This window comes from Mustela putorius, unplaced genomic scaffold (assembly GCF_011764305.1).
Source record: "Mustela putorius furo isolate JIRA1106 unplaced genomic scaffold, ASM1176430v1.1 tig00001114_pilon_pilon_pilon, whole genome shotgun sequence".
Lineage (NCBI taxonomy): Eukaryota > Metazoa > Chordata > Mammalia > Carnivora > Mustelidae > Mustela > Mustela putorius.
The window spans coordinates 860,559-1,148,916 of NW_025421575.1; the positions used below are offsets into that span (position 1 = coordinate 860,559).

The 288,358-nt window shown below is 39.3% G+C and overlaps 2 protein-coding genes and 1 pseudogene across 4 annotated transcripts; 2 read left to right on the top strand and 1 right to left on the bottom strand.

Moving 5' to 3' along the window:
* Positions 1-4,941: 4,941 nt before the first annotated feature.
* Positions 4,942-5,676, top strand: LOC101683174 (annotated as a pseudogene).
* A 72,026-nt stretch (positions 5,677-77,702) lies between these two features.
* Positions 77,703-218,866, top strand: SLC16A2 (solute carrier family 16 member 2). The gene is made up of 6 exons (XM_004780252.3): positions 77,703-78,922; positions 205,392-205,536; positions 209,113-209,563; positions 210,555-210,698; positions 214,403-214,631; positions 216,299-218,866. The coding sequence occupies exons 1-6, from the start codon at positions 78,232-78,234 to the stop codon at positions 216,517-216,519; spliced, it is 1,881 nt and encodes a 626-aa protein (XP_004780309.2). The 5' UTR covers positions 77,703-78,231; the 3' UTR covers positions 216,520-218,866.
* A 21,421-nt stretch (positions 218,867-240,287) lies between these two features.
* RLIM (ring finger protein, LIM domain interacting) lies at positions 240,288-266,164 on the bottom strand. 3 transcript variants are annotated; one of them, XM_004780251.3, is made up of 5 exons: positions 265,960-266,164; positions 264,090-264,153; positions 249,982-250,174; positions 248,991-249,074; positions 240,288-247,685 (listed from the first exon to the last, which is right to left on the bottom strand). In XM_004780251.3, exons 3-5 carry the CDS (start codon positions 250,148-250,150, stop codon positions 246,061-246,063), a joined length of 1,878 nt encoding a protein of 625 aa, XP_004780308.1. In that variant the 5' UTR covers positions 250,151-250,174; positions 264,090-264,153; positions 265,960-266,164; the 3' UTR covers positions 240,288-246,060. The 3 variants fall into 3 exon arrangements, with proteins under 3 accessions (XP_004780308.1, XP_004780307.1, XP_044943271.1); XM_004780250.3 differs by lacking the exon at positions 264,090-264,153; XM_045087336.1 differs by lacking the exons at positions 264,090-264,153; positions 265,960-266,164 and adding an exon at positions 259,291-259,312.
* Positions 266,165-288,358: the final 22,194 nt, after the last annotated feature.

The following is a 288,358-nucleotide window of genomic DNA, read 5'->3' on the forward strand; positions in this document are numbered from 1 at the left end:
CTGAAATTACGAGTCCTGCTCTTGAACAACTAAGCCACCCAGGTGTCCCTGAACCAATTCTTTAAAAATAAATTTCCCTCTCTCTTCACACACATACAGATACACATGCACACATGCACACATGCACACAGACACACAGACAATCACACACACCTTATAGGTTCTGTTTCTCTGTAGAACTCTGTTAAGCCCTCCCTGTCCCCACTAATCAATATATACAAGGAAGGTAATGCATACCACATATTTTTTGAGCCAAGATATGTCTAAAGATCAGAGAATATACCAGTTTGAAAATTATTCTCTAACCCAACCTCTTAAATGGCAAGTGCAGTTGTATATAATATTCAGTGGAAGTGGGTTTCTACCATTGCAATACTGGCTACTCATAGTAAACATCATAGCCATTGAATGTTAAATCAATTTTTATAAAAAAAAATTGTCCTCTCCAACTCCCAATGTCCTCTGTGTTATTCCTTATGCTCTACAAGTAAGTGAATTCGGGGAAATCCGAGGGGGAGATGAACCATGAGAGACTGTGGACTCTGAGAAACAAACTGAAGGTTTTAGAGGGGAGGAGGGTAGGGAGTTGGGTGAACCTGGTGGTTGGTATCAAGGAGGGCACTCATTGCATGGAGCAGTAGGTGTGGTGCATAAACCATGAATCTCGGAACACTGAAAAAATAAAATTAAATCTAAAAAATAAATAAATAAGATTTTCAATGAGCTAACATTTTAAAATATTTCATATTGCCAGTGTAGTATGAGAAAATGTCAGACATTATCATATTCTCCTCTGAGAACAAAATAGGGTAAAATATGTATTTTAAATACATGAGAGAGAATTTGTCTCCTTTCCAACCCCAAAAGTAGAATTCTAGTAAATTCTAACTTGGACATACTTCAAAAAATTTAAAAAATATATTTGATATCATAGAGAAGTCTAACCTCTCCTTGAATGTGAGTATTTTTTTACCCAAATTGATAACTACTTGTTTATAGCTGTTACAAAATTTTCCATACCCACCAAAACCATCATCAATAAAGACTTGGGAAATATTTGAGGAAAATTGCCACCCAATATTAATCCTTTGGAACCTCCTTTAAAAACATAAACACCTCCTCTTATAGCAGATAGAGATGATAATGAGAAGCCTAATAGTGAAACTAAACTGTAGGTTACCAAGGAAAAATGTTCATAAGAGCCATCTTGTTTCTGTAACTGGTTACATGGTTATAGCTGGTGTTTCTAAGCACCTTCTTCTATTACCCATTCCATATTCCCTTTTCCCTTTGTTGATCGTAATTCTTTGCCTGGTGAGGTGTCCCAAAGATTTATTCCTGAAGGGTCTGGGTCATTAGTAGTCCTGCCTGAATTGGGTTGTAGTTTTGCATTGACTTTAACCATAGGATATGGTTTTACTAAGAAGCTTTCTAAGGGATATCCATAAAAAGGGCCATTTTATCTATATGGTTATTAAATCTGCCTTGGCTGGGGTTACCTTTTGATGTGCATTACATGGGGCATAGTATCTTATATTCTTTGCCCATTCAGAGAGGTCTATCCACATAACAGTTCTCACTCCTTGTCACCAATTTTCCAATCATGTTTCTTCCAAGTCTTTGACTATGTGATTAAACCATTGACCATGTCCCATGAATATATGGATTTGTGGTATTTGAACTACATTCTCATGTAACTTACTTGTGTCTTCAGTGCATGGTTGATCCCAGTCTTGTATATACTGCTTCTTTTGATAATGTGATGCTGCTGAACATGGCCAAATTTATGGCTTGGTGGGGCAGTTAATAATGGGAAGCTTAGATTGCATGATTACTTGGTGGCCTGTGGTTAAGTATTCTATCTTTACTAAGGGCCAGTGGAAAGCCAAAATCTGTTTCTCAAAAGGAAAGTTTTCACAGAAAATGTTAGCGTATTCCTCTAAAATCCTAAGGTCCAACAATGCTGTTCAGCTCTAGGCACTTCCCAAAATCTCCAACCTGCCACTGACACTTCAAGCACCATCAGATTAATTGACTTATATGGCTCAAGTAACAAACAGCTTTCACAGCAGCCTGAATCTGTTGTAGAGCCTTCTCTTATTCTAGACCCACCCAAAGTTATCAGCTTTTCAGATTACTTAGTAAGTGGGTTAGAGTTGCTTTCAATTTCAATTCATGTTGCTTTCAATTCTAAAGTGGTCCATTAGGCATTGTTCCTCTTTTTTGGGCAGTAGGAGCCAGATACAATAACTTATGCTTTGCCTTAGAAATGGTATCTCAATATGTTCTGTATCACTAAATACCTAAAAATTTTACTGAGGTGTAAATCCCCTGAATTTTTGTCAGATTCATTTTTCACTCTCTGATGTGTCTTACCAATATGTCTAGAGTAGTTGCTACTTCTTGCTCACCAGATCCTATCAGCATAAGGTCATCAATGTAATGAACTAGTGTGATGTCTCGTGGAAGGGAAATGTGATCAAGTTCACTGTAGACTAAAATATAATATAGAGCTGGAGAATTAATATGCTCCTGACTTAAGACGGTGAAGATGTATTGTTTGCCTTGTCAGTGAAAAGCAAACTACTTCTGGTTGTATTCACTAACACCCATCAAGAAGAAAGCATTTGCTAGATCAATAGCTACATACCAGGTACCAGACAATGTGTTAATTGCCCAAGCAACAAAACCACATCTGGAATGGTAGGTGCAATTGGAATCATCATCTGGTTAACTTCACAATAATTCTCTGTCACTTTCTAAGTTCCATCTGTTTTCTGCACAAGCTAAATAAGTAAGGTGAATGAGGAAGTGGAAGTTATGGGAATCACCACCCCTGCATCTTTGAAGTCCTTGATGGTGCTACTAATTTTGCCATCTCTCCAGGAATGTGGCATTGTTGTTGGTTTACTATTTTCTTAGGTGGAGGTGTTTCTAGTAGCTTCTACTTGGCCTTTCCTTCTATAATAGCACTCAATCCACAACCAAGGAACCAATATGTGGATTCTTTTGGTCACTGAGTATTTTTATTCCAATTATACATTCTGAAATAGAGAAATAACCATAACATGGGTTTGAAAACCCACTGGACCCACTGTGAGATGAACCCAAGCTGAAAACTACATTGATTACCTGGTACCCATAAGCTCCTGCTCTGATTTGTGGGCCACAATGATGGTTCGGGTCTCCTTAAATTAGTACCAGTTCAGAGACACTGTCCAGTATTCCTCCAAATGTTTGATTATTTTTTCCCCAATTCATAATCACCTGGTCAGTGGCTATAGGTTCTTTTAAGGAAGGTTGGGAGAAAATTTAACAATAATTTTTTTTTTGCAGTATAGCAGGGTCCTTCCTTAAAATTATATGCCTCTCATCATTCAAAGGGTTCTGGGTCTGTCAATTGACTCAAGTCTGGGAATTGACTGAAAGACAATGAGTCTCCATTTTGGTGATTCAAGTTAGACATTGTTCACTCAAATTAGAACTCTCCTACATATACAGATCAAGCAAGAGTTTAGTAGATTTCTCATCTATTTCTTTTACAGGGATGTGGTAATCAACTAAAAAATGCCAAATGTCTCTACAAATTAGACTATTCTGATAAATGCTTCCATTCTACTCTCTATTACAGCAATCAAGCTCACCTTGTCTTTGGTAAGTAAGTCTCACTATTTGGCTCCTGCAACTCTGGGATCCAATTATCCTCATTGCATTTAAATATTCCAGTTTGTTTGCAGAAGTTCACATTATAACTTTTGAACTACAGGAGACTGACCACAGAGTTCTTCAAGGATGCTAGGATTACCCTTACAAATTTATTTCTCACAGTCATGGTGAAAAGTAGGTTCTCCAGGGTAGGTGAACAGATTTTAAATGATAAATTCACTCTAACATTCTAATCTTCCCAAGTCTTTGGATATATATCTTGATAGTATAACAGGGCCATTGGATATCCCTGGCTATCTATCTATCTATCTATCTATCTATCTATATTCCCCCACTCCTTATCCCATACATTTCTTACCCATACTTTTTTTCCTGGATTTTGATTTGAAAATATACTACCCCATTCATGATTTTCCCAGGCACTTTTTTTTCTACTAGCAGAAAAGAAATCTTGGGTTGTATGGTGGGATGTGAGGATGCAATATCCATCTCCAGTCTTTGTCTCCAAGCACCAACTGTGGAATTTCACTGGTCAAGTGCTCAGAGGATTGGTGTCTATGACCAAGCCTTTTCTTTTTCTATGATAAACTTCCTTTTAGTGGCTTGTCTGAAACACACACTTTGGTGGGGGGGGGGGAACAAAAGCCATTTTTCTCAACCAATAGACTATAGTTAGTACAGTGAAATTACAGTTTACACCGAGGTTTTAAATGGGTTTAAACATTTTAGGGAAAATTACATACATACGAAATGTTAGGTAAAATTACATACAGCCAAAATTATCCCTGAAAGTCATTTGTAAATGCTCCATGTGAAGGAACTACATAATGTCTATCAATAAGGCCAGCATTCGAACTGACCCCTATTTCTTCAATTGAGCACCAGATTAAGTAGCTGGCTTATGTTTAGGGTCCCCATTGAATGAAAAATACGTGTTTAAACACTAGAATACACTCTCACACTGTGAGAAGCACGCAGAAACTGAGATCACCTAAGTGAAGAGCAAATTCAAGTCTCTCAACTCTCATTCACTCAAAGACTTAGATTCACTGAGTGGAATAGTAGATGGATTCACCCCATTATTCATATTATTTCCTACATGTGTATATGATGTGACCCCCACAACCCAGAGGAGGTCACATGCCCCCAAATGGGAGTGTTTGGAGATAAAGTCAGAAAATGCCTCTCAAACTGAAATTATCAAGAATTAACAGAAGAGGGCCCAGCAGAGTGGAAGTCACTCTGTGAGGCAGTGGTGATGGCAGTGGTGAGAGGATGAACAACAAGTTCAGTGCACTGAAATATGATGACAGTGGGGACCATGATCTGAATGAAGTAAACAGCACAGAGAAGGAAAAAACATAAAGAGACAGGAGTCAGGGCACCAGTAAGACGAAGGCTGTTGCCCCTGGACCAGCAGAGCATCTCCTCCTGCAGTACAGCAATACTTTCTGATATGCCAGAAGAACCCAGGATGTCTCACCAGCTTACAGAGTTGTGAATAAAATATCAAACAGATTGGCACCCTTTGCCTTTGCAGAGCAGTTCTGGAGGTTTTACAGTCATATGGTAGGTCCTGGGGACCTGACAGGCCACAAGGACTTTCATTTCTTCAAAGAAGGAAATAAATCCATTTGGGAAGATGATGCAAAAAAAAAAAAAAATGGTGGCAAGTGGATTATTTGGTTCCAGAAAGGCTTGGCATCTCATTGCTGTAAGAATCTTATCCTGGACATGCTGGAGAACAGTTCGTGGCTGGGGAGGAGATCTGTGGGGCTGTGGTCTCTGTCCAGTTTCAGAAGGACATTATTTCAATATGGAGTAAGACTGCCAGTGACCAAGCAACCCACAGTCCAAATCCAGGAAATGATTTGGCGAGTGCTTAACCTACCTCTCAACACCATTATGGAGTACAAAACCCACACTGGCAGCATCGAAATGTCAGGCAGGCTGGGCCCCCAAAGGGTCCTTTTTCAAAACCTCTGTAAGCTACAGTTGAATGTGCCATGACCTTCTCCCCCTCTGGATGGCACCATCATTGAAGCTGGCAACATCAGAGTCTCTTGTTTTGTTGGTGTGCTGCCTGGAAGATTCCTCTGCCTGGTGTGCTGTCCTGGACAAGAGGAATTTTTCTTTAAAGATTTATTTATTTGCTTGAGAGAGAGAGAGAGAAAGAACATGCACAATCATGAGGGGCAGAAGGAGAAGGACAGAGAACTTTAAGCAGATTCAGTGCTGAGCATGGAGCTCAAGGCAGAGCTCGATCTCACGACCTTGATATCACAACCTGAGTGGAAACCAAGTGCTTAACCAACTGTACCACCCAGGTGCCCTGCATTTTATATTTTAAGAACAGGCTGACAAGAAGCAGCTACAACAGCTGAGATTACTTAATAAATGATGCTAACCTAGAAAAAAAATAACAAGAGAGGAAGATTGGCAAAAAGTAGAAAACCTGGAGAGTATGTGTGCTTATAATATTTGAGGGCTTCCCACATTTCCATAAAGTATACTACATATCTTCTAAACATAATCAAGGATACCAGGAGCCTTACAAGTTCAATTAGGCTTATTCTGAAGTAGAAATTACTTCAGAATGGGATTCATTGGGGGTGGAGTGGGATGTCTTGGATTCAACTGTAACAAGACTGAGGTAATTGTTGTGTTGTCATAACAAAAGGGAAGTTTACGTATTATCTTCAAAAAGTAGTAACCAAACCCAAGAATTTGTCAGTGTCGGTGTCAGTTATCTCTATATAGGGAGGAGAGTTCTGTACATGGCAGACCCAAATCTTGGTTCCTATTAAGACATATTCCACTATGGAGTGGCTCCCTTGTGGCTTTGAAGGAACTATCTGCAAAGATTAGTCTGTCTCTTTTGCTCAGAGTCCCATTGCATCCAGACTCTTCTGATTACAATAATAGCTAACATTTTAAAAATAATGATTTCTATGTGACAGGCCTAATCACATTTTTATTTGACTCAACACATTGAAGAGGCTTCTAGTCATTTTATTTCACTACTTGAATTTTCTCTTGTGTTTGGATCTGTCTTCTTCACTCTTAGGGGACTAAAAGCTGAGAGAAGTTTCCAAGGAAATAGAGCCTTTTATAGTTTGTTTCAGATGTATATTCTCTGGTTCTGTAATAAAACTGCTTCACCATACCTAGTAATAAATCTAACCAAAGAGGTGAAAGACCTGTACTCTGAAAACTATAAAACACTAATGAAGGAAATTGAAGATGACACAAAGAAGTGGAAACACATTCCATACTCATGGATTGAAAGAACAAATATTGTTAAAATGTCTATACTACCCAAAGCAATCTACACATTTAATGCAATCCTTATCAAAATACCAACAGCATTTTTCACAGAGTTAGAACAAACAAACCTAAAATTTGTGTGGAACCACAAAAGGCCCTGAATAGCCAAAGCAAACTTGATAAGAGAAAAACAAAGCTGGAGGCATCACCATTCTGGACTTCAAGCAATATTACAAAGCCATAGTGATCAAAACCAGTATAGTACTGACACAGAAATAGACACATAGATCAATGGAACAAAATAGAAAGCCCATAAATGAACCGACAACTATTTGGCCAATCAATCTTCAACAAAGCAGGAATGAATATCCAATGGGAAAAAGACAGTCTCATCAACAAATGGTGTTGCGAAAACTGGACAGCAACATGCAAAAGAATAAAACTGGGCCTCTTCATTATAACATAAACAAAAATAAATTCAAAATGGACTGAAGACCTAAATGTGAGACAGGAAACCATTAAACTCTTAAAGGAAAACACTGACAGTAACCTTTTTGACATCTGACATAGCAATGTTTTTCTAGATATGTCTCCTGAGTCAAGGAAAGGAAAGCTGAAATAAACTATTGGGACTATATCAATATAAAAATCTTCACAGCAGAGGAAATAATCCACAAAACAGACAACGTATGGAACGGGAGAAAAAATTTGCAAATGGCATATCTGATAAAGGGTTACTATCCAAAAATCTATAAAGAACTTATAAAAACTCAACACCCAGAAAACGAATAATATAATAACAAACAGGCAGAAATCAGAAATATACGTTTTTCCAAAGAAGACATACAGATGACTAACAGACATATGAAAAGATGCTCAATATCACTTACCATCAGGAAAATACTATTCAAAACTACAATGGGATATCACCTCATACCTGTGAGAATGGTTAAAATGAGTAACACAACGAACAGTAAGTGCTGGCAAGGATGTGGATAAAGTGGAACCCTCATTCACTGTTGGTGGGAATCCAAACTGGTGCAGCCACTCTGGAAGACAGTATGGAGGTTCCTCAAAATGTTAAAAGTAGAACTACTTTATGATCTAGCAACTGCAATACTAGGTATTTATCCAAAGAATACAGAAATACTAATTCAAAGTGAAACATGTACCCTGATGTTTATAGCAGCACTATCGACAATAACCAAATAATGGAAACAGTCCAAGTGTCCACTGACTGATTAATGGCTAAAGAAGATGTGGGGGACACACACACACACACACACACACACACACACACACAGAGGAATGTTATTGAGCCATAAAAAAGAATGAAATCTTGGCATTTGCAATGACATGGATGGACCTAGAAAGTATAATGCTAAGCAAAATAAGTCAGTCAGAGAAAGGAAAATATTATCTGATTTCACTCATATGTTGAATTTAAGAAAGAAACAAAACAAACTAGCAAAGTGGGGGAAAAAAGAGTGATTCAAACCAACAAACAGAGTTTTAGCTATAGGAAACTGTTTGTTACCAGAAGGAAGGCAGGTGGAGATGGGGGAGTGGATGATGGAGGTGATGGGGATTAAGGATTATATTTATTGTGATGAGCACCAGGTATTGTACAGAAGTGTCGAATCACTTTATTGTACACCTGAATAGAATAGTACACTGTGTATTAACTAACTGTAATTTTACTTTATTTTATTATTATTATTTTTTACTAACTAGAATTTTAATAAAAACCAAGAAAAACCTGCCTGGCCATTGTGGTGAATCCATTTTGATATCTCTGTGCAGTTCATATGACCCCTTAAATTGCGTCCCCACCCCCGCCATTTTCCAGTTTCTTTCTTATAATGGTGGGATCCTGGCAATGAATGTGATTTATAAATGTTGTTTCAGGGGCACCTGGGTGGCTCAGTGGGTTAAGCCTCTGCCTTCAGCTCAGATCATGAACTCAAGGTCCTTGGATGGAGCCCCGCATCGGGCTCTCTGCACATCAGGGAGCCTGCTTCCCTCTCTCTCTCTGCCTGACTCTCTGCCTACTTGTGATCTCTGTCTGTTGAATAAATAAAGAAAAATATTCTAAAAAATATTGTTCCAATCCTAGGCATAAGTTCCTTGGCCTAAGGATGAGAGCCTGACTAGAAGCTCTTACCAGAAATTTTAAATTGTGTGTGTGTGTGTGTGTGTGTGTGTGAGAGAGAGAGAGAGAGAGAGAGAAATGTAAATGGATTGTTTCCCCCCTGTGTTAAACCTTCAAAAGTAAACAGTAATGCCATGGCTCTGTGGGGAAGTTCTATTTCCTGTGCACTCTGTGGAACTGAGAAAGCTGCTCATCAGAGAGAGAAGCAAAAAGAAACATTATAAAGAGAAGGATAAATGATATTTTTTATTGTCTAAGTTTCTGAAGACTTTACAGTTGCCTTTTCTTTTCAGTTCCTGAAATCCAATAACATTCTTGACCTTGAGTTTTGTGACACACCCCTACCTCCTTCTTAGAAGTTTCCCTATTTTGATGGAAGTAGCTTACATTGGTTTCTATTACTTGTAACCAAAGAATCTTGGCAGAGAGACTTGAGTCAGGTTGATCATCATGCCTAAGTCTCCAAATCAATTTTATTTCATTTGTCTTTTAGCATTGTGTCTAGAAGAAAGTTTAAGAATACCCTCTATCCTCCATGCTTTAGTATATTCTCTAGGCCCTTTCTTTCCACTGGCTGACATGCTGAAGATAAACTAGTTACTCTTGCCAGTACCCAAGGGGTTGAGCCAGAGCCAGGTCACTAGTCAATGCCAGCAAAGTAGTTGCATGTATTTCCAGTAGATAATTTATATACATATTAAGAGTGGATTGGGAGGTTGTTGCAGGGAAAGTGGAAAGAAGGAGAATCTTGGAGTGAATATAGACACCAGATTAGTAGAGGAATGAAACACATTTACTGGACAATCTATAGGATCTCAGTCAGGGATCTCAGAAAGGAGAGAGCAGAGAACTCTGGGTCAATTCTCCCAAAGTTAAGTTGTTTTGTTAGGCAAACTGCTTTATGGGCCATAGGTTGCTTCTGAGGCAGTGAGGGTAGAAATGTACAAGAGCTGAAGAGTTCGCAACCAGAGAAGACAGGAAGTCCAAGTCAGGGAAATAGGAGAAAAGAAGGTGAAGGGGCAAAGTGACAGGATAGAAGAAAAATGAGGTAGAAAGCTCTAGAGACAAACTGGAGCATTCTAAACGCACTAAGTCAGGAACCAGTTGACTCATCTGGAGGTCAGCCAAACCAGACAGGTAGCCCCCTGTTGTGTTGCTATAACTAGCATAGCCAAGAGATTTCAAGGCAGTAATTTGGCTTTCCTGATTATTTTGGCAGACTACACTCCCACCACTATACTTATATCAACTTGATTTAGATGAGTGCCTTTGTAATTGCCACTATAGCCCTTCAACCTATATCAAATGATCCTGCATTCTATTGGAGGTCTCTATTTCTCCCCATCCCTGTTTACAGGCAGAATGTTTATAGAGACATTACAATTGTGCTTCTGACTAATGTCTATCATTATTTGGCACACATTTAAATGTAAATGAAATCCATTTTTATATTTGGTCATTTTATCCTAGGGCAAAATGTTCTATTATAATCCATGAGAAATTCAAGAAAGAACAGAGGGTCTACTCAGGCTCACTTGTTTGCAAGAAATCCCCTCGATCTAACTCAGATAAGGTGAAATTTATCCTAAAGCTGTGAGTAGAATAACAGGGTGGAAGGAGTAGTATATAAATCCAATAATAAACACTAACAGGAATGGAATTCATTAAGCTTAGAGTGGGGGATAGTTTTGGCTTTAAGTTAGTCCTTGAGAATTTCAGTAACATTTCATTAGTGACTAAGTGACTCTTCTTGACACCCCCCCACCACTTGATTACCTCTAATGAGTCATCATCACTCATAAATCTCCTTGTACATGGACTATCATGGCTTCTCCAGTCCCAACTATACCTCATGACCTTTTAGCTATAATAATTCACTGTTTTCTGTTACTGTAGTTTTGTTTTATATTTTAAATTTAAGAAATAAAGTATGTGATTAATCCAGATCATTCTTTTAAGGCAGCCTACACCAGCCAGTTTATACCCTCAGAAAGGTCTTGCTTTCTCCCCCACCACAAAAATTTAACTGGTGGGAGAGGGAAAACAAGTAGAGTAATGTAGTAGAAAATATGGCTACTTAGCTGTCACTAGGGATCTGGAAGAGCATAAAATAGTGGAATATGACATGAGGTAGAAGGAAAGAATACAGCTGAGGTACAGGTGCCTACGACAAAGAAAACTAACATAGGGAGTCAATCTAAGCCTGAGACAGGGTCTTAGACCCAAACAGTAGAAAGATTGTTATGGGGCTCCCTTACAGCAACATTTATGGCATGTCTACTTTGGACCACCCAATTTAAATTCATTGACTCATTTTTCTGGTCTCCTAATATCCCTGAGGAATAATTATTATTAATGCAATTATATAGATGGAGAAACTGAAGCCCTAAGAGTAATTAGCTAAACTTATGAGCAAATAACTGACACATAAAAGATATAAGCCTAGAGTGCCCAAGATCTATTCCACCTGTTCTTGTTAGCGAGCAGAAAGCCCCTATATGTGGGTGTGGGTAGTGGTCTTCTTTGCAGAGATAGGCCCCTAAATAGAAAGCCATGCAAATATCCTGGGAAGTTGGGTTAGCCTTTGGGGCCATCTGAGTTAGGATGGTCTCAATGTTGGGTAAGTGATGTTAGTCCTAACAATAAAACATGTGGAAGGCTGAGTTACTTGGGGAAGTACATGCTGCCAGGGAGAGGGTATGTGAAAACAGCTACTTTAAAATGAGTAAAGTGATTTTGACCCCCTCCAATAAGCAGCCCAGACAAAGAACCTTTGAGGTCCCCTGGACATCAAGCAAGGCCCTGGAAATTAGCCCTCAGTGGTGGTAATTCTACTGAATAATAAAAGGAACAAAGGAGTAAGGCATAGAAGAGTTCATTTTGGAGTTCTACCTCCATTTTGAGACACAGAGGAATGCAGAAGACAATGTTGTGTATTCCCAGGGAAATGCAAATTAGAGACTCCTAATAACTCTTCCATACTTCCCTCCTCATCCCTCTCCCTCCATAAGAGAGGCTGGTGTGGGTGGGTGGGGGCGTCCACAAGGACTCTGGTTCAGCTTCTGCAGCCTTCATGCCTCCATCTTGGGGCTATGGTGCCATTCACTGTCCAGAGTTTTCCTTGGGAGGAAGAGTGAGCCTGGGTGCAGCAGGTACTGTCTCCTGGAACAACAAGCAGACTTTCTGAGAATTCAGGGGAACAGAAGGATTCACTTACTTCCTTACTTTCTTTAAGTAAGGGTGGAGAGAGCCTTGGTGGAAAAGGGGTTTGAAAAATGGCATTTAGTTCCTCTCTGGGCCTCACTTTCCCCATCTGTAAAATAGGTATAAGAGCAGCTGCCTCTCAGGATTGGGGGTGGGGTAGTGTCGAGGGCGGATGCTCCAGGGGCCCGGAGATCCGTCAACCGCAGAGCTTTGCAAAATGGCACCTGGCGATTTGCCAGAAGGTGTGTCTAGAGTGACTGATCGTAAACAGGAAGTACTACCTATTGGCTGTTGAACTATTGCCATGCTGTGGGTACTTGGTAACAAGCTTAAGATTGGTGGATGCATATCGCTGTCTATGCTGATTGGCTTAGCTCCCCTATATAAGTGATGGCGATATGAAATAAAGAGGCCCCCTTTTTTGAAACCCAACCTGACAGAGGGTTGTTATTATCGCTGCTGGACAGCGATAGGGTAGGTCAGATGTGATGAGAAATATGGGAGCATCTGGGAACTATAGGTTGCCCACCCAAAGGTGAGGGCACCCTATTATTGTTGAAGGGAGCCTCTGTGTCCAGATATGCTGGGGGGGGGTGTAGACCCCTGTGTTCATGGAGCTAAAGGATGAAGGAGGTGTGTCAAGTGGAGGGGGCGGGGTGAATGAGGAGGCAAATAGCTGAAAGATTTCCCCGTGACAGGGGGGAACTCTGGCCCTTGCAAGGCTTTGAGGCAGATGGAACTGCAAGGCTCGATCTCCCAGAACATGCCACCCTAGAGGAGGATGAGGGTATGTGGGTGTGTGGGGGAGAGGAGTGGAAGTGGTTACCATGGCCCTCTCCTTCACTCTTACTTAGGCAAGTGGCTGAAGGAAGCAAATGGGTGGAGGAGTGTCATATGGGAAGCAAATCGAGAAGGGGGGGTCTTATTATTGGCCTGGTCCATTTCTGGGTCTCCCTTCAGGTTTTGGGGTAGGTTTCTCAAGCCTAGGAAATCCCACCAGCTAGTTCACCTGTGTGAACTTAGGGCAGCTATTGGGGGCTCACCTTCACCCTGAATGGTACCCAGGGACTGTGTGGTGAAGGAGCCTACCTGAGCTGGGAGCCCCCACTAGTGTAGCTGGCCATTCCTCCCCAGGAGTTCTGAGACAACTATTAGGGGGAACTGGTGGGATAGATTGGTGGGCCAGTTCTTTGGAAGAAGCAGCCCCAACAAATGTTGACTTGTGTAGAGAAGGTGTCCCTCCGGGCCCGGCCCAGGGTTGGAGGCAGGAGTGGAGGGCAGAGGAGAAGAGCCTCTTCCAACCAAGGGTTTCCTGGAGCTGACTCCCACCCCCAGTCCCCCGTCTTTGAGAGCCCCTTGCCTAGAATCTCTTAGATCCTTCTCCAGCTGCAGGCCGACTCGGTCCTTGGGGCCTTGGGGCCAGATCAGGTAGGGGAAAGAGGGAAGAGGGCCACCGGTAGGAAGGGGTTGTTGCTCCTCCAGCCTGGATCACCTCCAGGGCTCTGGATCAAGTGCTTGGTGGGGGCGGCAGGGGCAGGGCAGCGGGGGTGGGGATCAAGGAGGACCTGAGCCCAGGACACATGGCAGTCTATTCAACTTGCTTCCCGGACAGTTGGTAGAACCTGAGGTTAGGTTCTCCATCTTTCCTTCCCATCTCCTTCGCCTGGGCAGTCCCGATTCCCATCTGTGTAGCAAGGTCAGATATATCTCCGTGGTGCGTCTCCCAGATTCTAACCCATCCCAGATGCGGAAGTGGATGGAGGGCCACCAAGGGGCATGAGCCCTGCCCTTCCCCACCTAAGGATACAAGAGGGCAGTGGCAGAATGAAGAGATTGCTGCAGCTAGGGCTCCATGGACCCCAGCCCCATCTCCATCACCTGGCACTCCCCAAGTGAGAGTGTGGGGTGGGCTTGGAGACCTGGTGGGAAGTGGTACTAGTTAACACCCCCATCCTGGGATCCCAGGGCCCTGTCATTGCAAGGACAGTGTAGGGTGGGTGTGCAATGGAAAAAGGGTAATGGTTGCCTGTTTCTACCCTCTTATCCCTGGAGCATGTAGGCCCCAGGAGCAAGGAGGCTCTGGGCTGGGGTTGCTGAACAGGTGCTGTCAGTCCAGGCATCCTACTGACCAGACAAGAGTGTTGCTGGGCTCAGCTCTGGCACTTATTAGATGTGAAGAATGGCAATTTTTAAGAAGATTTTTTTTTATTTATTTCAGAGAGAGAGAGAGATAAAGCATGAATGGCAGGGGCAGGAGGAGAGAGGGAGTCTCGGGCAGACTCTCTGCTGAGAACAGAGCCCACTAAGGGCTCAGTCGCATGACCATGAGATCATGACCCGAGCTGAAGCCAAGAGTTGGAGGTGCTTCAATGACTGTGCCACCCAGGTGCCCCAGCAATGGGCTAATTTTATTCTACTGGGATCTGGCTCAGCAGGAAACCAAAGCTGAGGAGCTCATAGTTATTCTGGGTGGATCTGACTGGGTGGAAGCCAGTCACAGGGCAGCAGGGAAGGGAAAATGCTGTGATCTTCATCCCAGGGGTGTGGGGGGTGCATTCTCAGAGAGGACCAAATTTTAGTACCTAGGCATGTATGCTCCAGGTCACTGTGTTGGAATGGAATCCAGAGCCTGTCAATGAGTCCTGGAGGTTCACTCTTGGACACTTAGGAGGAAAGGTGTCAAGGGAAAGGTCTATTAGAGGGCCAAATATAAGAATACCCCTCTCTAAAGAGAAGGGACATTGCCACCGAATTTGTTAGGCACCTCTAGAGTTGGCAAATGTGCTATTTGAGAGTGTCAAAATCAGTAACCCAAATAGAGTCCTGACATATCACCTGTCCTGAGAAGATGGAAGCAGAGAACAGACACTCTAACATAAGACCAGGGAAATGATCCAGGAAAGTAAGAGGGAAGAGTCCCGAACAATTAAAAAAATGGGCATGATGTTTTGTTTGCATCGTTCCTTCAGGAGGGCTGGCTGTGGGAGGCCACAATAAGGCTTGAGACGAGGACCAAACCAGGCCCTGACTTGTGCCTGCTTTAAAGTCTGAATAACCTAACCAAAGGTTTAGGATGGGAAAAGTTGAGTAGCACTGAGAAAGGGCCTGTGCTATGTGTTGTGCGCTTGCCTACGTGACTTCCCACATGCTTGCTAAACAAATAATTCAGTTGGGGTCATAAGTTCATGGCTGGTCCTTGATGCCCTAGTACAGCCCATAAATTACTTTCAGATTTGCTGTATCAATACAGAACACCTGTACTGGCTTCAGCCATTTGGCGTCATGAGGGCTGCTTATAGTCAAATGTGAAACTTATTATGGGAACTCATGGTTGTTTAACTAGACACAGGTGTATTGCTTCTCATATGGTAATAACACTATATATATGGCCTTAATGCTTTGAATAAACTTAGCACTGTGGGACATCCTCCTCAGTGCTCCTCCTGCCCCCAACTCTTTGCTTCTCGAGTTCTTTTCTTCATCTTCTTACTCTCACGTTCCTGGTCGATTTGTCACACCGGCCACGACAACTGACTATTTTTAAAAGCTAGCACAGGTACTAGCATCACCTCTCTTTCTAGGCTTCCCTCATTCTGAGATAGACCAGAAATCCTTGTGTTTGACTGACAGAAGGCCAATATTCTTTCTGGGGGGATTTCTGGCTTGGAGGTGACAGTGTTGACAGTGTTTCAGGGTCTTCTAACACTTCTCAATAGACCAACCATAGAACTATCCAGGTTTCAGCTAATGGGAAAATTATTTCCTCTCCTAATAAAAACAGCTTAATTTTTTGATCATAAAAATGACATTTTTTATAAAGTATTGTTTAATAAAAATAGCAATCTGTGAAAAATGTTGATACTGTCTTCTCCCTTCTGCTTTTCTGTAAAATAATAAAACACACCCCCAAATATTTGTGTGTATATCTAGTAGGATTTTGGGAATATAGAGAAAAATGTAGAAAAGTATACAAATTTTTAATATAGGTTACCTATGGTAGGGTGGAGGTAATGTCATGGAAGGGAGGAAGATAGTAAAAAAAATGGTAAGGTAAAAAAGCCACATTAAAAAAGAAACATATGGAGGGAGGAGTCAAGATGGCGGAGAAGTAGCAGGCTGAGACTACTTCAGCTAGCAGGATATCCACTAGATAGCTTATCTAAAGATTGCAAACACCTGAAAATCCATCGGCAGATCGAAGAGAAGAAGAACAGAACAATTCTGGAAACAGAAAAACAACCACTTTCTGAAAGGTAGGACCGGCGGAGAAGTGAATCCGAAGCGACGGGAAGATAGACCCCGGGGGGAGGGGCCGGCTCCTGGCAAGCGACGGAGCAACAGCCCACAAAATCAGGACTTTTAAAAGTCTGTTCCGCTGAGGGACATTGCTCCAGAGGCTAAACCGGGGGGAAGCCCACACAGGGTCAGCATGGCCTCAGGTCCCGCAGGGTCACAGAAGGATTGGGGGTGCCTGAGTGTCGCAGAGCTTGCAGGTATTGGAACGGGAAAGCCGGCTACAGAGACAGAGCCGACAGTAAGCTCGCAGCTCGGTGTTACCTTGAATCGGTCGCAGGCTCAGTGAGCTTGGAGCGCGGCCTGAGTTCAGGCAGATGGGAGTAACTGGGCGCTGTTCTCTGAGGGCACACTGAGGAGTGGGGCCCTGGGCTCTCGGCTCCTCCGGCCGGAGACCAGGAGGCCGCCATTTGTATTCCCGTCATCCAGAACTCTACGGAAAGCGCTCAGGGAACAAAAGCTCCTGAAAGCAAACCCGAGCGGATTACTCACCCCGGCCCCTAATAAGGGCGGTGCAATTCCGCCTGGGGCAAAGACACTTGAGAATCACTACAACAGGCCCCTCCCCCAGAAGATCAACAAGAAATCCAGCCGAGACCAAATTCACCTACCAAGGAGTGTGGTTTCAATACCAAGGAGAGCAGCAGAATGCCAGAGGAGGAGAAAGCAAAGCACGGAACTCATGGCTTTTTCCCTGTGATTTTTTTTTTTTTTTTTTTTTTTGTCTTGCAGTTAATTTTTTTCTTTTTCATTTCTTGTTTTTTTTTCTCGCCTTCTGGTAAATTTTTTTTAACTTTTAGCTTTTTCTTTTTAACGTTTTTTAACTAGTTTATCCAATATATATATTTTTTCTTTTTTTCTTATTCGTTTTCTTTTTTAAATTATTTTCTTTTTTTTCCTTTTTGAACCTCTTTATCCCCTTTCTCCCCAGTCACGATTTGGGATCTCTTCTAATTTGGTTAAAGCATATTTTCCTGGGGTTGTTGCCACCCTTTTAGTATTTTACTTGCTCCTTCATATACTCTTATCTGGACAAAATGACAAGATGGAAAAATTCAACACAAAAAAAAGAACAAGAGGCAGTACCGAAGGCTAGGGACCTAATCAATACAGACATTGGTAATATGTCAGATCTAGAGTTCAGAATGACAATTCTCAAGGTTCTAGCCGGGCTCGAAAAAGGCATGGAAGATATTAGAGAAACCCTCACGGGAGATATAAAAGCCCTTTCTGGAGAAATAAAAGAACTAAAATCTAACCAAGTTGAAATAAAAAAAGCTACTAATGAGGTGCAATAAAAAATGGAGGCTCTCACTGCTAGGATAAATGAGGCAGAAGAAAGAATTAGAGATATAGAAGACCAAATGACAGAGAATAAAGAAGCTGAGCAAAAGAGGGACAAACAGCTACTGGACCACGAGGGGAGAATTTGAGAGATAAGTGACACCATAAGATGAAACAACATTCGAATAATTGGGATTCCAGAAGAAGAAGAAGGAGAGAGGGGAGCAGAAGGTATAGTGGAGAGAATTATTGGGGAGAATTTCCCCAATATGGCAAAGGGAACGAGCATCAAAATTCAGGAGGTTCTGAGAACGCCCCTCAAAATCAATAAGAATAGGCCCACACCCCATCACCTAATAGTAACATTTACAAGTCTCAGTGACAAAGAGAAAATGCTGAAAGCAGCCCGGGAAAAGAAGTCTGTAACATACAATGGTAAAAATATTAGATTGGCAGCTGACTTATCCACAGAGACCTGGCAGGCCAGAAAGAGCTGGCATGATATTTTCAGAGTACTAAATGAGAAAAACATGCAGCCAAGAATACTATATCCAGCTAGGCTATCATTGAAAATAGAAGGAGAGATTAAAAGCTTCCAGGACAAACAAAAACTGAAAGAATTTGCAAACACCAAATCAGCTCTACAGGAAAAATTGAAAGGGGTCCTCTAAGCAAAGAGAGAGCCTACAAGTGGTAGATCAGAAAGGAACAGAGACCATATACAGTAACAGTCACCTTACAGGCAATACAATGGCACTAAATTCACATCTCTCAATAGTTACTCTGAATGTTAATGGGCTAAATGCCCCTGTCAAAAGACACAGGGTATCAGAATGGATAAAAAAAAAAAACATCTCTATGTTGCCTCCAAGAAACTCATTTTAAGCCCGAAGACACCTCCAGATTTAAAGTGAGGGGGTGGAAAATAATTTACCATGCTAATGGACATCAGAAGAAAGCAGGAGTGGCAATCGTTATATCAGATCAATTAGATTTTAAGCCAAAGACTATAATAAGAGATGAGGAAGGACACTATATCATACTCAAAGGGTCTGTCCAACAAGAAGATTTAACAATTTTAAATATCTATGCCCCCAACGTGGGAGCAGCCAACTATATAAACCAATTAATAACAAAATCAAAGAAACACATCAACAATAATACAATAATAGTAGGGGACTTTAACACTCCCCTCACTGAAATGGACAGATCATCCAAGCAAAAGATCAGCAAGGAAATAAAGGCCTTAAACGACACACTGGACCAGATGGACATCACAGATATATTCAGAACATTTCATCCCAAAGCAACAGAATACACATTCTTCTCTAGTGCACATGGAACATTCTCCAGAATAGATCACATCCTCGGTCCTAAATCAGGACTCAACCGGTATCAAAAGATTGGGATCATTCCCTGCATATTTTCAGACCACAATGCTCTAAAGCTAGAACTCAACCACAAAAGGAAGTTTGGAAAGAACCCAAATACATGGAGACTAAACAGCATCCTTCTAAAGAATGAATGGGTCAACCGGGAAATTAAAGAAGAATTGAAAAAAATCATGGAAACAAATGATAATGAAAATACAACGGTTCAAAATCTGTGGGACACAGCAAAGGCAGTCCTGAGAGGAAAATATATAGCGGTACAAGCCTTTCTCAAGAAACAAGGAAAGTCTCAGGTACACAACCTAACCCTACACCTAAAGGAGCTGGAGAAAGAACAAGAAAGAAACCCTAAGCCCAGCAGGAGAAGAGAAATCATAAAGATCAGAGCAGAAATCAATGAAATAGAAACCAAAAAAACAATAGAACAAATCAATGAAACTAGGAGCTGGTTCTTTGAAAGAATTAATAAAATTGATAAACCCCTGGCCCGACTTATCAAAAAGAAAAGAGAAAGGACCCAAATAAATAAAATCATGAATGAAAGAGGAGAGATCACAACTAACACCAAAGAAATACAAACTATTAGAAGAACATACTATGAGCAACTCTACGCCAACAAATTTGACAATCTGAAAGAAATGGATGCATTCCTAGGAACATATAAACTACCACAACTGAACCAGGAAGAAATAGAAAGCCTGAACAACCAATAACCAGTAAGGAGATTGAAACAGTCATTAAAAATCTCCAAACAAACAAAAGCCCATGGCCAGACGGCTTCCCGGGGGAATTCTACCAAACATTTAAAGAAGAGCCAGTTCCTATTCTCCTGAAACTGTTCCAAAAAATAGAAATGGAAGGAAAACTTCCAAAGTCATTTTATGAGGCCAGCATCACCTTGATCCCCGAACCAGACAAGGATCCCATCAAAAAAGAGAGCTATAGACCAATATCCTTGATGAACACAGATGCGAAAATTCTCACCAAAATACTAGCCAACAGGATTCAACAGTACATTAAAAGGATTCTTCACCACGACCAAGTGGGATTTATTCCAGGGCTGCAAGGTTGGTTCAACATCTGCAATCAGTCAATGTGATACAACACATCAATAAAAGAAAGAACAGGATCCATATGATACTCTCAATAGATGCTGAAAAAGCATTTGACAAAGTACAGCATCCCTTCCTGATCAAAACTCTTCAAAGTGTAGGGATAGAGGGCACATACCTCAATATCATCAAAGCCATCTATGAAAAACCCACCACAAATATCATTCTCAATGGAGAAAAACTGAAAGCTTTTCCGCTAAGGTCAGGAACACGGCAGGGATGTCCATTATCACCACTGCTATTCAACATAGTACTAGAGGTCCTAGCCTCAGCAATCAGACAACAAAAGGAAATTAAAGGCATCCAAATCGGCAAAGAAGAAGTCAAATTATCACTCTTCGCAGATGATTTGATACTATATGTGGAAAACCCAAAAGACTCCACTCCAAAACTGCTAGAACTTGTACAGGAATTCCGTAAAGTGTCAGGATATAACATCAATGCACAGAAATCAGTTGCATTTCTCTACACCAACAACAAGACAGAAGAAAGAGAAATTAAGGAGTCAATCCCATTTACAATTGCACCCCAAACCATAAGATACCTAGGAATAAACCTAACCAAAGAGGCACAGAATCTATACTCAGAAAACTATAAAGTACTCATGAAAGAAATTGAGGAAGACACAAAGAAATGGAAAAATGTTCCATGCTCCTGGATTGGAAGAATAAATATTGTGAAAATGTCTATGCTACCTAAAGCAATCTACACATTTAATGCAATTCCTATCAAAGTACCATCCATCTTTTTCAAAGAAATGGAACAAATAATGCTAAAATTTATATGGAACCAGAAAAGACCTCGAATAGCCAAAGGGATATTGAAAAAGAAAGCCAACGTTGGTGGCATCACAATTCCGGACTTCAAGCTCTATTACAAAGCTGTCATCATCAAGACAGCATGGTACTGGCACAAAAACAGACACATAGATCAATGGAACAGAATAGAGAGCCCAGAAATAGACCCTCAACTCTACAGTCAACTAATCTTCGACAAAGCAGGAAAGAATATCCAAGGAAAAAAAGACAGCCTCTTCAATAAATGGTGCTGGGAAAATTGGACAGCCACATGCAGAAAAATGAAATTGGACCGTTTCCTTACACCACACACAAAAATAGACTCAAAATGGATGAAGGACCTCAATGTGAGAAAGGAATCCATCAAAATCCTTGAGGAGAATACAGGCAGCAACCTCTTCGACCTCAGCCGCAGCAACATCAACCTAGGAACATCGCCAAAGGCAAGGGAAGCAAGGGCAAAAATGAACTATTGGGATTTCATCAAGATCAAAAGCTTTTGCACAGCAAAGGAAACAGTGAACAAAATCAAAAGACAACTGACAGAATGGGAGAAGATATTTGCAAACGACATATCAGATAAAGGACTAGTGTCCAGAATCTATAAAGAACTTAGCAAACTCAACAACCAAAGAACAAATAATCCAATCAAGAAATGGGCAGAGGACATGAACAGACATTTCTGCAAAGAAGACATCCAGATGGCGAACAGACACATGAAAAAGTGCTCCATATCACTCGGCATCAGGGAAATACAAATCAAAACCACAATGAGATATCACCTCACACCAGTCAGAATGGCTAAAATCAACAAGTCAGGAAATGACAGATGCTGGCGAGGATGCGGAGAAAGGGGAACCCTCCTACACTGTTGGTGGGAATGCAAGCTGGTGTAGCCACTCTGGAAAACAGCATGGAGGTTCCTCAAAATGTTGAAAATAGAACTGCCCTATGACCCAGCAATTGCACTATTGGGTATTTACCCTAAAGATACAAATGTAGTGATCCAAAGGGGCACGTACACCCGAATGTTTATAGCAGCAATGTCCACAATAGCCAAACTATGGAAAGAACCTAGATGTCCATCAACAGATGAATGGATCAAGAAGAGGTGGTATATATACACAATGGAATACTATGCAGCCATCAAAAGAAATGAAATCTTGCCATTTGCGACAACATGGATGGAACTAGAGCGTATCATGCTTAGTGAAATAAGTCAAGCAGAGAAAGACAACTATCATATGATCTCCCTGATATGAGGAAGTGGTGATGCAACATGGGGGCTTATGTGGGTAGGAGAAGAATCAATGAAACAAGATGGGATTGGGAGGGAGATAAACCATAAGTGACTCTTAATCTCACAAAACAAACTGAGGGTTGCTGGGGGGAGGGGTTTGGGAGAAGGGCGTGGGATTATGGACATTGGGGAGGGTATGTGCTTTGGTGAGTGCTGTGAAGTGTGTAAACCTGGTGATTCACAGACCTGTACCCCTGGGGATAAAAATATATGTTTATAAAAAATAAAAAATTAAAAAAAAGAATAAAGTGGAAATCACGACTTGCTGAGATGAAGGAAAACAATTTGTCAATGAGAAATATACCCTGAAGAGTGTCTAAGGGAAATTCTGTATCCAGAATGGAAATAATGAGAAAACTTGGAGTATCAAGAAAGTAGAAAGAACAAGGTAAGCAAAAATGAGTAAATATAATACTTTTCTACTTCCCCTTGTGTTTTTAAAATTATGTTTGATTGTTGAAACAAAAAATATAATACTGCCTGATGTTACTCTAAATGTATATAGAAGATAAATTAAGATATATATAAAGGGCAATAGGATATTAAAGATGATTTCTATATTTCACTCACAATAGTTCACACACAAGTAGACTGTGATGAACTATTTATATATAATGTAATACCCAGACCAACCACAAACAAAACTATACAAATAAACAAACTTCTTAAAAGACTATAGATAAGGGGTTCCTGGGTGGCTTTGTTGGTTAAGCATTTGCCCATCCCTCAGGTCATGATCTGAGGGTCCTGGTATGGAGCCCAGCATCAGGCTCCTTGCTCAGCAGGAGAATCTGCTTCTCCTTTTCCTCTACCCCACTCCCTGCTTTTGTGCTCCTTCTCTCGCTCTCTCTCTCAAATAAACAAACAAAATCTTTTAAAAAATGAAACAGAAAACTATAGATAAATATAAATAGAATACTTTTTTCTTTTTTTAAAAAATATTATTTATTTATTCCAAAGAGAGAGTGAGAGAATATAAGCAGAGGGAACAGTAGAGGGACAGGGAGAAGCAGGCTCCCTACTGAGCAGGGAGCCCAACTTGGGGCTCGATCCCAGGATCCTGGGATCATGACCTGAACTGAAGGCAGATGCCTAAGCATCTGAGCCACCCAGGAGCCCCAAATTATTTTTTTAAAATATTTTATTCATTTATTTGTCATAGAGAGAGTACAAGAAGGGAGAGTGGCAGGCGGAGGGAGAAGCAGGCTCCTCACTGAGCAAGGAGCCTGAGGATGACTAGATTCCAGGATACTGGGATCATGACCTGAGCTAAAAGCAGCCACTCAAATGACTGAGCCACCCAGGCATCCATCTGAATAGAATTCTAAAAACTTTTCTAGATATTAACATAAAGGCAAGGAAAAGAAAAAAGAAAAAGAAAAATGAAAGAGACAAATATAAAACAAAAAATAAAATGGCACACTTATGTGCTAAACGAATAAATGCAGGAAATATAAATGGTCTAAATACACCAATTAAAAGACAGAGAATGGTAGAGTGGATTAAAAAACATTACCCAACTATATGCTATATGAAAGAAACTTACTTCAAATATAAACATATAGTCAGGTTGAAAGGAAAAGGATTGAAAAGATATGTGATGTAAACATTAACCAAGGGAAAGGAGGATACTTTACATTATCAGATAAAGTAGATTTCAGGACAAAAAACTTATCAGAGACAGAGACATTATATAATGATAAAAGTACCAATCCACCAAGAAGACATAGTAATCCTAAACATTATGCACCCCAAAATAGAGATGCCAAATATGTGGAGTGAAAACTGGAAAAACTGAAAGTAGAAATATAAAAATCCACAATTATGCATGGGGACTTCAAACCTCCTCTTTGAACAATTGATAAAATAACTAGACAGAAAATTGGTAAGAATATAGAGTAACTAAAAAATACTATCAACCAACACAATCTAATTGACACTTACAAGACAATATACTCAAAAGTAGCAAAACACACATTCTTTTCAAGCCTATGGAACATATATATACCAAGATAGGTCACATCTAGAGCCATAAGATAAGCCTCAACATATTTATAGAACTGAAATCATACAGATCATGTTTCACAGCACAATGAAATCAAACTAAAAATCATTAACAGAAAAGCAAGAGGAAAATCTCCAAATACTTGGAAAACTAAGTGACACAATTTTAAACAACCCATGGATCAAAGAGGAAGTCTCAAGGGAAATAAAAAACATAGCACTGAATGAAAATGAAAACACAACATATCGAAGTTTGTAGAATGAAGACAAAACAACGCTGAGTCAGAAATTTATAGCATGAAATGCGTACATTTATGAAGAGGAAAAGTCTTAAATCAGTAATCTATGCTTTCACGTCAAGAATCTGGGGAAAGAAGACTAAAATAAGTCCAAAGCAAACAAAAGAATGGAAATAAAGTACAGAAATCAATGAAACTAAAAATTAAAAAAAAACGATGGGAACTATAGGTAAATACAAATATAATTCTTTTTTAAAAGATTTTATTTATTTATTTGAGAGACAGAGTAAGAGTGAGTGTGAGTGGGGTGAGGGGCAGAAGGTGAGGGAGAGGGAGAGAATCTCAAGCAGACTCCACACTGAGTGCAGAGCAGACTCTAGGTTCGATCTCAGGACCCTGAGCCAAACTGAGAGTCTGACAACCAACTGATCCACCCAGGCACCCACAAATAGAAAACGTTTCAAGGTGAAACATTTCAAGGTGAAATGAAGAGTTGGTTCTTTGAAGAGTTTAAAAAATTAACAAACCTCTAAGATGGACTAACAAAGAAAAAAGAGATAAGACACAAAAAACCAATATCAGGAACAAATGGGATATCACTACATTTACTTCAGACATCAAGGGGATAATAAGAAATTGCCATGAATGACTCTATTTTTTAAGATTTTATTTATTTATTTAACAGAGGGAGCAGGGGGACAGGGGAGAAGGAGAAGCAGGCTCCCCACTGAGCAGGGAGTGGATGTGGGGCTCGATCCCAGGACCTTGGGATCAGGACCTGAGCCAAAGGTAGATGCTTAACCCACTGAGCCACCCATGTGCCCCACCATGAATAACTCTAAAAACATAACTGTGACAGTTTAGATAAAATAGATCAGTTTCTTGAACATCTCAAGCTATCACAACTCACACACAATGAAATAAATAATTTGAATAGCCATATACTTAATAAAGAAATTGAATTCACAATTTAAAAACCCTCATGCACTGTTGATGGGGGTGTAAATTGGTGCAACCACTGTGGAAAACAGTATGGAGTTTCCACAAAAAACCTAAAAATACAAATGTCATATTCCACTGTGGGTTATTTACCCAAATAAAACAAAACACTTATTTGAAAAGATATATGCACCCCTATGCTTATTGCAGCAGTAGTTACAAACTCTCCCTATTCCAGTCTAATTAGAAACAGGGCAGGAAACCTGCAGAGATATTTCATTGAAGAGGCTATACAGATGGCAAATAAGTACATGGAAATAATTTCAAAATCATTAGCCATCAGAGAAATGAATATTAAAACCATGATGAGATAGCACTATACACCAGAATGGATAAAATTTTCTAAAAAAATTGACAACATCAAATACCGGCAAAGATATAGAGAAGCAGGATTATTCATACATTGCTGGTGGGAATGAAAGATAAGGTGGAAAACTGTTCAGCAGTTAAAAAAACAAACAAAAAATAACTAAACATTCCATTACCATATGATTCAGCAAATGCTCTCCTGGGCATTTATCCCAGAAAAATGAAGACTTATGCTCACACACAAAAAAACTTATACATGAATGTTTATAGCAGTTCTGTAAGTTTTAACACATGCATAGCTTCCTGTGAAAATCACACCCCAAATCTCCCTCATGACTTTAGAGTCATACCCTACCTTCTATAATAATCCCCAGAAAGCAGTGATTGTTTTTTTTTAATCACTACTGTTTTTTTTTTCAAAAATGTATAAATGGAATAAAACAGTATATAACTATGAAGAGTGGAAAAATATAACATTTAACGAAGTGCAATTCATTAATTTGTTCTTTCATCGGTTGTACTTTTGGTGTGGTATAAGAAATCTTTGCCTAACACCAGGTCACACAGATTTCCCCTCTCCATTTTTTTCCTAGAAATTTCATAGGTTTAGATTTAACACTTAGGTATATGACCTATTTTGTGCTGATTTTTATATATGTGGTACATGCTATGAATTGAAATTTATTTTTTTGTATATGGGTATCCAATTGCTCCAGCACCATTTATTGAAAGTATTGTTTCTTCACTGAATTACTATTTAAGCCTTTTCATATGTTCCAACATGACAGTTGTCCATATATATGTGGATCTATTTTCTATTTTACAATCGATTATTGTATACTACAAGTTTGTTAAACTCATTTATTAATTCTAGTAGTTTTTTTGTAGATTTCATCAGATTTTCTACATAGATAATCATATAACATAAGAATAAATGAAATCTTATTTCTTTCCTTCCAATCTGGGAGTCTTTTTTCCTTTTCCTTGTCTAACTGCACTGGTTAGAATGCCCAGTATTGAATAGAATCAGTGAAACCAGACATTCTTGCTTTACTCCTGATATTAGGGGAAGCACATTCAGTCTTTCATTACTAAGTGGATGTTTACTGTAGATTTTTTGTAGATGCCTTTTATCATATTGAGGAAGTTCCCTTCAATTCTTACTTTGTTGAAACTTTTTATCTGAATGGATATTGGCTTTCTCAAATGATTTTTCTTGTCTATTGAATCGGCCATATGGTTTTTCATTTTCAGTTTGTAAATATGATGAATATCCTTAATTGATTTCCAAATGTTATACCAAACTTGCATTTCTGGGATATGCCCTACCTGGTTATACTATGTTATTCTTTTTATATATTGTTGGATTTGATTTGCTAAAATTATTTTTTTTTGATTTTTGATATCCAAATTCATGAGGGATATTGGTTTGCAGTTTGGTGTCTTTTTTTGGTTTTGGTGTCAATAAATCTACTGTCATAGAATGAATTGAGGAATATTCCCTAATTTTAGTATTTGTTTAACAATTTTAGTTTTCAGAGAACTTTCAAATTTATAGGAAAAAATTGAGCAGAAAGTACAGAGTTCCCATAATTACCCTCCGCCCCTCTCTTGCAGGTTCCCCTATTATCATCTTATATTAGTATAGTATGTTTATTATCATTCAATTATCCAATATTAATACATTACTATTTTTTTAATTTTTTATTTTTTATAAACATATATTTTTATCCCCAGGGGTACAGGTCTGTGAATCACCAGGTTTACACACTTCACAGCACTCACCAAAGCACATACCCTCCCCAATGTCCATAATCCCACCCCCTTCTCCCAAACCCCCTCCCCCCAGCAACCCTCAGTTTGTTTTGTGAGATTAAGAGTCACTTATGGTTTATCTCCCTCCCAATCCCATCTTGTTTCATTGATTCTTCTCCTACCCACTTAAGCCCCCATGTTGCATCACCACTTCCTCATATCAGGGAGATCATATGATAGTTGTCTTTCTCTGCTTGACTTATTTCACTAAGCATGATACGCTCTAGTTCCATCCATGTTGTCGCAAATGGCAAGATTTCATTTCTTTTGATGGCTGAATAGTATTCCATTGTGTATATATACCACCTCTTCTTGATCCATTCATCTGTTGATGGACATCTAGGTTCTTTCCATAGTTTGGCTATTGTGGACATTGCTGCTATAAACATTCGGGTGCACGTGCCCCTTTGGATCACTACGTTTGTATCTTTAGGGTAAATACCCAATAGTGCAATTTCTGGGTCATAGGGCAGTTCTATTTTCAACATTTTGAGGAACCTCCATGCTGTTTTCCAGAGTGGCTACACCAGCTTGCATTCCCACCAACAGTGTAGGAGGGTTCCCCTTTCTCTGCATCCTCGCCAGCATCTGTCATTTCCTGACTTGTTGATTTTAGCCATTCTGACTGGTGTGAGGTGATATCTCATTGTGGTTTTGATTTGTATTTCCCTGATGCCGAGTGATATGGAGCACTTTTTCATGTGTCTGTTGGCCATCTGGATGTCTTCTTTGCAAATGTCTGTTCATGTCCTCTGCCCATTTCTTGATTGGATTATTTGTTCTTTGGTTGTTGAGTTTGCTAAGTTCTTTATAGATTCTGGACACTAGTCCTTTATCTGATATGTCGTTTGCAAATATCTTCTCCCATTCTGTCAGTTGTCTTTTGATTTTGTTCACTGTTTCCTTTGCTGTGCAAAAGCTTTTGATCTTGATGAAATCCCAATAGTTCATTTTTGCCCTTGCTTCCCTTGCCTTTGGCGATGTTCCTAGGTTGATGTTGCTGCGGCTGAGGTCGAAGAGGTTGCTGCCTGTGTTCTCCTCAAGGATTTTGATGGATTCCTTTCTCACATTGAGGTCCTTCATCCATTTTGAGTCTATTTTTGTGTGTGGTGTAAGGAAACGGTCCAATTTCATTTTTCTGCATGTGGCTGTCCAATTTTCCCAGCACCATTTATTGAAGAGGCTGTCTTTTTTTCCTTGGACATTCTTTCCTGCTTTGTCGAAGATTAGTTGACTGTAGAGTTGAGGGTCTATTTCTGGGCTCTCTATTCTGTTCCATTGATCTATGTGTCTGTTTTTGTACCAGTACTATGCTGTCTTGATGATGACAGCTTTGTAATAGAGCTTGAAGTCCGGAATTGTGATGCCACCAACGTTGGCTTTCTTTTTCAATATCCCTTTGGCTATTCGAGGTCTTTTCTGGTTCCATATAAATTTTAGAATACATTACTATTTTTAAAGGTTTTATTTAAATTCCAGTTAGTTAACATACTGTGTAATATTAGTTTCAGGAGTACAATTGGTTGATTCATCATTTCCATACCACTCGTGATGTTCATCACTCTAAGTGCATTCTTTAATCCCATCACCTATTTAACCCAGCCCACACCCACCTCCCCTCTGATAACCATCAGTTTTTTTCCTCTATAGTTAAGAGTCTAAAAAAAAAAAGAGTCTATTTCTCGGTTTTCCTCCCTCTTTCTTTCTCTGTATCTTTGCTTTTCTTAAATTACACATGAGTGAAATCATATGTATTTGTCTTTGACTGACTTATTTCACTTTGCAGAGTATTCTCTAACTTCAAGGACATCATTACAAAAGGTAAGATTTCATTCTTCTTTATGACTGAGTAATATTCCACTGTATTTATATACACTGTATCTCTCTCTTTTTTAGATTAAACCGGTGGGTTTTCTTATAAAATGTAACAATTCTATGAAAACTCAGTAGTATTGTAGTAAGTATTATGTTCTATTAAAGTCTTTCAGAGCTTTGGGCAGACAGCATATTAAGGCATCAAATATAAACAAACTCTTTTTATGATCTAAACTGCCAGTTGTCACCAATTTTCACCCAAAATGGCTTTTTTTCCCCCCTACTGCAGTTAAAGAGCCATTGCTGGTCAGATGAAGAGGGAATGTTTGCTTCTCCATTGAAGGTGTTAATAAAAGTAAATATAAATGGCAGCCACATAAATCTGGATGACATTGCATCCAAGCCAAGGACAATAGGAGTAACTTAAAAACTCATGTGCAGGGCGCCTGGGTGGCTCAGTGGTTAAGCCGCTGCCTTCAGCTCAGGTCATGATCTCGGGGTCCTGGGATTGAGTCCCGCATCGGGCTCTCTGCTCAGCAGGGAGCCTGCTTCCTCCTCTCTATCTCTCTCTGCCTGCCTCTCTGCCTACTTGTGATTTCTCTCTGTCAAATAAATAAATAAAATCTTAAAAAAAAAACTCATGTGCATTTAGTTAAGCAAATCCTGTTTTGTTCTTTGGAGTTATGTGAGGCAGCAATACTAGCTAGCTAGTATCTAATAATGTACTTTTGTAGCATAAACACAGCTAAACGCATATGGTAAACACTGACAGCATCACTACCTGCTCTAACTTCTTCAGAGTTTACCTCTAAGTCTAGCATGCTGACTATAATCCTATACTTTTCAAAGTTTTAATTATTTGACAGTTAAAGCATTAGAAAGTTTTAAAGCTATATGTTTTTAAAAAGATTTTATTTATTTATTTATTTGACAGAGAGAGATCACAAGTAGGCAGAGAGGCAGGCGGGGGTGGTGTGGGAAGCAGGCTCCCTACTGAGCAGAGAGCCCAATGCAGGGCTTGATCCCAGGACCCTGAGGTCATGACCTGAGCCGGAGGCAGGTGAGCCACCCAGGTGCCCCTAAAGCTATATCTTAATATATAAAAGCATTCTCTTCAGTCAGTATACTGCTTTCTAGAATACATTGTGCAAATAATCTTATGTAGTGTTATTAAAAATTATGGAATTTCTCTTATTAAAGTCTAAATCATCAGTAATGGGGGAAGTACAGTATAAAATAGTACATATGAAGCCACAATGCTCAGTTATAGTTTAAACTAGAAATTACTAACTACACATAGCTGCTTCATTTTTGGTTTCACATTTTGGCGCTTAGTTCATTTTTATTTACAACTGGTACCTGCTGAGAGAAAAGAAGGATATTTTAAGCTATGTATATTTTGTGGTGGATGTGTAATGTCTTCTAATTTATCCCTAGTTGTTTTAAAAATAATTTTCATTGGTTTTCAACTATAAGTCAGCATGATGGCCAAGATAGTATATACCACATCTTCTTTATCTATCCATCAGTCAATGGGCATTTGGGCTGTTTCCATAATTTGGCTATTGCTGCTATAATTTGGATAATTTGGATAATGCTGCTATAAACATTTGGGATGTTTGTATCACTTTGAACTTATTACTATTTTTTTAAATAAAAGTAACCTCTACTCCTAACGTGGGGCTCAAACACAACCTTGAGATCAAGAGTTGCATGCTCTACCAACTGAGCCAGATGCCCCTTGATATATTACTCTTAATTAAACCCCCTAGTTTACATTAGGTTCAATATTATTTCATTTAAAATTTTCTTGATATTTGTATAGGGTTCACATTATTATTTTCTCAAATTATTGAAATAACTCTTCAGTGAAGTAATCTAGCCTGAATGGAGTTTTCTTTGCAAAAAGGTTGTTAACTACAAGCTTGATTTTTAAAATTGTATATAGGGCTATTCTGTTTATGCATTTCTTCCTGATTTATTGTAGTAGGTAGAATTCTAAGATGATTCCCAAGATTCTTCTTTCCAGTATACATGCCCTATATAATCCCCTTCCCTTAAGTGTGGGAGAGACTTGTGCATATGATGTGACAGTCACTACCTTGATTAGTTTATATTATATTGCAAAGGTGATGGGAGAGTCACTCTTGTGATGATATTCTGTCTTAGCGGAGCTGGAGACAGATATTCTGCTGGTTTTGAAGAAATAAGGTGTCTTGTGAGAGGCAATATGGCTAAGAGGTGAGGTTAGCCTCTAGTTGCTGAGAGTCAGCTCCAACCAAGAGCCAGCAAGAAAATAAAACCCCAGTTTTACAATGGCAAAGAAATGAAATCTGCCAACAACTGGTGAGTTTGGAAGAGACCTCAAGCTCCAGATGAGATCATATTGAAACAATAAGCTTTAATTATTTGTGTCTTTGAAAGAATCTGTCTACTTTTAAAAGGATTTATTTGAGAGAGAGAGAGAGAGAGAGATGTGGGAGAAGCAGAAGGGGAGGGAGAAGGAGGGAGGAAAGAATCTCAAGCAGCCTCCTTCACTCAATGTGAGGCTGAATCCCACCCTCATATCATTACCTGAGCCAAATGCTCAACCAACTGAGCCACCCACATGACCCAGAATTTGTCTATTTCATCTAAATTGTTGAATTCATTGTCAAAGTTATTCATAATGTTCCCTTTTATCCTTCCAACACTTGCAGAACATTTAATGACATTATCACTCTCATCCTGATATTAGTGATTTGTTTCTTTTTGATCTTTGAGTTACTTAGAAGTATGATATTAACTGTCAAATATTTGTGTATATTCCAGAAATCTTCTGTTATTGATTCCTAATTTAATTTCATTTTGGTCAGAGAATGTGCTTTGTATGATTTGAACCTTTTAAAACTTTTTGAGACAGGGGAGCCTGGGTAGCTCAGTTGGTTAAGCATCCAACTCTTAATTTCAGCTCAGGTCATGATCTCAGCATTATGAGATTCAGCCCTGCAACGTATGGGCTTGCATAGGCATGGAGACTGCCTAAGATTCTCTCTCTCCCTGCTCCCCAACTCTCTAAATGAATTTAAATATTAAGTTGGTCAGATTTCTGAAAGAGCCAAATAAACATCAGGCAGAAACATAAAAAATAAAATGAAATAAAATAAAATAGTACTGAGTAAATAGTAAGCAAAATATGTGTCCATTAAAAAAATAAAATTTATTAAGACTTGATTTGCTCATTCTGATATGTGTATAGTGTTATTTCATTGTAGTTCTAATTTGCATTTTTTTGGTAGCTAGTAATGTTGAATATATTTCATGTGCTATCTATATATATGTAATGGTGAATATATTTCATATGCTATCTATATATTTTCTTTGAGATATATATATATATATATAATATAGAGAGAGATAGATGTATATGATGTTGAATATATTTCTTTTGCTATCTATATATCTTCTTTGATAAAGTATCTCTTCATGCCTTTTGTGCATCTTCTAATTGGACTATTTGCTTTATTACTGTTGAGTTCTTTATATAGTCCAGATACTAGTCCTTAGTTGGATTTGTGATTTGCAAATATATTCTCTCAATCTGTAGCTTGTCTTTTCAACTTCTCAACAAGATTCTACATAAAGCAAAAGTTTTCAATTTGGATGAAATACAACTTATCAAGCTTTTTGTTTTATAGATCATGATTTTTTTGTGTAAAAAAGTTCCCCCAACTTTATTGAGATATAACTGACCTATAACATTGTGTAAGTTTAAGGTATACAATGTGATTATTTGATACACACATATATATTGTGAAATGATTACCATAATAGGGTTAGTTAATACCCCCATCACCTCACATAATTACCATTTTCTTTTTGTAGTGAGAACATTTAAGGTCTCTCTTAGCAACTTTTGAGTTTCTAAATATCTCCATAACATAATATGAAAATATTTTTAACAAAAAATCACTCATTGTACAGAGTCTTCAATAAATGGTGCTGAGAGAACTAGATATCCACATGCAAAAGTATGAAGTTGGGCCCTTCCCTAACAACATATGCAAAAATGTACTCAAGATCCTCCTTTCAGGGTGTCTGGGTGGTTCAGTTGGTTAAGAATCTGTCTTTGGCTCAGGTCATGATCCCAGGGTCCTGGGATCGAGCCCAGCAGTCAGGGTCTCTGCTCAATGATGAGTCGGCTTCTCCCTCTCCCCACCCCCTGCTGTTCATACTCGCTCCCTCTCTCTCTCTTTCTCTTAATCACGCTCTCTCAAATAAATAAAATCTCTAAAAAGTCCTGCTTTCAATTTTTTTGGATATATACCCAGAGGTGGGATTGTTGGATTATATAATTCTTTTTTTATATTCCAAAGCAGCTACACCATTTTACATTCACATCAACAATACAGAAAGTTTGCAATTTCTCCATTTCCTCACCCACACTTGTTATTTTTGTTTTTTTTAATAGTAACTATCTTAATGGGTGTGAGGTGTACTCACTGCAGTTTGGTTTGTATTAATGATTACTGATGTTGAACATTTTTTTCATGTGCTTACTGGCCATTTGCATATAAAATGTAAAAAACATCTGAGCATCAAAGAAAGTAATCAGGAGAGTGAAAAAGTGATCTATGGAATGGGAGAAAATATTTATGAATCATATATTTGATAAGGGGTTAATATCCAGAATATATAAAGAACACCTACAACTCAACAACAAAACCCACCTAAACAGCCCACTTTAAAAATGGTCAAAGGAGGTCGAAGAGGTTGCTGCCCGTGTTCTCCTCAAGGATTTTGATGGATTCCTTTCGCACATTGAGGTCCTTCATCCATTTTGAGTCTATTTTTGAGTGTGGTGTAAGGGAATGGTCCAATTTCATTTTTCTGCATGTGGCTGTCCAATTTTCCCAGCACCATTTATTGAAAAGGCTGTCTTTTTTCCATTGGACATTCTTTCCTGCTTTGTCGAAGATTAGTTGACCATAGATTTGAGGGTCTATTTCTGGGCTCTCTATTCTGTTCCATTGATCTATGTGTCTGTTTTTGTGCCAGTACCATGCTGTCTTGATGATGACAGCTTTGTAATAGAGCTTGAAGTCCGGAATTGTGATGCCACCAACGTTGGCTTTCTTTTTCAATATCCCTTTGGCTATTCGAGGTCTTTTCTGGTTCCATATAAATTTTAGCATTATTTGTTCCATTTCTTTGAAAAAGATGGATGGTACTTTGATAGGAATTGCATTAAATGTGTAGATTGCTTTAGGTAGCATAGACATTTTCACAATATTTATTCTTCCAATCCAGGAGCATGGAACATTTTTCCATTTCTTTGTGTCTTCCTCAATTTCTTTCATGAGTACTTTATAGTTTTCTGAGTATAGATTCTGTGTCTCTTTGGTTAGGTTTATTCCTAGGTATCTTATGGTTTTGGATGCAATTGTAAATGGGATTGACTCCTTAATATCTCTTTCTTCTGTCTTGCTGTTGGTGTAGAGAAATGCAACTGATTTCTGTGCATTGATTTTATATCCTGACACTTTACTGAATTCCTGTATAAATTCTAGCAGTTTTGGAGTGTTGAGGAGAACACGGGCAGCAACCTCTTCGACCTCTGCCGCAGCAACATCTTCCTAGGAACAACGCAAAAGGCAAGGGAAGCAAGGGAAAAAATGAACTACTGGGATTTCATCAAGATCAAAAGCTTTTGCACAGCAAAGGAAACAGTTAACAAAATCAAAAGACAACTGACAGAATGGGAGAAGATATTTGCAAACGACATATCAGATAAAGGACTAGTGTCCAGAATCTATAAAGAACTTAGCAAACTTAACACCCAAAGAACAAATAATCCAATCAAGAAATGGGCAGAGGACATGAACAGACATTTCTGCAAAGAAGACATCCAGATGGCGAACAGACACATGAAAAAGTGCTCCATATCACTCGGCATCAGGGAAATACAAATCAAAACCACAATGAGATATCACCTCACACCAGTCAGAATGGCTAAAATCAACAAGTCAGGAAATGACAGATGCTGGCGAGGATGCGGAGAAAGGGGAACCCTCCTACACTGTTGGTGCGAATGCAAGCTGGTGCAGCCACTCTGGAAAACAGCATGGAGGTTCCTCAAAATGTTGAAAATAGAACTGCCCTATGACCCAGCAATTGCACTATTGGGTATTTACCCTAAAGATACAAATGTAGTGATCCAAAGGGGCACATGCACCCGAATGTTTATAGCAGCAATGTCCACAATAGCCAAACTATGGAAAGAACCTAGATGTCCATCAACAGATGAATGGATCAAGAAGAGGTGGTATATATACACAATGGAATACTATGCAGCCATCAAAAGAAATGAAATCTTGCCATTTGCGACAACATGGATGGAACTAGAGCGTATCATGCTTAGCGAAATAAGTCAAGCAGAGAAAGACAACTATCATATGATCTCCCTGATATGAGGAAGTGGTGATGCAACATGGGGGCTTAAGTGGGTAGGAGAAGAATCAATGAAACAAGATGGGATTGGGAGGGAGACAAACCATAAGTGACTCTTAATCTCACAAAACAAACTGAGGGTTGCTGGGGGGAGGGGGTTTGGGAGAAGGGGGTGGAATTATGGACATTGGGGAGGGTATGTGATTTGGTGAGTGCTGTGAAGTGTGTAAACCTGGTGATTCACAGACCTGTACCCCTGGGGATAAAAATATATGTTTATAAAAAATAAAAAATTTTAAAAAAAATGGTCAAAGGACTTGGTAGACATTCTCCAAAGAAGATATACAAATGGCCCAAAAGCATATGCACATCCTTGTGCACAGTTGGAGGGAACATGCAGCCACTGTGGAAACAGTATGGAAATTCCCCTAAAAAATAAAAAAAAATAATAATAATTACCAGGTGGTTCAGCAATTTGAAATCTGAGGATGTATCCACAAGAATTGAAAACAGAATCAGAGAGATATTTTACACCCATATTCATAGTCAAGAAGTGGAAGAAACCCAAATATCCATCAATGGATGAATAAATAAGCAAAATGTGATATGTACATAAAATAGGGTATCACACACCCTTGAAGGAAATCCTGTCACATGGTACAATATGAATGAATCTTGAGGACATTAAAAAAGACAAATATTGTATGATCCCACTTATGTGAGGTATCTAAAGTGCTCAAGCTCTTGTAAACAAAACTAGAATGGTGGTTGGTGGGAGCTGGGAAAACAAGAAATGAGGAGTTGTTCACTGGGTAAGGAGTTTCAATTTTTCAGGATGAAAATGTTCTAGAGAACTTGCACGACAATGTGAATATGGTTAGTATACTACTGAATTGTGCACTTTAAAATGGTTAAGAAGGCAAATTTTATGGTTTTTTTTTACCATGATTAAAACCATCCTAATACTTTCAAGTATTATGGGTGAGTCACATCTCACATAATTACAATTTTGTCATTTTGTCTAGTTACGGCATTAAAATTGTACTTAATAGCAACTCTTTGTCCAATATCTCTCCATTTCTCCCACCCTTAGTCCCTGGCAATTGCTATTCTACTATCTTTTTCTATGAGCTCAGTGTTTTTAGATTCCACATGAGTGTGATCACAGTAATTGTCTTTCTCTGTCTGACTTACTTCACGTAGTGTAATGCCCTCAAATTTCACCCATGTTATCAAAAATGGCATGATTTTCTTCTTTCCCATGGCCTAATAATAGTCTATTATGTGGAATTCAATATATCACATCTTCTTTATCATTCATTTTTAGACAGACACTTAGGTTGTTTCCATATTTGGGCTGTTGTGAATAATGGTGTAATGGACATGTGAGCGCAGATATCTCTTTGAGATATCCTTAGGATATCGTTACCTTGGGATATATACCTAGAAGTGAGATTGCTGGATCATATGGTAGTTCTTTTTTAAATTAACATATAATGTATTGTTTGTTTCAGTGATAGGGGTCTGTGATTCATCAGTCTTAAAATAGCACATGCCCTCCCCAGTGTCCATCACCCAGCCACCCCATCCCTCCCACCCCCCTCTGCTCCAGCAACCCTCAGTTTGTTTCCTGAGATTAAGAGTCTCTTATAATTTGTCTTCCTCTATGGTTTCATCTTGTTTCATTTTCCCTCCCTTCCCCTATGATCCTGTCTTGTTTCTCAAATTCATCATATCAGTGAGATCTTATGAAAATTTTCTTTCTCTGATTGACTTATTTTGCTTAGCTTAATACCCTCTAGTTCCATCTATGCCATTGCAGATGGCAAGATTTTATTTTTAGATGGCTGCATAGTATTCCATCATACATATATACCTCATCCTCTTTATCCATTAATCTCTTGATGGACATCTAGGTTCTTTCCATACTTTGGATAGTGTGGACATTCATTTGGGTGCACATGTGCTTTCAGATCACTACATTTGTACGTGTAGGGTAAATACCCAGTAGTGTGATTGCTGGGTCATAGGGTCGCTCTATTTTCAATTTTTTGAGGAACCTCCATACTATTTTCCAGAGTGGCTGCACCAGCTTGCATTCCCACCAAGAGTGTAGGAGGGTTCCCCTTTCTCCACATCCTCACCAACACCTGTTGTTTCCTGACTGCTTAATTTTAGCCATTCTGACTGGTGTGAGGTGGTATATCACTGTGATTTTAATTTGTATTTCCTTGATGTCGAGTGATGTGGAGCACTTTTTCATGTATCTGTTGGCCATTTGGAGGTCTTCTTTGAAAAAATGTCTGTTTGTGTCCTCCGCCCATATCTTGATTGGATTATTTGTTCTTTGGGTGTTAAGTTTGATACGTTTTTTTATAGATTTTGGATACTAGCCTTTTATTTGGTATGTCATTTGCCAAGTATCTTTTCCCATTCTGTCGGTTATCTTTTGGTTTTCTTGACTGTTTCCTTTGCCGTGCAAAGCTTTTGATCTTGATGAAGCCCCAATAGTTCATTTTTGCTCTTACTTCCCTTGCCTTTGGCAATGTTTCTAGGATGAAGTTGCTGAGGTTGAAGAGGTTGCTGCCTATGTTCTCCTTAAGGATTTTGATGGATTCCTGTCTCACATTGAGGTCTTTCATCCATTTTGAGTCTACTTTTGTGTGTGGTGTAAGGAAATGGTCCAGTTTCATTCTTCTGCACATGACTGGCCAATTTTCTCAACAACATTTGTGGAAGAAACTGTCTTTTTTTCCACTGGACTTCTTTCCTGCTTTGTCAAAGATTAGTTGACCATAGAGTTGAGTGTCCATTTCTGGACTCTTTATTCTGTTCCATTGATCTATGGGTGTGTTTCGTGCCAGTACCATACTGTTTTAATGATTACAGCTTAGTAATAGAGCTTAAAATCTGGAATTGTGATGCCTCCAACTTTGGTTTCCTTTTTCAACATTCCTCTGGCTATTTGGGGTCTTTTCTGGTTCCATATACATTTTAGGATGATTTGTTCATTTCTTTGAAAAAAGTTGATGGTATTTTGATAGAGATTGCATTAAGTATGTAGACTGCTCTAGGTAGCATAGACATTTTCAAAATATTTGTTCTTCCAATCCATGAGCATGGAATGTTTTTCCATTTCTTTGTGTCTTCCTCAATTTCTTTCATGAGTACTCTATAATTTGCTGAATACAAATTCTTTGCCTCTTTGGTTAGATTTATTCCTAGGTATCTTATGGTTTTGGGTGCAATTCTAAGTTGGATCAACTCCTTAATTTCCCTTTCTTCTGTCTTGTTGTTGGTGTATAGAAATGCAACTGATTTATGTGCATTGATTTGTGCACTTTACCAAATTCCTGTATGAGTTCTAGCAGTTTTGGAGTGGAGTCTTTTGGGTTTTCCACATAAAGTATCATATCACCTGCAAAAAGTGAAATTTTGACTTCTTCTTTGCCAATTTGGATGCCTTTTATTTCTTTTTGTTGTCTGATTGGTGAGGCAAGGACTTCTAGTACGATGTTGAATAGCAGTGGTGATAGTGGACATCCCTGCCATGTTCCTGACCTTAGGGGGAAAAGCTCTCAGTTTTTCCCCAGTGAGAATGATATTTGCTGTGGGGTTTTTGTAGATGGCTTTGATGATATCGAGGTATGTACCATCTATCTCTACAATTTGAAGAGTTTTGATCAAGAAAGGATGCTGTACTTTGTCAAATGCTTTTTCAGTGTCTATTGAAAGTATCATATAGTTCTTGTTCTTTCTTTTATTAATGTATTGTATCACATTGATTGATTTGTGGATGTTGAACCAACCTTGCAGCCCAGGAATAAATCCCACTTGGTTGTGGTGAATAATACCTTCAATGTACTGTTGGATCCTATTGGCTAGTATTTTGGTGAGAATTTTTGCATCTGTGTTCCTCAATGGTATTGGTCTATAATTCTCGTTGGTGGGGTATTTGTCTAGTTTTGGGATCAAGGTAATGCTGGCCTCATAAAATGAGTTTGGAAGTTTTCCTTCCATTTCTATTTTTTGGAACAGTTTCAGGAGAATAGGTATTTATTTTTCTTTAAGATTTTATTTATTTATTTAACAGACAGAGATCACAAGTAGGCAGAGAGGCAGGCAGGAGTGGGGGGAAGCAGGCTCGCTGCTGATGTGGGGCTCAATCCCAGGACACTGGGATCATGACCTGAGCTGAAGGCAGAGGCTTAACCCACTGAGCCACCTGGGCACCCCTTAATTCTTCTTTAAATGTTTGGTAGAATTCCCCTGGGAAACTGTCTGGCCCTGGGCTCTTGCTTTTATGTAGATTTTTGATGACTGCCTCAATCTCCTCACTGGTTATGGCTCTGTTCAGGTTTTTTAGTTCTTCCTGGTTAAGTTTTGGTAGTTTATACATCTCTAGGAATGCATCCATTTCTTCCATATTGTCAAATTTGGTGGCATATAGGTCTTCATAATATGTTCTTATAATTGTATTTCTTTGGTATTGATTGTGATCTCTCCTCTTTCATTCGTGATTTTATTAATTTGGGTCCTTTCTCTTTTCTTCTTGATAAGTCTGGCCAGGGGTTTATTAATCTTATTAATTTTTTCAAAGATCCAGCTCCTAGTTGCATTGAACTGTTCAACTGTTCTTTTGGTTTCTATTTCATTGATTTCTGCTTTGAGCTCCATTATTTCTCTTCTCCTGCTGGGTTTGGGCTTTATTTACTGTTCTTTCTCCAGATCCTTTAAGTGTAGGGTTAGGTTGTGTATTTAAGACCTTTCTCGTTTCTTGAGAAAGGCTTGTATTTGTATACACTATCCTCTCAGGACTGCCTTTGCTGCATCCCAAAGATTTTGAACAATTGTGTTTTCATTTTCATTTGTTTCCATGAATTTTTAAATATTCTTCCTTAATTTCCTGGATGACCCATTCATTCTTTAGCAGGATTCTCTTTAGCCTCCATATATTTGAGTTCTTTCCAGCTTTCCTCTTGTGGATGAGTTCTAGTCTCAAAGCACTGTGGTCTGAAAATATGGAAGGAATGATCCTAGTCTTTTGGTTACCAGTTGAGACCTGATTTGTAACCCAGGATGTGATCTATTCTGGAAAATCTTCCATGTGCACTAGAGAAGAATGTGTGCTCTGTTGCTTTGGGGTGGAATGTTCTGAATATATCTGTGATGTCTATCTGACCAGTGTGTCATTTAAAGCCTTTTTTACCTTGTTGATCTTTTGCTTTGTGATGATCTGTCCATTTCAGTGAGGGAGTTATTAAATTCCCCTATTATTATTATTATGTTATTGTCATTGTGTTTCTTTGATTTCTTTTATTAATTGACTTATATAATTGGCTCCTCTCATGGTAGGGACATAGATATTTAAAATTGTTAAATCTTCCTGTTGGACAAACGCTTTAAGTATGATACAGTGTTCTTCCTCATCTCTTATTATAGTCTTTGGCTTAAAATATAATTTGTCTGATATAAGGATTGCCACCCCAGCTTTCTTTTGATGTCCATTAGCATGGTAAATTGTTTTCCTCGCCTTCACTTTAAGGCTGGAAGCATCTTTGGGTCTAAATTGAGTTTCTTGCATACAACATATCAATGGGTCTTGTTGTTTTTTTTTAATCCATTCTGATACCCTGTGTCTTTTGACTGGGCATTAAGCCCATTTACATTCAGGGTAACTACTGAGATATATGAATTTAGTGTCATTGTATTGCCTGTAAAGTGACTGTTACTGTATATTGTCTCTGTTCCTTTCTAGTCTGTTACTTTTAGGTTTTCTCTTTCGTTAGAGGACCCCTTTCAATATTTCCTGTAGGGCTGATTTGGTGCTTGCAAATTCTTTTAGTTTTTGTTTGTCCTGGAAATCTTTTATGTTCCCTTCTATTTTAAATGACAACCTCACTGTATATAGTATTCTTGTCTGCATATTTTTCTCATTTAGTTCTCTGACTATATCATGCCAGTCCTTTCTGGACCACCAGGTCTCTGTGGATAGGTCTGCTGCCAATCTAATATTTCTACCATTTCAGGTTACAGACCTTTTGTCCTGAGCTGCTTTCTGGATTTTCCCTTTGCCTCTGAGACTTATAAGTTTTACTATTAGATGACAGGGTGTTAACCCATTTTCATTGATTTTGAGGGGGCTTCTCTGTACTGTCTGGATTTTGATTCTTGTTTCTGTCCCAAATTAAGGAAGTTCTCTGCTATAATTTGCTCCAATGTACCGTCTGTCCCTCTCTCTTTCTTCTTCTCAGATCTGAATTAGTCTAATACAGTTTCATCTTATGATATCACTTATCTCTCAAATTCTCTCTTCATGATCGAGTAGTTGCTTATCTCTCTTTTTCTCAGCTTCTTTATTCTCCATCATTTGGTCTTCTATATCACTAGTTTTCTCTTCTGCCTCATTTTTCCTAGGAGTAAGAACCTCCATTTTTTTTTTTAGATTTTTTATTCATTTATCAGAGAGAAAGGGGGAGAGAGAAAGCACAGGCAGACAGAATGGCAGGCAGAGGCAGAGGGAGAAGCAGGCTCCCCGCTGAGCAAGGAGCCCGATGTGGGACTCGATCCCAGGACGCTGGGATCATGACCTGAGCCGAAGGCAGCTGCTCAACCAACTGAACCACCCAGGCGTCCCACCTCCATTCTTTATTACACCTCATTAATAGCTTTTTTAAAAATTTCAACTTGTTTAGATTTTAGTTCTTTTATTTCTCCAGAAAGGGATTTTATTTCCTGAGAAAGGGATTCTCTAGTATCTTCTATGCTTTTTTCAAGCCCAGCTAGCATCTTGATAACCATCATTCTGAACTCTGATATTACTAATGTCCATATTGATTAGGTCCCTAGTAGTCGGTACTGCCTCTTGTGTGTGTGTGTGTGTGTATACATACATACATATATATATATATATATATATACACATTTATACATGTATACATTTATACATATACATTTATATTTATATATATACATTTCATCCAGAGAAGAACAGATGAATGAAAGAACAAAATAATAAAGTATAGCAACAACCCCAGAAAAATATATACTACCTAAATCACAAGAGACCTGAAATCAGGGGCAGTAGAAAGGAAAAAAAAATATGATTAGGCTAGTGAATAAAATGGCCACACACTTGATTTTGGGTGTATTTTGGCCTTTTAGAAGAAACTGCCTCTCCAAATTTTAAACAATGAAAAACTTATGTATATACAAGAATGAGGATAAACACAATGAAGGGATGAAATATGACTGTAAAGATGAAAATTAAAGAAAAGAATTAAAAAAGGAATTGATAAGAAGTTGATTGAAAAAAGAAAAAAAAAGGAGAGAATGTGGTCAGCATGGAGACTAGAACAAAGCCATATGCTAGATTTAGGGTATATTTTGATCTGTTAGAAGAAATGGTATCCCAAAATTTTAAAGAAAGAAAAAGTTATATGTATACAAAAAATAAGGTTAAATACAATGAGGGGATAGAATATGACTTTAAACATGAAAATTAAAAAAAGATTTTAAAAGCTATTGATAAGACAAAATAGGTAAAATAGAAAAGAAAAAAATTTTAAAAATAGAAAAAGAAAAAAATAATAAAAATTTTAAAAATTTAAATTTGAAAGACTAAAGAATCATGGGGGAAAAGCCAGGAATTTTATGTGTTGTATTACCCCAGCGCTGGAGTTTTGCAGTTCTCATTGATCGGTAAACTTGGTCTTGGCTGGATGTTCCTGCTGATCTTCTGGGGGAGGGGCCTATTGCAGTGATTCTCAAGTGTCTTTGCCCCAGGCGGAATTGCACCACCCTTGCTAGGGGCCAGGGTAAGTAATCTGCTTGGGTTTGCTCTCTGTAGCTTTTGTTCCCTGAAAGCTTTCTGTATGACTTTGGAGGACGAGAATGAAAATGGTGGCCTCCCACTTTCTGGCCCAGAGGATTTGAGAACTCAGGCTCTGCTTCTCATTGAGCCCTCAGAGAAAAACAATCAGTCCTTCCTGTTTCCTTGGTCTCTGGCTGCACTCCAGGCTCCCCCAGCATATGACCTAGCATTTCTTTCTCTGGCACATGGCCCCATTTAGAATCTCCAAATCCAGCAAGTTTCTGCAGTATGCTCCCATGCTGCTCCTCCTGGTGGAGGAAGGGTTGTATCTCCCCAGATCTACCACTGTGTGAGTCCCTGTTTGGAGTAGTGGAGCAACTTTGCCACAGATCATGTTTTATAGCAACTCTGAGCTGATAGCCCACTCCTTGGCTTCGTCTTTGCAGCCATCTTCCTCACTCTGATACCTGGGAGCTCTGCCACACTCAGACACCCCTTGTCTTTCTCTGATCTTGAGGATCTCAGGAGAGACCACACTGACGCAGCAAGGATTACACCCTCCACTTAGCACCTGGAATGATGTCCCTCCGTGGAGCAGACTTTTAAAAGTTCTGATTTTGTGCTCTGTGGTTCTCTCACTTGCCAGGAGCTGGCATCTTCCCCTGTGGTCTATCTTCCTGCATATCACCTCAGATTCACTTCTCCGCATATCCTACCTTCCAGAAAGTGGCTGCTTTTCTGTTCATAGAATTGCTGCTATTCTCTTTGATCTCCTGCTGAGTTTGTAGGTGTACCAAGTGGCCTGATAACTATCTAGTTGAATTCCTGGAGCCAGATGAAATTTAGGTCTCCTACTCCTCTACCATCTTACCCCTCCCCTGGTAGTTCTATTTCTACTTTTCTGAGGAACCTTTGTGCTCTTTTCTATAGTGGCTGCATTGATTTACATTCCTCCCAACAGTGCACAAGGGTTCCCTTTTCTCCACATATTATTTAGCACTTCTTATCTCTTGTGTTTTTAGCAAAAACCATTCTAACAGGTGTTAGATATCTCACTGTGGCTTTGATTTGCATTTCCCTGATGATGGGTGATATTGAGCATCTTTTCCTGGGTCTATGTCATCTTCTAGGATTTTTATGGCTTCAGGTCTCATATTTAAGACTTTAGTTACTTTTGAATTTATTTTTGTCTATAGTATAAGAAAGTAGTCCAGTTTTATTCTTTTGCATGTTGCTGTCTAGTTTTTCCAACACCATTTGTTGACTATACTCTCTTTTCCCCATTAGATATTCATTCCTGCTTTGTCAAAGATTGATTGACCATACAGTTGTGGGTTCATTTCTGGGTTTTCTATTCTGTTCCATTGATCTATGTGTCTATTTGTGTGCCAGTACCATACTGTTTTGATCACGACAGCTTTGCAATATAACTTGAAATCCAGAATTATAATGCCTCTAGTTTTGCTTTGTTTTTTCAAGATTGCTTTGGCTCTTCAGGTTCTTTTGTAGTTACATACAAATTTTACAAGTGTTTGTTCTAGCTCCATGAAAAGTGTTGTTGGTATTTTTAGGGATTGCTTTAAATGTGTACTTTGCTTTGGGTAGTATAGACATTTTAACAATATTTTTTTTCCTTCCAATCAATGAACATAGAATGTCTTTCCATTTTTTTGTATTATCTTCAATTTCTTTCATGAACATTTTATAGTTTTCAGAGCACAAGTCTTTCACCTCTTTGGTCAGGTTTACTCGTAAGTATGTTATGCTTTTTGGTGCAATTGTAAATGGGGTTGATTCCTTAATTTTTCTTTCTGCTGCTTTAGTATTGGTGTATAGATATGGAACAGATTTCTGTACATTGACTTTACTGAATTCATTTATCAGTTTTAGCAGTTTTGGTGGAGTGTTTCAGGTTTTCTATGTATGGGATTATGTCATCTGCAAACAGTGCAAGTTTTACTTGTTTCTTGCTGATTTGGATGCATTTTATTTCTTTTTGTTGTCTGATTGTTGGGGTTAGGACTTGCAGTACTTTGTTGAATGAAAGTGGTGAGAGTCAATTTTTCTGTCTTGTTGCTGACCCTTGAGGAAAAGTCCCAAGTTCTTCCACATTGAAGATGATATTAGCTGTGGATTTTCATAGATGGCCTTTATTATGTTGAGGTATGGTCCCTCTAACCCTTCTTTGTTGAGGGTTTTTATTATGAATTGATGTTGTTCTTTGTCAAATGCTTTTTCTGCACCTATTGAGAGGATAATATGGTTCTCGTGCTTTCTTGCATTAATGTGGTGTATTACGTTGATTAATTTGCAAATATTGAACCACCCTTGCAACACAGGAATAAATCCCAGTTGATCATGGTGAATGATTCTTTTAATATGTTGTTGGATTTGATTTGCTAGTATTATATTGAGAATTTTTGCCTCTATGTTTATTGGGGATGTTGGCCTGCACTTCCTTTTTAATGGAGTCTATCTGGTTTTGGTATCAGGGTAATACTGGTCTCATAGAATAAATTTGGAAGTTTTCCTTCCTTTTCTATTTTTTGGAATCGTTTGAGAAGAAAAGTCATTAACTATTCTTTAAATATTTGTTAGAATTCCCCTGTGAAGCCATCTAGCCCTGGACTTTTGTTTGTTGGGAGATTTTTGATTACTAATTCAATTTCTTTGGTGGTTATTGGTCTGTCCAAGTTTCTGTTTCTTTCTCTTTCAGTTTTGGTAGTTTATATGTTTCTAGGAATTTATCCATTTCTTCCAGGTTGTCCAATTTGTTGGCATATAGTTTTTAAAATAATATTCTATTATAATTGTATGGATTTCTATGGTGTTGGTTTTTCTTTCTCCCTTCTAATGTGAATTATTTATTTGGGTCCTCTTTTCCTTTTAATAAGTATGGTTAGAGGTTTATCAATTTTACTGATTTTTTTCAAAGTACCAGTTCTTGGTTTCATTTATCTGTTCTAATGGGTTATTTTAGTTTTCATATCATTTATTTCTGCTCTAATCATTATTTTCTTCCTTCTGTTGGCTTTAGGATTCATTTGTGTTCTTTTTCTATCTCTTTGGGTGTAAGGTTAGGTTGTTTATTGGAGTTTTTTTCTTGCTTCTTGAAGTAGGCCTGTATTGCTATATACTTCCCTCTTATAATCTTTTTTGCTGCATCCCAAGGGTTTTGTATCACTGTGTTTTCATTTTCATTTGTATACATGTATTTTTCAAAAGACTGATTGATTGATTGATGAGAGAGAGAGAAACATGAGCAGGGACAGAGGGAAAGACAGAAGCAGACTATCCTGCTGAGTAGGGAACCTGATGCAGGCTCAATCCCAGGACCCTGGGATCATGACCTGAGCCAAAGGCAGACACTTAACCAACTGAGCCACCCAGGTGACCCTGTTTATATGTATATTTAAATTTCTTCTTTGATTTCATGGTTGTCCCATTAATTGTTCAGTAGTATGTGTTTTAACTTCCATGTATTTGTGGTCTTTCTAGATATTTTTCTTGTGGTTGTCTTCTAGTTTTATGGCATTTTGGCCAGAGAAGGTACATTGTATGATTTCAATCTTTCTTATCTGTTGAGGCTTATTTTATGACCTACCTTGTGATCCATCCTGGAGAATGTCCCATGTTCACTTGAAATGAATGCATATTCTCCTGTTTTAAGATTAAATGTTTTGACTACATTAGTTAAGTCCATCTAGTTCAGTGTGTCATTCAAAGCCATTATTTGCTTGTTGATTTTCTGTTTAGATCATCTGTCTATTTATATAAGTGAGATATTAAAGTCCCCACTATATTATTATATTATTATTAATTTATTACTTCATGTTTGTCAGTAATTGTTTTAGGGGCTTCTATTTTAGAAGCATAAATATTTACAATTATTAGATCTTCTTGCTGAATTGTCCCCTTTATGATTACTTACTTCCCTATTTTGCCTCTTATTACAGTCTTTGTTTTAGAGTCTGTTTCATCCAATATAAATATTGCTATTCTGGCTTTGTTTTGACATCCATTTGCATGATAAATGTTTCTTCATCACTCACTTTTGCTTTTGCTTTTTTATTTTTGTTTTAAGCCACTTTGGAAAACAGTGTGGCATTACTTTTATTTTATAAATTTATTTTTATTTTTTTATTATGTTCAATGAGCCAAAATGTAGTACATCATTAGTGGTTTTTTGTTTGTTTGTTTGTTTTAGGATTTTACTTATTTATTTGACAGAGAGAGAAACACAGAGAGAGGGAACACAAGCAGGGGGAGTGAGAGAGGGAGAAGCAAGCTTCCTGCCAAGCAGGGAGCCCAATGCGGGGTTCAGTCCCAGGACCCTGGGATCATGACCTGAGCCAAAGGCAGATGCTTAATGACTGAGCTACCTAGGTGCCCCATTGTTAGTTTTTGATGTAGTGTTCAAGAATTCATTAGTTGCATTTAACACCCAGTACTCATCACCACGTGTGCCCTCCTTAATACCTATCACCCAGTTACCCCATCCCCTTAACCCCCACCCTTCTGCAGCTCTCAATTTATTTCCTGGAGTCCAGGGTCTCTCATGGTTTGTCTCCCTCTTTGATTTCTTCCCATTCAGTTTTCCCTCTCTTCCCTGTGGTCCTCCACCTATTCCTTATGTTCCACATATGAGTGAAACCATATGATAATTGTCTTTTTCTGCTTGATTTATTTCACTTGGAGTAATCCCCTCCAGTTCCATCCATGTTGATGTAAATGGTGGGTATTCATTCTTTCTAATGGCTTGGTAATATTCCATTGTATACATGAACCTCATCTTCTTTATCCATTCATCTCCTGAAGGGCACGTTTCCTTCCACAGTTTAGCTATTGTGGACACTGCTCTTATGAACATTGGGGAGCAGGTGTTCCCTCTTTTCTCTGCATCTGTATCTTTGGATAAATACCTAGTAGTGCAATTGCTGGGTCATAAGGTAGCTCTATTTTTAATGTCTTGAGGAACCTCCACACTGTTTTGCAGAGTGGCTGTACCAGCTTGAATTCCCACCAACGATGTAAGAGGGTTCCCATTTCTCCACATCCTCACCAACACTTGTTTTTCCCTGTCTAATTTTGGCCATTCTAACTGATGTAAGGTGGTATCTCATTGTGGTTTTGATTTGTGTTTCTCTGATGGCTAGTGATGTTGAACATTTTTTCATATATCTGTCAGCCATTTGTTCTTTGGAGAAATGATGTTCATGTCTTCTGACCACTTCTTGAGTGGATTCTTTGGGGTTTTTTTGGGGTGTTGAATTTTAGAAGTTCTTTTAAAAAAATGTTTATTGTTTCATGTTAGTCACCATAAAATACATCAATAGTTTTTTAAAATTTAATTTATTTTTTATTAACATATAATGTATTATTTGTTTCAGGGGTACAGGTCTGTGAATCATCAGACCTACACAATTCACACCATTCAGCATAGCACATACTCTCCCCAATGTCCATCACCCAGCCACCCCATTCCTCCCAACCCCCTCCACTCCAGCAACCCTCAGTTTGTTTCCTGAGATTGAATCATCATTAGTTTTTGATGCAGTGTTCCAAGATTCATTGTTTATGTACAGCACCCAGTGCTCCATGTAATATGTGCCCTCCTTAATACCCACCACCAGATTCACTCATTCCCCCACCCAAGTTCTTTATAGATCTTGGATATCAGCCCTTTTACTGTAATGTCATTTCCAGATATCTTCTCCTGTTCTGTGGCTTGCCTCTTAGTTTTGTTGACTATTTCCTTTGCTGTGCAAAAGCTTTTTATCTTGATGAATTCCCAATAGTTCATTTTTGCTTTTGTTTCCCTTGCATTTATAGATAGGTCTTGAAAGAGGTCACTGTGACCAGTGTCAAAGAAGTTATTGCTTATGTTCTCCTCGAGGATTTTGATGGATTTCTGTCTCACATTTAGGTCTTTTATCCATTTTGAATTTATCTTTGTGTATGGTGTAAGAGAATGGTCCAGTTTCATTCCCCTGCATGTGGCTGTCCAATTTTCCTAGTACCATTTATTGAAGAAACTGTCTTTTTTCCATTGGATATTTTTTCCTGATTTGTTGAAGATTAGTTGCCCATAGAGTTGAGGGTCCATTTCTGGGTTCTCTATTCTGTTCTATTAATCTATGTGTCTATTTTTGTGCCAATACCATGCTATCTTGATGATCACAGCTTTGTAATATGACTTGAACTTTCAATCTGCAGGTGTCTGTAGGTCTAAGATGAGCTCTTATGGTCAGCATGTAGGTGGGTCTTAATTTTTTTTAATCCATGCTGACACTCTCTTCTGAATGATAGCCTTGCCAGATAGAGTATTCTTGGCTGCAGAGTTTTCCCATTCAGTACTTTGAATATATAATGCCACTCCATTCTGGCTTGTCAAGTGTCTGCTGAGAAATATCCAGCTAGCCTTGTGGGTTTTCCCTTTTAAGGTAAGGACTTCTTTTGTCTTGCTATCTTTAAGATTTTTTTCCTTTATCACTATACTTTGCCAATTTAATTACAATATGTCTTGGTGTTGGTCTGGTTTTATTGATTTTGTTGGGAATTCTCTGTGCCTCCAGGATCTGGATGTCTGTTTCCTTCCCTAGATTTGGGATGTTTTTAGCTATTATTTCTTCAAATAATTTTTCTGCTCCCCTTTCTCTCTCTTTTTCTTCTGGGACTCCTATAATAGAAATATTATTGTAGGGGAGCCTGGGTGGCTCAGTGGGTTAAAGCCTCTGCCTTCAGCGCAGGTTGTGATCCCAGGGTCCTGGGATCGAGCCCTGCATTGGGCTCTCTGCTCAGCAGGGAACCTACTTCCCCCCTCCCTGCCCCCCCCCCGACTGCCTCTCTGTCTACTTATGATCTCTGTCTGTCAAATGAATAAATAAAATCTGAAAAAAAGAAATATTATTGTATTTGATGGAATCACTGTTTTCCCTAAGTCTACTCTTATGTTGCATAACTCCTCTTTCTTTATTTTGTTCAGCTTTATTGCTTTCCATTACTTTGTCTTTCAGGTCATTAATCCATTCCTCTGCTTCTTCTAGTCTGCTATTCATCGCATCAAGACTATTTCTAATTTTGTTTATTGCACTCTTCATCACTGATTGATTATTTTTTAACTCGTATCTGTGTGGTACAGGTCTCACTAATGTCCTCTTTTCTCAATCTTATGATTGTTGCTTTAAATTCCCCATCAGGTATGTTACTTATATCTGTTTTGCTTAGATCTCTAGTCATGGCCTAATCTTGCTCTTTCATTTGAGATATCTCTGCCTTCTCTGTGTTAGAAAAGCCAGTTGTGTCTTCTGTTCCTGAAAATAATGGCCGTATAAAGAAGAAATTGTGTAATTTGCAGGATCTGGTGCTTCAGTGTGTATCTTGAGTGTGTGCTGCATGCATTCTGCTATTGTGTTTTTGCAGCTCTATCATATGGGGGCAGCCATCTGCAGAGGCTCTCTTTATGTGTGGTCCCTGGCCCGAATATGGTGAGTTTTAACTAGGTGTGCTCTGGTTTGTGATGTGAAACCTGACATTACTTCCACAAGAATTCAGGCCTTTGATAACTCTCTGTTGAGGAAATGTGGTGTGAGCAAGGGTTTGTGCTTGTCTATTAAGGGGAGGAGCCCATTGCACTGGGACTGAGGCAAACATGACTGAGAAGGGCAGTTCCATTGGAGCACAGGAGGGTGGGCCTTGGTGTATACAAGTTAGGCAACCATTGTCAGTGTTGTCCTGCCTCTCCCAGATCACTCTGTGTTTATGCTAAGGGATGGTTGAGGGAAATGATGCCAGTAGCAAATTTGTTCCTGGAGAGATATCTCTATGAACACTTTCTCAGGGATGACTCTGAGAAGAGCAAATAATCTCCCCCACTGTGTGCTCCAGTTGCTCTTGGGATCATTGTGTCTACACTGTCTGCTCCTGGATGTCTGCCTGCTTTCTCTCTGGGAACAGCACAGTGCTCTCCAGGCTCTATCCTAACCAAGACTGCTGACCTTTAAATCTGTAGGCTTTAAGCTCTACTGATTGTAAGAACTCATGAAATTCATTGCCTTTCATTTTCTAAGCCAATGGCTTAGGGGAAACCTTCTTGTGCATTCCCCTCTGTGCTCTTGTCTCTTTCACCCTCTCCTGCAATGGCAGCTCCCTCCCCTATGCAGCACCCATTATCTGTTTCTTCCATAAACCACATCTCCACACTTCCTACCTTTTTTGATGTGACCTCTTCTCTCCCTTTAGTTGTGGAGTTTATTCTGTCAGTCTTGAGGTCTCTTGCTGATTTGATAGTTATCTAGCTGTGTTTGTGGGAAGAGGTGAGCCTAGGGTCCTCCTACTCTGCTGCTATCTTCCTCTCAGCCTTGGTAGGGTTTATGTTTCTAGAAATTCAGCTATTTCTTCTAAGTTATCCAGTTTGTGGACATGTAATTGTTTGCAGTAGTCTGTCAGGATCCTTTGTATTTCTCTGGTATCAGTTGTAATGCCTCTTCTTTCATTTCTGTATTTATTTTATATTTTTAAAAGCTTTTATTTATGAGAGAGAAAGAGACTGAAAGTGTGGAAGGAGCAGAAGTAGAGGAAGATAATCTCTAGTAGATTCTATGTTGAACACAGAGCTCAATGTGGGGTTTAATCCCATGACTCTGAGATCATGACCTAAGGCAAAACCAAGAGTTGGACATCCAACCAACTGAGACACTGAGGTGCCCATGTTTTTATTTATACTCTCTCTTTTTTCTGATTTAGTAGCTAAGGGCTTGTCAGTTTTATTTTTTTAAAAAACCAACTCTTAATCTGTTAATCTTTTCTATTTTTTCCTCATCTATTTCATTTATGTCTGCTCTGATCTTTGTGATTTACTTCTTTCTGTTAATTTAGGCTTAGTTTATTATTTTTCTAGTTTCTTGAGATGTAAATTTAGGTTATTTATTTAAGATATTTCTTTTATCTTACTGTAGGCATTTACCACTATAAACTTCCCTCTTAGATATGCTCTTGCAGCATCCCATAAGTTTTTATATGTTGTCCTTCCATTTTTACTTGTTTCAAGATTTAAAAAATTTCTTCTTTATTTCTTTGCCGACCCATTGTTTGTTTAGTAGTGTGTTAATTTCCACATATTTTTAAATTTTCCAGTTTTTCTTCTGTTATTGATTTCTAGTTTTACATCATTGTGGTCAGAAAAGATACTATGTATGATTTCAATCTTCTTAAATTAACTGAGACTTATTTTGCAACCTGTCATATGATCTATCTTGGAACTATTTTATGTGCACTTGAGAAGAATGTGTATTCTGGTGCTGTTAAATGGAGTGTTCTGTATATGCCCGTTAGAGCCATTTGGCCTAAAGTGTGGTTCATGTATATTTCCTTGTTGATTTTTTGTCTGGATGTCTATTCATTGTTGAAAGTGGAGTATTGATGTCCTGTACTGTTATTGTATTGCTGTCTATTACTCCCTTTAGATCTGTTGGTGTTTGCTTAATGTATTTAGGTGCTCTGATGTTGGAATATATATATATATATATATATATATATATATATATATATATATAATTTGTGATTGTTATATCTTCTTGATGCATTTACCCCCTCATTATATAAATACCATCTTTGTCTCTTTCTGTTACGCTTTTTTGCTTAATGTCTTTCTTGTCTGCAATTCCTGCTCTCTTTCATTTTCACTCACATGGAATGTATCCTTTGCAGTCCTTTCATCTTGAACCTATAGTATGTCCTTAAAACTGAAGTGAGTCTCTTATAGGCAGCATATAATTTGGGTCTTGTTTTCTTTTCCTTTTTTTTTTTAATCCGTCCAGTCCCTCTATGACTTTTGTTGGATAATTTAGTCTGTTTACATTTACAGTAATTATTGGTAGGTAAGGACTTATTAATGCCATCTTATTAATTTTTTTCTCACTGTTTTGTAGTTGTTTTGTTTATTTCTTCCTCTATTGCTGTCTTCATTTGTGAATTGATGATTTCCTTTAGTTGTATGTTTTGATATCCTTCTCTTTATCTTTTATGAGTATACCTTAAATTCTTGTTTTATAGTTACTATGAGGCTTGCAAAAACCATATATATGGTATATACATGATATATATATATATATGTGTCTATTTTATGTTGATGACATTTTAACTTCAACCATATAAAAAAACTCTAATATTTTACTTTTTTATGCTCTTGATGTCTCTATTTATATTATTTTTATATCATTTTGTATTGTGTATCCATTAACAAATTGTTTAGCTATATTAGGAAAAGGAAGGGAAAAATGAAGTAGGGGAATCAGAGGGAGAGACAAACCATGAGAGACTATGGACTCCAGGAAACAAACTGAGGGTTTTAGAGGGGGGTGTGTGGAGGGATTTGTAAACTGAGTGATGGAAATTAGGGAGAGCACATATTGCATGGAGCATTGGATATTGTACGCAAACAATGGATCATGGAACACTACATCAAAAACTAATGATGCATCAGGGAAATACAAATCAAAACCACAATGAGATATCACCTCACACCAGTCAGAATGGCTAAAATCAACAAGTCAGGAAATGACAGATGCTGGCGAGGATGCGGAGAAAGGGGAACCCTCCTACACTGTTGGTGTAGCCACTCTGGAAAACAGCATGGAGGTTCCTCAAAATGTTGAAAATAGAACTGCCCTATGACCCAGCAATTGCACTATTGGGTATTTACCCTAAAGATACAAACGTAGTGATCCAAAGGGGCATGTGCACCCGAATGTTATAGCAGCAATGTCCACAATAGCCAAACTATGGAAAGGACCTAGATGTCCATCAACAGATGAATGGATCAAGAAGAGGTGGTATATATACACAATGGAATACTATTCAGCCATCAAAAGAAATGAAATCTTGCCATTTGCGACAACATGGATGGAACTAGAGTGTATCATGCTTAGCGAAATAAGTCAAGCAGAGAAAGACAACTATCATATGATCTCCCTGATATGAGGAAGTAGTGATGCAACATGGGGGCTTAAGTGGGTAGGAGAAGAATAAATGAAAGAAGATGGGATTGGGAGGGAGACAAACCATAAGTGACTCTTAATCTCACAAAACAAACTGAGGGTTGCTGGGGGGAGGGGGCTTGGGAGAAGGGGGTGGGATTATGGACATTGGGGAGGGTATGTGATTTGGTGAGTGCTGTGAAGTGTGTAAACCTGGTGATTCACAGACCTGTACCCCTGGGGATAAAAATATATGTTTATAAAAAATAAAAAATTTAAAAAAATAATAAAAAAAATAAAAAATTAAAAAAAAAACTAATGATGTACTGTATGACAACATAACATAATTAAAACATTGCTTAACTATAGATAATTTTAATACTTTTTTACTTTAACTTGTATCCTAGAATTAAGTTGTTAACACATTTCCATATTATGGTGTTAGAGTATTCTGAATTGGACTAATCTGACTATATGCTTACCCTTATCCGTATGTTGTATATTTTCAAAAGTGTTCATATTATCAATTAGCAAATTTTGTTTCAGTTTGAACTCCTTCCAGACTTTCTACTTTAATTTCTGAAGGACAACTTTGATGTGTAAAGTATTCTTGGTTGGCAGTTCTTCTAGCCTGCAAGTTCTCCACTGAGAAATCTACTGATAGCATTATGATGATTCCATCATAAGGATTTTTTTTTCTCTTGCTGCTTTTAAAATTCTGGCTTTGATTTTAGTTTTATGTGTTTTGATGAAGATCAATCTGGGCGACCCATTAGCTTCATAAACTTGGATATCCAAATCTCTCCCCAGGTTTGAGAAGTGCTGAGTCATTATTTTTTTAAATAACCTTTCCACCCCCTTTTCCTTCTACTCTTCTACTTCTGGTACTCCAGTGTTGCATACACTATTTCTCTTGATGGTGTCCTATATGTCCTATAGAATTTTTTTTTCATTTATTTTAATTAATTTTTTTCTTTTTGCCCCTATGATTGGATAATTTGAATTTAGTAATCTTCTACTCACTAATTCTTTGTTCTGTTTGGTCAAGGATGCTATTGAAGTTCTCTATTAAATTCTTTAGGTCACTGATTGTATTCTTCAGTTCCAAAATTTCTGGTTAGGTCTTTTCACTGTTATCTATCTCTCTGTTGAACTTCTTTATTGGGCTTCTATTTATTGGACTTCTCATTTTGTACTTGTATTGTTTTCTGGATACCATTAAGTTGTATATTGGTATTCTTTTATAGCTCTCTGAGCATCTTTGGAACAACTATTTTGAATTTGTTGAGAAATTCCTTGATTTCCAATTTTTTGGTTAATGAAAGTTTATTGTATTCTTTGGAATCATGTTTCCTGATTCTCCTTGATCCTCCTTAGACTTGCATAGGTGTCTGTATGTTTGAAGAAGCAGTTATCTCTTCCAAACTTTATGGACTGACTTTGGTAATGGAAGTCTTTCATGTGCAGGTGGGGGGGATTCTCGAGTGTGCTGGGCTCCATGTCAAGTGGTGCAGGGTACCAAGTTCAGTGACATGTTGAGGCACCAGATTAGGGATGTGTGATGTGTCTTCAGCTCAGGCCATTGGGGTGCATACCATCAACAACCGTGTGGTCCTTGGCAAATACCGTGGGAGTTCCCCAGTAGCTGCAAGGACTGTTGGGGTGCTCATTGGGGCCTGCAGTTCTAGTGGCTAGGGATGAGGGCAGGCAGCAGTGGGGTCAGAGCTGTTGGTGTGCACACATTCAGTGGCAGGGGCCAGTTCTAAGTGTCTGTGTAGTGGCAAAGACTGGTTGCAGATGCTCATGTGGTGTTGGGGGTCAGCAAGGCAACCTGGGCCAGGGCAAACTACAGGTTCATTGGTAGATGTGGGGACCCTAGCTGTCAGTGTGCTCTCCTGAGGTGGCACACTCGCCCTTTGAGCATGTATACTGCAGTGGAGTTTGATGACAGGCATCAGGCTGGGGGCATTCATGTGCACAGCTGTAAGTGGTAGCTACAGGTGTGGTGGTGCAGGCCAGTTGCAGAAGACAAGCCCTAACCTCGTCCCAAAAGCAGCTATTGAAACTCTTGCTGTCAATGTGTTTTCCTGTGGTTATTCACTCTTCCCTGAGACATGTACACTGTAGTGGTGGCCGATGACATGGGTCAGGTTGGGGGTGTGCTGTGCAGATGCACAGCTAGAGTGGCTATCCCTGAACATAAACACAGTGATAGGAATGGGAGTGTATGTTTAGGTTGGCATTTTGCATCTATAAAGCCAGAGGCCTGAGCAGGCTGCCAGTGCCGTTTGGTCTTTGCTCAGGATGGCGGGGTGGGGGGTTGCGGGGAGAGACTCAGGTGGTTGACATTTGCAACTGTGAATACTTGTGGGGCAAAAGCCAGTGAAATATGAAGGGAGTCTATTGCATCTGTACTGGCTGATGGTTTCACCGGTGGTGAAATCTGGTAAGTTTGTATGCAGAGCTGGTCTCTGTGATCCACCAAGCTCTTGCTGCGTGGTTGCTATTAAGAGCCCCTGCTTTTCTTTGTTGTTCCTAGCTATCTCTATACATCAGAGCTATGCTGCTCTGGGTGGGGTAAAACAGAAGCAGGACATTTGTGTGTTGCCTTAAAATGCTGGACAAGCTGATTGTTCACCCTGTACATTTTTCCCTGGTAATGGGAACTTTAGCTGAGAGGTTCCCTGTTGGCACTGAGCAACGGGTCTGGAAGGTGGGCAAAAGGAAGTTGTCTTCCTTCTTTTCTTATCACAATTATGGTAGTTTTTTTGTTTCCACTGTTTACTGAAATTTCTTAAGTGGATTTTAGTCTCTCCCAGACTGTTTTTGTCTGTGGATAGCTGTCTAATTATAGATCTTTGTTCTCAGGTTGGTGAGGCTGGGGTCTCCTATTTCTATCTTTTTTAAAAAATACATTGTTGAAAGTGGGGTGTTAAAGTCTCCTACTACTACTGTATTTTTCCCTTCGATTCTGTCAGAGCTTGCTTTATATACTTAGGAGTTTTCTTTTCTTGTATTGCTTTTGCCTGGTTTTAGTATTAGGTTAGTGTTGGCCTCATAGAATGAGTAAGGAGCTATTCACTCTGGTTTTTTTTTTTTTTTTTTCTGGAAGAGATTGTAGGAATTGATATAATTTCTTCCTTGGATATTTAGTGGAATTCACCAGTAAACCCATTTAGGGCTGGTGCTTTCTGTTTTGGATGGTTATTAATTATCAATTCAAATTCTTTAATTGATATATACATATTCAGGTTGTCTATTCTTGTTTGAGTCTTGGTAGATAGTGTCTTTCAAACAACTTGTTCATTTCATCTAGGTCATCAAATTTGTGGCATAGAGTTGATCACAATATTCCTTTAGTATTCTTGTAATGTCCATAGAATCTGTAGTGTTTTCCTGTATTTCACTTCTAACTTTAGTAATTTGTGTCTTCTTTTGTTTTTACTTTGCTGGCTAGAAGCTTATAAATTTTATGAATCTTTTCAAAGATCCAGATTTTGGTTTTGTTCATTTCTCAATTGATTTCATGTTTTCAATTTCATTGATTTATGTTTTATTGTTTACAATATTTCTTTTCTTGTGTACTTTGAACTTAACTTTTATTTTTCTAGTAAGGTGAAAGTTTAGATTTTGTTTTTAGATCTTTTTCTAGATAGGCATTCAATGTTATAAATTTCTTTCTAAGTGCTGCTTTCACTGTATCTTAAAAAACTGTAAGTTGTATTTTTATTTTCTTCAAAACATTTAAAATTTTCTCCTGAGATTTCTTCAACTCATATGTTATTTATTTTTATTTTTTATCTCCTCCCTTTATTTTTAACCTTTTTAAAAAAGATTTTATTTATTTATTTGACAGAGAGAGATCACAAGTAGACAGAGAGGCAGGCAGAGTGGGAGGGGGAAGCAGGTTCCCTGCTGAGCAGAGATTCCCAATATGGGACTCCATCCCAGGACTCTGAGATCATGACCTGAGCCAAAGGCAGAGGCTTAACCCACTGAGCCACTCAGGTGCCCTATTTTTACCCTTTCCCCCAAAGCTTTTATTATTATTATTATGTTTATGTTTATTTAGCCAGCATATAGTACATCATAAGTTTTCGTCGTAGTGTTCAATGATCCATTAGTTGCATATAACACCCAGTTCTCATCCCCAAACATGCCCCTCCTTAACAGCCATCACCCAGTCACCCCATCCTCCACCCCCGTCCATTCTGTAACCCTCAGTTTGTTTTCTGGAGTCCAGAGTCTCTTATGGTTTGTTCCCTCTTTGATTTCTTCCCATTCAGTTTTCCCTCCCTTCCCCTGTGGTCCTCCACACTATTCCTTATGTTCCACATATGAGTGAAACCATATGATAACTGTCTTTCTCTGCTTGACTTATTTCACTTGGTGTAATCCCCTCCAGTTCCATCCATGCTGATTCAAATGGTGGGTATTCATCCTTTCTAATGGCCAAGTAATATTCCATGGTATATATGGATCACATCTTCTTTATTCATTCATCTGTGGAAGAGGGTTGTGGTTCCTTCCACAGTTTGGCTATTGTGGACATTGCTGCTATGAACATTGGGGTGCATGTGCCCCTTCTTTTTACTACATCTATATCTTTGGAGTAATTACCCAGTAGTGCAATTGCTTTTTTTTTTTTTTTTTTTTTTTTGCTGAATGTTAGCAAGTCATTTATTTTTTACTCTTTAATTTAGATAAATTAATTTTAAAATTTATCTGTACTTTCATATTCAAAATAAGGTTTTTAAGACAACATATTGTTGAGTCTTGTTTTTTATTTATGCTGACATTCTCTTTTAATTAGTACATTTAGACATTTGACATGATGATTTAAATGATTATTGATACAGTGTTAACATATACCATATTAGTTACTGTTTTTACTCATTGTCCTCATTCTTTGTTTCTACTTTTGTCCTTCACTCTTTCCACTTTTTTTCCACTTTTGCTGGTTTTAATTGAGCATTTTATATGATTCTGTTTTGTCTCTTTCCTTAACATGTCAATTATTTGTGTTAGATGTTTTTGGTGGTTTTCTGTAGTTTACAATATACATTTACAATGAATCCAAATTCACATTCAAATAATACTATACCACTTTTTGGGTAGTACAGGTATCTTATAACAACGTATTCCTAATTCTTTCCTTCTCTCTCTTGTGTCATTACTGTCATTTCATTTCATTGATGTATAAGGTATAATCATTGAATACATTATTGCTATTATTTTGAATAAATATTTATATATTAGATCAATAAAGAATAAGAAAAAGTGTTTTTATTATACCATCACTTATGCTTTCTCTAACATTCTTTTTTAAGAATTTATTTTTTTTAAGTAATAGCTATACCCATTGTGGGACTTGAACTCACAACCCCAAGATCAAGAGTTGTATACTCCACAAATGAACCAGCCAGACACCCCTTTTCCTTTGTTTTTGTAGATCTATGTTTCTGACATATCATTTCTTTCTTTCTAGGAACTTTTAAAATATTTCTTCCAAGGATGGTCTACTGGCAACAAATTTCCTCAATTTTCGTTTGTCTGAGAAAGTCTTTATTTCTTTTATTTTTGAGGGATAATTTCACTGGACACAGATTTCCAAGCTGATGGATTTTTTTTCCTCTCTATATTTTATCTCAGGATGCTTTCCTCTTGTTTTCAGAATAGAAGTCTGATGTGGTTCTTATCCTTGCCTCTCTATAGGTAAAGTGCTTTAGTCCCTCTGGCTTCTTTTAAAAAATTTTCCTTATCTTTGATTTTCTGCAGTTTGAATGTGATATGCTTAATCATACTTTTTTGGGATTTATTTTGCTTTTGCACTCTGAGATTTCTGAATGTTTGGTTTAGTGTCTGGTGTGAATTTTATGAAATTCTCAGTCATCATTGCTTCAGGTATTTCTTCTGTTCCTTTATTTCTTCTCCTGGTATTCCCATATTAAAAAACTGTTTGTTTGTTTGTTTGTTGTATTTTGCCTTTCAGAATACCTTGTAATTTTTTTAAAACCAGGCATGATGTACTGGATAAAAGGAACTAGGGTAAATTGGCTTTTATTAATGTAGTAGTAAGGGATGGGGAGATGGGAAAAATTCTCTGGACCTGTGATTAGGTTTCAGTCTTTCAGTAAGCCTGTGTTTCTGGGTTGTGACCTTCACAAGTGCTTCTAAGTTTTTTCTTTCCCTTATGTGGGTCAGGAAGATCAGTGTGCTGGAGTTGGATAATTCCCTTCCTTCAAGTTGGATAGGCTTTGATAAAATCTCAGTAGGGTGTACTGCAGCAAAATAATTTGGAGCACAGCCCTCATTGTAAAGAATAGAATACTCTGGCCATATTTCAAAATGGCTCCCTTTTCCATTTCCCTGCTAGAAACACAAGGAGATTTTTCTCCAGTCTTCATTGTGAGAACCTGGTAAGGCTCTTGGAAGTAAAAATCATAAGAGTTTTGTGGCACCTCTATTACTGGACCCCTTGGAGTTTTTAACTCTCAAACTTGTCCACACCAAGCCTTTGGCAATTTTTCAATTTCAGTTTAGGTTTTCCTATGCTGCCACTGGTTTCCATGAATGTTCCTGGTTTGTTTCTGTTTTGGCAAATGTAATTCTTTATCTGCATGTTTGTGTCTCCAGTACTGGGGGGTCTCAGTTTGCCCTGTGCCCTCAAATCTCTGATAGATCTACAAAGAATTGTTGATTTTAATTTGTTCAGTTTATTTACTTGTTGTTAGGATGGGTGATAATTCCCAAGTTCTTACATGCTGTACTAGAAAGTGGAAGTCTTTCCTTCATTTGTTTTTGTTTTTGTTTTTGGAGAGAGAGCAAGATAGAGTGAGAGCAGGGGGGGAGGGTCAGAAGGAAAGAGGGAATCTTAAGCAGGCTTCACACCCAACATGGAACCTGACATGGGGCTCAACCTCATGACCCTGAGATCATGACCTGAACTGATACCAAGAGTTGAACACTTAGCCGACTGAGCTATACAGGCACCCCTTTCCTTCATTTTTGAAGGTTAGTTTTGCTGGATACAGAATTCTTGCTTGATTTATTTTCTGGCACTTTAAATATGTCATCTCACTGCCTTCTGGCTTCCATAGGTTTCTGGTGAGAAATTGGTTGTCAATCTTATTGAGGATCCCTTATACATGTTCAGTCACTTCTCTCTTGCTGATTTTTATTCTGTCTTTGTACACTTTAAATATAATGTGTCTCAGTGTGGATTTCTTTAAGTTTATCCTACTTGGAGTTGGCTGAGCTTGTTGGATGTACAGGTTCATATCTTTCCTCAGATTTGGGAATTTTATGGTTGTTATTTTTAAAATACTCTTTCTGCCTCCCATCTCTCTCCTTTCCTTATGGGAATTCCATTATGTGCCTATTAGTACTCTTTATGTTACACTACACATTTCTTATCTTTTATTCATTTTTCTTCATTTTTATTTCCACACCCCAGACTAGATAATTTCAATTCACCTATCATCAACTTCACTGATCCCTTATTCTGTCTGCTTAAATTTGTTATTAAACCTCCCTAGTAAATTTTTAATTTCAATGATAGTATTTTTCAGTTCTAGAATTTCTTTTTTTTAAGATTTTATTTATTTGCCAGAGAGAGAGAGAGAGAGAGCAAGCAAGTACACACAAGCAGGCAGAGAGGCAGGCAGAGGCAGCGAGAGAAGCTGGCTCCCTGCCGAGCAAGGAACCTGACGCGGGACTTGATCCCAGGACCCTGGGATCATGACCTGAGCCAAAGGCAGCGGCTTAACCAACTGAGCCATCCAGGCGTCCCTGGTTCTAGAATTTCTACTTTTTTTTTTGTAATTTCCCTCTCTCTTTATTGATATTCCCTATTTGTCTAAATATCATTCTCCTGTCTTCCTTTAGTTTTTTGTTAATGATTTTCCATATCTTCTTGAGCATAATAACACCATAGATTTAAAGTCTTTGTCTGATAAGTCAAATAACTGGGCTTCTTTATAGATTATTTCTATTTTTCTTCCAGTGAAGGGACCATATTTTCTTGTTTCTTTGCATGCCTCATATTTTTTTTTATTGAAAACTGGACATTTTGAGTGTTCTAATGTGACAACTCTGGAAGCCAGAGCTTCCCCCCCACCTGCCACCCCACTACCTATTAGGGATCGTTGTTTGCTTATTTAGTGACTTTTCTTTTTTTAAAATTTATTTGACACAGAGAGAGAGAGAGGTCACAAGTAGGCAGAGAGGCAGGCAGAGGGGGGGGAAGCAGGCTCCCCGCTGAGCAGAGAGCCTGATGTGGGGCTCGATCCCAGGACCCTGAGATCATGACCTGAGCCGAAAGCAGAGGCTTAACCCACTGAGCCACCCACGTGCCCCTTTAGTGACTTTTCTAAACTATTTTTATGAAATCTATATTCTTTGTTGTGTGTGATCATTGAAGTCTGTGTTCTGTTAGCTTAATAGTCAGCTGGTGTTTTGACAGTTACTTTACATGCTTGGAGCCAAAAACTGCAAAAAGAGAAAGAAAGGAAAGAAGAAAGAAAGAAAGAAAGAAAGAAAGAAAGAAAGAAAGAAAGAAAGGCAAAAAAATACTCTTCTGATCTCTGCCTATTGGTTCTGTGTTGGGGGATTTTTTTCAATGCTTAGCTAGGTCATTTATAACTCTGCCTTAGCTTTTGCTTCCTACATGTGTCAAGCATGAAGATCAGCTAGAAGTGAAAGCTTAGGTCTCCTCAAGACTTTTTAAGCATGTGTCTTGTTCTGGTTATGCACATAGATTTCTTGATTCCCTAGTATACATGAAAGCTTTTTAAATTTCTTATTCCCACATATATCTCCTGGCCAACCTCTTCCTTCCCAAGTTTCTACGACTATCTATTGCTGGTATCAAGTGTTGTTCCTTGCCCCAAGCTGCTGTGGCCAATACTTATGTCTTTAAATGTTTGTGGCAATGGCCTCTCTAGAAGCCACCTGCCCCTGTGATCTCTGAGTCAAAATAGCAAAGAGAAACCTTTATGCCATTTCTTGAAGGAGCCTCTAGTCATGTTGAGACCCATAACACAATTCTTTAAGAGTCAAACCCATATTGCTCCCTCTGGCACTAGCAACTTGCACCAGTTGTGCCAGTTACTCTCCTCACAATGGCTGCTGATTTGAAGTGTGGAGGATGGTGAGTGAATGATTTAAAACACCACAGCAGTCCCTTACCACAAAAAAGCACCTTCTTTCTTCACCAAATCTTGGTGTTGTAAGTTTCCTTTTGTTGTAAGTTTTTGATTGGATCCCAGAGTTTTTCCAAAGCTAATTCAGATAGTTTTTTTCTAGCCCACTAGTTGCTTTTTGGGAGGATTGTATACCTGGAGTCTCTCTAATCCATCATTTTCAGTGACTCATATACCTTAAGTTTTCAAACACTATCCTTGCCAATATAAACAGTTATGAGTGCTATGTGCACCCCAAGGCTGATACGGCACCAGAATTTCCAAATAGGCATTTTTTTTTTAATGGTGGCAGAGGGGACTGGTTGTAGGAAGGGATTAGATATTTACAAAGAACATTGCATAGACTTGAGAAAACACCAGTTGTCAACATCACGGATATGTAAGGACAGATGAGAATTATGGAATGAGGTGTTGAATGCTTCCTAGACCCCTCTTGATGCTGCTGAAGTAATAAGAGGTTCTGTTATTGAGAAGCTGATTCTGAGACTATACGTAAGGATGGGAAAATGAGTCTGGTCAAACACTAATAGTCACTTCTTGAGAGGAACTTGGGAGTCGAGGAAACGCATCTGAAATTTGGGGTAGGCCTAGAATTTTCTGAGACCTTTTCTATCATTCTTTTCTTGGGCCGCAGAAAGTGTATAGCCTGATTAGGTATAAAAGCCAGAGCTGTGAAGACTTCTCAGGTTCATCCCCATCCCAACCCACTCCCCTCTCTGAGGTTTCTTGAAAACCATAGTGCTCTGGAACTGGCTGCTCTGAATGAATGTTAGTCCAGGTCAAAAACAACTTCCTGACCATACACATTGATATCTATGGCCAGTAGGGGGCAGCTGGATTTTAGAGACTATTACCACTCCCCAAGCCCCTTCCCTCCCAAGGCTAATTTTAATGGCAGCTTCCACATGTTTCCCCATAACTTCTCCCTGGAACCTAAAGTATACTGCAGGGAAGCGGGCAGCTTTTCAAATCACCTGACTTAGACATAGCCATCAAATTACCCCACAGGCCAGGAGAACACTCATATCTGGCTGTTGTGATTTAGTCTTTGAATGTCAGCACTGGGGGACCCTTGGGGATTACCTGGGCCAGGGCTTAGGTTTTATTTTTGTTTCCTTGTTTCTTATTTCTTTAAATTAAAGGGTCAACTCTTTTGGTTAAAGGGTAATGATGATGGTTGCCAGTGAGGGGCCTTGGGTTCAACCCTGGCCTGAAGTCATGCCTTAGAATTCTAGGGTAGTGTTATCCAACTTTCAGCTCTACCCAGAGCACCTATATTATTTTTACCATAACTACCAGCCAGTGTGATAGTATTTGTTTCTTTAGATTGACTCACTTTTTTTCTTAAATAAATTCAGTCTCATTCTATGTAATATAGATTTTAATTCTCTAGGCATATTTTTCTAATTCATATTAAAATTAATACACAGGTATTGAAATTTAAGATTTGTTTCTAGTAACACCTAAAATTGTTTCATTTTCTTATGTTACACTTTAGGAAATGACACTATCTGGCACCAAAGAGCACAGTTGGGAAAGTACTCATCCTGGTTCATTCTATTGTCAGGTGAAGAGAGTAAAAGACCCAGGGTAAGGGAGTCACCCAAGGTCACACAGTGGCAGAGCTGGGACTTAAACCCAAGTCTACTGATTCCCTGTCCTTTGTTACTTTCAGTGTACCAGATTCCAAGGGCATTAGGAAGCCTGTCCACCATCCAGACCCTCCAACAGAAGGAAAGAAAGAAAAAAAAAAAAAGAAGGGAAGGAGACAAAAAAAAAACTTATTGAAATACTGAATCAGGATTGGTATAGAAACTGTAGCTCATGAGGCCCAAGGCAAATGTAGGGTACAATGATTTCTCATGTCTTTCTGGGCCAAGTACTTGTGAAGCCCCATCTTCCGAAGTCTGGTCCCATTTGTTCATATGCACAACATGAAATTATAGAGCACTTACCATGTGCCTGAGTACATAAAAGGGAGCTGACATTCCAGTGGGTGAAATAGATTAGTAAACCATTGATTAGAGAGCTGGAGTGCTGCAAAAGCACAGAGGAAGGCTTGATGTGAGTGGGGAAGGGGAAGAAAGTGGACACAAGACTTGTCCTGTGCAAACTCAGCAGCCCTAGTAGAAAGGCTCAGTTTCCCTCTTCTCAACCATGGGGACTGATAGGTGTTAAATACCCTTCAAAAACTAGGGTTGGCAATCCATTGCCAGACAAAAGCCATGACCATGGAATCCTTTGCTTTCTTTCTTTTTAACACTGACATTTCTCATCAATGTCTCTTCCTTTCCCCTGCTCCTTCATCTCATGTGCAAACACAGAACTCACCCACAACATGGGAAAGAACAAATTGAATGTGGCCAGAAACTCAACCCTAAGAGTATTGAGCTCTGATCTATGGCTCTTACTAACCTCCTCTCCTGTCCAAACTTGTTCATGAGGCACTTCAAAAATGGAATGTTTGAAATGAGTTTCTAACAGATTATTATCATCTGATTCTTGTAGCTCCATCTGGCTTTCCCTAGCTGGATGGGAATCTGGGGCCCACTCTCACCTCCTTCACACATGTGTTTCCTCCCCAGAAATCTGAGCATAGAGATTTTGTTGTTAATTAGCTGCTGGACTCAGAGGGCTACTTTTATCACCATCTCTGCTTCCCCAAATTTCCAAACCCCTGAAACTAAATCTTCTAATAGGAAAAAGATCTGAAATATTGTTTCCTTCACAAGTAATCCATGTATTGGGTTCTTCTCAGTCAGGGAAGTGTTCACTCTGAGGAATCTGCACTGATGTAGGTAACAGGCTTGGCCTTCCTGCTAAAACTGGGCCTCCTGAGGCAATGGGTAGGAAGAGCAGCAAACAGTACCAGACTCATTTTTAACTATCTTTCCCTACCCTCACCCTTCGGGACCCTTCTCTCTGTTTGTAGTTTTCTCTCTGGTTCTTTCTTACTCCATTCATATTCCCAGGACCTGCAAGTACCCCCGCCTTCATCAGCCTGATAAATACATTTACAGTGGGAAAATTTCTAGATGGATATAAGAAAACCTGGGTTCAAATCTTTGCTTTTTCATTCACTAGTGGAGTAACTTGTAATAAAGAAATTTTCACTTTTCTGAGTCTCAATTCCCCTTTCCAAAATGAACATGATAATCCTTGGCCTGTCCACCTCAGAAAATTGCTGGATAGATCAAAGAGGATATTGGACATGAAGTTGCTTTGTGATGAGCCAATCACAATGTACAATGTGAAAAATTGTGTGAGTCACCTTTCTTTTGGACTGGTATTTTGAAAGAATGTAACAGAAGGAAGCAGCCACTAATACAGCAGGGCAGTAGGGGCTAGAGGGTGGAGGCTCGGGTCATTTTGTTGACTTCCTTATTATTCACATGACAACAAATTATTACGCATCTACTATATGTTAGGTATGCTTCTAGATATTGGAAATAGAAATACATCCCTCCACTAAACTGGCATTCTATTAGTATCCAAAATATAAAAAGAACTTTTAATACTCAACACCCTAAAAATCAATAATCTAATTTAGAAATGGGCAGAAGACATGAATAGACATTTTTCCAAAGAAGACATCCAGATGGCCAACAAACACATGGTTCATCATCACTTACCATCAGGGAAACGCAAATGTAGTGATCCAAAGGGGCACGTGCACCTGAATGTTTATAGCAGCAATGTCCACAATAGCCAAACTATGGAAAGAACCTAGATGTCCGTCAACAGATGAATGGATCAAGAAGATGTGGTATATATACACAATGGAATGCTATGCAGCCATCAAAAGAAATGAAATCTTGCCATTTGCAACAACATGGATGGAACTAGAGCGTATCATGCTTAGCGAAATAAGTCAAGCAGAGAAAGACAACTATCATATGATCTCCCTGATATGAGGAAGTGGTGATGCAACATGGGGGCTTAAGTGGGTAGGAGAAGAATCAATGAAAGAAGATGGGATTGGGAGGGAGATAAACCATAAGTGACTCTTAATCTCACAAAACAAACTGAGGGTTGCTGGGGGGAGGGGGTTTGGGAGAAGGGGGTGGGATTATGGACATTGGGGAGGGTATGTGCTTTGGTGAGGGCTGTGAAGTGTGTAAACCTGGCGATTCACAGACCTGTACCCCTGGGGATAAAAATATATGTTTATAAAAAATAAAAAATTATAAAAAAAAACAAACTACAATGAGATATCACATTATACCTGTCAGAATGGCTGAAATTAACAGGACAGGGAACAGCAGGTGTTGGCAAGAATGTGGGAAAAGGAGAACCCTCTTACACTGTTGGTTGGAATAAAAACTGGTGCGGCCACTCTGGAGAACAGTATGGAGGTTCCTCAAAAAGTTAAAAATATACCTACTCTAAGGTCCAGCAATTACACTACTAGGTATTTACATCAAAGACACAAACATATCAATCCAAAGGGGAAACCTGCATCCCAATGTTTGTAGTACCTAACAGTTCCACTTCTAGGTATCTACCTCTCCCCAAATGAAAATATGTCCACGAGAAGACTTGTATACAAGTATTCATAACTAGAAACAACCCAGCTGCCCATCAACTGGTGAATACAATACAAATACAATGGAATACTTCCTAGCACAGCATGGCTAAATCTCAAAAGCATTATGCTTGAAAGACACCATATTCAAAAGCTTACATACAATATCATTCCATTTATATGAATCTCTAGAAAAGACACAACTAATCTGTGGTGGTTCTCTTAAAAATGAGTTGGGGGTTTGAAAGAGAAGGAACATGAGGGAAATTTCTGGAGTGATGGTAATGCTCTATATTTTGATAAAGATTTGGGTTATAGAGGCATATGCATTTGTCAAAACACAGCAAATGTTCCCTTAAGATTTATGTATTCCACTGAACGTAAATTTTACCTCAAAAGAAAAAAATGCAAAAATATTGAACTCTAGGGGCGCTTGGGTGGCTCAGTGGGTTAAAGCCTCTGCCTTCGGCTCAGGTCATGATCTCAGGGTCTTGGGATAGAGTCCTGCATCGGGCTCTCTGCCCACCTCTTCTTGCCTCTCTGCCTACTTGTGATCTCTGTCTGTCAAATAAATAAATAAAATCTTTTTTAAAAAAAGAAGAAAATATTGAACTCTAGATAGTAATGTATGTGTTTCTGTATGTATTTACAGATATTTCCATATTGGAAGAAATGTCTAATAATGTCTTCAATTTATTTCAAAATGCATTAAAAATAAGATGGATTGATACAGGTCAATGGAGAGTCAGATGGAACAAGTATGTGTTAAAACAAATTAACATTAAAAATATTAATGGTAGAATCCAGTGGTGGGTATGTAGGTATTAGTGGTAAAATTATTTCAATTTGGGGAGGGAAATTTGCAAAATCAGAGACATGGGCATTTGGGGTCAGTGAGGTAGGAAAGAGCTCTATGCTGTTTGGCTTTAAATCCTATTGTGGGAAGTAGCCCAGGAACCAATGGAGAGTTGAGTAGGACCCACATAATGATGGATGCAGTGTGGCAGCTCAGGAGTTTGGACTTTATTCTTTAAGCAGTAAGGAACAATCTAAGATTTTTAAGCAGTTGAATGACATAATAAGAGGTAGTGTGGCGTGGAGAAATGTCCTGTGGTTAGGAGCTAAGAGACAAAGATTCTGGTCCCACTCTCAGCATTTCAAGTAGACTAACTTCTCTAGGTCTCAGAAAGATTTAACAAAATACACTCTTCCTCCTTGTCCCTTCCCACAAAAAAAGGCCCTAGAAAAACAGTTTAGTCAGGCACAGAAGGAACTCTGTAAATATGTACTGAAGGAGAAAAATAGACCGTCTCTTCTTTGTTCTTACTCTCCACCCAACTCTCTTTCCCCCTGCCCCTTGCACCCTTGTCCCTGCTCCATTTGAATAATTTTTCCTGCCTTTTAACTGGCTTTATTTATCTGCAGGGTCAGCAAGTTGGACTTGAAACTTGGCCCCTTGGCCAGACCATACCAGTCACTCTCTAACTCAGTTGCTTATACCTTGTTCTGGCCCTAAGGCCCACCATTGTTTGTTTGTTTGTTTGTTTGTTTGTTTCTTTCTTTCTTTCTTTCTTTGTCTCTTACTCTCTATAAACTTTCTGCAAGGCCCTTGGGGTTCCTAAAGGCCGTAGGTCATTGGCTATCTTGGAGTCTGAGAAATCACTCCCAAAGAGGTGAACCAGGTAATATTTGAGAATGCAGACATATGATGTCTACTCCCTTCTGCTACACTGAACCCCACCCTCCCCCACCTCCCCAAGTCTCCCTCACCTTGCTGTTCTACGGTCTCTTAAGCTGTTAGTGTTTCTACCACTGACTTGGTGTTTGGGAGGATTATTTTACTAGATAAATACAACTTATCTCTCCAGCTAGACTGTGAGTTCTTAGAAGGCCACATGGGAGGAGGCAGGCAAAAGATATCCTAAGACCAGAGCACTTCCCAAATTGAACAAAACAAAACAAAACACCTACCACCTGTAATTCCTGAAAATCCTTTACTTAAAGAAGTCTCTCCATGTTGTAAGGAAATCCCAGCTCTCACCATGTCTCTAATATTATGCTTTCTCCCTGAAGTTTCTCACTAATTATTCTCCTTTAACAACCTGGCTCAAGCATGGGTACAGAACTGTTTGTTCCATAGAACCGGTGTGACTAAGCTGAAATGTTCAACAAGACAATAATAAATGGAAGGATATAGCAAAAGGGAAATGAACATCAGCAGTACTACAAAGCTAGATAATCTGGCTTTAAAGATATGGCCTGCTTTTTAAGCCTAGTAAATCCTAGTGTAGAATAGCTGCTCAGTAAATACTTGTTAAGTGAACTAATATCTATCCACAGTGGAAGTCAGATGCATTCCTCCCTCAGAGAGCTTAAGTTATAACAGAGAGACATGTTAAATGGGTAATTTTGATACAATTTTCTAAGTTCTGTGATGAAAAAGTGTAGTGGTTAAAATCATAGACTCTGGACCCAGACAGCCACAGTGTGAATCATAGGTCCTTGGGCAAATGATTTAATCTTTTTCAAAAATTATTTTTATTAATATATAATGTATTATTTGCCCCAAGGGTACAGGTCTGTGAATCATCAGGCTTACACATTTCACAGCACTCACCATAGCACACACCTTCCCCAATGTCCATAACCCAACCAGCTTATCCCTAACCCCACTCCCTAGCAACCCTCAGTTTGTTTTGTGAGATTAAGAGTCTCTTATGGTTTGTCTCCCTTCTGATCCTATCTTGTTTAATTTTTTCTTCCCTACCCCCTACAACCCCCCATCCTGCCTCCCACATTCCTCATATCAGAGAGATTGTATGATAATTGTCTTTCTCTGATTGACTTATTTTGCTTAGCATAATACCCTCTAGTTCCATTCGCATTGTTGCAAATGGCAAGATTTCATCTCTTTTGATGGCTGCATAGTATTCATATATATATATATATATATTCTGTGCCAATTGTATAGTGATACCCCTACCTCATGTGTATATATGTATATTATACTGCCTTCCACCAGGATTTGCAGTAACTAGAAGGAAAAGCTTAGATCATTTAGACAGCACCTTAAGTCTTTTTTGGGGGCACCTGGGTGGCTCAGTGGGTTAAAGCCTCTGCCTTTAGCTCAGGTCATGATCCCAGGGTCCTGGGATCAAGCCCCACATCAGGCTCTCTCCTCAGCGGGGAACCTGCTTCCTCCTCTCTCTCTCTGCCTGCCTCTCTGCCTATGTGTGATCTCTGTCTGTCAAATTAAAAAAAAACCTTTTAAAAAAAGTCTTTTTTTCTTCTTTAGGTTTCAGTTTTCCCATGTGTTAAATGAGGAGTTTGGAGTTTGTAGAAGGTCCCTTCCAGCTCTGACATTTTTTTTTTTTTCAGATTTTAGAACAAGACCAATGCCAAAAAACATACTAAATTGTTTTCTTTTCTCAGTGAAGGGAATCTTCAAAACATCTTCCTGTTAACATTAATTGACCATGTACTACATGCTAACTTTTATAAAGTGCCCACCACATACCAGGTACTGTGCTAGGTGTTTTCCATATTTTATTTCTAATCCTCACAACAAACCAGAAAGATGAGCCTCATCCCTATTGTGTATGGGATTTGTTAGATGAAGTAACTAAATTGATTGATTGTACCTTCTTTGTATCAGACATGATGTTACATTTAACTAAGGATACAAAAATAAATAATGCTGACCCTATGTTTGGGGAAGTCAGAGCCTATGAAAGGAAACTGAGATGCAACATAGGCAAGGCCCATTCTTTCTTTCTTGAAGAATTCTTCTTCTTTCTTCTTTTCATTTTTTAATTTATTTCACACACACACACACACACACACACACACAGCAGCAGCAGCAGCAGCAGCAGCAGCAGCAGCAGCAGCAGCAGCAGAGGCAGGGGGAGAAGCAGACTCTCAATCCCAGGAGTCTGGGATCATGACCTGAGCCAAAGGCAGATGCTTAGCTGACTGAGCCACTCAGGCGCCCCCAGGCAAGGCCCATTCTTTACACTGCACTGTAACTATAGAGACATCTATGTTCCAGCCTTACCAGGGTTCCACTTCTCAGGATAGGACATCTTCAACCAGAGTTTAACACAATTTTTAGCATATAGTAGGCTCTCGATAAATATCCCTTGAATGAATAAAAAATGAATAAATTAATAAAACGCTTAAAAACCCCATTCCGTTTTTCCCTTGGATAAAATTAAAAAAAAGCAATCCATTTCATCCTTTCTCTACTTCAAGCTTTGCTGTTCTCTGTTGGCCCTCAAAGGGTTAAATGTTTCCTATCTCATTCTTTTCTATAAAGCTCTGCTGCTTTTGTTGTCTTTTCCCTTCTAAGCTTGCTCTAATAATAGACCAGTTATTGAGCAGAATTGCTTTCTGGCATTTAGGAAGCAGGATCCATGCATATAGACAATTGACTTTTTTAAAATGCACCTATTATTGTTAATAGCCTATTGGCTTAAGCTGAAATCAGACTACATCCAATATCTTTTCTTTTCCACTCCTCCACTTTGGCCATCAGAATGTGTCAATATTCAAATTCGTTTTCTAGTAATATGGGTTCCCATCAGTACTCTTTCCTGATCATGAACAATAAAACCTAAGTCTTCTCTGCTTTTTTACTTCTTTTACCACTACTAGAACACTCTGACTCCTTTTCACAATCAACCCCAATTGGTTTTTTGATTCAAGGATGGTGCTGTGTCATCAGAACTGTTAAATTATCCTCATAGAGATGAATAAAGGAAAGTGAGTAAAGGAGGAAAAATTATGTACTCACATTCTTAAAAAAGTTCTCAGTACATCATCCATTCTCAAGTAGTCAGAATGAATTAACCACAGGGCAGAGGGATAATGAGAATGAACTACTGAATTCTACTATAGCCAGAAAAATTCTATTTGAAAATAGAAGAGGCTCAAAGCAAGGAAGTACCTTTGGCCTAAAATAGAGAAGGTCAGGGATCACAAGGCTTTCAAAGGTTATATGGTCCAGTGAATCCCAAACACTAATCTGCAGATCCATGACAGTCTGACATTTTTATCAGTCTGTTGACACATGAGAAAAATTGTTGCCAACTGACCTTTCTAGAGAAAGACTTCTTAGTAAAAGACTATGGCCGTTCTAACTTTTCATTATTTCAGTGTTAAAATACCATTTCATTAATGATACGCTAGAAATGACACATGCCCTCTCATGAAAAGGTTAAAGATTGATATCCTTCTGTTGGTCTCAGAAGTTTTGGGAAATTTTACAGAAATTATGCTAGTCTTTGAGATCAAGATGTTGGGTTGTTACTGTTTTGGTCTAGTAGTTTCCAAACCCGGCAGTGCATCTATATTACTGGGAGACTGGTTAAAACCATGAATTCCTGGCTCCCACCCCCAGGTATTCTGATTCAGCAAGTGTGGAGTGGGACCTAGGAGTAACTACTGTTATAAAAGTCTCTAAGTGATTCTGATGTGCAACCAGGTCAGGGAAACACTGCTCTGCTTCACCAACTAGTATAAGTAATCAAGGGCATAAGCAATCAGAATGATTCCACTGTGGGCTTATTTCTGTTATGGGCAGAAAGAGAGCACATACATTCACTTGCAATATAATCCAGAGACCTCCACTAGAGTTTCCTAAGGTCCACAGTTAGACAAATAAAAATAATTTAAAGGGCTTACAGGGGTCACACCTCATTTTTCATCATCATGAGCCAAGCTGAATGGATCTATACAGAGTAGGTGGTTTCTAAATTTTTTTTTTCACTATTGATATTTGTTGACTAAGTCTGATTTAGAAATTTGTAGAAAAAAATCATTCATCTCAGGACACTAGCCCTACCTCTACCACCTCATTCTCAACTTTGTCTCATCCTTTACATCCTTCCTTTCCCCTTTCCTCAATCTCAAAATGTCTTCATTCAGTCTAGTGGAGTCAATTTCAATAAACGGTAAATATAATTATTAATATTTCCTACTAGAATGTAAACTCCACCAGGACAAGGACCATTGCCTGTTTCTAGCACCTGACATACTGACTAGCACACAATAATTGCTCAGTAACTATTTGTGAAATGAATAGCTGAATGGCATAAGAAAGGCAAGAGACTGGTCTCCTCAATTCAGCACTAATCCTCCTGTTTGCTTTGTTGAACTGACTCTGGAGACTCTGGAAAGGCAAGGAATTTCTACTGGAGAATAGTGAGAAGAATGGGTGGTGAGGGCTGAGAAATCAGCAGATGCCCCTAAGTCATGGAATGGTGGGTAATCCAGTACGTTTGGAGCCTGGCATGAATGGAGGAAAAGAGGGGAACAAAGTGACAGAGAATGGTGCTAGCCAGGTTGAATAAAAGATCCTCAGAAACAGGCACCAGGTTTTTTGTGCGTGTGTCCTTCATATTTAGTACAGAGCCTGCCAGACAGAGGCTCTTAGTAAATATTTGCTGAGTGAAGAAGGCTGGTCCCAAACCATAAAGGACCTTTTATGCCTGGCTGTGGAATTTAAACTTAAGATTCAAATGGAGAATCATTGGAAGTTTTCAGAGCAGAGAAATATCACGATTGAAGTTATATTTTAGAACTGTAATTGGCAGGATTATTTAGAAAGAGAATGGAAGTCACAGGCATGTCAGACCTGATTTGGCTCCTAATTCCCAATCTCCGTTAACACTGTTAGCACTTTTTTCCTTCACTCAAGCAAGAAATGTCAGCATCATCTTTGCTTCTTCTTTTTCCTTCAGTATCCAAATCTGTCAACTCTATCGTAACAGTGGTTCACAGAATCATCTTTTTTTCTTCATCCTCACAGTCAGTGCCCCATTTTATATTCTCAACATTTTTTAACATGCTTGGTTTCCTTATCTCTTTCCAAACCACAGTATATTTCTATGCAGTCACTATGGTTTTATTTCTAAAATGTAGATTTGATATCAGTTTCCTATTCAAAAATCTTCAGTGGTTCCCCTGCATATCCAAAATAAAGCCTATACTTCTCAGCACACCATTTAATAACTGTGAAGTAGTATTAGCTCCATTCAGCAATAAAGAAACTGAAGCTCAAAAAGGGAAAATGACGTGCTTAGAACCACACAGGTGTGCAATGGTAGAATCAAGATTAGAACCCGGGTATTCTCATACCAGTACTCTAACCATTAAAGAAGGTTGAAATGGTAGGTATTGCATGTGTTGCTAGAATAGTGGGATGGTGGTTATAGGATCTTGTCTTCTGGGAGGGGCATGTACTTTGAAGCTCATACAAATAAGCAAAGATTCCTGTGCTACCTCTTTCTGGCTTTGCAGACTTAAACAACTGACTTAACCTCTTAGAGTCTGTTTCCTCAGTTATAATATATGCACAAATCCATCCCAACCTTATATGGTGTTATGATTATATAAAAGCATGTATGTAAAGGGCTAACATAGTGCTAGGTTCATAGGAGATTCTCAATGAGTGTTATTACCCACCCTCACCGCCCACATCAGTGATCTAAAAACCCATTTAAACAATGAGGAAACAGAATTTAGACAGTCGGGTTTGAGGTGAGCTGCAAAACTCCAGGTTTATTTCTACTTGTGAGATTGGAAATAACCTTTTTTCCCCAGGGTTTTATTCAGGTTCCCTGCAAATGAAAACGGAGGCTAGTGTCCCCTGGGGCAATAGTTGGTCATGTGTATGGTGAGACCCCTGACTAAAAAGCAAATCTCAAGCACTAGTGCCCATTATGCGCATGATTTGTCACTCATGGCTAAAGTATTATGGATTTTTATTAAAATGTAAATGCTTCCTGGAAGAGGTAACATACATATTAACTCTGGCCTGATTAACTTTCACTTACCTCTTTCCATGAGTAGAGGCCTTCTATGTCTTTGCGCTTTGCCTCTTTTAGGCAGGGACAGCCCACCTTACCCTCAGCCTGTTAAAATCCTTATCAACATTCAAGGTCTATCTAGGTCACAGCCTCTTCAGAAGCCTAATGTGATTGCTCAGCCAAATCCCACCTTCCCTACTTTGTCCCTCTCAAGCCCGAGACTCCCGTCGTGAAGTTTAGGATGTATGGAGACCACCTTGAATTCCAGCTTGAACTTGACTTGTCCCATGACCTTAGGCTAAAAAACGCCTTGACCTCGTTGAGCCTCAGATTTTGTGCTTGACTAAAAATGTGGCAGTCAAGGCACTCTTATTCTCTAAGCATGGTAGAGCCCCCGCGATTTGTGAATTTGGACAGATTCTTTTCATGGCAGGCAAGCTCCTCGAAACCCCTCTATTCTTCTGACAAGTTCAGCCCGCTCTTACGTGCTTCATAAATCTGAGTTCCTGAGCATCTGGCAGAGCCCTGGGCTGAATTTTCACCGGCCATACAGTCTTTTCACCCAGCAAGAAGGTTAATGAGATGCCGGATAGAAAAAGCTTGGAGCTCTCCCGCCTGCTGGTGGAGAACGGAGTAGCTTAGTAACCACACCGCGACCTCATGATTAGTGCATTAGACGCATGGGCCCTCAGGGGAGGCAGAACTTCCCGGGATCGTGGGGGCGGGTCCCCAGGGTTGAAGCTGGTCGCAGCAGCGCAGCCCGGCAGGGAGCCAGGCCGCGCACAGGGCAGATCGCCCATCCCGCCTCCAGGGAACGGTGCACTCCCCGGGGAGCAAAATCTCCCTTTCCCTCCCGGGGCTGGGGCCTTAGTCTGGGACATTCAGCGAGACTCTCACGTCTCTAAGCCCGAGGTGGGCGGAAGGGGGCGGTGGGCGCTGGAACTACACCCTCTGCAAGCGGCTCGGTGGAGTCCGCCGGGCCGGAAAACCGGCCGTTGCCCAACTGGCGGCTTGACCTGGCCTCCACTTCTAGTTCCCCACTGAGGGATAGAGAGCCGGGAGGAGCCTAAGCTGATCTTAGGCTCCCGCCCCGCCTGGGCCCGGCCCCCTCCGGTGTCACTACATCTCCCTCCCTTCCTGGCCCAGCCCCCGGCCCAGCCCCGGCCCTCCACCGCTCCTCTGGGCTCCAGGTTGGCGCAAACAAAACCCTGATTGACTGCCCGGAGGGGCGGGCCTCGCTGCCGGGCTGTCTCCTCCCCTTCGCGCCCCCGCCAGGGATTTGCTGGGAAGGGCGGGGGCGAAGGGGGAGAGATTGGGGGTGGGGGGGTTGAGCAGGACCCTGGAAGGCTGAGTCCCCTGTTCGAAAAGATTTTGCCCACCTTCTGTCTGAGGTCTGGGGTTTCCCCTCCAGGTCCCTCTCCCCAAGCCCAAGTGTGGGACAAAGAAATTCTGAGGGCAGAGTGAGGTCTTTCACAGCCCAGCTCTTGTCCTGGGCCACCTCAGTTCCAGGCTGCTTGTGAGGAAGAAGGGAATGGTAGAAACGGACAGTGGGGTCTTGCCTGGAAATTCTGGGTTGACCAGTGCGTTTTGGAGAAGGCAGGGGGAACAGGATAGATTGTGGAAAAACCATTTAAACACTCCTTCTACTGGGTATCTGGACAAGGAGGACAGGATTCAGTAGTTTGGAAAGGAAGTTGAGGTACGGAGCAGTGGCTAGAGTAGGTAGGCAAGTGTGGGGAGCAGGAAGGGCTAGGGAGAAGAGCAAGGCTGTAGCGGCTGCCTGTTGAGGGAGGAAGGGGGGGAGAAGAGGAGGGGGAGGAGAGAGATGACATGGGGAGAGCAGAAGGGGGGTTGGACGTGGGAGGAGGAGGAGAGGACTCGAGGGACCGTCTGTCGCGGGACAGGCGGGCCAGCTGGGGCGCGGAGCCGGGAGGAGGAGGCAGCGGCAGCAGCAGGGCTCAGAGCAGCAGCAGCAGCAGCAGCAGCAGCAGCAGCAGCAGCAGCAGCCGCCGCCGCCGCCGCCGCCGCCGCCGCCGAAACAAGTACCAGCCACACAGCGGCTCCTCCTGCCCGAGCAGCCACAGTCCCCCTGCCGAGATGGCGCTGCAAAGCCCAGCGAGCAAGGAAGCCGAGGGGCCCTGGCGGGAGGCAGACCAGGAACAGCAGGAGTGGGTGGGTAGCCCCGAGCCAGAGCCCGAGCCTGAGCCGGTGCCAGTGCCTCCACCCGAGCCACAGCCGGAGCCACAGCCAGAGCCACAGCCCTTACCGGACCCAGCACCCCTGCCGGAGTTGGAATTTGAGCCAGAGCCAGTGCATGAATCCAAGTCCACGCCCACCGTGGAGACCCGCGGCACTGACCGTGGCTTTCAGCCCCCCGAAGGTGGATTTGGCTGGATGGTGGTCTTCGCTGCCACCTGGTGCAACGGCTCCATCTTTGGCATCCAGAACTCTTTTGGGATCCTCTACTCCATGCTGCTGCAGGAGGAAAGAGAGAAAAATCGCCAAGTGGAGTTCCAAGCAGGTGAGTGGCCCCGCGCGCCCCTCCTGGCATTCTGGGCAAGGGTGTCCTCAGCTCCCACTGCCGCCAACTCCTGACCTCTGGGTCAGAGTCGCCCCTCCAGCTTTCTGCTTCGACTCCTCCCCCCTTGTCTCAGGGCCCAAGGCGCTGCTAAGGCGGAGGTTGCGGGGCTCTGGGCACCCTTACCTTCGGAAACTAGGCGCAAGACGTCCCTTGGGTGGGACCTGGGATACTCACTGATCACAGGCAAGGGATGAACTTTTTGGCCTGGTTCAAATCCAGACGCACTTTTTTTTTTTCTTTCTTCCGTATGCTGACCATGTGTAGTGCGGGAAAATATTTGCAGTTTTTGTTTTGTTTTGTTTTTTGTTGCTGTTGTTTGTTTGTTTGTTTGTTTTTGTTTTGGAGGCGGTGCGAAGTCATGGAGAGAGGAGAAGAGTTGGGAGGCTGGGAGGGCTTTCAGAGAAATTCCCTACTGCGGATCTCCGCAGCAGCCCCTGTTCCTGTACAACAGGGAATGGAGGTGTTTTCTGTCAAAAACACTTTAGGAATCCTGATGACTGAGCGAAGAGTGATATACAAGGCAGGCGTGTGTGTCTGCTGGAGAGAGAGAGGGGGAGGGAGGGAGAGAGAGTGAGGTGTGCGTACATCGCTTTGCTTCCAGTGGTTATGGCCCAGCCAGGCCAGGTAGTCCTCTACCACTCTGAGGGAGTGAGCAGATCTCTGTGCCCTCTGAGCTGAACCCCAAAGCAAGCAGGGAGGGGGGTCTCTGAGGTCTCCTGCCAGAGAAGTGTAAGGCAGCTGGCAGGCTGGGCCCTGAGACTAACTCCAAGCTGCCCCCAACCTGAGCCTTGCCCTCCCTGGGCACCAGAGTCTCTCCACTATCGTCGGGATGCCTTCTGCCAGAATGCCGGCCTTGACCTCTCCCACTTTCCCATGGGGCTGACTTGGTCTTCTTCCCTAAGACAAGCAGGGCTGTGGTGGTGCATAACCTATGCTCTCTAGGCCTGTGGCCCTAAGACTGCAACCTTGCATTCTCTAAGCACAGAATCTGCCCAAGGCCCTGAAGTCGGAGGAGCTATCCTGTTTTCTCAGAAAGTCAAATGGTGATGCCCCTCAGCAGTTCTGATGAGGAGTCTAGGGAGGGAGCGAGGGACTTGGGATGCCTTCTACCTGTAAGCTCTCTCCTTCTGTGGCTCTTTAGGACAGAATCACTGTCTGCTGGGACTCTGTGGCTTTTCATAGTATTGCCCTGGGGCTGAAGGTTTCCCTCATCTCACCACCCCAACACCTACTTCTACTGCCCCTCTGGGGGTGCCTTGGGATTATTTATTGAACATAGAAACCTTGAACCTAGGGTGTCCACCTATGGATTCCCCCAGGCCCTTGAACAGCCACTCCTACCTTCCTCTGAACCAAGGACCCCGCCCTTTTTTAAAGTTTGCAGTTTCACTGTCTTTGAAGAAGAGGATTGAGGTACCTCTTGGTACATCTTGTGATCCATTGGCACCACAATATGTGGGTCCCACTTGAAAATTAGAATGTGCCTCAGTGGCTGTCCAGAGCAGAGACTGCCCAGGCCACAAGAGGTGCACAAGTGTAGGGGGTCCCTGGACTGTGTGAAACAACTTCTGGGAGTAAGGTCACTGCCATACTCACCCCTGGGACTACCTTTTCCTTGCTTTGATGCAGTTCAGGGGCTTTTGTGAAGGCAGTCAGAGTAAGGCCTCTGCCTGTTGCCTAGGTTACCTTGGATGGCACCTGCTGAGCATTGCTCTGTGGTTGAAGGCAGGCTGTTGGCCTTCAGATTCAGTGGCAAAGTCTGGGAGAAACTTCATGGGAGGTAGTGGGGGATGGGCTGAAGCTAGGCCCTGGTATTCATGTGGTGTGAGCAGGCCTAGAGCTGGGCCTTTCAGAATATGTAATAAAACTTGGAAAAACCACTACTTTACCAGGAAGAGGTTTACTGCTGGGGAACAAACTTCAAAGTAGGTGATCATAGGGGACTCAGGGGGAGGGCTGGCTGGGACTTTCCGGTCAAGACCTCACAGTGCAGCTGGGAAAGAGGGGGGGCGCAGTGGGCTGTGCAGAGGTGTGGCTGGTGTGTATTCTGACACAGACTAGGTCCATTGAAGGGCTGGGTCTACTGGTTTAAATTATGGTGAGTATAGGTCAGGAAGGGACAGAAAGGAATTTGGTATATCCCTAGGGTCTCAGAATACTTTGGCTTGGGCCCTTGCTGTGGTGTATCTTGAATTCATGAAAGTTATTTTTTATACTGGATGCTCTTGAAAACACCTCAGTTTTTATTTTGACAAGGTCAAGAATACCCCACTACATTCCTGAGTTCCTAGAAAATCTCATCCTTAGCATTACCTTTCTTGGGCCCCTCAGCTTTCCCAAGCAACCATTCAGATCCTGAGATTCCAAAAATGTCTCTGCCTCCACATACTTTCCGCAATTTACTCAAAATTTCTGGGCACATGGGTGGCTTGGTTGTTGGACGTCTGCCTTCAGTGTCCTTGCATCAGGCTCTCTGCTCAGCTGGAAACCTGCTTCTCCCTCCCCCGCTCCCTCTGCTTGTGCTCTCTCTCTCTCTCTCTGTGTGTGTCAAATAAATAAATAAAGTCTTAAAAAAAATTTCCCAGCAACCTGTGCCACAGCACTGGTGTCTCAAAGGGATAGAAGAAGCTGGTAGAAGCTTGCTAAAATGTTTATGAGCCAGTATTTGCCTAATAGCCATTCTGGGGAACATGGAACATATACCCCCATAGTCAGGGAGGTTGATGCATTATATATTTCTATTAATGTGGTGCATTGTCCATTTCTATTAATGTTTGATATGACTTTCATCTCTAAAAAATCTATGAATTTAATATTTGGAGGCATCCCACAACCCAGATTCTCTTTGGCTAGGCCTAATATCTTTGCAATTGTAAAGCAGCCACTGATTGGTTTTATGAGTTCTGGATAATTGGCACTGTTATGAGGGAGCCCTAGCAAAAGGTGGTTTTGATATTTGGGGGCTAGCTCCACATCAAAGGAGTCTCTGGGCATGGGGAAAAGCCTTGGAAAGTAGAAGAGAAGTGGAATTCAGGCCATTCTAGAGCATGCAATGTACAATTTTATGTATATTCTGTGATGTATACAGTTCTGTGGTGGCACTAACAGTGTATCTTGTGCCTTCTCTTCACCTGTTTTTGAAGGGATGCCAACTTCCCCAGGTCTTATGCCTGGGAGGAATGGCAGGCAAAAGTTTCCTTAGATGGAGGCAAGTGACCAAGATCTGGTTTAGAGGAAAAAGGAAAAAATCAGGAGAGAGATGGACCTATACTTCTTGCAGAGTTTGTAGAAAATTTGGGAGTTCCCCTGCTCAGATCAAGCAGCAGACAGGACAGGGCAGCCAGGTAACCTGGTGTAAAGTATAGCATGCTTTCTGGTTGAGCTTTCCTACAAGCTCTGCAAAAAGTATGGGCTCATTTCTCTCCTGATCTTTTCCTTCCTCCCCCTTAACCAGACCTTGGTCAGTTGCCTCCATCTCAGGAACATTTTGTCTGCCATTCCTTCCAGGTATAGGACCCAGGGGAAGTTGACTTTTGGAGGAAAGAGGGTAAAGAGGAACAAGGTATCATTGGTTGTGGGCCCCAGGTCATTATTGGAATCCTAAGTGGGTTGGAGCTGGGGAAGTCTTAGGGTTGGGATCCAGAGGATAAGGTAGACCAAGCTAGAGTTGGTAACATTAGCTTCAAGCCTAGGTCTTTTTAAATGAGCTCCAGAGTAAACCCATTACTCTGCACTTTCCACATTGACTGCCAGTCTAACACTGAGCCATAAGATATGATGGGAGGCATCTTTTGTTGGATAGTTTATAAGCATGGCCCTTGCAGGCTCCTAGGTTGGAGGATGGAGACTAAGGCTCTCACCACCCATGGAAAGGGACAATGGTCATAAAAGTTTACTACTGGGAACAAGATAGTTCAGACTCATGGATCACTCAAATGGAGACAGAATTTTCTAGGCATGGGGAAAATGGAACACTATGTATTTAGACAGAGAGTTCCAATGATGGGCTGGGTCAAAAGCAGGGTAGGCTATATTTCTCTTCCCCATCTTAGGGTCTTTTATTACTTGGTTCAGTGTCTCACTGGGATGACTAAATTGCCTAGTTTAGGAACCAGGTATTCTTTGAGGAAATCTTCCAGGGTCTTGCTTTTGTCTGAAGGCTTTTGCCTACTGTCCAGATAAACTTGATTAGGTTGGCTTAGAATTTGCAATGGAGCTTTGGGCCACAGGGCCATTGGTCAGGTATCTTTCAAGTAACTCTTCTTCCTCCTTTCCATCCAAACTGGGTGCCAAACTAGGATCTTGACTCATATCGGAAAGGATGAGAAGGAGAGGTTGGGGTATTTGGAAGCCAACTGGGAGGTTGCTTGTTTTAGCTAGAGTAGCTGGTTGAGGCTGGATCCCTGGCTTGCTGTCCACTGGCCTCAAATGCTCATTCTGAATATAAATCTGTACCCCAAAAGTGCTGGTGATCTTAGTAATACCAGTTAGACAGTGACTAGGAGTTGGACAACTTATGCCCCTGACAGGCTCTGTGACTTTGAGCAGGTATTTTACCTCTCCGTACTTCAGTTTATCTATTTGAAAAATGAACAGGTTTGACTAGATGAACTTTATACCTCTAGAATTATGTGTCCTTCTAGAATTATGTGATAGTTTATTCTTTACTATTCACTTGGCATACATTTTGACTCATTCAGACAAAATGGAAATTTGTTAATCTGCCTGAATGAAGATGTAGACAGTTTGAAGAGATTGGGGAAACAATGAAAAAAATAGATATTATTTTCCCATGTCATATGTATTTAGAGATTATAGGGCTGCTTATATATACCATTGTGGTTGAAAAGATCCACTCCTTTTTGCCAAGTGTGTAAGGGCAACACTGGATTAGCAACTGCTTCTCCCAGAATGCCCTGCTCAGTATGGATCTGGGCCCCCAAGAAGATTCCCTTAACTTGGCTGGCTTCAAGCTAGCAGAATGGGTCTTTATGCTACTTTTTCCAGTCATTTGGGCCTATTACTAACAAGCATTAAACTATAAGCATTTCCTGAAGCCTCAGTTTGGACCCTTCTCCTGAAACTTAATTTCCTACAGTTCATTCTTATTTCCCAGAAATGCATGCTTACTATGACCTTGGTCTGCTGTTACTTCACGATAGAAGAGCACACTAAGATTCCTAAATGTGACATAGTGGCTTTCTTCAGGGGGCTTCACACAGGGCATCTTTATAACTGGGTTAGAGCTGCTGGCTCAGCCCCACTGTGGATGGGTGTGGGAGGACTGCTGTTTCAATCCTAGAGGAGGCCCTACTGGGTATCCACAATCCCTGGTCAACTTCAGCTTCACTCAGGGCTTAGCTGAGAGTGTGACTACTGAAGTACCAGACATAGAACTCTCTCTCATTTCCCCCTAAATTTATACTTGCTTGTCATTGGAAACATTTCCCCCAGGGCCATGAAGAATAAACAAGCAGCTGGACTATCAACATTTGCAGAAATATGTAAAATATGACTTCTTGACCTTTTGAACAGACCAGTTTCCCAAGAGGGTATACTGCTTTTACCACCAGCATCTTTTTGTTGTGTTGCCTTTTGAAAAGAAATAATCATTTACTCTTTTAAGATTGTATAAAAGATGGAGTGAACTTTCTTGCCTAAAGGAACTTTCTTACTTGGGATTCAATTAGCAAACCTTAGAGAAAAGTCTTTATTCATAAGACACACACACATCCCATACACCTCACCTGAAGCCATGGATTATGAAAGAAGTCTTTTCCCATTTGTTTATGGAATCAGGTTTAACGTAATAGAGGCTTCTGTAGGGGTTATGGCAGACTAGCACAAAGGGCCCAGAATTAAAAACTTGTTAGGTGAGGGTGATGGAGAGGATATGGCCAGCCTGTCTGTACGTCTTGGCCTGGACCCCTTTGAGTTTCCCTACACTGGATCATGGAAACTTTATAAGTTTCTGCTTCCATCCTTCTTTTTATTCTGAATCCCTCTGGTACCCAATGGTTACTGGGAAGAGGGTTTAGGATACTTCAGCCCTCTCCCATCTTAGGAATGACAGAGCCTAAGGAGATTTAATTACCTACCTTGAAGGTGGGTGCTGTGGTTACTAATGTGAAATCACTTGGCACCTATTTGTGGGTGTTGAATGTGGCCTGTTTGGATGCCTTGAGGAAGTATAAGCCTCTTCAACCTGGTAGTCTTGCCTACCTTTATCTTCTACTTTGCTCCAGCTTCTGGGGTTGAAATGAAAAGAAGGGATGAAATTAGCTGTCTTAACCATATTTTCCTGGATCCTTTCATTTTCATAGTCCATTTGTATCACCTTTGATAGCTATGCCATCCCCTTTCCTCACAGTATTGTTATCACTCTTCGTTTTCTTTCTCTTGCTCAATTAAGGAACAGCTGGAGTTTAAGATGTTGTACAGGCCCAACTCCTCCAGCCAGGATCTTGGCCAATCTCTACACATCCCACAGAGGAATCTCTTCTTTTTTCTCCTTTCTTCCCTCTCTCACTCTCTACTTTCTGGGGAAAGGGTGACTTTCTATGTAGCATTCAAGAGTGTGGAAGTCATCACCTCTGGATTTTTGCAGTAAGATAGCTGCTATGAACCTGTTTTTGTCATTTCCACAACCTCTCTTTTCATAACCCTGGGACCCCAGCCAAGGAAATAGTATTGTAGCAGGTCTTACCCAATTGTATTCAACAAATATCCTGGTCAGTTGCACTCGTTTCTCTTCAAGTCCTTACTTTTCTTGTTCTGCGCTAACTGATCCTCCAGAGATTTCAGATTGGTTTTCAGTAACTTCAGTGGTTCTGGGTAGAACAGAAGTCTTCATTCTATTTTGAGTCCTACCATCTCTCTTCTTGCCAAAAAATACTACAAAATTGAATGTAGAGGAGTCAGAGAAGGAAGAAAGCAGACACCCAAGTCCTAACTAGAGTCTAAAGTACCTTCAGTGAGGGTAGAAAGAGAGGAAGTAAGGCTCCCAGGTTAGTTGCTTCCCCGCTTCTGCATAGCTGAAGGGAAAGGGGGATAGGAAATGTTGCTAAACAGTCCTTACACAGTCTTTTTGCTCAGCCTATCCTGTGGATCTACCCACCCACCTTCTTATCCAGGCTGAAAGGGTATATATATATGCATCCATATGTCCAGGCTTATGTGTACGTGTGTATGAATAGCCGGGCTTGTGATGTCTGTCTGAGCCAATTAGCAGAGTTGCTTAGAACACAGCAGTTATGAGGCTGAGATTCAGTTACTTGTTCAGGTCACTGAACTTCTCACAAAGAAAAGGGTTCTTCTATTTGCCACCCATCCCCTTCATGTGGTATTGCCACTCATCCTAGGGGGACTGGTTAAAAGTATGGAGAGGACTCCCTGTAAGCTCTCCCTGCCAGTTATTTTTATTATTACTATTACTATTATTGTTATTTATTTATTTAGCATTTTACAATGAAGTCTGTGCCAACATTATATTAAATTCTTAACTTGTGCCATTATTTCTGAACAACGCTATGAAATAGGTACCATTATTTTCTCCATTTTGTAGATAAAAAGACAGAAGCGCAGAATTTAAATAACTTGCTTAAGCTCATATAGGAAGTAATGGCAGAACTCGGATTTGAACACAGAGAATCTGAGTCCAGAATTCCTGCTTTTTTATATCACCTAATACATAGTAAGGATGGGAAGAAGCAGCTACCAAGAAGACTGCTGCCAAGTTTTCCATTCCTGTAGCCTCAGGGCATCCTTATGACTAAGGAATAAAAAAGATGGCCAAGAAAGGCTTTAGTAGACAGAAGTCTGACAGTCTTGTGATGTATGTCATACTCCTCTAGCTACCCGTCTCACTCTACTCAGAGTCGTGATCCCTGGGTACAAAAAGGACCATAGAAATGGTCTCTTCTTAATTGTTTAGCCTTCAGTGTTCTCATCTGCACAATGGAATTAACAATATTTTATAGGACTATGAAGTATCCAGTGAGGTTATGTGTACAAAAGATTTTTGTAAACTGTGAAGGGGTTGGTGTTATTCTTATTCTTTTTTTTAATTTTTAATTTTTAATAAACATATAATATATTTTTATCCCCAGGGGTACAGGTCTGTGAATCACCAGGTTTACACACTTCACAGCACTCACCAAAGCACATACTCTCCCCAATGTCCATAACCCCACCCCCCTTCTCCCAACCCCCCTTCCCCCAGCAACCCTCAGTTTGTTTTGTGAGATTCTTATTCTTATTTCCAGTAATCTTTCCCAGTCCCTAGAAATTGAGTTGCTATACCTTTCTCTAAATGTTTCTGGAAGGGAAATCAATCCTCCTCTTCACATTCTACCTCCCCACTCAATTTCTTCCCCATATCCCCTCTGTATTATTCTGCAGTTTGATCTGGGTGTTCTGTAGCTAAGGAATGGCTGTGTTTTCTTTGTTCCTCAGTTCTCTAAGAACCCAGAGAAAGGAGGGGCCAGGTCCCAGGTCATATACATTCAAGGAAATAAGGCATGTTAAAATATTTACAGCACTTGGCAGGATCTCACAAACCTCCCAACAAGTCAAGGACTGCGTTTTTTGGTAGGAATTGCTAGGGATTGGGGGGTGGTGAGTGGCAGGTGAGGTTAGGGCTTCACTTCCTCCCGAGGGTCTCTCACAGAGCTTCTGTTCTCTTGCAGGTAGTGAGGAAGAAGGAAAGGGATATTTAGGGTCAGAAGGTCTGGGCCAGGGAACATTAAGCATAGAAGGGACTTGCTCTTTTGTATTCAGTTTTGGAGTGGGCCTACTTCCTTGTGTTCTAAACAGGATAGTCCTAGAGAACAGAGGCCACAGAAGGCCAGAGGCTTGGAGGAAGATTGTAATAGCAGTTTTGAACAGGAATTTCAGCGACCACTTAGGGAGCCTCCATTAAGACCATCTAGTGGGCAAATCTGAATGGAAATGTTTCTCTTCTTTGTTGCAAACAACAAAACAAAATCTCCAAGCCCTTCTTTGAGACTAAGATTTCAAATATAGTAGGATTCACCCTTTTGATTTTTGGTTATTTAAATGTCTGAGCTGGAAGGCATTTTGGAGACCATCTCATCCTACCCCATCTGGTTCCTGTTTTATAGGTAGAGAACTGAGATCTGGAAAGATGTGACCTCAATCAACATTATAGTCAGATGATTATAATGGAGATTGGTTTGTAAGAGGGATTGGGAAATGGATGCAAAGGATGGGGCTTTTGGCACCCTGGGAGGTCCCCAATCCAATTCACTGGCATACTGCCCCTTTCTCTCCCTGAACTTTTCCAAACTCAATCCCCAGACTCTACTTTGTGGAAAGAGATTGTATTGTATTTTAATAAATGTAATTTTATTTATTTAATATGAGACCAAATTCAAGAGATGCAACACTGTAAAGTCTCTCTTTAACCCCTGTCTCCCAGTTATCCTGTTCACCTCCTTAGAGGCCATCAGTGTTATCTGGTGTGTCCTTCCAGAGATATTCTGTATATGTACAAGCAATTGTGTGTGTGTGTGTGTGTGTGTGTGTGTGTATACACTCTATTTTTAAAATACAAATGGTAGCCCATACTTCATATTATCTTCTACCTTGCTTTTATACTTCAAAATATGTCTTGGATATTACTAAACATTAAATCCATAAAGTCCTCACTTTCTTATAATTGCACAGTATTCTATTATATGGGTATATCGTATTTTATTTTATCAACTTTGCTAATTGGCATTAAACCTGTTACATATCTTTGAATATAGGCTTTGGAATCAAACAGTGCTAAATTCAGTTAGTTACCACATGGCTGGCTTTGACAAAGTTTTTAACTTCTCAAAGTCTGAGTTTTCTCATATATAAAATAGGGATAATAATAACATGTTTCATTATTGCTATGGAGATTAAATGAGATGAGGCATACAAAATACCTAGCATATAGCCAGGTACATACTAAATGTCCAAGACATGCTGGTTTTTTCCCTGCTTACAAACCTTTCCCATACCCTCTACCCAATTCAATTAATGTTGGTTCAATTCAAGTCAATGAGTGTTTATTGTATGCAAGTATGCAAGGCTGAACCATGGATGAGGCAAAGAAGGAAAAATCCCTCAAGTTTATAATTTCTTTGCAAATACATAACATACCAAACTGCAGATTATTGCTAAGTAGTAAAAATATGTGTGTGTATACATATATATGTGTGTGTGTGTATGTATATATATATATATATATATATATATACATATATATATATATATACATGATTGTATATATATATACATAATTGAATACAATTATTGTGTGGTGATGTGGAAAAGGAGAGATGAGTGTGAGGAATCAAGAGGAATTGAGGGTTTGCTAGGAGAGTTGTAACTCAAGATGGGATTTAGTTAAGTGAAGAAGAGCCTATGAATTGGGCAGTGGCGGGATGAAGGTTGAGAATTGGACAGTTTGATTGTTGCTCAGAGTTTGGGTCTTTGCCCTCTGAGAGTCCAGTGAGTCACTGTTCCCCATTAGGCCTTGACCCAGCAGGCAGGGTGGAATGGAGGGGCAGGAGGAGAGGAAGATACTGAGGACATTTGCAGGGAAGGGCACAGGGTGGGAGGATGTCTGGGCATTGGGCCATGGAATGAGGTGCCTGCAAATGGCTTGTGGCATAGCCTGCCCAACCTACACCACCTGCTCTTCCATGTCAGCAGTCCAGACACTTTGTCTGAGGTCCGAGGGGAGGGATAAAAGGATACGAGAGCAGAAATGGCAACAGCTCTCAGCCCATTATCCTGAGTCCCAAACAGATCTCCAGATGCTGTGAGCCCTAGGACAACTACTAGAAAACTACTGAGTGGTAACAATCCCCTCTGTGTATAGCACCTAGTAGTTTTTACATCTTAGTTGATGTTTATCCTTGCAACAGAGACAGTTATGAAATAAAATACTCAGTTGAATCTCATCATGTGACAATATCTTTAATCACAACATGTGCTATGTTGAGGGATTCTGGAAGATGGAAAGTCAATGTGGTTTGTATTTAGCTAGGGAAAAGTTCACTAGAGATTTGAATTCCTATTTTATAGTTTCAGAAAATGGAAAGCCAACTGAGGGCAAGTGAGTGGCTTAAAGTCAGACACTTAATATTTAGCAGAGCTGAGACTAAAATCCAGGTATCCTCATTTCACGGTCCATGGGGACAGATATGTAGGAGCTACCTGGAAGTTGGAATAGAGCTGTCCCTTAACTTGATAGCAGCTTGAAGTTTAAGTGTACGGGTAAGAAGAAGTATAGTACAATGAAAAATAAATAATCGGGAGTCAAAAAGTTAAGGGAGATGGAAATGAGGGTCATGGAAGGAAGGATCTGGGCCTTGCTAAGTCTTGTTGGCTGGGATCAAGAAAGGTACTGGACTGGCAATCAGGAGACCTGGGTTCTGCTTCTAGCTCTGTTACTGGCTTTGTGACACTGAAAAGTCCCTTCCCTTTTCTCAGCCCCAATTTCTCCACTAATAAAATGAGAATACTTGACCTCCCAGAGACTTAGTGCTTATAACCAGTGGCTTCTATAAACCAAAGGGGTTTTGGGTGATGGGGAATGGTGAAGTAGTGAGTAAGAAAACAACTTCTCTGATGAAAATGGAAAACATTTCCTCCCAGATTTGAGAAGAGATGAGTTTTGGAAAGGGTAGCTATCCTGTGGTCTCCATCCTGTCTTGTCGGAGAATTCCATCCAAAAGAAGCAAAGAGAGAACATGTGTGCATAAGTAAGCAAGTACCTCAATGCAAACTTGAGATTTGGTGGGACAGATTATGTTATGCTGAGTCAACATGCCTGGAAATCTTTCCTGAATATTCTCTAATAAGATCACCTTCCTAAGATCTCGGCTTTATTTTTTAAAAGGGGGTCTGTGTCCTATGGGTGAAGTACCATTGAGAATTCTCCCTTTATGGAGCCTTCTTGAGTGAGCACTAACTCTGGAGCCAAACTGCTTGAGTAAGTCCTGACTCCACCATTTAGCTGCATCTCTAGGCAGGCCACTTAACATCTCTGTGCGGCTACGTCCTCATTTTTAAGAGGAGGATAATAAGAGTACTTACCTTATAGAGTTGTTAAATGAGTTATATATAGCTTGGAACAGTGTCTGGGACATGGTAAGTGCTGTATAAGCATTTGCTATTCTTATTATCTCACTAGAAGGCTAGTGTAACCCCAGGTGAGCCCAAGGGAGCTTAGCATTACTCAGTCAGGAATTCTGGGGGTAAACTTACTTTATCCAGGTACCATCTGGGCTACTCTAATGTTGGCCAAGCTCAGGACCAGATTAAGATCTTTAGAGGCCCTATGCACTATTTTTTTCAACTGCCAGCTTCTGAAACAATTCATTAAATCTATATTTTTCTCATTTGGGGTGGCCCTGTTCCACTGGTGCCTTAGCTCATAACACTGTCCACATGTTGGGTAATGCTGCACTGACCATATCAACCTATAAGCTCCTCCCTGAGTTCTGGAGGGAACCAACAACCACAGGTGGTCTACACAGCCAAATATAACAGTTTTGAAACCTGAATAACTCCATCCACAACAGGGTGTTCTGCAACACACCTCCTAAAAATTTGCTAAGATTCTGCCAAACACCATGACCTTCTTGCCAGTTGGGACCTCCCATCTTGTTACTTGGAAGGAGGGTTTATCTTTTGGGGCTAGGGGGAGAGAAGGACAAATGCCTGGAAGTCCCAATAGGAGCCCATGAAGGAATCTGTAAACACTAACAAGTTAAAATTCTGGTGACCAGTTGGAATGACTGAGCACAGTCATAGTAGCCTTGAAATGACTAGAAGACCATTCCTCCTCCCCTGAGCCCTGTCTTCAAGACCTTCAAATCAGTGATCCTGAAACCTTGGAATCATTATCATTATCTCCATTGCTCTTGACCAGGTTCTAACCATTCAAACAGTAAACAACAGGATAGTGTGTGTTCCAGGACACACAGTAGTTTTTTGCCTTGACCTAGATTTTGCCTATGGAAAAACTAACCAAAAGCATGTTTTCCTTAGTTCTACAGGCCAAGAAGCTGGAGGGAGTTAGGGGTCAGGGTGAGGGAGGTTAGCAAAACCTCAGATGGACTTATCTGTTGCTTTGCCCTGGGATGGCAGTACTCACATTCAGGCTTAGCTAGACCTGTGCTACCAGCCTTCCTCACAGGATGTCTCAAACATGGAAGACTTAGGTAGAACTGGTCAGACCAGATGTTGGGAACCTGTGGCTTTTAGGAAGAGGAAAGACCGAGAGCAAAGTGGAGAATAGAGGGGAAAAACCTACTGTCCTGGCTCTTAACTCCAGAAAGTACCCCCAGTAGACTCCAAAGTATCACCAGAGAGCATCTACTCAAAAAGGCCATGACTCATCTGTGTCCCTTCCATGGACTTGGCTAGTGTCTTCAGGCAGGACCAGCAACCTGCAGACTATTCTTCAAACCATGGCTCAACAGAGAATAGCACTTGCCCTGGGGCCCTCTTTTTTTTTTTTTCCCATGGAATTTGTTTTAGTACTAATAGAAGAAGTACCCTTGGGATGGGAGATCATACAGAAGACCCCAGAGTTCAAGTCTCCTTTGCCTCATTTCTTTCTGTGCTGTGTGGTATAGGCTTAGGCACAGGATCTGACATCAGATGGACCAGACTTAGAGTCCTGGATTTGTGGTTTACCTAATCTTCAACCTTGGCCAAGTCACTTGGCCTTTGTCAATCTCACTTTCTTTATCTGCACAATGGGGAGAGGAAATAATAATTTCCTCACCACAGTTTTGTGGTGAGGTTCAAATGAGAGGATGGATGTAATATTTTGAAATATTTTGAAAACTGGTTTGAGCTTTATATATAAATTATCATCATGACTGCCAGGTATATAAATTTATCTGTAGATTTATAAATCTATAAATCTATATATTTAACTGTAGATAAATTGCACATGTTCTTATGCATCTATAGCTGGATTGAGGTATCACCAATGAAGCGCATATGTATAACCAACCACTTGTGTATATAAAACTATACACATAATCTGATCTTAAGCTTGAACTCTTGACAGACAGCTAAAAGCACACACCCTCACAGGTACACACATGCACATTTATCTCCATGGATAGTGCCCATTTCTTTCTTTCATACATATACCTTCACATAGGCAGATGTATGTACATGTACATATGTATGTGCATGTGTACATATAGGTACAGCTCCATAGCTGTACAGGTGAACATATCATAACTTCCAGCTTCTCCTCCAGACTTTCAGTTTTCTCAGGGCCTAAGGAAGACCATGTGTGTAAATCCCCCTACTTCATAATGATGTCCGTTTTGCTCTTATTGGGGCCTTTTCCCTGCTTCCTCTTGTTTGCAGATTAACACAGCTGCTGCCAAAATTCAAGCTGCAGTATGTGGTATCCACATGTCTGGAGAATGTGGATCCTTGTCCAGTTGCTCTGTGAATAGCATTATGAATCTATTCTGCACAATGTATTTATAGCCATGTTTGCAAAGAGCTGACAGCATTTTCAGATTTTTTCAAAATACAGTTAATCCGGCTACAAAAATAGTCACTAGTTCCCATGCCCTGATGCTAAAAGAAATTAGGTAGCAGGCCTAATGAAAATTAGTCACAGAGCCTAATGAGATTGAATCAATCTCTCTCTCTCTCTTCCTTTCCCTCTTCTTTGCCTTCCTTCACTTTCCTTCTGCCACTTCTTTTTATTCCAAGGGTCTCTAAGTCTAAGGTGGGGTGGGTAGTGATAGTGTAGAGTGTAATTTGCTTCAGAGAGAGCCTAGGTCATCAAAGCCTAATGATTTGGAAAGGATGAAGAGGAGGAAAAGTATTAGGGTATCCAGGATTATAAGCAGAAAGAATTTAGCAGGGGAATTAAATGGGGTGAGAACAAAAGGAGGAGGGTTAGTGCCCACTGTGAGGCTAACTAGAATGGCAAAGTGCCCCAGACTCCCCTTAATCACTGGAACATGGGCTAGTAAACTGTTTTTTGTTTGTTTGTTTGTTTTTAAAGATTTTTATTTATTTGACAGAGAGAGACCACAAGTAGGCAGAGAGGCAAGCAGAGAGAAAGAGAGAGAGGGAGGAGAAAGCAGGCTCCCTGGCCAGCAAAGAGCCTGATGCTGGACTCGATCCCAGGACCCTGAGATCATGACCTGAGCTGAAGGCAGAGACTTAACCCACTGAGCCACCCAGGCAGCCCAAACTGTTTTGTTTAATGCAAGGTTGGAACACTAAAAAAAAAAAAAAAAAAAAAAAAAAATCTCTAGTGATAGAGTTGAAGAGTTAAGCATGGTTAAAGAACAAAATGTAAGGAAAACTTCCTGACACTTTTTATGAAGCCAGCATTACCCTGATCCCCAAACCAGGCAAAGAACCTACCAAAAAGGAGAATTTCAGACCAATATCACTGCTGAATATGGATGCTAAGATTCTCAACAAGATCCTAGCAAACAGGATCCAACAGCACATTAAAAAGATTATCCACCATGACCAGGTGGGATTCATCCATGGGCTACAAGGATGGTTAAACATTCGCAAATCAATCAATGTGATGGAACAAATTAATAAGAGAAGAGAGAAGAACCACATGGTCCTCTCAATTGATGCAGAAAAAGCATTTGACAAAATCCAGCATCCATTCCTGATTAAAATGCTTCAACGTATAGGGATAGAGGGAACATTCCTGAACTTCATCAAATCTATCTATGAAAGACCCACAGCAAACATCATCCTCAATGGGAAAAAGCTTGCGTCCTTCCCGTTCAGATCAGGAACATGACAAGGATGCCCACTCTCGCCACTCTTGTTCAACATAGTACTAGAAGTTCTAGCAACAGCAATCAGACAACAAAGGGAAATAAAAGGTATCCAAATTGGTAATGAAGAAGTCAAACTCTCTCTCTTCACAGATGACATGATTCTTTATATGGAAAACCCAAAAGACTCCACCCCCAAACTACTAGAACTCATACAGCAATTCAGCAACGTGGCAGGATACAAAGTCAATGTACAGAAATCAGTGGCTTTCTTATACACTAACAATGAAAATACAGAAAGGGAAATTAGAGAATTGATTCCATTTACTATAGCACCAAGAACCATAAGATACCTGGGAATAAACCTAACCAAAGAGGTAAAGGATCTGTACTCGAGGAACTACAGAACACTCATGAAAGAAATTGAAGAAGACACAAAAAGATGGAAGACCATTCCATGCTCTTGGATCGGAAGAATAAACATTGTTAAAATGTCTATACTGCCTAGAGCAATCTATACTTTAAATGCCATTCCGATCAAAATTCCACCGGTATTCTTCAAAGAGCTGGAGCAAATAATCCAAAAATTTGTATGGAATCAGAAGAGACCCCGAATTGCTAAGGAAATGTTGAAAAACAAAAATAAAACTGGGGGCATCACGTTACCTGATTTCAAGCTTTACTACAAAGCTGTGATCACCAAGACAGCATGTTACTGGCATAAAAACAGACACATAGACCAGTGGAACAGAGTAGAGAGCCCAGATATGGACCCTCAACTCTATGGTCAAATAATCTTCGACAAAACAGGAAAAAATATACAGTGGAAGAAAGCCAGTCTCTTCAATAAATGGTGCTGGGAAAACTGGGCAGCTATATGTAGAAGGAAACTCGACCATTCTCTTACATCGTACACAAAGATAAACTCAAAATGGATAAAAGACCTCAATGTGAGACAGGAATCCATCAGAATCCTCGAGGAGAACATAGGCAGTAATCTCTTCAATATCAGCCACAGCAACTTCTTTCAAGATATGTCTCCAAAGGCAAAGGAAACAAAAGCGAAGAAGAACTTTTGGGACTTCATCAAAATCAAAAGCTTCTGCACAGCAAAGGAAACAGTCAAGAAAACAAAGAGGCAACCCACAGAATGGGAGAAGATATTTGCAAATGACAGTACAAACAAAAGGTTGATATCCAGGATCTATAATGAACTCCTCAAACTCAACACACACAAAACAGACAATCATATCAAAAAATGGGCAGAAGATATAGACAGACACCAATAAAGACATACAAATGGCTATCAGACAAATGAAAAAATGTTCATCATCACTAGCCATCAGGGAGATTCAAATTAAAACTACATTGAGATATCACCTTTTACCAGTTAGAATGGCCAAAATTAGCAAGACAGAAAACAACATGTGTTGGAGAGGATGTGGAGAAAGGGGAACACTCTTCCACTGTTGGTGGGAATGCAGGTTGGTGCAGCTTCTTTGGAGAACAGTGTGGAGATTCCTCAGGAAATTAAAAATAGAATTTCCCTATGACCCCGCCATTGCACTCCTGGGTGTTTACCCCAAAGATACAGATGTAGTGAAAAGAAGGGCCATCCGTACCCCAATGTTTATAGCAGCAATGGCCACGGTCGCCAAACTGTGGAAAGAACCAAGACGCCCTTCAACGGATGAGTGGATAAGGAAGATGTGGTCCATATACACTATGGAGTATTATGCCTCCATCAGAAAGGACGAATATCCAACTTTTGTAGCAACATGGACGGGACTGGAAGAGATTATGCTGAGTGAAATAAGTCAAGAAGAGAGAGTCAATTATCATAGGGTTTCACTTATTTGTGGAGCATAACAAAAAGCATGGAGGACATGGGGAATTAGAGAGGAGAAGGGAGTTGGGGTAAATTGGAAGGGGAGGTGAATCATGAGAGACTCTGGACTCTGAAAAACAATCTGAGGAGCTTGAAGTGGCGGGGGGGGGGCTGGGAGGTTGGGGTACCGGGTGGTGGGTATTATAGAGGGCACGGATTGCATGGAGCACTGGGTGTGGTGAAAAAAATAATGATACTGTTATGCTGAAAATAAATAAATTAAAAAAAAAAAGAACAAAATGTTTTCCCAGGAAGACAGTAGGCCTGGCCTACTGGGCCATCCCAGGTGGCCCATTCATGACCTGGGGTGAGGAAGGGTTTAGGTAGTACTATCAGGTGCTTTATTATCCAAACTGGGACTCTTTTGAGAATGAAAGGAAACACAATTAGGATTATGCTGGGACAACAGGTATAAATTAGGGTAGTCCGAGGCAAACAAAGATATATTCTCATTTTAGGTTCAGGCTTTATTGCTCCAGCTTACCAGAAAGGGGTAAACTGTAAGGGTTCCTCACAAGATGACTTAAAAAATGAGGGGGGTGGGTAGTGGGAATCAGGGCAGAGATTCAGTCTTGAGACTGGGGATTGTTTACTCTGAATATTAAATCTTTTTCTTGTTGTTGTCCATGAATATATAATGGAACTCCTTCCCAAGTATGTTTATTTCCTGGTCAACTTCATAAGAGAAGAAACTATGTGTGTATGTGTGCTTGTGTGTGTGCAGTTTTCTGCATTGTATGTATATGTTTGTGACAAAGTTTTGAAAGAATGTGTGAATGTGAGTATATATAACTGTAACTATGGGTATATATGTGTATATGGATATGTGAGTGTATGAATGTGGATGTCATGAAGATAAACAAGGGTGTGTGGTATGTGTGTGTGTGTGTATATGCACACACACATATGAGCATATATAGGGCAGAGCCTGACTCCCTGGTTTATTGAGTTGTGGAGTCCTTAGTTTCTAGAGATAAATCACATAAACCACCACCTCATTTTGCATGTGAGGAAACTGAGGATGTGTAATGAGACCTACACTTACTATTTGCTTGGCAGCAGTTGAAGATAGACTAGCAATAGTCACAATAATCCTGATTGGGAGTTAACTGTCAACCCATGCATTGGAGTAAAAGCCCAGCTATTTTTTTAGGATTTCTGAAAAACAGTGCTTGGCAAGTGTGGGAAGATGCTGCTTAAGAGTAAGCTTGAGGGGTGGGGGGCGCCTGGGTGGCTCAGTGTGTTAAAGCCTCTGCCTTCCGCTCAGGTCATGATCTCAGGGTCCTGGGATCGAGCCCCGCATTGGGCTCTCTGCTCAGCTGGAACCTGCTTCCCTTCCTCTCTCTCTCTGCCTGCCTCTCTGCCTACTTGTGATCTCTGTCAAATAAATAAAATCCTTAAGAAAAATAAAAGTAAGCTTGAGGGGGACGCGCCTGGGTGGCTCAGTGGATTAAAGCCTCTGCCTTCTGCTCAGGTCATGATCCCAGGGCCCTGGAATTGAGCCCCACATCAGGATCTCTGCTCAGCAGGGAGCCTGCTTCCTCCTCTCTCTCTGCCTGCCTCTCTGCCTACTTGTGATCTCTGTCTGTCAAATTAATTAATTAATTAATTAATAAAATCTTTAAAAAAAAAGAGTAAGCTTGAGGGGCGCCTATGTGGCTCAGTTGGTTGAATGTCCTACTCTTGATTTTTGGCTCAGGTCATGATCTCTGGGTCATGAGATTGAGCCCTACGTGGGATCCATGCTCAACATGGAGTCTGTTTGAGACTCCTCCCTCTGCAATGCTCTCTCTCAAAAACGAATAAATAAATAAAATCTTTAATGATAAAAACTAGTAAGCTTCAGGTTCCTGTAAAGTCTTGATTTGATCTCAAGGGGGAAAACCGGACAATTCTCCTAGGCCTGCCCCCCTGAAACATCCTGACAGGTTATGGATAATTTCTGTGCTTTGAACATCATTCAACACCACCACCTCCTCTTTTGCCACCACCAACAGCACACTCACACTCATACACATATACAACTTACATGTGAGGTTTGCCTTATAGACAATGCTGGATAGTAAAGATCCACTACAGGCTTTGACAGGATGCAGGCCAGATATAAGCTGAAAGTATTTCCAGACTGAGCAATAAAAGGAAACCCTCTCTCTATCAATCATGACCTTTCTGTTTCTGCCCTCATCACTTTGGGCTTTGGGCAATGAAAATAGCTAGAGTCCCCAAGATTGTTAGGGCTGGTTATTGGAATGGGAATTTGTACCTCCGAGAGCAGGATGGGAGACTACCTTATGAGCCTTGGCCTGTTATATCTGTGGCTGAGGAGTTAGCCGTACAAGTGACCAAGTGCAAGCCATGTATTAGCCCAGTGCTAATGAAGTCGAAATCCCATACTGTGGTTCAGTTCCCAACTGAACAAATTCAGCTCACTCAAGACTATTATTATTATTATTATTTTATATTAGTCACCATACAGTACAGTTAGTCACCATGTTTTTGATGTATTGTTCCATGATTCATTGACTCAAGGCTCTGTTTAGGCTATATCCATTTGCCTGACCAGTCACATGGATGAGGCAAAAGAGTATGGGGTGCTAAAGCACAACTCTGAGAAAATAATCAAGTTTTATGTCTTAGTGATATGCCCATTCACATTCAGCCAATGTTTATTGAGCATTTTACTGTGTGCCTAGCACCATGTTCACTTTTACATGCATTAATTTCCTCATTGAACCCTCACAATAGCCCTGTGAAGTAGGATTAGTCCCATTAAGATACACCAAGAAGTAAAGTGGTCTCTCAAATCAAAACAGCTAGAAATGGGGGAATCAGAATTTAACCACAACTCTGTTTGATTAATGGTACTAAATCCATTTACATTTGAAAGAAATTATTGAGAGCCCACTGCATGCCAGACACTATACTTTTTCCAGGTATTATCTCACTTAATCCTCAAAATAGCCCTATGGGGGTGGATATTCTTCCTTTTTTACAGTTAAATATATTGAATAGAAATGTTAGGTAACTTATACAAGATCAAATGCTAGTATAGCACTAGTACAGCTTGTTGATTCCTGAGCCTAAGGTGTCTCTCCTTTGCTCCTTCAAGGATATCAGATGCCCTGTCTAGATGATTCCTAAAGCCCCTTTCAGCTTTGACATTCTAGAGGTCAGCAACTCTATGGTTACCCTTTCACATTAACTCTGGCAGCATTGAGTCACTGGACTGTGGAACCAATCATTCTCCTCTTCCCACTAGGCTCTATGTATGGTACAGAGGAAGTGTAGGCAAGGGCTTCCCAAATAGCTCAGTCTGAGTTGGCCTGGGACTCTGACTCAGCTCGCCACTCCTGGCCTCAGGTACCAGGTGAGGTGCCTTTTGTAAAAACTTCCAGAAGCTGCTCTGGGCTCTAGGCCTGGAGTAACTCTTCCCCTCTATAAAACAAAACAAAATGAAACAAAAACAAAAAACAGGAAATATCTCCTTAAATTGGCAAATAAGAAAATCCCACAGAAACAGCCCAGAGAAGCTACTTCCATGTCTGAGATGACTGTACCCATGTTTGTGTGTGTGCTTTTCTGGGTGCATGCTATAGCCAGGAATTGCAGACAGAGTCAACCTTGTTTCTGCATTGCCCAAAGTCCTCCTTGGGCTGAGATGAATATTTCATTCCCTACCTACTCCATCAAAACTTTGCCTCTTGGAAGCTGCTGATGACTTTTATATCCCCATCTGAACCCCAAGGAGAAGAAGGCTGATTGGCTCACTAGGTGTTTGGTCAAGGTCTGGTACCTGATGGAGGTGGTATTGATTTATCCCCTCAGAGGACTGCTGTGCCAGGGGTCCCAGATGTGCCCAGTGATCAACGTCAGAGGTGAGCCAAGTTGCCTATGTAGCCAACATCTGGGGAAGGGAGTTTCCCTAGGAGAACACTGAGCAGCACTGGGGAAATTACTTCAGGGGAGGGGCTGTGGTTCAGATAACTCCCCATTCTCCTTCACTTTTCCTGATCTTAAAGCTTTCTGAATTCCTTTCTTATACAGCCTCCCTCTTCAAAACTTGCTGTCTTGGCACCATATCTTGTCCCCTCCCCCACTACTCTACCCTTATTATTTGGTACAGGTAAAGAATGAGAAAACGTGGGTTCTACCACTATCTGCAAATTTTACCACTATGTCCCTGTGTGATTTTGGCGAAGGTATTTTACCGCCCTGAACTTCAGTTCTCTCATTTGTAAAACGGGCAAAAAGCCAGACAGTTTTTAAGGTTTGATTTGGGATTTAAATGAAAAATAAAACTGCAAAAACATCCAGGACAAATCGGTTGTTTGTTTTGAGGCTCAGATGAGAAATAATCTGGAAATACTGGGTGAGCTCTAAAGTGCTCTTTGTATAGGAGTTGCTGTTGTTAAGACTCCCTGTTCCCTGACTGCCTTTTCCTATAGGTAATAATTCAAATTTGCCCAGCCTAGCTAATGTCCTGTTTCACTTCCACAGTGTGCTCTGAAGACTAGGTAATCATCTGCTTCTGGAATCTATGTCTGTGGTGGAAAAGCACAAAGTTTCCCACAGGGTCCTCTTTCTTCTCCCAGGAATAAACTTAGCTGGACTTTCCTGCACAGAAAGGCTTTCTCATCTCACCCACAGAAGCAGTGGCAATCTCAAGTCAATGCAATCAGTAGGAAAGATCTATTTGGAAATAGGAGGTTTGTCTCAGGATGTTATTACTAGCCCATTATTGCAGTTGAGAGAACTGAAGCTCAAAGAAGTGAAGGTCATACAGATAAGAAGTGGCAGGTTCTAAGTTGTGTGTGTATGTGTGTTGATGTAGGTAGGAAGCTCATCTGGAAGCATGTGAGAGGTGAGAATTCTGGATTAGCTATTAAGATAAGCACTATCTTTAATTCTCCAGGAATTAAATATAAACAGGCTGCAAACTTAATAAAAATCAGGTAGTGTACCAAAAAGATACTGTGTACTATCTTTTCATCTTCTTCTTTATTCGGCTTGAATTCCTGCAAGGAGACTTACTTTATTTCTCTATGTATAGCACATTTTGTGAGGTGCTATGACTGAAGGGTCAAGGGGAGACAGAGAACTAAGTCTTATGTCTTATGTCTGTATGAACAGACATACAATTGAGCACAGTGATTTATAAGGAGAGATATAGTGACCCCAGCACCTAACACAATGCACTCTAAGTGCTTAATAAATGTGTACCAAAGGAAACAAGGAAAAAAGTCCAGAGAACACGGACATGCTTGGGGAATGGATCATGCTTTGTGGGCAAAAAGCCCCAAATGTTTCATACCTCTCTTCCTAGGCATACTGGTCAAATCCAGAATCCCCTGCTGACTTCTTTGGCCTTATTTGCAAGACTGTTTTGAAGGTGTGATGTATTTGGATTTGTTTTCCAAATCATTCTTTTTAACAAGCAAGGTTAGAGTTTTAGCCTTTTCCTTTGACTACTGGTCATGCCCCTTCTACCCAAGAAATCCCATAGGAATCTTTAAGCTTCAATTTGCTCCTGACAAATGACTCTCCCATTTCTTTGTCCTATCTATGGACTCTGATTTTTAATTGTGGGGACCAGGATTCCAATCCAGGAATCCAATCCAGGACCAATCAGGTTTCTGAGTTTTAGAGTAGAGCCACACTCTCACCCATCCTCTCCTGAGTCTGGAATTCCCAAAGCATGGTCTGCCTTGTTTGCATTCGTGCAGCTGGACAGGGTAAATATCCTGGATATCTGCCTTGTTCTTCCCTGGGCAGTCTGGCCCTCCCCTGCCCCCACTACCAGTTGCCAGACTCAACCTAAGTCAATTTCCTGCCTTCTTCCCCCCTCATTAGAAAGTCTGGCAGGGAAAACAGGCTCCTCTCTTGCCAGCTCAGTGATACCTTTGGATGACCAAGCAGATTTCATCCCAAATTCAGGTGGATTCTGACACGTAATTATCCAGGGATTGGTAATTTAAGCTTGCTTACCTCTCCTACAAGGACCAGAGTACCGGTAGAAGTAAATTTTCAGCAGAAGAAAATTAATCTAGAATAGAGAAGTTCTAAACTTTGAGAATTCTAAGACGTTGTTACAGACACAGTTCTCCCTAAGCCTTTGGATTCAGCCTCTTGCCTCCAGTCATGCCAGAATGATGAAGGTCTCATCTATTTTCTTATTGTTAGAAGTTCATATTTTGGCCTAGAGCCTGGGTGAAGATGAGGATGACAAAATGACAGAGTTACCTAACTGCAACAAAGAATGCATTTCTCCCCACCCGGTCCTGCCCCAACATGTAATTGAATTCTTCTCCCTTTGCCACCTCTCAATAGGCTTTTGCCCTTCTCTTCCTAAATAAGGTTTTTAACTTATTGGATTACTTATTCAAATAAAAGATACAATGTTCAAATGATAATAGGGGTCTGAACACATAACCAATTTCAATCTTTGGGAGTTTTCAGAGAGGCCCACAAATGCCCTGTGTGAAACCCCTAAACCCGAGTCATGGGAAGGTTGTTGCATGATAATGGCTTTCTGGATGGTGACATTGATAATTATGATAAAGTATTTTGTCCAAACTTGACTTAGATTCATAGAAGGTCAGAGCTATAAGGTCCTCAGTGGTCATCTAGTCCACTGATTCCCAACCAAGCCTGACCCTTAAAATCATCTAGGGAGTGTGTTAAAAATACAGCTTCTTTATCTGAGAAGATAGATGGATGATAGATAGATGATAGATAAATAATATCTCTCTATATATGCTCTATGGGATATATATCTCATGGAATATTATTCAGCCACAAAGAATGAACTCTTGCCATTGCAATGACATGGATAGAGCTAAAGAGTATTATATGAAGCAAAATAAGTCAGTCAGAGAAAGACAAATGCCATAAGATTTCACTCCTATGTGGGATTTAAGAAACAAAACAAACAAGCAAAGGGAAAAAAAAAAGGCGAAGGGAACCAAGAAACAGACTCTTAGCTACAGAGAATGGATGGTTACCACAGGGGAGTTGGGTGGAAAGATGTTTTAAGTAGGTGATAGGGATTAAGGATAGCACTTATCAGGGTGAGCACTGGTGTTGCATGAAAGTGTTGAATCACTATATTGTATACCTAAAACTAATATTATACTGTATGTTAAGTAAATGGAATTTAAATAAAAAGTCAAAAAAATATAGCTTCTTTGCAGCCCGTGTTAAACTTTCTAAATCAGGGTTTCTGAGGTAGATCTTCAAAATCTGTATTTTAAATACTCTCCTCAGGTGATTCTGATAATAGGCTCATTTTGAGAACAGCTTAGTTGAATCCTTTGATTTTTTTTTTAAGGTGAGGGACTGAGACTCAGAGGGGGCAGTGGCCTGCAGCGAAGTTGACAGATAAGATAATAAGGGTAGAGTCTTTCTGCTTCAGTTCTCACTATCCTCTCTTTACATAGAACATCCACATTACTTTCCTTCTTTCTGCCATTACTTATCTTTCCGTGTCTCCAGAACTATGAGTACTTTGGTGGTGGAACCTTGTCAGATCTATCTCTGAGACCTCTATGTCCTTGAGCTTAATCCTTGAAGCCGGGCTGCCAACTTGCTGAGCAGGTGTATATTCCATTTTTCCAGAGATAGAGGTTGGGTCTGGAGGCACAATACCCCCTTCCTCCAAAATGCAGGGTTGGCTGTAAAGTTTCAATTTTTTGTGTAGCCAGAGATCTGTCCAGAGCTATGTTGGACCCAGGAACACAATTCTTGTGCTGAGGGAGCCAGAATGTCTAGTGGCAGCAGGTTACCTGAAGCTCAGGCTGGGGTTGAGTGTCTGTTTGTTAATCTTGGGGAATTTTGGCTTTATTCCCATCACATTATTGCCAATGGCAATCTTAAGTGCAAAGATAATAACATGCTTTGAAAATGCTTAAGACGTCAATTACCCAGCATTGAAACAACCTCTGGGAGTTGTTCCTTCATGTCCACATCTTAAACTGTGCTTATCATTCTCATAGCACTGTGTTTCACCCTGCAAGGTCTATAGGGCTGCCCATCACTTTGGATTGTTGTTTTTCAGGGCCAAGGTAGGAAGTGAAATGGAAAGATGGATGGAGGGAGGCAAGGCAGGGCTGGCCTGTAGTTTGCATTTTGGGGCATTGAGAAGGTCTCAGTGCCAAGCTGTGGAAAGGAGCACTGATTGTCATTAGACCTAAGTTTTAGCCTCACCATTGCTGCGTTCACTCACTGTGTGATTATGGAGTAGGGCCTCACCCCTCTAAGTCTCAGTTTCCCTGCCAGCACAATGAGGAGGTTGGACTCAGAGCCTTTCAGTTCGGCTTGAATGGTAATAATTCAAAAGCAAAGCTGTACTGGGTGTGGTGCAAAAACAATGAATACTGTTACGCTGAAAAGAAATAAAAATTTAAAAAAAAAGAACACACACACACACATGCACACACACACACACACACACACACACACACAGAGTAAAGCTGTAGGGACAGGGAGGGGTCACCTAATGGGTGATGTTCATTCCCTGACCTCATGGTGCCCTATTCATCTTGGATCTTGAGTTCACTCTTGGAAAATATGTGTTATCACCCCCAGGTTCATGATATGATCTCTGAAGCAACTTGCATATGTTCATGCCCTAACTGTGCTAGCTTCAGTGGGGTTCAGCTGAGCAATATCTCACTGCAGCCTGGCTCCACTGGACTCTGGATATTTTAGCTTCTTGAAGACAGCCAGGAGCAACAGAAAACTGCTTTTCCTACTGGATGTGGGTGCCTGAGGATATAGCTAACTCTACTTTTTAGGATCCTTTCTTCATTCTCTGTTGCCTGCTTGCAACATCTGTGGGTCTTTTTTAGCACATTGACTCTCTCAGCCACATACTCCTCTAAATAGGTCACCTGCTGGCACCGGCTCAGTGCCAGCAGCCTGTGGTTTTTCAAACTGGAAAGGCCTTACTTCATCCTGTTGTGAGGAACTCTTCTATTTGGCAGTTTTGCTCTGGGGATTTCTCCTCTTCCTAACCCTTCTCCTAACAATTCTCCCTCCCTCCTCTTCCCCACCTCCTGTCCCCATCCCCTAGGGATAATGAGATGGTCTTTGTCTTGGAACAGGGCACTATGTTCTGTCAGGAATGTCTACCCTTTATTTACCAGTGATAGCAAAAAAGGCCAGCTTGGGGAACTTTAGCATCCCCCAAAACCATGACTAATAAACCAATAATCTAAGCAAAACTCATGTGCTTGCTATGGAAGTAAACATTGAGAGAAGTTTCTAGTCACTACTTTCCAACAAATTGCTTGCTTTATGCCCTTCCTATTGAGAAATTATGGGCCCCCCTTGTACTAAGAAACACATTCTTTTTTTAAAAATTAAATTTATTTATTTTCAGCATAACAGTATTCATTACTTTTCACCACACCCAGTGCTCCATGCAATCCGTGCCCTCCATTATACCCACCACCTGGTACCCCAACCTCCCACCCCCCCACCACTTCAAACCCCTCAGATTGTTTTTCAGAGTCCATAGTCTTTCATGATTCACCTCCCCTTCCAATTTCCCCCAACTCCCTTCTCCTCTCTAACTCCCCATGTCCTCCATGCTATTTGTTATGCTCCACAAATAAGTGAAACCATATGATAATTGACTCTCTCTGCTTGACTTATTTCACTCAGCATAATCTCTTCCAGTCCCGTCCATGTTGCTACAAAAGTTGGGTATTCATCCTTTCTGATGGAGGCATAATACTCCATAGTGTATATGGACCACATCTTCCTTATCCATTCGTCCATTGAAGGGCATCTTGGTTCTTTCCACAGTTTGGCGACCGTGACCATTGCTGCTATAAATACTGGGGTACAGATGGCCCTTCTTTTCACGACATCTGTATCTTTGGGGTAAATACCCAGTGGTGCAATGGCAGGGTCATAGGGAAGTTCTATTTTTAATTTCTTGAGGAATCTCCACACTGTTCTCCAAAGAGGCTGCACCAACCTGCATTCCCACCAACAGTGTAAGAGGGTTCCCCTTTCTCCACATCCCCTCCAACACATGTTGTTTCCTGTCTTGTTAATTTTGGCCATTCTAACTGGTGTAAGGTGATATCTCAATGTGGTTTTAATTTGAATCTCCCTGATGGCTAGTGATGATGAACATTTTTTCATGTGTCTGATAGCCATTTGTATGTATTCATTGGAGAAGTGTCTGTTCATATCTTCTGCCCACTTTTTGATATGATTGTCTGTTTTGTGTGTGTTGAGTTTGAGGAGTTCATTATAGATCCTGGATATCAACCTTTTGTCTGTACTGTCATTTGCAAATAAGAAACACATTCTTAATTATAGAGAACAAACTGATGGTTAGTAGAGGGAAGGTGGGTGGGGAGATGGGTAAATAAGTGGTGGGGATTATGGAGTACACTTGTCATGATGAGCACTGAGTAATGTGTGGAGTTACTGAATCACTATATTGTATGCCTGAAACTAATATAACACTATATGTTAAATATACTGGAATTAAAATTAATTGAAAAAATTCCACATTAAAAAAAAAGTGTGGGGCTCCAGAACCACAAAAGCCTTCCAGGTGTTGTCTGCCCAGGGCAAAGGAAAGCACAACTGTCTCTTCCTTTGTTCTGACCAGTACATTTTGTACAACTCAGTTCAAGATTTCCAATAAGGAAGCACATTACCACTTGGATACCCATTGAACTTAATGTTGCCTAAAACCCCTAGATATCTTTCAAACATGTCTTTACTATGTCACAGACCCTTTATTATATAGTTGTGAAGACTGTTTTTTATTTTATAGAAGTATAGTTGACATATAATGCTATATTAGTTTTCAGTGTACAACAGTGATTCAACATTTATATACACTATGAAAGGATCACCATAGTGAGTCTAGTTACCATCTGTCACTATACAAAATTAATACAATGTTATTATCTATATTACCCATGCTGTAAATTACATTTCCATGCCTTGTTTGTTTTATAACTGGAGGTTTATAGCTCTTGATCCCCTTCAACCATTTAACCCACCTCCACAGCCTCCCTCTTCTCTGGCAAATGCCAGTCTGTTCTCTGTATCTAGGAGTCTGATTTTGTCTTATTTTTTCATTTGTTTTGTTTTTGGTATTTGTATTTTTCTGTCTCACTTGTTTCATTTAGCACAGTACACTTCACGTCCATTCATGTTGAAAATGGCAATATTTCATTCATTTGTATGGCTAAGTAATATTCCATTGTATGTATCCATCTTCTTTATCCATTCATGTATTGATGGATACTTGGGTTGTCTCCATATCTTGGCTATTGTAAATAATGCTGTAATGAACTTAAGGGTGCATATGACTTTTTCACTTAGTACTTTCATTTTTGGGGGGAGGGCGGTAAATGCCCAGTAAGGGAAAAGCTGGATCATATAGTAGTTCTATTTTTAATTTTTCAAAAAAACTTTATACTGTTTTTCATAATGGCTGCACCAATTTATGTTCCCATGACAGTATATGAGAGTTCCCTTTTCTCCACATCTTCACTAACATTTGTTATTTCTTGTTTTTTGATAATAGCTGTCCTGAGACGTGTGAAGTGATATCTCATTGTTGTTTTGATTTGCATTTCCCTGATGATGAGTGATGCTGAGTATCATTCCATGTGCCTATTGGCTATTGTATTTCTTCTTTGGAGAAATATCTATTCAGAGCTTCTGCCTGTTTATAAATTGGATTCTTTTAAACTATTGAGTTGTATGTGTTCTTTACACATTTTGGTTATTAGCTCCTTATCATATATATGATTTTCAAATATTTTCTTCTGTTTAGTACATTGCCTTTTTATTTTGTGAATATTTTCCTTTGTTGTGCAAAAGCTTTTTAGTTTGATGTAGTTCCATTTGTTTATTTTTGTTTTTATTGCCCTTGCCAGTGGAATCAGGTCCAAAAAATATCATTAAGACTGATGTCAAGGAGCCTTCCTGTGTTTTCTTCCATGGCTTCAGGTCTTACATTCAAGTCTTTAATCTACTTTGAGGTAATTTTTGTATACGGTGTAAGATATTGGTCCATTTTCATTTGTGTGTGTGTGTGTGTGTGTGTGCATGTAGCTGTCCAGTCACTTGTGGAAGGGAGTGTCTTTTTCCCATTGTATATTATTGCCACCTTTGTCATAGATTAACTGGCCATGTAGGGGTGGGTATATTTCTGGGCTCTCTATTCTGTTCCTTTGATCTATGTGTCTAAATATGTGCCCGTATCATACCATTTTGATTATTATAGCTTTGTAGTATACGTGAGATCTGTGAATGTGATACTTCCAGCTTTGTTCCAGGATTGCTTTGGCTTTAGGGGATCCTTTGGTGTTCTATATAAATTTCAGGATTAATTTTGCTAGTTCTATGAAAAATACTATTAGTGTTTTGATAAGGATTGCATTGAGTCTGTAGATTGCTTTGGGTAATATGGACATCTTAACAATATTAATTCTGTAATTCATGAGAATGGTATATATTTCCATGTATTTGTGTCTTGTTCAATTTCCTTCATCAATGTCTTATAGTTTTCAGAGTACAAGCATTTCACTTTCCTGGTTAAATTTATTCCTTGTTATTTTATTATTTTTGATGCAGTTGTGAATGGGATTGTTTTCTTAATTTCTCTTTCTTTTTTTTTGAGATTTTATTTATTTATTTGACACAGAGACAACAAGAGAGGAAACACAAGCAGGGGGACTGGGAGAGAGAGAAACAGCTTTCCTGCTGAGCAGAGAGCCCAATGTGGGAATTGATCCCAGAACCCTGGAATCATGACCTGAGCCAAAGGCAGACAACTAGTGACTGAGCTACCCAAGTGCACCATTAATTTCTCTTTCTGATAGTGTGTTATTAGTGTATAGAAATGCAGCTGATTTTTGTATGTTAATTTTGTATCCTTCAACTTCACTAAGTTCATTTATTAATTCTAAGTGTTTTTGGTAGAGTCTTCAGCATTTTTCATATGTCATCTGCCAATAGTGACAGTTTCACTTCCTTCATTTAAATTTGGATGCCTTTTATTTCTTTCTTGCTTAATTACCATGGCTGGAATTTCCAGTACAATGTTGAATAAAAATGGCAAGAGTAAGCATCCTTGTCTTCTTCCTGATCTTAGAAGAAAAGCTTTCAGCTTTTTACCCCTAAGTATGATGTTAGCTGTGGATTTTTCATATATGGCCTTTATTAGGTTGGGTTACTTTCCCTCTATACCTGCTTTGTTGAGAGATTTTATCATAAAAGAATGTTGAATTTTGTCAATGCTTTTTCTGCATTTACTGAGATTATCATATGATTTCTACCTTTCGTTTTTTTAAAATAGTGTATCATGTTGATTGATTTGTGGATATTGAACTATCCTTGCATACCCAAAATAAATCCCGTTCGAATCCCAGTGAATGATTTTTTTTTTAATGTGAAACCTTGAATTTAATCAGTCATGCAAGGATTTTTTGGACTTCATGTGCAAGACCTAACAGATATAATGGCACATCTCAGAATTAGGAAGCAGATTTAATTAGACAATTAGTATTTTCTAGCTCACTTCCCATTTTTTAATATAGTAATTTTATTATTTTTTTTCAGTGTTCCAAAATTCATTGTTTATGTACCACACCCAGTGCTCCATGCAATACGTGCTCTCCTTAATACCCACCACCAGGCTCATCCAATCCCTTGCAAAACCCTCAGTTTGTTTCTGAGTCCACAGTCTCTCATGGTTCATCTCCCCCTCTGATTTCCCCTAACTCACTTCTCCTCTCCTTCTCCTAATGTCTTCCATGTTATTCCTTATGCTCCTTAAGTAAATGAAGCCATATGATAATTGACTCTCTCTGCTTGACTTATTTCACTCAGCATAATCTCCTCCAGTCCTGTCCATGTTGATACAAAAATTGGGTATTCATCCTTTCTGATGGAGGCATAATATTCCATTGTATATATGGACCATATCTTCTTTATCCATTCATCTGTGGAAGGGTATCTTGGCTCTTTCCACAGTTTGGCATCTGTGGCCATTGCTGCTATGAACATTGGGCCCTTCTTTTCACTACATCTGTATCTTTGGGGTAAATATCCAGTAGTAAAATTGCAGGGTCATAGGGTAGCTCTGTTTTTAATTTCTTAAGGAATCTCCACACTGTTTTCCAAGTGGCTGTACCACCTTGCATTCCCACCAACAGCGTAAGAGGGTTCTCCTTTCTCCACACCCTCTCCAACACCTGTTGTTTACTGTCCTGTTAATTTTGGCCATGAAAGAGCCTTTTAATGTATTGTTGGATTTGGTTTGCTAATATCATGTAAAGATTTTTGCATTTATCAGGGGTATTAGCCTATATTTTTCTTTTTTTTGTGGTGTCTTTCCTTGGTTTTTGTATCAAAGTAATGCTGACCTCATAAAATGAATTTGGGATGATCTCCTCTTGAAGTGTTTGGAATAGTTTGAGAAGAATTGATATGAAATCTTTGAATGTTGGGTAAAATTCACCAGTGAAGTCATCTGGTCCTGAACTTTTGTCAGAAGGTTTGATTACTAATTCAGTCTCATTACTAGTAAAGAGTCTAGTCAGATTTCCTATTTCTTCATGATCAGTCTTACAAGATTGTGTGTTTCTAGGAATTTATTCATTTCTTCTAAGTTGTCCAATTTGTTGGTATATAATTGTTCATGGTAATCTCTTATAATCCTTTGTATTTTTGTGGTATCCGTTGTAACTTCTGTTTTGTTTCTGATTTTATTTGGGCTCGTTCTCTTTTTCTTGATGAATCTACCTAAAGGTTTGTCAATTTTATTTATCTTCCCAAGGAACCAGCTCTTACTTTTATTGATTTTTTCTATTTTTTAGTCTCTTTTATTTCCGCTCTGATCTTTATTATTTCCTTCCTCCTCTTAATACTGGGATTTGCTTATTTTTCTGCTTCCTTTAACTGTAAAATTGGGTTCTTTATTTGAGATTTTTCTTGTTTCTTTTTTTTTGATGACTGTCATTTATATTCTCTTCTCTTAAAACTGCAGATTCCTATGACCAATTCTCCTTTCTTTTTTTAAGTTTTTATTTTACTTCCAGTTAGTTAGCATACCATATCATATTAGTTTTAGGTGTACAGTATAGAGATCCAACAGTTCCATATATCACCCTGTGCTTATCACAACAAGTTCACTCCTCAGTGCCCATCACCTATTTAACCCAACCCCCCTCCTCTGATCTAGTAATGGTCAGTTTGTTCTCTATAATTAAGAGTCTGTTTTTTGGTTTGTCTTTCTCTCTTTCCTTTCCTCATTTGTTTCTTAAATTCCACATGTGAGTGAAATCATATGGTATTTGTCTTTTTCTGACTTATTTCACTTAGCATTACACTCTCTAGCTCCATCCATGTTGATGCAAATGGCAAGATTTCATTCATTTTTATGGCTGAATAATATTCCATTCTCTATATATATATGCCACATTTTATTATTTATCTATTTATCAATTGGTGGACACTTGAGCTACCTTTATATCTTGGCAATTGTAAATAATGTTCCTATAAACATAGGGATGTATATATCCCTTTGAATTAGTGTTCTTGTATTCTCTGAGTGAATACCCAGTAGTGTGATTGTTGGATTATAGGATAGTTCTATTTTTAGTTTTTTGAGGAAACTCCATACTGTTTTTTCCAGTGACTACACCATTTTGTATTCCCCAAAAAAGTGCACAAGTGTTCCTTTTTCTCCACATCCCTCACGAACATATATTGTTTCTTGTGTTGATTTTAGCCATTTTGACAGGTATAAGGTGATATCTCAATGTAGTTTTGATTTGCATTTCCCTGATGGTAAGTGATGATTCACATCTTTTCATGTGTTTGTTGGCCAACTGGATGTCTTCTTGGGAGAAGTGTCTGCTCATGTCTTCTGCCCATTTTTAATTTTTTAATTTGTTTTATGGATGATTTGTTGTATAAGTTCTTCATATATTTTGGATATTAACCCTTTTTGGGATATATCATTTGCAAATATCTTTTCCCATTCCATAGAGTGCCTTTTAGTTTTGTTAATTGTTTTCTTTACTGTACAGAATCTTTTTATTTTCATGTACTCCCAATAGTTTACTTTTGCTTTTGTTTCCCTTGCCTCAGGAGACATATCTAGAAAAAAGACATATCTAGAAAAAAAAAATGTCAAAGAGATCACTGTCTGTTCTCTTCAAGAATTTTCATGGTTTCAGGTCTGATATTTAGGACTTTCATCCATTCTGAGTTTATTTTTGTGTATGGTGTAAGAAAGTGGCCCAGTTTCATTCTTCTGCAACTAGCTGTCCAGTTTTCCCAACTTGTTGAAAAGACTATCTTTTTCCTATTGGGTATTCTTTCCAGCTTTGACAAAGTTTAATTGACCATATAGTTGTGGGTTTATTTCTGAACTCTCTATTTTGTTTCATTGATATATGTGTCTATTACTGTGCCAGTACCATGCTGTTTTGATCATTCTAGTTTTATAATATATCTTGAAGTCCAGAATTGTGATGCCTCCAGCTTTGCTTTTCTTTTTCAAGATTGCTTTGGCTATTCAGGATCTTTTGTGGTTCCATACAAATTTTAGAATTGCTTATTTTATTTTTGTGAAAAATGCTGTTGGTATTTTGATGGGATTGCTTTAAAAGTGTATATTGCTTTGGGTAATATAGACATCTTAAAATTACCTGTTATTCTAATCCACGGGTACGGAATGTCTTTCTATTTGTTTGTGTTGTCTTCAATTTCTTTCATTGGTGCTTTATAGTTTTCAGAATACAGGTCTTTCACCTCTTTGGTAGGTTTATTCCTGATACCTTATTATTTTTGGTGTAATTGCAAATGGGATTGTTTTAATTTCTCTTTCTGATCCTTCATTGTTGGTGACTAGAAATGCAACAGATTTCTGTACATTGATTTTGTATCCTGCTACTTTATTGAATTTGTTTATCAGTTATAGCAGTATTTTGGCTTTTCTATATATAGTCTTATGTCATCTGCAAATCTGGAAAGTTTTACTTCTTCCTTGTCAATTTGGATGCCTTTTATTTCTTTTTGTTGTTTGATTTCTGTGGCTAGGACATCTGAGTAGAAGTGGTGAGATTGGACATCCTTGTCTTGGTCTTGACTTTAAAGGAAATGCGCTCAGATTTTGCCCCTTTGAGGATCATGTTAGCTGTGGGTTTTTCATAGATGACTTTTGTTATTTTGAGGTCTGTCCTTTCTAAACCTACTTTGTTGAGGATTTTTATAATAAATGAATGTTGTACTTCGTCAAATGCCCTTTTCTGCATCTATTGAAATGATCACATGGTTCTTATCCTTTCTGTTAATTGATTTGTGAATATTGAACTACCCTTGGAGTCCAAGAATAAGTCCCACTTGATCCTGGTGAATGATTGTTTTAATGTACTGTTGGATGTGGTTTGTTATTATTTTATTGACAATTTTTGTATTCATGTTCATTAGGGATATTGGTCTGTAGTTTACTTTTTACTGGTGTCTCCATTTGGTTATGGTATCAGGGTAATGCTGAACTCAGAATGAATACATGGTCTATTCTGGAGAATTTTCTATACACACTGGAAAAGAACACATATTCTGCAGTTTTGGAATGAAATGTTCTGAATATATCTGTTAAATCCATCTGGTTTAGTGTGTCATTCAAAGCCACTGTTTCCTTGTTTATTTTCTGTTTAGATGATCAGTCCACCGATGTACATAGGGTGTTAAAGTCCCCTACTATTATTGTATTACTATTGATTAGTTCCTTTATGGTTGTTTAACTGCTTTATGTTTTGGGAACTCCCATGTTAGGTGCAAAGATATTTACAATTGTTAGATCTTTTTAGATTGTCCCCTTTATGATTATATAGTGTCCTTCTTTGTCTCTTATTACAGTCTGTTTTAGCGTCTGTTTTGTCCAATATAAATATTGCTACTCTGGCTTTCTTTGGACATTAATTTGCAGGATAGATGTTTCTCTGTCCCCTCACTTTCAGTCTTTTAGTCTAAAATGATTGGGTGATGGGTATTCAGGAGGGCACTTGATGTAATGAGCGCTGAGTGATATATGCAACTGATGAATCACTAAACTTTACCTCTGAAACTAATAATATACTATATTTTAATTAATTGAATTTAAATAAAATTTAAAAATGATTCTATTTTAGGCAGCATATAGATGGGTCTTTGGTGTGTGTGTGTGTGTGTGTGTGTGTTAATCCATCTTGTCACCCTATGTTTTTTGATTGGAGCCTTTGGTCCATTTACATTCAAAGTAATTATGGATAGATAAGTATTTATTACCATTTTATTACTTGTGTGTTTATTTCTGAAGTTTTTCTCTGATCTTTTCTTTTTTTTTTTTAAGATTTTATTCATTTTATTTTGGAGAGAGAGCAAGGGCACAAACAGAGGGAGCAGCAGGCAGAAGGAGAGGGAGAAGCAGGCTCCCTGCTGAGCAGAGAGCCTGTTGTGGGGTTCAATCCCAGGACCATGGGATCATGACCTGGGCTGAAGGCAGATGCTTAACTGATTGAGCTACCCAGGGGCTCCTTATCCTTTTTTTTTTTTTCCTTTCTTTTATGGTTTGATGATTTTCTTTACTGATGTATTTGGACTCCTTTTTCTTTGTTCTTTGCATGTTTATTAGTGGTTTTTGATATATGGTTATCATTAGGTTTGTATATAACTTCTTCTGCATATACCAGTCTATATTAAGTTGATATTCATTTAAGTTTTAACCCATTCTTTTCTCCCCTCCTTCCCACATTTTAGGCATATGTTGCCATATTTTATATCTTTTATATTTTATATTATAAATATTTATGAATAATATTTATAATATATTATATATATTATATTTTGTGAGTTTTTTGACTGATTTTTTTACTGAAATTTTCATTTGCTCTGCTTTTGTGTTTGCTATTTTTATACTGTCACTTTTGATCTCTCCTTTCTACTCAAACAGTCCCCTTTAATCTTTCTTACAGGACTGGTTTAGTGGTAATGAACTCCTTCAGTTTTTGTTTGCCTGGGAAACTCTATCTCTCCTTGTATTCTGAATGATAGCTTTGATGGTTAGAGTATTCTTGGCTGCAGAGTTTTTCTATTTAACACTTTGAATATATCATGACACTGCCTTTTGGCTTGCCATGTTTCTGTTGAAAAAGTTCCTACTAACCTTTTGGGTATTACCTTGTAAATTACTGACTCCTTTTGTATTGCTGCTTTTAAGATTTTTTTCCTTTATCACTATATTTAGCAAATTTAATTACACCATGTCTTGGTGTGGGTATACTTTTATGATTTTGATGGGAATTGTCTGTGCCTCTTGAATCTGGTTTCCCATTTCCTCCCCCAGACTGAGGAAATTCTCATCTATTATTTCTTCAAAGAAATTGTCTGCCCCCTTTTCTCTCTCCTTCTGGGATTCCTATAATATGAATATTAATATGTTTGATGGAATCACTGAGTTCCCTAAGTCTATTCCTGTTTTGTGTGATTCTTTTTTCTCTCTTTTGTTTAGCTTAATTACTTTTCATTACTCCAACTTCTGAGACACTGATTCATTCCTCTGCTTCTTCCAGCCTACCATTCATTCCATCAGGCATGTTTCCAATTTTTTTATTGAAATTAGCTCTTTATCTATACTTTGTTGTTTCTCATCTCTCTGTTAAGGGTATCACTTGTCTTTCACTCTTTTCTCAAGTCTAGTGAGTATTCTTATGATCATATAAGTATCATATAAGTTATCATATAAGTAACATATAAGATATATAAGTAACATAAGATATGTCATATAAGTAACATATAAAATATATGTGATATATGTGATATGTTATATCACATATATCTTATATGTTACTTATACTTACATCTGTTTCACTTATATATACTTAAATATATATAAGTATATATATATATATTTATATACTTATATATACTTATATCTATTTCACTTAGATATCTGGCTGTGGCCTTGTTGTGTTCTTTCATTTGGGATAAATTTCTCTGTCTCCTCATTTTGTCTACCTCTGTGTATCTGTTTCATTTTGTTAGGAAAGTCAGTTATGTCTTCTGCTTTTGAAACTAGTGAATTTATGAAGAGGTAGTTCCTGGAGTGCCCTGTGGTGCACTGTCCTCTGTTCACCAGAAACTGGCACTTTAGGAGAATACCTCTTATGTGTGTTGCTTATGCCTTATTGTTGTGTCTGAATCACTTTTCCTTTCACTGCAGTCATCTGCACTGACTCTCTGCATGTTTTGGGCTATTATTGCTCTCTGTGGTGTTATTTGGACTGGGGGCAGGGGAACAAATGAAACACTCTCCTGCTGGGGAGCTTGGGAACAAAGCAACAGTTTTAGTAAACAATGCACTGGGCCGCTAATCCTATGCTGGGTCCACCAAACTGCTATAGCACTTGAGGCCTGTGTAGTGCAATAATGTTTAAGCCCAGCCCCTGATGGTGGCTTAGGGGCACATGACTGGATGGATTGTGGTGGCTGGGTGCAATGTGCAGTGGCAGCTTGCACCTGACATGTGGGTGTGGCATGCAATGGTAGCTGAGTGTGCCTGGATGCACTGTGGCTGGGTGGGACACATGTGCATCTCTAACAAAATCTACTCTTGATCAAGGCTACAACTGTCTGTGCAGCCCTGCTTCCCACAGGTGGTTCTATGTTTATGCTGGGATTAGGGGAGGAAAATGACACCTTCCAGCTCTCAAAGAAGTCTAACATGCTCTGAAATCAGCATGAATGGATCAGTCTCCTGTTTGACCCTGGCAGCATATAAAGTGCTGTTGTTATGTTGCCTCTCCATACAGGCTTCTGTCTCATTTAAGGTGGTGACCCTGGTTTCAGTGGCCTTCCCAGCTTGCCCCGTTCTTAATCAGCTGACTTTTAAAGTTCCAGACTCCAAGTCCCACTGGTTTTATAAACTCATGGAATTCAGCTCCTCTGGTCTTTAAACCCAGATGTTGTGAGAATTAGTCTTCCCTGTGTGAACTCCCTGATGTGAGGGCCCATTTCTTTGCCCTCTCCATATGCAGCTTCCTTCCTCCTGCAGGCATCCTCTCTCCACCTTTATGACCTTCCTAAACTTTCAAATGAAGCAGCTTCTCTATATGTAGTTGTGGAGCTTGTTCTGTCAGTCTTCAGATACCTCTCTGGTTTATTGACTTGGATATGAAAATATCTCGTTGTAAACATGAGATGGGGTAAGCTCAGGGTCCTCCTACTCCACCATCTTCTGCTACACCCTTTCTCTTGTTTCTTGATGTAGGCCTGTATTGCTATGAACTTCCCTCTTAGAATTGCCTTTGCTGCATCCCATAAATGTAGGAATGTTGTATTTCCATTTTCATTTGTTTCAAGGTATTGTATTTTTTTTTGTTTCCCTTTTGACCCATTTGTTATCTAGTAGCATATTGTTTAACTTCCAAGTGTTTATGGGTCCCCCCCAAGTTTTCTTCTTGTAATTAATTTATAGTTTCATACCATTGTGTTTGGAAAAAACATTATTTTTCTTAGGGAAAAGTTACATAAACAGCTTTAGAAATATTTAATCTTTTCTTTTTTAATTATAGTTGACACACAATGTTACATTAATTTCAAGTGTACAAGGCAATGATTTGAAAACTATATATTATGCTATACTCACCACAAGTGTAACTACCATTTATCACCATACAATGCTATTACAATTCCATTGACAGTATTCCCTATGATATACATTTTATCCCTGTGATTTACTCTTTCCATAACTAGAAACATGTATCACCCACTCCCCTTTGCCCATTTTGCCCATTTCTCTACATGGAAAAAGATTTTTGATATAATTTAAATTTTCCGAAGTTTATTGAGATTTGTTTTGTAGCCTAATATGTGATCTATCCTGATAAATGTTCTGTGTGGACCTGAAAAGAATGTGTATTCTACTGTTTTATGATGGAGTGTTCTGTAAATAGCTATTAAGTCCATCTGGTCTAATGTGTCATTTAAGGATGGTGTTTCTTTATTTATTTTCTGTCTGGATGATCTAACTATTGATATAAGTGTGGTGTTAAAAGTCCCTACTATTATTATAATTTGTCAATTTCTTCCTTTTTATGTCTGTTGATATTTGCTTTATATATTTAGGTGCTCCAATGTTGGGTGCATAAATATTTACAAACATTATATCCTCTTGTTAAATTGACCCCTTTATCATTATGTAATACCTTTATTTGCCTTTTGTTGCATTTTAAACTTTTATTTTCTCTGATATAAGTATTGCTCCCCAAGCTTTAAGTTTGTTACAATTTGCCTGGAAATATCTTTTCCCATCCAGTCACTTCAGTTTGTGTGTGTCTTTAGCTCTGAAATGAGTCTTTTGTAAGCATCACATGGATGGGTCTTTTTTTTTTTTTTTTTATTCTATCCAGCCTTATGTCTTTTGATTGTAGAATTTAGTCCATTTACATTTAAGGTAATTATTGGTAAATATGTACTTATCACCATTTTGTTAATTGTCTTCTGATTGTTTTTATAGTCCTTCTCTGTTCCTTTCTTGTTCTCTGGCTCTCTTCTTTTGTGGTTTGATGACTTTCTTTACTGTTATGTTTAGATTCTTTTCTCATTGTGTCTTGTTTAGTATAGTATATGTTTAGTCTAGTATATGTTTTCAGTTTGTGGTTATCATGAGGCTCATATATAATAACCTTTAATTTTTAAAAAGATTTTATTTGTGAGAAAGATTTTATTTATTTGTGAGAGTGAATGAGAGGTTGAGTACAAGCTGTGGGGAGAGGGAGAAGGAGAAGGAGAAGCAGACACTCCACTAAGCAGGGATCCTGATGCAGGGTTTGATCCCAGGATCCTGGGATCTTGACCTGAACTGAAGGCAGACACTTAAGTGATTGAGCCACCCAGGCATCCCTATAATAACCTTTATATATAGCAATCTATTTTAACCTGATAGTCACTTAAGTTCAACTGTATTCTAAAAACACTAACCCACCCACCCTGCATCTTATGTTTTGGATGTCATATTTTATATCTTTTAATTTTGTGTATCTCTTACCTATTACAGTTATAGTTGATTATGCTTTCATTTGTTAATTTTCATAGTAGCTTTAGACGTGGTTTATTCACTACTTTTACAATATATTTGCCTTTATTGATGAAATTTTTCTTTTCATGTATTTTCTTTTTTCTATTTATGAACTTTTAGCTTAAAGAAGTCCCTTTAACAATTATTGTAAGGCCAGTTTAGTGGTGATAAATTCCCTTAGGTTTTGCTTGTCTGAGAAAATATTTTTCCTTCAATTCTGAGTGTTAACTTTGCCAGGTGGAATATTCCTGATTGGAAACTTTTCACTTTTAGCATTTTGGATTATGTACATTACTCCCTTCTGATCTGCAAAGTTTCTGCTGAAAAATTAGATTATAGTCTTATGGTATTTCCCCTGTGTGTAACTAGTTGTTTTTCTCTTTTTATTTTTAAGGTTCTCTCTTTATCATTAGCTTTTGACATTTCAATTGTAATGTATTTTGGTGTGGATCTCTATGAGTTCATCTTGTTTGGGACTTCCAGTTCTTCCTATACCCAATGTTCTGGTTCCGTCACCAGGTTAGGGAATTTTTCAGCCATTATTTCTGCAGATAAATGGTTTGCCCCTTTCTCTCCCTCTTCTCCTTCTGAGACTCCTGTAATGCCAATGTTAGTATACTTCATGTTGTCCCACAGATCCCTTAAGCTATCCTCATTTTATTTTTTTAAAGATTTTATTTTTATTTATTTGACAGAGAGAGATCACAAGTAGGCAGAGAGAGAGGAGGAGCAGGCTCCCTGCTGAGCAGAGAGCCCGATGAGGGACTCGATTCCAGGACCCTGAGATTATGACCGAGCCAAAGGTAGAGGCTTAACTCACTGACCCACCCAGGTGCCCCTGCAATTCTCATTTTTAAAAAAATCTTTTTTCTCAATGTGGTTTTGATTTGAATTTCCCTGATGGCTAATGATGTTGAACATTTTTTCATATGTCTGTTAGCCATTTATATGTCTTTTATGGAGAAGTGTCTGTTCGTGTCTTCTGCCCATTTTTTGACTTGATTATTTGAGATATTACTTTATACCAGTTAGAATGGCAAAAATTGACAAGGAACCCTCTTACACTGTTGATGGGAATACAAGTTGGTACAGCCACTTTGGAAAACAGTATGAAGGTTCCTCAAAAAGTTAAAAATAGAGCTACCCTATGATCTGGCAATTGCACTACTGGTTATTTACCCCAAAGATGCAAAGGTAGTGAAAAGAAGGGGCATCTGCTCCCCAAGGTTCATAGCAACAATGTCCACAATAGCCAAACTGTGGAAGGAGCTGAGATGTTCTTCAACAGAAAAATGGATAAAGAGGATGTGGTCCATATATACAGTAGAATATCACTCAGCCATCAGAAAGGAGGAATACCCACCATTTGCATCAACATGTATGGAACTGGAGGGCATTATGCTATGTGAAATAAGTTAAGCAGAGAAAGACAATTATCATATGGTTTCAGTTATATGTGGAACATAAGGAATAACATGGAGGACATTAGGAGAAGGAAGGGGAAAATGAAGGGGGGCAAGTCAGAGGGGGAGATGAACCATGTGAGACTTTGGACTCTGAAAAACAAACAGAGTTTCAGAGAGGAAGGGGGTGGGGGATGGGTTAGCCCAGTGATGGGTATTAGGGAGGGCACATATTACATGGAACACTGGGTGTTATACGCAAACAAAAATCATGGAACACTACATCAAAAACTAATGATGTACTGTATGGTAACTAACATAACATAATAAAATAATAAATAAATACCTTTTTTTCTTTTCACTGTTCTGTTTGGGTGACTTCTGCTACTCTGTCTTGCATGTCACTGATATGTTCTTCAGTATCTTCTAGTTTTCTGTTGATTGCCTCTAGTGTATTTTTCAGCTCAATTATTGTATTATTCAGCTTTATGAGTTCTGTTTGGTACTTTCTAATATTTTCTGTATCTTCATTGAAGTTCTTGATGTGTTCATCCACTCTTCTTCCAAGTTCAGTGAGCATCTTTGTGACTGCTACATTGAAATCCTAATGAGATAACTTACTTACCTTCATCTCATTAAGGTTTTTTCTGGAGTTTTATCTTGTTCTTATCTGGAAAACTTTCCTTTTTCCCTGCATTTTCATTGACTCTCTGTGTTTATTTCTGTATATTTCATGAAACAGCTATCTCTCCCTGTCCTGAAGGAGTTGCAATGTCTCAGTGTCATTCTTTTATTCTTTGTTGTAGAGCAGGTGTTCAGCTAGTTATCAGGTTCTTTTCAGAGGAAATTATTCCATATATAGCTGTGTATTTGTTGTCTCTATGGGAGGAAGTGCATTCAGGTCTTCCTATGCCTTCATCTTGAACCACCTCTGTACAGGCTGCTTTTTAGTTCAAGTACAATAACTGTCATTTATTTATCTATGTTATAGTTTATCTTTCACCTTGACTCACATTTTTAAAATACACTTACATGTCCCATGCATGACCATCCTCATGCATATTTAAATTTGATTTAGGGGAAGGTATGTGCTTTGGTGAGTGCTGTGAAGTGTGTAAACCTGGCGATTCACAGACCTGTACCCCTGGGGATAAAAATACATGTTTATAAAAAAAAATTAAAAAAAAAAAGAAAATGAGTAGAGTCTCAATAACCTGTGGGACAATAACAAGCAGTTTAACATATATGGAATTGAATTCACAAAAGGAAAGAAAGGAGAGATTGGGACAGAAAATATTCAATATATATAAAATATTCTACCCTTGGAATAGAGGTTGCAATAAAAGTCACTTACCATCTGGATGTCTTCTTTGCAGAAATGTCTGTTCATGTCCTCTGCCCATTTCTTGATAGGATTATTTGTTCTTTGGGTGTTGAGTTTGCTAAGTTCTTTATAGATTCTGGACACTAGTCCTTTATCTGATATGTCGTTTGCAAATATCTTCTCCCATTCTGTCAGTTGTCTTTTGGTTTTGTTCACTGTTTCCTTTGCTGTGCAAAAGCTTTTGATCTTGATGAAATCCCAATAGTTCATTTTTGCCCTTGCTTCCCTTGCCTTTGGCGTTGTTCCTAGGAAGATGTTGCTGCGGCTGAGGTCGAAGAGGTTGCTGCCTGTGTTCTCCTCAAGGATTTTGATGGATTCCTTTCGCACATTGAGGTCCTTCATCCATTTTGAGTCTATTTTTGTGTGTGGTGTAAGGAAATGGTCCAATTTCATTTTTCTGCATGTGGCTGTCCAATTTTCCCAGCACCATTTATTGAAGAGGCTGTTTTTTTTTTCCATTGGACAGTCGTTCCTGCTTTGTTGAAGATTAGTTGACTGTAGAGTTGAGGGTCTATTTCTGGGCTCTCTATTCTGTTCCATTGATCTATGTGTCTGTTTTTGTGCCAGTACCATGCTGTCTTGATGATGACAGCTTTGTAATAGAGCTTGAAGTCCGGAATTGTGATGCCACCAACTTTGGCTTTCATTTTCAATATCCCTTTGGCTATTCGAGGTCTTTTCTGGTTCCATATAAATTTTAGAATTATTTGTTCCATTTCTTTGAAAAAGATGGATGGTACTTTGATAGGAATTGCATTAAATGTGTAGATTGCTTTAGGTAGCATAGACATTTTCACAATATTTATTCTTCCAATCCAGGAGCATGGAACATTTTTCCATTTCTTTGTGTCTTCCTCAATTTCTTTCATGAGTACTTTATAGTTTTCTGAGTATAGATTCTGTGCCTCTTTGGTTAGGTTGATTCCTAGGTATCTTATGGTTTTGGGTGCAATTGTAAATGGGATTGACTCCTTAATTTCTCTTTCTTCTGTCTTGCTGTTGGTGTAGAGAAATGCAACTGATTTCTGTGCATTGATTTTATATCCTGACACTTTACTGAATTCCTGTACAAGTTATAGCAGTTTTGGAGTGGAGTCTTTTGGGTTTTCCACATATGAAAAAGTGCTCCATATCACTCGGCATCAGGGAAATACAAATCAAAACCACAATGAGATATCACCTCACACCAGTCAGAATGGCTAAAATCAACAAGTCAGGAAATGACAGATGCTGGCGAGGATGCGGAGAAAGGGGAACCCTCCTACACTGTTGGTGGGAATGCAAGCTGGTGCAGCCACTCTGGAAAACAACATGGAGGTTCCTCAAAATGTTGAAAATAGAACTGCCCTATGACCCAGCAATTGCACTATTGGGTATTTACCCTAAAGATACAAACGTAGTGATCCAAAGGGGCACGTGCACCCGAATGTTTATAGCAGCAATGTCCACAATAGCCAAACTATGGAAAGAACCTAGATGTCCATCAACAGATGAATGGATCAAGAAGAGGTGGTATATATACACAATGGAATACTATTCAGCCATCAAAAGAAATGAAATCTTGCCATTTGCGACAACATGGATGGAACTAGAGCGTATCATGCTTAGTGAAATAAGTCAAGCAGAGAAAGACAACTATCATATGATCTCCCTGATATGAGGAAGTGGTGATGCAACATGGGGGCTTAAGTGGGTAGGAGAAGAATCAATGAAACAAGATGGGATTGGGAGGGAGACAAACCATAAGTGACTCTTAATCTCACAAAACAAACTGAAGGTTGCTGGGGGGAGGGGGTTTGGGAGAAGGGGGTGGAATTATGGACATTGGGGAGGGTATGTGCTTTGGTGAGTGCTGTGAAGTGTGTAAACCTGGTGATTCACAGACCTGTACCCCTGGGGATAAAAATATATGTTTATAAAAAATAAAAAATTAAAAAAAATAATTAAAAAAAAGGTCACTTACCACCTCAAAAAACAAATTTGATTTAGGGGTGTCTGGCTGGCTCAGTCAGTAGAACATGCAACTCAGTCTCAGGGTTGTGAGTTCAAACCCTGTTTTGGGTGTAGAGATTTCTTAAAAATAAAATCTTTAGAAATGATGAAATAAATTTGGTTTAATTGGATCAGAAAGAACTATAATTAAATCTCAGATAACTCTTGCTCAGCATGTTATATTTTTTTCCAGACCATTCCTCTTACTGATCATGTATCCTTTTTCTGTCTGACCACCATGAGGCTGCCACTCAATCCAAGCCAGTATCTTCATTGTTTATCTCCCTGCATCCCAGACATACTTCTGCCTCTGGGCTTTTTACTACACTAAGTCCCCATATTATTATGCTCTCCTTGTTCTAATCCTTCTTTCATGACCCAATTTAAGTCACTACATTTTCCATGATGCTTTATTTACAGCTTTAAATCACATTTGTCCCTCCTCTGAATTTCTACATTTTTATTACATTTTTTATATATTGCTTCACAAAATATTATATAAAAATATGTATATTATATTCTTATATTACATAAGAATTACATGTTTTACATAATGTTATATATATTGTTTGTATTATATACTTTTTAAATTTTTATTTATTTATTTTTTTCAATTTATTTATTTTCAGAAAAACAGTATACATTATTTTTTCACCACACCCAGTGCTCCATGCAATCCGTGCCCTCTATAATACCCACCACCTGGTACCCCAACCTCCCACACCCTTGTCACTTCAAACCCCTCAGATTGTTTGTATTATATACTATATAACACATTGTTTTTATTATATATCTATATTTAATGTAATGTATATCTATTATGCTATATATAATATAAACATATATAATAAATAATTATATATAATATAAATAAATAATAGATATATAAAATTTCTTTCATTGGGTGTGTATAACTGAGTCATACAAGTGGGAACTCCAAAACCAGACTTCCTACGTTCAAATCCAGTTCTATAATTTATTAGTTGTGTGTCCTTGTACAAATTACTTACTCTTTCTTTGTGTCTCAGTTTCCTCAAAATCAGGTTAATAATTGTGTGCATTACATGGGGTTGCTTTCTTGTTTAGGTGAATTGATATATATGAAGTACTTAGAATGGTGTCCGGTCAGTATAGAGTACTCAGTAAATGTTAACTATCATTATGATTATATACTATATACCTTCACATAATTTATCTCATTTGATCTGGGAGAAGTTTAAATCAGGGATTGCCATCTCCATTTTACAGATGAGTAACTAAAGTTTGAGAAGTTAAGTGACTTTTTGAAGTGACTTGTTGTCAGACAACAAGTGAACTGTCTTAGGGTTATGGGAGATTAACTATGGAGTAGAAAATGTTAAGGGCCATGAGGGGGGTAGCTAAAGGCCTCTGGAAATTTAAAAGTTCTTCTTCCTGGGGGAGTAGGGAAGGCTTGCTAATGGTGATAAGTAAGCAGTAAGGAGGGATAGGGATGGCCTTGATAAGAGTCTACTGAGCTATTCCAGGCAGAGGGGCCCCAAGTGGTGTAGGAGGTGGTAGAAGAGGTGGGATGTTGTTCCTTCTAAAGAATACTTTTGATATAGAAGATTTGGGTCAGGAAAAGAATGAACTTGAAGAGGAGACACCAGGGCATGACAGTCATGTGAGGAGCAGGCAGGAGTAGTTTTGTGATATGGGGAGTGTTATACTGTGTGGGAGAGGGAAGAGGAGATTCTGTAGTGGCAAGTCAAGGCTTTGGACCTGTATTCCAAAAAGCCTACTCTCAAAATCCATGAATATTTGGCTACTTCATTGAGTTCTTACACATCTTGATTAATCAGCTCTGGCAACTTTATCAGATGAGCCAACTGGCCTCTTGTGAAAGGTGTGCAGTGTCTGCTCAGTTCTGTGTTAAACTGTAGGAGACTAAGGAGAAAGAGGAAGTAAATATCTTTCCCAAGGAACTTCCAGTTGTTGCATGGTGAAATTGTTATTTAATTGATTGTGTTCTGTAATTCATGAGTGGGGCTATAGAGGAGAGGTAAGAAATGGATCAGAAACTGCCAAGGAGCATGAGGGCACTGGTTGGGAAAGGAGATTCAGAAAAGGGAGGTTAGAACTTGGATTATTCTGGGTAGGGCCAGTACATCAGGATTTTTAAAAGCTCCCCAGGGGATTTTGATGATCTATAAGTCCTTCTCAACTGAGAAATTATCCATACTTAGAGTGCAATGTATGTCCTGAGAATCCTGGCTAGGACTGAACTTAGAAAACTGACTTGAAATATGAATTACCGTGTACCTTTCTACCTGGGCCTTTATCTCCCATAGGGAGATAAATAGGAATGAAGAAGAGAGTATAGTTGAAGTAGCTTCAGCTCCTTGGGATGCTGCTATGGACACATCTGAACTGTCACTATTATGAAATGGGAAAGCTGGATGTCAAATTAAAATCATTACTACTATTACCACTACCAAAGATGATATTAATAAATGTGTGTGATGGCTCCAGTGGGATCCTGCATTTGGGCACTGTCCATGCCTAGTGGGCTCACAGTTAAGGAGGATCAAATGACAGTTTCCATGCTGTGCTCTGGATAGGCAGTTCCCTGGAACTGGCCCTTTTCAGTGGATTGGGTTAGTTGTGTTCTTTTGCACCACTTGTGTACCATGCAGCAGCACAAATATCCACCCCTCTCCCCACCAACCCCACTTTTTCTCCTGCCTGATAAATTTCTAGAATGTTGAAGAAGTCAGAAAGATTCTTAGAGGCCATGAAGTCCAACTCCTTTGTTGTACTGAGGGAGGTGGGAGGCTCAGAGGGACATGGGGACTTGACCAGGGTCACAGAGTAAAGCAGTGGCAGAAACAGGGCCCTGATAAAAATCTCCTGGCTCATATAGGCCAATATGTGCTTTCCATAGCATCTACATCTTGCTACTTCCTCTCTACCTCCACTAATTCCTGTCACCTAAACTAGCATCTTATTGAGACTATGGACTTCCTCCAGAACAGTGATTCTCAATCTCAGCAGCCCATCAAAATCCCCTGAGGAACTTAAAAAATACTGATGTACTGGCCTTACATTGGACCAATTGAATCAGCATCTCCAGGGGTTTAGGCAGTATTTTAAAAAGCTCCCTAGGTGATTCTAATGTGCAGTCAAGATAAAATAAAACAAACAACACTCTAGAGAAAACAAGCCTCATATGTTTTTAAGTAATCTCTATACACAATGTGAGGCTTGAATTTACAACCCCAAGATTAAGAGCCACATGCTTTACTGACTGAGTCAGCTGGGTGCCCCCAAACCTCATATATATGAGATCTAAAAGACAGACTCCCAACAAAGCAGGCTTCCCAGCCACTGAGCCCCTCAACAAATCCCTGAACCCTGGTATGTGGAGGGCTTAGGAGTCTGAGAGTCTGAGTTTCAGTCACTGATGCTGTCCTGAACCCCACTGACCCTCTAGTCATCACCTTCCCCCACATCCTAGTTCAGAAGTGTTTTATTTCCAGCATTCTTATTCTTTCTTTACCTATCGCAAATGACTCTGAAGAGACTTCCTGCCTCCAGTGGGAAGCCCACAAACATTTTGCTCCAGCTTTTTACTTTTTTTGGAGACCTCCACACATAAGGCATATCTTGTCTCTGGCTCCTTCTGAGGGACTTGTGCAATCTAGAGCCATCCTCCCGCTACAACCTCATCTCCTTACAGTTCTAATACATAGAGTCTGCTTCTTTAAACACCAGACATTTAGGGAGTCAGTCCAGAATAGGGAAGAGAGACATTGGGCACTCAGACCCCCGATGCCTGTTCAGCTCTTTGCCTATTATCTTGATGGCTCTGGGCCCATAGTTATGTGCAAATTTGACTTGCTTAGGGATGAGAAGGTAGAGATGTGTACTTTTCCCACACCACCAAGTGGTCTTTGTTTTTTCAGAAAATTAAAATTTATTGAAATATTCCAGTAATGAGATTAACATTAGTAATACTAAATTGACAAAACATCTTCTTGAACACACTATGTACACCTATCTTCAAGTAATCAGGTAGCAATGGATTATCAATAACTCTTTGGCAACCTAGACACTTTGCTATGTTGTGGTCTTTTAATGCTCTCCCTTAGTTAGATTTCTGCTTCCTCCTCCACCTCCTCCTACCTATGACTCAGTGTCCAGGAATGTGCTTGTTAAATCTCCTGGACTGTTGTTTTGTGAGCTCTTAAAATGTAAAATCAAAGCTAGAGTAATAAAGAGATCCTTTTAGGCTATTGTTGTGTGAGGATAGCATATTCTGTTTACTGCAGTGGGTGGTGGGTGGACTGGGGTACTGAGAAAGCCCAGCTAGGCTCCAATCCCTGCCATACCAGAGCCCTTCCTGAATTGCTTCAAGCCATTTATAGACCTCTGCTCTGGCCTCAGTCTGTAACTGAGCCCTGATTCTGGTTTTAATCCAGAGTTTCCCTGCCTCCCATCAAGACCAGAAGCTGAGAGGTATTCTGGGAAAGAAACACTGAAGCAGTGGCATCTGAGTGGTTGGAGCTGAGCTGAAGGCATAGCAGTCAGCAGACAGAAATGCAGATTAGTGGTGGCCTCCAGTAGAAGCAGCTTGCAGAGAGAGCTGTACCTCTGTCAGTCCCTGGGGTTCTAGAAGAGGAAAAACTCCCTGATGGGCAAAGTTTGTGTTCCCCCTCACTGGGGTTCAGGTTCATTGTGAGTTTAGAGGTCTGCTACGTAGAGCTGTGTGATGGTAGGCAAGTTGTTTTACATGTATCTCCAATTTTCTCTTCCATCAAGCAGGTGTGTAGAATAATGCAGGTTCGGCATACTGGTGGGGGGAGGTCAACAAAATGTTAGTTTCCTAACCTTTCCCTATCCTAGTTCCCGTAGTCACACCCAACTGTTGAAAGGAAAGAGTTCCATATGACACCTTCCAACTCTTACCTCACTTCCTTGGCCATTCTTTTTTGCTCTGTGTTCTCTAGACTTGTTTGATTAGGAGTCTAGGGAAAGAAAGAAACAATAAAAGGTCTGTATATTCAGGATACCTAGAAGGCCTACTGGAATTGAGTGGTTTTTAAAATTTTTATTTAAATTCAATTTAATTAACATACTGTATTATTAGTTTCAGATGTATATTTATTCCACAATCGCATACAATACCCAGTGCTCATTACTTCAAGTGCCCTCCTCAACGCCCATCACCCAGTTAACCCATCTCCCCACCCAACTCGCCTCTAGCAACCCTCAGTTTGTTCCCTATAGTTAAGAGTCTCTTATGGTTTGCCTCCGTCTCTGTTTTTGTCTTACTTTATTTTTTCTTCCCTTCCCCTATGTTCATCTGTTTTGTATCTTAAATTCCACATATGAGTGAAATGGAGTGGTTTTAATTGACAACTAGCCTGGGTGGTATGAACACACATTAGCTCGTGACACTGGGCAGGGTCATGGAAGGAAAGAGCCATACATAGCTCAAGGTAGGTTTGATTTCCATGCTTCAGGAAGAGGCTCTCTGGTTTCTGTCATTTCCTATTGTCTCTTTCTAGAGACTCAAGACCTTAGCTGGCCTATGGGTATGGGAAAGCACCTGCAGCTGGGCAAAGAAGGGCCATAGTGGAAATTAGAGGTGGTGTGTTCTGTAGCACCCAAGACTGTCTGCCTTGCAGACCTCCACCGACAAAGAGCACAATTGACCAAGGGCCTAAGCTGCCTTGTTCTGAAATCCATCCCAGCATTTGTACTGAGGTACCTGTTACAAGGCAGAGATATTAAAGTAGGCCCATTCCTGGGAGACACAGAAATCCTCTGACTGCCAACTGACCTTGTCTTCATCAATTCCTGTTGGCCTTGCCAAGCCTTCCTTAGAGTGCAGGGCAGACTAGGACACTTTCACCCAACCCTACCTCCCTCCTTCTTTTGTTCAGGGGCAGACTTACATTGCAGTTTCACAGCTCTCTTAATCTTTCTAGGCTCCTTCCCCATTTGCTTTCATTTTCCTTAATAAATATTGGCACATTTAATCCCATTTTATTGTCTAATCCTTAGAGGCCCCAGACTAACACAAGTTCTGAGCAATGTGAAATCAAATGCATTGGCCTGGATTCTAGACCTATAGCCAGGGTCTTTTGTGAGAAACTATGGGCTATCCTTAAGAAAACAGCATGTTTCTAAACACTGGAGAATAATCCCTAGGGTTTGGAGATACTTTGAGTGTGATCCAAGTTTATTACCTTGCTTTACTCCAAATCAATATTTCAGACACCTTTCTTTTTTTTTTTTTCAGTGTTGTAACTCAGGGTCTTATGTGTACATGTATGGAAGAGGATCTTTCTTTTCTTACTGAGGTATAATTGATAAAATGTTATATTAGTTTCAGGTGTACAATGTAATGATTTAATACACTGCAAAATTATTACCATAATAAGTCCAGTTAACATCCATAACCATACATAGTTACAGTTTTTTTTTATTAAGAGAATTCAAGATCTGTGCTCTTAGCTTCTTTCAAGTATACAGGAGAGTATTATTAACTATAGCCACCATGCTGTGTATTATAGCCCCATAATTCATCTTATAATTGGAAATTATTCATTTTACGATTGGACATTTGTACTTTTTGACCCATTTCACCCATTTTCCTCACCTCCACCTCAGGAAACCAACAATCTGTTCTCTATATTCATGAGCTTGGGTGTTTTTTTGTTCATTTTTGTAAGATTCCACATATAAGTGACACTATATGGTATTTATTTTTTCTGTCTGGGTTATTTCACTTTAGCATAATACCCTCAAGGTCCATCCATTTGTCACAAATGGCAAGATTTGGTAGGAAGATCTTTCTTTAGAATAGTTACAGTATTGCCCAAGAAGCACTCATTTCATCTCGATCTCCATTTTTGACTTGGAGTCAGAGAATTCTAGCTCCATGTTTGCCACTGACAAATTATGTTAACTTGGACAAGTCCTTACACCTCTTTGACCTTCCCTTTCTGAGCTCGGTTCTTATTTTTTGTTACTTCTACTTTTATTTTGTTTCCTCAGTCTTTTCTTATCCAAATTGTGGTGTTCAAGTTCTAAAGGCAGCAATGTATTGAAAACAGAGTGTATGTGTGTGTGTGTGTGTGTGTGTGTGTGAGAGAGAGAGAGAGAGAGAGAGAGAGAGGAGGGGAAAGATGTCTCCTCCTTACAGCTTGTTTCCAGCTTTGCTTGGCAGTTCCCTCACATGCAGTGCCAGGCAACACACATGGTGACCTACTTTTGCAAGAAGGCTGGTTTTGGAGTTATACTCTTTACCTTGATGCTTGGCCTGGGATGGGTCTGCCACTAAATGTCAGATACAGATGTAAGGAACATAGGGTCTGTGGCTCTGGTTATCATTACCTAATTAAAGATTGTAACATTGAAAGGCATTCTAACTTTCGGCTTTATGTTACCAGAAACCACCCCAGAAATTTTAAACTTAATCACTTCCACGTCTTCCTAGGAGAGATTCAGCCTTAATCTCATTTCCAGCTTTTTCTGGAGAGGCCAGGATGCTTTGTTCTAAGCTCCTGATTTCTCTAAATCTTACCTTGTCCCCTGCAGTGGCCTTCCTTCTCTCTTACTCTCAGTGGAGTGTCTCTTCCTGAGCCCTTCAGCCCAGCCCAGTTCTGCTCCTTTTATAGCTGCCCTCCCCCTGAATTCCCTCTTCCTGTCTCCTCTTACCCCTAGTGGAGGAAACCCCACCTCTGTTGACCCAGCATCTTTGAAGAGGGTCTGAAGCTGCACCTCTGAATTTGGGTGGAGCCCCTTGTAGGCATCCAGACAACGACTGGGAATCAAGATTGTTTTTACTTTCTGGTTCCCAGACTCTTTGGGGGCTTGAAGATCTGTTCATTCGAGGTGGTAATTGTACCGAGGTACTTGTTTCCTTGTGTAGCCTCCTGACAGCCAGTGTTTCACCCAGAGCTTTTGGTTCTAATTTGGTGTTCTTATCCCAGCATGTCACAACTTCACCACCTCGTGAGCGTACTGCAGATCTGTTGAGGATGGGCCTGGAAAATTCTGACCAAATAGAAACAGACTAAGCAGGGGAACAGAGACGTAGTTGTGTTTGGGACTAGTGTAGCAGGAATTCATTAAGGGTACCAGACACTTTTAAAGAAACTGAAGAGAAAATCGCATCAAAACAAAAGCCTTTCAAAAATACCACACACAGGTACAACATAGGGATCTGTCTTAATACTTCCCAAGTCCTTGGACCACCAACTTCTGCTCTGTCTATGAGACCATATGCAGGTCCTCCCACCTCTCCATGGCTCAATTTCTCCACCTATCAAAGTGAAAGGATTGGACTCTATTATCTTTTAGGACATATGGTGAGAAAGTAGGTAGCCTGGGAAAGAGAAGATCTGTGCAACTCCAGAGATTCCCCTCAGGGACTACAGCGGAAGGAGAGGATAGATGGAGAGAAAGTAAACAAAAAACATCAGTGGAGGTTCCAGTGTCCTGACAACCATCCCCATAACACTAGTGCAGCCCTCCTTTTATATGATTTATATAATGAGCTCCAGTATAAGATTGCAACTGGAAAGGAAAAGGGGTTCCATAGATTTAAAAATATTTTAAACTTTCAAACTTCTAGCTGTGAGTCTGGAAAAGTAAGCATTTAGTGTTTGTAGCTTCTGTAATGGTGACATAAATAGAGAAGAGAATTGAAATGGATATAAAGTTAGCCCAACAGCATTTGCTATAATTTTTTGCTCTAAATCTAATTACTTTTTTATAGCTTATGAAGGTATAATTAATGTACAGTAAACTACACATAATTACAGTGCATTATTTGGTAAATTTTTGGAACATGTATATATCCATGAAGTCATTGCAATAATCTAATTAATAAACATATTACCTTCAAAAGTTTCATCATGCCCTTGATCAGTACATCTCCCCTTCTACCACTATGCCCAGACAACCACTGATCTGTCTTCTGTTACTATAGGTTAGTTGGCATTTTTTACAATTTAATATAAATTTAATTATACTGGTGGTTGCCAAAGAAAAAGGGAATAGAATGATGAGAAAAATGGTGAAGGAAATTAAGAGGTATAAACTTCCAGTTACAAAATAAAGAAGTCATGGGGATGAAAAGTATAAGATAGGGAACATAATCAATAATATTGCAATACACTTATTGTGGTGAGCATTTTGAAATATATATAATTGTTGGATTACTATATTGTATACCTGAAACTAATTTAATATGTCAACTATACTTCCAATAAAAATTTCAAAGTAAATAAATAGTGGAGTCATACAGTACCCTTTTTGTTTAGAGTCTTCCACTCAGCATAATTATTTTGAGATACAAAATAAAGTGTGTGTCAATATTTTGTTACTTTTTATTGCCAAATAGTACTCCATTGTATGGATATAATACAGCAGTTTATTTATTCTTTTATGGATATTTTGGTAGTTTCCAGTCTTAGACTTATAAATAAAGCTGTTACAAACATTTATGTATAAGTTGTTTACAAGTACTTTTTAGTTTAATTGATGACTTCCATTTCCAGAATATTTTTAGCAGAAACAGACTTGGCGAATGTTGCATTTGTGTTCTCTTTTGTACTCAAGACTATTTTCGGCATTTTTGTAGTTGTTGATGTTTTACATCCTTTTGATGTTATTACATATTGTTGACCCTACAGTAGTACTTCCCCAAGCATGGGGAATGGGTTTCTGAAAACCCATGCAGGAAGAATTTTAGTTGAAAAACTTAAAACTTTTGTAAAAAAAGATTTCTTGGGTGAAATGAGAGGCAAAGCTCTTGTAAATATTTTACATTTAGTAAAACAAACCAATAACTATAATACCAAATAAAAACAGTATTAATTTCTTTTTAAACCCAGTGGGCTAGACAAAGCTTAGGGTCTTCACACAGGAGAGACTAGAAACTCATGAATGGAACAGGGGACAGAATCTTAAAATAGTTGACGACCTATTGCTCTGCCACTGAGCCAGATAATATGGCAACACAGAGGAAACTGGTCTTTAGGATTGGACTGACCCATGACCAGCAAACAGCTGTTGTTTCAGGAAAGGGGTTTCGAGATGAATTGCATGATTTTCATCTGTTAATAGGGCAGGGTATGAGATCTATCTTATGTCTTCCTTCCATTCCTCCCCAAGGAAATGGCCATACTTTTATTTCATTCTTACGTTATTTTAGTTTATATTTCCTAAAATGGCCCTATGAGACTCTTTGGAAACCAACAGTGACTCTCAGGCCAGAAGACAATGTGGCATAAGGATATATCGCCACAGTGTGGGTAGCCGGGAATGGGGAATACAAGCACAAAATCTTTCCCTGGATTCTGGAGTCTTTTCCTGTCTCCTTGGGAATGAATTACTGCAGAGAAGGACAAGAGCAAAATTCTTTAGAAAGAATTGTCTCATCAGCTGCTGCAACTCCACTGGTTCTTGCTGCCTTTGCCACCCTTCAGATTGTTGCCCTAGCCTTGAGGCCACTCAGATCAGCTTGAATGGTATTTCACTGTGCGGGGCTGCCAAGAAGGCTGGGGGTGGCATGCAGCCCATGTTGTAGATTGGAGACAGTGTTTGAGCACCTGGTCAGTCCCCACTGCCAGACAGGAAAGGGTTGGAGAAAGGTCCAGTGAGGAGCACACTGCAGTTTTCTTCCTCAGACAACCCCCATATCTGAGTCACAATTCCAGAGAGATTGGATACATTGTTCTTGGCTTGCTTGCTGCAAGTGTTTGGGCAATGAACAAAGCAGTCAAGAGACCATGTGAGGAGACAGGACAAAAATGAGGAGGGGATTGAAGGAAAGGTGGTAAAGGATATCTGGACCAGGAGCCCCTGAGGCTGCCTAGGCGACTGACTGATCTGCATACAAACATTAGAACTTCCCCTCTCAGACTCCAGGGAATGTGGACTGCTTTGCTGTCTCAGATCAGGAAGAACATGATGTCCTTATGTGGTGGGAGACAGCTGGTCAATACCACCTCCAGGGAGAGATGTGAAGGGAGCCAAGAGAACTGCAAACTCAGCAGACAGTGCCATTGAGGGAAACCTAGGAAGAAGGGTACAGACTCCATCCAAGGCCCCAGGGTTCCAGGAGTCCGGATGCGCGGTGGATGTCAGCTCCATACTCTCTCATCAATGTCTCAAAGCCCTGGTGTTTAGGGCTGGTGTGAACTTTTTATTTTCATTCTCTTTATGAACTTTCTCTAGACCTGGCTTCTCAAAAGCTATGAAAAAGCTACTCAGGTGACAGCATTCTCCACCCCTTCCCCTGACTCCCCACTTGCAGTTCCTCTTACCTGAATGTATTTTTCTGGGGTCTGCTGTAGACCCGTGCTTCTCCCAGGACTCTCATTGTGCCTTTTTTTGTCACAGAGAAATTGACTTATTGTGCCTAGTGAGAGCAAAGTTGCCCTTTCCTGAATTACTTTACCAAACTCCACCCCAGCTACAGCCACTCTGAGTGCCAGTTCAGTGACATTAGGGGTACAATAAAACACTCACCTGGTTAAAGGGGTCTTGGAGTTTTGGAACTTGTGGTTTGGATTGAGACCATGATGTTGTCCTAATCTAAGTTATGGTTGCTATAGGTTAACATGGCCCAGAAGCCTATGGTTTTGTCATAATACTCAATACATAGTGATGTGGCCTTAGAGAGGTTTTAGACTTTTGGGGCCATGTTCTAGGTTTTGGGGCCCAATTTTGCCAACATAGGTCATTTTCAGTCAACAGAAACAATCAAGCCAGACAATTTCCTGCAAAAACTGATAGATTTCATTCAATTTAACAAATCTTTCCTGAGCACCTACTTTATTGTGGGGAATAGGCAGTCCTGGAGGGGAGTGGAATAGAGGAAACAAATTTCTGGCTGATGCTAAGAGACTTGGGCTCCAGATCTGACAGAACCAGACTTACTGTGTGACTTCAGACAAATTACTACTGTTCCTTGGGTCTTAGTTTCCTCATGAGTGAGATTAAATGTTTGGATTCTGTCAGCAATTCCCATATTTTTCACCCTTTAAAATATTTCCCCTCCTGGGCCATATATTTCTCAAGATTTTGTTTACCAATCAATATATTGATTACATGATAATTTATTTCCTCATCTTATTAGTTGATGTCATAACTGCTAATCAGAACTGACCACTAAGATAATGACTGTTATAGCCAAAAAGAAAAAAACTTTGCAATTTAGTGAGCATGTGCTATATATCACCTTATCCTGGATCAATTTAAACTTTCTTTTAGGGCTTTGGATTTATTCAAAGACTTCTCTCCTTCCACTCCCTTTTTATTACTTCTACTACTCTCAATTAGAAGCTGGAATAGATGCTCACTAAGCTCCCATCAGCCCTATGGGTACCCCAGGGAATCAATCCCACCTCCCTTTCCCAGCTCCACCCCTACTTACTATGTCTAAACCTGGATTCCTAGTTTCTGTGACACTGCCATACCAGCCTTCTAAACAATGGCTCCTTTGTGGATTGGTAGGCCTTCTTCTCTGGGTTATTTCTCCCCAGTTGTAAGGTCTCTTTGAAGTTTGGGTAGAAACCCAGAAACCTCTTAAAAAAGATAAACACCAGAGACCATGTAAGGATTCTCACTGCAGTTTTGGCATGCCTGAACTCCAAGGCCCTTTTTTTCTGTCTGCCATTGTTCAGTGGACTCTTCAGGTTCTCAGTGAAAGCTATGTTTTCTATGGCTTCCTATCTTAGCCCAAAACAATATGCTCTCTGGAGATTTGGAGACACAGAGAACATTGGAAAATATGAAGTATATTTTGAATTTGAAAGTGGAAAAAAAAGTGGGCACTCCTAGGAGCAGATGTTGATTGCAGGAGCATGGAGCATGTTTGATTTGGGGACATTTCCCACCTTTCTCAGGCTAAACTAGGTCACCATATACCCAGGTAGCTCCCAAACAGAGATAGAAGTCTAAGGACCTCTAAAGTCTTACCTATTTTCCCTGTCTTCCTGTACTTCTTTATCTCTGTCCCTTCTATGCTTACTTAGCTATTTAAAAATAGCTAAGCTGGAAAGTGTAAGGACCCTTAGAGAAATTCTTCTCAGAACTCCTCATGATATAGACAGAGAAACAAGGATACAGATGAGTAAGGGACTTGATTTAGGCCACATAGCAGATAAGCAGCAGAGCTGGAAACTGGAGTCTAGGGCTAAGGGTGGAGAGGAAGTTTCTAAAACAAAGAGGATATCCCAAGTAATGTGTGTAGGGGGGAGCATGCAGAAAGCAGGTCAAGACCTATAACCTGGACTTTGTGACCACCTCCAGGGTTGGTTTGCAGTTTACCTGGTCAGCTTCAGGCACTGGGAACAAGCTATCTCTCAGAAACAAAAATGCCACTTCTGTGTAATTATTTTGAAGCTTGAAGACTGTGGACATTTAATTTTCCAAAAATAAAAACCTAGTATAAGCAAGACCCTGTGGGAACAAGAGTTGGGGCAAGCCCTCAGGGAGGCAGCTTAGACAAGACAGTTAAGAAAGCCCCCAGTGAAAGCCTTTGCAGGCAACATGGTTTGCAAAAATTTAGCCTGTATTCTTGCCTCCTTTCATGTATTCTATAGGTTGATTGTTGTCAAAGTATGTTCCATAAAATGGAAATCTGATTTTGTCAGTCCCTAGTACAGAAACCACTCATGAATCCTCATTTAACTTGGTGAAATTAGATCCAGCCTCCTGAGTATACCACTCAAGTTCCCAGGTTACTTTCCTAGGCTTATCTTCTACCCAACATGTAGCTAAACCACTCACACATAACTTCTTTATTTACATCATATCATAGCATTCATACTTTGCACCACATTGTTCATATTTTGTTCATGTTTTTCCATTAGCTTAAGATAACTTTTGTAATTTTTTTTTAATCAGAGAGAAAGAGAGAGAGAGAGAGAGAGCACAAGCAGGGGGAATGGCAGGCAGAGGGAGAAGCAGGCTCCCTGCTGAGCAAGGAGGCTAATGTGGACTCAATCCCAGGACCTTAGGATCATGACCTGAGCCAAAGGCAGCTGTTTAACCGGCTGAGCCACCCAGGCATCCCAATACCTTTCTTTTCTTTGTGATTATTTGATTATTCTTCATGGCTCAATCCAGATTACCTTTTGTTTTGCTAAGCTTTTTTTTTTTTTTTTAAATAACAGCTTGAGACAAAATTCATGTGCCATACAATCAGCCCATTTAAAGAAGAGAATTCAACATTTTTTTAGTATATTTACAGAATCATGCAACCATCACCACAATCAATTTTACAGCACTGTAATCTCCCAAAAAGAAACCTATACCCTTTACCTCTCACCCCAGAATTTTCTCATTCTCCCATTCCAGTTCTAGATAACAGTAATCTACTTTTGGTCTACATGTCTTTACATATTCTAGACATTTCAGGTAAATGGAATATGTGGTCTTTTTCTTTGGCCTATTTCACTTAGCAAGATGCTTTTAAGGTTCTTCTATGTTGCAGCATGTTTTAGTAATTTGCTACTTCTTATGGCAATTAATATTCCATTGTATGAATGTACCGCATTCCATTCATCTATTCATTGGTTTATGTACTTTTTGGCTATGAACATTTGTATCCAAGTTTCTTGTTTGTTTGGTTTTGTTTTTATTTTTTGTAGACATATGGTTTCATTTGTCTTGGGCATATAACTAGAAGTACAATTATTGGATTAAATGGTAATTCTATGTTTAACATTTTAAGGAAATGCCAAAATGTTTTCCAAAGCAGCTGAACCATTTTACATCCCCACCAGCAATACATGATGATTTCAGTTACTCCATATACTCACCAATATTTATTATTTTCCTTTTTAATTATTTTTTATTTTTAAAATTTTATTTTTAGTTTCTTTTTAAGTATTATTATTATAGCCATCCTTGTGAGTGTGAAGTGATTTCTTATTTTGATTTTGATTTGCAGTTCCCAAATGATGTTAGGCATTTTTTCTTATCCTTATTGGCCATTCATATATCTTCTTTGGAGAAATATTTATTCAAATATTTTGTCTGACTTTAAAAAAAAACCCTCTTTTTAGGTTCATAGCAAAATTGAGTGGAAGATACAGAAATTTCTTATATTTTTCCTGCTCTACCATATGCACAACCTCCTCTACTCTGAACATCTCAGACTGATATACTTCTAGGAATAATCAATGAACCTAGACTGACACATTATCACCCAAAGTCCATATTTTGCATTAGGCTTACTCTTCATGCTGTACATTCTATGAGCTTTGACAAATGTCAAACTCCTCATTATAATATTTCCCCTTATGTTGTTGTACAGAATAGTTTCACAGTCCTAAAAGTCCTCTGTGCACTGTACCTATTCCTCTCTCCCTTCCCCTGAGTCCCTGGTAACCTGATAATTTTACTGACTCCATAGTTTTGCCTTTTCCAGAATGTCATATTGTTGAAATTATATGGTATGTAGCCTTTTCAGATTGGCTTCTTTCACTTAGTAATATGCATTTCACTTAGTAGCATGTATTTTCCTGTCTTGATAGTGCAATTCTTTTTAGTGCTGAATAAGATTCCATTATCTGAACATACCTACAACTTATCCACTCACCTACTGAAGACATCTTACTTGTTTCTAATTTTAAGCAATTATGAATAGAACTGCTATAAACAATTGTGTGCAAATTTTTGTGTGGGTACAGGTTTTTGGACTTATTTGGCTAAATACAAGGAGCATAATTGGGGTATCATATGGTTAGATGATGTAGTTTTGTAGGAAACTGCTAAATTGTCTTCCAAAGTGGCTATACCATTTTTGCATTCCCATCAGTTGTAAATGAGAATTCTTGTTGCTCCACATACCAGGATTTGGTGTTGTGAGGGTTTTGAATTTTGGCCTTTTTTAAAAATAAAAGGGTGTACTGGTATTTCATTGTTGCTTTTATTTGCAAATCCCTAATGACACATGGTGTGGAACATGTATCATGTTAAATATGCTTATTTGCCATCTGTATATTTTCTTTGGTGAGGTGTCAAGATCTTCTGCCCATTTTTTAATTGGCTTGTTTATTTTCTTATTGTAGAGATTTAAGTGTTTTTTTTGTACACTGTGAATTAGGAACTGTCCTTTATCAGATTTGAAAATATAATCTCCCAGTCTGTGACTGGTTTTTTCATTCTTGTGACAGTGCCTTTTGCAGAGTAGAACCTTTTAATTTTAATAAAGTTTAGTTTGTCAATTCTTTCTCTTATGGATCATATCTAAAAAGTCATTACCATACCTGAGGTCAACCAAACATTATTTTCTAGAAGTTTAAGAGTTTTGTATTTTGCATTTAGGTCTATGATTATTTTTTAGTTAATTTTTATGAAGAATGTGGCATCTGTGACTACATTCATTTTCCTTTTCTTGCATATGGATGTCCACTTGTTCTAGCCTAATTTTTTAAAATTTATTTTTTATTTATTTTCAGCATAACAGTATTCATTATTTTTGCACCACACCTAGTGCTCCATGCAATCTGTGCCCTCTATAATACCCACCACCTTGTACCCCAACCTCCCACCCTCCGCCCCTTCAAAACCCTCAGATTGTTTTTCAGAGTCCATAGTCTCTCATGGTTCACCTCCCCTTCCAATTTCCCCGAACTCCCTTCTCCTCTCTAACTTCCCTTGTCCTCCATGCTATTTGTTATGCTCCACAAATAAGTGAAACCATATGATAATTGACTCTGCTTGACTTATTTCACTCAGCAGAATCTCTTCCAGTCCCGTCCATGTTGCTACAAAAGTTGGGTATTCATCCTTTCTGATGGAGGCATAATACTCCATAGTGCATATGGACCACATCTTCCTTATCCATTCGTCCGTTGAAGGGCATCTTAATTCTTTCCACAGTTTGGCGGCTGTCTAGCCTAATTTTTTGAAAAGATTCTTTGTTCCGTGCGTTTTCTCTGCTTCTTTGCTGAAGATCAGTTGACTCTATTTATGTGGGCCTTTTTCTGGGCTCTACTGATATATTTGCATGTTCTTCCACCAGTGCCACATCATCTTGTTTACTGTAGTTTTATAGTAAGTAAGCCTCGAAGCTGGGTAGTGTCAGTCCTCCAACTTTGTTCTCCATCAATATTGTTTTTAAAAGATAAAATGATTTTATTATGGATTAAGCATTAAACCAAATTGTGATGCCTGCATCATAGGTAATCCACGAAGAGACTGCAAAGACAAAAATGAATCTTGCTCTTTTATATAGGTAAGCATATGCAACCTATTATATACTTGCTGTCAAGCTAAACAATAACTAGTCCTCAAGTAAGAGGACTTAACAGCACCATCTGTCACATATAGTTCTTCCGAACTTTGCTTGTTAGTTAGGGTATTCTCTTTCATATTATGTTGGCTATTTGTGGTCTTTTGCCTCTACATATGAACTTCAGAGTAATTTTGTCAATAACCACAAAATAACTTGCTGGCATTTTAATTGAAATTGCATTAATCAAGTTGGAAGAACTGAGATCTTGACAATATTGAGTGTTCCCATCCATGAACATGGAATAACTCTCCATTTATTTATTTATTTAAATTATTTTGAAGAAATCTTTTCTTATGTATTTTTAAAATTTACTAATTTATTTTTAACTTCTTTTCAGTGTTCCAGAATTCATTGTTTATGCACCACACCCAGTGCTCCATGCAATACGTGCCCTCTATAATACCCACCACCAGGCTCACCCAACCTCCCACCCACCCACCCCTCCAAAACCCTCAGTTTGTTTCTCAGAGTCCATAAGTCTCTCATGGTTTGTATCCCCATCTAACTTCCTCCAATTCCCTTCTCCTCTCCATCTCCCCATGTCCTCTGTATTATTCCTTATGCTCCACAAATAAGCAAAACCATACGACAATTGACTCTCTCTGCTTGACTTATTTCACTCAGCATAATCTCTTCCGGTCCCATCCACGTTGATACAAAAGTTGGGTATTCATCCTTTCTGATGGAGGCATAATTCTCCATAGTATATATGGACTATATCTTCTTTATCCATTCGTCCATGGAAGGGCATCTCAGTTCTTTCCACAGTTTGGCGACTGTGGCCATTGCTGCTATGAACATTGGGGTACAGATGGCCCTTCTTTTCACTACATCTGTATCTTTGGGGTAAATACCCAGGAGTGCAATTGCAGGGTCATAGGGAAGCTCTATTTTTAATTTCTTGAGGAATCTCCACACCATTTTCCAAAGTGGCTGCACCAACTTGCATTCCCACCAACAGTGTAAGAGGGCTCCCCTTTCTCCACAACCTCTCCAAAATTTGTTGTTTCTTGCCTTGTCAATTTTTGCCATTCTAACTGGTGTAAAGTGGTATCTCAATGTAGTTTTGATTTGAATCTCCCTTATGGCTGGTGATGATGAACATTTTTTCATGTGTCTGTTAGCCATTTGTCTTCTTTGGCGAAGTGTCTGTTCATTTCTTCTGCCCATTTTTTTGACATGATTATCTGTTTTGTGTGTGTTGAGTTTGACGAGTTCTTAATAGATCTTGGATATCAGCCCTTTGTCTGTACCATCATTTGCGAATACCTTCTCCCATTTGTGGGTTGCCTCTTTGTTTTGTTGACTGTTTCCTTTGCTGTGCAGAAGCTTTCGATCTTGAAGTCCCAAAAGTTCATTTTCACTTTTGTTTCCTTTGCCTTCGGAGACATATCTTGAAAGAAGTTGCTGTGGCTGATATGGAAGAGGTCACTGCCTATGTTCTCCTCTATGATTCTGATGGATTCCTGCCTCACATTGAGGTCTATTATCCATTTCGTGTTTATCTTTGTGTATGGTGTAAGAGAACAGTCAAGTTTCATTCTTCTACACATAGCTGTCCAATTTTCCCAGCACCATTTTTTGAAGAGACTGTCTTTTTTCCACTCTATTTTTTTCCTGCTTTGTTGAAGATTATTTGGCCATAGAGATGAGGGTGCATATCTGGGCTCTCTACTCTGTTCCACTGGTCTATGTGTCTGTTTTTGTGCCAGTACCATGCTGTCTTGGTGATCACAGCTTTGTAGTAAAGCTTGAAATCCGGCAACATGATGCCCCCAGCTTTTTCTTTTTCAACATTTCCTTAGCAATTCGGGGTCTCTTCTGATTCCATACAAAATTTAGGATTATTTGCTCCAGCTCTTTGAAAAATGCCAGTGGAATTTTGATTGGAATGGCATTGAAAGTGTAGATTGTTCTAGGCAGTATAGACATTTTAACAATGTTTTTCTTCAGATCCATGAGCATGGAATGGTCTCCCATCTTTTTGTGTCTTCTTCAATTTCTTCCATGAGTATTCTGTAGTTCCTCGAGTACAGATCCTTTACCTCTTTGGTTAGGTTTATTCCCAGGTATCTTGTGGTTCTTGGTGCTATAGTAAATGGAATAGATTCTCTATTTCCCTTTCTGTATTTTCATTGTTAGTGTGTAAGAAAGCAACTGATTTCTGTACATTGATTTTGTATCCTGCCACATTACTGAATTGCTGTATGAGTTCTAGTAGTTTGGGGTGGAGTCTTTTAGGTTTTCCATATAAAGTATCATGTCATCTATGAAGAGAGAGTGTTTGACTTCCTCATTGCCAATTTGAATACCTTTTTTTTTTCTCTTTGCTATTTGAGTGCTGTTGCTAGGACTTCTAATACGATGCTGAACAAGAGTGGTGAGAGTTGGCATTCTTGTGTTCCTGATCTCAAAGGGAAAGCTTTCAGCTTTTCCCCTTTGACGATGATATTCGCTGTGGGTTTTTCATAGATAAGTGTTATGAGTTGAGGAATGTTCCCTCTATCCCTATACTTTGAAGCGTTTTAATCAGGAATCGATGCTGTATCTTGCCAAATGCTTTTTCTCCATCAATTGAGAGAACCATTTATCTGACGGAGAGAGACATAGCAAGAGAGGGAACACAAACAGAGGGAGTGGGAGAGGGAGAAGCAGGCTCCCCACTGAGCAGGGACCCCCCCCCCCACCAATACGGGGCTCAATCCCAGGACTCTGAGATCATGACCTGAGCCAAAGGCAGACACGTAAAGACTGAGCCACCCAGGTGCCTCTATCTCTCCATTTATATAATTCTTTATTTCTTTCGTCAGTTTTGTAGTTTTCCTTATATAGATATTGTATTTTTTTTTTTTTTTTTTACAATTTACCTATTTCCTTTTGAGGGGTAATAAAGTAAATGGTATTGTGTTTTAATTTCAATTTCATCTGTTAATTTTGGTAAATAAGAAAGCGAATGACTTTTTTAAAAATTTTTTATTTTTTATAAACATATATTTTTATCCCCAGAGGTACAGGTCTGTGAATCACCAGGTTTACACACTTCACAGCACTCACCAAAGCACATACCCTCCCCAATGTCCATAATCCCACCCCCTTGCGAATGACTTTTGATTATTAACCTTGTGCCCTGCAAACTTGCAATAATTGCTAATTCCAGGAAATTTTTAGGCTTTCTTTTTTCTAAGTTTTTATTTAATTTCCAGTTAATTAACTTACAGTGTAATGTTAGTTTGAGGTATAGAATTTAGTGATTATTAACTTATAACACCCAGTGCTCATCACAACATGTGCCTTCCTTAATACCCATCATGCATTTAACCCATTCCCCTGCCCACCTCATATCCAGCAACCCTTAGTCTGTTCTCTGTAGTTTAGAGTCTGTTTTATGATTTGCCTCTCTATTTTTCTTCCTATGTTCATCTGTTTTGTTTCTTAAATTCCACTTATAAGTGAAGTCATACAGTATTTGTTTTTCTCTGATTGATTTATTTCACTTAACATAATACTCTCTAGCTCCATTTATGTTGTTGCAAAAGGAAAGATTTCACTTTTTATGATTAATATTCCATTGTGTGTATGTATATAACATATATACTAGATCTTCTTTATCCATTCACCAGTCAGTGGACATTTGGGCTCTTTTCATAATTTGTCTATTGTTAATAGCACTGCTATAAATATCAGAGTGCATGTATTCCTTCAAATCAGAATTTTTGAATTCTTTGGGTAAATACCTAGGAGTGCAATTACTAGGTCATAATGTAGTTCTATTTTTAACATTTTGAGGAACCTTCATGCTGTTTTCCAGAGTGGCTGCGCCAGTTTGCATTCCTACCAACAGTGTAAGGGGATTCCCCTTTCTCCACATCCTTGCCAACATCTGTTGTTTTCTGTCTTGTTTATTTTAGCCATTCTGAGAGTTGTGCAGTGATATCTCACTCATCATAGTTTTCATTTGTATTTCCCTGATAATGAGTGATGTTGAGCATCTTTTCATGTGTCTGCTAGCCATCTGTATGTCTTCTTTGAAAAAAAAAAAGTCTACTTATGATTTCTGCCCATTTTTAAACTTGATTTTTGGGGGTGTTGAGTTTTCTAAATTCTTTATATATTTTGGATACTAACATTTTATTAGATGTCATTTGCAGCTATCTTCTCCCATAACTTAGGTTGCCTTTTAGTTTTCTTGATTTTGATTTTTTCCTTCACTGTGCAGAAGACTTTTATCTTGATGAAGTTCCAATAGTTTATTTTTGCTTTTCTCTCCCTTGCCTCAAAAGATGTATCTAATAAGAAGTTGGTATGGCCAATGTCAAAGTTATTGCCTGTGTTCTCCTCTAGGATTTTATGGTTTCCTGTCTCACATTTAGGTCTTTAATCCATTTTGAATTTATTTTTGTGTATGGTGTAAGGCAGTGGTCCAGTTTCATTCTTTGGCATGTTGCTGTCCAGTTTTCCCAACACCATTTGTTGAAAAGACTCTTTTCTCAGTAGATATTCCTTCCTTCTTTGTCAAAGATTAATTGACCATATAGTTGTGGGTTCATTTCTGGGTTTTCTATTCTGTTCCATTGATATGTGTCCATTTTTGTGCCAGTACCATACTGTTTTTAAAAAAATACTTTATTTATTTGACAGAGAGAAATCAGAAGTGGGCAGAGAGACAGGCAGAGAGAGGGAGGAAGCAGGCTTCCACTGATAAGAAAGCCCAATGTGGGGCTCGATCCCAGGACACTGAGATCATAACCTGAGCTGAAGACAGAAGCCTAAACCACTGAGCCACCCAGGCACCCCTACCATACTGTTTTGATCACTATTTATTCTATTGTATTATCTTTGTAATATAACTTGAAGTCTGGAATTGTGTATTCTCCAGCTTTCCTTTTCTTTTTCAAGATTGCTTTGGCTATTCAGGGTCTTTTGTGGTTCTATACACATTTTAGGATTGTTTGTTCTAGTTTCATGAAAAATGCTTTTGGTATTTTTATAGGATTGCTTTAAATGTGTAGATTGCTTTGGGTAGTATAGACATTTTAATAATATTTGTTCTTCCAATCCATGCGCATAGAATGTCTTTCCATTTCTTTGTGTCATCTTCCATTTCTTTCATCAGTGTCTTATAGTTTTCAGAGTAGAGTTCTTTCACGTCTTTTGTTAGGTTTATTCCTGGTATCTTATTGTTTTTGGTGCAATTGTAAATGGGATTGATTCCTTAATTACTCTCTCTGCTGCTTTGTTATTGGTACATAGAAGTGCAACAAATTTCTGAACATTGATTTTGTGTCCTGAGGCTTTACTGAATTCATGTATCAGTTCTAGCAGTTTTTTGGGGGGAGTCTTTTAGGTTTTCTATATATGAGATCATGTCATCTGTTAGTTTTACTTCTTCTTTGTCAATTTGGATGCCTCTTATTTCTTTTTGTTGTCTGATTTCTGTGTTGGGACTTCCAGAACTATGTTAAATAACAGTGGTGAGAGAGGACATCCTTGTCTTATTCCTAATTATAGAGGAAAAGCTTTCAGTTCTTCCCCACTGAGAATATTAGCTGTGAGTTTTTCTAGGTAGCCTTTATTATGTTGAGGTATGTTCCCTATAACCCTGCTTTGTTGAAGGTTTTTATCATGAATGGTTGCCAAATGCTTTTTTGCATCTACTGAAATTATCACATGGTTCTTATCCTTTCTTTTATTAATGTGGTGTATCATGTTGATTGATTTGTGAATATTGAACTACCTTGTAACCCTGGAATAAATCCCACTTCCTTATGGTAATTATTTTTTAATGTATTGTAGCATTCGGTTTGCTAGTATTTTATTGAGAATTTTTGCATCCATGTTCATCAAGGATATTGACCTATAGTTCTCACTTTTTTAGTGGGGTCTTTGTCTGGTTTTTGAATCAAGATATTGCTGACCTCATAGAATGAATTTAGAAGTTTTCCTTCTTTTTCTATTTTTTGGAATAGTTTGATAAGAATAGTTACTAACTCTTCTTTGTTTGGTAGAATTCACACATGAGCCCTCTGGTCCTGGATTTCTGTATGGGAGTCTTCGATGATGGTTCACCTTCTTTCCAGGCTATCATCTGTTCAAGTTTTCTATTTCTTCCCCTTTCACTTTTGGTAGTTTATATGTTTCTAATTATTTATCCATTTCTTCTAGGTTGTCTAATTTGTTGGCCTGTAGTTTTTCATAATATTCTCTTATAATTTTTTTTGATTGGATTTCTGTGGTGTCAGTTGTTCTTTCTCTTCTAATTTGTAATTTTATTAATTTGGGTCCTTTCTCCTGTCCTTTTAATAAGTTTGGCTAGAGGTTTATCAGTTTTATTAATTTTTTCAAAGAACCAGCTCCTGGTTTCATTGATCTATTCTATTGTTTTCTTAGTTTCTATATCACTTATTTCTGCTTTAATAGCTATTATTTCCTTATTTCTGCTGCTTTTAGGCCTCACCTGTTGTTCTTTTACTACCTCCTTTAGGTGTAAGGTTAGGTTGTCTATTTGTGATTATTCTTGCTTCTTGTGGTACACCTGTATTACTATTTACTTCCCTCTTAAGACCATTTTTGCTCCATCACCCAGGTTTTGGACTATTGTGTTTTCATTTTCATTTGTTTTAAATTTCTTCTTTGATTTCATGGTTGACCCATATTGTTTAGTAGCACGTTGTTTAACTTCCCTGTATTTGTGGTCTTTCCAAATTTTTTCTTGTGGATTTCTTCTAGTTTCATAGCATTTTGGTCAGAAAAGGTGCATGGTACAACTTCAGTCTTTTTATATTTGTTAAGGCCTGTTTTGTGACATAACATGTACTTTATTCTGGAGAATGTACCATGTACACTTTAAAGAGTGTCTATTCTGTCATTTTATGATGGAATGTTCTATATATATCTGTTAAGTCCTTCTGGTCCAGTATTTCATTTAAAGCAGTTTTTTCCTTGTTGATATTCTTTTTAGATGATTTTTCCATTGATGTAAGTGGGGTGTTAATGTCCCCTATTATAATTACATTATTATCAATTAGTTCCTTTATGCTTGTCATTAATTGTTTCATTGATTTGGGCATTCCTGTGTTGTGTGCATAAATATTTACAATTGTTAGATCGTTTTTTTTGAATTGTCCCCTTTATCATTACACAGTGCCCTTCTTTGTATCTTGTTATAGTCTTTGTTTTAAAGTCTAATTTGCCCAATATAAGTAGTGCTACTCCAGCTTTCTTTTGACATAGTTCCAGGAATTTTTTCTGTTAATTCTTTCAGATTATCTACATTGACAATCATGTAATCTGAGTACAAGGACAGTTTTATTTCTTCTTTTCCAATGTGTACATATTTTCTTGTCTTGTTTTACTGCATTAGCTAAGAATTCCAGTATGATATGGAGGTGTAATGAGAGGAGATATCCATCCTTTGTTCTTGATCTTAGTGAGAAAGCTTCTATTATCTCTTTATTAAGTATTACATTAGCTGTAGGTTTTTTTGTACATGTTCTTTATTATTTTTAAGATGTTCCCCCTCTATTTATAGTTTGCTCAGAGTTTTTTTCTATAATGAGTGATGAATTTTGTCAAATGCTTTTTCTGCATCTTTTAATATGATCACTTGATTTTAGTTCTTCAGCCTGTTGATGCAATTGATTACATTAATTAATTTTCAAATGTTGAACAAGCTTTGCATACCTGAAATAAATCCCATTAGGTTATGATATATAAATCTTTTTATACATTGTTGATTCTATTTGCTAACATTTTGTTGAGGATTTTGCATCAATATTTATAAGAGCTAATGGTCTGTAGCTTTATTCTCTTATAATGTCTTTGGCTGGTCTTGGTATCAGGGTAATACTGGCCTCATAGATTGGGAAATACTCCCTTCTATTTTGGCAGAGTTTGTGAAGATTTGTATTAATTATTTTTTAAATGTTTGGTACAATTCATTCATCAGTAAAGGGATTTTTTTTGAGAAGTGAGGAGTGTCTTAATTACTAATTCAGTTTCTTACTGTATCTCTATTCAGATTTTCTGTTTCTTCTTGCATCAATTTTGGTAGTTTGTGGTTTTATAGAAATTTGTCCATTTTGTCTAAGTTATCTAAGTTAGTGGCATATAGTTGATAGTATTGTCTTGTGCTCCTTTTATTTCTATAAAATTGTAGATATCCCAGCTTTATTCTTAATTTTACTAATCTGATTTTTTTTCTTTTTTTTTTTCTTTTTTGGTCAAACTAGCTAAAGGTTGTCAGTTTTGTAGATATTTTTAAAGAACCAATTTGTGGTTTTCTTGATTTTCTCCATTGTTTTTTATTGTCTATTTTATTCATATATCCTCTAGTCTTAATAATTACCATTATTCTACTTAATTTGGGTTTAGTTTGATTTTATATTTATAGTTTCTTTAGCTGGAAAGCTAGGTTAGTGACTTGAGATCTTTATTTTAAAATATTTTTGTTGAGATTAAATTCACCTACCATAACACTCACCCTTTTAAAGTATACAATTTGGTATTTTTTGTATATTTTTTAATGTTTTCCAACCATTACCATTATCTAATTCCAGAACATGTTTATTATTCCCAAAAGGATGTATTTAGTAGCTATCTCTCCCCTAGCTTCCCATCCCCCTGCCTCCTGCTGACCAGTAATCTACTTTCTGTCACTATGGATTTTGGACATTTCATAGAAAAGATTTTTGGTTGACAATTTTTTCCTCTCACCACTTTGAATAGGTCACCCCACTGCTTTCCAGCCTCTCTTCTTTTTAGTGGACGTCAACCATTAAATTTACTGAAGTTTTTCTTGTCCATGATGAGTCATTTTTTTCTCTTGCTGTATTCAAGATTTCCCTTTGTTTTTGTCACGCTATATCTTGACTGTAGTGTGTCTGGAATGTCTCTCCTTGTGTTTATCCTACTTGTTATTTGTAGAGCTTCTTATTAGTTTTCTTCAAGTTTGAGGAGATTTCATTATTTCTGAATATGTTTTTTCTGTCCCCCTCTCCTCTTCCTGAAATCTCATTGCATGTATGTTGGTGTTTTTAATGGTGTGCCACACTTCCCTGAGGCTCTGTTCATTTTCTTCATTTTATGTTCTCAATCTTTTTTTCAATTTGCCTGTGTATTGATCTACCTTCAAGTTTGCTGATTTTTTTTCCTTGTGCAACCTCAAGACTACATTAAGCTTCTTTTTTGAATTTTTTATTTCACTTATTGTGATTTTCAACTCCAGAATTTCCATTTAGTTCTTTTTTTAAAATTATTTATATATTTATTCATCTTTCTTTTTTTATATAATTTTTTATTTTTTATAAACATATATTTTTATCCCCAGGGGTACAGGTCTGTGAATCACCAGGTTTACACACTTCACAGCACTCACCAAAGCACATACCCTCCCCAATGTCCATAATCCCACCCCCTTCTCCCAAACCCCCTCCCCCCAGCAACCATTTAGTTCTTTTTAAAAATTTCTTTCTCTTTACTGATATTCTCTATGTGATGAGACATTGTTATTATACATTCTTTTTTATTTTTTTTTTCTTTTAATTCTTTAAGCATTATTTCCTTTAGTTCTTTGAGCATATTTGTAATAGGTGCTTTGTTTTCTTATCCAACATCTGGCCTCCTCAAGACAGTTTCTATTGCTTGCTTCCCCCCTCCCCCGCCGTTTATGGGTTACATTTTCTTATTTCTTTTCATGTTTCATAATTTTTTGTTGAAAACTAGAAATTTCAGATAATATATTATAGCAACTCTGGATACTGTTACTTACTTTTCTGGACTTGCATGGTGAAGTCTATTCCCTGCAGTATATGGCCTCTATGTTGCTTCTCAGAAGTTACAGCCTTGGACATATACTCAGTATCACTAGCACTATGGGCTCACTGGTTCTTTCACTGAGATCCCTGTTTAGCTTCTGGCAAATCTGTCTCTAGTGGTATCACACCCAGCTATTAGCCTACACTAATTGCTACTTCATTCCACTATTGTGTTTTTAATGATGCCTATGGGCATAAATTGTTCCTCAATCTGACCCAATTATCGTTGTACTCTATTACAAGGGAGGGTGTTATCAGTCTTTGAGGCTGGCTTAGATCCTAGAATAATACTTCTTAGATCTTTGTTGTTGTTGTTGTTTGTTAAATTTCTAGCTAGTCTGCCAGTCTACAACTGCTACTAGAATCATGGAGTTTCTAGTTCCCTCTTAATTACTCACCACCAAGAGCTTGATTGTTTCTGACAATACCCTCAGGGAAGAACTTTTCCACATAAGGAGAGCTGAGGTACACTCCATTCTTAAAAACCTGTCTTTCCTCTGGGCAGAATTTCTGCTTCACCAAACTTGAGCTGAGGTGGGGACAGCAACCCACATCTCCCAGAGTGACACTCCTGCAGAGGTAAACAGAGACACAATATTTTTGGTCTGCCACAGTAGGAGAAGCTGGATGATAGAAGTCTTTCCAGTTCTCTTGACTCCAGCAGTCTAGTAGAACTAGAGGGTAGGGTTGAGACCTTCCAGGGTTCAAAGTGTAGCTCAGTACTTGAAGATGGAACTCCCTGTTATTGGCCACACCCACCCAAAATAGAGTTTTAATCACACTGAGCTGGAGGTGGACAGGGACAAGAGCAAGTAATGGTTCAAATGCCATAGACTCTTCCTGTTCTTACCTAGATTTACTAGTTTCTAAATAAATATTCCTTCATTTGCTGTACGACGTAAGGACATTTCATAAGTCAAATAAATTTCACCAGCTATGGCTCTTTGCTAGAAAATGGGACTACAGAGCTCATCATACCTCCATTCCAAAACAGGAACCCTCTCTGTTAGGTTTATAAACACTCTTCACAGTGACTTTATCACTCTGACCCAAGACTCTGCCCTGGGCCAGGGGGTCTCATCTGAGCAGGCAGTGGAAAAAGACTGCCTGGACTCTGGGGTAGGAATTGGATTCAGAACCTCTTTGTAAATTTGTCTGTTCAAGTGGCACACCCCTTAAGGAGACTAAAGATCAGGCTAGGAGTGGGGGACCAGAGGGTACCAGTCAAGGTAAGTCTTCCACAAGGCTGTCCTCCAAGAACTGGCAAGAGGTAGGGTGTGGGGCTCACGAAAGAGAGACACTTACAGATCCTTACAGCAAGGCAGATTGGACTAGCTCCTTTGACCCTTGAGGGAAAGAGCCACAGTGAGACTGACTTGGGCTACAAGGGACAAAGCACTTTCTAAGGGCAAGGTACAGAAAGGGCTAACCCAGGAAGAAGTAAACTCCCTGTCATCCTGAGATTATTATCTAAGCAGAGAGCAGAGGACCATGTGGGGAGGGTCCACTGGCATTCAGTAAGATGTTAGACCTCAGGACCCTTGGGGAACCCATGGATCTTAAAATGCTCTGATCCTCCCATCTTTGGAAGACAAACCCTACCCAGTCCTGTCTGGCCTGGTCAGATGGTTCAGAAGCACCTTAGGGACTAACAGCCCTTTCCTGAGGTTTCAAAAAGGAGCAGCATTAACATTCATTAGTGTTCTAATTGGCATTTTAATTGCCAGTCTCACTCTCTTCTTTTAGTCTTTGTAGTGAGTACCTGGTGTATAGTCCTCTCCTTATTCCTCCCATCTGCCTTCTCCCTAGAGATTAGCTCAAAGTTGTGCCTCATCTTCCCTTCACCCAGCACCCACATCCCCCAACAAAGCCTGGAGGCAGGGATGAACTTCTCCAGGGCATCTGCATTGCACTTTCTCTCCCTCCCCTTGCAGTGAGCTCAGGAAATTGGTTTTAATCCACCAGGCTCCAGTTGCTTAGCAACAGGAAAGCCTGCTCCTAGCAACCAGAAGCCACAAAGATGCTGCACAAAGAGGGGGTTGTCTGGGACCTGCTCTAACTCAGCTCCTGACTGCTGGCCTTCTTGATGTTTTTCTCATTGAGTACAGACACTCTTCCTTTCTCAGATGCCAGGTCTGAAAGGCTGATCTCTGGGGCAGCTGCCTTGACCACACTCCCCCCACCCATTCTTCCTGCCTGGAGCCTCTCTGAATCCCCCCTCCCAGCCCAACAGAAGACACCTCATGATCACAGTAGGGTGGCTCTAGGAAGTGTCCTCACCTTCCAGTGGCCAGCGACCAGTGACCAGTGACAGAGATCACTGCTATGTAGGCTGGCCTGGTGGGTGGGAGTGGGGTGGGCCAGGCTTCTATTATTCTGGTTGAGAGTAATTCCTGTCCTGGGTGTCGGGGGCTGTGCATTGTAATACCAGCCCACGTGAGTCTGAAGAGAGGCAAAGGACCATACATGATAACTTCCCACTTCTAGAGGTCAGAAAACAGAATGTCAGATGGGCTGAGATCCACACATTTCACTGACAGCTGGGTCTGAACCAATGCCAGAGCACAAGACTCCCCAGCACAGTCAGCATCCCTGAGACTGCCAGGTCATTTTGCAGCACAAAAGGCTTCTGCTGCTGCTCCCCAAAAGACAGAGAGGACAGGGTTCCCCACCACGAAGAAGAAGCTTTCTGCCCTCCTGCTTTTGGGGATGGCCTTAGCTCAGGGTGACCATCAGTTCACATTTTCCATTTGATGAGCTACTTTCCTAGAATTTTTAAGCTTACTAAGAGTTCAGACATGTCACCCAGGAGGGGGCCAATCAGAATTCTTACTCTGAGTGGGGGCTCAGATCTCAGATCTCACAGGACTTCACAGGAGGTGCACATGGATGCATCCCTCTACCCACTTCTTTAGGGCATCAGGCTCTGACAACAAGATTGTCCTCTAGAAATAAACCATGGAAAGCAGGGACTGTGGGAAACTGGCATCTAAAAAGGGACCCTCATCCCCATCTCTCACCTTGAGCCAGGCCCCTAGGCAGCCTAGGCAGGGACAAGCCTTCCCCTGGGCAAATTATTTCTGCCTTCCCCCACTTCTTGCTTCTCTCCCTCCCTTTCCCCCCTTCTCCCTTCCAAGAAAAGGACTTCTAGCTTCCATTGCCTGGCAACCAGACTGCTACTGGCTGAGAAGAGCAGCACAGATGCTGCCTAATGAGGAGGCTGAAATGAGGGGCAAAATCTCTGTCTCTATTCATAAGCCCCTCCCAGCACTGCTGCTGGAGCTCACAAATTACACATTTTCCTAAATTTGCAATTGCTGTGCTCTATAATGAAAAGCCTTCCAAAACTGAACAGATAACCCACACTTGGATAAATACCTCCTTGACCCACCCTTTTCTATTTCATATTGAAAACCTTTCGTTATGGAAAATTTCAAGACTACACACAAGTAGAATAGCATAATGAGTTCTCTGGTGCACACCACCCAGCATCAACAATTATTAACTCCTAGCCAGATTGTCACATTATTGTGTCTGGAAATATTCTGTATGCAGCTCTGGAACATTAGAATTCTCTCATCAATGTCATGAAGAGTTGGTCTGTTCTTTTTTTTTTTTTCTTTTTAAGAGTTTATTTGGGTCAGGATCTACGTAAAATCTATACATTAATTTGTAGATTCTACTTTCTGAATACTGTAGCGGAGGAAAAACCTTTCCTCTATTCTCTGAAGATCAGTAACTGCGGTGTGTAAATTAAGCTGATGAAACACAGACTCACAGGAGGCAAAAACTAGAGTTTAGTTACATGTGCAATCTCCATATACATGGCAAAACTGAGTGACCATCACTCAGAGGAGTGATTGGAGTTTGGTGCTAATATACTGTCTTACTAGGTGAGGGTCAGGAGAGAAAGGTACTTACTGGAAAATAAATGCCTTTTTGGAAATAAAAATGGATTTTCAGAAGAACAAATAGTTGATAGGAAAGTTTGTGATAATATTTGTCTCTACAGGTGTGAGTGGTCTTTCTATCTCCTTCAGGATCACAAAACTATCCTGGAGAAGAGATTTGGGGTAGATTTTATTCACAGTATACCTTCTGGGAGTAGATGGCCTGAGAAGGAATTTATGACTGCCTCATTTCCCAGAAGTTGCTGCTCTTAGTCAGATAGGGGTAGCTCCAGGAAGGATTTCCCCTGTCACTGTTGAATCTCAAGTGTCTTCAAGCTTAACATAATCTTTATGCCAACTCTAGGGTTCCAAGTGGGTCCCCACAATATTTCAGCATAACAGGGAACTGAAATTACTCTGGAAACCATCGACTCCCAGGCTCTTCCTAGACTAACTGTGAGCTCTGCCTTGAGCTGTGTGAGCCATTATTAGTTCTCAAATTTTAAGATGACGAAACCGAGATTCAAAGTAGCAAAATGAAGAGCTCAAGGCCACTCAGCTAGTGAGGCACTGGGCCAGGCCAGTAACTCATGTGAGGGGTCCAAACTCCTAACTGTATGTGTCCTGGTAATCATACCCTGCCACCCCTTCTTGTGCTGCCTCCAAAGAGGTAAGAGAAACCTTTAAGAATAAAGATACAAACGTAGTGATCCAAAGGGGCACGTGCACCCGAATGTTTATAGCAGCAATGTCCACAATAGCCAAACTATGGAAAGAACCTAGATGTCCATCAACAGATGAATGGATCAAGAAGATGTGGTATATATACACAATGGAATACTATGCAGCCATCAAAAGAAATGAAATCTTGCCATTTGCGACAACATGGATGGAACTAGAGCGTATCATGCTTAGCGAAATAAGTCAAGCAGAGAAAGACAACTATCATATGATCTCCCTGATATGAGGAAGTGGTGATGCAACATGGGGGCTTAAGTGGGTAGGAGAAGAATAAATGAAACAAGATGGGATTGGGAGGGAGACAAACCATAAGTGACTCTTAATCTCACAAAACAAACTGAGGGTTGCTGGGGGGAGGGGGTTTGGGAGAAGGGGGTGGGATTATGGACATTGGGGAGGGTATGTGCTTTGGTGAGTGCTGTGAAGTGTGTAAACCTGGTGATTCACAGACCTGTACCCCTGGGGATAAAAATATATGTTTATAAAAAATAAAAAATTAAAAAAAAAGAAGGAGTCAGAGAAGGCTTCCCCTGACCACCTCTTAGTCCAGGTCCTTCCCCAACATCTGTGAAAGACCCATGAATTCCACCTCCTCTGACTACTATGGCCCATTTCTATCCTCCCAAGTACCTGCTTTTGGGTGCATGTGCCTCAGTCTGTCACTCATTCAGAAGCTCCCTGAGTGCAAGGACCTTGGCTCTGGATATTGGTGACCTGCCCTAGCTGAGACTCACCCAGAGGCATTTGGAAGGTGTTCCCAAAAGAGAGGGGCAGGTCTACTGGCTGACTGCCTGAGCCAAGGGCCTTCTGGAGGGTAGGTGTGCTATAAATACAGGTGAGTCTTTGGGAGGAGAGATGCTGGACCCCAGGAAGGAGCAGCCATCGGACACTGCAGAGTGAAAGCTATTTCTCTTGTCCCCAGAGGAGGCATGTAGAGTTATGTATCCAGGGAGCAGCCTGGGCCCAGGCATCCTTTGGCCTCACTCCTCTCTCTCATAGACCATTTACCCTCTGAAGACATCAGGGAGTCCTCATCTGTGTAGCAAAGACACTCCAGAGATTTGTGGTTGAAGGAGCCCTCTCAGCTTGGAGCAACAAAGTGTGTTCTGGCTGGGGAACCCTGATGGCACATCTGGATCTCTGCTCTTTCATTCTGCTGCTCAGTGACCCTGGGAAGGCAATTTACTTCCTATGGGTCTTTGTTTGCTTATCTATACAATGAAGGGGTTGGACCAGATGATCTCTAGGGACCCACCAGCCTCTACATTTCTATGATCTCCAGGAAATGGAGACCCATAACATTCCTTGGTAAATGGTTACTGTTCTTAACCATCTTTACAGTCAGAAGGGTCTCTCACTTCCTGCCTGTTTCCTCCAGCCAAGGCCCACGTCTAGATAAGCATGTTCATGGTCCCAGAAGTACCTGGGTGGGGAACAGGCATTTTCATGGAATAACATGCACAATTTAAGTCACAGTGGTGGGAGAGTGAGGTTTGGAACTCTGCAGTCCCTACACCGAACCACAGAGGTGCTCAGGAGGCAGCAGTTCAGTTCAGACATCATGGAGATGAACAATTATGACACTGATCAGCTCCTTGCCCTCCATGTAACCCAACGTCCCCATTTTCCAGACAAGGAAACAGGGACTTGTCAAGCTCACAAAGTTCTAGGACAGGAAGGAGCTTGGAATGGGAAAGAGATGGGGACCTCCTCAGGAAGGACCTTTCCTGGTGAGGGGTGGGGGTTGTGAGGAGGAGAGCCAGTCCCCCAGAGCTGTGGCATAAACTAAAACCAGTTTGTGAAACCCACCATCAGGCAGCTCCTGGGTTCTTCTGGGGGGGGGGGGAATGTACACACACACACAAACACACACACACACACACACCCCGCAGGAGAAGAGATCACAAACATCTCTGACTACCAAGTACTTGAGCTAGGGCTGTAACTTGACTGCCCCACCAGGAGCTACTGAATCCCCCATCTATTTCATTTACTCAACAAATAGTGACTAAGTTACTGGGAACCAAACTGTGAACAAGTGGGACATGGTCCCTCCCTCTCAGAGTTTGCAACATAGCTAGGCAGGCAAGTGGTCAAGAGGAGATTCCAACCCAGGGAAATACTTGCAGGCTACAGGAAGCTGGAACCTGTGGGAACCCGGCAGAACCCATCTCAGGGGCTCAGGAGCTACAGGCACTATGCTACAGGCACTGTCCTGGCTGTCCCCATTTCTAGAGAAGTCAGTTATAGTTGGCTGGAAAGATAGGCATGGGGAGCCATTGATTTCCCTTCTTCAGGTCAGGCAGGCATAATCAAGGACGTGGATGACCCTCAGGAACTTTTTGTTATATCAGTAAGAACTGGGCAACTTCTGGGATTTGGAGGAGAGGTGAGGCTCCTCTTCCTCAAGCAGGGGTTCTCAAAATAATGGGTTGGGACACCAAAGCTTGTTGCTGAGTCTTCAGTGGCTCTTCTGAGCAGAAGTTGCATATGAACATGGCCTCCTTTCTCTTGTTGGCTGTGGCAATGTGAAGTGTGGGTTGTGGGGATTCAAAAAATGTCCAAAGTTATTCTGGAAAAAAAATTGCTGCCATTCCTTCTGAGGGCAAGTCATTTCCTTCTTCAAACCTGTGCTTGTGATTTAGCTCCCATTGATCTTGACAATTAATATAAAGGGCACTGAGCAAGTGCACTGAGCAAGGCAGCCCCGTTTCTCCATCCTTGCTGCTCTTCTGCTATATGTGTGGAGGGAAGTGACACAGGAAGCAAGGGGGGAGGGGTAAAGTATGGAAAGTGTCTTGTGCATCCTATATTTACAGAGCTCAGTGACATGTAGAGAGGTTTAGGTGAAACTTTCATGGAAAAAAGGTAAGGAAATGCCTTGTTATAGCTGCCTGGTCATTCCTATTGTTTGTTTTTTGAGTCTTTTTGTTTTCAGGCTGTTTTGGAAGTGCTGAGCTTTTAGGGAGCTCTATGTTTTCTTGGAACAGAAAGGGAAGGGCCCTCTTGTCCCTTGGGCCCCTCCATCCATGTGTAGGTGCTCTCTCTGCCACTGTCCCTGATGTGTGACTTGGCCCATGGAGAACGACGAGCCTCCATTCCTTTGGGGCCCAGGGCTTCACACTCCTTCTTTTCCCCATGCTGAATTCCACCCATATCAGACTTTGAATCATAGGAAGCACAGGTGTGGTGGTATCCAGCCACTTCTTACAAAGAGCTGGGATCCGAGGCCCTAGAGAACACAGAGCACTTGCCCTTGTCCCAGGTATCTGAATGCTGTAGACTTATATTTCACTCAGTTATTAGTAATTTAATGCAGTGCTTATTGCAGAGTTATGTTATGGAATAGAGTACACAATCCTGGTGGATCTCTAGGAAACAATTATCAGCCTCATTGTAAATTCTGAGCCTATCCCTTGCACCTTATGTACTCTATTTCTCAGACAGACTGAGTTTCAGAGAAAGGAAATCATTTGCTCAAGGCAAAGCAGTTTGCAGAACTGAAATTCAGGTTTTTTGATAATAGGTAACATTTATAAACTGAGTAAGTGGAAGTCCCAGTTTATGAATATTGTCCCACTTTAATTATTGAAAGTAATTTCTTTATATACATTGGCAAGAGTTGGATGACAAATTATTTTCTCCCCCTATTTAAATGCCATTCATTTTATTTTATTTTATACTGTCTTTACAATAACTTTAAAATATGAGTGCTATTACCTTCATTTTAAAGTGTAAGAAAAATAATTAGAAGTTGTTTTGTTTCTTGACTGAATATATATAGAAGGTAATTGATGAGGGTAGAGCTGTACATTCAGTTGTCAAGACTATTGTTTAGTGTCTCCAGACCAAACTCTCACAAGACAGGCTTGAGACTATGTACAGAACAGATGCTTGACTTCAAGTTATGCCCTTTGGGATTTGTATTAACCTAAGCTGGGCAGAGAAGACAGAGAGCAAGAAGTTCAGTGTAGGAGGGGACAGAGGGACACGCGATCCCCGGACCTGGTGGAGAACAGTACTTTTAGGAACAGTTGAGGACAATAGCACAAGCCAGTAGAGTAGAGTGATTGGGGAAGGTGTAGCTGTAGCCCCTTGAACAAAAATGGCAAAGGGCAAGAACCCAGTGCTGCTGCTGTCATCTCTGGTGGGCCCCATCTCTGCTTCTGCTCCCTTTGGTTTTAGTTCCCAGGAAAACCAACTTTGTAGAACTGTCTCCCCATAGATAAGTATCACTTCCTAACCAGAGTCTGCTGAGGGGGTACTGGAGACACCCACTTCCCACTCTCTGCCCTCTCATGTTCTCCTTCTACAGCCTGGCACTGAAGACTGCAAAACTTCACCTTGGACAGAGCCAATTCTCTTCTACTAAACTTTAAACCCCAAACCCATAATTAGTCTTTTGTGTACAATATTTATTTCTGAAGGAGTTGTCTTAACATGGGGGCCACCTCCTCCAAGAAGCACATGTCTCAACAAAGAGCTCCTGCTCTTACTCACTTTGGCATTTGCTAGCTTGTTCACCCTGGCCCAGCCCTGCCTCTTGGGGAATGCCACCCACATAGAAGAATGAAATACATTGCACTAGGAGCTGAACAGCCTGGCTTTTACTGATACCTGCTGCTCCACCAAAACTCACGAGGCAGGTATCCTTAACCAGCCCCTGGCCCATTGCATGGAAAGAGCTCTTGGTGTCTTGGTGTCCAGGCTTGGACCTGCGAGTGAGGCCTTAGTCACTTTCTTTGAAGTTTTCCTGAAATCTTGTCCATCCTCAAGGGAAGAAGGGTCCAGGGAAGATCTTCAGGTCCTGTGTCCAAGTACTATCTGAGATGCATGTACATGCTTAAAGTTTTGGAGTCCTCAGGTATCTCTTTCCCTTTTTCCAGGAAGAGTCCTGTCTTTTTTTTTCAAGTCCTCCTGTACTAGAAAAATATAATGTGTTATTTTAGGCTCTGGCACTTACAGATTAGTGACTTTGGGTGATACATTTTAATCTCTCTGGACCTCAGTTTGTCCATGCATAAAAGGAAAATATTGGTTTAGATGAACACTAAGTGTTGTTATTCCAAACTCTTGTGTATATGGTTCAAATTTAAGTCTGCTCCCATTGGCAGGTCTCTAGTCCAGGCTCTCTCCTACCCTCCCTAAAAAACTTCTAAAACAGCCTAAAAAACAACCTTCTCAGTGGTGGCTTCTAATCCTTCCTTCATGCCTTATGGGCACAATAACCACAGTTATCTTTCTAACATCCCACTTGAACCATATATGGGGTCTCCAGTACTTAAAGATCCAGGTTCTTTTCTTGACCCTGTCATTCAAAATTCTCCACACTCAAAGTTGGAGAGAAGCTCCGGACACATCTATTTTTTTTTAAAGATTTTATTTATTTGACAGAGAGAAAGAGAGAGAGAGAGAGATCACAAGTAAGCAGAGCGGCAGGCAGAGAGAGAGGGGGAAGCAGGCTCCCTGCTGAGCAGAGAGCCCAATGTGGGACTTGATCCCAAGATCCTGAGATCATGACCTGAGCAGAAGGCACAGGCTTAACCTACTGAGCCACCCAGGTGCCCCCGGACACATCTATTTTTTGAGGCTTTCTGGATATTTTAAAAATGAAAAAAAAAGTCAAAATATGCTATCAGAACTTGTGGTACTTTTGAAATACTTACCTTTAACAATGACACGTTTTAACAAACATCATTCATATAAAATGCAGCATATACCATTCAGAAGATAATTACCAGATTAATAAGGTCTTTATTGGAGACCTTTTCTGAATGAGAGTTCTAGCCTAATGGTCCTTCTGACCTCTTCTTCCTGCTTTCCCTACATCCCACAATGAACCCTGACAATGTACAATCCTAGTTGAACCAATCCAGAACTCCCCAAACTTGGCAGTGCCCTTGAATTACCTAGGTGGTCTCCAAGCTGGCATTTGGGATCACTGGACAGGCTCCCTTTACATGTGTGTTAGCCTCCTGCTTGGACTGGCCAGACCTTCGGCTTTGCATTGCTCCATCAACACCTCAGCCCCTGGTTTCAGGCCAAAATCCTGGCAGGTTATTAGTCAGTGTTGGTTTCGTGGCTGAACACCAGCCAGGGTAGAAATATGTTTACAACTCTGCTTGTACTCCTGCTCTCTCCTTACTCCCTTCAGGGACACTACATAGCTTCTACAAAAAGACACACTGTGCCTTCAAGACCCTGACATTACCTTCTCTCTACTTCTACCCAAGTTACGTGGTTTTTCAAACCTCTCTCATCCTATCCCTATAGGCCTCTGACCTTCTTTTCAGCCACTTCACTTCTGTCTCAGCTCCCTTTGTTCTTGTCCTGAGGGTTCCACAGACCCAATTTTTAAAAGACAGGGTTTATACCGGGTTTCCTTTGTTTGATTTTCTTTTGACCCACAGTGCTTTTCTTTGCTGCCTGTGGGCACATGCATAGTATGCAAGTGAAACAAGCCCAGACTTGAGAGTTAAGAACTTTGAGGAATTTCTCTGCTCCTGGTACAGCAGGGAAGCTGAGGTAAGCTATTTGCCTTCTTTGCACCTTGGTTACGTCACCTATGGAGCAGGTATCATAAATAATGAAAGATTAAGCTCTGGCCTTGCTGGAAGATAGCATGTTTATCTGATCTCTGGCATTCCAAGTGACCACACTTGGAGTATAGTTGTAATGGGTTGGAAGTCATATCAGTGATGGAAATAAGGGAAAGAACACTAGACTGAGGGTCAGAGGCCCAAAATTAGGCTTCCTTCTGGTACTAGTTTGCTTTGCATCCTAAGGTAAGGCACTCAAACTCTCTGGCTTCATTTTCTTCCTTTGCAAAATGGGTATGTATAGCCTAGTACCCAAGAGCAAGGGCTTTAAAGTCAGACAGACCCGAATTGGAGTCCCTGCTCTACCACTTACTAGCTGTGACCTAGTCTGATCACCAGATCCCTCTTGGTTTGTTTACTTATTTGAGGGAATATAAATGGGGACACTAATTGTATTTACTTTATAAGATTGTTATGAGGAGTAAGTGAGATAACACAGATAATATACATAAAGAATTTAACATAGTATATGTCAATTATTACTATGACTACTACTATGAAGAAAATGAAGACCTGGGGGAGGACATTTGCTAACCTATCTTACACAATTGCTGTGAGAAACTGAGATAAGTCCTGGAAAAAGGCTTTGGAAGATAAAAGGACTCTTTAAAGGTGAGGTGGGGTTGAAATAAAAGACAAAGGTGTTGGGACCTTCCCCCTAGCTGCCAAGAGGTTTGAGTCTACAGGCTCTGGCTTGCTCAGTGTCTATTGCCTTCTCCTCCCACTGACCCATCATTGCATTCATGATGATTTGCTCCTCCTGGCAGACTGAATTAGAAGAGGGGATTTGAAACCTTGACCTCCATCCCTTTGCCACTCCTACTGTAGAGGCTAATCCTACCTATCAGATAAGTAACCAGTGCGCCGCCCAGACCCAGACTGCACTTCACATTTGCCTTACTAAAGGTCTGACTCTAGTTACCAATGGTCAAGCTTCCTACAGTTGCTTTCCAAGTTTTAGGGTGTGTTGCCACCTCTGGAGTACCATGAGCACTCACTGCTCTGAACAATTATTAACGTCTACACACAAAGCATATTGTTGCATAATGGTCATTACACAAAAATGGGCTAACTAAAGGAGGGTTGCATGTCTGTGTGTGTAGAGTTTCCTTCAGTAGCAGCTTGAGAGGAGTAACTGTCCTCATCCATATTCCTCAGAACAATATTTAATTTCTACATGCCAGATCTCTTATATGACCTTATTTAATCATCACAAAACATTTAGTTTGTATTTTTATAAAATACATTTTTCAGATAAGGAAATTGAGGCTTAGCAACGTGAAGTAAGTTGCTCTAGGTCAAACAACAAGTTAAGTGGAAGATCTTGTTCTTAAACCCATGTTTTTCTGACTGCAGAGCTTACATTTTTAACCTATACATTGTAGAAAGACTAGTCCATCCCAGAACCTTCCTGTATGGTATAGGTCCCAACCTGCTTCCAGAAAGGTCAGGCTGAGGCTTAAGGAAGTTTCTCTCTGCAGTTGCCAACCACTGCAATATCCTCTTCCTGAAAGAACTTTTGATTTCCTTCTTCTGCTCTTTCCCTCATTTTCCCCATCTATTACAGAAAACACTTAACAGAAAGGAAAAGACATTTTATAGTGAGAAGTGATGTCAGACCATGTTTTCCCAGTCTCTCACTCTGCCCCTTTTTATGTACCTCCATCTCTCTGCTCTGACAAGAAATGCAGGGTTACTAGGGATTATAAGAAGATTCCTGTTTAAAGGCAGGAACATGGTCTAATCTCAAGAGTGAGATTTCCTCTGGTTGTGGTGCTTTGTGAAGCCATAGCAGGAGACCCCTAACTGTGAAATCAACATTAGCATTTCTTGCAGCTCTGAGGATTAAAACCTTATTGATCCTGGTAGCCAGTCTTCCTTGAATTGATTAATTTGCCATTTGTTTCAGGCCAGCCTGCAAGTGTGAGGAGAGCCACTTCTGGAGACAGAGTGACCACCTGTCTCTTTGAGTTGCCCACTAGAAATAGTTAGCCAAGCTGGCCACCTTCTTAGCTCAAAAGTGTCCTCAAGTTGAGGGCAGGACCCTATCCAGTTTCAGGCTCAGGGAAGCAAGGGGTTCATCTTTTTGGCATTTGTTTCTTGTTCTGGTTCTACAAAGGTCCTGATGCTTCCTGAAAGCAGAGTGTAGAAAATTTGCCATCTGACTTCTGCTCTTCCCTGGTGGTTGGGAAGATCATTGGAGACCTGTCAGACATTGTAGTACATTGGAAGGAGTACTAGGAGTCCAAAGAGGGGGGTGGTTAGCCCTAACTTGTCAATGGACCTGCTGTGTTTCCTTGAGTAGTTTGTATCCTCTCTGACACTCCATTTTCCCCACCTATGAATTTTTAAAACTTTATTGAGGTACAATTAACATACAATAAACCACACACATTTTAAGTGTACAATGATGAGTTGATGAATTTTCTTTTTATCTGAAACTAATATTACTCTGTATATTAACCAACTGAAATTTTTCAATTTTTTAAAATTAATTAATTTTTAAAAGATTTTATTTATTTATTTGACAGAGAGAGACACAGGGAGAGAAGGAACAGAAGCTGGGGGAGTGGGAGAGGGAGAAACAGACTCCCCACCGAGTAGGGAGCCCAGTGTGGGGCTGGATCCCAGGACCCTGGGATCAGGACCTGAGCTGAAGGCAGACACTTTTTTGTTATTGTTGTTTTTGTTTTGGGGTTTTGTTTGTAATTTTTTATTTTTTATAAACATATAATATATCCCCAGGGGTACAGGTCGGTGAATCGCCAGGTTTACACACTTCATAGCACTCACCAAAGCACATACCCACCCCAGTGTCCATAACCCCACCCCCCTTCTCCCAACCCCCCTCCTCCCAGCAACCCTCAGTTTGTTTTGTGAGATTAAGAGTAACTTATAGTTTGTATCCCTCCCAATCCCATCTTGTTTCATTTATTCTTCTCCTACCGACTTAAACCCCCATGTTGCATCACCACTTCCTCATATCAGGGAGATCATATGATAGTTGTCTTTCTCTGCTTGACTTATTTCACTAAGCATGAAATGCTCTAGTTCCATCCATGTTGTCGCAAATGGCAAGATTTCATCTCTTTTGATGGCTGCATAGTATTCCATTGTGTATATATACCACAACTTCTTTATCCACTCATCTGTTGATGGACATCTAGGTTCTTTCCATAGTTTGGCTATTGTGGACATTGCTGCTATAAACATTCGGGTGCACGTGCCCCTTTGGATCACTACGTTTGTATCTTTAGGGTAAATACCCAATAGTGCAATTGCTGGGTCATAGGGTAGTTCTATTTTCAACATTTTGAGGAACCTCCATGTTGTTTTCCAGAGTGGTCGCACCAGCTTGCATTCCCACCAACAGTGTAGGAGGGTTCCCCTTTCTCCGCATCCTCGCCAGCATCTGTCATTTCCTGACTTGTTGATTTTAGCCATTCTGACTGGTGTGAAGTGATATCTCATTGTGGTTTTGATTTGTATTTCCCTAATGCCGAGTGATATGGAGCACTTTTTCATGTGTCTGTTGGCCATCTGGATGTCTTCTTTGCAGAAATGTCTGTTCATGTCCTCTGCCCATTTCTTGATTGGATTATTTGTTCTTTGGGTGTTGAGTTTGCTAAGTTCTTTATAGATTTTGGACACTAGTCCTTTATCTGATCTGATATGTCGTTTGCAAATATCTTCTCCCATTCTGTCAGTTGTCTTTTGGTTTTGTTAACTGTTTCCTTTGCTGTGCAAAAACTTTTGATCTTGATGAAATCCCAATAGTTCATTTTTGCCCTTGCTTCCCTTGCCTTTGGCATTGTTCCTAGGAAGATGTTGCTGCGGCTGAGGTCGAAGAGGTTGCTGCCTGTGTTCTCCTCAAGGATTTTGATGGATTCCTTTCTTACATTGAGGTCCTTCATCCATTTTGAGTCTATTTTTGTGTGTGGTGTAAGGAAACGGTCCAATTTCATTTTTCTGCATGTGGCTGTCCAATTTTCCCAACACCATTTATTGAAGAGGCTGTCTTTTTTTCCATTGGACATTCTTTCCTGCTTTGTCGAAAATTAGTTGACCATAGAGTTGAGGGTCTATTTCTGGGCTTTCTATTCTGTTCCATTGATCTATGTATCTGTTTTTGTGCCAGTACCATGCTGTCTTGATGATGACAGCTTTGTAATAGAGCTTCAAGTCCGGAATTGTGATGCCACCAACTTTGGCTTTCTTTTTCAATATTCCTTTAGCTATTCAAGGTCTTTTCTGGTTCCATATAAATTTTAGAATTATTTGTTCCATTTCTTTGAAAAAGATGGGTGGTACTTTGATAGGAATTGCATTAAATGTGTAGATTGCTATAGTTAGCATAGACATTTTCACAATATTTATTCTTCCAATGCAGGAGCATGGAACATTTTTCTATTTCTTTGTGTCTTCCTCAATTTCTTTCATGAGTACTTTATAGTTTTCTGAGTATAGATTCTGTGCCTCTTTGGTTAGGTTGATTCCTAGGTATCTTATGGTTTTGGGTGCAATTGTAAATGGGATTGACTCCTTAATTTCTCTTTCTTCTGTCTTGCTGTTGGTGTAGAGAAATGCAACTGATTTCTGTGCATTGATTTTATATCCTGACACTTTACTGAATTCCTGTATAAGTTCTAGCAGTTTTGGAGTGGAGTCTTTTGGGTTTTCCACATATAGTATCATATCATCTGCGAAGAGTGATAATTTGACTTCTTCTTTGCCGACTTGGATGCCTTTGATTTCCTTTTGTTCTCTGATTGCTGAGGCTAGGACTTCTAGTACTATGTTGAATAGCAGTGGTGATAATGGACATCCCTGCCGTATTCCTGACCTTAGCAGAAAAGCTTTCAGTTTTTCTTCATTGAGAATGATATTTGCGGTGGGTTTTTCATAGATGGCTTTGATAATATTGAGGTATGTGCTCTCTATCCCTACACTTTGAAGAGTTTGGATCAGGAAGGGATGCTGTACTTTGTCAAAAGCTTTTTCAGCATCTATTGAGAGTATCATATGGTTCTTGTTCTTTCTTTTATTGATGTGTTGTATCACATTGACTGATTTGCGGATGTTGAACCAACGTTGCAGCCCTGGAATAAATCCCACTTAGTCGTGGTGAAGAATCCTTTTAATGTACTGTTGAATCCTATTGGCTAGTATTTTGGTGAGAATTTTCACATCCGTGTTCATCAAGGATATTGGTCTATAGCTCTCTATTTTGATGGGCTCCTTGTCTGGTTTTGGGATCAAGGTGATGCTGGCCTCATAAAATGAGTTTGGAAGTTTTACTTCCATTTCTATTTTTTGTAACAGTTTCAGGAGAATAGGAATTAGTTCTTCTTTAAATGTTTGGTAGAATTCCCCTGGGAAGCCGTCTGGCCCTGGGCTTTTGTTTGTTTGGAGATTTTTAATGACTGTTTCAATCTCCTTACTGGTTATGGGTCTGTTCAGGCTTTCTATTTCTTCCTGGTTCAATTGTCGTAGTTTATATGTTTCTAGGAATGCATCCATTTCTTCCAGATTGTCAAATTTGTTGGCGTAGAGTTGCTCATAGTATGTCCTTATAATTGTTTGTATTTCTTTGGTGTTGGTTGTGATCTCTCCTCTTTCATTCATGATTTTATTTATTTGGGTCCTTTCTCTTTTCTTTTTGATAAGTCTGGCCAGGGGTTTATCAATCTTTATTAATTCTTTCAAAGAACCAGCTCCTAGTTTCGTTGATTTGCTCTATTGTTTTTTTGGTTTCTATTTCACTGATTTCTGCTCTGACTTTTATGATTTCTCTTCTCCTGCTGGGTTTAGGGTTTCTTTCTTGTTCTTTCTCCAGCTCCTTTAGGTATAGGGTTAGGTTGTGTACCTGAGACCTTTCTTGTTTCTTCAGAAAGGCTTTTACTGCTATATATTTTCCTCTCAGGACTGCCTTTGTTGTGTCCCACAGATTTTGAACCATTGTGTTTTCATTATCATTTGTTTCCATAATTTTTTTCAATTCTTCTTTAATTTCCCGGTTGACCCATTCATTCTTTAGAAGGATGCTGTTTAGTCTCCATGTATTTGGGTTCTTTCCAAACTTCCTCTTGTGGTTGAGTTCTAGCTTCAAAGCATTGTGGTCTGAAAATATGCAGGGAATGATACCAATCTTTTGATACCGGTTGAGTCCTGATTTAGGACCGAGGATGTGATCTATTCTGGAGAATGTTCCATGTGCACTAGAGAAGAATGTGTATTCTGTTGCTTTGGGATGAAATGTTCTGAATATATCTGTGATGTCCATCTGGTCCAGTGTGTCATTTAAGGCCTTTATTTCCTTGCTGATCTTTTGCTTGGATGATCTGTCCATTTCAGTGAGGGGAGTGTTAAAGGCCCCTACTATTATTGTATTATTGTTAATGTGTTTCTATGATTTTGTTATTAATTGGTTTATATAGTTGGCTGCTCCCACGTTGGGGGCATAGACATTTAAAATTGTTAGATCTTCTTTTAGGACAGACCCTTTGAGTATGATATAGTGTAAAGGCAGACACTTAATGACTGAGCCACCCAGGTGCCCCTGTTTTTAAAATGTTTTTTAAAAATTGTAATATCAATATGTTTATTATCCACCGCAGGAATACATGCATTTTTTGCATACAGCTTTATTTTATTTTGTTTTGTTCTGTTAGTTGATGAGTTTTGATGTGTACACACTCATTAAACCATCACTGCCATCAAAGTAATGGACAGCTCTATCACCCTCAAAACTTCCCTTATGTCTCTTTATAATTCCTCCCTCCCACCTCACTCCCTACTCCTCCCCACTCCCAGATAACTATTAAAATGCTTTCTGTCACTATAGATTAGTTTGTATTTTTCAAGAATATCACATAGCTGGAGTACTACAGTATGTATTTTTTGGTAGGATCTAGCTTCTTTTACTCAATGTAATTATTTTGAGATTCATGCATGTTGCTGCATGTCTCAATTGTTTGTTTATTCTCCCTCTCTCCCTGCCTCTCTGCCTTCCTTCCTCCTTTATTCCGTTTTATCAGGTGGGGAGATAGTATTTAAATTTATTAACTAGAAAGGTCTCTGAGACATGAATAAATATTAGAATGCATATTATAGGTGGTATGTACTATATTTATTGTCTTTGACAAAACTATAACTATGTATAATATATGTGTATATCTACTAATTTAAACATATATATTATTATTTATATGTATATTAAGTATACAATTTATATATTTATTTATATATATAAATCTGGAGGAATACATAACAAAGTAAAAATACTTGCCTCCAAGTGATTGGAATTGTGGAGATCTTTTTTGTCTTACTTTTCTGTTTTCTCATTTTTCAATTGTGAAAATACATAGCTCTTTTAAAAAGTAGGAAAATGTTACAATATTTTTAAACAGCTTTCTTGAGGTAAAATTGGCATACAATAAACAGCCCATTTTATTAAGTATACACTCTCATAAATATATATATATATATATATCTCATGAAGCTATCACCATATTCAAGATAACGAGCATCTCTATCATCCTCAAAAGTCTTCTCCCTACACAGGAGCAATGATTCCACTTCTGTCACTACAGACTTGTTTGCATTTTCTAGCATTTAGTGTAAATGGAATAAAAAATGGGTCTCTTTTTAGTCTGTTTTTTTCACATAACACAATAGTTCTGAGATTCATCCAAGTTGTTTCATCCAATAGTCCAATCTTTTTATTGCTGAGTACCGTTTTTTGGTATGGATGTGTTTATCCATTTACATATTGATGGACACTCAGGTTGCTTCTAGTTTTTTCCTACTTACTATTACATTCTTTTCTTTTGGGTTGCTGGGTCATTGTAACTCCATGTTTAACTATTTGAAAAACTTCCAGAGTGATTATACTATTTTACATTCCCAGCTGCTGTGCAAGTAGAGCTAAGAGTTCCAAATTTTCCAAATTCTTACCAACAGCTGCCATGGTCAGATTTTTTTTTTAATTTTAAATATTTTAATAGTTCTGTTATGGCATCACATTGGACTTTAATTTGTATTTCCCTTATGGACTAATGATGTTAAGCATTCTTTTTTAAAAAAAATTTTATTTTTTATAAAACTGCAGAATGTTAAAAATAAAAGGGTACTCAAGAACCACAGAGGGAATGGAGCACCTGGCTGGCTCAGTCAGTAGAGCATGCAACTCTTGATCATAAATTAAAGCCCCACAACGTGTATGGAGCCCACTTTTATTTTTAATTAAGATTTTATTTATTTATTTGACAGACAGAGATCACAAGTAGGCAGAGAGGCAGGCAGAGAGAGAAGGGGAAGCAGGCTCCCTGCTTAGCAGAGAGCCCAATGCAAGGCTCAATCCCAAGATCCTGAGATCATGACCTGAGCAGAAGGCAGAGGCTTAGCCCACTGAGCCACCCAGTTGTCCCATAATATCCTGCAACTCTAATAAGGCCTTTGTCATCATTTTTTCTGTTTTAGATGTGTGTCTCTCCTTGTCTCCTTACATCTTATATGTCTTTGCCTCCTCCCTCTTTCTCATACCCTCTATCAGGTGAATGACAGTCTGAGTCTGGAGGTGCTGGCTAAGCCTCTTCAGGGAAAGCTGAGGCAATTGTTTCAATTAATTGTTCCTTCAAGCCCTGATGATTCTGACTGAAGAACTACCTGTAATATACCTTAGCTGCTAGTGTAGATAACTATTTTCCTAAACCAGTGGTTGCCAAATCAGTGGGCCATATGCCACTAAGTAGAGCCCAGTCACCCATGAAAAACCAGGGCAAGAGTTGGAAGGAATGCATTTTCAGATTTGATATGGATACTTCTAAGTGTTAATCTATCTGGGCCTGAGTCTGACTACCTATAAAACTAGAAACTGGATCTCTAGATCTCCTGATTCCAAAAATAGAAGTAAATAAACAATAGCATCTGAGAGAAGGAGGCTAAATGATGTAATCAGGGAATAATAAGAAAACTTGTGTTTTCATTGATTATTCGACTTTTTAAGATTTGATACTCAAAAGTAGATAGATCATTAAAGTTGATATGTTTTGAGGTAAAGTGTGGAATGGAAAAGTTAAAAATGGGATTTGTTTAGAAATTGAATGTTTATAAAAGAATATTTTCCAGTATTGCTGTGCCAACCAAGAAAAATACATTCTGATATTTGTTAGAAAATGGAAAAAGGTTTGGAATTAACAACATAAGTGTTTTTTAGAAAATAGAAAAAAAGGTTTAGAATTAGCTTCGCTGAACAAGAGATTTTCATTTATTTACTGGAAAAGTAGCTACCTAGCACTTAACTCTGGGTCCTGCACAAGGCTAAATAAATAGTTAATAAATGAAGCTTAGCTAACGGTCACTCTCCAGTCAGGCACAGAAAGAATGGAGGTCAGGGCTCTGCTATCTCAGTACCAAGGAAGACCAGACCTTTGCATTTCTCCCCCTCTGGAGCTCTCCAGCTAACCCTTAAAGTGCCTTCACTTCCCTCCTCTTAACTGCGTTCCACAATGCTTTCAGTAATCTGACTAGTATTTGGTGACCACCTGGCCTGATGTACCAGTATACTATCAACACTATCCTGAACTACCTGCCACCTATCCCACATAGAACCCATGCTCTACTAATGCCATTAGGACTACCCTTACCTGTCCCAAGTAGATTTAGTCTCCTTATCGTATTCTGGAGATGCTAAAGGTGGACAGAGATGAGGAACACGGCAATACTTCTGGTAACAGATATACTAATTCATGATGCCATTTTTCCCACTTAGCATTAGGTACAACAGTTGAGTAACTAGGCCCCAAAACATGACCTTGTAATCCTATTTCCTATCCTTTCATCACACAGTGCACCTTGTGAGGAAGTGGGGGCTCTTGAATAGAGCCATCTTGTCCCCATGTCAACCCTTCTTCACCTCTCTGATCTGCCCTTTCCCCATGTTTGCCCTTTCTTTGGCTTTGTTCCATCATTCCCTCATCTGAGCTTTTGTTAATTCCCCCCCCCACACACACACACACAAAACAACAGGAATTTGTAAAAGCCTGTGATTTATTTGGAGAGTTTGGCTCTTAGAGTACACTTTCCTCCTTTTGCATCTTGGCGGGAGAGCTCAGAAAGGTTGGCTTTTGGCAGCCAAGGAATACAGAATCTGGTCTTGCATTTGAGTTCTTTTCTGTCTTCCAGTCATCAAAGGCATTAGCCTGTAGGCCTGGGTAAGGATCCAGGGCACTAATTGGGCACTTGAGTGAAAAGACTTTGAGCATAAGGGATCTTGAGGACCAAAAGGCCCAGGATGGAGCTGGAAAGGCCAGGGTTCTGTTCTTGTACTACTGAGGCCCAACAGAAGTCCAGCTGGCTATGGATGCCAGATGAGGAAAGGGGGAGGGGTGCCTGCTGAATACAAACATTTTGTTTACTTCAGGTACAGACTTTTTGAGGCCAGCTCTCTGGAAGGATTTAACTCACCTGAGAATAGAGATTGAGGCTGAAGAGTACTTTGGGAACCAATGGCTGAAATCTATGGATGGTGGATTTATACATAGTTCATCCTCCAAGTCTTAGGGCTATACTGGGTGGAAAGTGTATTAGTCAGAAATTAGGCACTTACAGCACTTACAGTGGGTTGAAAACAGTGCTCTGTGCCAGATGGAAAATTAGGGGGTGCCACCTCTTATTTTGCCAAGTCTGTTTAGAAAGATGGCCCTCTACATCACCTGTTAAAATCTACAGGAATGCCTCAGAGATACAGCAGGCTTGGTTTTAAACCACTTAATAAAGCAAATATCACACTAATGTGAGTCAAGTGATTTCTTTATTTTCTCAGTGCATATGAAAGTTATGCTTATGCTATACTGTAGTTTTTTAAGGGTGCAATAGTATTATCTCTAAAAAATGTACCTAAGTTAAAAATACTTTATTGCTAAAAAATGCTAACCATCATCTGAGCTTTTAGTGAGTTGTATTCCTTCTACTGGTTGAGAATTTTGCCTTGATTTTTATGGCTGCTGACCAATCAAGATGGTGGTTGCTGAAGGTTGCATTGGCTGGGGCGATTTCTTAAAATCTGACGGCAGTGAAGTTCACCACATTGATTGGCTCTTCCTTTCACAATTTCTTTGTAATGGGAGATGCTGTTTGAGAACATTTCACGCACAGTAGAACGTCTTTCAAAATTGAGTCCCCTGAAATGCTGCTGCTGCTCTATCATGTAACTGATGTAATAGGCTAAATTCTTCATTGTCATTTCAACGATCTTCACAGCATCTTCACCAGGAGTAGATTCTATCTTAAGAAACCACTTTCTTTCCTTATCCAAAAGAACTCATGCATTAAAGTTTTATCATGAGATTGCAGCAATTCAGTCACATCTTCAGGGTCTACTTCTAACTCAGCTCTCTTGCTCTTTCTACTACATCTGCAGTTACTTCCTTCACTGAAGTCTTGAACCCCTCAAAGTCATTCATGAGGGTTGAAATCAACTTCTAAACTCTTGTTAGTGTTGGTATTTTGGTTTCTTCCTATGAATCACAAATGTTCTTGATGACATCTAGAATGATGAATCCTTTCCAGAAGGTTTTCAAGTAACTTTGCCTGGATCCATCAGAGGAATCACTCTGTGGCAGATCACAAGTAGGCAGAGAGGCAGGCAAAGAGAGGGAAGCAGGCTCCATGCTGGGCAGAGAACCTGATGTGGGGTTCAATCCCAGTACCCTGGGATCATGACCTGAGCCGAAGGCAGAGGCTTTAACCTGCTGAGCCACCCAGGCACCCCTGAAATGTATTTCTTAAGTAAGAAGACTTAAAGTCAGAATTGCTCCTTGATCCATGGGCTGCAGAATGGATGTTGTGTTAGGGGAAATGAAAATAGCATTAATTTTATTGTACATCTCTAATGTACAGAAGTCTTGGGCAACCAGGTGCATTACCAATGAGCAGTAATATTTTTAAAGGAATCTCTCTCTCTTTTTTTTTTTTTTTGAGCAGTAGGTCTCAACTCTGGGCTTCAAATATTCAATAAACCATGTTGTCAACAGATGTGATATCCTCTAGGCTTTGTTTTTCAATTTATAAGGCACAGGCAGAGTAGATTTAGCATAACTTTTAAGAACCCTAGAATTTTGAAAGGGTAAAATGAGCATTGGCTTCAACTTAAAGTCACAATTTTCATATGCCCCTAATAAGAGAGTCAGCCTGTCATTTGAAGCACCAAAGACAGGAATTAACTTCTCCCTAGCTATACAAGTCTTAGATGGTATCTTCTTCCAATAGAATGCTATTCTGCCTACATTGAAAATCTGTTGTCTACTGTAGCCACCCGCATTAAATATCTCAACTAGATCTTTTGGATAACTTGCTGCAACTTCTATATCAGTGCCTGCTGCTTCACCTTGCACTTTTATGTTATGGAGATGGTGTCTTTCACTAAACATCATTAACTAAACTCTACTATATTTAAACTTTTCATGATGGCTGCCGAGTGATCAGGGTGGTGGTTGCTGATCATTGGGTAGCTGCAGAAATTTCTTAAAACAAGACAGCAATTGAGTTTGCTGCATTGATTGACTTTCTTTCACAAGCAATTTCTCTGCAGCATACAATGCTGTTTGACAGCACTTTACCCACAGTAGAACTTCTTTTAAAATTGGAGTCAATCCTCTCAATCCCTGCTGCTGCTTTAGCAACTAAGTTTTTGTAATATTCTAAGTTCTTTGTTGTCAGTCATTTCAACATTCTTCACAGCATTTTCACCAGGAGTAGATTTCATGTCAAGAAACCACTTTCTTGCTCAACTCTAGCACTTTATCCAATCAAGTTACATCATGAGAATGCAAAAATTCAGTTGCACATTTAGGCTTCACTTCTAATTCTATTTCTCTGTCTTTTTCCAATGTATCTGCAGTTACTTCCTCCACTGTTAGTCTTTAATCCCTCAAAGCCATCCATGAAGTTTGGAATCAACTTCTCCTAAACTCCTATTACTGTCAATAATTTTACTTTTTCCCATGAATCACAAATGTTCTTAATACCATCTAGAATAGTCTATGATTTCCAGAAGGTTTTCAATTTACTTTGTCCAGAATCATCAGATTAATCTCTATAGATAGGAGCTATAACCTTATGAAATTAATTCTTAGAGAGTAAGACTTGAAAGTCAAAATTACTCATTTATCCATGGGCTGCAGAATGGATATTGTGTTAGCAGGCATTAAAAAAAAACCAGACAATCATATCAAAAAATGGGCAGAAGATAAGAACAGACACTTACCCAATGAAGACATACAAATGGCTATCAGACACATGAAAAAATGTTCATCATCACTAGCCATCAGGGAGATTCAAATTAAAACCACATTGAGATATCACCTTACACCAGTTAGAATGGCCAAAATTAGTAAGACAGGAAACAACATGTATTGGAGGGGATGTGGAGAAAGGGGAACCCTCTTCCACTGTTGGTGGGAATGCAAGTTGGTGCAGCCTCTTTGGAGAACAGTGTGGAGATTCCTCAAGAAATTAAAAATAGAACTTCCCTATGACCCTGCCATTGCACTCCTGGGTATTTACCCCAAAGTACAGATGTAGTGAAAAGAAAGGCCATCTGTATCCCCAATGTTTATAGCAGCAACGGCCATGGTAGCCAAACTGTGAAAAGAACCAAGATGCCTTTCAACGGACGAATGGATAAGGCAGATGTGGTCTATATACACTATGGAGTATTATGCCTCCATCAGAAAGGATGAATACCCAACTTTTGAAACAACATGGACGGGACTGGAAGAGATCATGCTGAGTGAAATAAGTCAAGCAGAGAGAGTCAATTATCATATGGTTTCACTTATTTGTGGACCATAACAAATAGCATGGAGGATATGGGGAGTTAGAGAGGAGAAGGGAGTTGGGGGAAATTGGAAGGGGAGGTGAACCATGAGAGACTATGGACTCTGAAAAACAATCTGAGGGGTTTGAAGTGGTGGGGGGGTGGGAGTTTGGGGTACCAGGTGGTGGGTATTATAGAGCACTGGGTGTGGTGCAAAAATAATGAATACTGTTATGCTGAAAATAAATAAATTAAAAAAAAAACTGCTTTAGCTCCAAAAAAAAAAAACCATTAATTTTGTTGCACATCTCCATCAGAGCTCTTGAATGACCAGATAAATTGTCAATGAGAAGTAATATTTTTAAAGGATTTTTTTTTCTAGGCAACAGGTCTCAACAGTCAGTTTAAAGTATTCAGTAAACCATGTTGTAAACAAATGGACTCTATTCCAGGCTTGTTGTTCTATCTATAGAGCACAAGTAGAGTAGGTTTTATAGAATTCTTAAGGGACCTAGGTTTTCAAAATGGTAAATGAGCATTGGCTTCAGCTGAAAGTCATCAACTACATTAGCCGCTAACAAGAGAGTCAGCCTGTCCTTTGAAACCAAGTATTGACTTCTTAAATCTAGCTGTGAAAGTCCTAGATGGCATTTTCTTCCAATAGAAGGATATATCTTCTACATTGAATCTGTTATTTAGTGTAGCCAACTTGAATCAATCCACTTAGATGGATTCTCTGGATAGCTTGCTGTAGCTTCTACCTCAACATTGGTGCTTCACCCTGCAATTTTGTGTTACGCAGATGGCTTATTTTCATCAATTTCATGAATCAACCTCTCCCAACTTCAAACTTTTCTTCTATGCCTTCCTCACCTTTCTTATCCTTCATAGAATTCAAGAGTTAGGGCCTTGCTCTGAATTAGACTTTGACTTATGGGAATGTTGGGGCTGGTTTATCTTTTAACCAGATCACTGAAACTTTCTCTGTATCAGTAATAAAGTTGTTTCCCTTTGTTATCATTCACGTGTTTGCTGGAGTAGCACTTTTAGTTTCCTTCAATAAATTTTCCTTTGCATTCATATCTTGGCTATTTAGCACAAGAAGCCTAGCTTTCAGCTTCTCAGCTTTTGACTTTCCTTCCTCACTAAGCATAATACTTTTCTAGCATTTGATTTAAGATGAGAGACATGTGACTCTTCATTTCACTTGTAGGATTATTAATTGGCTTAATTTTAATATTGCTGCATCTCAGAAAATAAAGAGGCCTGAGGAGAGAGATGGGAAATGGTTGATTGGTGGAGCAGTCCGAACACGCACAACAGGGGCACCTGGGTGGCTCAATCAATTAAGCATCTGCCTTTGGTTTGGGTCATGATCCCAGGGTGCTGGGATTGAGTCCCGCATCAGGCTCCTTTCTCAGCAGGGAGTCTGCTTCTCCTTCTGTCTGCCATTCCCCCTGCTTGTGTTCTCTCTCTCTCTCTGAAAAATAAATAAATAAAATCTTTTTTAAAAAGAACACACACAACATTTATCTGTTAAGTTTGCCATCTTACATGGACATAGTTCCTGGTGCCCCCAAACAATTACAATAGTAACATCAAAGATCACTGACCACAAATCATCATAAAGTGTATAATAATTATTTTAAAAACTGAAATATTGCAAGAATTACCAAAAGGTGACACACAGACATGAAGAAAGCATATGCTGTTGGAAAAATGGTGCCAATAGACTTATTCAGTGAAGAGTTGCCACAAACCTCCAATTTGTAAAACACACACAAAACTCAACATCTGTGAAGCACAATAAAGTGAAATGCAAAGAAATTGGGTATGCCTATACCTTTCATGCTTCACAAGTCCCCCAGATCTCAGCTGCTTCATTGAAATATCTTTGTTTTCCTCATATGAGAGCAAGAGTAATATGATGAACAACAAAAAACTCCCTAGCTTTGAGTCCAAAGACTGTCAAAAATTCTAGAAAATCCTTACCCATGCTTTGTATTTGTCAAAAAAGGAACTGAGTTCAAGGAAGGTAAAAGAAAAGCAATAGCATTTAATCATCATCATTATTATGATTATTGGTTCTTCCTTTTTATTTTTTAATTAATTAATTAATTTTTAAAAGATTTTATTTATTTGTCATGGGGAGAGAGAGTACAATCAGGGGGGAGTGGCAGAGCAGAGGGAGAAGCAGCCTGGCCACTGAGCAAGGAGCCCCATATGGGACTTGATCCCAGGGATCATGACCTGAGCTGAAGGCAGATGCTTAACTGACTGAGCCATTCAGGCATCCTGTTCTTTTTTTAAATTTTTTTAGAGTTTTATTTATGTATTTGACAGAGAGAGAGACACAGTGAGAGAGGGAACAGAAGCAGGAGGAGTGGGACAGGGAGAAGCAGGCTTCCCACCAAGCAGGGAGCCTAATGTGGAGCTTGATCCCAGGACCCTGGGATCATGACCTGAGTCAAAGCCAAACACTTAATGAATGAGCCACCCAGGCATTCCCTTTCTTCTTTTTTTAAATATAGTCACCCCTTGATTATTTTCTCTTATTAAATTTCCTCTGATAAGCTTTACTTCTAAGAATCCTTTAAAATACCTTCTATCATGCTATTGTTTTTCAGTTATTAATCTAGCTATTTTATTACCTTCCTTTCCCCTAATATAACGATTTTTCTGTCACTTGGAATGTCTGACTTGTCTGAAAATCTATAAATAGAAAATTTTACTCTAGCCTTGAACCATGGGACTTATAGATTGTATTGCCCTATTAAAAAAAAAAAAAAGTTCCCTGTCCTATTGTGAGATCCTTGAAGGCAAGGACGATGTGTCACTCATTTAGCAACCTCAGGGCCTATAGGATAGCCATATGTCTGGGCCAAAGATGATGTTAAATAACTGTTGAATAAATGAATATCATATGTAAGTGGCTTCATTTTTTATATTCCTCCCATGAAGCTCAGCTAAAAACACTGGGAACTGTATATAAAGACTGAAAGGTAGAGAGAAGGAGGTTGATGGGCTAGGGACCTCAGGACCTGAGGAACAACAGTGAATTACACAGTTTTTATTTTTGCTTCATATCTCTTGGACCTAGAGCTGAAAAAGTTAGCAACCCAGAAATACCAATGGATAAATAAGCCCCTAGAAAAATCCTTATTTTTCTAGCTAAGAGACAAGAAAAGAGGCAGCACAGCAAAACAGAAAACTTCTAGACAATAACCACTCTGCTCCAGCCAAACACCATAGGGAAAAAATTCATCCCTTCTGACTTTCATTAGCAAAGGTTTACACTCACCAAGTTGTAAAAAGGTGCCCCAAACTGCCCCAACATGCTAAGGTGGCATCAACGAAAACCAAGTGGAGAGCTAAGAATTTCATTCCCTATTGGTGGTAAGAAGGCCTACTCCTCCCCCATAAGGTCAAAGGAGGGAGACTGCACTTTCATCCTTCCAGACTTTAACCTTTGACTCTCCTCCCATTCCTGGAGAGGTGCCAAGGTGGTGTCATTGAAGGCCAAGTAGGGAAGTTGGACTTTTAACATCGTTCAATATAGTAACAGTTAAAGCATGTGGGAGATAGTAGTAAGCAGTCCCTAGCCTTCCTAGCCAGGAAAATATCAGAGGAAGCCCAGTGGGAATTTTAAACATCAACCCCTGCTTAGCAGTAACAAGGCACCCACACTTCCCAGGGAGTCACTGGAGGCTAAGCAGGGAACTTGGACTTCCATCCCCATCTCTTACACCCCATCTAGCAATCATGAGGTGGTGCCTCACTGGCATGTTGTCATAACATACTTGTTAAAACACAAGATTTAGATAAGATAGAGTCTTATAATATCCAAACTGTCCAGAATAGAAAACCACTCATCACACAAATGACTAGAAAGATCTCAACCTCAATAATAAAAGATAATCAACTAACACCAACCCCAAGATGACACAGATATTGGAATTATTTGACAAGAATTTTAAAGCAGCCATTATAAAAATGCTTCAATGAGCAATTACAATCATATTTGCAACAAATGTAAAAATACTGTCTCAGCAAATAAATAGAAGATACAAAGAAGAAGCAAATGGACATTTTATTTATTTATGTCAGAGAAAGAGAGAGAGAGAGAGAGAGAGAGCGTGCGCACAAGCAGGCAGAGTGGCAGGCAGAGAGAAGCAGACTCCCCGCTGAGCAAGGATCGCGATGTGGGACCTCATCCCAGGACCCTGGGATCATGACCTGAGCCAAAGGCATTGACTTAACCAACTGAGCCACCCAGGTGTCCCACAAATGGACATTTTATAACTAAAGCTTACAACAACTGAAATAATGATAATAATAACCTCTCTGGATAGGCTTCATTAAAAAATAAAGAAGACAGAGGAAAGAATCAGTGAACTTAAGAATAGAACAATAGAAATAATCAAATCTGAACAATAGAAAGAAAATAAATTGGAGAAAAAGGATGAACAGAACCTCAAAGAGCTGTGAGACTATAACAAAAGATGTAACATTCCTGTCATTAGTGGAGTCCTGGATGGAGAGGAGAAAGGAGATGCAGCTGAAAAAGTACTCAAAGAAATAATGATTGAAAAATTCCCAAATTAGGCAAAGACAAACCTACAGTATCAAGAAGCTGAGTGAATCCCAAAGAGGATGAACTCAAAGAAATTTATGCCAAAATACATCATAATCAAACTTCTGAAATCTAAACACACACACACACACACACACACACACACACACACACCTCTTGAAAACAGTGAGAGAGAAATAACACCTTAATTAAAGGGGAAACATTCAAATAACAGTGGATTTCTCATCAGAAATCATGAAGGGCAGAAGGAAGAAGTGGTACATTTCTTAAGTGCTGAACGAAAAAAGCTGTCAACTCAGAACTGCATATCCAATGAAAATATCCTTTAGAAATCAAGGCAAAATCAAGATATTCTCAGATGAAGGAAAACTAAGAGACCAGACCTATTCTAAATGAATGGCCAAAAGACATTCTTTAAGCAGAAAGGAAACAATAAAAGAAGGAACTTTGAAACATGAAGAAGGGAGAAAGAATAATGAAAGGTAAAATTATGGATGATTGCAATAGAATTTCCTTCTCCCTTTGTGTTATCTCAATTATGTTTAACAGTTGAAGCAAAAATGAAATTGATTCCTGATGTGGTATCAATGTATATTAAGCAAATATTTTTTTAAATTATATTATAAATGAGGGAGAATGAAGGGACATAAGGAAGGCTAGGTTCTTATATTCCACTCAAACTTGCGAAATGTCAACATCAGTAAACTTTGTTAAGTTATATACATATAATATAACAGCTAGAGCAACCACTAAAAAAGGTTTAACAGAAGGAGACACTCAAAAGCACTATAAATAAATCAAAATGAAATTCTAAAAACTGTTAAAGGAACCTACAGGCAGTCAGGGAAATAAATAGAGGAAGGAAGAACAGAAAATAAAAATAAAATGACTTTATCATACCAATGATTATGTCCATTGTATGTGGTCAAAAATGCATCAATTAGAAGAGACTGCTGGAGTGGATAGAAAAATACTATATCCCTATACACTGTCTACTATATGCTATATGCTATACTGTTATACTAGACTATACTCTGTCTACAGGAAACTCACTGCAAGTATGTTTCTCCAGGAAATTATGCTAGGTGAAAAAAGCCAATCTTCAGAGGTCTATATGTTATGAGTCCACTTATATAACTTTCTTAAAAGAAACACAAACATATTGATTTTTTAAAAATCTATATTAAAAACCTATAGCTAACATCAAACTTAATGATGATAAACTTAAAGCTTCCTTACTAAGATCAGGTAAAGCAAAGTTATTCCCTCTTATTACTCTTTTTCAACATCATTCTGGAAGTTCTAGCTAATGGAAAAATACAAGGAAAGGGAATAATAGGTATACAGATTAAGAAAGAAGACATAAAACTGTCTTTCTTCACAGGTGATATGGTCATCTATGTAAAAGATCTGTAAGAATCAACAAAAAACTCCTGGAATTAATGAGTGGTTATAGCACATTTGCAGGATACAAAGTTAATATATAAAAGTCAATTTCTTTCTAATATAACAGTAAGGAACAAGTAGATTTTGAAATTTTAAAAATGAATACCATTTATATTAGAGCCCCCAAAATGAAATAGTTAGGTATAAAACTAACAAAATGTACGTATACAAACTGTATATGATGAAAACTACAAAACTGTGATAAATAAAATCTAAAAAGAACTAAATAAATGGAGAGATATTCTATGTTCATGCATAGGAAGACTCAGTAGTGTCAGGATGTCAACTCTTCCCAAATTGATATATAGATTCCATGCAATCCCAATAAAAATTCAAGTTATCTTGTGGATATCAACAAACTGAATCTAAATTTTATATGCAGAGGCAAAAGATTCCAAATAGCCAAAACAATAATAGAGGAGATGAGCAAAGTTGGAGGATGTCACTACCCAACTTCAAGACTTACTATAAGTCAACAATATTCAAGACAGTGTGATATTGGTGAAATAATATACAAAGAGATCAATGGAACAGAATAAAGAGCTCATAAATAGATCTACCATAAATATAGCTACCATAAATATAGCATAAACCTAGACAAAGAAGCAAAAACAATACAATAGAATAAAGATTTTTTTTCAACAAATGGTGTTGGAACAACTGGATATCCAGGTACAAAAAATGAATCTAGACTCTGACATTATAATCTTCTCAAAAATTAACTCAGAATAGATCACAGACCTAAATATAAAACACAAAACTATAAAACTCCTAGAAAATAGCATAGGAGAAAACTTAGATGACCTTGCTTAGGGCAATGACTTTTTAGATACAACATCAAAGGTACAATCCATGAAGAAAATAATTGATAAGGTAGACTTCATTAAAATTAACTTCTTGGAAAGAATGAGAAGAAGAAAATGAGAAAATAAGTCACAGATTGGGAGGAAATATTTGCAAATTACATATCTGATAAAGGACTGTTATCCAAAATATAAAAAGTACTCTCAAAACATAAAAAAGTATTCTTAAAACTCACCAATAAGAAAATGAACAGCCAAGTTTTTAAAAAGTGCCAAAGTTTAACAGGAACCTTATCAAAGAAAATACACAGGTCTCAGAGTAAGACGGTAGCAGAATAGGAGGAGCTAGGCTCATGTTGTCCCATGAACAACAAATTATCAAATTATCCTAAATAACCCAGAAATTAACCTGATGACCAAAAGAAAAAAAATCCACAACTAAAAGAAGAGAAGAGGCCACATTGAAGAAGTTAGGAAGTGTGGAGATGTGGTTTAGAGGAGAAATGGATCACAGGTGCTGTGGAGGGGAGGAAGTGCTAGTCATAGAGAAGGGCAAGAGAGAAAGAAGCACACAGGGAAGTGCACAAGGAGATCATTTCCCCAAAGCCACTGGCATAGAAAATGAGAGGGACTGGATTTCATGAGTGTTTGCAACAAGTGGGACTTAAAGCCTGGAGTTATAAAGATCAACAGACTTGGCTGGGATAGAGCCCTAAGTGCACTGTACTCCTCCTGGAGAGAAGGCAGGCAAACAACTATGGGCAGACAGTGTGGAAACAGCGATCTGAAGAGTACCTGGGGTACACAGTGGGGAAATTATTTACTCTTCTCAGAGCCATCCCTGAGAGGCAGCATTCATGGAGATACCTCTCCAGAAGCAAAGGAACTGGGCATTTCATTTCCCTCTCCCAAAGATTTCCTTCTCCCACCACTCGGATTAAACACAGAGCCACCTGTAGGAAACAACATAGCACTGACACTGGCTGCCAAAGGTGCTTTTAAGTCCCACAACCCCTGTGCTCTGATGGGATTAGCTTTCTCAGTCGCACTTGCCCCAGTCCCAGTGAAGCAGGCCCCTCCCCCAGAATAGCAGAAACCCCTGCCCATATCACATCTCCCGAACAGAGAATTCTGCAGGACCTCTAGTGGAGGTGGTGTCCAGTCTCATTTCATAAGCAGACCAGAGGACACCTTGTAAAAACTTGCCACATCCAAGCCAGGAACCAAACACTGCCCACAGCAGGCAAGGAGAACCTCTGCAGAGGACTGGACTGAGGACAGAGCAGCCAAACACAATAGCAGAGCACATGGAGTGCACACCAGAGACACTTCCTAAAGCATCAGGCTCTGGGCATTAATGACCCCTTCCTCGTAAGACCATTACTTTCTGGGGCAGGAGACATAACTGCCTTTTTTAACACAAGGAAGAAGGCAAAGATTTAGACAAAATGCAAAGACAGAGGAGTTTACCCCAAATGAAAGAAGATTAGACTATGGCCAGAGATCTAACTGAAACAGATGTAAGTAATATGCCTGATAGAGAATTTAAAGCAACAATCTAAGGATACTCAGTGGCCTGGAGAAAAGAAGGAAAACATCAGGGAAACCTTTACCACATAGGTAAAAGAGTTAAAAAAAGAATCAGAGATGAAGAGTACAATGAGATTGGAAACAGGCTTGATGCAATGAACAGCAGACTGAAAGTAGCAGAAGAATGACTTAGTGACCTGGAAAACAAAGTAATGAAGAGTAATGAAGTTGAACAAAAGAGAGAAAGAAAATTATGCAACACAAGGATAGACTTAGGCAACCCAATGACTCCCTCAAATGTAATTAACATTTGTGTTGTTGGAGTCTAAGAAGAAAGAGAGAGAGAAAAAGGGAAGAAAATTTATTTGAAGAAATAGTTGCTGAAAACTTCCCTAATCTGGGAAAGGGAGCAAATATTCAGATCCAGGAGGCAGGAAGAACTCTCATCAAAATCAACAAAAGCGGGCCAACACCAAGACATTGTAATTAAATTGGCAAAATACGGTGATAAAGAAAAAAAATCTTAAAAGCATCAAGATAAAAGAAGGCATTAACTTACAAGAGGAAACCCCTGGGGCTAGCTGGGGATCCTCAACAGAAACTTGGCAGGCTAGAAGAAAGTGGGATAATAGATTCTAAATGCCCAGTGGGAAAAATATGCAGCCAAGAATACTCTACCCACAGATATATACCCCTGAAACAAATTACACATTTTTTGTTAATTAAAAAAAAACACTCTGTCCAGCAAGGCTATCATTTAAACTAGAAGGAGAAATAGAGAGTTACCTGGATAAATAATAACTAAAGGAGTTCATGATCACTAAACCAACCCTACAAGAAATATTAAAATGGAGACTTTGAGCACAAAGAAGAGACCAAAAGTAACAAAAACAAGAATTGGAAGGGGAGATGAATCATGAGAGACTATGGACTCTGAAAAACAATCTGAGGGGTTTGAAGTGGCAGGGGGGTGGGAGGTTGGGGTGCCAGGTGGTGGGTATTATAGAGGGCATGGATTGCATGGAGTACTGGGTGTGGTGAAAAAATAATGAATACTGTTTTTCTGAAAATAAATAAATCAATTTAATAAAAACAAAAAAAAAACAAGAAAGGATCAGAGAAAATCTTAGGAAAAAATGACAAAATGTGTAATAAAATGGCAATAAATACATATTTATCAATAATTACTGTGAATGTAAATGGACTAAACACTCCAGTCAAAAGATATAGGGTGGCTATGTAATATTGCATTGTATATATGGGCCATATCTTCTTCATCAATTCATTCGTTGAAGGGCATCTTGGCTCTTTCCACAGTTTGGTGCTGGATATTCAGGAGGGCACATATTGCATGGAGCACTGGGTGTGGTGCATAAACAATGTAATCTTGAAACACTGAGAGCAATAAAATTAAATTAAGATGTTTAAAAAAAGACTTAGGGTGTCAGAATGAACAATAATTTTTTTAAAAAACCCATCTGTATGCTGCCTACAAGAGATTCATTTTAGAGCTAAAGACACCTGCAGATTAAAAGTGAGAAGATGGAGAAACATTTATCTTACAAAGGGATATCAAAAGAAAGCTGGAGTAACACTATTTATATCGGACAAACTGGACTTTAAAACAAACACTGTAACAAGAGACAAAGTAGGGCACTGTGTAATCATAAAGATAAGGATATATATAGAGAGCATTTCATCCTAATATGGCAGAATACACATTCCTTTCAAGTGTACATGGGACATCCTCCAGAAGAGAGCACAGGTTAGGTCACAAAACAGGCCTCAACAAATACAAAAAGATTAAAGTACCATGCACCTTTTTTTTTTTAATTAATTTTTTACTTTTTAAATTTCTTTTCAGTGTACCAGAATTCATTGTTTATGTACCAAACCAAGTGCTCCATGCAATACGTGCCCTCCATAATACCCACCACCAGGCTCACCCAACCTCCCACCCCCCGCCCCTTCAAAACCCTCAGATTGTTTTTCAGAGTCCATAATCTCTCATGGTTCACCAACCCTTCCAATTTCCCTCAACTCCCTTCTCCTCTCCATCTCCCTATGTCCTCCATGTTATTTCTTATGCTCCACAAATAAGAGAAAACATATGATAATTGACTTTCTCTGCTTGACTTATTTCACTCAGCATAATCTCTTCCAGTCCCATCCATGTTGATACAACAGTTGGTTATTCATCCTTTCTGATGGAGGCATAATACTCCATTCACCCATTGAAGGGCATCTTGGTTCTTTCCACAGTTTGGCGACTGTGGCCATTGCTGCTATGAACATTGGGGTACAGATGGCCCTTCTTTTCACTACATCTGTATCTTTGGGGTAAATACCCAGGAGTGCAATTTCAGGGTCATAGGGAAGTTCTATTTTTAATTTCTTGAGGAATCTCCACACTATTTTCCAAAGTGGCTGCACCAACTTCCATTCCCACCAATAGTATAAGAAGGTTCCCCTTTCTCCACAGCCTCTCCAACACACATTGTTTACAATCTTGTTAATTTTGGCCATTCTAACTGGTGTAAGGTGTTGCTTCAATGTGGTTTTGATTTGAATCTCCCTGATGGCTGGTGATGATGAACATTTTTTCATGTGTCTGTTAGCCATTTGTATGTCTTCTTTGGAGAAGTGTCTGTTCATGTCTTCTGCCCATTTTTTGACATGATTATCTGTTTTGTGTGTGTTGAGTTTGAGAAGTTCTTTATAGATCCTGGATATCAGCCTTTTGTCTGTACTGTCATTTGTAAATATCTTATCCCATTTGTGGGTTGCCTCTTTGTTTTGTTGACTGTTTCCTTTGCTGTGCAGAAGCTTTCGATCTTGATGAAGTCCCAAAAGTTCATTTTCACTTTTGTTTCCTTTGCCTTCGGAGACATATCTTGAAAGAAGTTGCTGTGGCTGATATGGAAGAGGTCACTGCCTATGTTCTCCTCTATGATTCTGATGGATTCCTGCCTCATGTTGAGGTCTATTATCCATTTCAAGTTTATCTTTGTGTATGGTGTAAGAGAATGGTCAAGTTTCATTCTTCTACATATAGCTGTCCAATTTTCCCAACACCATTTATTGAAGAGACTTTTTTCCACTGTATATTTTTCCTGCTTTGTCAAATATTATTTGACCATAGAGTTGAGGGTCCATATCTGGACTCTCTACTCTTTTCCCCTGGTCTATGTGTCTGTTTTTGTGCCAGTACCATGCTGTCTCAGCTTTGTAGTAAATCTTGAAACCCGGCAACGTGATGCCCCCAGGTTTGTTTTTCTTTTTCAACATTTCCTTAGCAATTCAGGGTCTCTTCTGATTCCATACAAATTTTAGGATTGTTTGTTCCAGCTCTTTGAAAAATGCCAGTGGAATTTAGATTGGAATGGCACTGAAAGTGTAGATTGTTCTAGGCAGTATAGACATTTTAACAATGTTTATTCTTCGGATCCATGAGCATGGAATGGTCTCCCATCTTTTTGTGTCTTCTTCAATTTCTTCCAGAAGTGTTCTATAGTTCCTCAAGTTCAGATCCTTTACCTCTTTGGTTAGGTTTATTCCCAGGTATCTTATGGTTCTTGGTGCTCTATAGTAAATGGAATGGATTCTCTAATTTCTCTTTCTGTATTTTCATTGTTAGTGTATAAGAAAGCAACTGATTTCTGTATATTGATTTTGTATCCTGCCACATTACTGAATTGCCATATGAGTTCTAGTAGTTTGGGGGTAGAGTCTTTTAGGTTTTCCATATAAAGTATCCTGTCATCTATGAAGAGAGACAGTTTGACTTCTTCATTGCTAATTTGGATACCTTTTATTTCTCTTTGTTGTCTGATTGCTGTTGCTAGGACTTCTAATACTATGCTGAACAAGAGTGGTGAGAGTGGGCATCCTTGTCGTGTTCCCAATCTCAACAGGAAGGCTGTGAGGTTTTCCTATTGAGGATGATATTTGCTTTGGGTTTTTCATAGGTAGACTTTATGAAGTTGAGGAATGGTCTCTCTATCCCTATACTTTGAAGCGTTTTAATCAGGAATGGATGCTGAATTTTGTCAAATGCTTTTTCTACCATGTACCTTTTCTGATCAAATTGCTATGAAATCAGAAGAAAACCACAAGAAATAATTTGGAAAGACCACAAATACAGGGAGGTTAAACAACATGCTACTAAACAATAAATGTATCAATCAGGAAATAAAAGAAGAAATGAAAAAATACATTGAAACAAATGAAAATGAAAATACAATGGTCCAAAATCTTTGAGATGCAGCAAAATTGATCCTACAAGGGCAGTGTATAGTAATACAGGCCTACCTCAATAAGCTAGAAAATTTTCAAAGCAACAGCCTAACCTTACACCTAAAAGAGCTAGTGGAACATAAGGGATAGCATGGAGGACATTAGGAGAAGGAAGGGAAAAATAAGGGGGGGGTTGGAGGGGAGATGAACCATGAAAGACTGTACTCTGAGAACAAACTGAGGGTTTTAGAGGGGTGGGTGGGGGATGGTTTGGGCCAGTGATTGGTGTTAAAGAGGACATGAATTGCATGGAGCACTGGGTGCTATATGTAAACAATGAATCTTGGAACACTACATCAAAAACTAATGACATACTGTACGGTGACTAACATAACATTAAAAAAAAAACAGGTAAAGCCCAAAGGCAGCAAAAGGAAGGAAATAATAATGATTACAGCAGAAATAAATGATATAGAAACTAAGAAAACAATAGAACAGACCAATGAAACCAGGAGGTGGTTCTTTGAAAAAATTAATAAAATTGATAAGACTCTAGGCAGACCTACCAAAAAGATGGAAAAAAGAACCCAAATTAATAAAACTACAAATTAGAGGAGAAAGAACAACCAACACCACAGAAATCCTAACAATTATAAGAGAATGTTATGAAAAACTATATGCCAACAAATTAGAGAAAATGGAAGAAATGGATAAATTCCTAGAAACATATAAACTACCAAAAGTGAAAGAGGAAGAAATAGAAAACTTGAACAGACTGATAACCTGCAAAGAAACTGAATCAGTCATCATAAACTCCCAGCATATGGAAGTACAAGACCAGACAGCTTCATGTGTGAATTCTACTGCTTAAAGAAGAGTTAATACCTATTCTTCTCAAACTATTCTATAAAATAGAAAAGGAAGGAAAACTTCCAAATTCATTCTATGAAGCCAGCATTACCCTGATACCAAAACCAGATAAAGAGATCACTACAAAGAGAGAACTACAGGTCAATATCCCTGATGAATGCAGATGCAAAAATTCTTAGTAAAATACTGGCAAACTGAATCCAACAATATAGTAAAAGAATCATCCACCACAATCAAGTGGGACATATTCTTGGGTTGCAAGAGTAGCTCAATATATGCAAATCAATGTGATATACCACATTAATAAAAGAAATTAATAATAATAAAATTAATAAGAAAAATAGAAAATAAAAGAACCATCTGATCATTTCAATAGATACAGAAAAGGCATTAGATAAAGTACAACATTCATTCTTGATAAAAATCCTCAACAAAGTAGGTTTAGAGGGAACATATCTCAACATAATAAAGGCCATATATGAAAAGCCCAAAGGTAACATAATACTCAATGGGGAAAACCTGAAAGTTTTTCCTCTATGGTCAGGAAAAAGACAGGGATATCCACTCTTACCTCTCTTATTTAACATAGAACTGGAAGTCCTAGCCACAGCAATCAGACAACAAAAAGAAATAAAAGGCCTCCAAATTGGCAAGGAGGAAGTAAAACTTTCACCATCTCCACATGACATGAATCTATATATAGAAAACAAAAAGACTCTACCAAAAAAAAAAAAAAAAAAAAAAAAACCTGCTAGAACTGATAAATGAACTCAGTAAAGTCACAGGACACAAAATCAATGTACAGAAATCTGTTACATTTCTATACATCAATAATAAAGTAGCAGAAATGGAAATAAAGAAATCTATGCAAGGACACCCGGGTGGCTCAGTCAGTTAAACCTGTGCCTTCAGCTCAGGTCATGATCTCAGGGTCCTGGGATTGGGTCCTGTGTTGGGGTCCTTGATCCACAGGGAGTCTTTCTCCCTCTCTCCCTGTTTGTGCTCACTCTCTATCTCTCTCTTTAACAAATAAAATCTTTTAAAAAACCAATGCTATTTACAATTGCACCAGAAACAATTAGACACATGGGAATAAACCCAACCACATAGGCAAAAGACTTGTACTCTGTAAACTATAAAACACCGATGAAAGAAATGGAAAAGGACACCAAGAAATGGAAAGCCATTCCATGCTCATGGATTGGAAGAAAAAAATGCTGTTAAAATTTTTATCCTACCCAAAACAATGTACACATTAATGCAGTTACTATCAAAATAGCCCCAGCATTTTTCAGAGCTAGAACAAATAATTCTAAAATTTGCATGGTACTACAAAAGACCCTGAATAGCCAAAGCAATCTTGAAAAAGAAAAGTGACACTGGGGCATCACAATTTTGGACCTCACATTATATCACAAAGCTGTAGTGATAAAAACAGTGTGGTACTAGCATAAAAACAGACACATAAATGAATAGAATGGAATAGAAAACCCAGAAATGAACCCTCAACTATATGGTCAAAAGACAAAAATGGTGTTGGGGAAACTGGACAGTAACATGCGAAAGGATGAAACTGGACCACTTTGTTACACCATACCAAAAAATAAATTCAAAATGGATTAAAGACCTAAATGTAAGGGGTATCTGGGTGGCTCAGTCAGCTAAGCATCTACTCTTGATTTTGGCTCAGGTCATGTTCTCAAGCCCTGCATCTGGCTCCCTCTTGGGCATGGAGCCTGCTTAAGATTCTCCCTCTCCCTTTCCTTCTGCTGCCCTCCTCTCTAAAATAAAGACCTATATATGAGAGAGAGAGGCAAACCAAGAAACCAACTCTTACCTATAGAGTTACAAGATGGCTAAAAGAGGGTGTAGGGGTGCCTGGGTGGCTCAGTTGTTTAAGCATCTGTCTTTGGCTCAGGCCATCATCCCAGGTCCTGGGATCGAGCCCTGTCAACACCCCTCAAAGGGGGGGGTCCCTACTCAGCAGGGAGCCTGCTTCTCCCTCTCCTGCTCCCCCTGCTTGTGTGCTCTCTCGCTCTCTCTCTGTCAAATAAATAAAATCTTTAAAAAAATAAAAAGATGGTGTGGGTGGGGAGATGGGTTAAATAGGTGATGGGCATTAAGGAGTGAACTTGTGATAAACACCAGGTATTGAATGGTATTGTTGAATCAGCATATTGTGTACCTGGAACTGATATTACACTGTATACTAATTAACTGGAATTTAAATAGAAACTTAAGAGAAAATACACAGTTGAGAAATAACCATATAAAGAGGTACTCAACTTCATATGTCATCAAGGAAATGCAAATGAAAAGAACAATGACCAAATTATGGAAAGAGCCCAGATGGATGTATGTATGTACGTATGTACATGTGTGCACCACATCTTTAGTCATTTATCTGTCGGTGGACATTGACTATATATATATGTATATATACATATATATATATTACTCATCCGTCAAAAAGATGATATCTTGCCATTTGCAATGAAATTGGTGTAACTAGAGGGCATTATGCTAAGCAAAAGAAGTCAGGCAGAGAAAGAAAAATACAATATAATGTCACTTGTATGTGGAATTTAAGAAATGAAACAGATGAACATGGGGGAAAAAAAGAAAAATAAAATGAAAACAGAGAGATAGGCAAACCATAAGACTCTTAACTATAGGGAACAAAGTGAGGATTTCTGGAGGGGAAGTGGGGGGGGAAATGGAGTAACTGGGAGATTGACATTAAGGAGGACACTTGAAGAAATGGGCACTGGGTGTTGTATGCAAGTGATGAATCACTGAATTCTACCTCTGAAACCGGTATAACGGTATATGTTAATTAAATTGAATTTAAATTAAAAAAAATTTTTTTTTAATTTTTAAAATAAAGAACAATGACATACTACTACATACCTATCAGAATGGCCAAAGTTGGAACACTGACAATACCAAATGCCAGAAGGATGTGGAGCAATGAGAACTCTCACTCATTGCCAGTGGGAATGTAAAATGTTGCAGCCACTTTGCAAGACACTTTGGCAGTTTCTCACAAAATTAAACATGATCTAGCAATTGATCTCCTTAGTATTTAACCAAATATGTCAAAAATATATGTCCACACAAAAAATTTCACACAATGTTTATAGCAGCTTTATTCGTAATTGCCAAAATGCAGAAGCAGCCAAGATGTCCTTCAGTTCAGTAGTTGAGTTGATAAATAAACTGGGGTACATTCAGACAATGGAATATTATTCACTGCTAAAAAGAAATGAGCTATTAAGCCATAAAAGGCAATGGAAAAAACGTAAATGCTTATTACTAAGTGAAGGAGGGGAATATGAAAAGACTACAAACTGTATGACTCCAGCTATGTAACATTCTGTAAAAGGCAAAAAACTATGATGGCAGTAAAAAGATCAGTGGTTGTCAGATGCTGGAAGGGTGAGGCGGGATGAATAGGTGGAGCATAGGATTTTTAAGGCAGTGAAAATATTCTGTATTATACCATAATGACAGATACGTGTCATTAACTAAAAAAGATGCTATATCAAAAAAAATTTAAACTTTCTTTGACTGTACAAAAGTTTCCTTCAAGCCCAGTCATTAGTTTTCATTGTATTGTAGATATTCAGAAGGACAAAATAATCATGAGTTCTAGTTGATTAAATGTCAGCAAGATGATTTAGTGAATGTAGTATTTTCCTCTTTGACAATACACTAGAACTATTTTTTGGGAGAATCCTTCCAGAATAAAAATGCATACATCATAAATGAAATCTCTCACTGACACTTTCTACTTCCCTGCCCTCTTTCCTTTTTTATAACATCATATTTATTGAGGTATAATTTACATATGGTAATATTCACTCTTTTTATATGCTCAGTCTTATGAATTTTGACAAAAGAATATCATACTAGAGTTAAAATATGTAACATTTCACCATTCCAGAAAGTTCCCTCATGCCCCTGTAATGAATCTTCTCCCCACCCCCATACTTCCTCCGGGTACTCACTGATCTGTTTTGTACTCATAGTTTTGCCTTTTCCAGAATTTTATATAAATAAAACCATTTGTGTCTGGCTTATTTCACTTCATGTAATGACTTTGTGAATTGTTGAAGTTTTTGCTGGTATCAATAGTTCATTCCCATTTATTGCAGAGTTGTAACCCATTGTATTAATGTATACCCACTTACCGATTTACTGGTTGAAGTATGTTTTGAGCTATTGCCAAGTTCCCCCCTTTCCTATTTATTAAATCATTGAAACAAAATAGCATATTAAAACATTTAACTCGGGGCACCTGGGTGGCTCAGTTGGCTAAAGCCTCTGCCTTCAGCTCAGGTCATGATCCCAGGTCTTTGGGTGGAGCCCCGCATCAGGCTCTCTGCTCGCTGGGGAGCCTGCTTCCTTCTCTTTCTCTGCCTGCCTCTCCGCCTACTCGTGATCTCTCCCTGTCAAATAAATAAATAAAATCTTAAAAAAGACATTTAAATCACAAAACAAAATGGTCAATGTATAGAAGAATATTAAGAAAACAAATGTCCTCATCATGAAAAAGTACACAAAAGTGAAATCTTAATTCTATTGTTGAATTTGGGATGCATAGCTATTTTATAGTAATAATCTAGGTAACATCTTTATGTTAAAATAAAATTATGTTAGCTTTAATAAGAGGAGATTACAAATTTCACTATTGGTCAAAACTCACCCAAATAACAGGATTAGATATACATCTTTCATCTTATGAAACTTACCCTAACCTTTAGCCCCAGACTTCAGTGATGATATTATTAACTTAAAATAAAATATTCTATGACAAAACACATCCCACTATTCTTTCAATGTACCTACTGAATGGACTTAAGTTATTTTTAAGGATCTTCCAAATATCATCTTCACTGATACTAGAAAATAGAATTTCATTATGCACATTTACAATTGCCTTGATGCTACCTCTAGGACACTGTTCTTCAGTTATTGTTAAGTTTTGGCAGTTATATAAAAAAAGGATGCTGAGTAATATTCCATTGTACATATATGTTATATCTTCTTTATCCATTCATCACTCAATGGATGTTCGGGCTCTCTCCATTTTTTGGCTATTGTAGATAATGCTGCCATAAACAACAGGGTGCATGTATCCCTTGGAATTTGTATTTTTGTGTCCTTTGGGTAAATACCTAGTAGTGCAATTGATGGATATTAGCGTAGATATATTTTTAACTTTTTGAGGAAACTCCATACTGTTCTCCAGAGTGGCTGCTCCAGTTTACATTCCCATCAACAGTGCAAAAGTATTCCCCTTTCTCTGCATCCTTTCCAACACCTGTTGTGTCTGTGTTGCTAATTTTGGCCATCCTGACAGGTGTGAGATGGTGTCTTACCATGGTTTTGATTTGTATTTCCCTGATGAGTGATGTTGAGCAGTTTTTCATGTCTGTTAGCCATCTGGATGTCTTTTTTTAATGACAGAGAACAAACTGAGGGTTGACAGAGGAAGGTGGGTTGGGATGGACTAGATGGGTACTGAGTATTAAGGAGGGCACATGTTATGATGAGCTCCGGGTATTGTATATAATGATGAACTGTGAATTCTATTCCAGAAGCCAATATTTCACTGTATGTTAACTACCTAAATTTAAATAAAATTAAAAAAACAAGAACAAAAGCAAAACAACAACAACAAAAAAAGCTGCTATGAACATCTAGGTATAGGTTTTTGTGTAATGTAAGTTTTCATTTATCTTTAGTAAATACCTAGGAGTGGGATTTCAAGGTCATGTGGTAATTGTACATAGAACTTTATAAGAATCTGCCAAACTATTTTATAAAGTAGATATACCATTTTGTATTCCCACCAGCAGTGTATGACATTTCCAGTTCCTCTGCATCCTCTCCAGTAGTAGGCATTGCAATTTCTTAAAAACCTTTTTATGAATACTGTTATGCTGAAAATAAATAAAGAAAAAAAACCTTTGTAGGGGTATCTCACTGTGGCTTTAATATGCAGGTCTTGAATGATATTGAGCATACTTTCATATGCTTAATTGTCATTCGTAGTGTGTGTGTGTGTGTGTGTGTGTGTGTGTAATGTCTGTTCAAATCTTTCACTCATGTTTAAACTGGATTGCTTGCTTTATTCTTACTGAGTAATGAGAGTCAACTAACACTTGTGTTCTGGATACTAGTCTCTTTTATCAGATGTGTGCATGTTGTAAATATTTTTCCCACCCTGTGGCTTGCTTTTTTGCTCTGACAACAGTATTTTATGAAAGGGAGAAATTTTAAATTTTCATTAAGTCTAATGTATCAATATTTTTCTTTTATGGATCATCCTTTTTGTTAATTTCTGTGAAATCTTTGCCTACCTAAAGGTCAGAAAGATTTTTCATCTATACCTTTTTCAGTAAGTTTTTTAGTTTTAAGTTTTACATTTAAGCCTATGATCCATTTGAATTAATTTTTGTATATAGTGTGACTATTGGTATTTATAAAGCTCTCTTAAATATGATTATATCTGATTATTATTTAGAAGAAAATTTAGAGGAAGTCACATCAGGAATTTTAATCCCCATTTTACAGATAAGAAAACAGGATTAGGGAAGTGCTGTGTGACTTGCTCAAGGTCCCATGGCTGATAAGAGGTGAAATTGTATGGTAAGAGGTAAAATTGTGATGAGAAAGTTCAGGTTTCCTGCTGTGACAGGAGGGTAGTTTTGAAGCCAGGCAGCTGGGACTCAAGTTGGTGCCCAGCAAAGCAAAGATTCCTAGTGGGGATCTGAGCAACCTGTTAGACACTGAGATAAGAGGCACAGATGGTGGACTAGCTTTGACCCAACTCAGACTGCCCTCCTCTGACCAACTTGGGGTTCCACAATTGAACAGAGCCAGAAGCTGGCCTGGTACCTTGCTCAGGTGATACTAAGTGAATGCTTTTTGATGATATGAGGACTTGGAACATGTTCAGAGGAGAACTCTGAAAGTAATTACTGAGTTAGAAATTAAAGCTGAGGAAAGAAAAGTTAAGGAAACTAATACTATTTTTCCCTAGAAAAGAGGCCTAATAAGAAACTCGATAACAGCTTTCAAAGAAAAAAAAAATGAGCTTTCTTTCTGAGGGGTAAACAAAGGGAAAAGGGCTGGAAGAATCTCAGTAAAAGGGTAAATCTCTTTCTCCCAGGTGAAGATTGTTATGGACACTTAAGAACTTTTTTTTATATATAGAGAGAGAGTACAAGCAGGCAGAGGAGCAGGCAGAGGGAGAGGGAGAAGCAGTCTCCCTACTGAGCAAAGGAGACTGACATGGGGCTGGATCCCAGGACCATGACCCAAGCCGGAGGCAGCTGCTTAACCAACTGAGCTACACAGGCATCCCACTTAAGAACTTTTATAAACAGGGGAGGAGTCAAGATGGTGGAGAAGTAGCAGGCTGAGACTACATCAGCTAGCAGGACATCAGCTAGATAGCTTATCTAAAGACTGCAAACACCTGCAAATCCATATCGACAGATCGAAGAGAAGAAGAACAGCAATTCTGGAAACATAAAAACGACCACTTTCCGAAAGGTAGGACTGGTGGAGAAGTGAATCCAAAGCGACGGGAAGATAGACCCTGGGGGAGGGGCCGGCTCCCGGCAAGCGGCGGAGCAACTGCGCACAAAATCAGGACTTTTAAAAGTCTGTTCCGCTGAGGGACATCACTCCAGAGGCTAAACCCGGGCGAAGCCCACGCGGGGTCAGCGTGGCCTCAGGTCCCACAGGGTCACAGAAGGATTGGGGGTGTCTGAATGTTGCAGAGCTTGCGGGTATTGGAACGGGAAAACGGGCTACAGAGACAGAGCCGACAGTAAGATCACAGCTCGGGGTTACCTTGAACCCGTCCCAGGCTCGGTGAGCTCGGAGCGCGGCCGGAGGTCAGGCAGATGGGAGTAACTGGGCGTTGTTCTCTGAGGGTGCACAGAGGAGTGGGGCCCCGGGCTCTCGGCTCCTCTGAGCGAGAGACCAGGAGGCCACCATTTGTATTTCCGTCCTCCAGAACTCTATGGAAAGCGCTCAGGGAACAAAAGCTTCTGAAAGCAAACCCGAGTGGATTACTCAGCCCCGCCCCTGGAAAGGGTGGTGCAATTCCGCCTGGGGCAAAGACACTTGAGAATCACTACACCAGGCCCCTCCCCCAGAAGATCAACAAGAAATCCAGCCAAGACCAAGTTCACCTACCAAGAGTGCGGTTTCAATACCAAGGAGAGCAGCAGAATGCCAGAGGAAGAGAAAGCAAAGCACGGAACTCATGGCTTTCTCCCTGTGATTTTTTTTAGTTTTGCACTTAATTTAATTTTTTTCTTTTTCATTTTTTTTCTCTTCTTCTGCTAAATTTTTTTTAACTTTTGCCCTGTTCTTTTTTTAACATTTTTAACTAGTTTATCTAATATATATATATTTTCCTTTTTATATTTTTCTTTATTCATTTTCTTTTTTTAATTCTTTTCTTTTATTTTTTTTTCTTTTCTTTCTTTTTGAACCTCTTTTTATCCCCTTTCTCCCCTCTCACGACTTGGGATCTCTTCTGATTTGGTTAAAGCATATTTTCCTGGGGTTGTTGCCACCCTTTTAGTATTTTACTTGCTCCTTCATATACTCTTAGCTGGACAAAATGACAAGGCGGAAAAATTCACCACAAAAAAAAGAACAAGAGGCAGTACCAAAGGCTAGGGACCTAATCAATACAGACATTGGTAATATGTCAGATCTAGAGTTCAGAATGACAATTCTCAAGGTTCTAGCTGGGCTCGAAAAGGCATGGAAGGTATTAGAGAAACCCTCTCGGGAGATATAAAAGTCCTTTCTGGAGAAATTAAAGAACTAAAATCTAACCAAGTTGAAATTTAAAAAGCTATTAATGAGGTACAATCAAAATTGGAGGCTCTCACTGCTAGGATAAATGAGGCAGAAGAAAGAATTAGTGATATAGAAGACCAAATGACAGAGAATAAAGAAGCTGAGCAAAAGAGGGACAAACAGCTACTGGACCACGAGGAGAGAATTCGAGCGATAAGTGATACCATAAGACGAAACAACATTATAATAATTGGAATTCCAGAAGAAGAAGAAAGAGAGAGGGGAGCAGAAGGTATACTGGAGAGAATTATTGGGGAGAATTTCCCCAATATGGCAAAGGGAATGAGCATCAAAATTCAGGAGGTTCAGAGAATGCCCCTCAAAATCAATAAGAATAGGCCCACACCCCGTCACCTAATAGTAAAATTTTCAAGTCTTAGTGACAAAGAGAAAATCCTGAAAGCAGCCCAGGAAAAGAAGTCTGTAACATACAATGGTAAAAATATTAGATTGGCAGCTGACTTATCCACAGAGACCTGGCAGGCCAGAAAGAGCTGGCATGATATTTTCAGAGCACTAAACGAGAAAAACATGCAACCAAGAATACTATATCCAGCTAGGATAACATTGAAAATAGAAGGAGAGATTAAAAGCTTCCAGGACAAACAAAAACTGAAAGAATTTGCGAACACCAAACCAGCTCTACAGGAAATATTGAAAGGGTCCTCTAAGCAAAGAGAGAGCCTACAAGTGGTAGATCAGTAAGGAACAGAGACAATATACAGTAACAGTCACCTTACAGGCAATAAAATGGCACTAAATTCATATCTCTCAATAGTTACCCTGAATGTTAATGGGCTAAATGCTCCTGTCAAAAGACACAGGGTATGAGAATGGATAAAAAAACAAAACCCATCTCTATGTTGCCTCCAAGAAACTCATTTTAAGCCCGAAGACACCTCCAGATTTAAAGTGAGGGGGTGGAAAAGAATTTACCATGCTAATGGACATCAGAAGAAAGCAGGAGTGGTAATCCTTATATCAGATGAATTAGATTTTAAGCCAAGGACTATAATAAGAGATGAGGAAGGACACTATATCATACTCAAAGGGTCTGTCCAACAAGAAGATCTAACAATTTTAAATATCTATGCCCCCAACGTGGGAGCAGCCAACTATATAAACCAATTAATAACAAAATCAAAGAAACACATCAACAATAATAAAATAATAGTAGGGGACTTTAACACTCCCCTCACTGAAATGGACAGATCATCCAAGCAAAAGATCAGCAAGGAAATAAAGGCCTTAAATGACACACTGGACCAGATGGACATCACAGATATATTCAGAACATTTCCTCCCAAAGCAACAGAATACACATTCTTCTCTAGTGCACATGGAACAGTCTCCAGAATAGATCACATCCTTGGTCCTAAATCAGGACTCAACCAATATCAAAAGATTGGTATCATTCCCTGCATATTTTCAGACCACAATGCTCTGAAGCTAGAACTCAACCACAAGAGGAAGTTTGAAAAGAACCCAAATACATGGAGACTAAACAGCATCCTTCTAAAGAATGAATGGGTCAACCGGGAAATTAAAGAAGAATTGAAAAAAATCATGGAAACAAATGATAATGAAAACACAACTGTCAAAATCTGTGGGACACAGCAAAGGCAGTCCTGAGAGGAAAATATATAGCAGTACAAGCCTTTCTCAAGAAACAAGAAAGGTCTCAGGTACACAACCTAACCCTACACCTAAAGGAGCTGGAGAAAGAACAAGAAAGAAACCCTAAGCCCAGCAGGAGAAGAGAAATCATAAAGATCAGAGCAGAAATCAATGAAATAGAAACCAAAAAAATAGAGGAAATCAATGAAACTAGGTGCTGGTTCTTTGAAAGAATCAATAAAATTGATAAAAGCCCTGGCCAGACTTATCAAAAAGAAAAGAGAAAGGACCCAAATAAATAAAATCATGAATGGAAGAAGAGAGATCACAACTAACACCAAAGAAATGCAAACTATTATAAGAACGTACTATGAGCAACTCTTCACCAACAAATTTGACAATCTGGAAGAAATGGATGCATTCCTAGAAACATATAAACTACCACAACTGAACCAGGAAGAATAGAAAGCCTGAATAGACCCATAACCAGTAAGGAGATTGAAACAGTCATTAAAAATCTCCAAACAAACAAAAGCCCAGGGCCAGACGGCTTCCTGGGGGAATTCTACCAAACATTTAAAGACGAACTAATTCCTATTCTCCTGAAACTGTTCCAAAAAATAGAAATGGAAGTAAAACTTCCAAACTCATTTTATGAGGCCAGCATCACCTTGATCCCAAAACCAGACAAGGATCCCATCAAGAAAGAGAGCTATAGACCAATATCCTTGATGAACACAGATGCGAAAATTCTCACCAAAATACTAGCCAATAGGATCCAACAGTACATTAAAAGGATTATTCACCACGACCAAGTGGGATTTATTCCAGGGCTGTAACGTTGGTTCAACATCCGCAAATCAGTCAATGTGATACAACACATCAATAAAAGAAAGAACAAGAACCATATGATACTCTCAATAGATGCTGAAAAAGCATTTGACAAAGTACAGCATCCCTTCCTGATCAAAACTCTTCAAAGTGTAGGGATAGAGGGCACATACCTCAATATCGTCAAAGCCATCTATGAAAAACCCACTGCAAATATCATTCTCAATGGAGAAAAACTGAAAGCTTTTCCACTAAGGTCAGGAACACGGCAGGGATGTCCATTATCACCACTGCTATTCAACATAGTACTAGAAGTCCTAGCCTCAGCAATCAGACAAAAGGAAATTAAAGGCATCCAAATAGGCAAAGAAGAAGTCAAATTTCACTCTTCGCAGATGATATGATACAATATGTGGAAAACCCAAAAGACTCCACTCCAAAACTGCTAGAACTTGTACAGGAATTCAGTAAAGTGTTAGGATATAAAATCAGTAAAGTGTTAGGATATAAAATCAATGCACAGAAATCAGTTGCATTTCTCTACACCAACAACAAGACAGAAGAAAGAGAAATTAAGGAGTCCATCCCATTTACAATTGCACCCCAAACCATAAGATACCTAGGATAAACCTGACAAAGAGGCACATAATTATACTCAAAAAACTATAAAGTACTCATGAAAGAAATTGAGGAAGACACAAAGAAATGGAAAAATGTTCCATGCTCCTGGATTGGAAGAATAAATATTGTGAAAATGTCTACGCTACCTAAAGCAATCTACACATTTAATGCAATTCCTATCAAAGTACCACCCATCTTTTTCAAAGAAATGGAACAAATAATTCTAAAATTTATATGGAACCGGAAAAGACCTCGAATAGCCAAAGGGATATTGAAAAAGAAAGCCAAAGTTGGTGGCATCACAATTCCAGACTTCAAGCTCTATTACAAAGCTGTCATCATCAAGACAGCATGGTATTGGCACAAAAACAGACACATAGATCAATGGAACAGAATAGGGAGCCCAGAAATAGACCCTCCACTCTATGGTCAACTAATTTTCGACAAAGCAGGAAAGAATGTCCAATGGAAAAAAGACAGCCTCTTCAATAAATGGTGTTGGGAAAATTGGACAGCCACATGCAGTAAAATGAAATTGGACCGTTTCCTTACACCACACACAAAAATAGACTCAAAATGGATGAAGGACCTCAATGTAAGAAAGGAATCCATCAAAATCCTTGAGGAGAACACAGGCAGCAACCTCTTCGACCTCAGCCGCAGCAACATCTTCCTAGGAACATCACCAAAGGCAAGGGAAGCAAGGGCAAAAATGAACTATTGGGATTTCATCAAGATCAAAAGCTTTTGCACAGCAACAGAAACAGTGAACAAAACCAAAAGACAACTGACAGATTGGGAGAAGATATTTGCAATCGACATATCAGATAATGGACTAGTGTCCAAAATCTATAAAGAACTTAGCAAACTCAACACCCAAAGAACAAATAATCCAATCAAGAAATGGGCAGAGGACATGAACAGACATTTCTGCAAAGAAGACATCCAGATGGCCAACAGACACATGAAAAAGTGCTCCATATCACTCGGCATCAGGGAAATACAAATCAAAACCACAATGAGATATCACCTCACACCAGTCAGAATGGCTAAAATCAACAAGTCAGGAAATGACAGATGCTGGCGAGGATGCGGAGAAAGGGGAACCCTCCTACACTGTTGGTGGGAATGCAAGCTGGTGCAGCCACTCTGGAAAACAGCATGGAGGTTCCTCAAAATGTTGAAAATAGAACTGCCCTATGACCCAGCAATTGCACTACTGGGTATTTACCCTAAAGATACAAACGTAGTGATCTAAAGGGACACGTGCACCCGAAAGTTTATAGCAGCAATGTCCACAATAGCCAAACTATGGAAAGAACCTAGATGTCCATCAACAGATGAATGGATCAAGAAGAGGTGGTATATATACACAATGGAATACTATGCAGCCATCAAAAGAAATGAAATCTTGCCATTTGCGACAACATGGATGGAACTAGAGCGTATCATGCTTAGCGAAATAAGTCAAGCAGAGAAAGACAACTATCATATGATCTCCCTGATATGAGGAAGTGGTGATGCAACATGGGGGCTCAAGTGGGTAGGAGAAGAATCAATGCAACAAGATGGGATTGGGAGGGAGACAAACCATAAGTGACTCTTAATCTCACAAAACAAACTGGGGTTTGCTGGGGGGAGGGGAGTTGGGAGAAGGGGGGTGGTGTTATGGACATTGGGGAGGGTATGTGCTTTGGTGAATGCTTTGAAGTGTGTAAACCTGGCAATTCACAGACCTGTATCCCTGGGGATAAAAATATATGTTTATAAAAAATAAGAAATTGTAAAAAAGAGAACTTTTCTAAACAGAAAAACTCTTCTTATTTGAGTTTAGAGTCCAGGATTTGCCAAACATAGGCCCTGATGAAGGATTTCAGCATGAGGGTCGCATGACCTCTTGTGAAGTGCCCTTAGAAATCTCTGGGCGGCTCCTAAATCTGCCTTGTGTCCTCATACAATTCTGGGAGTCCTTTTGTCTGTGGACTTCCCTGCTTTTTAGTCTTTATATCTTTGCTGGACTATTCCAATGGCCAACACAAACTTTACACTAGCTCCCGAAGGCTTAATTAACTCCCATGCTCCTTGGCCCTGAAGCCAGGTAGAACATGCTTAAGACTATAAATCTGGCTTAGCATGCCTGGAAGGGCCTAAAGTGTTGGCTACTCCCAATGACCCCGATTCTTGAATCCCCTGTTTTATATCTAGCATCTGCTTGCACACCTTCAATTATGGAAAGCTTCATTCATCCAAATAGAAGACATAATACAATGAACTTTGGACTAGGAATATGAAGAGTTGGGTTTGAGTCCCAGCTCTGCCACTAACTTGCTGTGTGATCTTTGGTAAGTCCCTTCACGTTTCTGGACCTGTTTCTTTATGAGTAAAACGATAGTGGAGGAATCTCTTTGTTTTAGTTTATGTTGGTTTAACTGCTGTAACGAAGGGCCCTTAAAAATTCAGTGACTTGAAGGACAAGAAGCTTGAAAGACTCCTAATTTTTGGAAACAAAGTGAGGGTTGCTGGAGGGGAGGTGGGTAGGGGGATGGGGTAACTGGGTGATGGACATTAAGGAAAGCACTTTATGCAATAAGCACTGGGCATTATATGCAACTTATGAATCACTAAACTCTACCTCTGAAACTAATAATGAATTTAAATTTAAAAAAAGAAATTTATTTTTTATGCAGTGTTCAGGGAAGGTGTTCCAGATTGGAGAGGGAAATTTGCTTCATGTAGTTACCTAGGGGCCCAAACAGAACTGATGGTAGTTCTACCAGTCTTAATACATGGCTTGCAAGGTCACTTGTAGTTGTAGCTCACAAGAAAGCAGAAATCTCATGGAAGTCTCTTATGGTCCTGGACTGGAAGTAGTGTGTATTACTTTAACACACTTACTATTGGTCAGAATTCAGTCATATGGTCATACCAAACAGCCAAAGTAGCTGAGAAATGTTGTATACCCATGTGATGAGTAGCTAGAAGATCCCATCATAGACTTGATCTCTAAAGGTTCCCTACCCCAGCTCTGCAGTTCTAGGTGTGCTTATTAACTAAACTACTGGTTCTCATATTGCTCTGCTACAAGTGCTATGGAAGCCTCATAACCTCTCTGACCATTAGGGACTAGCAGGATGATAGTGAGGCCAATGCAATGTCCCCTGTGAAAGGCCAGAGAAGAAGAACTGAGATACCAACTGTATCACATTAAGCTAAGTTGTCTTTGTGCTTCTTTTCTCTGCAGCATGGGTAGGAGCACTCTCAATGGGCATGATCTTCTTCTGTTCACCCATTGTGAGTATATTCACTGATCGTTTGGGCTGCCGAATCACAGCAACTGCAGGGGCTGCTGTCGCTTTCATAGGCCTCCATACCAGCTCCTTTACCAGGTAAGGCTAGGAGTTGCTGGCCATTTGCCCAAGGCTGAAGGTTGGCTTCATTCTGAACATCATCTAGGGACACTTCCCATTGCAGAATCCACTGTGGCCCTGTCCATGTAGGGTCCTCAAAAACCCTGCTCCTGAGAATCATTGTCCAATGAGATTCATCTAAGTAGGGTTTCCAGGACACATTGGTATACAATATCCCCAAAGAGGACTGAAGAGTTCCAAAGTGGTGGGAGAAGGCTAAACTTGTAAATTCATAAAGCTGGGCCTAACTCCAGTTTTGGCCACTAAATGGCTATGGCCAATGATGAGTACCATTCCCCTATCTGGGCCTCAGTTCCTATATCTATAACATGAGGCAATTAGACTAGATGGTCTTTTCAGTTATCTTCCAGCTCTGCCATTCTATTCCCCTTCAATATGCCACACAACTCATGACCTCGCTTGCCTTCCTAGGAATGAGCTTCTGGAGTGAATCCATGTGAAACACCTACCTTATAGGATTCCTGAGGGAATCTTATATTGAAAAAAGAAGTCAGTTGAACCCAAGGCCATTTAGCATTTCTGGCTCCTTTCCAGATATTTCTGGCTGCCAATGTATGGATAATTTGGGAACAAAAAAAAAATCATGTCTTGGGAATGAGAAGGGATATTTAGCAGCATCCCCCACTGGGGCTCCAGACCTGGCACCCAGCTACCCAGCTAGGCCTAGGCTAACCTCAAACTCTGGTCCAGTTGGTCCTACTTTCAAAACTTGGTAGTTTCAGGCAAGAAGCAGGTTATAAATTCATTCTCTGGTTTCTTTCTGCCAACACTGAAGTATGTCTGCAGAGAAAGAGAGATATAAAAACCCCCCACCATGGCCTGAGGAAGATGAAGAAGTCTGTTGACTTTCTGCCAAAGACACTTTGGAAGTTTTTATACCTCCCACTTCCAATCTGTCTGCGCTGGTGTATAAGAATGCTTGCCTAGAGACATGGCTAACTTGTCAGGGACTTGCTTTCTGATCTTGGCTCATCAGAGAAGGACTATGGTTATACTCTATAGGCTTATGTTTCCACTAACAGTGGAGAATGATAACTGGGTTCTGCCACAGTTGGGCCCTGTGATAACTGGGTTCTGCCACAATTGGGCCAGCTTTCTTTATGACTTGAGTATTTCTGGCTACCCAGCCTACCCTCCAGCAGAGCTTGTATATGGCCTACAATGATTTATTGGCTTGGTCCCATCCAACTGGGACAGTGGAGGGGAAAACCATGCCCTGCTTGGAATGTGCTCAACCTTCCTATGGCAGCAACCCCTCTCCCTACCCTTTCAGGATCCCTTTGGTGGTTGGCCTCATTTGCTCTAAGCAAGCTGGTGACTGGTCCCTTGAGGGAAGGAGCTAGGCCTCAAAAGTGGATCCAGTCTCAGCACTACACAGCAGAGCCCTATTTTTTAATGCTAGCAGAGCAAAGTATAAACAAATTAGCAACATACGGATCCCATTTCTCTTCCAGTACACATCAGTTCAGTTACAGAAGGGGAAGGAACTCAGATGTATTTTTTTCTGGCACTCTTCTTTAGGCACAATGGAGTAGGTGTTCTGTTCTCCAGCCCCTAAACCCTTCCCTACCCCTTTTGCCTTTTCTGTAAGAACAGCTTTAAAGCCAAGAAACTTTCTGGATGGCTTCATGTCCAGTGAAAAAATGGTTCTGCTTGTGGCTAGAGCTATAAGTCATCCTTTTTGTTTTCTGAATCAGGGGTCTGAGTTCCTTTAGATGGCATGAGATGGAACAGAATGTAGGCAGGGCAGGGGAAGCCATGGCAAGCATATGCAGGGGCTTCCTGTCTTGAGGCCCCACCAGAAATAACCTACCACACAGCACCCTGAATTAAATCTCATGCTTTGCCCCCACTAGACGTCTCCTTGAAGGTCTCCCTTAGACCTCCCTAACTCCTCTCCCTAGACAAGGTCCCCAGACCAGGCCAATCCTAAAAAATCTGACAGAAGAGGAGCAGTGGCTTAACTATGTGATCTAAGTGGAGGCAACCCTTTTAAAACTAAAGCTTTTGCTCATATCCAGTGACTGTAAGCAGATGAAAAACAATCTTGCCATTTGTAACAATACTGACTGAGCTAGAACGTATTATGCTAAGTGAGAGAAAGTCAGAGAAAGTCAGTCAGAGAAAGAAAAATACTATATGAGTTCAGTCATATGTCAAATTTAAGAAACAAAACGGATAAATATGGGGGGGGAGAGAGGAAAATCATAAAACAGACTCTTAACTATGGAGAATAAACTGATTATTACCAGAGAAGTGGGTTGGGGGATTGGTTAAATGAGTGATGGGGATTAAGGAGTATGCTTGCTGGGATGAGCACCAGGTATTGTATGGCAAGGTTGAATCACTGTATTGTACACCTGTAACTAATATTACACTGTGTGTTAACTAACTGGAATTTAAATAAACACTTAAATAAAAATAAAGAAAAGGTGATATAGTTGTCTTAGAATTATGAGTGCTAACACCACATCATCTCTATAGCAGAGGCCTAATCCTTTTCTGTATGACGACTGGGCCCATCTATGGAGAGCAACTGCCTGACCATGAAGTGTATTAGTTAATTAAGTGGTCAGATAAGAACTATTGCAAAATACATGGAAGCTTCAAGAAGAAAACAAAATTCTTCACTAGGTTGTGCCAATATTTTCGAAGGGCAGTTGGCTGGCCAAGCTGACCTTCCCATGGCCTTTTCTCTTTTGACACTTTGCCTCCTGTTACAGAGGCTTATGGCCACAGAAGAACTTGAGAGTTTTAAGCCAGAACCTGTCTTACTTTGCCAAACCCACAATTTCTTTGAGGCTCCACTTCCCATCAAGCAGCCAGGCTACTCTGGGAGGCTAAGCCATAACATGTCCAGCAACAGGAACTAGGCTCTGGGAAGTTAAAGGGAATCCTTACTTCAGATCCCCAGGGAGATAGATCATCTAAGATCTGGAGGAAAAGGGTATCCAGAACTTGGATAGGGCTGGGGATGAGGTTTCTTGGGAAACTACCAGCCATTTTCTGAAATATGAATGGCCCTGAGCATAGAGAAAGATAGTAGAGTTCCATGGAGGATCTTGACCTTCGAAGATCTTTGCTCCTTGCAGACCTTTGTTATTACTTGGGATAAAGCTTTGGCTACCAGCCTACCCATGGTGTCTAGGTGAGCAGTTGGGTGAAACTTTTCTAAGACGTACTCCTTGTAGCCTCTTCTCTAGCCATTGCATAGGTTGGTTCTGGCATTCTTTTGAACAATTCTCTTTGATGGGGTACTATGATTCAAATTAATGTCATGCAGAACTAGAGTCAAGTGCAAACTTTGTTGATCCCCAGCTATGCTACATTGGGTAGATTACTTCTCTGAGTCTCTGTTCCCTCCTCTGCAAAATAGGGATAAGAAAGTCCTGTTCTTTGTCTGTTCTGAGGGTCAGTGGTAAGTGGGGTTGTGGGTTGATGGTGGGGTTATGCAGGTCTCAGGAGGGTGATGGGAGAGGGCAGATGGATTGCTGGTCAGGCTGCTGAGATTAGCTCTTGGTGTTTCTCCCACAGCTCACTAAGCCTGCGTTATTTCACCTATGGGATTCTCTTTGGTTGTGGCTGTTCCTTCGCCTTTCAGCCATCTCTCGTCATCCTGGGCCACTACTTCCAACGCCGCCTGGGTCTGGCCAATGGTGTGGTGTCTGCTGGGAGTAGCGTCTTCTCCATATCATTTCCTCTTCTCATCAAAACACTGGGGGCTAAGATCAAGCTCGCCCAAACCTTCCAGGTGCTGAGTACCTTCATGTTTATTCTTACACTGCTTTCGCTCACCTACCGGCCACTCCTACCCAGTTCCCAGGACACCCCAAACAAGAGAGGTGTCCGCACCCTGTGCCAACGCATTCTGTCTCAGCTTAGAAAGTATTTCAACATGCGAGTATTCCGCCAACGTACTTACCGCATCTGGGCCTTCGGGATTGCTGCTGCTGCCCTTGGTTACTTCGTTCCATATGTACACCTGGTAAGGAATACTAGGGTGGACGCACCTTGTCTCCAAGAAGCTGCCTTTAGCCTTCCTGAGGTCCAGAAGGTAGGGATGGAAGACTATGAAAGGGCAGAGCTGGGACATTTGGCAAAAGAGACCAAACAGTGTTTGAAGAGATCCAGAACGGGAAAGAACAGACTGAGGGAAGACCTCAATGGAAAAAGGGTAGAGTCCCTTAGGAGAAAGACCATGCTTTATCAATAGGGCTTCCCCCAGCTGATAAATCTAGATAGGTTTTCAGGAGAAGATAAGCATCATTGGGATGGAAGACTGGCCTAGATGACCCAAGGATACGGTTTCCTAAGAGTGTGTTCTATGGAATGCTGGTCTTTGTGGTCAAATGATTTGTTCAAGAAACAACATATAATCAATCTTTCTAGCTTCATATTGTTGCAGTCTTTTAAACGTACCAAAAATTCAGCAGTAAAAGAAATTCATTTAGCTTTGTTTAACCATTCTCCACCCAAATTCTACTGCCACAGAACTGTCAGTTGTAGTTCCAGTAATTATCTTCCATAGACCTCATGTTTCTTAAAACACACTTCTGAAAGCATTATGTGAGTTGGTGGATCTTCTCCCCTGATGACCTGCTGTTGCCTCAGGCTATCAGTTCTGGGTCAGGGAATGGGGAGGTTTGTGGGGAGCCCTTGAATTTTCTTAGTTGTTAAGGCTGTATGTAGTCTGTCCTGCCAGGATTTGTAAAAGGCTTAGAGATACCCACTCCCCTCAGCTATTTCTCAGAAGCCCAGAATCCGAAGATCCAAGGCATATGAAGCCTTTTAAGCAATTAGAAGCAGCCAGAAATCTCATTCTGGAGCTGTGGCTAAAAAGAAGGGGCTGTAGGGGAGGGAGCTCTTGCCATGGTTCAGGAAAGTAAGCCATAGAGGGTTTTGGAAATGTAAACAGTTAACTGGTCAACTCCTTTTCTTCCTCCTGTTCCTGGGGGTCCTGGTGATCTGCTTCTCAGATGAAGTATGTCGAGGAGGAGTTCTTGGAAATCAAGCAAACCTGGGTGCTCTTGGTGTGTATTGGGGCTACCTCAGGCCTTGGGCGTCTTGTGTCAGGCCGTGTCAGTGACTCCATTCCTGGACTTAAGAAGATCTACTTGCAGGTGAGTGTGACCACCCTTCCCTCACCCTAGTGGTATGGGAGGAATAGCCTACCACAGATGCTAGGTAACCCCCAGCCTTTGGGATAGACTGGTAGGTTGTGTCATTACTGTGCCCTGGGCCCCGGCTTTGACATGAGCTTATTCTTCAACATGAGAAAGTCAATCAAATTCTCTGAGCCTCAGTTTCCCTTGATTTCAACTGAAGACAGTCACCCTTGTTCTTCCTCCTTCATCAAGATGGACTGAGGATCCAGTGACATCAGTGTGTAAATGGAACCTCTAAGAACACTTTCAAAGAAAGCATTTATTAATAATGGCTCTTTCATCCAAAATAGGGAAACTGAGGCCAGGAGTTAGGTGTTGTCCGCATTGAGGACTTATCTCCTTGCTCCCCCATACTCACTTGGAAGGCCTTGGGCATCTGTAGTATTCTGTGTCCAAGTGTTTAAGTCCAGGTCAAGTCATTCACTTCTTGTATACTTCCATAGCTACTTGTACCAGGCATTGGCTCTCAAATTCTAGCTTCCTGGTGGACACCAAAAAAAGTGCCAGAAAATACAACCTTACTTCCCCTCTATGGGCCTCACTTTCCTCATTTGTGCAATAAGAATAGTTCTTGCTTTTCCTATCTCACTTCACAGGTGAGAATCAAAATGCCTCATATTGTGGGCAGTAGCCACCTGGATGCTAGAAGGGCCACTTTCTGTGTGAACTATGCTCTGGTCTGGCTTGAGACTACTGTTCAAATTGTCTGTCTTTGTCTGCCTGGCAGCAGTATTGCCTTTCTGACCTTGTTCATGCTTTTCGCTCCTGCAGCTGGTTTTACCAGAAGGTACATGAATGTAGCACGCTGGGAAGGGAAATAGCAGCCCCTCAAAACATGTGGTCACAAATAATCCATTAAAAAGTTGGTTGAGTTCTGACTCTTCTGGTAAATCCCTAAAAGCACTTCCAAGAGGCCCTGATAGGGGCACTGACATAGTAGGGATTTCTCTGTCTTCTAACAGCCCCAAGTGTTTTCCTAAACACTCTCAGATGTCTCAGACAAGAATATGATTAAAGTTTTCTGTTGTGTTTAACTCTGTGTTAAATTTGCAAAAGGGTGCCCTATGGTTCATCTAGTCCAACCTCTCATTATACAGAAAATGAGGAAAAGACTCATACAGATAGTCATGGCAAAGTTGAATTCATATGTAGCACTTTTCTTATATTCCACTTTACTCTAAGTGATGGATGGCAGAGCTTATGTCCCAGAGATAAGTGATTTGACCAGAGTCAACTCAAAAGACTGATTGAGGTAAACCAGTTATGAAATTCTGAATTCCTGGGCAAATATCAGCAAGCGCCTTATCTGAGTAGCTTTCTGCATAGGAGAATGTGTGTCTTTCTCAGCCTCTTCCATATGCCAGCCGTGTTGGTCTTGCCTGTCATTATCAGCTGCTCCAAGATGTTAACAGTGCTGGAAATCAGGGTAAGCTAGCAATTGGCCGGGACTTAATCTTGAGGAAAACCTGCCTAGCCATATAGCTCATTTCTCACCACAGTCCCTAGGAGAGAAATAGGGCCCGAGCAGCTTTTGCTTTCTATTGTGCAGAGGGAGTTCCAAGGGAGGTAGAGGCATTAAATAGTCAAAAGCAGAACTAGACTTAGGACCCAGTGCTTCTGCTGACCACTTCCCCTACCCACCCAACACTTTCTCTCCCCTTTTCCAGTATTACTTGACCCAGTTTTACCACTTAGAGTAATATGAAATAATCTTAGAATGTTATAGCTAAAATATATCTTTACCAATTGTAGTCCAACTCCCTCATTTTACAAATTGAGGAACTGAGGCCTAGAAAGGGTAAGCGACTTGTCCAAACTCATCTTGCTAGCAAATGTCTCAGGCAGAGAGCACAAGACATGGATAAACTTCTTTTTCTTGAGCTACTCAAGATACTCCATCACAGGAATTTGCTTCACTTTCTTTCTGGGTCAGAGGCAGGAGTATAGACCTGGGGAAAGAAAGGAGTGTAGACAACTTCAGATTCTGTAGAGATGTCCACTAGACCCTATGATTCCCACTGTGGGCAAAGACAGACACATATCTGGTGTCAAGCCCCTGGACAGACTGTTAGAAAGAAATGACATCCTGCAGGACAACCTCACTTCTGGCCAATTTTTGAGGTCTAATTCTCAGTTAAAAGAGGGATTTTAATTTCTAAACTTGGCAAGACTTCATGGAGGATGTTAACTGGCAGCTAGCTATAATAGGTAGTAATTTGAGATGACCAAAATCAGTTAATGGGGTCCTTTGTATTGTATAATGGTATTAACTTTTAACTGCCATACCATTATGGCTTGGTTGATAGGTGGGTCTGATATTATCTTAGAGTTATGCATGAATCTCCTAGAGTTGAAGCTGGGATATCAGGGTCCTTATTCCTAGATTCCACCTAGGTATCCCAAAACAGCCTAGACAAAGTTCAAAAATCTTCCAACAAAGAGATTTCCTCAAATGGCACAACCAGGACATTTCTTGTCCTCTCTAAAAACCAACTGATCGACCTAGCAAACCCACTGCCAGTACAGCACAGAAAATCTTCAGGGCTTGAAACAGCCTTGACCCTCCTATCCCATCCATGTGGCGATGTGGTGATTTATCCTTACTGGGTAAGTTTGCCTGTTTGCGTAAAGGATTAGAAAATCCTGGGTCCTGCCAAGGACTTGGTAAACAGATTAGGTCTTAGTCCTGAGCCTGGAATGACCTGGCTGTGCTGACTAGAGTGGGTGGGAAGAAGGCAGTTTATTTCTCTGCTTATAGCCTAGGTCTTCAGTCTGGCTCACTGATACAGGTTGCAGAGGCCCTTAATCAAAAGACCAGCTGTTTCCAGTTGCTTTTCTCTCTCTTGAATGGGAAAAACTAGCCTCTGGAAAGGCAGTTTCTTTGTTTTGGAGTCAATTTGTTCAGTTCAAAGAAACTAGCCTTTCTAGGCTAGTCAATGCCCCTGAGCCGGCTTCAGGCTCCCTAAAGCCCCTCTTAGTGTCTTGGTTCTCCTTAAAGTTCCCTTTGTTGCCCTTTGCATGGTGCCAGGCAAAGTCCAGAGGACCACACAGCCATTCTATCTGAGATGGTGCTGTGTCCCATATCTAAATCATAAGGAACCTGGGTGAATCTCCTGGTGCTTTCCCTCATGACAAGGTGTTTTCTAAAAGTAGCCACCCACATTAATGGGCACTGGGTCCTTTCTCATTTGAGGAAGCTGTGACTTCCATTCATGCCCCTATCTAATCATCATTCAAGTTATCCTTACTTCCTTCCCTTCCTCTTCCCATATCTTACTTGGATCTGAGAACACCAGCATGGTCTGATTCCAGCCCCTGAAGCCTGGGGCAGCCAAATGCAAGATCAGAACAATAGCAATCTCCTTTAGCTTAGGGTCCAGTGAAAAGATAACTTCTTAAGGACAGGGGCCATGTCCCCTAACTTTTTAAAAAAGTCTTGATGGACTCACAGTTAAACAGGAGCTCTCTTAAAAACCTTGAATCTTTCAGTGCAGGACTTAGAAGGGGCCTAAGTAAATATTTAACCTAATGCTGTCTCTGTTGATAGCCCCCGTCCCAATTTATAGATGGTAGAAATGAAACCCTAAGAAAGGGGATATGATTTGTTATGTGGTCTTGACTGATAAGCACAACATGACCTAAGGCCCTTGCTCCTCTAGGTCATCTCCTTCCTGCTCCTGGGCCTGATGTCCATGATGATTCCCCTGTGCCGGGGCTTCGGGGGCCTCGTCGTTGTCTGCCTCTTCCTGGGCCTGTGTGATGGCTTCTTCATCACCATCATGGCCCCCATCGCATTTGAGCTGGTGGGCCCAATGCAGGCCTCACAGGCAATTGGCTACCTCCTTGGCATGATGGCCCTGCCGATGATTGCTGGGCCCCCCATTGCAGGTGAGGCTGATATTACAGGGAGGGCATGTGTGGGGGAGTCCTGTGTTCCCTAGGCCCTAGCAATCCTGAGCACCTCTGCTTGAAGTCCCTTTTACTCTTATTCTCTATTTACGCAGCCTTGTTAGAGTGCATGAAACCCCTTATCACTATTGGTGGAAGAGGCCAAGTACAGTATATGTGCATGGACTCATTTTTTGGGAATGGGCTTTTCATGGCTCTCTAATTATTTCAATGAGGTTTTATTTTAGACAGCCTGGCTGATTCCAAGATGGTAGAGAGAGAAATTAGTTTGGCCTTCTTGATTATTCTATTGGTCCAGTATCTTCTCTTTCCCTCTCTTTATAGGAAAATAATTATTTGCAAGTAGTTGGGCAGGAGGAGAAGAGAAAGTGGACCCCGGCTTTATTTAGGTTTAGAAACATGCCCCTCCTTCTCTATTGGCTTCTGAACTGAGCCCGTAGAAGAGATTCGGGTAAAGACAAATCCCAGGACTGAGCCAGTGAGGTTTACTTTCAGCAGGCAGCAGGCAAAGTGTTGGCTTGCAGTCTTTCAATACTCCCAGTTTCCTTCTTCACTCTCCAAGAAGGGCATTGTTCATACCCCAGGGAACATAGGAAACAAGGAAAAAAACAATGAAAAGAGAATTCCATTTCTTTTCTTTAGGATTTATTGCAAATTCCGATTCAGGGACTAGCATCTCTAGGCTGGCCAATTGGGCTAACTCAACAAATATCCCTTGAACACCAATTCTGCATAAGGCGTTGTAAGGGCATATCATGCTGTTTGACAGTGACAAAAGCTTTCACCCGGGCCCTTGTGCAACAGCCACACTGCTCACTGGGAGAAGGGAGCCTCTGCCCAGCCTCTGATCCCAGAGATGGATCCCAGAATCCACATCTCTTTCTATTCTGCTTACTGTCTAAGCAGTTCAAGGGTTTACCTGCCTTTCTTCAGTAGTATTTCTGGGCTCATGTTTCCTATGAGGTACCCCACATTAGCTTCTGAAGGCAAGCAGGGAGTCCCTGCATAACATGACAACTGTATTCATAGTATTGGCAACTTATAGAACCCAGAAGGGCCAACAATATCGGTAACTGGGATGAAGAATGCATATATATATATATATATATATATATATATATATATATGGCCTTCTCAGGGTAAATGGGAACTTCAGAGGAAGGGCATTTCAGAGAAAAAAAATAGGAACTTAGCTGAACTGTTCCATAAGAACACTCTACTATGGATCAAGATAAGGCTTGGCCATTTTTTGTGGAACTCTTTTAAACTAGATTCCCTCCTAACTCCATACCTAAGAGTGACTAGAAGTTAAGCCATAGCTTCATGGGAGTAAAAAATGGAGAACTTTAAGAGAAACTTCATTAGCCCCTTTCATAATAAGCATTAACCTCAAGGGCCTGCAGCCCCATTACCTCAGGGAGGAGCCACCTGACTTTGTAACAGAGGTTTTATTTATTTATTCATTCATTCATTCATTCATTCATTCACTCATTTTCATTAGGAATGTTTAAATTGAGGGGAGATTAGGGTCAAGGTAGTGCAGGCCAAGGTTCTCTGGATAGGCATTGTTTAGGCCCCTGAAATAGAAAGCACCTTTGGGCTGGAGGGTAAAGCTGAACTTGACATGTCTTTCTTGACTATTTCAGGCCTCCTCCGCAACTGTTTCGGGGACTACCATGTGGCCTTCTACTTTGCTGGTGTGCCCCCCATCATTGGGGCTATAATCCTCTTCTTCGTACCTCTGATGCATCAAAGGATGTTCAAGAAAGAGCAAAGGGATTCCAGCAAGGATAAGATGTTGGTCCCTGATGCAGACCCCAATGGGGAGCTGCTGCCAGGTTCCCCTGTCCCTGAGGAACCAATCTAATGCATTTTCCTTGCCATTGTGTACTCCTCCACAACCTTTTTCCTTCCCCACCCTGCTCAGCATTTACATTTTTGCCATCAGCACACTTGTTCTCAAACATGCACACACAGCAGTTCAGCCACCTGACCAGCCCCTTGGAGCCAAAGCTCCTGTTAAACTCATTAACCAAATTCTCCCTGTGAATGCCTTTAAACCTTTCAGGGTCCTTCTCTCAGGATCTAGGAAAGTGTGGGATCCCCCTGGCCTTTGGAACATCTTCATATACTTTCTATACTTTTTGATACCTGGAGATGGTACCTCCTGGTTCCAGCTTGCTAGTCACCCACTAAAAGCAACTTCCAAAGGTGCTACTGTGTCCCTAGGAGCCTTGTGGGAAGACCCAAGCCTCTGTATGCTCAGGAGTTCCTTGCCATCTGTCCTTGGAAGCCATTGGTAAGGGGGCAGAGAAAGAGCAGAGAGGTAAAACCAGACAAGGAGACTTGCTTAGTCTCAGAGTCTCTGAGGGCTGTGGCTTTCCAAGAACTGTGAGTGACATCACTTTACAAGTGTACAAATAAGTCTCCCCACCATATAGTTGGTTAACAGTCAGCTTCCTTCTTCCCTTCGCCATTTTTTCCCTTAACTGCTTCCTATCTTTTCTCTTCCACCTCTACTTCTTTTTATGATTGTCATAGATGCATGGGTGCTTAAAGACAGAATGGACCCAGAGCTTGGGCCAATTAGCCTCATCTTGGCCTAGCCCACCCCTAAATTGATTATCAATTCCACTCATCTCAGGCTGAGCCACATCTCAATTTTTGGCTCAAGCTGCTATAATTACAAACTGGAAGAGTCAAATATCACATAGGGAAGGGACCTTAAACACCATAAAGTTCCACTTACTGCTTTTTACAGATTTCCCAGGCCAGTGTATTAACCTGCAGACACTTCCAGCTCCCCATATGTATATTCACCTGTCAAAATGTGAAGAAATTCTTTTCATCTCAGCAGGCAGAGGAGGACTGATGATGGGGAGGGTGTGGTTGGGGGAGGGGCAATAGTTTTTGACCTGGCAAAGGACCAACTCCTCCATCTCTCTTTAGTCATGATAGGTTAATATTTCCACCTGGGTCAGGATGGGAAAGGGGCTGTTTTAGGGAAAATCCCATTCCCAACCTGGATCCCCAAAAGGCAGAGGCAGCAACTACAGGTAGGATTTAACAATTTCTTTTAAGAAAAGGAAACCATCTTAACTTTACCCCAATATGGCTCCCAAACTGGGCATCCTGAGCCACTCTGTTTAGTGGGCATTAAAGGTACCAGGAAAGGTAGGCTCTGGACCATCCTAATACTTCTGAAATAGGTGCCAGATGCTTCCGTATGCTCAGATTCTGAGCAACACTCTTGCTGAAGAGCATTCCCAGCCAGACTATGTCCAAGCTAGCACAACTCACCTCCTTAGGAGCTCAGGCTCTCCTTACTTGCCCTCCTTGTGTTTCTTTCTCCATAATCTGGGCCTTTGACTGTTGTGCTATTACCCTAATCTTTCATCACCTTTTTGCCAGGCATCATCGGCTGTTACCTGGAGCTAACAGTTACTTGCTACCCTAAGCATGGCCCATCCAAAGCCAGAAGGATGAGGTTGCCTGTGAGGGGATCCACAGAAGACAGTGGTCCCTAACCATGACATTTTCCGTTACAAACAGGCAGCTGGGGCATGGTTGGCCTATGATGGCTTCATTTAAGGCCAAAGTCCTGCGCCCCCTCTATTGGTCTTAGTCCAGGTTTTATCAACTTCCCAAAGGAAAACCCACTGGCTCTTAGCCCTGTGGGTAGGAAGGGGCCTAATTACTATCCTCCTGGCTCAAATAGCAGTGGTGCAGGAGAAGCTGAACCCCAGGAGCCTTATAATTCCAAGGAGAGATCATTGAAAATGTTGGAGCAACAAAGCCCATGTGCCCATTCTTCTTACCTCTCCCTGACACCAAGTCATTGGAGGGCAGTTCTGCAGGGTCTCCTTTGTTGTTCAAGGTGAAGAAGGCGCTTACAAATTAGGCTGCCAACCATTTCTCTCCAGATGAAGGAAAGACATTCACAGGTCCCAAATCTGCTCTATCAGTTGTCACATAACATAGTGGGGTGTCAGTTTATTTCTTCCACATATATGCATGTACATGTGTAAGCTTGTGTGCTTTTGGAGAGAATGTTGGTTGGTGAAAGCAGCTCAGTATTAATATTTAGGGTAGGATGCAGCCTTTAATGCACCACAGTTAAATCTAGGAGAACGAACAAAATTTGGGAGTTTGAGATCTGGGACATTTAAATCCTCAAAAAGGTTTGGAACAAAATAAACAGATCTAAAAATCTAGATTTCATATGTGTGTTGCCTACAGGGTAAAATAGTTTTAACCTAGTTAACAGCAGGAAGTTTGGCTTCAAAACTGAAATATCATTTCAGATAAAATTTCTGCCAAGGTCTATACTCTCTGTAAGTGCAGAAATTGGAAAAGGATCTATAGGGGGTTTGGAATTGGGTGGACTATTCAGGATTAAACTTTTAGGGAGCTCTGAAGTAGAAAAGTAGTCACTTTACAAAATGAGGACACAGTTAGTGACTGAAGCCAAGTGGAGGCCTCAACAAGGCTTCCATGTTGCTACATGCATGCCATGTTGAAAATGGGCAAAGATTTTAGGAACAATCCATTTTAATCCTTTCCCTTGTTATTAAGGGGGAACCTGAAGGGATTGGAATGGCTTGGTTACATAGCCAGACAGCAACAGACCCTGGAATTGGTGATGCAGAAGAAGGACCTACAATAATGACAAATCTGGGAGTAACTTTGTCCATCCTCTGCATTGATTTAAGTGGGGGAAACTAAGGCTTAGATATAGCAAGGGACTGAGCAGGTTCACATAGCTCATCAGTGACAGAGCATGCTGAGACTTGAACTCAGGTAACTGACTTCCAGTCTAAACCCCTTATCTCACAGATGAGGAAGCCAAGTTAAGAAGGGGAAAATGGCTTGTCTACTTCATTTAACAACTTTGTAGTGAGCCCATTTACACAAGGGTGTCAAAGGGACCAGCTCCAAGCAAAAATGAAATCTGAGCAAAGTTTGATTTTAGTATATCCCTTTTTGTTTTTCACGATTACCCTCATTCCCAAACCAACACATACTTCTGGTGTTCTCTCTTCCCAAGCATTCCAGACTTTCATGCAGCCTTGGTCTTGGAAAGCTGGTCCTACCTACCTGCTCTTCCACGCTCAGGAAACCAAGAGGTACAAATAAAAATCCATCTCTCTGTGGCCATACACTGAACAGGGGAGCAGTAAAGAGAAGGGGACCGGTTTCCTCTGAGAAACTGGTTTACCACTCAGCTCTTGGTGATTGTTGTTTCTCCCCTGCCTCAGTGCAGACATCCTCAGGCTGCCAGCCTCCTTACCTCCTCCCAATGAGACTAATTACTCTGTCCTGCTGCCTAGCCCTAGGCTCTCCCACCCAAGTATTGCTGCCCTCTCAGTCCCTCCTCCAGTAAGCCCCAAGGCCCCAGTCTGTGTTTAACACTCAGATCATTAGATTTCAAAGTCGTGGAATCCCATAATTTTTATGAGCACATGCTCCCTTCCAGGGCCTTTTCATGTCTGAAGAGGAAGCCAGCAAGCAGAGCAGGCCAGCTGAAAGGAATTATGGGTGCCCCCAGGAAATCCCTGATGTCTGAGACCTGGTGCCTAGATAGGGTGGGCACTGGTTTAAACCAGAACCCTTGAAGGAAGTTCTGAAATTTTAATGAGCTGAAATGTACAGGAGACTCCAGAGGCACAAAGAAAGGGATTAAATACCCAACTCTTGCAGGGATTGAGCAAGTTTTGCTTTAGAAGGCCCTCAATTCCTGCCTTTCAGCTCTCCCTAGTGGTCACCAGAAGCAGAGTTCCGTGACTGATTTTCAGGTCATAAAGAAATCTTTTCTAGGGAATTGCTGCTTTGTGTCAGGCACTCTGCTAGAAGTTAGGGATTTCAGAATGAAAGAAGCAGAGGTGGAAAAAACTAAGAGGAAAAAAAACACACACAAGAAGGAATTTGTACTATCTTTTTCCTGAGATACCTTTTTCTCTTCTGGATCCCAGCAGTCCAGAGCTTACTGACCTCAGAGCCTTTGGGACCGGACAGGAATCACCAGGGCCCTTCCAGGACTGAGGCCCCAGCATTTCCACCTCCTCACTACCTGGCCACTGGCCTCCTCCTGGCTAAAGTCACCTGGAAGAACTATGTACTCCTCAGCATTGCTTTCCTGATGAGCAGAGCTCAGATGGATAAAATTAGCCCATTGCTCATATCTAACAAGTGCCAGAGCTAAGCCCAGCAGATCTCCTGCATGGCCAGTAAGACACCTGGACTGACAGCACCTGTCCAGCACCCCCAGCCCAGAGTCTCCTTGCTCCCTGGGCCTACCTGATCCAGGGATGAGAGGCTAGAGACCCTTTTTTCCACTGCACACCCACCCTACACTGCCATTGCAATGACTGGGCCCGAGGATCTGGGGATGGGGGTGCTAACCAGTACCACTTCCCACCAGGTCTCCACGCCCACCGCACACTCACACTTGGGGAGTGCCTGGGGATGGGGATGGGGCTGGGGTCCATGGGGCCCTGGCTGCAGCATCTCTTGGCTCTGCCACTGCCCTCTGGTCACCTTAGGTGGGGAAGGGCAGGGCTCCGGCCCCTTGGTGGCCCTCCATCCACTTCCGCGTCTGGGAAGGGTAAGAATCTGGGAGACATGCCAAGGAGATATATCTGACCCTGCTACATAGATGGGAATCGGGACAGCCCAGGCAAAGGGGATGGGAAGGAAGGATGGAAAACCTAACTGCAGGCTCTGCCAACTGTCCGGGAAGCCAGTTGAATAGACTGCCATGTGTCCTGGGCTCAGGTTCTCCTTGATCCCCACCCCCGCTGCCCTGCCCCTGCTGCCTCCACCAAGCGCTTGATCCAAAGCCCTGGAGGTGATCCAGGCTGGAGGGGCAACAACACCTTCCTACCAGTTGCCCTCTTTTCTCTTCCCCCTACCTGATCTGGCCCCAAGGACAGAATCGGCCTGCAGCTGGTGAAGGCCTGCAGCTGGTGATTCTAGGCAAGGGGCTCTCAAAGATCAGGGGCGGAGGGTGGGAGTCACCTCCAGGAAACTCTTGGTCCAAAGCAGCCATTCTCCACAGCCGCCCTCTCCAACCTCCAACCCTGGGCTGGCCTGCAGGGCCAACTTCTCCACACAAGTCAGCACAATGGGGCTGCTTCTTCCAAAGAACTGGCCCACCAATCTATCCCACCAGTTCCCCATAATAGTTGTCTCAGAACTCCTGGGGAGGAGTGACCAACTACACTAGTGGGGGCTCCCAGCTCAAGTAGGCTCCTTCACCACACAGTCCTTGAGTACCATGCAGGGTGAAGGTGAGCCCCCACCAGCTGCCCTAGGTTCACAGAGGTTAACTAGCTAGTGGGATTTCCTAGGCTTGAGAAATCTCCCCCAAACCTGAAGGGAGACCCAGAAATGGACCAGGTCGACAATAAGACCCCCCCTCCTCAATTTACTCCCCATCCAACACTCCACCCATTTGCTTCCTTCAGCCACTTGCCTAAGTAAGAGTGAAGGAGAGGGCCATGGTAACCACTTCCACTCCTCTCCCCCACACACCCACATACCCTCATCCTCCTCTAGGGTGGCATGTTCTGGGAAACCCAGTCTTGCAGTACATCTGCCTCAAAGCCTTGCAAGGGCCAGAGTTCCCCCCTATCACGGGGAAATCTTTCAGCTATTTGCCTTCTCATTCACCCGCCCCCTCCCCCTGACACTCCTCCTTCATCCTTTAGCTCCATGAACACAGGGGTCCACCTCCCCCCAGCATATCTGGACATAGAGGCTCCCTTCAACAATAATAGGGTGCCCCCACCTTTGGGTGGGCAACCTACAGTTCCCAGATGCTCCCATATCCCCCATCACATCTGACCCACCCCACCCCACCCCCACCCTGAGAGGCAGCTGGTCTTATACCTATTTTGTCGATGGGTAAAGTGAGGCCAATAGGGGAACTAAATGCCATTTTTCAAACCCCTTTTCCACCAAGGCTCTCTGCACCCTTACTTACAGAAAGTAAGGAAGTAAGTGAATCTTTCTGTACCCCTGACTTCTCAGAAAGTATGCTTGTTGCTCCGGGAGACAGTACCTGCTCCACCCAGGCTCACTCTTTCTCCCAAGAAAAACTCTGGACAGTGAGTGGCACCATAGCCCCAAGATGGACGCATGAAGACTGCAGAAGTTGAGCCAGAGTCCTTGTGCACCACCCCGCAACCACACCAGCCTGTCTTACGGAGGGAGAGGGATGAGGAGGGGAGTATAGAAGAGTAATTTTAGGAGTCTCTAATCTGCCTTTCCCTGAGAATACACAACATTGTCTTCTGGGTTCCTTTGTGTCTCAAAATGGAGGTAAAACTCCAAAATGAATTCTTCTGTGCCTTACTCCCTTGGTCCTCTTATTATTCAATAGAATTATCACCAATGAGGGCTAATTTCCAGGGCCTTGTTTAATTCCCACAGACCCCCGAAGGACCTTTTGTCTGGTTTGGTTATTGGATGGGGGGAGAACAGTTCCTGGGAGGCCCTGCTTTTATGGGAAAGGACTTGTGTGCCTAAGCAATCAACATAGGTAGCTCAAAGTGTCCCTCTTTTCTAGACTTCCAGTGTTTAGTGTTTTGCTAAGCCTCAGAGAAGGGATGGAAAAGAGTAGCACATAACCAGCAATTAAAGGTTGGTAAACTCCAGAGTCAGCACCTGTGGAAAAGAAAAGTGGAGAACATGCCTAAACTTCTGCCCACACACTTCAATGAGGTGGACTTGTCCTGTATATATAGGCCTCTCAGCAATTGTGGCCATTACCTTCTTCATCCCCCGTGACCCCAGGTTAGAGATTCCCTATATCTGCAGGGGAACTTGGCCATCTAGCAGTCCCCACCACACAGTACCATTGTTTGGTAAGATCTTAATCCCCTGATCCCAATAAGCTCTAGCCTAAGCTTTTCCTTCAGGCTGAACAACTTCAAGCAACCAAACCAGGTACCTCCAAGGTTAAGACTCACCTGTCAACCACGCTGGTCCTGGAAAGCAAGGACAGCCAGATTTCAGGGAAAGTCAAGTTCTAAGCAAAGCTACTTCTAGTTCAGTAGCTCTATAAATAGTTTTAACTAATGAACTTCAGGAGCACTTTAAATACATTGACAGAGCACCAGGGTTTCAAACAAACTTGACTTAATTCTTTCTTTCTAGCCAACTGAGTTCTTTCTTCACAATCATTGGTCAATACAATTAAGGGCTGTCATACCAGAAGGAAATCAAAGATCCAAAGAAGGTCAGGATTAAAACAGTGGAGAGCTTCAGATCCAGTAATTTTCACACTGTATTCTGTGACTCTTAGGTGTTTCACAGAGTTACCTCAAAGTCCACTGAAATTTCTAGGACTGATTTTTCCCTATTCCACCTATGGAAACAGATAAAAATGCTGAATAGTATATATATATATATATATATATATATATATATATATATATAAATTTAAGAAGATTCTGAAAGGTGGAGATAAGAAGTCAGACCAGCTAAGGACCTCAGAACCAGGGGGTGACTCACTTGAAGTGAGTGCTCCTGGTTTCTTCTTTGCCTTATATATCCCAGACTTGGTGCTGGAGAAGCCAGAAACCCAAAAATGCCAATGAGCACTAATATAAAAAGTCAGTGAAAATCTTTCCTTTTTAGCCAAAGAATCATGAAAGGGTCAGTCTAGAAAGATAGAAAACGTCTGCACAATAACCATTCTACTTCAGTCAAACACCATGGAAAAAACTGTGCTCCCAGCCCCACCCCAGCCAGCAAAGGCAAAGTGGAGAGCCTGGATTTCCACTTTCATCCTGCTGTAGCAAGTAACATCTCCCCCATTCATCACCATGGTGGTGTCACAGTAGGCCAGATGTGGAGCTCAGACTTTCATCCCAGCTAGGCAGAAACACATGGCATCCCTGTCCCTTGCATCCCTGGTGGTATCAGAGGAAATCTAGTGAAGTACCTAAACTCCCACCCCCACATAGAAGTAATGAGAAGCCCCTCAATACTGGGATATCAGTAGTGGTCCAGTGGAGAACCTTGACAGTAATGAGGTAGTATACCCTTCTTCCTCTGGCATGCTGTCAGAGGAGGCCTGCTAAAACAGACTTTTTTTTAAAAACCCCACAGCTTCATTACATATTACTAAAAATGTCCAGGTTTCAATCAAAAGTCATTCATGACTCATGGATATCATACCAGACCCAAGAAAATATCAATTTGAGTTAAAAAAAAAATGACAACAATGAGATGGCACAGATGTTAGCACTATCTGACGAGGAACTTAAAGCAGTCATCATAAAAATCCTTCAAAGGGTATTTATAAGCATTCTTAAAATAATTGAAGAATTAGAAAGTCTCAGCAAATAAATAGAAGATATAAAGGGATACCAAATGGAAGTTTTGGAAGTAAGAAAAGAATAATGGAGATTAAAAAAAAAAAAAAAAAAAAGCTCAATGGATAAGTTCCACAACAGAATAAAGAAGAAAGAGGAAAGAATCAGAGAACTTGGAAAAAAGGCCAATATTAATTATCTTGTCTAAATAAAAGAAAGGGAGATGCCTGACTTGCTCAGTAGGTAGAGCATGCAACTCTTGATCTCAGGGTTATGAGTTCAAGCCTGCCATGTTGGGTGTAGAGCCTACTTAAAAAAATAACAGGAGAAAGGAAATAAACTGAAAAAAAAATTAACAGAACCTTAGGGAACTGTGGGACTCCAACAGAAAAAAATATCCATGTGATCAAAGTCCCAGAAGGAGAAAAGAAAGGAGGTGTGGCTGAGAAAATATTCAAAGAAATAATAACAAAAAAAGATCTTAAAAGCAGTGAGAGAGAAATGACAACTTAATTTTTAAAAAAGAATTTATTTATTTATTTGACAGAGACAGAGAGCACGAGTAGGAAGAGAGGCAGGTGGGGGGTAGGGGGAGCAGGATCCTTGCTGAGCAGAGAGCCTGATGCAGGGCTCAATCCCAGGACTCTGAGCTCATGGACCTGAGCAGAAGGCAGAGGCTTAATCCATTGAGCCACCCAGGAGCCCCTATGACCCCTTAATTATGGAGGAAAAAACAATTAGAATGATAATGGATTTCTCATCAGAAACCATGGAGGGGAGAAGAAAGAAGTCACAAATTTTTTTAAGTGCTGAAAGAAAAGAACTATTATCTCAGAATTGTATATTCAGCGAAAATATCCTTGAGGAACAAAGAGCAAATCAAGACATTCTCAAATAATGTAAAACTAAGAGAACTTGTTGCCAGCAGACCTACCCTAAAAGAATGACTAAAAGAAGTTTTACAGACAGTAAAGAAATGACAAAAGAAGGAATCTTGGAGCATCAGGAAAGAAGAAAGTACAATGAAAATGAAATATGAGTAAATACAACAGATTTTCCTTATCCTCTTGAGTTTTCTAAAGTGTGTTTAACAATTGAAGCAAACATTATAATATCTGATGTGGCTCTCAACATATGTAGAGGAGTCATTTAAGGCAATATTACAAATAGGGGACAGTGAAGAGACAATAAATCAGGTAAGGTTTTTACACTTCACTGAGGCTGGTAAAATATTAACACCAGTAGACTGCAGTAAGTTATGTACATATCAAACCACTAAAGAAGCTGTGTAAGAAGATACCTTCAAAAGCACTAGAGATAAATAAAATAGAATTCTAAAAAAGTTAAAAATAAAACTTACAGGAAGGCAGGAATAAAGTCAGAAATGAAGAACAGACAACACAAACAGAAGACAAATAATAAAATGTCAGACATAGGCCCTAATATATCAATAATGACATTATATGTAAGTGATTTAAATATATTAATTATAAAGATTAGCAGAGTAGATTTAAAATGACACAGTATATGTTGTCTACAGGAAATTTACTTCAAATATCTAATGATTGCTAGGCTGGAAGTAAAAGGTTGGGAAAAGATATGTCATATATACATTTAAAAAAAGAGAGGAGAGTGGCTGTATTAATTTTTGATATGGTAGACTTCAGAACAAAGAAAGTTACCAGAAAGAGAAAAGGACAAAACATAATAATAAAATGTTTAGGCTACCAGGAAGATACAACAATCCTAAACAGTGCTTCAAAATAGTTGATGCAAAAACAGAAAACAAAGGGGAAGTAGACAATTCCACAATATAGTTGGAGATTTCAACACTGTAGCTCAAAAACTGATGGCAAAACTAGACAGAAAAAAAATGAGTAAGGACATAGAACTAAAAACACCATCAACTAGGAAGATCTAATCAACATTTAAGGAACATTCTACCTCACAAGAGCAGAAAACAGATTCTTTCAAGAACCCCTGGAACATACACCAAGATAGATCATATCCTGAGCCATAAAACCAACTTTAATAAATTTAAAATAGTTGAAATCATACATTATGTGTTTTCTCAATACAACGGAATCAAATGAGAAATCAAAGCCAGAAAGATAATAGAAATAGAAATAGAAAATTAGAAATAGAAAATTCTAAAAATAGAATTTTTAACAATGCATAGATCAAAGAGGAAGTCTCGAAAGAAATAAAAAAAAAAATACAGGCAACAGGGTGCTGGGTGTCTCAGTTAGTTGAGCCTCAGAGTCTTGGTTTTGGCTCAGGTCATAATTTCAGGCTTGTGAGATCAGAGATTGAGCCCCGCCTTGGGCTCCAGCTTCAGCACAGAGTCTGCTTGAGATTCTTTCCCTCTCCCTCTGCTCTTCTCCCCACTCATGCTCTCTCTCTTTCTCTCCAAAATATGTAAATAAATAAATAAAATCTAAAAAAAAAGATAATCTTTGACAATAAAATTACAAGTTAAAAAAATACAGGCAACTGAATGAAAACCAAAGTGCAACATACTAAAATATGTGGAACAGACCTAAAGCAGTACTGAGAAAGAAGTTTATAGCACTAACAAACTGAGGGTTTTAGAGGGGAGGGAGGTGGGGGGATAGGTGCACCTGGTGGTGGGTATTAAGGAGGGCATGTATTGCATGGAGCACTGGAAACAAATGAATCATGGAACACTACGATTATGACTAATATAACATAATAAAATGATGGTGATTAACATAACATAATAAAAAAATTTTAAAAGATAAATGCTTACATTATAGATTGGGAATTATTTCAAATCAATAATCTAAGTTCCTACCTCAAGAAACTAGAAAAAGAAGAGCAAAATAAAGCAAGCAAAAGGAAGGAAATAATAAAAAGGTAGAAATCAATAAAATTGAATACAGGGAAACAATAGAGAAAAACCAAAGAAACAAGAAGCTCTTTGAAAAAAAATCAGTAATATTTATAAACTTCTCATAAGTCTGAATAAAAAGAGAGAAGATCCAAACCACCAATATTTGGGATGAAGTAGGAAATAACAATACAGATTCTGTAGCCATTAAAAAGATAAGAGAATACTGGGGTGCCTGAGTGGCTCAGTGGGTTAAAGCCTCTGCCTTTGGCTCAGGTCATGATCTCAGGATCCTGGAATCGAGCCCCGCATTGGGCTCTTTGCTCAGCAGGGAGACTGCTTCCTCCTCTCTCTCTCTGCCTGCCTCTCTGCCTACTTGTAATCTCTGTCTGTCAAATAAATAAATAAAATCTTTTTTAAAAAAGATAAGTGAATATTATGAACAACTTTATGTTCATAACTTTAATAACTAGAGGGAAAGATTGGACAAATTCATCAAAATCCACAAACTACAAGAACTCAACCAGGAGGAAAGACATTACATAAATAGTCTTATAACCACTAAAAAATTTTAATTTATAATTTAAAACTTCCCCAAAAGAAAAGCCTAAATGGACTCATTGGAAAATTTTACCAAATTTTTTAACCATTCTTCCAAAGAAGAATTAACAGTAATTTTACATACTCTCTTCCAGGAAACTTAAGATGAAACTGATTCTATAAGGACTGCATTACCCTGATATTAAAATATTTAAACCAAATATGGGGGCACCTGGGTGGCTCAGTCATTAAGTTTCTGCCTTCCACTCTGGTCATGATCCCAGTGTTCTAGGATTGAGGTCAGGCTCCCTGCTCAGTGGGAAGTCTGCTTCTCCCTCTCCAGCTCCCCTGTGCTTGTGTTCCCTCTCTCGCTCTCTCTTTCTGTCATAAATAAATAGTCTTTAAAAAAAAATAAAACCAGGGCACCTGGGTGGCTCAGTGGGTAAAGCCTCTGCCTTTGGCTCAGGTCATGATCCCAGGGTCCTGGAATGGAGCCCCACATTGGGCTCTCTGCTCAGTGGGGAGCCTGCTTCCCTTCCTCTCTCTCTGCCTGCCTCTCTGCCTACTCGTGATTTCTGTCTGTCAAATAAATAAACAAAAATCTTTTAAAAAATTAAAAAAAACAAAGACAATATAACAGTAAAAGAAAAAGAAAATCATAGACCAATATCCCTTTCGAATATAGATGTAAAATTTCTTAAAAAAATATTAGCAAAGCAAATCCATCAATGTATAAAGAATTATGCACCATGCCAAAGTGAGATTTATTCCAGGTATGTGAGGCTGTTTCAATATGCAAAATTACATCAGTGTAATGTACATACCAGAAAATTAAAGATGGAAAATCATATGATACTATCAATTGGTACAGAAAAAGCATTTGACAAAATCTAATACTCATTTATGATTAAAGACTCTCGTCAAGTTAGTAATAGAGGGGAACTACTTCAACCTCATAAGGAACATCTAAAGCATCTACACCTAATGTCATACTTTATGGGGAAATACTATATTTTCCTACTAAAATCAGGAACAAGGCAAAGATGCCCATTCTTACCACCCTTATTTAAAATCCTAATGGAAATTCTAGCCACTGCAATAAGCTAAAGAAAATAAATAAAATATATGCATACTGGAAAGGAAGAAATAAAACTGTATCTATTCGCAGATGCCAGAATTGTCTACATAGAAAATCCCAAGGTATCTACAAAAACTTTATGAAACTAATAAGTGAGCTTAGCAACATTGTATTATGTAAAATCAACATACAAAACACACAAAAGTCAAGCACACATTGATATACCATCAATGAGCATGAAGAAACATGAAGTTGAAAACACAGTAACATTTACAATCATTACAAAGAAATTGAAATACTTAAATACACACCTAAAAAATTATGTACTAGATCTGTATGCTAAAAATGTTAAAGTACTGGTGCAAGAAACCAAGAAAGATCTAAACAAGTGGAAAGACATGCTGTGTTCATGGTATGGAAGACTCAATATGGTAGTGATGTCTATTTTCCCCAAACTGATAGAGTTTTAATTCAATTCTTATCAAAATCCTAACAAGATTATTTTTGTAAGTATGGAGATTATTCTAAAAATTATATGGAAAGGTAAAGGAATTAGAATAATTGAGACAATTTTTAAAAAGAAGACTTAAGTGAGAGGAACCACTCTGCCTGATTTCAAGACTTATTATATAGCTATAGTAATTAAGACTGTTATATTGGTAGAGAGATAGGTATACAGAACAATGGAACAGAATGGAGACCCTGACATAGTCCCATGCAAGTATAATCAACTGATTTTTTTAAACAAAGGTATGAAAGCAATATAAAGGAGAAGTTATAATCATTTTAACAAAAAGTGTTGGAGCAATTGGATATTTATAAGCAAAAAGGAAAAAAAAACTTCAAAATGGATCATAGACTTAAAAGTAAAATGTAAAACTGTAACACTTTTAAAAGAAAACATAGGAGAACACCTTTATGACTCAGGGCTTAGGAGTTGCTTAGATATGACACCAAAAGCACAATCCAAAGGGGGGAAATCAATTAATAAATTGGATGTCATCAAAACTTAAAACTTTTGCTCTGCAAAAGACTGTTAATAGGATGAAATGACAAGCTACACACTAGGAGAAAATATTTACAAACCACATGAACCATATATCTAACAAATGATATCCAGAATATAAAATTAAACTCAACAGAAAAAAACAAACAATCCAATTAGAAAAAAGGCAAAATAGATGAAGAAACATTTCCCAAGAGGATATATGTATGGCAAATAATCACATAAGAAGATGTTCAACATTCCTTGCATTAGGAAATGCAAACTATGATTACAATGAGATATCATTATATACTTATCAGAACAGCTAAAATAATAAATGGTGACAGTGTCAAAAGCTGGAAGGATGTGGAGAGAATAAATCTCTCATACATTACTATGAGAATGTAACATGTTATAGCCACTCTAGGAAATAAGTTAACAGTTTCCTTAAAAGCTAATCATATATTTACCATAAGACCCAACAATTACATTCCTGGGCATATATCCCTGAGAAATGAAAACTTATGTCCACACAAAATCTCTACACAATTGTTCACAGCATTATTTGTAATAGCCCAAATCTGAAAGCAACCAAAATGTCCTAAAATATAGATGAATGGTTAAACTGTGGTACATCCATATAATGAAATACTACTCAGCAGTAAAAAGGAACAAACTATTGATACATGCAACAACCTGGATGGATCTCAAGGGTATTATGCTGAATGACAAAAAGCCCACTTTAAAAGGTCACATACTGTGTTATTGCATTTATATAACAGTCTCTGAATGGAAAAATTTTAGAGATGAAGAAGAGATAAGTGATTGCCAGGCATTAGAGGTGGTGGTGGTATGGGGGGAATAGGTGTGAATATAAATCGGTAGCATGAGGGGTCTTTGGGGTGATGGAATGATTCTATATCTTTATAGTTGTGGTGGTTATATGAATCTACATGTGATAAAATGGCATTGAACTACAGATGTACATTGTACTAATACAAATTTCTTTGTTTTGATATTGTATTATAGTTACCTAAGGTGCAGTCAATAGGGGAAACTGGGTGAAGGGCATATAGTATCTCTCTTTATTATCATTCCAATTTCCTGTCAATTTATAATTATTTCAAAATAAAAGTTTAAAAAATTTGATTAGCTGGGAAAAAATAGTCCAAATCCCCTTTTTTGCAAATAAGGAAACTGAGATGCCAAAAGGACAGGTAACTGCCCCCATGTTTCACAACTGTCAGTGCAGCACTGAGACTTTGCAACTTTTATTACTGTCCTGAAACCTAACCTCTCAAAACTCACTAACTTTCACCAGTGTACTTTCCAGGATCAACTTGTCCACACTTCCATCACATTCTCTTATACCAAAGTTCTTCTAGTTCTTGCTGGTCTGATTTCCCTTAAGAGTCTTCCTACCTACTGGCATTTCCCCTCTAGATGGCCTAACCTTTTTTTTTTTTCTTTTTCAGCCATACACTGCCAAGGTAGATTTTCCAATCTGTACTTCTAATTTGTTACCCTAACCCTTAGTATCTGGCTTAATCCTGCTTCAAGGTTTCTTAGAAGCTTCTTGCCTACTTCATGATTTTTGTGTTGAGAAATGGCCCATTCACCAGCTAGGCCTCGCAGTTCAAGTCCACTTCCAATCACTACATGGTGCTGCCTACTGAAATAGGGGAAGGATATTTGACAAGTCTAAAGTACCTGTAAAATAGTCAGGTTGAGATGTCCAGCAAACAACTGGAGAGAGGTCAGGCCTAGAAATACAGATTTTTGAGTTATCGGGGTATGGAGAATAGTTAGAACCATGAGGAAATTTCTTCTGAGATAGGAAGATAAACAATTCTTACGTAAAGGAACAATACCATAGCGGTGGATAAAATCAGTGTTAACTAGAGAAGAATGAAGGGGTCCAAGAGTCCTTTTTTTCTCTGAGCAATTAACTCAGGTGGTTGAAGCCTTGAACTGTCCTGAGCATATTGAGGAAAGCATCAGGGCTTTGTGTGATGGATGGGGTAATGCAAAGAGAGATTCCCTCTAGATGAATTGTCTCAGTGGTCTTTATGCAGGGTGTTTACTCCTTTCAGAAGAACAAAGGAAAATCTCAATTCAACTCAGACCTGGGGCTCAGATTACAAACAGAATGCTTCTGTATAAAGTGTCTAAAATGTTGCCAAGGGATACCTGAAAGCTGCTATTCCTAGAGAAGAGGACCTCAAATTATAAAAGAAAGGGAAACAGGAGAAATTGTAGGTAAGATTCTGGGAGTCATTGGTTTCTTCTTTTTTTTTTTTAAATTTTATTTATGTATTTGAAAGAGAGAGAGATCACTAGTAGGCAAAGGAGCAAGCAGAGGCAGAAAGAGGGGGAAGCAGGCCCCCTGCTGAGCAGAGAGCCCAATGCAGGACTCAATCCAAGGACCCTGGGATCCTGACCTGAGCTGAAGGCAGAGGTTTAACCCACTGAGCCACCCAGGCACCCCCTGAGTCATTGGTTTCTGACAGAACCTTTCCCTGGGCCTAAGTTCCACACTTTCTACATTTCTTTTCCTCCTCAATATTTTCCAACTCTATCAAAGACATATTTTTTTTGCATCACTCAGCATGTGTAGAATCTTTGTTGAGCCACATGCTAGTTTTAAAAGAATCATTGTAAGATGCTTCTTTTAGCATTTATCCTATTTTTTTTTTTTTGGTGTGGTTTTTTTTTTTTAACCTGGTACTCTTAATTTCTTGCCTATCTAGCTATGGTTGAAGCCTCTAAACAGTGGCTATATGCTGAGCAAAAAGAAAAAAAAATGTTTGCCATAGCAATGAATCTTCAGCCATTGATTTGATTTGTTATTTCACAGGCAATTATGTGTAATCCTAGTTTACCTGGTAAAGCAGAGATCTGTTACATGGGCTTTTGTTTTCTGTCTCACAGTGGACAGGTCCCATCTTATTCTAGAAAAACTGTGCCTGTCAACTCGCCTATCTCCTTCACACAAACCTAGTAGGATTTCTTGGACATTCAAAGATCATTGTTCAGATGCATTCATATTTATTGAAGCTGGTTTCCTAGACTATGTGCTCAGTGTTCTTTAAATGTCTCAAAATCGGATGTATAGACTTCACAGTCATTGGAGGATGGTTCAGCCACCCTTTCTACACTGGCAGTACTGCTTTCCTATCTTACCAATATCTTAAATAGAATGTCTCATAAAGTGCTAGAGAATTTACCTGTGTGAGCACGAAGCTTCTCAACAAAGGAGGCATCGTTACCCCTGCTTTGCAAAAAGGAAAACTGACTCAGAGAAGTGTCATTTAAAACCACATCACTTGTAAGAGGCATTATGAATCTAAGTCTGAGCAGATCTTAACCTATGTCAATTTCACTGCATCTTTAGGTCTAAATAACCTCTCTAATGGGCCATTTGCTCAATAGACTCATTGTTGCTCATTAATGTCAAAGCCCGACCTTATATTGCCTCTTTAAGTTCCTGGGGGTCATGTGTCCTTATCCAGACACAATTCTAATAATTCAATAGGGTTTCCAGGTGAATAGATTCTTTTGAAGGAGCAAAGATAGAAGGAAGTTTTAGAGTTGGGGGGAGGCCAAGAGTTAACTTTTCTAGGCAAGTGTCGTACACAGGAGTAGTATCCATATCAAATATACTATTTGCGGAGTCCTTTGTCATAATAACTTAGTAACATAGTAACTTAGTTTCTATACCTGTTGAACTAGGGCCTCTTTTCACAACTTGCTTAGCCTGAGAGGATCTGCAAATGAATTTGCTCCATTTGCACTCACCTGAAGCCCTGAAAATCTCATCCCAACAGTTAGTGGTGGTGTGGCAGAGGGATGAGGTAGGACCTACCTAATGGACTAGGAAAGCAATATTTGCCACCATAACAGGCAGAAGAGGAGCCAGTTTCCACATGTTTGGTCCTGATTCTATGCTGTAGTTCATAACTGCCTTTACTCTGGCCCTATTTTACTTGGCCCTTTGCTCTTATATCTGAAATCCAGAAGATGAACTTTGGCACCAAAGTTGGGACCCTTACTTCATGGTTAGGTTAAGGCCTCATATACCCTGAACAACTAGAAGCATTCGATCCGGAGTTTCCACTTTTTCAACCATCAATTCTTTCTCAGGATGGTTTGCATGTAGACCTGCATTGATGCAGGCAACTGAACTGGGTGACTGTCACTCATAAAATGGCAGGGCTTATTAGCTAATCCACAAATGTATTTTTTTTTAAGATTTTATTTATTTGACAGACAGAGATCACAAGTAGGCAGGAGAGGCAGGTAGAGAGAGAGAGGAGGAAGCAGGCTCCCCGCTGAGCAGAGAGCCCGATGCAGGGCTCGATTCCAGGACTCAGGCCTAACCCACTGAGCCACCCAGGCGCTCCCACAAATGTATGTTAAAGTTACTGGATTCATCTGAGTTTGTTGGATTCAGTCTACCCATCAGTAAAATCAATGGCAAGTAAAGAAGTCACCTAGAGGCATCCAATGAAAAGGATTTTAGTAATAGGCTCTTTAAAAAAGAAGAAACAGCTGCCCTTTGGTTCATTGTATGGGCAACCCCACCCCCTACAGTTATTAGCCAAGAAAAAATAGAGCAATGTTGGCCCAGCTATCAGTGAGAGGCTAGTTCCATATTATTTGTTGCATTGGGTCCCCGTTAACTGAGGGTTTTTCAATGACAGCAGAAAAATCACTCAAGTTGGGTGACAATGAAATAACATAAGGAGCCACCTTGCTGTTTATATGAATCTCACAAACCAAGCTTCTTAGGAAAACAAGGAAACCTCGAGAGAGAAGTCAGAAGCTTGGAGCACTGCAGAACCATCTCCACTGATTACTGTGGACCCAGCTTCATTGCACTTCCACTTGTAGAAGGAAAGGGGTAGGGAAGGCTGTCATGGAACATGCAGCATCCCTAGAGTCAGATCTGTTTTGTAGCTCAGATTCTGCCACTTAGTAGATATTTAAGTCAGCACACTTCACTTATGTGATTGAGACTCCAACAGCTTCTCATCTCAGAGTAAAATCCTATTCTTCCCTGGACTATAAAACCCTCACAGACTTGCCACTGACTTATTTCTTCTCCCCTGTCTTCAACATTACGCCCTTTCCCGCCTCTGAATAATGACCTGAGCTCACTTCCTGGGTCTGGAATGTTCTGCTTCTTATTCATTCGGGTCTCAGCTTGTGCCACCTCCTCAGAAAGGTCTTCTCCAAATACCCTCCTCCATCTCAGTCACAATCACATTAGACCACTTTATTTTCTCCCCAGCATTTAAACCAGTTTTAATCTGTATTTACAAAGGTATCTGCCTCTCCCTACCAGAATGTAAGCGCCATGAATGCAAGGATCTTTGTCTTATTCACCACAGTATCCTCTACACCTGGAATGTTGCTATGTAGATTCCAATAAATTTATTTTGGATGTTTAATATTAGCAGTGGGAACCAGAGGATGTCACTTAGCCTCTGATTCTAGTTCAGTCCTAAAGTGCAAATATCCAATTGCTAACCAGTTGGAATATCAAATAAGAGGACAAAAGTGAAAAGGCCTGCCTAGCCTGCTAGCTGATAAACAGGTACAAATATCTATTGATCTATTAATCAATCCATAACCATCTCTCCAGCTCCTCTTCAGAAGCTTTCAGGGTCATGCTGGCAATTCACATTAACCTTTCAGTAGAACCAGTGTTTGTATACAGTTCTGGTGATTGGAGGGTGGATCCCGGAAATCACAAAATGCTTTCAAGTGGGTCCCACAGTACCTCTTTGGAACAGTTAATGGGTAGGTATTGTCATCCACAAAAATGTTAAGGGTCAGTAATTTAGCCCACTTGGGTTTCTAAGCTCATCTTTATAAACTGGCATTTTAAAGAAGAAATAAGGCCTAAACCAGGCCTAGTTAATATATTCTGGACAAATCACTTGTAAGGTACTCAAAATCAAATGTACCAGTAGTGTGGACTGAAGGAAACACATTGGGGTAGGATGGAAAGAAAGAGTGAGGCTTTTCCAGCTTTGTTTTCCAGGTGATTTTGACCTCAGACTTTTAAAAAGTAACAGAGAAAGGGCCCAGTCAGTGCCCATGTCTGTACAAGTGCTATTAGATAATGTCTACACCAAAATGAAATTTGGAATGTATTTTGACTTAGCAGATTAGGCTGAATGATTTTCTTGTTTAAAAATGTAGATGCTACTTTACTGGTCCCCTAATGTGGAGAAAAGGGATTAATTCAGATGCCAGAGAAGACAGCATTAATTACTTAGGAGTTTCCTTTTCATTCGAGCAATATGGAAGAATTTGGGCTTAGTTGCAGAGTTGGTCTCCTTCTTAGAAAACAATCCTGTACTTTGTGCTAACAGTTTCAGACACTGTTCCATTCTTCCCCTTTTCCAGGAAAGGGCAGAGCCAAAACAAAACAAAATAACTCTTCCTGAATTTTCACCTTTAATCTAGAATGGCTACACCCAAAATACTGAAAAAAGGGAGGTGATGTGCTCCTGTGGCCTCGTCCAAGCAAGCAGTCCGAATCACACACTGGAGATTTGAGTCACACATGACAGAAACAAATATCCATCTTCTACTACTAAATGGCTTTTCAGATTCCTAAATAAAAAGGCCACAGAAAATGTTACAGTATATTCACACAGAAAATATAAGTAAAGCCATCGTAAATGAATCAGATTCTCCCCAAACCTCAATTCCAAGGGCTCTTCTTTCACAGGAGTTAGTATTTCACTCCATGTTGTCGAACAAAGCAAAAGAAACTTTCAGCAATTGCATCAGAAAGACTTGGGAGTTAGGAAATACTTACTTTCACTTGGGCTGAAGTCTGATTTGGTAGCCTCTATTTTCCTGTCAGCTTTCCCCCCTTCTACTCAAAGTCATTTAAACATAATGTATCACTTACTTTCTAACTAAAGTCGAAACATGAATCCAGGTTAGCCATTTCTAACAAATGCCAAGAATATTCAAATGCAGTGATTTCAGATGATAGGACAACTGCTTGGAAATTATTTGTATTGTTTTCATGTAAGTGAACTAAGAGAATCCACGTAAAATTTTGGGTCCTTGTTCGTGCAATAACAACCGCTACTTATTGGCTGCTACATAATGCTGAAGTTGTGATGGACTGCCCTAATTTTTAATCACTGAACCCTCAACTGGCTAAGGTCTTTTGCCAATTCTTAATGGTTAGATTTCAAGCTTTGGTAGGGAGTACATTAACCTCAAAAGGGGAGAATGATGGTACTTTTGTAAGCTTGGATGGACACTCTTAAAAAAAAAAAAAGATTTGAGAGCGCATGTGAGTGGGGGAGGGGCAGAGGGAGATCTTCAAGCAGACTCTTTGCTAAGTGTGGAGTCCAGCGAGGGGGGCCCCATCTCCCAACTCCTGAGATCATAAACTGAGCTGAAACCAAGAGTCAGACGCTTAACTGAGCCACCCATGCACCTCAAGACACTCTTAAGCTAGTTTTGACACAGAATTAAAAAAGATGATGCCCATTTAGTTCTATGGTGGTGTAGGTGAACAGGTAAAATGTGGGTATCTACAGGTGAACTTTTAAAATCCATCACCAGTTGCATTCTACTTACTGTTAACCATTCTCTCCCACATTCTAGAATTGCACTGTCCAATACGGAAGCTGCTAGTCACTTGTTTCTATTGAGCATTTAGAAATGTGCCTTATCCAAATGAGACATATGCTAAGTGTAATATACCAGGTTTTAAAGACTTGATTTGAAAAAAAAATACCTGTAAATCTCAATTATTTTTATATTAATTCAACATGTTAAAATATCTTGACCTTATTGGCTTAAATCAAATTAATAATTTCACCTATATCTTTTTACCTTTTGTATTGTGGCTGCTAGAAAAGTTAAAATGACGTATTGTTATCGTCCTACTGAACAGTGCTATTCTAGAACACTTGGTGCAGACAAGGGAAAATTGTTAATTTATTTAAAAAGTACATACATCACAGTCACCAACATTGTCCATTGATAAACTCTGCAGTATTTCAGAGGCTTCAGGTCCCCATCATGCCAAAACCAAAAAATCTCAGACCAGCACAATGCTTAGAATTTAACAGGAGCACAACACACATTACCTATTAGCTGGTGAAACTAAATTCAGATGAGCCCATTTTTACATTACTCTTCACTGCTCCTCTCAAGTATCATTTGAATGGGAATGGGATACTTACAGCATATCTTTTAAGGTTTTTGTATTTCTTAACTATTTACACGTCTCTCCACTGAAATGCCTGCTCCTTGTGAGTAGGGATGAAATCTATGCTTTACCTGTTGAATGAGGAGTGATAATCATTTCAAAGTACTCACCTCAGCAGCCATTTACTTAAATACTACTTACTGCATGTATTATTTGAAATGTCTTGTGATTGCCTTTAGAGCACATAGTAGATTCTTCTGAATATGCTTAAAGGTGGCAAATCTCCTTCCATTAAAAAAAAAAAAAACAATTCTTGGAAAGAGCCAAGATTTGTCTCAATGTGGCAAATAATGTGAAGAAACTGAATAGGGCTGCTTTCCACAGTATATAAAATTGTTTCTGAAACCAATTTTGAACAGGCTCCAAGTGTCTTTTCAGCAGTGATGACATTCTTAGAATGCTTATGGCTGCCCAAGGCAATTTCAAAGGGCACTTACTTAGATGCCAATAAGCTAGCTGGCATACTTTTATAAAGCTGCTAACTTTCCGAGTCATATTTCGAGTAAAATGTGGGCTAAGAGCACATGTAGTAAGGGGCTGAGATGACTGTTAACATTAAAGATTCCCAAAATGTATTCATCCTCCTTCTAAAATTTCAGAAATGAAACACCTTGATATACCTAGTACTAAGGTCTATTTGGTAATGCCCACAGTGATTTACTGAATTTACAGTATTAACATTTACTCCTCAGATTTGCCATTTAAATTTTCCTTGGCAAACTAGGTAAAGCCCATGTTTATTCTAAGAAACCATACCTTATAAGCAATCTAGTCTAGGGCTTGGGGTAATACTTAAAAATCAATTAGGAGCCATACAGGAGCAGGGTGAAAAGTACAGTAAAATTAAGCTCTGGAATCAGAGATGACTGGAAATACTTGGCTACTTACTATGTGACCTTGGGAAAAATTACCAAATGCCTGTATCTCATCTGCATCACCTATAAAACAGGGTGGTAATAACCCATCTCAGAGTCACTTTGAGGACTAAATCATTTAGACTGCCTGATACGTCTAACAGGAATCAGAGAAATTTAGTTATTTTTAATATATGTATACTAATAATCCATTCAGAATGTCTTATATCTAGTATCTTGCCTGAATTCAAAGACCTCAAAGAAACTGAACCCGATTTCTTATCTTTTTAAAATGATCACTGAAAATATAGTGAATACTCCACTCCACTCTGATTAACCAGATCCTCTGTTCCAGGCAATGGTCCCTTCCACTGAACTTCTCTCAAGATGCTTGTGTGTTGGCTTACTTTGCTGTTGAGAATGTCAACTTTTCAGTGGTGGTCTTGAGCTTCAAATAGAATAATGAACAACACTTAAAATCCCTCGGATGGTCATAAGGCAGAGCTGACCATATCAAAGTTATCCCAAGGAACTGAGTTCCTATGCCAATGACAGGGCTCAGTGGGCACCAGAGGAAATGAAACTAATGAAATTCACCATTGGCTTAATACCAGTACCAGGGGGAGGTCTCACCCAGGTTATCAGAATGTGACAACCTACTTATGAAATAAGGACATCTTAGTGGCTTAAGCAACATGTATAAGAGGGTGGATATAGGGATGGAAAACAAAAGCTACATGAGCACACGTGCACAACTATACAAGTTTTTGTATTTATAGAGGTCAAGCAAGAGGGTAGGTAGGGCAATGGTGAAAATACAAGGAACAGCAAAGATGCACCTACTTAAAATGTCATTTACATAAGTCTAAGATTCTTGTATTGGAATATACCTTAATCTTTATTTTATCACTTGAAGATTAAGCCATTAAACTACACAACATAAAACGAGGGCTATATCCCATAAACCAGTATCTGCTCAAACTCACAGTGAGGAAATAAAAAATCAAGGTTGCATGAGAATTCCACTTGATTCTAAAACTCAAGGCTATTTGACACTGGTTGGAGGAAACAGAACCTTTATCAGATCAGATTTCCTTTTTAAAGAAAAACCCGAGATGATCAAGCACAAATGATCACTTCATGCATTTTATTGGTAGTCTATATTTTAAATCTGCAGTATGACATCTTACATAGGGAAAAAGCTTCTTCCTAAAAGATAACTATTAATAATCAAACCAGCTTTAATATGACTGACCTTTCAAGGTCTTGTTTTGCATTAAACAATTTAATTTTTAGCAGGTATAAAGCACTGTACAAAAAAAAAAAAGGAAACTGGGTACATTCTCAAAATTTAATACAGGGCTTCCCAACCAGGAGTCTTCTGGGTAGATATTGGAGAAGGGGGTTATGTTCAGATTTAAATTGAAAGAAAATGAGAAACCAGGTAAAGCAAGCCGACCAAATTCACTTCACTTTGTGCTCCTCTCTGCTTTTTAGAAAGTCTCTCCCAGAGGTCAGGAAGCCCTGGTATAACAATCACTTTAGTCTTTACAGAACATACATTTATGTGCTTCATGTTCAAAGACATAAAGGCAGCTTTTGTTACTATCCCCCCTTCAAATCCCTTCAGGTTCTTTTGGCTTCAGAAAACTTTCTAAGACTGCTGCCCAGTTCTTTATATATGAATCCAAGTAAACATCTATACCAAAGCAGCTCTTCCCGGGAGAAGATAAACAGGCACAGATACACAACCAGGCCAACTGCGTACCTACTCAATTTGATACCTGATCACATGGCCCTATATCTTTAAAAGCAGCACCAGGGACGAATGGAGCTAACAAGAGGTAAAAATCCAAACATCAGACAGTAAAAACACATACAAATCAGATAAAAGAATGTTAGCAGAGGCGCACTAAACAGAGTTAAGGCTGGGCAGCTGGTTCAACCATACCTTGGTATTGGAATAAATCTGTAAGATCAGGAACTGAGAGGAACCCTGAAATAACGAGGCACAGTGGTATGGTGGGGTTCATTTTCATTTCATGTATTTAAGGTTATCATTTAACCCAGGTGACTATAAAGCAGCCTGTGGGTCTTTAGTAAACAAATCCTAATCAAAACCTAGTTATCTCACTGTAATTGTATTTGAGAGTGTTTGTTTCCTTCAAATTCGAATGAAAACACCTATAGAGACATGAAAATAATCCTAAAACTGACACAAACTGTTATCCCTTGGAAGTTTGAACACTTCAATAACAGCTCTATTCTGTGCTGTATTTTAAATACAAAGTGGAGTTATTAAATCAAATGAGATCACTCAGCTGTTGGGAATATAATAGTATTTTAGAAATGTTCCAGTTAAGAACTCAAATTCAAAATGCTAAAACTTTTAAAGGGCAAGTACTCAACTCATATCTATTTCTTAGTTGCTTACTAAAAATCCAATTTCAAAATAAATGAAATACTTGTTCCTTGGACCCTGCACTTTTAACTTTCCAAATGAAGCATATTATTTTTGTTGATCTACATTTTCGAATGTTTTCCAAAAGCATGTAATTTACTATTTAACTCCATGAATTACAACGCTGTTATTAAACATATATTAGAATTATTATTCTTAAGGGTAAAAAAAATGCCTGACACCTTCCTATGTGCCTTATCAATCTCTTGCATCACTAAGGTACAGAATACTTTAGAAAGTAGCAATCAGCAGTCTTACAAGAAAAGAATAAAAGTGCCCTGCAAACATGGCTTCTATGTACTTAAGATTGGTAATACATCTGATAGGGAAGCCAGTAAGGTAAAACTTTAAAAACCCAAGGCAAATCACTAATAATTTGTGTTCACAAAAGAACAAAGGAGAATAAAAAGGGTTGGAGGGGAATACCCTCCATTTTTAAAAGAAAAGTATCAACAACCACCACAAGGTGCCACTGCATTCTAGCAAGCGGTAAAAATGGCCTTTAAGAGGCCTTTTCCAACATTCACCTCCCTATCACATGGGTATTTTGGGAACTGACTGAATGTCATGACTGACGCTTGACCCATTTCAAGTCATGGACATTTGGGAAGCAGGTGGTTAAATTAAAAAAAAAAAACATATTAAGTGAAAACCCTTCATAAATACAATCTGAGACACTGACATGAGAACACTTGGCACAGAAAGGACATGTTTTCCCAAGGGGGGTAAAAATTACTTGAGGTAACACTTACAACTAAGCAGTTTCCTAACCTTAAAGTCTGGATAAACTCAACAATCATGTTTTTAGAGATCACGTGTGTGTGTGTGTGTACACATGCCTATGAGCACAGACATACACACACCACCACACATACAAAATCCCGATACTAAACTTTGTTAACTGTACAACTGATAATTTCCTACACTTCCAACACTAATGTGATCTCTCAATCCCCACCTCATTAACCATTAACACCACTGAGGTATAACTAATGTGTTCTTTTTAGGGCAAATATTCCAAATGAACAACACGGCTCATCTTCTAGTGTTGCTATAAAGTCTGCACACTTTAAACCTAACTTGCTCAATTCTGTTTTAAGTATTAATAAATCTCAACCTTGTCAGCTGCTTGGAGTTAAACGGACATAACACCTCAAATGCTTCATACCAGTAAGTAAATTTTTAAAATATCTGAAATACTCAAGGAAACTCAGTTTTTAGTATTTTTCCCTATGCTCTGAACAATGTGATTTCCCAACATTGTTTTTTCTTGTTCCTATTAACTGCATGAAGTTCAAACTAGGTCTTCAAGACAGAACCTTTCTGTAATAAAGAAAAAGTGCAAAGATACAAAATGAAATGTAAAGTCTTTTGCAAGAAAATGCTGCCTCAAGAGAATAGGCGTTTTGGATACTGGTGGGAAAAAAAAAAGACTCTTGTTCTCCACTGTACACCTGACACCTATGAATGACCTTGTCTTCAATGTCCACAACACTAATAAATACAGTCATGGACCTTGTACAAAATAAAAATGAAGTAGCAAATTCCACTAAAATATTTGTATCCATTCTACACAATCCAATGGGAATCAGTGAGTGCTATTGAAAAAGGTGTCCACATGCACATGTCCAGTATGTGCATTCCACTGAAGGCTAAAAACTTAAAATCCTTTTTCCAGTGTTTATGAATAGCTTCAATATCTACATTCAAAACCAGCATTCTGCATGAATTACCTCTTACTTTAATACTTCACAAAGGAGTAATACATCTTGGGAGGTTAGGAAGGTACCTGTTGTCAATAACTTTCTTTTATGCTTAGAATGTGCTGCAGTTCTTTTTCAACTATTTAAAATGAACACCCTTATAATGGGACGTTTTATACCAAGAGGAAAGTGGGTTTTTAGCCTATCAGGACTACCCTGCAGATCTGGAAAATCGCAGATTACACCCTTAGGAAAGGAGACAAGGAGGCTCACAAATATAAAGGAATCCTGACTTTTACATGGATAATTTTTTTAAAAAGATAAAATGTATTACATAAGCGCCATAAACAGTGAAATCTGCTTATATTAAAAAAAATAAGTGAAGCTTTGTTTGGACATTATTTCCTTGCAAGAGCAGTACATATCCTTAGTAAACAACTACCATATTTACAAGTTAATCTCCTTGATACTTAGGTAGGAGTGAAAGCCAAAGGAAAACATGAAAGAATGAGCTTTGAAATAACCTTTACAGCTAAGCTGATAACAGTTAAGGTAGCCAGCTAACTCCTGAAGCAGACCTGTTTAATTTGTACAGTATCATGGGTAGTTTTCACTTTAAAGACCAAGGATGTGTGCAATTCCTCTTTGGGCCCACTATCTTTTCCCAGATAAATAAGTCCTCCACATTCAGACTAAATCCTAACCCCAACTGGCCTCAAAAGAGAAATTCAGCATGAATACACTGGGGTTCTTCACAAACCTAATCTCATTAACTAAGGAAACAACACAAAACGCATGTCCCATAGATTGTGAGTCAGCAGCCTCATCTTCAAACATGGGCAGCACAATTAAAATGTGAATCTCAAATGACCCAACACGATTCATTTTCAACAAAGGATGAACATCCCTTAATTCTTCAATTGGCCTTTAAATGTGAGATGTTAGGTCTGTGTTAAGAGTAATGAAGTATTAACAAGTGTGCACTGGTACCTTAAATGACAAATCTCGAAAAGAACGCAAATTTGACACTTTCCTATTAGTACACACATCTGTACCAACTTTGATTCTTATAATGCTAAAAGTGGTTTATAGTCTCTTTCCTCCACCTTCCCTTTTTCCTTTTCTGAGGAGCAGACTTGTGAAAACATCAATGTAACTTGTGCTAGGTGGTAGTGGTTTGTTTCTTGTTTTTAACCAAAACTCTAACAAATTCGTTAATCTACTTCATCAGCTCAAGCAGAATACTGTGTTGAGGACCTCACCATATGAAACCAGTTCCCGTCTGTATGATTACTGTCTTCATAAAAATTTTAAATTTTTCAGAGCAGTTTTCTTGACTCCTCCCATCTTTCATTTCCTGCTTAAATCCAAGTTAAAATACCAAGTTTCTATTGGTAATGCAGCTCAATTCTGCACACTGTCCTTTCCTTTGCATGTCACAGTAGCTGTTCACATACATTAAATACTAGATATGTTCTGCTCTTGACATCTACACACTTAGAAAAGCAGCTTTGTACTTTGTTTGGGGTGTGTGTGTGTGTGTGTGTGTTTTACTATCTTGGCTCACAAAAAGCAGTTTTTTTTTTTTTCATTTCTAAGCATGGTACTTTACAATTTTTAATGCATTAATACAACAGTGCATTGGAAAAGTACTGAGCCTCTACAAAATAGCTTTACATTTTTAAACAAATGAATGTGATTTTTCACTTACACAAGCATAGGCTTTTTAATATTTCCACAAGATAAATATCTCAATTAAACTATAAGCTCACTCTACAGTGTGCCACAGTGATGGGCTTAGGAGACAGTTATACACTTAGAAGATCCTAACCTTAGTGTTATTTACACTGACGTCCAATATCACCTCATCTGAAAGGTGAACAAATGATATTCAGCATTTAGCTGAATTTGTGCCAACTAATAACTGGGAATGGTATAGCTTTAAGCAATCATTTATGAAACATGTACTGTAACTTAGTCTAAACTGGCAGTTTCCTTTGCCCCTCTCCTATGGTGTGGGAAATGTTAAAGATCAATGTGAAATGGATAAAGAGCCATTGCTAAGGCAGATCTTTAAAAAGATAACAAAGGAGAAACTGATAAGCATATATGACAAATCATCAGTAATATCAATTACTGGTACTGAAATCAGATTTTTATGTCCTAAAACGTTGCTTTTAAATATTTTCTTTTATTCTGGAACAGAAACTGGAAAAAGGACAATGATTCACTCAGAAAGCAATGACTCAATTCAGGTTGCTACTTTACATTTAAGCACCACTCAAAAAGTGGGCAGAAAGCAAGTGATTCCTGTTTGCCCATCACAGTACCAGCTACATAGCTGAGAGTTCAGAACTTAATTACACAACACTTTCTCTGTTACCAGAAGCTAACACTGCTCTGCGACAAATAGGACAGGTAGAATTCTCAGACAACCAGCGATCGATGCAGTGGACATGGTACTCATGGGAACAAGGTAGTTTACGAAGTTTGTTGCCTTCTGTGTATTCTGTAATGCAAACACTACAGGTTTTTAATGCATCGTTTTCACCAAAACTTCTCATTGCCAAGTTGTCAATCTGTTCTTTGGTGAGTCCTCTAGGCTGGTCATCATCATCCTCATTTAAGAGGAAAAACTGAGCCAGACTAAGGAAGGGCAAAGAGCCACTTTCATCAAATGTTACTGGGGCCCTGTGTCGACCCTCTCGTCTGGCACCTGAGGAGCCTGATGATGAGCTTCCTTCATTACTGCCTTCAAACACCTCTGAGCTAGTCTCTGAACTTTCACCACTGGAACTGGAACTAGGACTGGAACTGGAACTAGAACTGGAACTGGAACTGGAACTGGAACTTGAACTGGAACTGGAACCAGAACTGCTACTACCACCAGAACCCCCTCTTCCATTCCGTGACTCTGCCCTTTCCACATTTCGACTTGAGACTGAGCCACTGGGCTCGGAATCACTATCACTGTACATAAAGTAGCTTAACTCACCAAAACCTGTCATTATCTGCCTTAACATGGTCTGAATTGCAACAGATGTAGTCTCACTTAAACCAGTATTTAAAATTCTACGAATTGGAATTCTGATGGTACTGACATAGGTTCTCACACCTGCCCGTTCGGAACGTGAAAATGTACGCCTAAAACCTCCTCGTTCACTTTCATAAGTGACAGTATTGTTTGGCGTCTGAGACCTTGACCGAGTTCTGCTAGCTATGCTATCTCTCTGCCGGTACTCTCCAGGACGAACTCTTCTTACTTGCAGATCAAGGACTATGGTTGGAGGTCTCTGTCCTGATCCTGCAGATTCACCACTGCTGGTTGTGTCTGAAGAACCTGCTCCTTGTGAGGCATTTCTTGTTCCAGAAGCTGCAAAAAGACCTCTACTTAGCAAATCAGGTCCACTTATTTGCTGTCTCAATGTCACATGGTGTCGGGTTCTAGAACTTCCCTCAGTCTCATTTACCAAAGGATGCTCAAAAGTCTGAGATGAGATACTATGATGAGATCTCCGTGGAATTTCACTCATTGGATGCAGAGGTGACCTACTTCTTTCAGCTCTCGCTCGGGTTCTCCGATGGTCTGGGCTCCTGCTTCTTGCCCTTCTCTGACCTCTGGTGGGTGCAACTTCTCCCATTAATGCCTCAGTTGAATTTCGTTCTGATCTAGATGGCCTTGCAGATGTTGATTCAGATCGTGGATTTTCCACTTGCCTTTGGCTGCTGTTGTCTGTATTTTCTCCACCAGAACGTCTTGCAGATGGCTCATTTTCATTCTCTGGATTTTGGCTCCCATTATTACGGTTAACGTTGATCTCTAAACTGAATCTGAAATCACCACTGTTTGGGTTAGTCCGGCTCACTGCTCTCCAAGATTGGTTTCCTCTTTGACCACTTCTTGTTGTATTTCCAGTTTGTCTGACGGAGTTAAGCCAGTCTATTATAGAGTCACCATTGGACACATCATCTGAAGAGTCTCCACCTGTTTTTAAAACAGGGAGGGGAGAGGGAGAAAAAGGAACTACTAAAATTAGGACAATCATGTAATAGTGCTCTAAAACTGTGTTAAAAAACAGCAAAGATTCTGAACAGACCTCACATTTAAAGATTTTTGTGAACTACACTACACAGATTTGCAAGTAAAGGCAGGAATGTTTCAATTCCATTTTGAAAAAGCAAGCTAATCCTAGAGAAATTCAGAGAAAGTTTTTTTTAAAAGGTAGTCTGAAGGAAATCTATTTTCAGAACTTTATCATATACAGAGCCTAGGAGACCACCGTGGACTGTCAGAAGACATTTTTCAGTCCACTATCAAAACATTAACCAAACAAGGTAAACATTCGTTAGGGTACAGGGCTAGTATTTTTGTTCAAGTCACGTTTTTTCGCATTTTCGTTAGTCTACATTTCCTCTAGGATCTTGACTTAAGTGCCTTTGATAATACAGGACTTTTAAAATACAAGACTACTGCAGCCATTGCAAAAATATAAACAGGGTCTACTGGTTCCAAAGTATTTCAGGAAATCTTTGTATTACCAAGATTTTAAATTAACATGAAATTGGAGACCAGATAAAAAATGAATAGTCTGAACCTCGCATGGTGCATATAATGGCATGCTCTAGAACCAAACTGTTATTATAGCCTCTATGTCAGACAGTCAAATTCCCTATAATCCTACTTAAAATTAAAAGCAGGGTTTCTCAACAGTGGCGCTATTTCCATTTTGAGCCAGGCAATTCTCTGTTGTGGGGGCTGAGCTGCTATGAATTTTAGGATGTTAGGGTGTTTGGCAGGATCCCTGACCTCCACCCACTAGATGCTCATAGCAAACCCTGAGCTGTGACAATAGCCAAAAAGGTCTCCAGATATTACCAGCGTCTGCTGGGCGGGGGTGGGGTGGGCATATAACCCATTGAGAGCCACCGGGTTAGAGAATACAGCATTTCTTTCTGCTGGTAGAAAATGCACATGTTTGTAAGGAAGAAGTAATTCGGTAGGTGAGAGCAAATTTCAGCAGAGGTGCAAAATCAAGAAAATAACCAGCATATTTAAATAGGCCATTTCTCACTATGTCTCAATTAAATACAAACCCAAAGGTGAAGCAGAAAAAAAAAAAAAAAACATGTTGACATTCTCACCAAATACCAAGAAAATGCCAGTTCCCTTTTTGTTAACAGTTCCTTAGTACTAAATTAATCCATGCTGTTTCTGGATAATCTTCAGCTGACCTTTCCTGGAGTTCCTTATCTGTTCCATCCTCTACCCACCCCCCAAGGCAAAATATACCTCTGTTTTCATCTGAGTTTTGTGGTGGTGGGCCCTCTTTAATTTGTTGTAGTCTTCTCAGCAACTCTTCCTCAGTACTTTCACCTGAAAATAGTTTAGAAATGTGTGCCAAATTACAAATAAAAATGGAGATGAAAACCAAAGACTAGGAACGTCGGTAAAATTTACTTCTTTGGGGGCATGACATGGCAATTTATGCAAGTTTCTTTCCAGTTCACTTAATGCTTTTGCATGCAATTTCTCATTCTTTCAAACTGAAACTCTGGGAGGTAGATATCATCTGCATTTTTAAACAAAGAAACTGAGACTAAGCGAGAGACTGCTGTATTAATAAATGGCAGGGCCAGAATACCAACTGAGGCATTCTAATTCAAGTCTGGTACTGTTGGCTAAAAATGCACTCCCTCTTCTAAAAGTCATGCTAACACCTTACCTTTCAAAATTTAAACAATAACGCAAAGGTTAGAATTAAATAGAAATGAGGAGCACCAGAGATCATGAATTTTAATTAGGATCAAATGAGACCTAACTGGGCAAAAGAGAATAACCAAACACGAAGTTCTGAATTGACAAATTTACCCAAGGACAGCTTTGGAGGACTACAACTGGAACAAAATCCGGGAATCACAGACAACCCCCCCCCAAAAAAGCTTGTCCTAGGAATCAACATTCTCATTAGCTCTTCCATATTTAAATTTATCTCTAGTAAATTAAATGAAGCTAGTTAAAACAAAAATATTGTTCAGCTCCACTTTTTCAGTCAGCTCACTATAAATTCATAATGTAAATCCCAACTAAAAGATGTCATATAGGATAATTCCAAATAGGAGTGAACAGAATGAGGCAGTAAGTACAGCAATAAATGTCATTCTACATCCCCTGTATTAAAATGATACTTCGTAACGGCTGAAGAGACAGATTTTTAAAACAAGTTTAAAAAAAAAAAAAAAGATCAGCAATTTACATATATAAATCTTTACACATCGCATACCTGGGGTGCCTAGCAAATTGTTATCCCTCATAAGTCTATAATCTTCTTCACTCAGGTTATTTACAAATTGATAGAAAGCTTCTTCCCGATCCAATCGGTCCATCTGACTTCTGCGCTGTGCTGCAGACTGATCACCACTTCCTTTATCGTTAGAATCTGAGCTTTCCATCTTGATGAACAAGTGGAAAATAATCTATAAGGAGAAAAGAGATGAATCTTGAAAACAAAAGTTAGCATGTGTTCTGTAGAACACTTTTAATTATGTGAAAACCCAGAATGCAGGTCAAGATGTGAATTTTAAGACCTCATATGAATAAAATTTCATAGAAGAAAAACTCCTGAAAAAGCCCTGTTATGTTAGGAAAAAAGGAGGTCAGGAATTAGCAAGCTATGGACCATAGGCCAAAATCAGCTCTGGTGCCTATATTTTCCTTGAGATCTAAGAATGATTTTTTTACACTTTTAAAGATTGCTTTTTGGTTTTTTTTTTTTTAAACAAAAGGGAGATGATGTTTTGTGATGTCTAAAAAGTACATGAAATTCAAATTTCAGTGTTCAACAAGTTTTATTACAATACATACAGCTTCACTTACATATTGTCTGTGACTGCTGTTCTGCCTCAACAGCAGAGCCAAGTAGATGTGAGAGACTGAATGTGGCCCTCCCACTGCTTTGCACTGGTGATGATCTGTGCCTTCTAAGATGCAGTGAGGCAACCTGACAGCATTTCAAGTGCCATGCGTACACCATACTGTGACATTTTAAGAAGTCACCAATACGTTCTCATTTCAAATGAAGTGAAAGTGCACTTCGAATGTCACCCTCAAGGGCATAGTAGGGAATGGGTTATTTTGTTTTGAGATGAACAGACTGAATTCATTATGCAATGGCACTATTTAGCTGTGTTAAAAGAAAATACATGTTCATACTATCAGACCAAGCATTCATCACCATGTTCCCAACTCACAGCTAAAGCTGTAGTCTGAAAAACTGGAAAATTTAAAACTAAATATCTCATCAACAAATATTTTCTCACAAGAATAGAAACAAGGCTTCAACCAGAGTAAGTCTCCAAGTGGCTTGTTAGCTAAGCAAAAAAAGCTATATTATTGATGGTGAGTTAATTAAACTGTGCTTGATTTCAGAAGCTAGAGAAATGTGTCCAAAGATCTTTAAGATTATTAGCTTTTTGGGGAGTAGAGTTGCTCAAAAATTCAAGGATACTCAGATGTCATAATCAATTGAAAAATGAGATAGCAAATGATACTGAGTGGTTTTTCTTGGGCCTTGATGAGTCGACAAATGTAAGTGATACTATTCAGTTGTTTATTCAAGGAGTCAAGTGTTTTTTACTCAAGCAGTTTGAAGTAACTACAGAGGTAGCCTCTACAAATAGTCTGCTTGGAGCAGCTACAGGTAATATTTTAACAAAGTTGAGAAAACACTAAGCAGTTTGAAGTGGAATCTGCTAAGATGTATTACAACTGAAATGGTGGTACATGTATGTGTAGAGCAGAAAAGACAAGCTGGACAAATTTCTGAAGCCTATGAAAATGTAAAGTGCTTCGCGTCTATGGGTATTCCTTATACTATGCATCAGCAGGTAGCCCGTAGAAACTATGTGAATCTATTATATTGCTGAACCAGCAGTGTTAATGGTGAACTTCATTATTGTGAACTTTACCATCACCAGCTCTCTGAATTTTTTGTCAGAAAAAGAAGCTGAATATCCTAACTTGTCCTACTACTTGGTAACAGTGCTGACATGCAAAACTGACTAAAAATCATTTCAGCAACAACTGACACTGGAATCATAATGTCAAACAAGATGCTTCATGCACTTCTTATGCTATCAAAGAAATGAGAGCTCTGTTTCCATACAAATTTGTAGCAGATTTATTTTCTAAGCACGAATTACAGCTCCAGAAAGACTTTTCTGGACCTACTGCAAGTACAAAGAACACTACCTTATTTCAAAATCCATCTAATCGTCCATCTGAGGAGCTTCCACCTAACCTTCAACTGAAAGTGACAGACAACTCTGCTGTGTAATGATATGCTAAAAGGTAAATATCAAATGAATTCTATAAATGCCTTCTCTAAGGGATAAATATGCTTCATTAATTTATGCTTGTGGATTGATTAGACAGCAATATAGGCATACTGTGTTTTGTTGCACTTCACAGATATGTGTTTTTTAATAAATTGAAAGGTTTGTGACAACCTGGCATGGAGCAAGTCTGCTGGTGCTATTTCTTTAGCAGCATTAGCTCACTTCCTATCTCTGCCTCCCATTTTGGTTAATTCTTGCAGTATTTCCAACTTTTCATCATTATTATATTTGTTATGGTGATCTGTGATCAGCAATCTTTAATGTTGGAATTGTTTTGGGGTGCAATGCACCATACCAATAGAGGACAGCAAAGTTAACAGATAAATGTGTGTGTTTTGACTACACCATCAACCACCTGTTCCCCCGACTCTCCCCGTTTTCTTAGGCTTCCCTATTCCCTGAGACACAATATTGAAATTAGGCCAGTTAATAAGCCTACAACGGCCTTTAAGTATACAAATGAAAAGTCACACGGCTCTCACTTTAAAACAAAACCTAGAAATGATCAAGCTTAATGAGGAAGCCATGTTAAAAGCCATGATAAGCCATAAGCTAGGCCTCTTGTGCCAAACAGGCAAATTGTGGATGCAAATGAAAAGTTCTTGAAGGAAATGAAAATTAAAATTCACTCCAGTGAATAGATGAATGGTAAGAAAGCTCAAGAGCCTTTTTGCTGATACGGAGAAAGTTTAAGTCATCTGGACAAAATATCAAGCCAGCTCCAACATTCCCTTAAGCGAAAGCCTAATCCAGAGCAAGGCCCTAACTCTCCTCAACTCTATGAAGGCTAAGAGACAAGGAGGCTGCACAAGAAAAGTCTGAAGGTTGGTTCATGAGGTTTAAGGAAAGAAGTCATCTCCATAACAAAGAAGTGCAAGGTGAAAGGGCAAGTGCTGATACAGAAGATGCAGCCAATGTCGAGGCAAGAAACTCTACCAGCAAACATTACTGCTCATTGAAAGCTCAGGGGATGGTTAGCACATTTTAGCAATAAAGCATTTTTAAATTAAGCTATGCATTATTTTAGGCATAATGCTACTGCACACTTAACAGACTACAGTACAGTGTAAATGTAACTTTTACATGCTCTTGGAAACCAAAAAATTCATTTGACTTGTTGTGTTGTAATATCTGCCTGATTATGTTAGTCTGGAACTGAACCTGCAAGATCTCCAAGGTTTTCTTGTACCTGTATGTGTGAAGACATTATAAAAAATGAAATATGGAAAATCTCACTTCAAGTCAGTAACACTAGATGAATGAACATCTGCCAATAATTTTAATGAGTACTACATTTAGCCCTAATTATGCAAAATGTTATCCCTCCAAAAAAGAATCCCATTCTTCGTGTTATTAGACCTGTATTACAAAAACACTAATCCATTATTATTACTATTACCTTTCGAATTTAATAAAAAAAAACTTTTGTAGAAATTTGGGCTTCTCTCCCTATCTAACTAACTATGTAATATGCTCAATTTTGCTTTTTAATCAGCAAAGCAAAAGAACAAATCACTACCTGGCTTTTCTATTACTCTCAATTAACCACTCCAGTGATAAACAGTGGTAGTAAGCAATCTAAAATAAGACTCCAAACAAAAACTTTCATCCTCTAATTCTTTTCCTTCCAATCCCAGACTGACCTTAAGTTCACACTGGAAAAAATAAAAGTTAAGTACATGAACATATGAAAATCTGATTTGTGAAAGAGGTAATCTATATTGATACTAAGATTTAATCCCACACACAACACATAAAGTATCTGGATATTCCTAATTCAACTAAAGGGAAAAATAAAAACAAACCCTCTTTCAGATAGTGAAAAAACAAAAGACAAAGAAGCTTCTCTAACTGTCTGGTTTTTTATAACCTGAAACTTTAAGAAAATTGGAAATCAACAGCCTGAAGTTATATAGGCCAGGAAATGAAAACAAACAAAGGAAGCCAAACTTTCCATATGTAGTTAAGGAATATAATTTGGTATTGGGAACAGTAAGCAGCTAACTTAAAATACAGAAAAGCTCAAAAGAAAAAGAAACTACAGCCATAATTTTGCATACCAAATAAAAGCACCAGTAACATTTGCTAATATTCTGAAACACGTAATATTGTGAAAGTTAACAACATGAAAGTTAGGACAATGTCCACTTGTGAATGATCAGTAAATAGTTCTAAAAATAAATCGTAACTTTTTTGAGAGAGAGCAAGCATGTGTTGGGGGGAAAGGGAGAGAGGGAGAGAAAGAAATCTTAAGCAGGCTCCATCTCATGATCCTGAGTCCATGACCTGAGCTGAAACCAAGAGCTGGACACTTAACCAACTGAGCTACCCAGGTGCCCTAAAAATAATTTATAAAGAAGTACAACTCCATAGGGTTGAAAGGCTTTCAAAACATAAATCTTCAAAGAAGACAAAAATGTCTGTTAAGTGCTGATATTTGAAGGACATGAGCCAAAGATAACAGAAAACATACATACTAAGTACTGTTTTAAGAATGGCACAAAGTCTTAAGAATAGTTGTCAAGGAGGTTAAAGCCCATGTGGAACAGAAACTTGCAAAAATATGGGAGATTTTAAAAATGGCTTTGAAAAATATAATAATAAAAGGAAAGAAAGAAAGAAAAGAAAAACATTCTGAAATCAGAAAGGGGTCTTGTATTGAGTTGGGGGGGGGTGGAAATGGTATACTAACAGAAGATGAAAAGTAGAGGCACTCAATTTCAGTTTTGTTTCCATTTTATTTAATGAGGAGAAATCACCTTTCAACTGGGAAGAGAGGAAAAACAAACTTCTCAAAGAGAGAATCAAGACCCCAAACTGCAAAACTTCTAATGATAACCTCTGAGAAATCAGAGCAGAAGAGCGATGCTAAAAATACTAGATTTTAGAAATGATCAAATCTTCAAATAAAGCGGAGTCTATAAACTGTAGCACAGCAAAATCTGACAATAAACCAGGGAAATTCTGCAATAGACTATCAGATATACTGCAAACATGTAGAAGAAAATGTATTCATCAGAAGTGGGGTTCACTGCCAAATTAATCTCATCTGCTTGACAGAGGGACGGTTCTCAACCCTTGGCTTACACATTAGAGTCACCTGGAAAACCTCTGGGGTTGGCCAGATAGCAGTATTTTTAAAAAATTCCACAGGTGGGGCACCTGGGTGGCTCAGTGGGTTAAAGTGTCTGCCTTCAGCTCAGGTCATGATCCCAGGGTCCTGGGATCAAGCCCCACATCGGGCTCTCTGCTCAGCAGGGAGCCTGCTTCCCTCCCTCTCTACCTTTTTGTGGTCTCTGTCAAATAAATAAAATAAAATCTTAAAAAAATGACACCTTTTAAAAAAAATTCCACAGGTAATTCTGTTGGGCAATTAGGGTTGAGAACCTCTTTGACAGGGACGTGTGACGATAACACTGCTGACTAGTCTGGCCTGATTTCTGTAGAGTGTGAGATTATATATTCTTAAATGTCACAGAGAAATGGAGGCTATATCACTGTTTCTCTAACTTCAGCATACAAACGAATCAACTGGAAATCTTCTTAAAATGCAGATTCTGATTCAGTATATTTGAGATGGGGCCTGAGAACCTGCATTTTAAATAATCCTCCAAGGACTGCTGATCCTAGAATCACAGCTGAGTAGCAGAGTCTGAAGACAATACAGTTTAACAGATTCACAGCTGTCAAATACCACCCTCAAAGATTATAGAGCAATGTTAACCTGCAAACAGTCCTGTCTTTAGCATTTAAAAGAGAGCCATGTCAGACATGCTAACCAAATCTCAGCAATTTAAAGCTGGGAGTTAGTAATGAAGATGTATGCATAGGACAATATTCTGAATTCTCAGTGGATTGTGAGGATGAGCTGAAATCAACAAAAAGATGGTAAATACACTATCCCGAACAGTTTATGAAGAATTATCAGGCTGAAATAACCCATCTTAAGAGTACAGAGTAAGGGGAAAACCTACTCTTGTGACAAAGGCAGCTCACATGAAGAAGACCTGAAGGTTTTTAGTTAACAAAAAGCTCAATAAAAAGCCTGTTTGATCTGGCTAAGGAACCTAACAAAGACCCATACTGCTTTCACAGACCACAGTGTTCAAATAAAAATAGTAACAGACCCACTGCAACCTGTTGTTCAGATCTAGAGTAACCAAGATGATAAGCCAGGTAACAGCATAAAGGAAATGCTGAATTACCTGGAGATGTCTAGCCTGAAGACAAGCCAAAAAATGGGCACAATTATGAATGTCAAATATTTAGAGTAATAACATGAAAGAAAGCAGAACCACAGAATCAAACTAGGGCCACTAGTTGAACTATGGAAGCAGATAATTCTTCTAATCCTATGGTCTAATGATTAAACTGTCCAAAAATGGAGATGCCACCAGCCTCCCGAAACAGGCAAACTACCCATTCCCTGGAAATATTCAAGCACAGGCTGGATATCAAGAGGAGATTCCTTATTAGGTAGGAGTTTGAACCAAAAGACCCTTTGGACTAAAATGTCATTAAGGACCGGGAAAGCCTCTTGGTTTTCTACTCTGCGCCTAGGATCCTATTAAGCTACGAATTCCAGCACCACAATTTTGCTGTAACACTTTGACAAGACCAATCCACTTAAGTTGTTCCATCCCCACCCTCCAACACACTTGGTCATTTACTACCTTCATTCACACTTCTACAAACCCCGTTCCCTCAGCCCCTTCTTAAGTCTCTCCCCATTTCACTCACCCTTTAAGCTTCAATGAAATATTACCTCCTAAGAAGCTTTTACTAGCTCAGATAGCAACTTTTTCATCCACCTCTTCACACAGGGTTTGTGCCACTAAGAGTGGCACTTTGTGCCTTATGTGGTCTTTTTTATTTTTGAAATAATATGAATCTTATTTACCCAACATAACCAAAGTATCATTTTGACATGTTATCAATATAAAAAAACTCAAGAGGTTTTATTTTCTTTTTTTTAAATACTGAATCTTTGAAATGTGTATTTTATATTCACGGCACATCTCAAGTTGGATACTAAATTTTCAATGGTTAAAGTAAAATGTAGTCCTATCAAAACAACATAGTTGTATTTAATGAGAAAATATATACTACTTCAGTTTTTATTTAACTTAGTTAAAATTAAAGAAAATCAAAAGTTCAGTTCCACAGTTATATCAGCGACATCTCTACCTTACAGTTTTGAAAACAACTAAAAGGTAGAGAAAACACACACATGGAAAGAATTTCAATGTGTTCCCAATATACTGTTCACAATCTATAAACCCACAACTTCTACATCCTCTTTAAGTTTTTAAAAAATAAAATAATGTTGAATACTCTACAAATACACATGGAATAGATGATTCTTTCCTATGCTCACCAATCTTCAAGATCATTCCTGACCTTTTAGAATTTCTATCATTTCCTACATGTTAAATAGAGATTAAAAAAAACCACTATACCTCTATTAAAAACCCTACTGACACTGTGATTTTAGGAACCATTGAATCCTAAATAGCTCTTGCCTGGTGAGCTTAGAGGTTAGTTGATTGCATGCAAGAAGAATTTCTATCTTCGTTTAATTTTATCTTCCAATTCAAGATTTTTAACAATGAGACACACTCACAAAGTAACATATGATTGTCCAAATTACTATTACTTACACAATCACATCCCGCTACCCTTTCCCCACTCTCATACTTACATACCAGAGAAAATCAAGGGAAAGAATTTCCCCACATAACATCCCTGCAACATACTTATTTCAAAACTGTGAACAGACCAGCAAGGTTTCATTAAACAGAACACACAGTATTTTGCTAAGGTATAGGTTTCCATTAAAAAAGCAGTTTGGTTTTTTTGTGGTTGATTAGGGGACAGGGAGAGAAAAATCTGATTTGCTCCCCTATATGTGCTTCCTTTCTGCCTTACTCTGCATTCCCCCTAGGCTGGGAATGAGGGTCAAGAGATTTCAGCACTGACAAGTGCTCTACCTCTACCCTTTGGGGACACTTAAGGGGTGAGTTATGGCTGTAACACGTGCAGAATTCCCCGGGACTAGAAGTAATTACATTTTGGTGGGGGGGAAGAAAACCAGAATGTTAAGCAATGCTTTCAAATGCCTTGTAAAATCATCTTACACACAGATAACCCCCTATCCCCACCCCTGAACTTGGTCTTATTATATATAAGTGGCACAAAATGAAAAAATACAGTAAATCTAAATCACAAGTTCAGCCCCTGGTAGATGTAATATCACACTGGTGAGTGAAAATGAACATTTTAATGGCTAAAGCATGCCAAAGATGCCAGGACACCATAATTCAAATGATCAAATACAGAACTCTCTCCATTCTGGTGTCAAACTTTAATAAAGAATTATGTCACCAAAAAAAAAAAAAAAAAAAAAAAAGAATTATGTCACCAAAATGTGTCTCTAGAGTCTACTCTATGGTGGACACTGTAATACATTTCCAGTTTAACTAGTAAAAGGAAAGAAGGATACTCCCACACTCCTGGGCTCCTTCTATCATCATAAAAGAGAGAATCTTAAATCTACTTAGTTATCTTACTCTCAAGTATAATATTCATGTGTGTAAGTCAGAAATTCTGGATTATGTGCATGATTAGCATCAGCCACTTTAAAACTTAAATATGCCTATGAAAAGCTTACCAATAAAACAATTTAAGAGAATATGTAATTGTTAAATCACTTGGGTCTTTCCCTAGTTAAACAATACCCATCACCATATATTCATAGAGCACTTCTACTTATATTCCATTTAATCCTCACAACAATCCTGTGAAGTAGGAACATCACCTCAATTTTGCACCTAACAGATGTATAGGAAGAAAAACTGATTTACCAAAGGCCAGGTGGCTAGTAAGCGGAAAGAGCCAATAATTAAATCCAGGTCTCCTAATTCCAAATCTAGTCAACTTTTCACATATGAACAACTGCCCCCCCATAATATTCCAAAACTATAGACTTTAGAACACATCCCTTCAATCCCAATAGGCATGTCTAAAGTAATCAACCTCACTATGACATTTTTATACCATGTTCACTCTGGGTATGAAAACTTCTAAAACAACAAAGCACCTTTTATAAGCAGAATGAACCAAGCAGGACTTATTTTAAAATAAGTCAAGTTTTAGTATTTTTGTTTTAAAAACAAAAAATAGCATACTTTACTAACCTTATTTATTTCAGAGCACTGTGTGCCAATATATCCAAATCCATTCCTGGAAACGAGCAGCCAAATTAGAAATTTTGCCAGCCATTTCAAAAACTACTCGTTTGGCCAATGAATGGGTGACTGTGTCAGGTAAATTCAACTCTAGGAGGACAAGCCAGCAAGAAAACCAAGCCTGGGGTTTATTCTGTAATCAGGGAATTTAGGACAGATTTTATTCACCTTGATTAAAAGCACTGTTAGTGATCCCCATTTCTTCTACAGTCACTACCATATATTAGTATAAGTTATGCAGCTTACTAGGTTTCTGACCACTGTTATAAGTATTTCATTACCTCTCTTCAACCATGTACTCCAAACTTTAAAAAATGTAAATTTTGTTTTATTAGGGTGAAAAGGGTTCTAGTATCAAGCCCTGCATTGGGTTCCTTGGTCAGTGGGGAGTCTGCTTTTCCCTCTGCCTGCTGCTCCCCCACTTGTGCTCTATCTTTGACAAATAAATAAATAAATTCTTAAAACAAAACATTGTCTAGTACTAATGGGTCAGGAGACATGGTGCTAAGTACACACATATTATACTCAACAGACATACTGCATACTGCATCACAGTACCCAATGAAGACAACTGAAGGCACCAAAACATACTGTTAAAAGATTTTATAAAAATAAATTATCAAATTTATTTTTTATGAAATGTTTGTGTGAATATCTATTTAATAATAAGCCCCATCTATTAACTCTGGAATAAATAATCTCTTCTTAAAAACAAAAAGGTATAGTGGGAGGGAGGAATCAAGCTAACCAGTATCAACTAACTACCAAAGCATCTTGAGCATTTTTATCTTTTGTGTTCATACAAGCTCCAAAACTTAGTAGTGTTCTAAAGCAGAAGAGGCCAATTAAAAAAATCATAGTATCAAAATAAAAATGTGTAAAAAGAAAATGTATAAAAATACTGAAAAAGAACAAGTATCATTCTGCTTGCAACAGAGCTTCATGAAGAACCTCAGAGAATAAATGAAAACTAATGACATGCAATCCCTGTCACTAAAGCTCAAGAATACCACTGCCAAAATGAAAAATATCTCATGCAGTTTTTAAAAAAGTCAAATCACAAAGAACCACTGAATTTGAGGTCAGGATATAAAGTACCATTGTGTATGTAGTCACCAAAAAGTGTTGAGAATTCTTCACATGCAGAACGTTTAATTAAAATTTTATTAGCATCTGTAACAAATAAGAAATGATTAACAACCAAACAGCTTTTTTTATCCTATCAGTAAAAGGATAAAAGTAAAAGGGGTGGAATTTAGTTCTGTGAAAAGCAAAATATAGAGGAGGTACTGGGTTCTAGTCTTGGCTGGTAACATTAACCAGCTATGTAAATTTGGTCAATTCACTTAACCTTGTGTGCCTCAGGATCATCATCGATATTAAGAGCACTGGAATAAAACCATCCATAAGGTACCTTCCAGTTCTATGAATCTGGACTATGAATATAATATAACCCAGGTCACATTACAGTAATAAGTCAAAAATAAAACTAAAGAAACAACATGAATAACTAGGATGGAAGCTTAAAAAGCTGCGCTTTTCTCACCACCATTTTACTTACGCACTTCTCCCTTTTGTGACTATCTTACATTTTTCAAAACAAATACAAAGCATCCCTCTCTAAAAAACATGACAGGGTTGATGTTTATTTCACTGCCTTTACCTATGGCATGATAACTGTCACCACCCACACGATCTGTTGATTATTTCCAATATTGGCCTGTCAGAGGATGCTACCAAGACCTCTACTACTGTTGATACTATCACAGCAATACAAAATTATAAAACATTATCTGCATGGCAGTGTTACTTTAGCCTAATTTATATTCCTCTACCACTACCACTTGAAAAGAACAGCAAGAAAAAAAAAGGATTCAGAAATGTCCCTTATGTGTCTAATCTCTTGGAAGGAGGTCTACTGACCTGCATCTAACAAACAATTCTATTACAATCCTCAGAAACAGTTAAATCGGAAGATTATTAATACGAATGTCAACAAATCAGAGGACAGAGATCAAACCAAATGGTGCCAGTTCACAGAGATAAGTTAGTTAAAAAAGGAAATCATTGTGATGACATTTCTATTCATGCAAGTACTTTAGACAGTAAATTTAATCTTCGAATACCTATTTCATTTTCTTTACATTATTGAGCTACATTACTAAATTAGACTTTTGTCTTATCCACAAACTCAACTGTGCCTTCTCATTGTTGCCAAGAAGTCAAAAAATGACTCAAAAACCCAAAATGTTCATGTGTTTATGAAGAAAGTTATTAATGTAAAAAGTCACTGATTCCTGGCAATTTTGGTAAGGTAGTATCTTAATTTAAGAACATGAGCTTTCCATCAAATATTAACTTTTTAGTAAGTGAAGTAAATTTTTAAATTAAAATCTCCTGACCAAAAAAGAAAATACTATCTACACAAATGACTTATGTTATTTGAGGAAAACAATTTTGTGTTACAGAACCAAACATGCTGACTACTGTGCTTCCTGAACCAGTGTTCCTAGAGAAATGATGGCAAAAATGGCCATATGTCCCCAGTTTGTCCAGAAGACTAGCAATCTACACCTGTTATCCCACAGTAATTATTAATACGGCCCTCTTTCACTCTCAAAAGCATTCCAGCATGGATAAATTAATATGGTCACCTTAGATGTAATTGACACTAACAGGAACTTTGGTCAATAAAAAAATGAAAATTATAATTAAGAGTTAACTTCTTTTTCCCTACAGTTAAGTGGAGAGTAAGAGCAAAGAGACCATTTTTCATTCTAAAGAAAGTTTAAAACATTCAATACAAAAATCTCCTCTTCCCTGCAAAGTATGTTTGTTCATCACCATGCAAACCTTATAAGAGCACCTCAATCTGTAGTCATGAAATTACTGCACAAAGTCCACAAATCTACATACATACCACAAACTGTCTATAAATATTTGTCTCACATGTATGTAGGTACTATCAGGACTGACGAAATTAAAGTCCTGGGTCAGAAAATCTACAACAAAAAGATCAACTATGTATTTCAGAAACAAAATCACAAGTTCACAAGCATATGCCTGAACTATTCAAAACCGCCAAGATTTTCATATTTAAAAAAATTTCAATTGATGACTGGAAAAATGAACTGTTTGATTATCTGGGAAATTTCCATATTCAAGGGCGGCAAAAAACAACGAAGGGAAAAACAGACAGAATACTTTCTTAAGCTGGTTATCAAAACATCAATTGATTATGTAAACTGGTATTTTTTTAAATTGATGGGCCATAAGGTTTTGGAAATCTCTGTGTTATACAGAGATGATAAGGAAGCAGACTTACAAAGAAAACAAAACATGTCCTAGGCAGTGACCCAAAATTCTAGCACCTTGCTGGTCTGGATCTGAGAAAGGACTTTTCACTTTCTAATTTTTACTCACTCTATGGTAAATCAAGACAGAAGAGGCTGGTGAGTGATTTGCTCTATTTTGCAATTTACTAGGGCTATGCAGAAAGTAATATACACATTGTAATTCCATAGATAGAAATGTCCCATTTGACCTACTGTATTATCTAAGTCCCTACAACATGTTCACTAATCTCAACGAATATATCCAACCAGCCTAACATTTCTAGATATCACTTCATTAAACTATTTCTTAAAACCATGTGTGGTTTTAAATTAAGTGTGTCAAATAATATCGCAAGCAGTAATAGCTGAAACAGAAGCCATGACATAAAAAAGGGAAGAGTGTAATTGCTAAAAAAGTCTCTTCTGCATCATAAACCAGATTCTCTTTAAGTGGGAACAAGTTTTTGATACGACATAACCTGTAGATTTTTTTTACTGCAACCTTTATTTTCTTTCCATCTCCAATCTAATTAGAGAGCAATTAAGTCTAGAGGCATAAAAGTTTAGTGACTTCAGCATCAGAGACATCTGGGTTAAAATGGGGGCTCTACCATTTATTAGCTATTTAATTGAGGACAAACTGCTTAACCTCTTTTGAGTTTCAGTTAACTCTGTAAAATAGTTAATATCCTCATGGGGCTTTGCTGTGAGGATTACAAAGTCATGCAAGTGAAGCACAGGACACAGTACATAAGCATTCAATACAAGTTAGCTTTGAATTTAGGCTAACTAACTCCATCCCAGTTTGCTTGGGGCAGTCTAGGTTTGCACCTGTTGTCCAGGCATAACTATTAATAATGTCCCTTTTGCTCTTAAAAGCATCCTGGCTAAGGCAATAAATCATGTGGTTACCATAAAATGATGACGATGAAAGGAGTTAATATCAGAGTATTTTTTATCAATTATGAATTTCTGGATCTTGAAGGAAAAAAATGAACACCAAACAAAATAATGTAGGATTATATTCCTGTAAGATGTTCTACTGATATTCATTTAGTTATGCAATGAACATTTAAATGCTATTTATTTAGACCCATCCCACCCCAACAATGACTTAAGGCAGCAAATTTCCATTTTGTTCTTTCTGTTCTATACACGTACTGGTAAACTTCATACATTATTTTAGAAGGGGAAAATTCGCAGATAAAACACTAGTGGAGTTCCAGCTATTCAGACACACTACCCTTTGAATCCCAATAAAAAATACCCACTCTTATTATGAAGAATGCCCAACACCAACAAACATGTATCAAATAAGCCCATCCAATTACAGGGCCTGCAAAACAGAATAAATATTTTTAAACATGCATTCTACACAAAAATCATCAGGAGACGCAACAAAAAATAAATTACCTGACTGTTATGACATAGTATTGTAATACAATAAACTGGATTTTAGTTTTCTTCACTCTCTGCTCTAGAAAAAAAAAGAATCCATTATTCTTTCTCTTTCAAGATACACATTTTCTATGAAATAGACACAACCTAAAAAAAACATCCTATATATTTTAAGTTACACACCCCATAACCCAATCTAATTTAATATTACTACTAGGATATTTGGGGAGATGGAGGTCAGAGGAAACCAGGAATCTTGTGTAAGATGTAAGATTTCCTTTAAAGGCTGAAAGCCAATCTACCTTTTAATATAAGCTTGCTTAAAATAGGCCTTTCCTTATCAGACCAGTAATATTTTCAGATTCTGATAGTTACTTTCAAGGACTTATCTGGCACATTACAGTAGCCTATGGCAGGAGCTAAAGTATGAGAAGATCACTAGGACATTAGGGATAAAGAATGAAATATTTTTCAGTTTAACAGTCTCCTAAAACCATAGTTTAAAAATTATTTGGATTGGTCTTCCTGGGTACTTTATTTTTATAATCTAGAAAGCTGATTATTGGGGGCAATAATTGTGCCTGCCTGGTCTCATGTTATCCAGGACGGACATAATGTACCTAATAGGACGATATGAGTAATTGTGTTTTTAATTTCGAAGAATCAAATAAGTGATTCTAGTGGTAGAAACGACTAGTAATACATTTATTTCTTCCTCCCTTCAACCATCTAAAGCGACTGCAGTTAATTCTGATTCAGGAAATGCGGGCTCTTTATTTGCACCAAAATTATTGTGGGACCTTGCAAATGGTGGATGACAACCTGCTATAAATGCTTCCTCTTGCCCCCAAACGAAAAGAATGACCTAAATAACAGGACCGCTAGGCCTCAGATTCCCGGACTAACCTGTGGAATAAGTATGGGGAAACTGTCTAGGGAAGGAACGTGGCTGTCTCCTCCATCTTGAAATTAATCAGCATAAGGCAAAAAGGGACTGAGTATTCAGGAAGCAGAAGCCCAACCGGTTAATACTAGTTACTAAAGCTATGGCGTACGTGGCAGGTACCGCCCGCAGAAGCCGAGACCCTAAGGCTTTTCTTTTGAGGGGGGAGGGGTTGGGTTGTTGCCGGATTAAACGGAAATTAAGTTGAAAATCATTTGGCCCAATTCCCACCCTTACCCAGGGAAAAACAACAAACACGCAATGGCTTTCCCCTGCCTTTCTGGGGGATCCTTGCAGTGATATCTGGCAAAGGATACACCAGGGTTACTCGAGTAAGGGAGTAAACCACAGTTGCCCCAGATCCTCAGGGAAGATGTCATCGTGGCCCCAGGGGGCGCCTAATTTATAGTACCCAGCAGAAGGACTCAAAATGGGGTTTTGCAAATCCTGGGAAATCTAAAGGCCCAAGAGTTCCCAGCATCTGACTTAGAGCAACCTGATTTTTTCCCCTTTTCCCAAACCCAAGCCCGCCATATAAAAGGGGGATGGGGAAGCGAGGGAAGCCTCCAGAGAACCCAAGAGAAAAACCTGAGACGATCAAAGATTCTCACGCCTGAGGCCAACACTCAAAAATCGCCTCCCCCAAATTCTAAAGGCTGTGGAGCGTCCTGGCTTTAGCTCGCACCGCCACGGAGAGGAAGTACTACCCACCTCCTTCCCCTTCTTCAAGAGACTGTGACTATACACCCAACTAAAATGGCAGCGGCGACTACGCCACGGAGCCCCCCGCAGCAATCAGCGCCTGGGGTCCGGAGGCGGTACTGAGCGTCCGCCACGACACGACACTCAGGCCATTTTGAGAGAACGCGGCAGCCGCGGCGCCGCTGTCTTCCCCTCGCGCTCCATCCATTTCTCAAGAGGATTTCCCAAGGCTTCACTTACTCGGTTTTGGTGTCGGGTCCGACTCTATCGGTTCGGCCGCCGCCGCCGCCGAGGCTCCTGCGCGCCTCCCCTGCAGCTGCTCTCAAGCCCGCCTCTGATGAGTCGCTGGCGGAGACCCGCCTCTAGCCCAGCGCCTGCTCCGAGACGTTGCTCAGGCAGCCATTATCTTCCCCATTGTTACCAAGCAGCGACAGGAAACGACTGCCCACAACAGGAAGTGATGATGCGGTGTTCCGGCCCCGCAGCCCCACTCCCAGCCTATTAGCCAATCCCAGGCGATTCCTCGAAAAGGCTCGGCGGGAGGAAGAAGGGGGCAGCAGACGACGCGGCAAGGCGGGCCGCGATCTGGAAAAGGAGCGGGGCTGTGACGCCCACCATGTGACAGGCCCCACCCTCCTCCGCCATTTTGAACTGTGGCGAGAAATTCGCGTTTTGGGCACTGTGGGAACCTGAGTTTTCCCAGTTCTGGAAACTGAAGACTGTCACAGCCTGACTGCTTGAAGCCTTTTTCAGAGAGCGAGAAATGCGGTATTAGTCCTACCTGACGTCGATTCACACGCTTAATTCAGACTAGTTCGTACAGCATCTTACCTTTAATTCAACATACATTTATTGAGTGCCAACTGTATGTCAAGCATTGAAGATGTTGGGAATGCTGCGGAAATTAAAACGGACCAAAATCCCAGTTCTCATGGTTCTTTATATTCTATTTTCTCATGGTTCTTCATACTCGGGAGAGGGGACAGTAATTACTATATATGTATATGTCTGGCGATAAATACTAGGGAGAAAAAGCAGAGGAAAGGGGGTGGGGTGGGAGAGTGCCTGGTGGGGGCCAACGGGAATTACGATTTTGAAGAGTGGTCAGAGATGGCCTCTCTGAGATGCTAATTTTCTGAAACACTTGAAAAGGGTCGATGATTGAAAAAGGGTGGGAAAATCTGATAACATTGGAAATTGTAAAAGGACAGTTACAGAAGGCCTTTCTTAGATGGTAATGCCTGAAGGAAGTTAGGAAACCAGCCATACAGCGTCCAACACCAGTTTTCGCAGTTGATTTAGAAAAACATTACCCAAGTGTTTAGGGTGTTTTCCGTGTTTATTTTCCCATTTTTTTTTTTCTGTTTTCTCTGTTTCCAGGTAGCACTCCAGTTACATGCTTTCTTACTTTTCTTCCAACAAACCAAACTTCTTCCCACTTCTACAACTTTATATAGGCTAGAATATTTTCCCTTCATATCTTTGTTCTCAACAACCAAACCTCTTCTCAATTGTCATTTCCCCACAGGAGTCTCCCTAGCCACGCTATCCTAAATAACAACCTCTCCAGCCCCTTATCTGCTTAATTTTCTTTAAAGTACTTAGTCTGAAAGTATATTATTTGTTTACCCTACCCCTTAAGAGCAGCAAACCTCATTGTTTTGTTTATTGTTATAACACCAGCGAACTCATAGTAGATTATCAAATATTTTTTAACAGTTAACATTTTATTGAATAATTGCAGGTCAGACACAAATCTAAATATCTTCAAAAGTGTTATAAACTAAGTATATTAGAATATCATACCCATTTTTTATATTATATTTTATTTTTTCAGTCTTACAAGATTCATTGTTTATGCACCACACCCAGTGCTCCATGCAGTAGTTGCCCTCCGTAATACCCACCACCGGACTATCACTATCAAATATTTTTTGAGAGAATGCACCCTCTCAGCATGATGGCCATTTCATCAGCCTGAATATAAGTATTTCACTCCAAGCAGTTACAATAATATACTCACACTTCCTGCTCATCTTCCCATCAGACTTGATATTGTCATTTTTTAACAATATGTACACATAATTTAGGTGCTATCAGCTTTTGTCTTATATGATGTAGTCGTGTACCAGAACTTTTACTGAGAATGCGTAAAACGAATTCTTCAGTGGCCTGCAGGTGTTATTAAACCCGATAGTGAGCATTGGTAATAACATTAGCCACTCCTTTACATGTTCTTGAGGCAAACATAGCTTAATGTGAAAGTTACAATTATAAAGGAAGCAGGAGAAAATATAAGTGAATATGTCTACATCCTTGGGGATGTGGAATGACTTTCTAAACATGACACAAAATTTTTAAAAGGAATTACTGTTAAATAAGAATAAATAAAAGCTTCTGAATGTCAAAACACAAGGTTAGTGAAGTTAAAAGAGAAATGAAAAACTGAAAAAAACAATTTCAAAATGACATATAAGAGCTAAGGGGTAATACTAGTCTATAATAAAATTAAAAGACAAATGACAAATTGGTAAAAATATTAAATATATGATAAACATATATGACAAATATCACAAGTCAATAAAGAGCTATTAAAATTGATTTTTTAAAAAGATAAACCCCCCTTATGCTAAGGACATAAATAATTCAAAAAAGGAGAAATCATTTGCCTGATAAGCGTATGATAATAGGTTCAATCTCACTAGTAACTAGAAGTGAAAATAGAAACTAATTTTTTCTCTTAGAATGCCAAATATTAAAAATTTGATAATATTAAGTGTTGATGAAGATCCTATGAAATAGGCACACCTGAATGTTACTGGTACAAATTGATATAACATGTTTTGGGTAACTTGGCAATGTATATCAAATGCCTCAATGTCCTGTTTGACCACCAAGTCCATGTACAGAAATTTAAGGAAAAGAAGTGAACACATTTGCAAAGACGCATGTAACAAGTATACAAAGATTTTGATCACAGTGAGGCTTATAATATTGAAATACTGAAAAATCAGGAAACTATTCAACAATAATTAGTGAAATATTTTACAGTACATCTACTTAATGGATTCTAACATCGCCACTGAAAATAAGGAGCTAGATCTGGAAATATGTTCAAGTTACATTTTTAATGGAAAAAAAGCAATTTACAAAATAGCCTGTGTGATTCTATTTATATATTAAAAATACGTGTAAATATGCATGGAAAAATTCTAGATGTGTACACATGCAAATAAAATATGAAGGGATGATTATTAGTAACCTTTCTTCTTTCCTCTGTTTGCATTGTCTTGAATATTTTGCAATGTGCATGTATTACTTGCTATTGGGAGAAGGGGCCATTTTCATTTTGAAAGAAAGTTCTGTCTGAATCTGAAAAAGAAAAAAGAAAAAAACCAGTATCTTCATATCCACCTGTTTTATTCTCTTCATCATTTAATTATACCCTTCCTCTCTTTCTTTTTTCTGTTTTTCTTTTTCTCTTCCTCTCTTCCATGTGTTCTTCCAGGCTGTTTTATAAGCAAGGAACTGCTTACTTCCAATATTTTGGAAGTGACTTCTCAAAGCAGTTTATCCTGTGATGGCATTCAGTGCCACCCTAGACCCCAAGGAAACAACCACTGACTAATTATCATTCAGCTTCTGTTCAGTCTAATTTCTCTCCCATGCACTTCTTACATATGTGTGATGTTCAAATGATTTTTACCCCTTCCTGGTGAGATGTCCTTTAGGAGGAAAAAAAAAAATAAAAGATTCTCCCAGTCTTTCTTGGATTCATTTATTCAACAAAATGTATAGATCATCTGCTATATGCTGGTCACCTGGAATAGATCAGTAGAACAAAGACAGGAAGACCCTACCCTTGTGGCAAGACAGACATTGAACAAATACTTATAAAGTAATGAACAAAATGAAGGAGACATGGGTACAATGGGAGGGGTATATAAAAGGAACTTTTAACCTAGAGATGATGCCACTTTTAGCTGAGACCAGAGCTGAAGTAAGAATGCCAATTAGAGAGGGGGGATAAAGATTAAGGAGGAACCCTGAAAGAAGGAATGATCTGTACAGATGTCCTGGGGTGAGAAAATGGGGAGCTGAAAGACTATCTCATTTTCTTTAGCAAATCACTCTGTGTAGTTTTCTTCTTAGCATTCACCACACTGAAATGTATTTATCTTGTCTATTTGTTTATGTTGTTTACTGTTTGTATGTCTAGGTTTCTAGCCTGTCAGTCTTCCCACTGCTCTGTCCCCAGTGTTAAATTCCATGAGTACTGAAGCTTTGTCCCACTACTTCACCACTGTATTTTCTGAGCCTAAAATATATAATAGACAGTCAATATTTCTTGGATCAATCAAAGCATTAGCTTGTAGTTCATATTAGACATTTTGAATCTTAAGGGCAATGGGAAGTTGTTGAAGAGTCAACTTCTTTCAAGATATGTCTCCAAAGGCAAAGGAAACAAAAGCAAAAATAAACTTTTGGGGCTTCATCAAAGTCAAAAGCTTCTGCACAGCAAAGGAAACAGTCAAAAAAACAAAGAGGCAACCCACAGAATGGGAGAAGATATTTGCAAATGACAGTACAGACAAAAGGTTGATATCCAGGGTCTATAATGAACTCCTCAAACTCAACACACACAAAACAGACAATCATATCAAAAAATAGGCAGAAGATATGAACAGACACTTCTCCAATGAAGAGTTTTTAAAACATCATTTAAAAATGATCTGATAAAGGTCTTTTTTTTTAAGATCTTCATGACTACCATATTATTAAATTGCATTTTCTTTATAGTAGTTATACTTACTATTTTTTTAAGTAGGCTTTACACCCAGGATGGGGCTGGATGAGGGCTGGAACTCACAACCATGAGATCAAGACCTAAGCCAAGATTAAGAGTTGGACACTCAGTGGACGGTGCCACCCAGGAACACTGAGTATACCTACTACTTTAAGATTCAAAAATCCTTCATCTTTAGGAAGATCAACTGGTTTTGTTTTTTTAAAAAATGACACCCATGAAAAATCTATTTATTTAGTTTAGATATTGTCTGTAGGGTCTCAGGAGCTTTTTAAAAAATATTTTGAATAAGAAAACAAACAATCAAGTCAAAAAATGCCCAGAAGACATGAACAGACACTTCTCAAAAGAAGACATACAAATGGCTAACAGACACATGAAAAAATGTTCATCATCATTAGCCATCAGGGAAATTCAAACCAAAACCACATTGAGATACCACCTTACACAAGTTAGAATGGCAAAAATTGACAAGGCAAGAAACGACAAATATTGGAGAAGTTGTAGAGAAAAGGGAACCCTCTTATACTGTTGCTGGGAATGCAAGTTGGTGCAGCCACTTCGGAAAACAGTGTGGAAATTCCTCAAAAAATTTAAAAATTGAGCCACCCTATGACCCAGCAATTGCACTACCGGGTATTTACCCCAAAGATACAGATGTAGTGAAAAGAAGGGCCATCTTTACCCCAATGTTTATAGCAACAATGTCCACAATAGCCAAACTCTGGAAAGAGCCAAGATGCCCTTCAACAGATGAATGGATAAAGAAGATGTGGTCCAACGGTCACCAAACTGTGGGAAGAACCAAGATGCCCTTCAACGGACGAATGGATAAGGAAGATGTGGTCCATATACGCTATGGAGTATTATGCCTCTGTCAGAAAGGATGAATACCCAATTTTTGTAGCAACATGGACAGGACTGGAAGAGATGATGCTGAGTGAAATAAGTCAAGCAGAGAGAGTCAATTATCATATGGTTTCACTTATTTGTGGAGCATAACAAATAGCATGGAGGACAAGGGGAGATGGAGAGGAGAAGGGAGTTGAGGGAAATTGCAAGGGGAGGTGAACCATGAGAGACTATGGACTCTGAAAAACAATCTGAGGGTTTTGAAGGGGCGGGGGGTGGGAGGTTGGGGGATACAGGTGGTGGCTATTGGAGAGGGCAAGGATTGCATGGAGCACTGGGTGTGGTGCAAAAATAATGAATACTGTTATGCTGAAAAAAAAAAAGAGGATGTGGTCCAATATATACAATGGAATATTACTCAGCCATCAGAAAGGATGAATACCCAACTGTTGCATCAACATGGAAGGGACTGGAGAAGATTATGCTAAGTGAAATAAGTCAATCAGAGAAAGTCAATTATCATATAGTTTCACTAATTTATGGAACATAAGGAATAGCATGGAGGACATTAGAAGGAAGGGAAAAATTAAGGGGTGGAAATCAGAGGGGAAGATGAATTATGAGAGACTATGGATTCTGAGAAACAAACTGAGGGTTTTAGAGGGGAAGGTGTGGGGGCGTGGGTTAGCCTGGTGATGGGTATTAAGGAGGGCAGGTATTGTATGGAGCATTGGGGGTTATATGCAAACAATGAATCATGGAACACTACATCAAAAACTAATGATATACTGTATCTTGACTAACATAACATAAAAAAAAAGAACTACTGGCCCAAATCAATTTAACCAGAAAACCAATGTCTGCATCTTAGTGATTCCACTCTGCCTTAGTTTGCTCCTTCAGGGGTTCACAATAATATTCAAGATATAAATGAATTCTAAGTATTTTCTCCAGTTTGCCCTGAGGAAGAAAATAGCAGGATGGGAAGGAATAAGTGAAAGGCAATCTATTCATGTATTCAGTTATGTCATCCATTCAACAATATTTATTGTGTGCCATGGCATTGTGCTAGGCTTTGGGATTATAGATAGAAAAGATATAATTGCTGTCCTGAGAACATTCACATCCAGAAGAAAAGAGGCAGGATGTAGTTTTATCTACAGTCAATTTGTAAAAATATGTGGAAGCTAAAGCTGATGTGTTGGTTTCACTGTAGGAGCCCAGGCAAAATGTTTGAGAAGGTCATCCACAAATTTGTATTTATAAAATGTTATAGGACTTAAAAATAAATGGAAGATTAGGGAGTGAAGCACACAAAGCATAAAAGCCCTTTTATTCCTTAACACCTGTATAAAGTATTTTTAAACTAAAGGACTTAAGAATGGCAATCTTGTATATTCACCTTATGGTGACAGAGGAGGCTAGTAAAAAGATTACAATTGTTTTCATTCCCAGTAGCACAATGCCATGTTTATACTAGTATTGCTGTTGAAAACCTACTTGCTCTATAACTCATTTTATTTCTTTGAAAAGGGTATATAGTGATGGATATTGTTTCTCCTACAAATGTTATGTAATTAATTAACTGGGGTTGTTCTTCTGTAGCAAAATATACTCTAGAAATAGGAAGTATTATTGGAAATATTCAAACCATAGAAACAAAATATGTACTGAGTGTCTGGTTAATTACATCAGTAGTAAGGGAACTCAGTAGATTTAGTGTAGTGCCTTTTTTCTGGCTATTACAGCAGCAAAGAAAGGTCTCTCTTTATACTTTATGCTTTCTGGGAATATAAAAACAACCTGCCTAAGGAAGTAATATCAAGCACCTTGTATATCAAACATGAAGGTTTCAGATGCTCTGGTATAGAAAGCACAAAGCAGTTTTCTAAATCATGCCAAAACAACCATAATGTAAGTTTCTGAAGCAAATTAGGTGCAATAAAGCAGGGAGAAGACAGAAGATTTGGATTAGAAAAGAAATACCCATCTTATCTCCAATTAATAATCTATTTTACTAAATACATAGTCATTTAATCATTTAAACTGTGAAGAATAAATGTTTAAAGTAAGTTAGGTTGACTATGCACTGTCTTTTGGCATGAAACAACTCTGTGGAGACAAGATGATTCTGTCCCTGTTTCATATCTCTAACCTCCTCTGTCACCATAAAAGCCTCAAGCCCACCTAAAAGCCTTAGCACCCACCTAAACTTTCATCTCCATAGAGGTCAGCTATAGGTCCACTTCCATCTCCATTTCCACTGTTTTGCATCCCCTCAACACTTTCTACTGAGCCCTCTGAAATCATGCATTCAATATCAGCACATAACCCTGGATTCTTAGTCTCTCTCCATTGAAAGGTCTATCCTTCTTAGCACCTTGAGAAGTGGTAGGTTCCAAATGGCCTCCCCTTCCCTAAGATTCACTGAGGAAAAAAAATGCAGACCGTTTTTCCTATTTCATTTTTCAAACTCAGAAGGAGAGATGGAAGGGGCACTGAATTAAACTACAGATTCCTACGCCTCACCCTAAGATTCTGATTCAGACGTTTTAGGGTACAATTCAGGAATCTTCATTTTATTTTATTTTTAAAAAGATTGTGTTTATTTATTTAACAGAGAGAGAGAGAACACAAGCAGGGGGTGGAGAAGAGGCAGAGGGAGAAGCAGGCTCCCCACCGAACAGGGAGGCCAAAGTGAGGCTCCATCCCAGGACCCTGGGATCATGACCTGAGCAGAAGCAGACCTTTAATGATTGAGTCACTCAGGCACCCCAGGAATCTTCATTTTAAACAAACTCTCCAAAAGATTCAGATGCAGATTATCCGCAGAGAAGTGCTTAGAAGGTGAACTTAGTCCCAGGCTTTGGATTTCCGGGAGCAAACTGAGGGTTACAGAAGGGAGGTCGTGGGAAGGTGGGGTAACCTTGTGATGGATTTTAAGGAGGGCATGTGATCTGATGAGCACTGGGTGTTATACACAACTAATCGATCGTTGAACGCTACATCAAAAACTCATGATGTATTGTATGTTGGCTAATTAAACCTAATAAAATTTTTTTAAAAGATGGACTTGGTTAAAACAATAATAGTTATCCTCCACTGTGTCCCTACTATGTGCCAAGAATATTATGCACATTGTCTTATTTAACTCTCTCTCATACATGAACACCCTTGAAAGATGTTATGAGCATTTTATAGTTGAGGAAAATGAAGCTCAAAGCAGCAAAACCAAAATTTGCATAAGATCATACAACTGTAAATAATGGAGATAAGTTTGTACTCTAAGTGCATGCAGCTTCTAACACTCCAGATCTCCTAGCTCCTAAACCAGGGCTCAAGTGAATAATACATTTAAAAAAATATTTCCTTAAAGGTGATTGAAAAGATAAAAAACCCTGCTCTGCTAGACCCACTATTCTTAAAAAGTTCTATATACCTTATAATACTAAAGATCTTGAATGGGCATTTTTTCCAAACAAAAATTCTCTCTTTCTTCCTTTTTACCCAATTCCTCTATATATATTGCAGAAATCTGCTAATGTCACTTATGCCTTTGGCATACTTTTTTTTTTTTCTGTTTGGCAGGACAAAAGCACCTGGAAATACCTAGAAAAAGGATGAAATCTCTGACTTCAGGAAAGCCTGGTCAGTGCTCAGCTACTTTTAAACATTTAAGATACTCTAGCTGCGAGAAAATTGTTATCCATCTTCCATAACTCAATTTCAAGGAGAAAAAGAACGGTGTTTAAAAATATGCCTTACTACCTACATATGTAAATACATAATAAAATATTTGTTATGAACTTAAAATGTGTCAGGCTCTATAAGAACACTAAACAGTCCTCTTATTTAATGTTCACAATGTTTAAAAATATGCCTTACTACCTACATATGTAAATACATAATAAAATATTTGTTATGAACTTAAAATGTGTCAGGCTCTATAAGAACACTGAACAGTCCTCTTATTTAATGTTCACAATAAACCTGTGATATATGTATTGTTATGCCCACATTAAAGTTTAAAATAACTCTATCAAGCTATACAGCTAGTAAGTGGAGGATCCAGGGATACATACCAAATCTGTGTGACTTTAGAGTCTTGGTCATGTGCTTAATCCCTCTACGAAACCATGGTAAACCAACCTTTCAGAAAAACAACGCCTTTAGACAGAAAAGGAACTGCAAGTGAGTTAATAAAGATGCACTCACGTGATCCAGAATAGGGAGTATAATGGAGTATTTTTATTTTGGTTGCTTTTGTTTTCTCCATGGAGCACTGGGCCAGCAGATGCATCCATTTTTCACATGTGAAGTTCCCACCCCCCTCACAACCACTTCATGTTGATGGTATCTGACTTGCACTGTCTTGAGTGCTGTGCAGAGAAGAGGAAATACCGCCTGTTCTTTTTCACTCAGTGTACTATCTTCTCCATAGTGGTCTCTCAGTTATTCCCATATTGGAAAGAAGACATTCACTTTCAAGGGAAGGATTATTGCTTAAATCTGCCTGATTATGAATACCTATAAATCTCTCCTTCTTGACAGAGGTGAGCCTGTTTCTTAAAGAGCAAATAGGAATCTTCATTTCTCTGATCCTGGATGCCAGGGTCTTGGGTTACCATTCCATTTTTGAAGAAAATCTTTTATAAAAGATTCTATCTTTTCAAAAGGTTTCCATCTATACAGTAACACAAATATCATCATACTAAAACACATAAATAGATTTCCTACTCTCTTCTTTGGTCCAGAACTTGATGCAACAAGAAGCCTAAAATCATAAATAGAACATCAGACTTCAATAACAGTGTAGCTGGACTGGTCGCTTTCCATTAGTGTAAAGTTGAAATTGTACAGTTTGACTCACACTGCCAGTTGAATAAATGTTGTAAAAGCTAACACAAGATGAGGTGAGAAACCTAAAAGACACCAATAATAGTTGGTATTAGCTCTGATCCTGAGCAAAGCTGCCAGGTAAACAAAGCTTATTTTGGTTGTCCCTTCAGCGTTGCTCCCCCAACTAGACTTCCAAACATCTACTTGTCAGTATTTAGCCAACTTTAGTTATTTCTAACCATATTCAAAAGTTTTACTATAAGCCTTGCTGTCAGTAATTTTTTCCTTTAAATTGACTTACCTTTTCAAATGTAAATCATTTATTTAAAAGGATATTCTGCATCAATATTATAAATGGAAAACCAGTATCATTTGCCCTAAATGGAAGATAGCCAGAAAAATTAATACATAATTAATAAAATACAAGATATTCATTTGCATATCATCTAAGATCAAGCAGGTTACATTTAACATGATGATTAACATAAACAAAGGAACACTTGGTCTTCCTGGCCCGAAACCCAATACTGTCCAGAGCATTGCATTATCTTCCTTCCTTCTCTTCCTAATTAAGCCAGTTCTATAGTTTTTCCTCTTAGGGCTCAAGCATCCTTGGTTATCTATTCCAAAGTGATAATTAGCTCAAATTGAATAACCAATTTCCAGCTTAGGAAAAAAGATGGGAAGATATTCTTTCCAGATAATATATATGAGTTTTAACTTTTGCCTTCTTGAGGTAATTGTTATCTTTTTTTCTTAAAACCTTGGAGGAATGACCTCCAAATATCCTAATCATGGGTGCCAAAGCTCACCCTGGCAACTCTGATTCACTAAGACTGAGGTGGGGACAGATATCTGTATTTAAGGAGCACTTGTTATGATAAGCATTGGGTGATGTATGGAATTGTTGAATCATGATACTGTTCACCTGAAACTAATACAACACTGTATATTAAATATACTGGAATTTAAAAGAAATTAAAAATTAAAACAAGCAAACAAATAAACCTCCCTAAGTAATTTGAATGTGGAACCTGTTTGGTAACTTTGATATAACCAAAAGAGAAGTCTTTTGGGGGAGCCAGAGCAGATTGGTGGAGAACATATTTTCAGGTGAGAGTGCTTGTTGACACTTGTCAAATCACACTGTAGGCAGTTACTACTGGTGAAGTTAATTCTGTAGACTTGATTACCTAAAGAAGAATTTAATTGGGAGCAAATAACATATATTATTATTTTAAGAAAATTTAAAGAAGTTGTGCCAGATGCCAGATTAGATTGACGGGGTGGGGAGGGAAGCTCAAATCATATGCAAATATTCCAAATAAATATCTGATAAAGATGGCATTTCAAATCAACTGAATGACAGATTGCTTTTTAATCAGTAATTTTGAGATAATTCATTAACTTTGAACCAAAAAATTATAAAAATATACCATATCTTCTTTATCTATTCATCTGTTGATGGACATCTGGGCTCTTTCCACATTTCGGTTATTGTGGACATTGCTGCCATAAACATTGAGGTGCAAGTGCTCCTTCGAATTACTATGTTTGTATCCTTTGGATAAATACCTAGTAGTGCAATTGCTGGGTCAAGTGGAATATTACTCATCTATAAAAAAAGAAAGAAATCTTGCCATTTGCAGCAACATGGATGGAACTAGGGGGTATTATGCTAAGCAAAATAAGCCAGTCAGGCAGAGAAACATACCATATGATCTCACCCACATGTGGAATTTAAGAAACAAAAGAGATGAACATAAGGGAAGGGAAGGGAAGGAAAAATAATATAAGATGAAAATTGAGAGAGAGGCAAACCATAAGAGATGCTGAACTCTAGGAAACTGAGGGTTGCTGGAGGGGAGGTGGGTTGGGGGAAAGGATCATTGGATGATGGGTATTAAAGAGGGCACTTGATGTAATGAGCACTGGGTGTTACAAGCAACTGATGAATCATGAAATTCTACCTCTGAAACTAATAAAAAATACAATAATAACATCCATGTGAATAGAACCATTTTATATATATAAAAAATGAAATTTCTGTAATTTGTGAAAGTGTATATTTGTCCATTCTTTTTAAAGTAAAATTTGGCATTATACACAAAAAACTTAAAAACGTGCATGCCTTTTTCTTTAGCAATTCTGTATTTAGGCCTTTATCCTAAGAAAATAATCATCTAAGTGCACAAAGCTGAATATATAAGACTGTTCATCAAAACATCGCTTTGGGGGCACCTGGGTGGCTTAGTTGGTTAAGGGTCCAACTCTTGGTTTTGGCTCAGGTCATAATCTCAGGGATGTGAGATCCAGCCCCACATGGAGCCCCATGTCGAGCCCCACACCAAGCCCTTCCTGGAGCGCAGACGAGTCCCACTGAGTCTCATGCTCAGCGTGGAATTTGCTTAAGATTCTCTCCCTCTCCCTCCCCATCTGTCTCTTCCTCCCTGTCTGACCCTTCCTTGTTCACACACTCTCTCTCAAATAAATAAATAAATAAATAAGTAAATAAAAACCTTTTAAGAAAACATTGTTAATAATAATACAAAGCTAGAAATAGTCAAAATATTCAGAAATACAGTATTTGTTACATAATGTATGATATATTTGTATAGTGAAATGTATGAAACATGATTATGTCTGTCTATATTGGTATGGAAATATATTTGAATGAGTGGATGAAATATGATTATGTCTGCCTAAATTTATTGGTATGGAAATATATTTATATGTTATAATATGAAAATGCAGGTTACCAAATATAGCGTGCTCCTTTTTAAATGTAGATACTAATATATACAAAGGAAAAAAGTCTGGATAGTCACCAAAATATTAATGGTGTTTATCTAGTGGAGTGGGCTTTTATTTTCCTGTTTGTATCTTTGGACAATTTCTTTAAAAATTATAAGCTTGTATCATTTTTGAAATAAGGAAAAGCAATAAAGATATTTCTATTTTTCTCATACTCATTAGTTTAAGATTTCTAATTCTAGGAATTTTTCCTAAAGAAAGAATCAGAGATATACACACATGCACAAAATAACACTCAATTATTGTTCATTATTAAATTATCTATAATAGCAAAATATTAAAATGTGTCCTCTCTTCAATAATTAGGGTGTTTTAAAAAATTTTTTAATCATCTTAACCATTTTTAAGTGTATAGTTTGGTAGTAAACTAGGGTGTTTGTTAATAAATTATGGCACACCTTACGGTGGAGCATTAAATGGTTTATTTTAGTTTAATGACATGGAAAATGTTTATGACATACTGTCAAATGAGCAAAATTAGTTTATCACATATGCGTGGTATGATTCTAATTTTGTTTTCAAGAAATATTTTATAAGCATAGGAGAGATAAATCTGGAAGGATATATATTTAAATGTTAATATATATTTCTGGTCACTGCCATTACAGGCAATTATTTCCCAAAGTATCTGTAAGAAACATACATAACTTTTGTCCTCAGAAAAAAAATAAATGTTATAGAAGAAAAGGAGATTTTTTATCTCTAGAGTAATCAGTTTTTCTCATCTTCTTGTGCATTGCAAATTGTCCATTAGACTGTAACTATCATGTGGGCAGAGATTAGGTTTTTTATAAAAAAATTTCCCCTGGTACACCCTGCCACATAGCATTCTGCATTCAGTAAATGTTGACTAACTGAATTTGTACATGTGCATGCGTAAAAGCCTATACCAATGTGTCATGCATATTTAAATATGCTAACCTCTTTCTCACCAGTGATGAGAAAAAAAGTGAAAGGGAGTTTTTTGAAAAGTACTATACGTCTATAGGCCTTTTGTCATATATTAGGAAAGGAAAGTACTTGTCAAGGCTAAGAGTTCAATGTGAACTGTAAAATGTGTGGATCATACCAGTCAAGTTTGTCAACCTTAGCTGAAACAATTGTTTTCTAATACTATCATTGTTTGGGTAATCTTGAGTCTCATCCAGATCTTCTGTGGTTCTACTAATTAGCCTGTCTGGGCACGTCACTAGAAAGTTTTCACTAAAAAGCCACATACCGGGGTGCCATGGTAGCTCTTAGTTAAGCATCTGCCTTTGGCTCAGGTCACGATCTCAGGGTCCTGGGATCAAGACCAGCATAGGGCTCCCTACTCAGCGGGGAGTCTGCTTCTCCCTCTCCCTCTGCTGCTCCCTCCTGCTGCTCCCCCTGCTTGTGTCAAATAAATGAATAAAATCTTTAAAAAAATAAATAAAATAAAAAGCTACATACCACTGCAACCAGTAAATGGACTATCTGTACCCAATCTCGGTTCCTTCTCACAAGCCAGTTTTAAATCAGCTGAAGTGGCCCTCATTCTCTTGGGAAGCTGGAAAGCAGGACAGGTTTACAGGTCTTCAGTCACATTTCATTTTTCATCTCCAAAACTCCATACTCCACATCAAAACTAAGATAAGAGTATAAAGTTTATATTTCAGGATATCAGCAGGTGCCCAAAAAGGAATGAGTATTAAAGCCTCTCAAACCACCAAATTATTTAAAAAGCTTCTAACAAGCCCTTCAGAATCAGACAGTAAAGCTTAAGAATTTATACATTTGATATAAAAAATGGGAAGACAGGATAAGGACCCAATTTGAGCCCTTGATTATTTGATTTTTTTAAATAATAGTTATGGCTATGTGAGGAAGGCAAGGAAAGTGGAGGATGTTTTAAAGGCAGATCATGGTTTATACTTAATTATAGTTTTAGTTGAGCTGAGAACATAGGTTGGGTCCTAATCATGATTAAGGTTTTCCCTCAAAGGCAACTCAGATAATTGGGTAGGGGCTCCTGCTTCATTGAAGCCTCTGATAGAGAATTACTGATTCTAAAATCTGTAGGATGTTTTTACACAATGAAGTAGGAACAAAAGAGTTTAGAAATCTAGTCAGATTGACCAATGAAGAATTTATACTGGTTCATTATGCTAAGCCATTAGAGGCTGCATCTGGGGGACACACTAATGCCACTGTCTTCCTACATATTTATTAGGCTGTCAAAGTATAAAATGTCACTATTAAAATCTGAAGTATTATGTAGCAGACTTTGGGTTACTATTTCTTCTGCTCTTCAGCAAGCCCTGTAAGTTTCTCATATCAAAACCCTGACAGTAGGATCCCTACTCTCAGCAAAGATTTAATAGAAGAAAGTACTAGTAAGGTCTCATGTGACCCAGCTTTACTGCTTTTTCAAATTAACTTGGATGTGTTATCAGCAAACAATTAAAAACTCTAATCCAGTTTGGGACCTCTCAACCACGTCAGATTTTACACTGGGAGTGATACCTACTAAAAATCCTATCCTTCATATTTTGTGGGAGATGCAGGGGTACCCCTGTGATAAAGAAAATATCAGAAGTGGCATAAGAGTCCGTGAAAATTACAGGGTTTCTGAGCAATACATTTACTAAAAAATAAGTTTCCTTGTCCAGAAGTCTATGGTTCCACTTACACCCTTGTGTGTAAACCCTTGTGTGGTGGGGAAACTTCCAAACCACCAGTAAAATTTGTACCTAATAGAATATACTCACAACCTCTAATCTAGTGAATATACTCTCAGGTTCACCCTTGTATATTAGGGATTAAATACATATCTGGTAGATAAATGAATAAATGAATCTAGGGAGGTAGTATTTTTCAGTGCCTGCTAGTGTTAAATTGAATATAAGTAAACTTTCAAAATACAGTCCATCTCAAAATGTGTAGTGAACTACAAAAAGTGGACCCCTGAAAAAGAGGTTGTCTAAAAGTGACCATTAAGCATGAGTTCTAGATATATATTTTTTAATTTGACATATTTACTGAATTTACATTTAATATAGTTGGGTTTTGGCTTACCACTTTAGAATTTTTCTTTCCTTTCCTTTCCTTTCCTTTCCTTTTCATTTCTTTCTTTCTTTCTTTTTTTAGAATTTTTCTTTAGCAACTCAGCTTCTAAGCTGAGCCACTCACTTCCTTTTTTGTTCCTTACCCTACAGATTTTTGAAAAGTCAGAAATATGACCTCTGTAGTTCTTAAAATCTGCACACTGGCTACTTTTATTGCCTCTGACTGAGTAATTTTATATTCTAGTGTTTTGTTTTCACAATGCCCATTTATTGTTTGTTCCTTTTCATTCCTGTATTGGACTCCCATTTCACTTCTCCTTTCTCCTAATGTAGGTATTCTAACATGTTTATGAGTACCTTTTAATTTATAGGTATTCTTGGGATGCCTGGGTGGCTCCGTCAGTTAAGTGTCTGACTCTTGATCTCAGCTCAGGTCTTGATCTCATGGTCATGAGTTCCAATCCTGCACTGTGCTCCATGTTGAGAATGGAGACCACTCAAAAGCAAGAATTACAGGTATTCTCACAAAATGCATATTATCTTATGTTTTCACCTGTATGTAGATGGAATTACGTTGCATAATCATTTCCCCCCAAGCACTGTATTTAAAAACTCCAACCATGTTGTTATGTGCAGATCTAGCACATTGCTTCTTTCCCTGCTGCATTACTCAACTAGCATCTCCAGCCCCCCACCCCCACCACAAACGATGGTGCAATGAATAGTCCTGAATGAATCCATGTAAGAAATTTTGGGGGGATACTGACTTGGGAGCAAAATTGCTGGAGTATGAGACATACATTAAATTTAATTAACTGCTTTGGATTAGTTCTTTAGAATGATGGCACAAATCTACGCTCCTACCTGCATGTACAAATCTACATTCTACCAGCACTTGACATGACCCCGCTTTTTAATTTTTATCAGTTTGATGGGTATAAAGTGATATTTCATTGTTTTTTTAAATTTACATTTTTCTGATTGTTGCTTAGTTTGAGCATCTCTACATATGCTTATTAATCTTTTGGGTTTGCTTGTATGTACATAGCTTGTGGATATCATTTGCCTATTTTTCTACTGAAATTGCTGGTCTTTTTGTTGTTCACTTGCCAGAGATCTTGTATACTTTAGGTATTGTTGGTTTCAGAGACTGAAAATATTTTCTCTAATTTTATCATCTTCCTATTGGTTTTATCCATGGTGTTTTTTTAATGTCAAATAGAAATATGTAATCTTAACATTTGAATTTATCAAAGATTTGTTTTATTTTCACTTCTGGAATTTTGTTTCAAAAGTTCTTTCTCGGGCCCCTGGGTGACTCAGTAGGTTAAGCACCTATTGATTTTGGATAAGGTCATGATCTCGGGGATTGTGAGATCAGACCCCACATTGGGCTCCATGCTCAGTGGGGAGTCTACTTGAGATTCTTTCTTTCTCTCTCCCTCTTTCTTCCACTTTCTTTCTCTGAAATAAATAAATAAATAAATCTTTTTTTTTTTTTTTTTTTTTTTAAGTTCTTTCCAGGGGTACCTGAGTGACTCAGTCCGTGAAGTGTCTGCTTTCAGCTCAGGTCATGATCCCAGGGTCCTGGGATGGAGCCCCACATTGGACTCCTTTCTGGGTGGGGATCCTGCTTCTCCTTTGCCTGCCACTCCCACTGCTTTTGTTGCTCCCACCCTCCCTCCCTCCCTCTTTCTTTCTCTGTTTCAAATAAATAAATAAAATGTTAAAAAAAAAAAAAGTTCTTTCCCTGAGGTGACTGGGTGGCCCAGTCATTTACATGTCTGACTTGTGATTTCAGCTCAGGTCTTGATATCAGGGTTGTGAGTTCAGGCCCCACATTGGGCTTGCATTAGGCTCCATGCTGGGTGTGGAGCCAAATAAATAAATAAATAGTTTTTTTTTTTTTCCCTCCAATCCATCCTCTATCTCCAGGACACAAATGTATTTTTAAAATATTTTCTTCTATTAAAATTGTAATGTTACCTTTCACTTTTAGTTCCTTAATCCATTTGTTGTCCACCTTTTTATATAATGCTATTTAGGGACATAGTTTTATTTTTATTCTTACGATGCAAAACAATTTTAGAAGCATTTGTTAAGCTGCTATATACACATGTCCTGGGGACAATGGCAGTTATGGGGAAATGAAAAGGGGAAAATCATTTGTTTGATGACTCCTAAGTCATGACAGGACTAGGCCCTGTCAACCCAGGAACTAATCGCATTCAGAATTCTAGGATTCTCCTAAAAGTAGTTTTTCCAAGCAGAAGTAAAAGAGGCAGGGCTCTGTGTGAACTCAAAAGACCACAGATTTATTGCATTCAATTCTAGCACCTATGTCCTCTATACCCTCTAAACTCTGCTATTGTGGCTCCTACCACAGTTTCCTGACTGAAAGTGGTAAATAGACCTGGAGTTAAAGATGCCAGTGGCAATGGACATGACCTTTGGAATGAATGGTATGACCCATGCTACAAGTACAACTATCACTGGAACCCAAAAAGATGTGAGGATGATCTTGCTCTATGATCAGTCCCTCCATTTGTCACCAGGATTGAGTTGGTTGATCTAGGTGACTTAATAGGTATTTTACCCTTGTGCACCCCTTCTTGAACTGTGTGCACTGTCAAGGAGGACATATTTTCTAGTTAGCTGTTGATAATCATTCCTAACCTAGAAGAAATCTGATTAACTGTGTGCTTTATGTTCAAGTAGCAAGTTAGTCCCATTGAATAGTGTTCTCCCCAATTTTTAGGAAAAATGGAAGATTTCTAGAAAAATTTGGAAACCCCATCTTCTTCTTCTCTACTTGTAAGTATAGGAAAATGTTTTGGTCATCTTCTCTAAGCTGGGGCTCAGTTTCTACCATCTGTAAGTGAGATAGAACTCCTTTATTTCATTTTACTTTTTAAAAGATTTTATTTGTTTATTTGACAGAGAGCAATAGTGAGAGCACAAGCAGGGGGAGCAGTAGGCAGAAGAAGAAGCAGGATTCCCGCTGATCAGGGAGCCTGATGGTGGGCTGGACCCCGATGCTGGGCTCAATCCCAGGACCCTGGGATCATGTCCCAAGCTGAAGGCAGACACTTAACTGACTAAGCTACCCAGGTGCCCCAGAACTACTTTATTTTTTTGACATTGTGTTGGAGTCCAGGGTCAAGAGGTCTAAAAATTCAAAGCTCCACTATTTGCAGTGATTGGAATTTTTAAAGTGCCATTACAAAACATGGCATATACATACAATGGAATGTTATTCAGCCTTAAAAAGGGGGGGGGACATTCTGACATACATCACAACATAAAAAAACTTTGAGAACATTCTGCTAAGTGAAATAAGCCAGTCACAAAAGACAAATCCTGTATGATTCAACTTATATGAGATATTTAGTGTAGACTAGGCTGTGGTTAAGGGAAATGGGGTGGGGGGGTGCTGTTCAATGGGTATAGTGTTTCAGTTTTGCAAAATGAAAGAGTTGTGGAGATGGATGGTGGTGATGGTTGCACAACAATGTAAATGCAGTTAATTTCAACGACCTGTACATTTTTAAATGGGTAAGCTGGCAAATTTTATGTTATGTGTATTTTACCACAATGAAAAGTTTAAAACAAAGAAGTAAATTAAAAGGGAGGCATTAAAAGAATGACTTACTTCACTCAGCATAATCTCTTCTAGTCCCATCCATGTTGCTACAAAAGTTGGGTATTCATCTTTTCTGAGGGAGTCATAATACTCCATAGTATATATGGACCACATCTTCCTTATCCATTCGTCCATTGAAGAGCATCTTGGTTCTTTCTACAGTTTGGCGACAGTGGACATTGCTGCTATAAATATTGGGGTACAGATGGCCCTTCTTTTCACTACATCTGTATCTTTGGGGTAAATACCCAGTAGTGTAATTGCAGGGTCATAGGGAAGCTCTATTTTTAATTTCTTGAGGAATCTCCACACTGTTCTCCAAAGTGGCTGCACCAACTTGCATTCCCACCAGCAGTGGAAGAGGGTTCCCCTTTCTCCACATCTTCTCCAACACATGTTGTTTTCTGTCTTGTTAATTTTGGCCATTCTAACTGGTGTAAGGTGGTATCTCAATATGGCTTTAACCTGAATCTCCCTGATGGCTAGTGATGATGAACATTTTTTCATGTGTCTGACAGCCATTTGTATGTCTTCATTGGAGAAGTGTCTGTTCATGTCTTCTGCCCATTTTTTATGCTGAATGAAATAAGTCAAGCAGAGAGAGTCAATTATCATATGGTTTCACTTATTTGTGGAGCATAACAAATAACATGGAGGACATAGGGAGATGGAGAGGAGAAGGGAGTTGAGGGAAATTAGAAGGGGAGAGGAACCATGAGAGACTATAGACTCTGAAAAACAATCTGAGGGTTTTGAAGGGGTGGGGCGTGGGAGGTTGGGGGAGCCAGGTGGTGGGTATTATAGAGGGCACGGATTGCATGGAGCACTGGGTGTGGTGCAAAAACCATGAATTCTGTTATGCTGAAAAGAAATTAATAAAAAAATGACTAAGTCAATAGAATATTACTGAGAAGCTTTTCTCAAGACTTATTTCCACACTAAATTCAGAAAAAACAAATAATTCTTCTTAGGGAACCTGGAGTCCGAGATTAGAAACAGAAGGCTGAATTTTAAAAAGAACTAAACATTAGGAGGAGGAGAAAGAGGTAATGCACACAGAGGCAGTTACCTTGATATATCTAACTGCTCATTGGGCACAAGATAAAGAGTGATCAGTTTATTCTCACAACCCCCAGAATGGTTAAGACAGAGCTATGTTGTATTTGTCATTTTAACTTATATAGTTTTTTTAAAAAAAAAAAAAACACTGTTGAGAAAAGATTAACATAATGATTAGTACACATATAGAAATTTTTGTAAGTTTTGTCATATGTATATCACCATGAAGCCCCAAATCAAGATCATGAATATATCCATCCCCTAAAAATTTCCTCATTTCAGGAAAAAAAAGGAAAGAGAGAGAAGCAAACCGTAAGAGACTCTTTTTTTTTTTTTTCATAAGAGACTCTTAATAATAGAGAACAAACTGGGTGTTGATGGAAGGAAGTGGGTGGGGGATGGGCTAAATGGGTGATAGGCATTAAGGATGGCACTTGTTATGATGAGCACTGGGTGTTACATGTAAGCGATGAATCACTAAATTCTACTCTTGAAACCAATATTACAATGTATTATAACTACCAAGAATTTAAATAAATATTACACTGTATTTTAACTAAATAGAATTTAAATATTTTTTTTTATTTGACAGATAGAGATCACAGGTAGGCAGAGACAGAGAGAGAGAGGAGAGAAAGCAGGTTCCCTGCTGAGCAGAGAGCCCAATGTGGGGCTCGATCCTCGGACCCTGGGACCATGACCTGAGTCGAAGGCAGAGGCTTTAACCCACTGAGCCACCCAGGCATCCCTAACTAACTAGAATTTAAATAACAATTTGAAAATAAAAGTTTCCTCATTCCTCCCTCCCAACCCTCACCACTTCCCAACCCTTACTCCCATCCCCTGTCTATAGGCAACCACTGTCACAATTTTATATTATTTTGTATTTTTGAGACTTTCTTTAGAGTACTTTTTTATACCGAAGTATAATTAACATGCAGTATTATATTAGATTAGGGTGTACAGTACAATGATTTAACAATCCAATATGTTACCCAGTACTCATCTAGTAAGTGTACACTTGATCCTCTTTTATTTTACCCCTGCACCCACTAGTGCCCTCTGGAAACCACCAGTTGGTTCTCTGTATTTAATTCTGGGTATTTTTGTTGTTGTTGTTGTTGTTGTTTTGCCTTTTGTCTTTTTTTTTTTAAATATTTTACTTATTTATTTGACAGACAGAGATCACAAGTAGGCAGAGAGGCAGGCAGAGAGAGAGAGGAGGAAGCAGGCTCCCTGCTGATCAGAGAGCCCAATGAGGGGCTCGATCCCAGGACCCTGGGATCATGACCTGAGCCAAAGGCAAACCACTGAGCCACCCAGGTGCACCTTTTGTCTTTTTTCTTTGTTCATTTGTTTTGTTTCTTTTAAAAAAGATTTTATTTATTTGACAGAGAGAGAGAGAGAGAGAAAGAGTGAAACAGGCTCTCTCAGAGAGCCTGACATGGGTCTTGATCCCAGGACCCCGGGATCATGACTTGAGCTGAAGGCAGATGCTTAACTAACTGAGCCACCCAGGTACCCCTATAACAGCAAATTTTAACTGACTCTCTCTGCTTGACTTATTTCACCCAGCATAATCTCCTAACAACAAATTTT

Excerpts from the sequence above, each read along its gene's own strand:
- RLIM (XM_004780250.3), bottom strand. The coding sequence starts at position 250,150 with ATGGAAAGCTCAGATTCTAACGATAAAGGAAGTGGTGATCAGTCTGCA. Across the intron at positions 249,075-249,981 it reads CAATTTGCTAGGCACCCCAG|GTGAAAGTACTGAGGAAGAG; the intron begins GTATGCGATGTG and ends AACTATTTTCAG. Across the intron at positions 247,686-248,990 it reads AAACTCAGATGAAAACAGAG|GTGGAGACTCTTCAGATGAT; the intron begins GTATATTTTGCC and ends TTTTAAAAACAG.
- SLC16A2 (XM_004780252.3), top strand. The coding sequence starts at position 78,232 with ATGGGGAGAGCAGAAGGGGGGTTGGACGTGGGAGGAGGAGGAGAGGAC. Across the intron at positions 210,699-214,402 it reads TTAAGAAGATCTACTTGCAG|GTCATCTCCTTCCTGCTCCT; the intron begins GTGAGTGTGACC and ends TTGCTCCTCTAG. Across the intron at positions 214,632-216,298 it reads TGCTGGGCCCCCCATTGCAG|GCCTCCTCCGCAACTGTTTC; the intron begins GTGAGGCTGATA and ends TGACTATTTCAG.